The sequence below is a fragment of the Argiope bruennichi genome, chromosome 4, assembly GCF_947563725.1.
Source record: "Argiope bruennichi chromosome 4, qqArgBrue1.1, whole genome shotgun sequence".
Lineage (NCBI taxonomy): Eukaryota > Metazoa > Arthropoda > Arachnida > Araneae > Araneidae > Argiope > Argiope bruennichi.
The window spans coordinates 33,787,311-34,075,668 of NC_079154.1; the positions used below are offsets into that span (position 1 = coordinate 33,787,311).

Sequence of the window (288,358 nt, forward strand, 5' to 3'; positions counted from 1 at the left end):
TGATATAAACAAATTGTGTGATAAACAAAACCTGTGTTCCTTTACTTGTGATTGACACATGTTAGAAATCCGTATTAAAATCTCTAAGTATATATCCACCGGGATAAAATTTTCATGGGCTTTTCCTCATTTTGTATTGCGTGGTTCTGTGTTGTGCTCATCGCTTCTGCTTGTGCAAAAAATCGTGGCTCCCGTAACGGAAATAAAACAAAGTTAAAAAATCGAAAGTCTCTTTACTGTCTTCGAAACTGCTTTCAGCTTCAAATATTGCTACTCAGAACATTAAGTCTCCTAAAAAATAAAGATAATTTTTCGGAAATTAATTAGAAATAAATGTTTGATCACCAAAAGCCATCTTTGGCTAAGCCACATTCTTGAAATTAAAATATTTGTATCAATTTATAATAAAATCAAAACATGGAATGTTTACAAAATTCAAATGTTTAAAAGCGTAAATCTGTGAGTCATGAAAAAGCGTAACAATGATGTAAGATATCGTATTGTGCTAAAAAGCGCAGTTAATGTTTATATATGATTATAAAAACCAATATTTTTTTAAAAACTAAAAAAGCCAACATGTGGAGTTTTGTAAAGCAACTTGGAAGCAATTTGGAAAACAACGCCTGATTCAGGGCGAGATTTCTGAAAACATGCAAAACACTGGATAGAAAACCGTGGATATTCAACAAGAATGTGTAAAATAGACATAGGATTGCCCCAACACCATTTTGCACATTGAGCAAAAGGGTTTTGGGTCCCCCATCAACAGATGTCGGTGGGTGAGTCGAGTGTGCCCAATCCCCAACCTAGTTAAAATTGTGTCCAGTTTTTTGTTGTGTAAAGTGGGCCAGAAATTTATTGAAGGCTTAATTGTATGGAGCTTATTACGAATCTGAGCATCCCATTCAGTTTGCCATTTGGAATGCAAAATATGACATATATATTTCTTATAATCAAAAAGAGGAATCTGTGTTGGCAAGAAATTAGTAGCCAATTTAGCTGCTATATCAGCCTTTTCATTTCCTGGAATTCTTACATGTGCGGGGAACTGGCATAAAATCATTTGAAAGCCCTTCCATAAAAATTTGTCATACAAGTTTAAAATGCTGAAAAGCAAAGGATGGCTGCAAGCATGTAAAGATGACAAGGATTCCAAAACGCTCAATGAATTAGTGTATATTATAGAACTATATAACAATCGGAAATAACCGATAAAGCTTTTGAAATAGCAGTTACTTCTGCTGTAAAAATGGAACAAAATGATTGAATTCTATAAGCTATTGTGTAGTTTGAAATAATACAAGCGAAAGAAGTATGATCGAAATCTATAGAGCCCTCTTGAGGTAAACTTGAAGACTTCACGAAGAATATGGTGAAAAAGAACACAGACTCTGGAGGAAAAAAAACTGTTAACGATGGTTCCATTAAGACTCGAGTAATAGTAATTTTTCTAGAACCTTTTTTGTCCTGTTATGAGAGCCATACTAAACTGGGATACAAAATTCAAACCAGTTATTAGTGAATCAACAGCTGAGTTCAGCTCAGGTGAATTTCATTTGAGAGCGACACACGATTCGAGGGGGGGTTTGTTTGCATGTTTGAAGGCTCTTTCATACGAGATCACTCTGAGCCCTTTGTGCTGTTATTACGGTTTTTATTAAATGATTTGCTGATAGTGTGCTGCTATTTATTGCAGGTGCTTTACTTTTATATGCTTTGGCTGTGTTTTAATGCCTGTGTGTTCACATTTTTGCATAGAATAAAGCATCGCTATTTGTTATTAATCCTGTTGGACTCTGTTCACAGAATAACTATGGCACCGAAGTTTGATTTTCTTATTTGTAATTTTCTACAGCAATATATATAATCAGTTAATGAGACATGGGTTCATGTAATAATGCGCTTAATACTGTTTGGCGATTTGGTGAAGAAAACTATATTTTTCCCTAATGTAAGTAAATAAATTAGATAATGAGATGAAGAACCACAAATTCAAAAAGAAAATATTTATAAACATTTTAGTTATTACAATGCTTAAGTTTTTGACATTAAATTAGAAAGTATAAGATAAATTATTTGGTGATATTTATTATTTAATTATTAATTTATAATTTAATATGTTTTATTAGTTCGTAGAATGTGATAATAATACTAAAAAAAAGCTATTTTATATACTAATTGGAAATTGGAAACATTTTTTTTACATGTGGAAATCAATTATTCTTTTTATATAGTAGTTTGTACTTTTTTTTCCAAGTAATTTGTATTTTATGTGATGCCATGCTATTAACAGTGACTCTTTTATACTTCTTTTTAAGACATTTATTCTGATCTTACAAAATTTAAATATTCCTTCAATTTTTCAGCCGCAAAATAGATAAGATTGGATCTTTTGCAATTTCTATATATTTCTGACTACATATTTCCAAATAATTGCACTTGAAATAGTGATTAAAATATTTAATGAGAGAAAAAAACAAAAAGTGATGATAACAATATGCTATCTTTATACTTATGAATACTTTAAAAGAATGACCAACATAAAACAAGGTAATTTTGGCTTACTCTCAGAATGGATTCAAATAATTCCAATTTGAGACTTCAGCAGACTATTGGGTACTAATAACTGTTACTGCATTTTCTCGTTTTCTCTCTGATTAACAATATAATTATCTACAATTTTCAATCATTTTTTTTTTACTTTGGATTCAAATATACCCTCATTCCGGAAGTAAATTTCGTGCTGCTACGGTACTTATAATTATATCGTTGCAATTAATCTAAATTTCATTTCAACGCTCTCCTAACAGCTGAAGAGACCTTATATGAAAGATTCATCTCACTTCAAATTCGCCCTTTCTCTAATTCTGAATTCAAATCGGCTAGCCCACGCACTAATTCCATATGCATACAGAATCATAAATATTTCGATTAATTCCGGATCAAAATCTTTGCCTGCAGTTTGCCATCGATCATGAAATAGTAATCGCATTGCAAAAGGCTCTCAAAATCATTAAATAATTAATTTGAGCTCCAATCTGTACTTCATCAGTTCATTATATTTTCTAATGAAGTGCAAAGAGCCTTAGGAATGTCCAACAAACCACTTTCAAGAAAGGGACAAAACTTAACTTTATCATAGTTAATTGATTGTACGGAAAAAAGGAATCATTTCAAAAGTTGTTAGTTTCGCAGATATTTAATCTTGAATATTTCAAATTTTTAATAAATTTCATACTTTATTTCTTTAAATATTTCTACTATTCATAAAAGGAAATGTGAATTTTTTGGCTCTATACAAGTCAGTTCATTTGATCCAGGGTTACAAAATTTAGTAGGAATATAACATGAAGAGTTAAAATGTATGCCTTGGATAAAAATTTCCTATACTTTAATTAAAATTTTAATTAATTAAAAATTAAGTAAGGTTTTTTTTTCTTTTTCCCCGATATGACACTAAGATATTCTTGATCAAAACTGATTTGTGTAACGCTTGGAAATTTAAAAATTTGTCCTTTTATTGATTTTAATTATTTGTGGTCTCTTTCTATAAATATTTCATTTCATAGTTTTCAACAATAGATTACCGAATAAAGTCATAAGAAAGCTTTTTCAAGTTCATAAAACATCTGAATGGATTAATAAATTTTTGATTGTAACGGATACAGCAATAAACAAGAATTAGCTACGCTGGCAGCTATCAATTCAACATCAGTTCTTTCTGGATCAGTCTCTGATCTCCACATTATTTTTACATGCGATGGTTTAACAATATTCCTCGTAATGTCCCAGCTTTGTGTAGAAATACATGATAATGTCTTACTTACAAATAACGTATCATTTTACATGTTCTAATGAATTTAATTTTAAATCTCCTAGATTAATTTAATCACACTTATCCAACAAAATATTTCCTTCTATCAAAATAAAATTAAATCTCTAGAACATGTTTGGATCCCAGGTCATGCTAGTATCTCAAAAAACGAACAAGCGGATAGTTGAACCCGAAAAGCGCAAATTTCTGAAGCTATGAAATGGATATCTCCTGGGCGTATCTTTCTATAGACGAAAAATGAAATTCTTGGAATAGAAATTAAGGAATGGAAAGAAGTGACTATAGTAAATCGTTTTCTAACTTGAAAAGCATCAAACCTAGACATCGTCGATACTCTCCCAGTCAAATGTTAGATGTCTTACTCTCACGATTTTGCACTGGGATTTTTCCATCTCATGTAATGCTGTAAAGGTTTGATCTCACCAATTCCCCCAAATGTCCTGTCTCTAATGAAACTGAAGATATTGAAAATATTCTTTTTCGTTGTAAAAAGTAACTAAGCTTTCATTAACGACTTCGGAAGCGAATGGGATCTGGTCCACTTTCTTTCTCAGGGTTCTTTGATTTAACGAAAACTGCAGTGAGGAAAACAAATTTTATAATAAAGTTTCTTCATGAAATTTTCATTTTTAAAGTTTCTTGGGCAAGTTTAACACTTTGTATTGTCATGATTTTTATGAATTTAATTTTCGCTTCATCTATTTCCTTTTTGTCATTTTAAACTTAGTTTTGAGCCATCATTCTCTTTGTACAATATTTGTTAAGCTTCTCAAAGTAATAAAGTGGCCGAATGGCAAGCATAAATCTCAAAGCACTACTAAATTGAACTAAACAATAGATAAATTTGTTAACCTTAAATTCAAAATCATTTTCATAATTTAATCAGAAATTTAATAGCATGATTCTTTTGTTAGGGAAAGCTAAGGAAGAAATATATAATTAGCTGTTCAGTTTACAAGAGGAATCAGAAAAAGAAATTATATTACTGCAGAATACAACCTGAAATTTGAAATAAATGGCACAGATGTTTAAACATTTAAAGTCATTATGATCTCCTGGGACTCGACTTCACTAAGAAAGTTCATGTATACAATTAATAAATAAATATAAGACTATTAAAACAACAATACTTTAATGTTCCCACATTTTTATTAATAAGAGGACCTTTACTTTGTGAGCACCAAGTTATACATAATTTATTTTACTGAAATTAATCACAACCAATATTCCCAGTAAATCAGCTGATAATCAAGAGGGGCTAATTTATATATATCGATTTAACTTTGAAATGCATTGAACAATTCAAAGAAATTGTTCCGTTATCGAGATTCTTGAACAGAAAACAGAATCCGGAGAGCCCAAAAGTTAATTTATTTTTGTAACCTCCGTGCCAATCTTTCATTCTGTGAATTTATAACAAACAGATAATTATCTTAATTAATTGAGGCTCGGAATCTTAGTCATTAAAGGATGTGTTAACTATCTTTATCGATTTCAATTATCTAGACCAAATTTGAAGCCGAATCGATAACCTAAGTTTAGGCTAAATACACAGATTAATAAATGACAATAGGCTATATTTACAGCATTCTACAGAGAGTGATTGTTGTAGAAGATTCCTGTATATTATTATTGTTTTCAAAAATAGATAAGATGATCATAACTTAAACGATTACTTATATATTTAGGCATGTAAAATTTAACTGCGTTTTCTTAAAAACAATTGATTTGTACTAACTAATCTTATTTACTTATTTCAAAATATTTACTATTATTTTAATTTGATTTTTACTAAATTGAATAAAAAAATTTAAATGGCAGACAAGCATAAAAGAAAGAGTTCATGTTGAAACGTCTTCCTTTTTTAACTGTTTTCTATAAAACTGAGTTCAAATCACCTACCTGGCAGGTAGATTTCAAATGCAATACCGCATATGCATATTACCATCAATTCTCGTTCAAAGCTTTTGCAAACATTCTTTCCACCTTCCTTCTCTGTCATCGATTATGGACTCTTCCACTCCGGGGAGGATTGAACAATATGATTAAATCGTAAATTTGAGCAACGGAGGGTACTTTATCAGCTTATTAGTTCCCCGTTATGTAATGTAAAGGTTTGAAGGAATGTTGGGTGAGCCGGTTTCTAGAAAAGGGGTGGAACTTTCTCTTAGTTATTGAATAAAAGGAAAACTTGTGAACCGATTGGAAGCTGTTACTGAACGAATGCTTTTATATTCTAAGTGGTTTTCTAGGTCAGAATGTAGAATCTCGGATATTTGATACAGAAGTTTATGGAGGCTACAGGAATTCTCCAAAGTAAAGTTTGATATTGCCTAACTAAATTAAAAATGTGATAAGCGAAATCATGGAATACAAATTGTTGTTGTTAGAAACATGCTATGAATAGGGCATAAATTATATTGCCATTTTTTTTAGTGAGGCAAAATTCAATTGTGAATTTTCAAGCATGTGTGTAATTTTAGAATGATAGATAAAAAAAAGAGAATAATAAAGAAATGAAATGAAATGGAGTTATAATATTAAACTTTATGATTGCACTTTCAGGGTATTGTTTGTCAAGCACATAGTTTTTAAGATATTGGAAAACATTCTGTACTGTATTTTTGTTCCATTCTTGGAATTTTCCAAAGAATTTGTAAATCGGATAAAGATTTAAAATTATGCAAAACATTACATAGTTCGCAAAGTTCTGGGACAAATAAAGAAGTTTCTCCAAGATTTTACATTTTGCAAGATTTTACATAACAAATTTATTTTTAGCAATCGAATACTTTGAGGAGTTTGGGTGATGTCCCAATTATTCCCCTAAGGTTTCTCCAATTATTGGATGTTCATAGTTACCAGATCGATCTGATGCTGACTATGCATCACATCGATCTGGTAATTGGGGAAAAAGACATCATTTTTTTTTTAAATTTAAAATAGTGTTGATCTTTTAAAAGAGCATGAGCAACAGCATGGTGTTTAATGAATTTACTATTGGTATTAGAAGTGTTGATGATTTCAAATAATATTGCTAAAACTGATTGTTTTGGTTTGGATTTATGGCACAAAGGCCAGATTTGACAATTTTGCTCCAAATAGAATTTTTAGAAATGAAGTTTGTAGCAGTTGCATTACTCTTATCTTCTATTTTGGGTAATAGATGGCGACGCCTGATTAGGTACGCATTCCATAGTGCATTGCGATTGTAATGAAAATGAGATGATATGTTGTTCTGTTAAGCTGCGCGCGGGAATGTCTTGTCTTCGTGTTTTGTGTTTGTTTTTTGTGATCATTAAAGAAATGTTCCCGAAAATATACGTCCTGTTGCTTCCACTGCACAGATCATAATAATCTACATTCCACCACATTGGCGCCCAACGAAAAAGAATTTTTGTTGAAACGAAAGTGCAGAAAGATCCCAAGAAAATTCTCCCGCCACTACAACTTCCTTAATGCTGATCCATTTCATTAAAATTATATTTGAACTTACCTTGAGGTCAAGAATATAACATGCCTCATGTGTCTCTTTTAAAGCACAGATTGCATTTCAAATATATTTTTAACTTGTTACACTTATTTTTGTGCTACTTAATTCAGATACCAATTAAGTAACATCAATTAATTATTTTATATGACCATTATTCATATTTTTATAATATCATTTATAATATGTATATATATATATATACAAGATATTGTTATTATAGTTAAATATAAGATATAAAAATTCGAAACTTAGTGGAAAATAGACTAATAATTAAATTGGCACTGATATAAATATAAATAATTTTTAAGATTACACTAAAATCGTTTTTCATGTAAAATATGTTCTATATTTAAAAATTGAAAATATCATTCTTCTAAAATAAAAATCCATATGTTAAAAACGTAATATTGGAGATTTGCACTTGACAGAAATAACATTTATGCCAATAAAATATGTTTAGTTTTACAGTATGAAAGAAAAATACATTATTTTCTTAACAATTTCTAAGCGACTTTCTTACATGAAAGTATTTGAAAGAGATTTTAGGAGTCCTTAAACAACTGATGTTTAAGAAGAGCTTCTTATTTCATTGATTTTTTTTATCAAAACTGAACATTTAATAGAATAATTCATTTAATAAAATCTTTTATGGACCCTGGCTTTAAACGATATTTGCTACTTATTTACATTTTACGTTACCATACGTAATTTCTATTTAGCAAAGAACCTCGGAAGGCTTTTATTTTACTTTTTATTCGAAATATAATTGTCGAAGTTTTATCAAAAATCTACCAAATCGACTGTCGTGACTTCGTACGCCCTTGCTTTGTTAAGGAAGATACAGAGCAAGGGCGCAAGATGATGTAATTGATGATTAATACCCTAAATGGCATAACTTGCTATAGAATGCCATTAAAGATAATAAAAAGGATAAAAGGATAAAAATGATAATAAAGAGATAATTAAAATTATTTTGCAACGATAAAGGAAAGATACAGAGCAAGGGCGCAAGATGATGTAATTGATGATTAATACCCTAAAGGGCATAACTTGCTATAGAAGGCCATTAAAGATAATAAAAAGGATAAAAGGATAAAAATGATAATAAAGAGATAATTAAAATTATTTTACAACGATAAAGGAAAGATACAGAGCAAGGGCGCAAGATGATGTAATTGATGAATACCCTAAAGGGCATCACTTGCTTTAGAATGCCATTAAAGATAATAAAAAGGATAAAAGGATAAAAATGATAATAAAGAGATAACTAAAATTCTTTTACAACGATAATTGCTAACAGTATTTCAAATAATGTGAATACAGGTTCAAGAAAATGCTATAGACCATGCTCAACTTTTTTTTTTTAGAAAAATAGATATTTTTATTTTAAATATAAACATGATTATCGACATTTTCAGTCTTTAAAATTTATATTAAATCAATAAAGTTGATAAGAAAATCTTAATGGCTGTTTCTTTTTTTTTTCTAGTTTTTCTTCTAATTTTTTATGGATTGGTTAAACTTTACGAAATAGACACTGATTTGTATATCTACAATTTTAATTGAGTGCCGCATCGCCGTATCGCCCTACTATGTCACCGTGCTTCTGAATTATAGAATTTGCATACATACAAATGATAGATATATAGATGTAATTAAAAAGTGAGAAAGTACAAAATTTGAAATTAAAAAGCTTTTTACGTGTAGTGATGAAACTTCATTAAATAGAGATTCAATTGTATATCAACAATTTTAGTTAAGTGCCACATCCAAATCGTAATATCTCGCCGCATTTCTAAAGTATAGAGTTATTCTAAATTATAGAGATTTCTAAATTATAGAGTCTTAGATTATAGAGTTATTCTAAATTATAGATTTCTAAATTAGAGTCTATAGATTATAGAGTTATTCTAAATTATAGAGATTTCTAAATTAGAGTCTTAGATTATAGACTTATTCTAAATTATAGATATTTCTAAATTAGAGTCTTAGATTATAGAGTTATTCTAAATTATAGAGATTTCTAAATTAGAGTCTTAGATTATAGAGTTATTCTAAATTATAGAGTCTTAGATTATAGAGTTATTCTAAATTATAGAGTCTTAGATTATAGAGTTATTCTAAATTATAGACATTTCTAAATTAGAGTCTCTTAGATTATAGAGTTATTCTAAATTATAGAGTCTTAGATTATAGAGTTATTCTAAATTATAGATATTTCTAAATTATAGAGTCTTAGATTATAGAGTTATTCTAAATTATAGATATTTCTAAATTAGAGTCTTAGATTATAGAGTTATTCTAAATTATAGAGATTTCTAAATTAGAGTCTTAGATTATAGAGTTATTCTAAATTATAGAGTCTTAGATTATAGAGTTATTCTAAATTATAGAGTCTTAGATTATAGAGTTATTCTAAATTATAGAGATTTCGAAATTATAGAGATTTCTAAATAATAGAGATTTCGAAATTATAGAGATTTCTAAATAATAGAGATTTCTAAATTACAGAGTCTACATATTACAGTTATTTCAAAATTTGCATATATACAAAAGATAGATAGACATAATTACAAAAGATGTTTTTTTCTGATTTAGGGAAATATAAAATGTAAGAAAGGAAAAAGAACAAATTTCAAAATGATGATGAACAGCTTTTTTTTTTCTTAACAAATTCAAGCAAAAAATAGATTTTTTTTTTTATTACAAAGCTGTGATCATTCTTGCTTTCAACAGATAAATAACTAAACTCTTCCGGAAGTAAAGCTAAATTGAATTTCTTTTGAAAAAGTGTTTTAGACGTGGGAAAAATAATTTAATCTGTACAAAAAAAAGAAATTAGAAATTGCCAAGGTGTGAAACTTTTCACTGGTCCATGTTCTTTGATTGATGATGTTCCCGAATATAATGATCATTACTCTTCGTCAAAATTCTCTGAAAATGAAAACTCAGCTTTTCAGGAAGCACCTTAAATAATTATTTTCTCCCGGTCTAATAAATTGTGTTCAAGAAACTGCTTTCATTTGAAAATACCCAATTAACAGCGGTGTTAAACATTATTCTTAGGGTTCTCCTCGCGGAATTGACTAATAAGCTAAGAGAATTAATTGATGCATATTCATAATCAACTCATTTCTTCAGAAATTGCTAAAGGCTGTTTTAAGAATTCAAATATAAAAAACGACTTTTTCTTATTGAACTTCTATAAATATGGAGAGTCTTTTTTATTGTTAAGTTCTTTCAAATTATGGTAAAGAGAATTAAGAACTTAATCCAATTACATAATTGGAAACAAAAGAAAATGATTCCTCTCTTATTTCTGTAAATTAATTTCAACGAAAGCTTATGAAAAAGAATATCACATTTAAAAATATTTCAAATAATGTTTGATATTTAAAAAAAAAGCATTTCTTAACCTTTTTTTTTTCTAAAATCGCAGATTTAAAAATAAGATAAATAGAAACAGTTTTTAAAACAAACTTCCATTGTTATGCCTCTAAGCTGAAAAATGCTGGGTCCTCAAAATATTGACTTCTTTAGACTGCACCTGTATTTCTCATTTACCTGCATACATGCACACTTTCTCATCATGCACACATTTTATTACAAAAGTTGCGTATTTTAGTTGCTTATATTTAGCTTTCTATAAATACTCAGAAACTTTATATAACTACTCAGAAAAAAATCTCAGAAACTTGTGGCGGATTGCAATGAGCGAGGATAGAACCTGGGACCTTATGGTTCGCAGCCCAGTAACATGACCACAGTACAAAAGCAATTTCCCGTGTAGCGCATCTCTTAACTGGCTTATAATCTTTCACTACAGACTCTCCCTCCAGTGAGTCGGAGGTGAGACGAACGATATGTCTGTTGAGTGGTGATGAATTAGCTGTTGATTCTAATGCGCCTGTACCCATCTGAGTAGCACGAAGCGCTATGGCGAGCGTATGTGGTTGCTGATGCTGAGTCAAGTGAGTCTGACGACTTTGGTTACTGCGGCCTTTTATGTTGCTGCGTCAAGTGAATTTGATGACTTTTGGTTTGCTGTGGGTAGACGGAGCCACAACAACTGTACGAAGGTTGAAAGGTCATCGTCCGAGGTCACCAATGTGGCGGATTGTGAGGAGCGAGGATAGAATCTGGGACCTTGTGATTCGCAGCAGAGTAACATGACCATATTACAAAAGCAATTGCCCGTGTAGCATAGCTGTTAGCTGGCTTATAATCTTTTACTACTAACTCCTTCCGTTATATGCAAAATCTTTAAGTATGAACTTATTCATAGGAATATTTACTTACATATTAAGTGAATTAATCAATTATTTTCGTTTATTTTTCAGAATTCCTGGCACCATTTATGACTTGCACTAGGTAATTACTGGATGTCCTGCAGCAGACCATCGTGAACATGCCGAAGCTCTCGGCTTTATTTGTCTTTGCAGTTTATGCAATAAGTAAGTAACAAAAGAATTTAACAGTCAGAATTAAAATATCCAATGATAAAATCCCGTAGCATCAATCAAAATGTCATACAATTAAAAACACGCATTGCCTTTTTAAGCACCTCTAATAATTTTAGACGCGAGTTGGTTAATAATATCATATTGAGAGTATTTCTAAACTTATGGAACATACTTTAAGGATTATTTATTTTTTTAAAAGGACATGGATTCCCAAATTCAAAAATGGATCGTTATGGGGGGAGGGCTCTTTTTCAGTGATTAAGAACACAAAAGGATTTAAAAACACGTAGAGAGAGTTTGGGGGGACATATCATTCAAATAAAATAATTGTCGAGAGTAATAACGTGCAGCGCATTAAAATGTTTTTCAATTAGCATGATACATTGTGACATCATCAAAAAAGAATGCCAATTATTTCAGGAACTCAAATGTCAAAACTCTTCTCTAACTTAGAAAATAATAGTTATATAATTTAATATAATAATTAATCTACTTCATTTATTAATTTAAAGTTCAGTATATAAAATGAATATCAGTTCTAACACTTTTTAAATAAGAAATGACATTCAAATATTTTATAATTCGAGCAGTATGGTCCTATTTGTAATTCAAAAAGTATCGTAAATCAAAGTCAAAAAAATAATTAGAAATAAGTTTAAAGTGTTTTACAAATTAACGTTTTTCTTATTAAGTAGTAATTTGTGAACATTCCAAAAGACTTTTAAAAATAGAGTTTCAAATTTCACAATATCGTCTGTTTACATTGTTTTCAGTTTAAAAAAATATATTATTTCTGTGAAAAGATTTTTGTGAAAAAATATCTCATCTTATTTCTTTTCTAAACAAGAGTTCGCTGGCGCGATAAATTAATTTACCTCTTTTAAAAACTAAAGAGTCGAGTATCTTAAACCTTTTAAGATGTTTGCATTGAAAGAAATTGTTTCTGAAAAAAGATACATCGAGGTACTTTTTTTTAAATTTAGATGTCTGAAAATAAGAACATGTTAGTAAAATCTGGGGAAAAAATCTTGAAACATGTCATTTAGAAATGTACCTTGCAGGCAAGTCTGACATGTTTATGTAACAACATTTTAGGAAGTAATTAAGCTTTCTTTTATAATTTTGTAATATGTAAATTATGAGGAATTGCAAGCAAGCTATTATCTGAGAAGTAATAGTCTATCTTCCTTATTCTCAAGCTCTTCTGAATAAGCAATGTTTGGAAAATAATACATAAATCTTCTTTGAATCGGTTTCTAAATAATTGAAAACATTTTATAAAAAAATTTTTATCACTTTATTTAAAATTCGAATTTTTTTTAGCATAAAAGACCTTTAAAGAACAAAAACTATTTAATTTTTAATTTATTTTTGTAAATAAAATTAAAACATGATATAAATTCTTTAATCAAATGGAAAATTCCATCTTGACAAATATGAAGAAATAGAATTACATGAAGAGGCAAAACAAAACTTTGCAATTTTTAATACGTTTTAATCTATTAAATTTATAGAACACGACACATTATTTATAAATGAATATTACAAATATGAATGTGATTGAATCTTGTTATCTGGTATATAATTTTTCTTTTGAATATAACATTCAATCTTCAATGTTAGAAGTCTGGCCTTTCATAAAGTAAATTAATTTTAGACACAAATCTCAAAATGCTCTACATTTTTATTGATATCAAAAAAATAAAAAAAAAGCAACTTTTGCTTAAATTTAATGAATTTTAAAAGTTTTTAGTTCAAAATTACTGATGACTCTCGCTATTACAAAAAATTTGGTTTCTAATATGAGGGAGAGTAAAAAAGGAAAGGGACATTTGAGAAAAAATACATTTATTCTAATGATAGAAAACTGAAACATACACTATTTTTCTACTTAACCAATATGGACTTGAAAGTATTTTTCTCAACGTTTCACAAGTTTTTTGATTCTGTCGAAAAAAATGCTTTTTTTTTATCTGTAACCAATTTTGCACTACATTAATGACTTCATCATCGATGTACAAATCTTCTTCTCTTTAACGCTTTCTTCGATGATCCAAACATATGAAAATCACTTGGTGCCAGGCTTGAACTGTATGGCGGGTGCACCAGCGCTGGCAAGGCTTTCGGTATCCATCTTGCACATACTTTTGAAAAATTCAGCCTGGTGCACCCGCTGATAGTGTAAGATGGAATACACGGAACCGTGAATGATATATAAAGCATTAATGATTTCCTCTACTTTGATTCGTCTGTTTTCCATCACCTCAGCGACTTTCAAATTATCCTCAGTGGTTGACGTCGATGGCCTACATGCCCTTTCGTCGTGACATAAAGAAGTTCTTCCCTGTTTTAAACGTTCCTTCAATTTGTAGATTTTGTTTCACAATAAACACCATACTGCACTTGCATTCGACGAATAATTTCAGCAGATTTAACACCTTTCGTAAACAAAAAGCGAATCATACCCTCATTTTCACCTTGGTGCAGATCGACAACGGAATTGCCATACTTAACAGTCTTCTACGCTCTAACCACTAATGCGGGAATACGAGTGACATGTTGCGTAGAAGTGTTCGACAACGGAATTGCCATTCTTAACAGTCTTCTACGCTCTAACCACTAATGCGGGAATACGAGTGACATGTTGCGTAGAAGTATTCGACAACAGAATTGCCATACTTAACAGTCTTCTACGCTCTAACCACTAATGCGGGAATACGAGTGACACGTTGCGTAGAAGTGTTCGACAACGGAATTGCCATACTTAACAGTCTTCTACGCTCTAACCACTAATGCGGGAATACGAGTGACATGTTGCGTAGAAGTGTTCGACAACGGAATTGCCATACTTAACAGTCTTCTACGCTCTAACCACTAATGCGGGAATACGAGTGACATGTTGCGTAGAAGTGTTGCACACTACACTAATCTGGATCTAGTAGTGTTACCAAACCCTGGATAGAGAAATTGCAAAAGTCCCTTTACTTTTTGACTTTCCCTCTTATAATGTTCTACTAATATATTTTAAAGTTTTTCTTATTTGAAATTTTTATTTCCTTATAAGAGAATTTTAAAATTAATGAAGAATTTTTCAACATTTATCGTGGTTTCAGAATGATCAGAAAAACTTTAAAGCATTTGCAATAACAGGATGAATTTTAAAATAAAAAAATTTAGATGTTAATATGACTCTCCCGAGAATTTGACGAACTTCCTCTTTTCAAATTTTCATGAATATGAAAAAAAAAATATTGGAATTTCATCTCTATTCTAAACATTATAACTGAAAACCAAAATGAGATAAGTGAAAAAAAGTTTATGTTATCATTTTAACAAAACATTAGAATTGTGCAAAATTTAGACAAAGTCATTGAATCTTACCATTTGTTAATGGTTAATGAACGCATGAACAAAATACAACAAAACTAAAAAATATGATGAATGAAATTTTTCAAATACTTTTATTGATATAATTGAAGATTTGTTGTAAATTTTGAACCAAATCGTACAAGATTGCTAACTATTGCAATCGCTTAATTGAAACTCAATTTGATTTTATTATAACATCGCATGCAATTCAAACTACATTTATTCTCTGCACCACTTTAATTTTATATATTTCGCACTGATTTGTTTATTTCAGATTACATAACTCAACCATAATTTTTCCCTGAAAGAAATGGTTATTAATAATGCAAATATGTAATTTTCGGAAAAATGTACGAGACGCACGGGTGATTTATATTTATTAAGGCTATAAACTACTAAACTAAATTAAATATTTTTTTAAATTCATATTTGATTACTTTTTGTTATTGAAATTATAACAAAAATATTGTACCAAGGATCAACGAATTTTTTTTAAAAAAAATGACGGAGGTTAAAGTATTTAATATCTTATGAAGAAAGATTATAACTTCTTATATGGGAATAAAGCTTTAATACAAATTTGCTGTAGTTTTATTTTTTATTCAAATGTAAACTAGCAGGGCGTGTTTCAGATGCTGTGAAGTTTCCGATAAAAAAAATAAGAGTATTTTGTGTTTAATTTAAATCTGATAAGAAGATAAACGAAAGTATATTAAAAAATTTTAATTGGAGTAGGAAAAAAACTTGTGATCCCCTATTGCATCTAAGTAAGAGCACTTGCTGTAAAAAGTAGTGATATGGTTGGCAAACGAAAAAAAATCTCTTCTGGTGATTACAAATATTTTGATGCCTTTTTTTTCCCTCTTAATAAAATAAATTCCTTTCGCGTTTCTTTATTTTTAACGGCAAGGAAACCCTTAATTCCTTTAATTTTATTTTTTATATATTCCCAATTAGTGAACCAAAAAATTAAAAGCTTACATTTCGATTAAAAAATAGAAATTTGCTTACATAAAAACTAAATGTGTTTAATTTTCTTACGGTCTACTGAGGAAAGTGGAATGTAAGTCATATATTTGAATTTATCTAATTTTGTTTTCAAGTTATTTTAAGGAAAAAAATCTTAATGAAACTGTCATGAAATATTATTATTCCTTGAATTTTATTTCTCACACGGAATATTATTCGTATGGTATAAGTACAGTCAATCTGAAAAATATATATATGTAAATATAATTAATTATAAAATATTTATATACAAGAATTTTTTATAATTAATTAACTATTGGTGATATTTATCAGCGTTTGTTACAATATAATTCATATGTATCTGTTATAATTTTAGTTTTTAGTTTCAATTTTATTCTAAACATGTTTTTAGACTTTTTGAAAATAAGTTTCCTTCTTCGATAATGTACCGTTTTACAACTTTTTTTGTACACTTTTAGTTAATGTGACTTCCTTCAGAATTTTAAATTTTATATTTATAAAAAGAAAATTTAGGATCGATTTTTTTTCATATATACTAGAGTTCTGATATTTTGTGAAATTGTTGAATGTTCTACATGAATTAAAATATATACAAATTTTTTAAAGTACAATTTCATAATAATAATTTATTATTGTATAAATTTAAGAATAATTTTGAAAAAGAATATTAAAAATAAAAAGTTTAAAAAATACGGTTTTTAAAATAAAAATTTCTTTTATCAAAAAATGAAAGTCAAATTAAATTTGAAAGGCATAAAGTAGAAAACACCCCTTTAATAAACATTATTAAAAAAACTTTTGAATTCTTTTAAAAATAAAAAAAATTATACGCTTTATTAAAACTCTAAATAATTTATAATATTTTTACGATATTATTTTAAACACCATATGCCTTATAAAACAATAGTATTTTACTAAGTGTACTAATACAAGCTTGTTTTTAATGTTTTCTTATTTTTTTTCTTTTCTATTTCCCGAAATTCACTTCTTTTCATAGTTTACTTTATTAAATGCATTGAAATATTTTAAATTTATTTATTTTATTAGCAATTGCTCGAACGTATGATATTAAATATACCACGACAAAATATAGCAGGAATTTCCAATACACAAAAGTAAAAGGTTATATAAAAAGAAATCCTCATAAAGGGGCTTATAACTTCAAATCATTTTCGAAATAACAATTAAAAATTCTTTATTATCTAATAACATATCATTTTATCTAACGATGCAATCAATGCTTCAAATTATAATCAAACTTCATGCAGATTTCGCAAAGAGAAACCCTTTTCCTTTAATATATTTAATATAATATTAATCACTAAGCAGTGTTCCAAACTGCCTTTAATTTGCAAATTTATAGGGGTCAATCCATTACGTAATTTGGAGTTTAAATGTTTGCAAGATTTGCAGTGGTCATTCATTTACAAGTTGGAAGTTAATAGCTTTAATCTTAAGACAATGAAATCAAGCACATGCTTTAGAAATCTGCATCCAAATAGTTATTCCAAATGATGGATCTCGCTTCAAAGAATATTGATTGTTTAGCGCTGTATTTGACAAGTACAGAGGGATCGTAACAATGGCAAATTTTCAAATACAGAAGCTAAGAAGCCATCTAGTTCAGCTAGGATGAGAGGTCATTTGTTTGGTTAAAAAATGTTATTAAAAACCCAAATAAATATGTATAAAGTAGAAAATTATAAAATATTTGCACAACAAAGTACACTTCATTTGAAATAATTTAATTAAAACATTATGGCATAAATTACACTATAATGAATTATTTTGTTATATTAGAATATTAATTATTTAAAATTGAACTGGGACGTTTTTACCTTCAAAAAATCGATTTTTCAATTTTAGCCCTAAAAAAAGAGTAAATTGTGCTGATTCCGGCAATGTATAACATGCAAAATGCTACAGCAGGATGAGTATGGGCCAGGAAAGTTTTAAAAATGAAAATATTTAAATTTACATGTAAATATAAGGTTTTTTGCTGATTTCTAAAAACATCTTTTTTCCAAATTGAGGTACGCTTAGAAAAAATTTCTTACATTACACATACATCAAATTTTCTAATATGATATATATAACCATTAGGCATATGTTAAACCTTGTTTTATAAATTTTTGAGCAGTAATATTAGTTTTAGGTGATATTTCTATAAAAAATTATCATGTATTTTTGAGATTTTCCTGATATGTGATAGTAAATATTTTTTTAAAAATACTTTTTTGAATATATTAAAATGAAAATGAGTTCACTGCAATCATAGAACTTTAGTTTACATATTATAACAATTTTGGAATGATTTTAGACAGAAATGTGTTATACGAGCGTACCAATGTGTATATATGTATGTAAACATTTCCGTATCACAACTCATTTTCGATATGTTATGAAAATAAAAATACTTTAAGAAATAATTATTTTTGAGTTATTTTATAATTACATCATTATACTCTTTCAATTTGTACAATATATTAATTTAGTTTAAATTTTTATTTGGAAAAAATCTCCTTTGTTTAATACTGAAATACTGCCAGTTTTCGCTGTCGAGAATGTCCCAGTTCCCTTAATCCTTTATGCTATTTTTTACTTGTCAGGCTCTATAAAATAATAATTTTTAATATTATATTTATTTGAAGTTATTATTTCCTTATAATTTATTATAATATATGCTTTTATATGCAAGAAAACAATGCTTAACCTAGTTAATTTTTTAAGAATTTTGTTACTCCAACCACTTTTTTTCGTCATATATTTATTATTAAATAAATAAACAAAAATATACTTATTTTTATAAAGTTACTAAAGAAAATCATTAACATGCTGAGTGGATGTGTGAGCATGCGTGTTTGTGCGTGTGCATGAGTGCTTACACTCTTTGGAATTTGCTCTAAAATTATCAAATTTGGCTCTAATATACTTTGGAGGATAGAAATGTGTGGCCTGGAAAGATTTTTCTAACGTTTTTATTAGAATCTTAACTAAAATTCACGAAAGATTTTGGCCTTTATCCATGATAACGCCCAAAAAATATTATTGCAAAAAACTTAATTCTGTACCATCATCAAATTTTAATAAAATTAATGATGCAAATTTAATTGCCCTGAAGTCTTTTCCTGAATTCTAACAAATTTTAAGAAATATTTCATGTGCAATTAATAACATTAGATTTCACAGCCATATTAATTGTGAAGGACATTTTCCATAAAATATTTCATCGTTGGTGTATTTCATGTATTGGCACTCTAGGGGAGAAATATATCAAATTTTACTTAAATGTATTAATTCCGAAATCTGTCTGATTCTTGTATGTGTATTATAAATATTTACCGAATTACTCAGTAAATTATAAGTGACATACGTGAAATTATGTGTTAATTGTGACTATTATACAGTGTTAAAAATCGCAATTTACCTTAAAGGGAAATACAGAAATTTGTGAGAAACAGTTTACGCTGGTGGAGGCCATTATTTGTGTTCGTTAAAGCTTCCTTAATAAGATTTTGAAGCTATTCATTCAACATAGCTGGTCCCCAAGGGAAAAAAACGAAAAGATCCAGTAACATGAGGAGACACTTGAAAAGGGATCAGTTGCCAGCGCCACTTTGTAAAATTCAATACATTTCTAGTTACAAAAATCTCTTTTTCAAATTTATAAATCAAGATGAGACTATTCTTGCGCAAGAGTTGGTAAATTGCGCAAAACGCACGAGTAGAAACATGAAAACAAAAATGTAACACCTTCTTCGGAACTCGATTTCTGCAGGATAGTATAATTAATATTTTTTTTAAATCGTTTCAAGGCACGATTATTTTTTCGTATTATTTACTTCACATACTTAAAATTAAATATCGATTTTTGGAATTCAATTCAAATATTCAATTTGTATTTCATTTAAAAACAGTTTTATCATTCTCTTGCTGCTTCTCATGTATAATTTGTTTTAATTATTTTTATTATTTTACTGGTGACGCTTACTTAGTGTGATCAAACATAAATGTGGTTCAACCGAATCTTATTCATTGTCATTATTCGTTCATTATTTATTATCATTATTCATTATTTGTTCATTCATTGAGCTTCCTTCTACAATAATTGGGATTGCAAAAAAGAAGAAAGAAATCATAAAATGTTTTTTGTGGCTTATTTAGCTTGTTGCACATTCCCATCCCCATGACATCTGAGTTTGTTGTAGAGATGAGGTCATATTCAAATTCACATGGACGGACGGACAGTCTGAGGGGGAGGCTAAAAATTTGGTTTACATCTATAAAAGTTCGTATTATAACTATAGACTGAATTTCATCTTTCTATATAATGTTACAGAATTTCCGGGGTTCGTTTGGATAGTGGGAGTTATATGGTGTGGAGAACACTCAATCAGCAGGCGGCAGTAGAAAATAAAACAGCGACGTTTATTTACACGAAGACACACAGGACAGCACAAAGACGACAACTATATACAGCGCAGAAGACGATTATCTTCAGCCGAGAGGTGCAGCAACAACAGCATACAAAACTCTACTACAGACAGTAGCACGCAGCTTAGTTCAGCACTAGCTTCACTCCGTCGCTGCTCCGCTTATCTCTGGAAGGCTCTCAGTTCTTTATTGTCGGTTCCGACTACTCTTCGACTCCACTGGTCCACGACTCAATTCCCCACTGCCCGGCAGCTGCGGGTGCTTCCTTTTATAGGTCTCAGAAGGCGGGGCTAGAAACCTCTCAACCAATCAGGAACGTTCGAGGCGTATCTCCGTTCCTACTGGACGGATCAGGAAAATTCTCGATGTTTCGGGTATAATCTATTTTGGCGCCAAAGTCGCCAAATTCGTCGCCAAATGGTCGCCACGTTTGTCGCCAATCTCTGGGACCTCCCATGGAACCAACTATGCTGGAAAGCTGCATCGCAAATTCATAACAATATTTTCAAAATCGGCAATCGTACTCTCATGTACACACAATGACAGACAGACAGACAGACATAGTTTCAAAAATGTTTTCATATTCAGGTGAATCTAAAACGAGGGGATTCTCTCAAAATCTCTGGATTACAGTTTCTCGAACTATGGTGTCTGTTCTACTAAATACACGTTGTAACCAATCAGGAAGTTACCGAGAACAAAAATGTTGAGTTTGTTTGTAGTATAATTTTTACTCAAAGTGTTTAAATAAATATTCAAAATAAATATAATATAGGGCCCGTGGTCGACATATTTTTGATACATGTAGGTAAAAGATGCATATATTTTTCTTGCTTTTATTTTAAGATACAAAAGAAAATTTCAAAATCTCAGATATATAAATCAAATTTTTAGGTGAATATAATACTTTCTTTGTGTAAACTTTGCATACGAGAAAACTAAAATGATTATTTTGAGCTTGATGAACAAACTAATGCTTTGCTTTTTAAAGGAAAAGATGTACAAATAAAGTTTCGCATTCAGGCCTCTATACATACTAGTAACTCAAGCCGAACAACAGATTGTTCGCTATCGTCCGGAATTTTGAAGATTAGGAAACCACTCAGGAAACTACCGAGAACAAAATGTTGAGTTTCCTTTCGCTTCTGGATCTTAATGATCTGGCAATTGGCTGTTCTTGACGCCTGAATAATGACCACTTCGCGTGACTCGGTTCATTTAAAATAAGAGGCAGAGAACTCGAATATGTCTGGTTGAAGAATCTTCGTGAAACTTATTACTTTCAAAATGAATAAAATAAGATTCTATAATGACAACTGGCATTTTTTTTAATCTTTTTGTATAGTAATAATAATTATGCACTCACCGTACAAGAAAAAAAAATCCATTAGTAGGTTCAAACATTTGATACAGGCACAGAATGAACTCGTAACTTTTTTATTATACTTTCTAGTTTAACACATTTATTGAGATTGTAGTATGCCTGTTTATTTCTATATATTTAGAGTTTTTAGTATTAAAGTATCTTTTCTTTTGTGTAATTGGTTATAAGAAGAGGAGATTACGGTTTAGATAAAATTATTTATTATTATTTTATATTGCATTTAATATTAATACTCTAACAATTATTTTAACATAAAATGGTTGTCGTATTATTGCCTAATTTTATGAATTATGTTTTTGATAACTATAAAAACAATTTTAAGCACTTATTAGTCGAATCAGTATTGTTGTTATGGTAACGCAGAGCAATGTGATAATACGCTTCTGCACTCACTTCCCCCCCCCCAAAAAAATGTCAATATTTATAAAGCTACTAAAAAGGTAAAGGATTTTTTTAGCAAAAAGTTATAAGGAGGAAATATATTCAAAAGTGCACATTTCTTTTGTAGTTACTAGCAACCTTTGGCGACCAGCTAATCCGTCAGTATTAATTAAGATCCGTAGTTTCTTAAGCAATGTTTTCTGCGCTATTTAATTTAATCATAAGAATTAATGGTTGTTAAAATTTTTAATTAAATATTGCCTTAGTTTGTTCCCAATTGCTTCCTCAGAAAAAAATTTCTAAGTTTCAAATATTTATAGATACCTAACATGTACTATTTTAAAAACCTTGCATGGTTTTAATAATTAAGCAATGCATGCATAATTTTTTATCATCTCTCCTTAAGTTTGAATTTAAATTTGAAAACCTAAACTGATTAATCTTTATCTAGCTTTCTTGATTAAATTAAAAATTTATATTTAAAATATAAGAACGGAAAGTAGAATCTTCCGCAGGTTTTATACGTGCTAGAGAATATATTTTTTATTCGATAAAAATTTCTCTGATTCAACCAAGAAATTCAGAAGTCCACTATAACAAAGCAATTTTCATGCGATAATATGATTTTATTCGCTTAAATATTTTATCAAGAATTTTATTTATTCAAGTATTTAATATAGATCCTTTAAAAAATTGTGCCCTTTAAAAGTGTCACTTCTAATCACATAGTGAAATTACAGGTTTAAAAAATGTGAGTTATTATTTTCTCTTCCATAATTTAATTAATTTTCGTTAATTTATTGCAATTGGAAACTGGTACATAAATTTTAAAAATTACAGAAATTTCTTTGATTCTATGAATATAATCGAGTGTTTTTAATTCTATTAAATTATCTTTATTTCAAATCCGCGTCAGTAAATTTTCTTTTTGGCGTTGTAAATAACCAAGCTTATTCATAAAGCTAATTGAACATTTATAGCTAAAAATTCAAAAAAATGCAGTATTTTTCATAGAATAATTAATAAATATCTTAAATCTAATAAACATTTTATTTAATACGACAGACGATAATAATTAAAAATGCCTTGTATCTTCCTTGAATTGATTTCTTTTTATATCTAATAAATATTTTATTTAATTCGACAAACGATAATTATTAAAAATGTCTTGTGTCTTCCTCGAATTGATTTCTTTTTATATCTAATAAATATTTTATTTAATTCGACAAACGATAATTATTACAAATGTCTTGTATCTTCCTTGAATTGATTTCTTTTTATATCTAAAAAATATTTTATTTAATTCGACAAACGGTAATTATTAAAAATATCTTGTATCTTCCTTGAATTGATTTCTTTTTATATCTAAAAAATATTTGATTTAATAGGACAAACGATAATTGTTAAAAACGTCTTGTATCTTGATTGAATCGATTTCTTTTTAATTTATCGATCACGATTCATTGATATTCTTAAGCAAATGTTTTCAGAAGACAACTTAAGTTACTCTAACCATCAGCAATCACGTTAACAATGCTTTCTTGTCGTACAATCAATTCCCAAGTAGTAGACAATCCAATACCGGCGATCAATTTCATACCATGTGTTCGAGAACCCAATTTCTTGCCCTCACTATTTGTTCTTCGCTTACCTTTCCCCTTTCATTTTTTTTTTTTCGGTTCTTCATTCTACAGAATTTCTCTTTCAAATCGAAAACCCGAAGGAGAGTTAACTACAATGTCGAATCTCAAGTGCAATAACAGCTCCCAAAGTAATTTCGCTCGCTTCTAAAGATTTATTGACAAAGAATAGTTTTTAAAAGCAAGAAATAAAATTAGGGGGAAAAAAGTTTTCTTAATAATTTAGGGAATTTCATAACAATGAAAGAAACCTCTTCAGAACAAATTTTTTTAACGATTTCTTTTGAAGAATTGATTTTCGTATATATATAAAGAAATGCCAAAAGCGATTTGTAATAAAGCTCTATAAATATATTAAAAAAGAGGAATTTGATCTCTCAAATTTCTTTTTCAATCTGAAAACAGAACTTTATATCTTTAAAAAAATTCATCATGAACATAAAAACTATTATACATATTTCTGACTAAAAACTAAATATACTCTCAACCAGATGTTTATTTTGCACTTTATAGCAATAAACCAAAAACGCATTGCAAATTTAACCCTTAAATGCATATCTATGTAGATCTGCATAAACCTCATATTTCTTTATGTAGCAAGCTTTGTATAGTGTTTTCTTTCAATTAATTTTAATTTTACCAGAACTGTTTTATCATTTGCGAGTGGAACTAGAATTTTTGAAAGTTTATTTCTGGTTCAGTTACAATATTTATTGTTGTCGCGCTATCTGAGTACAATTTCAATTCGGCGGGTGTTACGAATTACGAATACTTATATAAAAAGTTATAAAAACATACAGGAAAAATTGTTTTTCGATAGAGAGAAAGAAAGGATAGCAAATAATATTTGTATTCTTACATATGCTAATAAATATATGCAAGAAAAATGTAGCTATTTTGTGAAGTAAAAAAACATCGGTATGCAAAATTGGTTCTACATAAGTTCACTAAACCTAGAGGGTCATCTCATCCGCTGCTGCCTGTGGATGTACGAAAAGACGGCTTTGGTCCCTGGTCTATATTTTCAAACCGACTGAAGTGTGAAATTCCATTATGTAAGGGCACCGCACAATGGTCATGTAGCACATGCAATTTTCCTTTATGTTGAAATGCTAAAAATTGTTGTCTTATGAATTTCCATGTTTTTTAATGTAATGAGAGGTATTATTTATATTTGAAATATTATATTATGGTATGCAGTAGATTTGAAGAGCTCACGGAAGGATTGTCCATGAGGATGTAGAAATACAACAATATATATATATATATATATATATATATATATATATATATATATATATATATATGTGTGTGTGTGTGTGTGTGTGTGTAATATTATTTGTTATGAAGCCTGATGCAGTTTGAAGACAATGAAGATACTTTTAATTTCGTGACGTCGTTTTATTTCATTTTGAAGAAGCAAGCATATGTACAAGCGACGAGCACACAGAACGACACAGAAAGGAATGAGGGAAGAAGCTCTTGGACATTTTATCCCTGCTCTTAAATAACCTAGGATTTTGATAGGGAAAATATTTCTTTACAGTGCTAATGTATTAGGAGATTTCGATAGCGATTTTCATTACACGGGTGGACAAGGTAGGGGAAACACAGGGAGATTTTAAAAAAGAATTTGCTTGATCAGCGGTATGTTATCTCTTCACACGTAGGGTGGGAAAGTTAGATTTTAGCTGATTCAACAATTTAACAAAGCTTCTCTTGAATTAATTAAGTAGAGACAGTGGAATTGGATCACGAAATAAGAGAATATTTTAGAATGAAGTTACTATGGGCTAAATTAAGATGAAGTTACTATGAAAATTAATTAAATTGAAATTAGAGTTAAAATATCATTATATATATATATATATATATATATATATATATATATATATATATATATATATATATATATATATATATATATATATATATATATATATATATATATATATATATATATATATATATATATATATATATATATATATATATATATATATATATATATATTTGAAAATTTAGAAAAAAAAATCTTAAGTGTTTTTTTTTTTTTTTTGTATTTTATCCGTTAACTATACCCATTTCCTGTTGATTTCAAATATTTTTTATAAAAATAAAAATTCACGCATTTTGGGGCTAATTATAACATACAGAAGTTGAAACAAAACAAAAATAATTTAACATATTTGCTTCCAGGGCTTATGACTATCTTTAATATAATATATCTATCTCTTGTTCGCCAAATTTAATTACAATAAAGAGGAAATTAATCTAATATAATCTGATCTGATCTAATTATGTATGAAGTGTGGCCTCACATAGTATGAATCGCAGGCGAATCATGCAGCAACTAATGTGTTAAGCCTATTCACAGAGCTACATTAAAGATGTTAGAATCAAGAACTGATCAGTCAAAGCTCAAGATAATGCATGAAATTTAAAATACTGGAATCTGTACTTCAAAACACCATAGCATGATAATGCTTTTGAGCTAAATCCAGTAAAGAGTTGATTGTCTGTCGGTCTGTACTTTCAGAAACATGTAAACGCGATAATTCAAAAAAGCAATGATTTAAATGTATCAAATTTTGGTATGGGATTTTGTGACAGAAAGTGGAGTTTTCTGTCAAATCTTTGTCCCAATCGGTTGAGAAATACATGTCTAAAACACAAATTCGGCTTTCGAATACTATTAAAGACCTGCCGGGGATTAATCGTCAAAAATACTTGACACGATAGATTCAGTAAAAGAATAAATTCCGCCACAAGATAATATTTCGTAATTATTATATGCCAGTGTCATACATTGCGTTCTCTAGAATCACACTTTTATTAGAGACTATGAGAAAATTTTGGGGAAACAATTGTTGCTGGTTTTTAAAATGTACTCTCAATTCTATAGCAATAATAACGTGCAAATAAAAGAAGTATTAAAAAATTACTGCAACGCCTGTAAGTAATAACACATTAATTAAGACCTTACATATTGTTGTAATATATATTCAAAAATATCTTCAAAAGTTTTATTAGAGAAATAAGGGTGAAAACATGCAGTACAATCCTTGCTGCTTCATATATAGCTTTTGCTTCTTCCCACACAAGTTATTATTTTAATCAGGTTCAAGCGATTGTTTTCTCAAATCGGGTCGATTGATTTCCTTTAATTACTTTAAATGTAGTTACTTAATCGTCAGCATGTATTTGCATACGCATCTTTTGTCTTTTATTGCGGCTGAATATCATGTTTCATTATTATAAATTATATGTTAAATATGATAAAGCTAAGTTATATGGATATAATGGAAAAAATTTTATGGTGATTATGGCAATAATCAATATAGGATCTTAGTGAATGTATTCTGATTACACACTGTTGTAACTGTTACAAAATTTTTTTCTTCTACTGCAAATACCGCCAGTAAATCGTAATGACGCAGCACATTTAACCTCTAATAGTTCAGCAGCTTGCTTGCTGTCTGATCCTCTCAAATCTGTTTACTCGTCGGCGACTCCGACCCCTCTCACTCACGTCTTCTGACTATCCACACAACTTCTTCTTCCGATACACACGACACGACTTCTTCGTAGCTTCTGAGTGCCCGTCTTTTATAGTTCCGGGAGGCGGGGCTAGAGTCTTCAGACCAATCAGGGCGTACCTGGCTGTATCTCGGGTCTTAGTGGATGGATCGTGAAAGTTCTCGAACTTTCCAGTAGTATCCATTTAGTCGCCAAACTCGCCAAATTCGTCGCCAAATGGTCGCCAAGCTCACAGGTCATTGACGCACAGGACAGATCTTACAAAGGGTCTTTCTTACGGTGATACTAGCCGTGATGGGAAGCAAATTACAAGTTTGTAACATAACCATATCTTTCCTCTCAGATCTTATCAGAAACATTTTAGAATTGAAGTACATACCAAATTTTCTAGATCTAGATCCAACAACATGCGTTTCAAACTGCAGTTCGTTGATAACAATCAAGCATATGAACATTATTTGCCTAAAATCCATAATTAACAAAATCAAAATAATAGATAATACCATTAGCAATATTTTAATATCTATTAATACGATACCATTTTCTAAATTAATTTTATCTAATGGAGACAATTCATTTGAAATCACAATAAAGTGACAAATATGTCCAGTCTAATTTAATTTCAAGTTGTCACGCGCTTTCCCTGCGACTCTCTGAAAGATATGATCTCAAAATCAGATTAGCATGGCAGCTTAAAAATATATTACGTAAAAATGAATTGACTCTATTAATGTATATATTACTGATGTCTCATTTCTTAATAATGAAGCAATTACAACAATGATCATTATTGGTTAAAAGGCATAATGGTTTTTTATATAAGGCACATAGCAGTCAACTATTGAAAGCTTGTAATAAAACTTTAAGAATCACCCCTTTTTTAATCAGTTATTGAACATCAACTTTCGACTGGCAGCTGAATATAATAAAAGCATTATGTGCACACTAAAAGAAATTTGTATAATCAATTCATCTTCTCGTTTCAAATCAAAGCATGAACTTTTTTCAGTATGGACGTCATAATTTTGACCCGCGGTCAGATGATAAAAATAATATTGGTTCTGGAAAATAAGCTGTGTACCATCTCCAAGCTTCTATACCTCACCAGCGGGAGTATCCACGGCGGTTGATATAAGGTACACCAAGCCCGTTCAGATAGCGAATCATTAGCGGAATCGAGTTTGGATCCTAGAACCTTCCTGGCCCATAATCAAGACTATACGACTGCGCCACTGTGGTCCAGAAATATATTTGGACACGACAGACAACATAACAAATCTCTTTTTTCGTAAATATAGCATTGCACTAGAACTAGTAAAATAGGTAAGAAAATTTGGTACTCTTCTTTCAAATTGCGTTAGAGTTTTCCATCCATCATTTAAAATTTTCGATTTAGTTGGAAAAAGAATTTAACTGAAGATTTTTTACCAACGACAAACAAATTATTAGAATAGTACTCAGTAGTTATTAGAATTACTCAGAATAGCTTATTAATATCTGAGGAAACTTACAGGGGTAAGGTGGATAAATGGAGACCATTAATTACGTTTAGTTACAGTAATTTAGAGGAAATAGTATGTTACATTACAAATAGAGAATCATTATTTCAAATTTAGGTTCATCATATTACATTAAACATAAATATTACAGAATATTTAAAACTGATTTCTGTTGGGCATTTACCCTAAGAAATCAACTTCTACTCGTAATTATCACGTTAAAATTTTGGAATGTTTGTGCGGTGGGTTTTAATGCATCAGTCCACTTGGATTAGCTTAATCGTTTTATTTCTTGATAAACAAAGGATAATTATGAGGATTTTTACAAGTGGGAATTCCATGATGAAGAAGAAATTCGTATTAGATGAAGATGGACAGTTGATGTTGTGCAATTGATCTTTACCACCTACGCATGGTACATTTAAGCATTTGCAGATAGGGATTGCAATATCGGACCAAAATTTCAATACCGGTATTCGGTATTTTTTAGATCTTAATACCGGGATACCAGTTTTAATACCGGTATTAGAAATTTTAGAAAAAGAAAGAAAACACAGGTGTTTCATTGTTTTATTTGCCAGTTTATTAGAGAGTGTAAATATCACAAAAATAATTTGTAACTTATAAATTATAACAATATATAAAGAATCAGAAAAAAGTAAAGGAACATCTTATTTATTTAAATCACAAAAAAAGTGTAAATATCACTATTCAGTCTGTGGTACTATTACACATTTTTGAAATCTGATCTTAAAAAACATAATGCATGTCATTAAGCCTGAAAAGTAGATTTGTGTAAAAATTACAATCTGTCGAAAACGCTCTTTCGGCATCTACGCTAGTTGGTGGTACTGTTAGCAATGCGCGATATACTTTTCCCAAATATTTACCTCTAAATCCCTCATCATCAAATAAATAGATTTCTCGTCGGATGGTTTTGGATGTAGCTGATTTATGTATTGTATTTTGGTTCGTTGAAATTTTTTTATTTATGGTTAAATCTAATTTTTGTCCAAGAGACGATTCCTTTTTGTTATCGACATTAGTATCATCATAATCTTTGATAGCTGAACTTCTTAATGTGGATAGGTTTGTGGGTAAAACATTTTAAGAAAATTTACTGTAAACTTGATCAGGTTTGAATTGGTTATTTTCTTTTCTTCTTTTTCATTTTCATTTTTAAAATCATTATAATTATGTAAATACCATAAGACATTTTCTATTTCGGTATGCCTTTCTTCTGTTCGATTTTTCAATGTAATATATAGTTCTTCAGATAGCTATGTGAGCTGTTCTTTCAGTGACTGCAACATGAAATGTATTGTTGCATTAGCTGTTAATAAATTAGAATCTCTCCGACATAATGCCTCAATAGTCAGTTTTATTGGAAGTAGAGATGATACAGTTCTGGATATTAAGTCGAATTCACTATCTGAAAAATTAACTTACAGGTTTAAGTCGATTATCGCTTTTTGGATTGGATTTCTCAGTTTCAAAAATAGTTCCATCATTAGGAGAAAACTGTTCCAACGCGTTTTAGAATCTAATATTAACATATATTCTGTTTTATTTTCAGTTAGTATATATTTTAGTAATATATCATTTTTTTATAGAGGAACGTTTAAATATCTTAACAATTTTCCGAACTTTATAAATTATAGGAAGCAATTCTTGATGGGTATATGGATAATATTTCATCCTCATTAGCAATATCTTCTTTAACAATTACATTGTCATTATCTTCATTGTCAATATTACTCTCACTCTTACTCTCTTGAAAGTTTGAATCCGAAGTTTCTATATCCACAGTATTTGGATTCATCTGTTATTTATTTTTTTGGTATAATACATCTATTACTCCTAATTGAATTCTATGTGCATAGCACAATTGCTGATTTGCATCAATCAACTTTCCAACTTTTTTCGTAATTGTTGCTCCTTCAGTCGTTATGGATACAATATCTTTCTTCCAGGGATAATCCATGTTTCTCTAATTTAGATTTAAGCAATTAATAAAGCCATTAATTAACTAATTGCTTTCGCTCGTTAGGGAGACATAAAAACAAAAACGTATTCTATTTTGCTATGTTCTCGATCCCTCAACATATAGTGGAGACGATTTTAAAAATTTCTAGTAAATACCGAAAAACCGGTATTTAAATTTATGAATACCGGTAATACAAAATTGTACAAATAACTCAAAATACCGGTATTCGGTATCCCGGTATTGCAATCCCTATTTGCAGATGAATTCTTCTACGCAAGAATTCTACTTTCGGCCTTTTTCAGAGGATCATGTCTTTTCGAGTTCCGGTCACACCTTTCACGGCTGACGTCTCTCTCCTCTGCTGAATTCTGAACTCTGCCTACTGGCTGCTGACTGTCATCGGAAGAATGCAAAGCGTCCTCTCGTGGAGATAATTTACCACAGGAATAATCTAAGAATTTCATCATAGTCTTCCATAGTGCGTCAAGAACCACATTTGACAATAAGAATCTATCTTTACATCTGTACTGTATTTGTGAAATTTCGTGCGAAAGTAATCGGCAAATCGTTTCTATATATGAAAACCAGCTGAATGAATACCTTACAATAAAAGACATTGTTATACCTTTTTATATTTAAGTCATTTAGGAATTTCTTAATTTGTAACTGAATATTGATTATTCCTCATGAATCAAAAGTATACAACAGGAGGTTTGAAGAATAAGTGTAATAAGCAATTCAAATCTTCTAGGAAAAAACTTTTTCTTTGCGTCGTAAATACTTTTATATTATATGCTTTTTTTAAGCTTATTTTACACGTTTCAGTATTTTGCTTTTTGAATATCAGTATTTTAATTTTCAATATTTTTAATTTTCAAATATTTTCAGTACTTTACTTATGAACTGAGCATTTTTATTTTCTCGTATATCTAGTATAGATAAAGTATTGGTAATCATTTTATACCTCCCTCAGTTCAAAAAACACATTTTTGTAGAATTTCTGTCGGTCTGTCTGTCACAAAAGTAACTCAAAAACGTTTTGAGCTAGAAGGATGGAATTTGGGTACTTACGTATTAATGCAACCAGACCAAAATTCGCATAAATAGCCAAATTCGGCGACCCTACTTACGGCATTAAAATTCGCAATTTAATAGATATATTATTTTAAAACAAAATAATATAAAAAACTGTATTAAAAATTATCTGTAATTAATAAATGTACATTTTCTTTCTATTCATACTTTCTTACTCAAACTTACAAATCGCGCCAACCTGGTTGCGATAATAGGTAAGTACCGGAATTTGATATATGGTCTTTATATCAAATTTATAGATATCTATCAAATTTTGAACAAACTCTGTTAAGAGCAAATCTGTCGGTCCCGCTGTCCGAATATAATTTAACACGACAACTATAAAGCTAAGATAACTAGATGAATGAAATTCGGTATAGATTTAACATCATTAGCGTAGACAAGAATCAAAGTTTGAGCCAAATCTGACAAAGAGTTGACCGTCTGTCGGTCTGTATTTTCAGAAACGCGCAAACGCGATAACTCAAAAACGAAATGGCTTAATTATATTAAATTTGGTATGGCATTTTGTGACCACAAGTATAGTTTTGTGTCAAATATTTGTTTTAATCAATTGGGAAAAAGGCATCTAAAACACAAAATCAATTTTCGGATTCTATCAAGTGATTCATGACCAAAATTCCGCTACGGATAATACAATAGATTCAGTAAAAATGCTAAATTCGTTTCAAAAGATAATATTTTGTGAATATTGTACGCCAATGCCATGCAAGGAGTTCTCTAGAGCAACACTTTTATTAAAGAGAATGCGAGAAAATTTCGGGGAAACCATTCCCGCTGATTTTGTGGAAAATTGTAATTATTTTCATTGTTTCATTAAAATATCATTGAGTTTACTTTTAATCTTAGCAACAACTTTTACAAACTTTTATTAAGATTGTTCATTTCAATTGAACTATTCAATGTTCAGGCTAATAAAAAAATCTGTATTTTCTAGATTTTGAATCTAAATTTTTCTTCCCTAACTAAAACTTGAAATGACTTAATTACAGCAATTACAGCATAAGAAGCAAATTACAGCATTTATAACAATTCTTAAGCATTAAGAAGTTTTCGTGAATTTTATCTTTATTAAACATCAGTTATCTGTTATTACTTAAGGTGCGTACACATTAAATGATATTTTTATTTGAAAAAATTTTTAACGACATACGAAATTATGTTATCCACTTGGCAACACTCAAAATTGTAGAGATCTAAACTTAACGAATTCGAATCTTTGCTATTTCTCATTTGAAAATGTACTTTCAATTCTAACTCCTCCAATATTCCAGGTTTAGCATGGGCTAGGAGCGTTCGAGTCACAGAGCTAGTCGTGCCAGCTGCCGCTATTGTTGGAGAGTCCGTCACATTGATGTGCAGCTACGACTTGGGCAATGAAGAACTGTACGTCGTCAAATGGTACAAGGATGATATCGAGTTCTACAGATATGAACCAAAGGATGATAATCAGTTCGTATACTTTCCACAGCCTGGAATAGATATTGATGTAATTATGTTATATCAGAATTATATTATACTGGAAGAAGATAATTATATTATATTGGAAGTTTTATTATGCGTTGCCAATTCCATGTATGAAAAGTGTTTATGGTTTAAGAAATCCAATAGGCCACCTGTTGGTAACATTGGTATTTGCAAAACAAAGAATACTGAAAAAATTAGTCAATCATATCTCTAATCACTCATCACTCTAAGAATAATTTAAATGCATGGGGCATTTTATGTAATCGGTTAATTGGTCTTTGCTGTTTGAAACGATTGAACTGCTTCTAAAAATTTACTATTTCGATTTGATAGTAATTTTTCAAATTAAAAGATTTATCTAATTACAGTTTTAAATCGGTTTTGCAATAAGATACATGAGGGTAGTAAAGCTACTAATGTTTCAAATTAAAATTGAGAGGATTGTTATAATATTGGAAAAAATGGGGGGGAAACCTTGCTATTTGTGCTATTTATCCACTTTAAGTTCTTGAGTGTGTTTTTTTTTTTTTTTTTTTTTTTTTTTGCAACATCAAATTTAAAACTTCGTAAATCATCTTGTAGGTAATACGGCTAAAGAAGCGTATTTGGTCATTTCAACAAATCCATTTCTACTGGGTTTTATTTCATATAAATAAAGAAAACAATGAAGAACAATGCTATTTGTTTTATTAATATTTACTTATATCAATTTCATTAATTCAAAAATAAATAGAAAGAATTCCAAGAAATCAAAAAATCTACTCACTTCCCAATTATCAATTTAGCATATTTATGTCTTGTATGTATGTATATATGTTGCGTCTCTATATAGAAAGAGTAAAGAATCTTGATTTAATCTTGTCCAAGCACTTTCCTATCATCTTAACAGAAATTTTTATAAATTAACCACCTTTTTGAGCTACTGAACCCGACTAATCTAATCTAAGAAAGCAAATAGGTTTATATTTCTTTAAATATACGTTCAACTGATTTTTACTCTCATTATAACAAATAGTAAATCAGACATTAATGTTGATGGTTTTCAGTGTTTTTTACTCTTTTCCTAAAATCTTTATTTTCTTAATTATTTCTAGTACTTTTTACTCTTTTCATGAAATAATATAAAGGAATAAAAAAACGTAGTTTATTATTATTATTAATCAAAGATATCAAAAAAACTTAACTAGGTCAAAGAATGTTGTTTGATAATGAGCTTAGAAAACGCTTGGTAAATTATCTAACGTCTCCGCAACACATCTTGAAAATAGATAAGAAGCAGAGCCTTCCCTTAGAATTCATGGATTTTTTTTAATTCTGCCCCCGTGTCCATGGTTGCCACTATATTTTGGCAGCATTTGAGTTACCTTGAATGACTTACTGTATAATCAATCTGAGCATTCATTGGTTCTCTAGTTGACTATTCCTCGTTCCATTGTTGCCACTTTTGGCAACATTCAGTAACCTACACTCTACTGCTTAATTCACCTGAGCATTCATTGGTTCTCAAGTTGACTATTCCTCGTTCCATTGTTGCCCATTTATTTTGGCAACATTCAGTAACCTACACTCTACTGCGTAATCAACCTGAGCATTCATTGGTTCTCAAGTTGACTATTCCTTGTTCCATTGTGGCCAATTTATTTTGGCAACATTCAGTAACCTACATTCTACTGCTTAATCAATCTGAACATTCATTGGTTATCAGCTTCACTGTTTGACTGTTTCTGTCCACACTGTTAGCATGTCACTTGCTACTCCATAATGATAATTGAGTATGCACTTCGTTTGCTTGATTAAACAATCTTCTACAACATGGCATTTGATATTCTGGAATTCGTATTTAATCAAAAAAATCAAGTTCTTCCTTTTTATTATTTTATATTAATTTCGAAAATCCTTTTTTTTTATCAACATTTTATAGCTAAGACGTTGAGAACTAAAATAGATCACCAGATAGTTTTCCCTCGGAAGAACCCGGATTCTTGTTTAAATATATTGTCACGTAGGTAGTCTAGTGTGGAACTCAATGACACACACAAGAAGTAGAACTAAACCATTTTATTAACTCAACACAATTGAATTGAGAACACAGTGACTGACAGATCTTCTGCTTTTATATTAGCAGGGAAAGTCCAAGAATACTTTTCTGGAGACAGTAAGAAAAGTCCAGAACAATTATCTGGTAAATTAAAGAAAGGTCCAGAATCTTCTGGAGCATGAAATAAAGGAAAACATAAAATCTAGGATTTAAATATTTACACAAACTGTGAATCGCATTGTCTCTAGCGGGATTGGAACTTCCGATCCCTTAATTATGAGATCAGTGCTATGACCTTTCGGCTATGGAAAGGCTACTGCCTCTTGTCAATGCGGCAATATTTCATACTACCCTTTTAAATTTAGTGTAAATCAAAAGAGTTTCATATTTCATTTAATAGATGGCAGCATGTGTCAAATATTTTATCTGGAATTTTACAAAATATGATGCTTAGTTCAAGTTTAATCCAAATTGGGAGAGGGGGGGGGGTTCTTAACATCTCCTTGCGCTATTGAGAAATAGAACTGCAATTATTGGAATTTCTCATTTAAGTTACCAATATAAATAATCAATCATTTTTATATTTCAGCTCACCAGAACCAACAGTAATATCGTATTCCTCAGAACAGTAGCTTTGGATTCAGCAGGAAATTACAAATGTCAAGTTTCCACAGATGCTCCAACGTATAGTTGTGTACAAGCAGTGAAAGAAATGAACGTTATTAGTAAGTCTGACGCATTATTAACTTTTCTAATTATTAAATAGACATCAAAATATTCACATGTATTTCTTGTTCCTATTTTACTATAATTTGTACTAGTAAATGAATATTTTCTCGTGTGCATAAATATTAATGTCGAAAATTCAATGTTGAGACTGTGACGAATCTTCGCCTTGTGTCCAAAACAAAATATATATATATATATATATATATATATATTTCGAATAAATCTGTTTGCCTGTCAATCGATCTATGAATATAATATGATAGTTTAAAAAAGTCAAAAATTCAACAGTACTTTTTTGATTAATCTACGTATTTTTGGACTTTCTTAAATGTGGAAACAAAAAAAATTTCTGGATTAATCTGTGAACACGATAATTCAAAAATTTTATGAAACCATCAGATGAAATTCGACATATAATATTTACATCCAAAGTGTAGGCAGTTTTGTTTTGTAGACTATAAAATTTTGAACAAATTCCGTTCAAGGCAAGTCTATTTGTCGTGAATAAATAGATAGATTTTGTTCAAGACGAAAAAAATAAGGCTTTATATACAAAAACTGAGTATAAATGATTTTTGTCATTTATACTCAGCAAACATGTATCAAATTTGAACTTAATATCAATACGGGTTGGCCGACGTCGATTTACATCTTACATATGAATACCATAATTTAAACACGCAATGCCTTAGATAAAGAATTTCTGTTTTTGGTCTTATGTCCAAACTTTTAAACGTGTTTCAAGTTGTGGACTTACTGATGGGAAAAAAGATATTTAAAACCCATATAAGATTTTATTTATAATATTAAGACACATAACCCGCACCATCTTATGTCACTATATACGCTCAATCCCTCATGCCTCATACTGGTTGAAGATTCGTTAACAGATTTGACTATTTCTCTGTGATTCATCCGGGAATATAGATTCTCAGAACAAGAAATGAAGAAGTTCCACTAAATTATGTTACTATACGAGAAAATATGGATAAGAAAAAAAAATTGCTTGACTATCAAGCTATTGCAGAAAAGAATGACAAAAGATTAGTTCTTATTTTATAAACCTTTATGTGACATAATCAGACTTTTCTTCTTTCTATGTATTCAAAATACGTTGCTTTAATTTATTTGTCTTTCTTAGTATTGCCAATAGAAGGCCCTCAGATAACAGGGGGTGAAAGCACCTACGAGCTGGGGGACAATATTACTCTCAACTGCACTTCTGCAGAATCAAAGCCCGCTGCCAATCTTCAGTGGTTCATCAATGACCAATCAGTAAGTCCCATCTCAGTTCCGTATCATGTTGTTTAAAAAATGGTACATCATCATTTCTCAACAAGAAATATCTAAAATGAATGGTTCTCGAAGTGTGTGATCGGCAACCTGAGGAGTCTTGACTCCTTCAGAGGGACGAGGGCGATATTTCCATAATTTTATTTACAAATTAATTCAGTCTAATATATACCAGTATTTCTGATACCTATCATGGTTTATCTTCTGGAATAAAGAAAATATTAATAATGTTGGCGATAATTTTGCATATATTCAAGACCCATTTTTTATATTGCTGTAAAGGAGTATTATCTGACTGAATTGTTTTGAGATAATTCATAAAATAAAAGTTACCTGACAGAATTGGCAGAGTTTTGATCAGCAATAGATAATGGATGTCAACTTTTAAGTGGGTACTCCTTTTCTAATAACTGCCAACTTTTCGACTTAAAGACTTTAACACTGCAAAGCAGAGAACAGCTTTATAGACAAACAGCAGTAGCATAGTAGGGAACAGATTAGAACGGCGTAGTAAACAAAGATAAAAGTACTGTTCGTCAATGGATTCTGAGAGACCACATTTCGACGACTCCATCTCATTAAGAGGTGAGACGCGGAACGGTGAGTGCATTTCCGGTATTCCTGTTGACCTTGGATTTCATCTATTATATAAAAAAATAGATACTAGTAAATGTAAACATCTCCTCCTTTCATCTTTCCTTTCACCCCTATTTTGACGGATTAAACCCATCCTAACGCATGCGCAAAAACGCGGAGGGTTTTACAATCCGTTGATGAACAGTAGCAATCAGTGCACAGGAAACAAGAAGTATTGCGATGTAATTATGAGCGGATCTTGAGCAGTTGAAAATTAATATCTATTCCTAAGAGCATATGCATCTTCAACTAATACTTATTTTTTGTACGAAGCCTGCAGTACGAAGTTTTCTGCAAATGTTATAAAGGGTAGCTAATTCCAGTTTAATGCCAAAATTTAAGGAAATATGTCGCGATTAATATATTCATCCTTTGTACTGATTATTATATTTAGTAAAATCTATTCCATAAATTGAATAAACTATAAGGTAGTTGTATTTCTTTTTGCCTAAGTTATACAAAATTTATTAACTAGTTTGCAAAAAGAAGCTTGTTGGAATTTTACATTAAATATTGTAACAGTAATCGTCTTGTAGGCATACGATATGATCCAATAAGCTTGATTACGAATAATACAGCTTTTTTCCACAAGAAAATAGGAAAAGTATATAAATCGTCCTTAAACAACAAGAAAATAGCTAGAGAGCTCTCTCCGAGATCAACAGTCTAAAAACAGAATCCCCTTGACTTATTACTTATGACCTTTGCATTTATATAAGTTTTCCGATAGGGAATGAGATTTTCTAAAAGAATCTCAGAATCTCGATTCCTAACAGAAATAAAGCTATGATTCTTGAATTCAAAACTTTCATTTTCTTCGCCAAATTGAAAAGTCATTGGTCAGGCATCCATAAAAACATTCGTCAAAAATATCTATAAATCTCTCTTCTTAATAACAAGACTAATTAATTCGGTAAATAATATTACATATTAATAACGATGCTATCAAACAAAAATTCAGAGATGTGCTTTAAATATATTGAGGTACTATATCGGGAAAACAATGACTGTGCTGAGGTTCTCCTTAGTGTTAACAAGCTATTATCTACTTGTTATTTATTATCTACTAATATTTATTTACTTATTTATTATCTACTAATATTTATTTACTTATTTATTATCTACTTGTCGTTTGCAAAATAGTAGAATATTACATGCACATAATCATAAAAACCTACTTTAGTAAGAGTGACCAAGTCTAGAAATTTAATGAAATTCTTTTCGCATTTTTTTAACTTCATTCAGTCTTAGATTGGTAAAATTTAAAATCTACTTTTCATCCACTTTCTCATTTATTCATCTTTAGAAATCTGTTACTCTTTGTAATATTACTAATTCCCGTTGAAAAAATAATATTTCAATATTTTTAGAGATAAATTATGAATTAATTGCCTTTTGCTAAATTTTGAATTAGTTAGTTTAGTTTAGTTATATATTAACGTCCCGTCGTAAAGCAACACTAGGGCTATTTTGGGACGGACCTCGTAATTTTGAACCGCGGTCAGATGACGGGGACGACATCTGAGCTGGCACCCCCCTCTCCACACCACGCCTTGCTAAATTTTGAATCCATATGACTGACACTCTCTAGTAGCAACTTTGATGAAATATTGATTACCAGATTCCATGATAATTTAATAATGAAATATTTAAAATCTAATAAAATAAAGAAAACAATAAAGATTAACAATGTTTTCAAACACGTTTTAATTAGATTATTTTAAAGCAGAAAATTGTTATTTTATTAAAATTCTCGAATTCAAAGCGAAATAGCACATCTAGAGCCATGGGACAAATTATAAGAAGAAATCGAGTCGCAATGAATATTATATAAAAAAAATATTATATTCATTGCGACTAGACATATAATATAGATATATATGCGACTGTGATATTATATAATTGCTAGGCATTCCTTAAGATTAAAAATATATTATAAATGTAAAAAAATTCAATAAACTTATTAATTTTTATTAAAGTTCACGCTTTTATGATTTTGTTTTTACATCCAGATTCTTGAGAAAGAACTTTTTTTCCCCTTTTTTCGGTAAAAAAAAAAAAAAAAAAAAAAAATGTGTTTTACAAATTATTTTTTTTTTTTTTTTTTTTTTTTTTTTTTTTTTTTTTTACTTATTGATGATAATTATATAATATATATGATATTTCTTTATTTCTTTTATCTTTTTCCAACTATGTTTTGTAAACAGCCCATTTGAAAGTACAAATATATGAATAATTTAGCATGTATTTAGATCAATTACTGTTTTTAAAAATTTGAATATTTATAATACAGACTGACGGAACATTTTTCAGGTACCTGATGAAGAAACAGATGACCATGGTGTATTTGTCAAGAAAGACAGATTACAAATTTCTTCGAAATCCTTGAATCTAAAGCTCAGAAAAAGACTTTTTCGAAGAGGAAAATTATCTCTTAAATGTGAGGCATCCTTTTATGGCACTGTAGCTACCATCAGCAAAGAAATAACATTGCTAGGTAACACTTTTATTTTTCTTCAAATTCTTACTCAAGTCTGTTACAGGTCGAGTTTTTAACATCTGGTTGTATCATTACGCTTAAGAAAATAGTTCCAGATATGATTCAAACGAATTTAAAAGTAATTGATGTAATGGAGCAAAATTTAATTTTAAACTTCAGTTATCTTTCTTTTTATAAAGATACTCTGTTCTTAAATGAAGATTATGCAGATTCAGGAAATACTTTATATGGCTCTGAGATATGTAAAAAACTATATTACCTGTTATTCGGTCATTAGCACCTACAATTAGGTCATTCATGTCTTGTCAACTTCAATTAATTTCTAAAGTATGCTTTTACCTGCTATTCAAAATTTAAAGCATTTAAGTCAGTTCTATATATAAAATTATCATTATATTCATAACATCACATTTAATACTTAAACTAAAAGTCTTGCTTATTAAATCTATTATTGTTTCTAGAATAATATTCCTCATTATATTATTACTTATGATTGTGAATAATTTTAGCTTAAACTGTACAATTCCAAGAATACTTCCTTTTCTTACAGACGATGACTATCATTAAAATTTTACTTACCATATAGAGTAGCATAATTCCTATACCATTAGAATTTATTCCAGTGTATGGAATAGTATAAATTCTGTACCATTAAAATTTAATAGTTAAAGTAAGATATGAACTAGTACAGATGCTGGGACATTAGAATCTTTTTTAGCATATCGAATATTACAGATGAGATACATTAAAATTTTTCCTTAGCACATGGAAAAGTACAGTTCTTTATTATTAGAATAGTATCATATAGAATTGTTTGTATTATTATATTATTGTTAGGTCTGCATTATTAGAATAGTACAGACCCTGTAAAAGATTAGATTAGAATGATTTTTAGTATATGACGTGATGCAGATCCGCTATCATTAGAATTTAGGCCAATGCCAAGTCTCATCTATTGTTGTTGTTTCTTATGGCACTCCCCTTGGACAAGCCCGCTGTTACGAATACAGCGATTTTAAGCCGGTGGGGTAGCGTTTCTTGTTTTTTTATAGTAGAGCCATCTAGGGCCAAGAAAACAACTTAGCTACACACACGTGACAACCCTTTTTATGTGGTGGACTTTATTCATGCATTTTATTCAATCATCTACAGATCGTAATTTAGACCTGAATCAGAGAAAGACCCCCCCTGATACAGTACCCCCAGTGGTATTACTCTCGACATGGAGGACTTTGTGACCACGACAGATTTATATGCGCATCAGCCACCAAGCACGTGGGGAATCTTCGGCCGGCGGGGTTCGAACTCACAACCTAAGGGACGCGAATCCAACGCTCTACCAGCCAGGATATCCCAGCCCTCATATCTCTTCTTCTATCATGAATCCAACACTCAGGGAACTTTCAGACCCTGATTATGCCCACTTACCAAAAAAGAGAGCATGAAAGAATAATTCAAAGTTTTTCAAATAAAATTATAAAATGCTCTTTTTTAATGACAATGACATCATCATAAGAATAGCAAATTGTTGTATGAAGAATGACATAATAAAAATTATTAAGCCAGTGTCTTATAATTAAAACTCACAGTGTATCATGAAAATCAAAAAGAGATATTCGAATTTTCAGCCCCGAAAAACTTAGCATCACAATATTTTAGGTTTGATGCGACTGACTTTATTTTATTTTTTAAATTTACTCTTAATTATATAGAAGAAATAACTAGCACATTAAAAAAGTTTTTTAATATTGTTGCAGTGCGTATATATATTGATTCAGAAATTTAAATAATAATTAAACGTTTTGTCCCAAACTATATTTGAAAATATTTTTTGCAAAATTGCTAAAACTAAAGAAAAATTTTTGTGCGGAAATAAAATTGATGTAACTCATGCTCGGTTTGAAAGTGGTGTAAAAATGGATTTTGTGAAATAAATGCATCGAAATTACGGCTTGAAAAATGACTTGCAAATAGCATATTCGGTTTTCCTGTACTTTTGTATTAACAGTATCCTAACGATTAATCACCAAAAAAAATTTGAACTAAATCTGGCTAGGATTTGAGCATCTGTTGCTATATACTTTTACAAACATAAAAACGCGATAGCTAAAATGTGTGAAATTTGATATGAGATATTGCAGCTACAATTGTATTTCTGTGTCAGATTTTCATTCCAATCGGCTCCAAAATACATATTCAAATCACCATATTAATATATTAAGAAGCACAAAACTCTTATGTGTAGGACTCAGAAAACAAAATTGTGAATACTTGAGATCCATAACTTTATGTAGTGGGAGAGAGGCATTATATCTTTAGAGGAGAGTATGTGAAAAAGTTTCAGGAGGTTGAATCTCTTGTTTCCAGTTAAACGCCCCTACTCTCTTATGATGTAGAAATCTGGATACTGGCATGCAATTCCTGTGGTCTTTCGTGTGGTATAATTATGAACTCCTTAATGAAATTGCCTCATGCATCTTTGAAATTAAACATTAAAGAACTAAAACAAAAAGAGTTTTATAATGCAATACAAATTTAATTTTTTTATTTAAATCAGCGGTAATAAACTTCTCATGCCAGAGAACGTCTTACGTTGCGTACAATAGTTACAAAATATTAATTTTTGACTTTAATTTACCATTTTTTCAGAATCTATCGTGTCATTCTTCGGCACCTGACATGTGTTAACAATATCCAAAAAATATAACTTATGTTCTAGACACGTTTTTCTCAATTGATTGAAGCAAAAATTTGACACAAAACTGTACTTGTAGTCACAAAATTCTATACCAAACTTGATATATTTAAGTCATTGCGCGTTTTAATTATCACTTATACTTGTTTCTGAAAGTACAGACCAACAGACAGTCAACTCTTAGTTGTATTTGGCTCAAATTTTGATAGCTGTCTATACATCTGTGTACCGAATTTTATCTATCTAGCTCTCATCGTTTTTGCAATTTATCGTGTTAATTTATATTCGAACAGCCGGACAAACGGTCTTCCTCTGAACAGATTTTACTCAAAATTTGACAGAAATCTGTGAATTTGGTGTAAAGACCGTATACTAAATTTCAACCATCTAGCTCAAAGTGGTTTTGAGTTATATTTGTCGCAGACAGACAGATAGACGGATTTTTTTCCAAAAATAAGTTTTTCGAATTCAGGGAGATCTGAAGTAGATTCCTCAAAATCTCGAGTTCGACTTTTTTTTTTTTTTTTTTTGACTTTTAACTATATTTTTCACTATATACTATATATTATACTTTACTTTCGACGTATACGAAAAAGTAAAAATGCTACAATCCACACTTTTTAATTTTGTAAACATAAGCAATAGAAAGGAAATTAATTCCATAATAAAAATATTTATGTTCAGAATAAAGTAAAATGGTTTGACCTAAAAAAAAAATCCTAAAAAGAATTAACAAAAATTCTTTTTCTGTGAGAGTTAATTCTGTTGCCACCTCGTGAAGATTTAAAAATGGAATCCTATAAAAGCAAAAAAAAAAAAAAAAAAAAGTTGTTCTTGGTGTAAAAAAAAAAAAAAAAAAATCAAACTTAACCTTGTTAGTGGAAAAGTAAAAGTTTATCGGAAAAGTCACGAAAAGGATATTTTACACAAGAGAGAGCAAGCAAAATCCAAACATTTTTGATCTGCAAAAGTTTAGTTTCTTAATGAGAAATTCTTAGTGACGTTTTTATGAAATAGTTATTTCTTACTAATTCTTAACCATGAAATAAAAATAAATATCAATTCTATCTAGTTTATTGTTGTTAAAAAATCAGATTTTTTTTCATGCAAAAGTTTTATAGCTAAGGTAAAAGAAATGCGATTCTCATATTTCTTTAATTATTCTGTAATTAGAACGGAATTATTTTTTAAAAAATTTTATTCTATAGATGGTGTCAATAGTTTAATCCTTGTTGTTTTTGTAATAAGCAATTTTTCAGTGAATTTCATTTCAAATGACTTTCTTCTTTCTTAATCCTCAAAATTCTTGTGGAAACAAATAAAAATTGTATTTTACCGTATTAATTTCATGGTATTTAACTGCATAAAAATATAAATAAAAAATAATTTATATGTACTAAATCAGAAGCTCATGAAATTTTATGCAATAAAAATTTTAAGGACATTTCAGATTCTAGTTCGAAATACATGGTGTTGCCGAATTCGACCGACAAATTCGAAGAGGATTAAGAATCAATATATAACATAGGGTCTCAAACGACGTTTAACCTTCCATTGGGCGCAACTAATCTGTGAGATGAAGTCACATTAATTGAGTACTCATATATACTCAAATACTCATACTAAATATACTCAAATGTAAGTGAAAAGTTCTGGTTAGTATGTTTTTTTTAACATACATTCAAAAATTGCATTAATTGAGTAGTACATTAATCTCTTATATGAATTGCGCCCGATCGTGTTAGAGTTTGCATTGCGCCCGACGGAAGGTTAATAGGTAAAAATCGCAAAAATATAGGGAGCCCGAGAATTGCTGGAAACTGTAAAAATTTAATAAAAAATAACAATTGATGTTTGGACCATAAATTTTCTTTTAAGTGAAAACACATTCTTAAAAGTAATTTTCCATGTAGATAACAGGCCGATTTGATAATCCAGGGGGTTGTAAATTACTGAAAACGAAAAAGTAGTTTATAACCCCTATATGCAAAAATATAAAAACTTGAAGAAAAATAAAAGCTCGAAAATGTAAGAAATTTTATTCTCTTTAATTTGATATAAGTATGCAGTATGAAAACTGAGGAGGTTTTAAGATATTCAAGAAAAACTAAAATGTGTGCCAAGGAACATCGCTACAACATCCGTTTAGATAGAGTGTTGTCAAATTCAAAAGATAAATTCAGAGAGGTGATAGTAGGTATTAAGGAGGTGAAAAATTATCATAAAACATAGGGTCGCAGATGATGTTTATTCGATGAAAATCGCAAAAACAGAAGTCGGGAAGACAATGAGCCTGGCGAAGAGAATGGCCCTATGAATGCGAGGATTAGGAACAAGGTAATCGAGAAGAAAAAGCTTTTTCGTATGTGAAGTTTTCATGCTTTCAAGAAAAATAAAAGCAGCAACCCTTTTAGTTATATAAATGAAATTTAGTATATGCAGTTTATACCAAATTTGTATATATGCGTTAATTTTTGAATGATATCTATTCAGAGAAAGTCTCTCTGTCCGGTTGTCGAGTGCAAGTGAACTTGATAACGACAAAACGTAAAGAGCTAGATTAATAAAATTTGGTACACTGGCTTATCATTTATAATGTAAATAGGTATCAAATTTGAAATCAAATCATTCCAGAGGTTGACTGTTCTTTATATGCATTTAAACGCATAATTCAAAACTATAATAACTCAGATAATTGGAATTTAGTTTATAGTTTCAGCATCTAAAGTACAGATACTTGTCGAATTTCTAATTAAATCAAAGGGCTGGCCGTCTGTCCATCTGTTCTTTCGCGTGCATGTAAATACAATTACTCAAAATCTCAATGACTTCGAAATTTAGTTTGTGATCTTGTTACTACAATTGTAGTTTCATGCCGAATTTTAGTTGTTTGGTTTAGTTTCATGCCGAATTCAGTTTAATTGCTCAGGAAAATAGTATCGAAAATGCACTTATTCGTGTTAACGTTGCTTGTGTGCTAACTGATACTTCTGCTACTTGTGCGATATGTCAGTGATTAATCGCCAAAAAATCGCCTAGAATCATACATTATATTTAGAAAAATCGCTAGATTCGCGCCGAAGCTCAATTTTTCATAATCATCGTTCGCCAGTGTCCTACAAATAAACCACATTAATTTTCTTTACTGTACTACTTACTACGAAGCACACAATTCTCATATATGGGACTTTGAAAATAAAAATCTGAGTATTCTTTACTTTTAAAGCTTGGTCGAAGGCCTATAATTTTATGCGGGAAGAAGAGAATAATAATATCTTTGTTAGAGAATATCAGACAGTCCCCCCTCCCAAAAAAAATTTCCTTTAAAAAAAAATAACGTGATAAGATATTTAATAAATCTATAAAATACAGAGTGAGAAAAAAAATGAAGGCGTTGAATCTTTCATGGCGTTTTACATCACAGTTTACATGTTCAAATACTAAATAAAAGTTTTTTATAATAGTTGACATGTTTTTACAAGATAATGTCTATATGCTGATATACTATTTGTAAAATACATAATGTTGTGATATGCTTAATAGAAAAATCATTCAAATTGATGATATACTACAAAATACAGGTAGTTGGATATAAAACAATTATAAGTATTTACTTTTTTGGGTGGTAAATGCTCATTAAAAAAGAAACTTTCAAAATTTTAAATACATCTTTCCTTAATTAAAAACTGATCAAGATGTAGAGTCTTTCTATAATAATTTCGATGTTTAATATCACAGAAAAACCATTTTATACCTTTTTTAAAAAATTAGTTTTTTTTTTTTTATGTCAGTTTTATTCTCTTACCATTTCATCTTTAAGTTCAATAAATCTTTGCAAATATTCTCATTACATTTTATGACCAATATTTGCATTTTCTTTGTAACATTGTTCATTGAAACAACAACATTAAATACATTTTTATGTACACATTAAAGCTGCTATAAATAAAATCAAATTTTAAGAATTATATAAAGATAGACAAATCAGTTGTAACATTTCATGCCACGATGTTTTGGACCAGATATTCTAGTTGAATTTTACTTCCAATAATTGCCCATTTCTATCTAGTTTCCCCGTTTCCGACAAAATTCGATACATTCTGAATTAAAAATAAACTTTAGAGGGAAATAAAATACTTTCATATATTTCTTATCAGACTTATTTCAAATAAAAAAAAATTATCTGAATAATCTTATCGTCAATAACCATGGTAACGGTTAAATTTGATATGAGAACTACCCAAACGATATTTAAGAGTTTTAATTAATGTTTTTCACAAAGCGTTTATTATTTCTTACATTTTTTAAGTATAAATCTTCTTTCGCTTCCCAGAATATCGGTTTTCCTACGCAATACGGATAAAAATAATTTTTTTTTTCGTCGTTACAGAAGAAAATACTTTGTCCCGATAATTTTCTTTGTATGAAAAAAAAATTCTAGTGGAATATTCAGTTCTCATGTTTCTGTAAAATAATACTTGAAATATTTTTTAAATATCGTTTGTTCAAAAGTAATTATTTATTTGAATGCATATATTCTTGATACTATTAATGAAAGCTATGCTCAAATTTCTTTTCAAAAACCAAGTATTTGGAAATCTTTTTGTAAAGTATTCTTTAACAAAACAGAATTAATTAAAAATATTTAATTAAAACACGAATGATAAAGATCTGTTTTAAAACAACTCTTTATTCCAGAGCAGTAGTTAACCATAATCTGAATGTAATAAATTAAAATGTTAAAGATAAATGGTTGAAAATTTGAATCGCGTTTTGTCATATAACAATAAAATAGAATTTCAGTGTATTTAAACTTTTGGATATTTTTTTTAGCCTTGCACTTTCACTAGAATTTTTTATACCCACTCTAATTAATCTAAATCATCAGAAAGAGCCATAGCCTTTCAATTAAAAACTGCTTTAAATGACATGTAGAGTTATATTTTATGTATGTATTGAATTATGTAGTGAATAAGAGTGAAAATGCACAAACTCTAAATTTTTATGCAGTCATTCGCTCCAATCTTTTGTAAAATATTTTTGGCTCTGTAAAATCTTAAGCAAAACAAACTTCACTTTTCTGGGAACAAAAATTGACGAAGTTGTGAATGCTTGAAGTTCATTGTTTTTTATCAACCATAGTCACTTCGGGGAAAGTCATTCTCTTATTCGTGAATGTTTTTGTGGCTGTCATTAAATTTCTTAAAATAGCATAAGATAATTACTTTCAATGCTTCATAACTCGGTCAGTTTTATTCAAAACACATGAAACTTCATTTGTTTAAAATGTTAGAATGTCAAAAATATTATATTAAATATGACAAATAATCCATGAGAACTGTATAAAAATTTAGATTGTATAATTCTTTCATCTGTACATTCATTGACAGAAGAAACACAAAATATGATTTCTTACGTCATTAAAAGAACGTTTCTGTTTGAAATTTTATGCCTATCTCTAACAGCTTAGAAAAGTAGCTATTGGGCTACGTTGCATTATTTATAATATTTCTTATAAATTTCGTAAATGTATGTAATTGATTGTTATTAACGTAATTCAAAATGAAGAAAAAAATATTTTTTATTAAAGCAATAGATTTAATTTTTTTTATACATTTTCCACTGTAATCTTAAAATATATACGAATGAAACTTTATATTGAATTCCATGAGACTAAAAGATTATTAAAAAAATACTTGTTAATATTTTTCTTTAAACGATTGTGTAATAATCCATCATTAATATGACCTCGTGGATTAAAAAATAAATAAGTGTTTGAATAAATAATTTTACTTAATTTATCTGTCCATGTCTTTTTCCAATCTCTTAAAAATTTATTCGAATTTAATATATTTTTCTATAATTAATATATGTTACATATAAAAAAATTGGGCGACCTTTATTTAAAACAATTTTGAGATTTAAAGTGTAATTTTATGTCAAATTTTTGTTTCATTCGGTTTGGAATAAAGCGTCTGAAACCAAAATTCGTTTTTTGGATACTTTTGACCATCTACCAGGGGTTAATAGACAAAATTCAGTAGATTCAGTAAAAATGCTAAATTCACTCCAAAAGTTAATAATTTATAATTTTTGTACGCCAATATCATGCAAGGCATTCACTGGGATAAAATCTTTATTAAAGAGTATGAGAGAAAGTTTTGAAGTTGTCAACAGTTTTTCTCTTATATCAGTAAATTTCTACAGATGCTTTTAACTTCATCCTTGTTGTCAATTTTCATTTGCCCGCTTTGTAATAATATCAAACGCATTTTTTGTGCATGTATTACTGTCACTATGGATTTAAGAAAATGGAATTAAACATATATAAATAAATAAAGCTTTAATAAATTATCAGACCACAGCACTTCGGATTAGATGCTCGAATTTCTTTTAATTTTTAAAGCAATTCATTTTTTAAATATACCTACTTGAAAACCAGGAACACAATGATTTCATGCAACTGTAAATTTAGCTCCTGTTATTACAACAGAATATAATTATTGAGATTACGTAACAGTAGAATGTTATCATCACGTTTTTACTACGGTACATTATTTAGAAACTGTATATAGTGTTTTTATTATGAAGTCGACAAATTTAAAAGCAGTCAATTATAAGAAGTAGTTCAAATTTGATTGTAATATATCCGTGTTAATTTCAATTCTTGCTGTAGGGAAGATTCTGAATTTATAATTATACTATAAAAATCTGTTTAATCACATTGTAAAGAACCAATTATTTAAAAAAATGATTATTTTTTGAAATATAAACTAAAAATAAGAGTTTTTTTATAAATTTACTCTCAATATATAATTAAAAATTTGTGGTAATCTTTTTTCGATTTTTACCAAATGTTTATCATTTTTATTTCAGAAATCGACAGTGCTTCTGCGTGTTGCTGTCATTGCATATTGCTGTTAATTTCAATCATTCTGACCTTTTCTTCTTCAATTAGGTAAATTACGCCACTTTTTATTCATTTACTAACTATTATATTATAGTTGATTTAAAATATCCTAAGGACAAAATGGTTAATATTGCCTTTTAGGTAAATAATTGACTTACAATATGCCATTTTTTTCATGTTCATGTTATAATGTACTACTTTTTCTATTTGTAGAATAACCAATAGATATCAAAAATAAATCGGTGATACATGACAGATTCAATTCAAATAATGCTACAATCGTATGACTCGCGTAACTACGCATAACGTCTAAATATGTCATCAGTGTGTATGTGTCTGTCATTAAATGTCTTCAATTTTATTTACAATTCACACAATTTAATGTTCAGATTTTGACATTTATAATACGAAAAAGGAAAGTAACTTTCAGTTGTAATCAATTATTTTGACTTATTAAGAGCTTGGTTTAGGAAAAATTTCAAAGAAAACCTTTAAATTTATATCAAATTAAATACATCGCTAACACATCAAGCGCCAAGTCAGTCGCAGGTAATTGTCAGTATACTTTCATTTCGTACTTCGCCAATCTCAGTCAGTCGCAGGTAATTATCAGTATACTTTAATTTCATACTTCACCAATCTCCGGTGATTGACTTTGTACTTTTAGTTCAAGTCACATCAATCACAGTTGACTGACAATATAATTGTCGTTCAAGCTATATTAGTCATTGTTGACAGACGATATATGATTAAAAAATTATTTTCCCTTATTAAATTTTAATCTGGAAGTCACACAATAATGCATTTAAATGCATGTAGTCTTATCGCAACTTTACATAGATCACTGACTGTCTGCATATTAAAGATATCGGATACCTTCTTGTTGCGTACAGCCGACCACCCCGCCACTACTGAACGTAGCAGTAAATATCTAATATTGTGGTCAAGACGGAAAGGACGATGAAATAGGCCTGGCGCATTAATATTGTAGTGAACAATCAATTTAATTGAAATCAGCTAGATATTTTGCAAATTAAAACATAAAATTAATATGACTTTTGTTATTTTATAAATAACAAATAATTCAACTATTATAGAAAACGAAATTCAATAAACGAGGTAAAATTAATTAATGAACAAAAAGAACATAAAAATACTTAATTGTAAAAACTCTAGCATTAATGTCTTATTCAGTAATAAAGAGAAAGCTCGCGTAGATCAAATTTACTCTTATATACAACCTATAATGTTTAAAAAAAATATTTTTACAAAAACTTACGAAAAGATTACAAAGATTATTAAGAATATTTTTACAAAATAAAATCAAAAATATTTTAAATACATAGAAAATACTTTATTAACAAACAAATAGGATACCAAAAAAAAATTCTAAAAAGAAGAGTAAATTTTAAAAAGTAAAATTTCAAATATTTGTACAATTTTTCTTCATTCTTTCTGGAAGCTTTTCTAAACTTCCTTCGATTTATTCTTTTGAATTTGTTGAATCCAATTGAATTTATTCATTTGTTGAATCCAATTTTTTGCACTTTTTTCTGTAGCATTTAACAGTACATCTTAAATTCCTTTATGATTCCTAGAAAAGAAAACTCAAGCGAAATTCCTTCATTTTTTTTAAAGTTAGGAAAATAAAATCCTAAGATATATCAGCTGAAATGCTAATTTTAAAAAAAACTCCATTCCATTGCGAATAAAACATAATCAAGTTATGTATTGTAAATATCACTTTTCAGACGATTTTAGATTATTGCAGAAGACGCCTGAAAAAAGATCCGTCTATCAATTGTTAATAACGCTCCCATAACACTTGGCATAAAATAAAGAAATTAAAAGTTTCATGAATTAATCAGTTTTCTTCGCAAAGAAGTATAACTTTTCTTTTTAATATACTAATATATCAAGAATTTTTTAACTTGTTATTACTAATAAGCCCGGAAGACTATATAAAAATTTAGGTTTCACATTTTTTTTTATTTATACATTTATTTACTCAATCAAATTAAAATATGATTCGTTACGCTATTACAAGCCTTTCTCTAACTAAAACTATATGTCTTCTTCTAACGATTTAGGAATTAGGTATTAGACCACTGTTAAAGTTATCTGTATATTTGACCATCAAAAACATACCAATCAATCATAAACAAAATCATATTATAGTTGCGTGGATTTGAAAATTTATTGTGAATTTATAACTTAACTTTAACTTAGTTTTCGTACTCTTAACATTTGACATTTTGAATACATTTGCAAATTATGAAGTAATGATAAGTGGCATCATAACATTTTTCCATTATGTTTATAAGAAAGAAAATTCTAATCACCAAAAAAACCGACCGAAATTAAAACAATCAAATAAATATCATAGAAGTCAGTAATTGCTCTCATGCATTTCATTACTATTTACTACAACAACTAATACATTTATAATTATTTGTTTTTAGTTTCTGCAGTATCTGATTTTTATTGTTGTTAAATTCTATTTTAGAATATTTTAAAAAGTATTAGCAAAACAAAGAATTATCTTTCTTAGCTATGACAAAATACCTCATTCAAATCACAAGAGAAATTTAAGGAGATCCTATGAAATACAACTGAAAGTTGTGTTAAAAATACTTCATTGTTAGACATTGATTTAATATTACTTTGCTAACTACTTTTGATGTATTCTATTCTTCTAATTGATGTATTCTATTCTAACAATTCTTAATTCTATTTTTTAGGTATTTGGAGTATTTTCCGTCCTGAGATACTATACGAAGATTGATTTCTGCACATAAATTCCAAAATGTGGATCATCAACCACCAAAACTTTTGATGAAACTTCAGTTTATCCGTTTTGATTAACTTAAAGAAAAACTTCTCTTGTGTAAATTTTATTTCGAAAAAACTTTGAAATATATTTTGTCTGAAATGTAGTGCAGTAAAAACATTTCCTTCGAAATTATCTTTGCGCCTATTAGCAAATTTAAATATTTAAATATATATAACTTAACCCTTTAAAGGGCCATTTTTTTCTAGTCATATTATGTTAAAATATTTTTAGGCTTGAAATGAGAATAAGAAAAGGGATTCATTTAGCTTATTAGATCAATTTAATTTGATTCATTAATTAATTTGGCTAATTAATAATTAAGTAACAAATCAAGACACATCATTTTGTCTGAGATAAAGAACTGAAGCATCTAAGTTTCTGACTTACTAAAAAAAATTTGTCAGAACTTATGCCAACCTACATAATTTCATACAAAGAGTGATAAATTTGGTGGGAAGCATACTTCCCACGGCCCTATAAATGGTTAACTAAAATTCTGTTGTTATTTGCAATCCAAAATATTAAAACTTTATCCTTGAATGTGCCCTTTTAAGTACCATTCAAGATGGTGCGTCAGTTTGACGTTTTATTTATTTATATTTTAATTTTGATTGTTAAAAATATTTACGGATTGGTAAGAAGATGTAGATAAATTTTTTGATGAAATTCACCTTAAAATAATTATATATATTAATTTTAGAGGCAATAAACAATTCCTTATGGTATTTCTAAGTCATATTAGGAAAATAATTATACATCGGATTTATTTTCTCAGTGCAAAGAATTGGCAATGCATGAGTCATATGCATAAGTTATAAACAATTACAATAATACTAACGTAAAGATGATTTCGAAGGATTTGGAAAAGTACAAACAAAAAAATTCTCACTGATTCTGCAATTCTGTAAATTGCTTTATGGACCTAATAATTTAATAGGCAGGTTAGGATTATTTAAATATTGTTTAGGGACCACACAAGTTCGGATTAAAGGCCTCGAAATTTCCTTTGTAGTATTTACAAAGTAATTTCATTACAGATTCACTTTAATTGAATTCACAGAGACCATATACTCGAATTTATTAAAATAAATAAAATGAATCATTTTAATTTTTGAGCATTATTCTTAATAATTATTTCTATTCGTAAATAGGTATCTTTTGTAAGTTTAAATTCACGTTACTTTCTGATCTTAAATAATTATGCTGCTTTAAAAAAATATCTGATCCTATAACAAAACCCCAATTATATTATGTTATAATTAAATTATAATTAGACTGTTGTTATAATTAAATACTGCTTAGTTTGTGTTTTGTAAATTTTTTTAACAATTTTGTATAAAATTATCTTTTTCATTTTTTGCGCGATATACAATTAACAAATTCTCTTGAAATTGCACTAAAATTTGTTATTTTGCAGTTTCTATTTGAAATGAATTTGAATGTTGTTGAAATCTGCTATATAAAACTGCTTTTAAAGAGACTAAATGAAAATCAATAAAAAAATATATGATTCTGGAAATTAGTATGGCGAAAGACTGGCATTTTTTAACAGTCTTTAGAGGGTTTAATCTGGTTATTGTTAATGCAACAGTATTGGCAAATATATTACTATACTGAAATTTAATTATATAAAAATTGTGCTCAATAATTTAATATTTGATTAACATGCTCTCCTAACGCCTTAATCTTTATGATTTAAATTACATACTCATGTAATTAAAATCTTATGCTTAATATTCTATACAGGAAGATTACGGAAGAATACTCTAACTTTGTGAGACTAAATTTTCGCAAACAATAGAATTAAAACTTCATTAACACATCCCTGTCAAAACACAATGATGAGAACTGTGCCAAATGGACACCGGATAACGAAAAATTTCTGCAACAATTTATTAATAGATCGCAGACAAATTTTTTAGAAAAGCTGTCCAAGAAACTTTGATTTAAATTTCTTTGATATTTTTCAATGGAAATATGCAAAGTGCGGTTTCTAATTGTAGCTCTACAGCTAATTTCTGAGCCATCGGAGATAAGCAAATATTTCCAATTGGAATAATTTCCTAAATGATCTAAATAATTTTATTTCCAGTTGTTCGAATCATCAAATGTACTGCTGAGAAAATTTTCAAAGCTTAACTTTAACTGAGCTTCTTTTTCTCTCTGGTTCTATTAGGCATATTTAGTAAAACATAGATGTTAGATTAACATTTTAAACGAAAACAAATTATCTCAAAGAGTTCAAATTCTACTGGGAAATTAATAAATCGAGTTCTGAAATTATGAAGCTCATTATTTTATCCCCAATATTTTTTTTTCAGTAGCCTATAATTGTCTTAAATACTAATATTCAAAACTTCATAACTCGATTTGTTCGTAGAAGAATGGAATTAAAGGTATTATGTGAAAAATATATGACTCATAGGATCAGAGGATTGTTAAAAATATGTAAGTAATAATTATATTACAATATTACATTTATCGACTCAAACGATGCATAAAATGCAATTCTGTTCGTCATTTATAATATATTTCTAAGCCGAAGTAACTGCTGATTTCCAACGTTTAGAAATTAGCCTTTAGGTCAGAATTAGAAAGAATAGTTTAATTATTTTCATTTACCAATATCGAATAAATCCATTCATTGCAATTATTTCTGTTTTGAATTTATCAATCTGATTACACTGATAAACTCAAAACAAAAATAATTGCGATTATTTAACCATAGCTGGATCCGTAACACCCACTTGTTACACCCACGAATCTCGGTTGTCGTTTATGTTTGGAATGCCATTTGTGTTTATCATGGAGCTCTTATTAAAAATTATGAATTTCATCGTCTTTTATAAGTAGTTTATAACATTTTTTAAGAACTGATTTCTAATCTAAAATTATTCTTTCCTCGATTTAAATAGATTTTAAATGGCCTTTCAAAGTTGGAGTAATCTTTTGTAAATCAGCATTCGTTATATTTACCCATACCGCTTGTGGAATTCAACTCTTATTCATATAATATTTAAACTATAGAATTCCACATTTTTTAAAGATTTTTATAACCTATTTCAATTAATTTAAATATACTACTGTTAAATTTGTAGTTAGTTGGACTTCCAAAAAAGCACAAAAATTGCGTTTTGAAAAGAATATAAAAACCTACATAAGGTAAACTTATTCTATTGTCACTGCAAACAAATGAATAGCCTTTGGCTATTGTTAGCACATATGTTTTATAAACAGATTTCAAATCGAAGAAAACAATGCATGAAAATATAAAATTCATTAACGCCATAACACTCTTTTAAAAAAATTCTTTATATCCTTTCGACCTTTTTATAACTCGATTAAATTTCTAATTATAAACTTAGAAGAGCCATTGTTAAAAGCAGTATTAGAATTTAATATCAAGAAAAACATTTGATGAAATAAAGACATTTTAAAACTTTGACGTCCTAACTGTTCACTGTTCCCCCTCGAGCGCACATTATAAAAAAAGTTTCCAAAATATTTTGCAACTTTAACTGTATGAAAAAGTAGAGATTTTTCAAACAAATAATTTTAAGAAAATGTTGAAAATCCTTTCTTTATAACTTGAGCTTTTTAAGTTACAGGAAGTCTGTGTACATACAAAAAAAAAATTGTGATATTTTTGTAAGTATTTGAGTATTTATTTCACAATGTATGAATTTCTTTTTGAAAAATAAAGCAATTCTTCAGAACTCTGTAGTTTATTTTTTTCAGCCATACGTTCAACAATCAAAACTTTAAAATGATTTTAAAATATACCAAATGAGATGTTTGTGTGAAATCTAGATACTAAGAACAGCAACACATAAGTTTTCAAAAACAAGACAACTACACTTTTATTGAAATAATTAAATACATGAACAGTAAATACGTCATATATTTTAATGTCATGACCAATATTATATATCAATTTTATGTAATCCTCTCGAGATAAATATAGAGAAAAAAAATAGAATTAGCTCTAAATAAATAGAATTTCTGCAATATTATTCTTTTTTTTTTTTCATTATTATTTTAAAGCTTACCATAGTCTGAAAACTAATATTGCTATATGAAAAATGCACAAATCCTATCATTACACAATGTTAAATTGTCTTGAATATAAGAAATATAAATAATAGCGGCATTAGACACGAGACGAACATGCCTATAAATTGATCGATTTAATTTGGATTCGATTGATTAAATGCGTATTTTTAACTTGTACCAGCATCCTTTTCTGTCTACACCGTGCACATTGGTCCTGCAGTATACGTAGTTAAGTATCATAGACGATTACTCAGACCTCTCTGAGGCACAATGATAAAATTTAATTCCAGGGCGTCACGTTAGTACAGGTGGGAACTATGATTGAATCCTCATTGGCCACGTTGATACTTCTCCCGAAAGAGTATATCCCGTTATCGATAAGGGATAATCAACCCCAACCAACATAGCGGTGAGAACAATCACCAGGCTACAAGCTTCTTATCCTCATATCTGAGTATATCCTCATATTTGAGTGTGTCTTGATAAATCTATTAATAATAGACTGTACAAAAATCCATTTATGATATTGTGGTGAATAGGGATGAGCTGGGATAGAACCTAGGATCTTGTGGTTCGCAGCCCAGTAACATGGCTGCAATACAAAAGCAATTGCTCGGGTAGCGTAGCTGTTAACTGGCTTATAAGCTTTCACCACAGACTCTTCCTCCAGTGAGTCGGAGGTGAGACGAACGATATGGCTGTTGAGTGGTGATGTATTAGCTGTTGATTCTAATGCGCCTGTACCCATTTGAGTAGTGCCAAGCGTTATGACAAGCGTGTGTGGGTGAGTGTTTGCTGCGTCAAGTGAATCTGACGACTTTGATTTCCTGTGGGTAGATGGCGCCACAACAGCTGTACGAAGGTTGAAGTTCATCGTCCGAGGTCACCAATGTGGTGAATTGGTATGAGCGAGGATAGAACTTGGGACCTTGTGGTTCGCAACCCAGTAACATGACCACAATACAAAAGCAATTGCTCGAGTAGAGTAGCTGTTAACTGGCTTATAAGCTTTCACCACAATATAAGATTACAACACCAGTAAGGAGTTGTAGATATTCTTGCTTAAATTTAGAATACATCTTTACTTATTATAGAGATAAATGTGTGCTTGTGTTTGCGTGAGTATGTTTTTTGACGCTCTGCAGGTCAAACGGTTTGAACTAAAACGGCCACACTTAGTATATAGATAATTTGGAACATAGAAATGTGCACCTACGAGCATTTTTTTAAAATTTTATTTAGAATCTTAATTAATTAAAAATTGAATGGTATCTCAAACGTTAACATCCGAAAATATTACAGGACAAAGGCGATTTTTATATCATCTTAAATCTTATAAAATTATCTGTTTAATGATAGCGATGTTTTTACAAAATAAATTTATGGTTGTAATGTATTTTACCATATTTTCTAACAATTTATTTCTTACAAAATAAAAATAAAATTAAACCTCTAGGACAACTTACAAGTTCTTAGCTTTTGTCAACGTAATGCCTGCAAGTTAACAAAAGTTTAAATTAAAAGATTAAGTTAATTCTTACTGCAAATTAATGATAGAAAAGTGCCTGTATGAAAAAAAATAAACATGTAATATGATATTTTTTTAAAAAAATGAATGTAAAAAATGTTTTTTGTAACCTTTTAAAATTTCTATATTATCACTTCAATAATTCATGAAATATACATAGTTTAATATATAGGGAGTGGATATTCCCTCTGATCAGGGTTCAACAACTAATTTATAAAATTTTAGTGATAAACATATACATTTAATAAAAAAATGGCCTAATTGAAGAAAATAATTATATTTTATGTAATTTGAATCAATACATGTTTTCATAAATCTCAGATTTTAAATTTTTACACAGACCATCTATTCTGTGATTCATATTTAATAAAATATTTTTGAGACACTAATATTTTAAATGAAAAAATTCCAATCTTTGAGGATTATACTGCATGAGTTATGAAAATTTAAATATTTATCTTAATATATATAAATTACGTGCCACGTTGTTTGTCCGCGATGGACTCCTAAACTACTTAACCGATTTTAATCAAATTTGAACACCGTATGCAGTTTGATCTAACTTAAAAGATAGGATAGCCCTTTTTTTGAATTTTTAATTAGAATTGTAATTATTAATTAAAAACTAACTTTCCCGCCAAAAAAATCTTTTCATTTTCCCCCCGCCAAATGAGTACGGCTTCAGTTTTTTTCCCAACAGTCATGAGGCTAGGCTTCAGATTTTTCGGCTGATTATTTGAAACGATTCTATTTATTTTCTTAATGTTTGATGCATTTAAAATTAAACATTGTTAATGAATCGATCTTTCAGATTCATTCTTAAGTACTTTTGAATTAAAATAAAACAGAATAAAGAAAATTAAAAATTTCTAATCTGCATAGCGTTACCCCAACTGGCGTAGAAAAACTCACGCATTTGCATTACCGTAACTGGAGTTGGAAATTCACGCATGCGCATTGTGTTCTGATTGTTGACATGACAACCATTATCAACGGATGATTTAAATTATTTTTAGGTTAGTTGCATGTTTTTGTAATTAAATTGTATTTTTGTTAGTTATATATTTTTTGTATACGCTTATAGTTTTAAGTACATCGTTTTTTTAGTTTTTTTAAGCTATTTTCAACCGATTATTTTAAACAATTCGTTTTATTTTCTTAGTGTTTGATGCATTTAAAATTAAACATTGTTAATTAATCGTTATGGTCATAATGAATCTGAGAATATTTTGTTGACAAATTCTTGAAATATTACATAAATTAGGAAAGATATTCTTTAGTGCCCATAAAGTTTAAACGCTCAGTGACTGTTTTCAGTAATCATATTACAAAAAATTACTTTGTTTCAGTAAAAAATATTATTATATTGATTGCAGATTAACCCTTTCCACTTTAATTTATAGTATAAATTCTACGAAACTAACAGAAAATTACAGAGATACATATTACGTTATGACTGAAGGCGTTTATAATATTATGAGAGAATTATATGACTATCAAAATTTGAAATTTTAAAATATTTTGATGAAGCTATTAAAATAGGAATTGCATAAAATATTTAATTATTAAAATTTAAACGAATATTAAGATTGGCGAACCGGCTGGTCGCCAAAGGCGGCTAGTATTCTATAAAAATCCTTAACTTTAGACTTTTTTATCAACTGTCTTGGGAAAAAAATACGCCAATCACCGCTCGGAGTTTCCCTCGGGGCTGATTGACCAAAAATAAAGAAATTGTTGATTGTCATAAAATAATGGTATTCAAAACTTTGTAACTCCGAGAGACTTGAATACAGAAGATTGAAACGTTAGAATATCAGGATTATCTTATTGAAGATTTATAAGATAAAAGAACAGCATAAAACTTAATCTTCTAAAGATTTTCAGAAGCGTATTCATTGCCTGAAATAAAATAAACTATTACTTATGTCATTTTAACTCTTTTAAAAATAAAACTGAATATTAGGATAAATCAGAGAAATTTTTGTGGGACAATTCTTTAAGATAGTGTATAAATTGTATTTAAAAAAATTTCTGTCGAGCACATAATATTTCAATTCAAGATTTCTGAAGGATTCGATTTTCTGCATTCATATTTTTTTAACATGTTTGTTTTCAACAAAAAAAAAGTTTATTCAATAAAATTTTATTACTTCAGCTTAAATTTTAAATTTAAATTTTACAGTAGTTGTGAGAAAATTTGGGATATACATAGCAGAATGAATAGAATGGTTAATGCTTCTATAATAATGCGAGTTATACGATTATCAAAATTTGTTGATTAAAAACATTTTGATGGGGAAGATATTGAGGTATCAAGTTACATAAGATATTTAATTGAAAATTTTAGTGATCGTTAATATTAGCGAACCAGCTAATCGTCAAAGACGGCTAATATTTTCATAAAAGGAAAAAAAATCATTATGTTTTATAATAGTTCTTCTAGTAGTTCAGCTTGCAACGCATTTATTCTCAAGACTTCGGTAAATGTCAGGTGGATTTAAAATCCAAACAAAAAAATATTAGGTAAGACAATGATTCCCCAAAAATGAAAAATATAATTTAATTAAATAATAATGTCGATTCGTGTAATATATTCAAAAGAATACGGGTTAAAAAACAAAATGATTTATTATGAATTTCCTCGATCAATTTATAACTGAGTAATAAACTTGATAGTTTTCTTTCACATCCGGTACGGAAGGTAAAATAATGAAAGTCCTTAACCAAATTAAAGAAAATAAATTGAGCGTAGAATTATCATAACACATATCCATAAATTTCATGCAGCATATTTTTGACCTAACATAAAATATAAAAGATTAATATTTTAAGATTCGCTTAATTTATATACACTTTTTATATATATAGTAAACTATAATCAATTATGTATTAATTTTTTTAATTATATCACGCTTATTCAACAAAAATTATTCACATTTTTATCATTTTAAAATATAATATTTTCAAACAATAAGAAATTGAACTTTGGTTCTTGAAATTAATGTTGAATGTTCGGACCAGACCAGAAGGCAACATTTGTTCACCAGACCACATTGACCAGAAGGCAACATTCGTACAGCAAAATACTAATAGAATGGCAAGGTTAATAAATCACTTACATTACAAATAAGCGAATTGAAAATGAAGAAGAAAGAAAGTGAAACAACTATTACAATGGATTCTAACATGAAAAAAATTTAAAATGTGATAGTAAAAGATTTGAACATATTTGATTTGCTTGAATTTTATTACAATAATGAAATCGAATAATAAAGTTAAAAACTATCTTTAAAATTAATTTTTAAAAAATCTTTATTAAAATGTGACATTATATGAAAATAAAATTATTATTACTATTATTATTTAAGTTTTAAAATGATCTAAAAATGGTTTTTTATGAATATAAGGTGCGAATTTTTGCAGTCAAAAACAAATTTGATTTTCTTAAATCTTTAAAAAATTATCAAAACTTCTGAAATACTTTTGTTAGTCCACATCTGCTGTCTAGGAAATAATTAAGTGCCAATATTGGCTGCCCTATGCCCAAAAATTTTTCCTACAAAGTATTGCATGGTTGTTGTTGTTGTTGTTGTTTTTAGCATTATATTGTTATCTACTTGCACAACTTCTGTATCCTGCAATTTATAGAAAGTATGCTCGGGATATTATCATTTTAAAATAGAAACAATTGTATAGAAATCCTCCAATTTGCTCATTGGGAATAAAATCCCGAAATTCCTCAAAACAAAAATTGGATTCAGTTTCAACTGGGCTTGGCGAAATTTGTTAACTTTCGTTATATTTAACTTTAACGACCTTTTAAATATGGAACACTTTCATTTGCAAACTATGCGAATTAACATTAAGATAATAAAACAAAATATTACAAAAGAGCTTTTCACAAAGAAACTGTTTCAGAAACGCAGTGCCGTTTTCTAAGGATGACGAATATTTTACGAGCGGTTATTACGTAACCAATATCATAAAGTCACAAATACCACTGATCAATACTTTTCAGAGAGGGGTGTGATTCAAATCCTTGATACGATCTTACTGGTGATATTTCGATTACAGGTTTTGGATCACGATAGAAAGTAATAATCGATACGATATCACTGAAATTTGCCGGAGCGGTGCCTTAACTGGAAAGTAACAATCGATACGATCTGTCCAATGGAAGCTCTCGAACAAAACAGAAGAGGAGAAATCTGTGAATGGATTGAAAAGTGAACAGACCGGTTATTGGAAAAATCGTATCATTGAACTGCATATCACTGAAATTTATCGGAGCGGTGACTTCACTGGAAAGTGTGAAGTCTCCGCTCCATTTCATGAGAGCAACCTTGTTTTTCCGATATTCACATTTGAGGCTTGTGACTTGACTTTGCATATATTCCGTTTACTGCTGGCGCCATCTATTGGTAGAATATAGAACTAAAGTGAACAATTTAAGGAAATTGCATATATATTTAATTCAAATTTTTCAGAAAATGGTTTACTCCAATAAAGAAATTAAATAAATAGTTTTGAAAAAAAACCAAATTTAAGAAGTAAGCTGAAATAGATAAATTAATTCAATCACACGTTACTTAAATTTAGTAAATTAAGTATTAATTACAATTAATAAAATTTTATATTTAATATTAAGTAATAATTTTTAATTAATAATATGATTGAAATAACAGATATTTGGAACAAATATTTAAAAATAACAATAGCAAAATTATTTGTTATTCAAAAAATCTTGGATTATGGATCTCTACCGTTTTCAAATCTTTCTTAATGATCGGATTAAAGATCATTTCCATCAACTCATCATATTATTTCATTTATCTGGCAGATCAAAAATAAATTATTTGTTATGTATAAAAGTAAGAACGGGAAATAAAAATTCATTAAAAAAATATATGTAAAGTATATATGTAAAAATGGCTTAAAATGAAGTGAAGCGACTCAAATCTGTCTGAACTCGGCTCGGAACATTCGACTGAACACAATACGAGCAAACACGAGCAAACAGAATTGTCACATATTTTCTTCATCAAAAATATTAATTTGACGAAACTATGAATGCTCCACCAGCATTCGAGTCATTCCTTCTCTTTGAAGGAGAAAAGAAGTTAGTGTAGAATTTATCTCTATGTTTTATTATGCATAATTAATTGTAGCTGCTGTTTGTTCCCTTACTTATTTGTTGTTTTAGGTTGAAAATAATCGTTTGCTTAACCTTCCATCGTTTTTTCGAGAAATTACCTTTTGTTCTGAGCAACTGTCATTTACTTAATTATAAATTTAATTAATTTTTTAATTTAAATTTGCAAAATTATTATTTTTTATAATTTTGTTTATTTCGATGAAGTATACGAAATCAAGAGCAGAGTCCGATAGTTCTGTTTGATAGATATGTTTAAATTATACTTTTTACAGTACTAAGTATCAACAGTATTAACTAAGGCTATAGATTGAATGCATTAATCTTAAAAAAATAAAATCGACTTATTTTTTAAGACTAGCTAAATTTCTATTGCTAAGATTTTGATAACCTTTAATAAAAATAATTTGTTCATCACTTTCTAAGTTGGTAGCATTTTAAAACTAATTATGTCATAATTAGTTTTGTATTTATTAGATGTGTCTATCATTGTCTTAGAATTCATGTTTAATGACTAGTATAAGTTTTTTCTCTGTAACTAATTATTGATTAGTATATTATAAAATGTGCCACATAAATAGGAAAAATAGTATTAATGTGTCCTTATATAAGCTAAATCTTAAAATTCAACCTAAAGTCATGAGTTGATAATTTTGCTGTCTTTTTCTTTTGAATTTGTTTTCTTGAACTAGATTTTTTTTAACTGTAAAATTTCCTTAGCCGAGTTTTTATAACTTCACAAAAATTAAGTAAAACAGGAGAATCAAATACTAGATTCTCGCTAAGGCAGAAATTTTAGCCAATTTTAGAAATTTGCCAATGTGACTAATATAATGAGAAATTTAAGAAACGATTAACAAATTTGATGACTTATCTTAAATATAGTACAACTTGGTGCCATTTGCCGCTATGTACCTGATTCTTCTATATGGCAAAGATTAAATTAAAAGTAATTAATTTCAGTATCAATGTATTATGGAATAAGTGTATTAAAAAAGACTTGCACTTTGGAAATTTGTTTCATTGCAATAAATTTCAGTACATTAATTTGATAGAATGAATTGAAATAATAGAATTTCTTTTCCTATATCTTAGAAATAACAGATTTCTTTTATGAATTGATAGTATCAAAAGAAACTTCTGGATGTTCTAATATTCTTGTTATTGTTTCCATTCTTTTTTCAAAGAATTGTTCTGCTTGGAATGAGTTAAGACATGGAGAATATATATATCCCGGGCACTAATATTAATGCTATTTGATTGTGGACACACCATTAGAACCAAATAATATTGTTTGTTACTTTTAAAATCAAACATGATGATGGAATGAAATGAGTATCTTTACCATTTGCTAGTTTATTCTGCAAGTCAATAATGACTGTGATGAAAAAATATTGACTTTTACGCTGTGTCACTAGAATGGTACCAAAATGTTCGGTTTGAATTCCTTCTTTAATAATTTTTTGATACTTATATGAAGATTTTTGTGTTTTCAATTTTTTTTTTTTTTTTTTTTCATTTTTGTAAATTAATTAAAGCTTTTGTTTCAAAACGGAGCTAATTATATAAAGAAATGATAGATTTTAATTTCAGTTGTGGTTACAATTTTATTTTCTTCATAATTCAGTCAATTGTTGGCAATGTCAAAGAGTGTTTTTATGGTTTGTTCAAGTGGCAAAAAAAACTTTTGTTGATGGCTACGAAAAATATTTTTTATAATATTGAATGTGACTGAGATTATCTGTTATTAATCTCAAAATATTAGTGAAAATTTACTAATAAATTTTTAAAAAGGTATTTTAATTTAAAATATTTTTATTATTTTGTAAAAGAAGTAAATGAGATTTTCAAAAAAAAAAAAACTTCCTTTTATTCACCATAATTTAATGTTTAAATTACTTGTAGTAAATGAAAATTGCTCTGAAATATTTTATTGGGAATCAGTATCTTTTTCCAACAATATTACAAATTACCTACAGTTTTTATGCCTTGCAAGTTCACATATAATCCATTTCGTTTTACCTTCGTTGAAAAATGTGAAGATTTTGAAAAGTTTACAAACTAATAAACATTAGTAATTCAAGTTTCATGCCTTACAAACATGTTTTAAAATAATATTTTGTCTTTTTTCCTCCTATTGTTCTTGTAAATGCATTTATTTGTTATGTTTTTATAAACTTGACATTTCTTTACTTTTTATATTTACAATCTGTGTGTAGTATGTTTAATAATTTGGATGTGTTCTTTCCAGAATAACAATCGAAAAAGATACCAAAGTTCCAAATGCTGCTATATTTACAGTTAATAAAGAAGATCATACTCTCGGAAATTTAATTAAAACGTAAGCATGTTATTTTCTTATTAAACTGATATTTAATAAATATCTATACAAGTCTTGTAAATAACTTGCTGTTAATTTTGTATTGCTGTTTCATTTAATTTTTCCTATAACCTTTATTATTAAAATAGCTTTTCTCTATATATTTAAAGATAGATTATAAATATTAAAATTAGTTGTCAAAATTTATTTTTGAATGTTTTCCACTTGTTACACTCTTTCACGCTTGCAGTTCTGCTAATATATTAGTGATAAAGAGAAACTAGAATGTCATTTCCGCACACTTCATTTTATTTTAAATATAGAAATAATAAAAAATGTATGGTGCCCTCCTTGAAACATTCCATATATTTATCTTCTATCACAAATATGATTTATACCTCTTATTAGTAAAATCATTAATCCTCTGGTATGTAGAAGTAAGAAGGAGTTGCTAACATTTATGTGTTTTTATTTTGATTCAAAAGAATCATAATATTTTTTTCTAATGTAATATGTTTTTTGTAAGCTAGGGGATATTGTGTCAGAATTGGTGTTAACAAATTTCTGTATTTTGATAAGTTAAAAAATGGATAAAAATCAAAACTTGTTGTATGTTGCTGCAATTTTTCCTTCATAGCATCAAATTTACTTATGAAGTTCTGTAGAGAAGTTTTTTAAAAAAACCATTAAGTTAAACAATTGTAATTATTACAGCTCTATTATTTCCTCTATAATTCTCTGTTTTTATATTTTTATCCCTTTTAACAAATACTCTCATCCCTCTGGGACAAGTTGGCAACAAGCTTGTTAGTCATGTCTAATTTTACATAGAAATTGTTTAATTTTACTATAATTTGAAATTTGTCAACATTTTAAAAAAAAATCATTAACTTTTTCATTTTGTTTATGATTTGAACTACAGTACATTCATCACATTAACATGTAATCAAAATATAAAGTATTATAGCTTCATTATTCAATATGCAACTATACAGTTCTATTACTTTGTATTGTATGCATTATTTCATAATTTGAGTATCTAGGTAAAATAAATATACATTTTAAATGAAGTATTTTATTGTGATGTAGTCTCTGCTTGCACGCCTTGTTGTTTTATTTCTCCTCCTTCAATACTACCCAGGTCGGAGCATTCCAGTGGTGCTTAAGCTATGTCTACACCATTGATATGTGCATATATACATATATTATATTGTATATAATTTAAATTAGTAAGAGGGCAGCACTATACGACTGCTTTCCATTGGGAAATATTGATATTGTATCATTACTTTGTGGGGGGGGGGAATTACATTATTAAAAATCTGCCATCAACTAAAGATGATTTTGTAGTATAGAGTCTTTTTCTAAGTTTATGATACTTCAAACCCTCTTTATATTAACTTGAATATTCTGGAGTAGAATCTTCAGTCATTTTTTTTTTTTATATCAAAAGCAATTGTGTATTGCTTTTTTTTTTTTTAAGGATTAAAAAAGATTTACATTTTTTTAAAGTTAAATTCTTTTAATTTTTAAAAACTGTACAAGTAAAATGGTTTTTCAAAATTTTGGTGACAATTCTGGAAGTTTCATACTTTTTTTGTGTCTGTATTTTCTATCCTGTTTCTACATCTTTATTGCCATTCTCCTGGCCTGGGGGTAGCTCGTCTTCAACATGATTTGGGCGTCCCCGGGTTTGAATCTTAATTCGGGCATGGTTGTTCTTACCTTATGCTCTATCTGCAAGGTGTATGAAATAGCCCCCTCCTCCTGTAAAAAGGGTTTGTACAAGTTAGTGTGTGTCATCTTAATATGGGCTAGAAGTCAAGCTTCTGCCCTTGGGTGTTCAGGGACATTTACCCTCAGAAGTAACAACAACCACTTAAATTGAATTATGCTATCACATTTAAAGATTTCTGCTAAAGAACTATGCTCAGTAAAAGAGGTCTTACTTCAAGTTAAAAAAGGGATTTGTAAATTAGAAACTAAGTATAACATTTTACTCTGCCTGTTGCTTTTCCTTTTTTTTAAATTGATTTTCATCTTCTGAGAATTTCTTCAGCAGTAAGAATTGGTGAAATAATTATTTTTTAGTTTTCTTTTATACACTTTCTTATAAATGAAATGGTTGCTTTTTTGCTATAACAGGTATAATTTTTATGAGAATTTCTGTTTGATTTATTGAATTTTTATATTTGATACACAGAAACTTTCTATTAAAATTCCCAAGATTTCATAAGATGGTTTGACCTGTAGAAATTTTTTATGTGAGGAATTTCTACTTTATGCATATTTTTTAATTAGCAAGAAAGTTGAAATTTAGAATACTTGTCATAGTGTGGTTTATCATGAATACTATAATATTGAACCAAACTTCATTTGAAAATCTGCCATTGCAATAGGTATTCATTGTAATATTTCCAGGTTTCTATTACTGGAAGATCTGTTTCTTGATTTCGAACAAAAGTTCTATATCGCATGAATAATCAACATTATGTTTCTGAATTAGCGACTTTCGTATGCATTATTCCACCAGATTTTCAAAGGGATTTCCCATCTTGTTGTATTTTGTTCCATTAGTAATGTTCTAAAATAAAAGTTTTTTTATAATAAATTAATAATTTTAAAATGCATAGAAAAGATTAAATATGATCTGTTTCAAAATTTTTATCATCTAAATTCTCAGATTCTTTGGTATTAAAAATTTCCTTTACTTACATGTCTCTTAATTTCCATTGACTGTGATAAACATTCAGTTTAATGCTTGTATCAACAAAAAATGTTTTCAGATTATTTCCTGTGTTGTAGTAATTTATTCAGTTGATTTCTGTGTTGTACAGGTTGCAAGTTATTACATTTATGGATTAAAAAGAATGATCAATAATGGTTTACTAAAACTTTTGTATGTGTGTATTTGATTCATTAATCAATACGTGATTTGAAAATATTGTCATTACTATTAAATAATCACTCTTGCAAGACATTTGATAATTAATGGGAATATTTTTTTTTCTCATTTATCATGATAATTTATGAATATATTTTGTTTTAATGAAATTAAGATTGCTTTGTATGCTAATAATTCTGTAAATTATATTGAATCAAGTATATCTATATCCTATTTTTTATAGTCAGCTTCTAAAGGATCCAAATGTCCTGTTTGCTGGTTATAAGAATCCTCATCCATTGGAATACAAGATTTTAATTCGAGTTCAAACAGTTATGGAATATTCGCCTCAAGAAGCATTTACGAATGCCATCACTGATCTTATCAGTGAACTATCTCTTCTGGAAGAAAGGTTTAGAGTAAGTAAAAATTTTTTTATTATTAACATATCACTTTAATCACTGAAAAATTGTTATAAATGTATAAAATTTAGTATCCTGAATGTACTGCTACTAATAAAGATAAATATGTTATATGTTTGTACTTCACAAGCCATATTTATTGAACTACAGCCACCAAATTTGGCATAAATAAAAATATGGACCTTGAAGCATTTTTTAAAAATTTTAATTATAATTTTAATTAAAAGTTACCCTGAATGTTAGTATTTTACCATGATAATTTCCTAAAATATTATTACACAAAAGTGAACTTTGCACCATTTTAAAATTGCTTTTTTTTATATGATTGTGCACATTTTTGTTGAAATTCAAATTGTTTTCATTGTTTCATCAAATACTTAGTCATTCAATTCTTTTCCATAGTTTAAAGCTAAGGCAGAAAGATTCTGTTTAATATCTGCAGTTAACAGGACAAATAAAAAGATGAAGTTGTACCTAAATTTAAAGGACTGATGAAATGGATATTTGCATTTTTCATAGTGCTGTTATATCATGGGACTAGAAGATTTCATGTACTCAATAAACAAAACTTAGACAATTAAAAAAGACAATTAAAATAACATAGTTTTAATGTATGATAATTTGGTGGAATCCTGAAATTGAAGTTCTATCTACATGATCTATATAAAATTAAATATATAATAAAATTCCTGGCAACCAGCTGGTTATCTTAGGCAACTAGTATATATATATATATATATATATATATATATATATATATATATATATATATATATATATATATATATATATATATATATATATATATCATATATATCATATATTGTATCATAGTTATTAGAAATGTCTGAATGTCATATAGATTAAAGATATTAGAAATACTTTTGTGTCATTTAAAAATTGCATTGTTTGTTCTATATTATGCTTTAAGGCATTTTTTCTTTTTTTAAAGAATATTGCTTTTTTTAGTTTATTATTTACTAGCCGCCTTTGGCGACCAGCCGGTTCGCCAATCTTAATGTTCGTTAAAATTTTAATAATTATATATTTTATGCAATTCCAACTTTAATAGATTCTTCAGCAAAATATTTTAAAACTTCAAATTTTGATAGTCATATAATTCACTCATAATATTATAAAGTCCTTCAGCCATAACGTGATATGTATCTCTCTCATTTTCTGTTACCCCTCGTAGAATTTATGCTTTAAATTAAAGTGTAAATGATTCATTTGCAATTAATATATTAATATTTTTTACTGAAACAAAGCATTTTTTTAATAATATGATTACTGATAATAGAGTCACTGAGCATTTAAACTTTATGGGCACTAAAGAATATCTTTCTTAATTTATGTAATATCTCAAGAATTTGTCAACAAAATTTTCTCAGATTCATCATGAACAGATCGATTAATGAACAATGTTTCATTTTAAATGCATTAAACACTAAGAAAATAAAATGAATCGTTTAAAATAATCGGTCTAAAACAGGTTTAAAAGAACTACTTAAAAAACGATGTACTTAAAACTATAAGCATATACAAAAAAATATATAACTAACATAAATACAATTTAATTACAAAAGCATGCAACTAACATAAAAATAATTTAAATCATCTGTTGAAAGTGGTTGTCATGACAACAATCAGAACAATGCGCATGCGTGAATTTTCTTCGGAAACTTCTTTTCCCTTTCCAGCTGTGTTGCCATAGAAACCGGCGCACAGCTGTTTACACGTTTATGTTTATCTCTTCAGATTTTATAACATCTAATCGGAGTAACGGTGAATATCAGTGTGTTCGTGTTCGTCAATAAATGTTAATTTTTTTAATAACATGATTAACGAAAACAGAGTCACTGAGCATTTAAACCTTATGGGAACTAAAAAATATCTTTCTTAATTTATGTAATATCTCAAGAATTTGTTGACCAACCGGTTCGCCAATCTTAATGCTCGTTAAAATTTTTATATTTAAATATTTTATGCAATTCCTACTTTAATAGCTTCTTCATCAAAATATTTTAAAACTTCAAATTTTGATAGTCATATAATTCACTCATAATATTATAAAGGCCTTCAATCATAACGTAATATGTATCTCTCTAATTTTCTGTTAGCACCCGTAGAATTTATGTTTTAAATTAAAGTGGAAAGAATTAATCTGCAATTAATATAATATTATTTTTAATGAAACAAAGAATTTTTTTATAATCTGATTAATGAAAATAGAGTCACTCAGCGTTTAAACTTTATGGGCACTAAAGAATATCCTTTTCAATTTACGTATTATCTCAAGAATTTGTCAACAAAATTTTCTTAGATTCATCATGAGCAGATTGATTCATTAACAATGTTTACTTTTAAATGCATCAAACACTAAGAAAATGAAATGAATCGTTTAAAATAGACGGTTTAAAACAGGTTTTAAAAAAACTACTTAAAAAACGATGCACTTAAAACTATAAGCATATACAAAAAATATATAACTAACATAAATACATTTTAATTACAAAAACATTCAACGAACCTAAAAAAAATTTAAATCCAGTCCACATCCGTTGATTCGTCAACACAATGCGGAATTCAGAACACAAAGCGCATGCGTGAATTTTCAACGCCAGTTACGTAACGCAAATACGTGATTTTTTTCCTACGCCAGTTGGGGTAACGCTATGCGGATTAGAAATTTTTAATTTCCTTTATTCTGTTTTATTTTAATTCAAAAGTACTTCAGAATGAATCTGAAGGATCGATTCATTAACAATGTTTAATTTTAAATGCATCAAACATTAAGAAAATAAACAGAATTGTTTCAAATAATCCGCCCAAAAATACTAACCCTAGCCTCATTACTGTTGGGAGAAAAAAGACCCGGAAGCCTTACTCATTTGGCGGTGGCGAAAATGGAAGATTTTTTTGGCGAAAAAGTTGGCGGTGGGGAAAATGGAAGATTTTTTTGGCGGGAAAGTTAGTTTTTAATTACTAATTAAAATTTCAAAAAAAGGGACCCCAGGTGCACATTCCCGACCTCTAAGGTATACATGTACCAAATTTGATAGCTGTATGTCAAATGACCTGGCCTGTAGAGCGCCAACACACACACACACACACACACATTGAGCTTTATTATAAGTATAGATAATAAAAAATAGTGATTGAAAATTTTTAAGTTTGAAGCAGTCTTTTACAATTTTCCTTCAGCATTTTTTTAATACCTCCTCCACAAAGGCAAAAATATGAAGAAAAAAAATTACTTTAAATATTCCTTTATATCTTACTTGTGAGTATATCTTACTTCCAGCAGAAAACTGGACCCTACAAATATGTTGTTATTATGAGAATTTATATTTTTTAAAAATTTTCTCTGAAGAGAAATTTAACAGATTAACCTTTTTGATTTAATATTGGGTAATATAAAGTAACATGAAATGTTCCGAGTACCTTAGTTAATAGCACAAATAAAAGGAGAAAAAAAGATATTACCTTAAATTTTTTAACTGGTTTTAACTATATTTTAATATGCTAATTTCAAATAAGAATAAGAAAAATCTATATCATTTCTATTTCTTGATGTTTAGTTTAGCCAATTTATAAAATATTTATAACTGGAATAAACATAGAATAATTTAAATGGAAGCATTCACATGAAGAGGAAGAAATGAGATTACTGTATCTTGGTAAGCAAATATATTTGCTTTTTATGTTTGTGGGATGGTTGAACTGATTAATTCTATTTCATAAGAAGCAATTAACCTACTAGACGCTGTGGTCAGTTTTGTCACTATCAGAGAGAATGTGGTTACTGGAGAAATAATATCAATTGTGAAATCTTAGTTAAGAATTTTAATTATTTTGCCACCACTGTCTGTAAAGCAAGAGCTCATGAAGCAGTTTATATGAAAGTTTTTGATCATTGTAATTAGGAAGAAGGGATGAAGTTGAAGCTTAGACTTTTTTATAGTTCTGAAATCAGGTAGTTTATAAATGATATTCATTTCATAGACTTCTTGAATGAGATAAAGTAAAATTTGGGTAACTCATTTGTTCTTGTTGTAAACAACCATGAAGTTGAAAATTTATTGATTTACGTATTAGGTTCACAGATCTGGATTCAATTATAAGCATAAATAATCATTACTCTGCTATTTACACCTATTATCTCTGCTATTTTTAAATCTTCTTCATACTAGTGAAGAACAAAATAGTTCTAAATAGTAAAAACATGAATATAATAGAGAACTCATAGTAGAGCCGATGGGATACTTATATAATGACAAATTACTTATCTGTGCATAGCTATGTTTATTATTCATTATAAATATTGTTAAGTATGATCACTTTTTGGATGTTTAAACTATGATATTTCACATAACGGCTTAAAACTTATACTATGAAAATTGCGTTAATTATTTTTTATTACTAAATATAGTTGCATATTTGTGTTTTAAGGTTCAGTACACTCCCAATTATCCGCGGAATTGGGTGGCGCAGCCGCCGCGGATAACAAAAATCTTGGATAATCCGAAAAAAGCTAAAAACGGGTATAGCAAAAAAGAAAACAGTCATTCCAACTTTGAAAAATCGTTTTATGTACAATAAAACGTAAAATAAACAGCAGGAAATGTTTAACTAATGCTTAATATTTTAGTTTATCACTCACAACTAACCTAAAATGCATTTTGTTAATGAAAACAGAAAAGTGCTTTGTACTTACGAGAGGCATCAAAGATACACAGAAAAATTAATACATATGTACTGTTTTAATACTGTAATGTATTATGTAATTACAAAAGCATAACTGTAAAACTGCACCTTTTTGAAAAAATCAGTCAAAAAAAAAAAAAAAACTTTGTGCGGCAGGCGCGGATAATCTGGAGTCTACTGTATCAATATTGTAAATATACATTATACACTGACTTATATTTGTGCTTATTGAAAGTCAAATTAATTGGTTACTTCAACAAAAAGCAATTGTTCAAATCACTAGATCTGAAGGGACAAAATTGGAAAATCTGAAACTTAATTTGCATAATCTTGATAAAGAATATCTTTATTAGATACTTTGTTAGGTCTCCTATATTGCTTGCATCCTGCACATTAATCTTGTTTACTGCAACATTAGTTTATTGCAATTTGATTGTTTGATATCTTTAACCTGAATGTGTTGCTAAAATTGTAATAGATTCTAATTGTTAAAATATTTTCCATAAATATTCATATATTTTTATCCTTGGTAATTTCATTAGCTGAAGGTCATAGCATTGATATTCCGTTTTGGCTGTTAATACAGTCACCCTCATATGTAAGATTTGATGAAATAAGTGCTATCAAAGTGCACTCTATCTACTAATTATTTAATTCCCTTAGTTTTTAATCTCTTCTCAAAATTGATACTTAGTGCTGTTTGAAAAATACTTTTTCTTCTTTATAGCTGTGCCAGAATTTATTTTTTATTGAGGGAAACTTTTGATGCTTCTTAAAAATTAAAATTACTGTAAAATCTCTTGTCTGACAACTGGATCTTAGGAGTTATGTATAAGATTTTTTTTTCTGCAAACTACCTGTATGTTTAAGTCAAAATACTTATTTGTAATTTAATATCTGAGAAAAACAAATTTGTTAAATCATCATTTACTATTTCATTGATTGTTAAGTTTGCATATTATGTAATGTGATGGCAAGAAACTTGCATGTATACTTTAATACTTGCATGATTTCTACTGGAGTTTTAAAAATTCACTGTATGCAATGATTTTCATAGCAGCATGTATTCTAATATACATGAATATTGCCAAATTTTATGGAAGTTTGCAGTTCTTCGTCTGCTGATTTTGTCATTTAAGAAATGTGATCAGAAAAAGTTGTTTACATCTATCCTATTCCATATCTCTCCTTCTCTTACCCCATACTTAATTTTTAATTTCATAGTTTCAATGCCAGATTGAAATCTGTACTTTAAAAGCTCTGCTAATTTAACATTGCTGTTTATCAGAGATTTTGCCACTTATATTCCATTATGCTTTTTTTTTTTTTTTTTTGTAGAATTTTGCTCCTGTGATTGTCCACTAAATAACAAAATACTTTATTATTTCATAAATGATGTATTTCAGTTAAAATCTTCTATCATTTTTATTTCCATTAATTCTTCTCATTAATATTTAATTTGCTGGGAAACAATATATATGCAACTTAAAATGGATTATTTATGACTTTTTATGCAATTCGTTAAGTCTAACAGATGATAAATATATTTTAAAATATATTTGGCTCAAATTAGATAATTGTCTTTTGTAGCAGTTAATTTTTCAGCTTATATATTTTTCACAATATACTTTAGTTAAGGCAAATACACACACAACACTTTTATTAATTACATTGAAATATAGTGTGCTTAAAATTATTATCGCCTATTATATAGAAGGAGCACAGTTTTTTTTGTTTTTTTTCTCTTATTTCTTTAGTAAATTAAAACATGCACATATATCAAAGAATATTTTTGCAATATTCTACTTCTATTATGTTGAAATCTTAATTCCAAATTCAATAAATTTGGCACAGTTCTTTGCATATAGCTTGAGCAATTTATACTTCATAAACATGGAAAATGAACATTTGTACAGAATTTTAATTATTCTTTGTGGTGTTATAAGAGTGAGATATCATTTAACTGTCATTTATATCATTTAAAATAGACTTTCTTAAAGGTAACTAATGTTAGAAATTTATTTAAAATTTCTCATGTTATTGTTCTATGATCTTCATATTAATATGCTGATTTGTAAATTGAAAAAGTAAGTTTCTGTCATTGAAATTTTGTTTGCCATAGGCTAATTCTTTTACTTTTACATTTAATTATAGGAGGCTGTGAGAGAGAAACAAGAAGGATTAGATTAAAAGCTCTTGACTTTCAAGGATCTTAAGTTTCATCATATAATGAATGTATCATCGCCATTTCAAATTTTCATTTTTGATAACCTGTGAATTGTAAATAATTTGATTAAACAGGTATTTTACCAATTATTTAAAATTGTCTCTTGTCTTTGTCTTTTTTTGAAATATGGATCATAGTCCGTAGAACTGTTTTAGTAAATGCTTTAATTTCTTGATATGATTGTTTTACATCCAATACAAAAATGCTTGAGATATTTTGATTATAAAATTTAAATAAACAATAAAGTGTTTATTTGATCATTATAATCTGATCTGATAAAACCATATCCATTTTAACAATTTTGTTTTTTTAAATATGCAAAATTTTCCTACTGCCAATGTGACTTCACCCTTTTACAAGCCTATGATAGTTCAACTCTTCAAACAGTGACTTCTTTAAAGCAATTGTGCGTGGTGATTTCCCTCAAAACTAGAAAAGCTATATAATAAAAGTAACAAAAATAATAATAAAATGAAATCGCTATGTTCATTTTTATTCAATGATGTATCTAATATCATTGTTAAGGCTTATTAATTATGCCTATCAAATAGTTATCAAATTGTAAATAAAATTGTAATACGATCAATCTTCTAAAGAGCATTCACCTTTTTCCAAAATATATTTTAATTTCAAAAATTGATTTTATATTTCTATATAAAAGTTTCATATTAACTATGCTTGTAAAATAATTTCTCAATCACTTGAACTTGTGTTCATTATAACTTCAAAGTTGCACAGGCTTTTAATTTTTCCATGGAATCAAATGCCGTATTTCACTATAGGTTAGATAAAGAAATCTTGATAAAAGCTTAACTAAAGAATAAAAAGCATTTGAAAAACTTAATGACTGCTTTACCAATCCAAGTTTTACAAACACACTCATATATGTATAAAATATTGATAGATTTTCATGCTATTAAGTTTTGAAAGAATTTGCAGTTGTTTAAAAATAGCCATAATTCTGTTTTGTTTTTATCTTGAGTAGTTAGAGGATATTTAAATATAGCTTTCAATATTATTGTCTGTAAATCCAAACTGTGACTATTGGAGAGTAATGTGACACAGTTTTTCTGCTTAAAATATCAAGGAAAAAGAGGATATAAAACCAACTTTGCAATATTTTGACAGTTCAGAAAGAATATTTCCCATATTAAAAATGCTTCTGGAATCATAATTAAAAGATTTCTTGGCTAGTATTTAGGTTACTGCTAATTACATCCCGATAAAGTGGTTAAAGTTATGCTGTTTACATCCCAATAGGTGTATGAAAACGATGCAACTTAGAAATAAAAAGTACTTTTGAGTTTGAATTTAAGTTGACTGGAAATAATTATATAATATTTAAATTTCCAAGGATAAAATATTCATAAGTTTTTAGAGATTTGGTTATATATATAAAGCAATGTCTGTTTACAATGTAATTTTTTCAATTATATATTTAAAGTTTCAGAATCTCAAATTTTAATTTTTAATGCATATTTAATAAATTCTAAATACTGTCATATCAATACAGCATTTTTTTTTTTTTTTCAAAATAGAGTTTAATTACACAATTTTTGAGTTGATGACTTTTAAAGGCATTCATCTTTTCCATCAGCATAAAAAAAATTCTTGTCTCCCTGAAATTTAGCACTTTTTCATCTATTATAACAGGAACAGTACTCCCTTTGTTAAAGTCTCTGAAACATATCTTCCTTATTTTTATTTATTACAAACTTGCTTTCCAATTAGCTAGTTCTGTCTACTACTTATATAAAATGTGTAATTATGAGATAAAAATAATAATAAAGTGCTATCTGAAGCTATTTTTGAAACATGCATTAAAAGTTCATGCAATATAGAATGCGAGAAACGATGCAACAGTGCCTTGTTATTTAATAGGAAGATTTATAGTTTTAAAAATTTTTAAATAAAATTTCAAAAAAGTAAAGACCAAAATGTTATTAAAATATTTCTATGTTTAAAATTTGCTCTGAAGTTTTATTGGTATGTTCAAGTAATGTTCACACATTCTTTTTTGGTTGTTTCTTCTCATTCTACTTTAATTGTTCTAATTTCTAAAACGAAGTAACATAGAAGTGCACATAAAATTTATTTATTCTGTATCATTGCAGTACTTTGTAGGTTGGAGTTAACAGTCTAAGGTGATTTAACTTTGGGTATTTTAACTATAAGGCGAAGCTCAACGCAACTACCTTAAAAATATTGAATTGCTGTTCTAAATACTTGTAACAAGATCACATCAAAATGTCTCTTTGAAGAAATAATATTATGCATTTTACAAAATAGAATAGACATGCTTGATTTGGATTTTATTGATAATAGACTTGTTATAGGGGGGAGAAAAATACTCCTTGGTTCTTGTTGGTATTATGATGTGGAAGTTCAGAGTGTAAAGGCTAGTTCAAGTGGCATCTTCATCACTTAACCTGATTCAATATTTTCATTAAGAAAAAAAATTTTTATAGATGATACTTTTTTAAAGAAACTAATATATTCAAAATTTATGTAGTTTTAAACTGTTAGTTGTACGTTAACTAAATTTGTGTGTGATATGATTAAAGTATTCCCCATTCAATTTCAGTTTAAAACATGTATGATTGTATAAATGTATTATTTATCACTTTTGTGTGTGTGTAGTGTGAAGGAAATTAAGTGTCAACAAGTTCTTTGTGTAAAAATATTTTCAATTTATGAAACTGAAACTTTTTAAAATGGGGAAATTATTATTTCCCATGCTAAATTTACAGGATTAGTTTAAAAATAAGTAAAAAAATTTTAACATGGTAACAAAATAAGAATTGGATTTTTCAAAATTTTACATATTATCACATGGTCATTTTAAATCGTTTTTCTACCCTACCCTCCCCAAAGAAGTTGTACATCTTTTTGTTAATTTTTACTTAACTCTGAAATCAACAAATGTTTTTGTTGAAAATTGTATTCAACTTTTGCACCAATATATTTAGTGTTTATTCATAACTAAAATAATTTCTAATGCTGTAATATCAAAGTGAAGTGAGAAAACTGTATATATTCTTTTATGATGGTCAAAGTATCCATCAAAATTCCATCTTATTAATTCTATTCCATATTAACTGTAAAAATATGATATTGTGAGGTTTGAATTATACATTAATAAAAGACGGGCTGTCCTTTTTCCTCGATTTCCATTTTTAATGTTTTTATGCTTTTTTTTATCATGTTTTATTTGGTTTAAATGTTTTTAATGGTCAGTTAAGCATTACCATAAATAAAGGTATTTATGGCTTTTTTTGTTTTGTTTTGCCTTGCCATTAATAGTTTTTCTAAGAATTTGTTTTCAAACTCTTCTGATCAAAAGTGTTGAAAAATATTCTCTTTTTTTTTTTAATTGATAAACAAATAACAATTTTCAGTAATTTGAATGTTGTGAAACCATTTGAATTCAGCTTTTTATTTATTTATTTTGTTGTGTGTGTGAAGGGGATATATAAAATCAGAAATTATATAATTGTAAATTGTTGTTATTATATAATTGTAATTGTTATTATATAATTCATTGAAATATGAACATAGCCGGGTTGATATCATAGACATCACAAGCATGTCATAATGATTTGTGTGTGTACTTCAAAGAGTGAAGAATATGAATAAGAATGAAATACTATTTTATTTGTCTTTCCTAATTATAGAATTTTATATAAATATAAAAGCAGTAACTAATTTATACATCTTTGCTGTTTTATGTCAAGCATATTATAAGGCCCATTTTTTAATAAGTCAATTTATTAAAAGATGTATTTATAGCAGATGCAGATGTAATAGCATTTACACATTTTTAATTTAATATGCTTATGATTTATTTCAGTTTATTCATTTATTTTTTTTATTTTCTAGCTTTGTAAAAATGTATACGCTTTTATTTATTTCGACTTATAATTGCATGAGATCCATTTTTATATATATCATTATTTAAATAGACACTTAAAATAAATGTTGTTTGAGAACTTAATAAAATGGATAGAAACCTAATCACTTATTCTTGGAAAGTATTAGTATTACCTTAATATTTAATAACAATTCATAGAATTTATATACTTTTACAATTTATTTAGCAAGCAGATTAATAACTTTTTTATTCAGCTAGCCTGCAAGCCACATGAGCTCAGCATTCATAGGCACTTGCTATGAATTTGACTATTTGAAAATCTGCCTTTGTATGGAAAGAGTTTTTACTGACAAATCATTTGTTTATGTACTTTATTACTCTAGAGCAGAAAAATAAACCAAAAAATTAAAAGAAGGTTTTTTTTTTTTTTTTCTATTTTGAAAAGGGGGGATGGCAAGCCTTAATTATTTCTTAGTAGAATTTATAATCACTTAATTTCTATGTTTCTTGTAATTATGTCTGTGATTGTTTCACACAACCACAGTTCTTACAGTTTTACAGACACCAAAATCAGCTCTTAATGTAGGATCTTTGTGAAAATAACATTTCTCATTGAATGCATTTTGTTCTAATGAATTGTTTTTACGAAAAAATTGAAAGTTCTATTTTGAAATGTGTTTTGGTATACTTCATCATATTGTCATTGGTGTCAATTCCAAAAGGCAAGACAATATGCTAAAACAAATATTTTGAGTTTAGTTGTTGCCAAAATGTTTCTAATGGAACTACTATGCATGATTGTTTGTGTTACAATGTTGAACTCAAAGAACTCATTAAAATAGATATCTACTAAAATTGCATATAATCAGAGAATAATTTTTGTGTGTCCTCTCAAGAAATAAAAAAGAGGTTATTTTAAAAATTATTATATATTTATAATATTTAAAAATGCATAACATTAACTGTACATATTAAAAAGTTGTATATAAAAATGCTTCATTTTAAATCTTCATCTTTTCAAATATTTATTCATATCTCAGCTGAAATCATGTTTTGCTAATTCGTTTATGATATATATTTTAATATTCGTTGTCTCTTTACTATATATGTGTTTCTTAAGATATTAATATTTCTGAATAAAATTAATCCCTCCTTCAAAATAAAATCTAAGATATATATAACCAACTTAGTAAAAATAAAAAGGAATCGAAAAAAATCAAACATAAAAAAAGAATACGGCTTTAAGACTTTCTCAAGGGTCACCCTCAGACAGGGATTCAAAACAAAGGTTTTTTTTCTGTGAGGGGTCTGACTTTTTATCCAACAATATTGACCCTTCATGATCAAAAAACCCCTGAAATTGAAAAGGATAAGAGATGATAAAAATATGGCCTAAGAGATACACCAATTTTTACAGAAATAAAACAATAAATTACAATAACAAAATACTAACTAACTAAAAAACAATCACAACTAATTATTAAAATTGTGCTTTTTTAGTTTGAATCAGAAATAATTTTAGTTTTTTTAGATTGTTTCAGAAATAATTTTTAATTGGAATTTTCATAATGCTTATATTTTTAACTATTTCTTATATATATGTATATAAGTTATTGTTATATCGATTAATGTTCAAAAACTTATTTAAAGGTTGTTTATTTTTCTACACTTACACGTACAACAATTCACTTTTAAAAAGTTATTAATTTTCTGTGTTCATTATTCTCTGTATAATGTTGAAACACGCCAGATTTCCGCATTATACAAAATTTCTTCACTTTATAAAATACCCCTTTTTTAAGATTGTATTTAAACACTTCTGAAAAAGGTTCCAATTTTATTTATTTTTTAGCTATTTGATTTCGCTATTTTGAATTTTTCATTTCTGTGATGTTTTCTGTTCTAATAATTATTTTCATGAAAACCTGGAAAGTTCTGGTTGAAATCTGCTTTTGTGTACCTTATATTGCGATCGATGTCAAATCGTCAATTCCAGAAAGTAAGGTGGTTACTGAGACGAATGTTCTTTCAAAAATAATGCTAATTTTTTTAAATAAAATTATTAATTAGTGAAGTAATGTATAATGCAGAAGCATGCCAGCTTCTTAATTTCAAAAAATGACGATTTTTTTTTAAGATTATATTTAAATATTTCATAAAATGGATATAATTTTTTAAAAATTAGTTATTTTCAATTAGATTTAATTTAGATTTAACTGTTTAAAATTTTTCATTTCTTTGATGTTTTCTGTTCTGACTGTGCTTTTAAATAAATAAAAAAAAAAGTCACGAATAAATAGTTTTATTATAAAAAATGTTGCCGGCTTATCACTTTGGTATTATATGGCAGATGTGGAACGTATATTATGATTGTACATATAAGATGAAATGACTCAGAAGCTAACCATTTTTACTACTGTTCACCTGACTAAGATTTGTACTCAACCTCTTTGTAGTAACATAACAAGAACACATCATTTTCTATTCAAAAATCACAAATTAAAAGTGCATAAAGCTGTATCAAGATCCATTTTCGATTTGTGCTTTTTCTATATAAGTCATTGGCATCACTTCAAAATTGCTTCCATTATTGGCACTTGACTGTAGTAAAGTTGTATTGTGTATGTCGAATTTCACTCCCTGCTCATGATATCGCAGAGCTGTTTCGATAATGGCCTTGTAACCTTCAATAGTACGTTTCATGGATTCGTCGAACAACTCGAAATTTAATTGTTTCTTTGCGCGTCTAAAGATTCCATCTCTGTTTCGAAGTATGCATTGAAATGCATTCCAGGTTACGTTGGCGTCCAAGAACTTGAGCAGACGGATGAGTTGCCCTGGTAATTCTTGGGTAATCGTTTCGTACCTTATGACAAGCAGTGGACCTTCAAACTGGAGCCAGTCTAAAATGCTCTCCATCCACAGTTTGGAATGAGTTGCCACAAAATTTGGCCATGCTGTAAAGACAAAGGGAAGGAACATTAATTTTTGTAGTTACTCTGGTTTCGCAACATTATATTGATATCTTTCTGTTATAGGAACCAGCGAGAGAGGTCTCCCCCAAACTTTCTCGCATATTAAAAGTGTTATCCCATAGAACGCGTGAATTGTTACGAAATAATAACTTTTGGCCTATATTTAGCATTTTTACTGAATCTATCTTATCTTGGTTGGTTTTTTGGTGATTAATACCTGGCATGCGTTAAATAATATCCAAAAACCCATTTTTCTCAACCGATTGATACAAAACTGCACTTGTAATGACAAAATAACACATCAAATTTGACATATTTAAGTCATTGCATTTTTGAATTATCGCATTTACAAGTGTTTTAAAATACAAACTGAAAGATGAACAACTCCTTGTTGGATTTGGTTCAAAATTCGTAAAAATGCCTACAATATAGATACTAAATATGTTTATCAAATTTTATCATTTTAGCTGTCTTCATTTTGTAGTTATCGTGTTAACTTACAGTGGTGGCCAAAATTGTGGACACTTTTGAAAATTTTAATGTTTTCTAACTTTGTATGCTTATTGAAAATGTAACGTTTCACAAAATTCAAACTCTTACATATCATTTTAGAGAGAATTTAATGCTGATTTCAATACAATAAGTAAAATTCAAATGTTTGCAATACAAAAAAGTTGAGAGGCAATAATTATGAGATACATTAGATGCTGATGACTGCAGTGAGTTATCAGTGCTTAGTAAGGTAGCATTATTTTTTATTACGGCTTCACATTGATGTTTCATTGAGCTGACGACAGTTTTAAGATCTTCCTTCGTTATTGCATGATGACAGGAAACAATTATAGACTCAATCAATCTTTTTTTATTTGATGAACGCTTCATATGTATAAGAGTTTTCAAACGATACCGTAAGTTCTCAATAATTTTGAGTTTAGGATTGTTTCCTGGCCATGATAACAATTCAATGCTCTTTGTACTAAATCACACTTCCGATATTTTTGCTGTATGGCAAGGAGCTGAATCCTGCTGAAAAATAAATGATGCATTGTTGGGAAAGAGATCACTGATGGATGGTGTAAGTTTTGGCTCTAGAATAGTGTCAATGTATTTTCTTGCATTTAATGTCCCATCGATAACATGGAAGAGACCAATACCGTCTGCTGACATGCATGACCAAATCTGACTGAGTTCTTCATAGTTGCCTGAATGCAGTCAGGATGTAGCTCTTCGCCTATTCTATATTTTACCTATTTTCGTCATCGCTACCAAAAATACAATATCTTTGTTTCATCACTCCGTATAACTTGTAACCACTGATCATCTGGCCAATTAATGTGTTCTTTTGCCCACTGTAATCTTTTTATACACTGCTGTAAATTTTTTCGTTGTATTCTACCTCTTAGTCTAACATCTAATAATGTTCTCCTGGTTGTTCTTGAACTGACATAAATGCCAGCATCATTCAATTCACTTCTGGTGACCGCTGATAACATTCTTCCATCATGGAGATATAGTCTTTTAATTTTTCTGTCATGCACAGATGTGGTGTGCCTTTTTCAGCCATTTCCTGCTTTGCTTTTTATTAAATGTGTCTCCTGGTATTGCAAACAAAACTTTCAGACGCCATATGTAGTTACTGAACCACCCACCTGTTTTGCAATTTCAGCATTGGAAATACCACATTCATGTAACACAATAATCTTAGTTCTCTTTCTAAGTGTCCAATCTATTCATGACTAAATATTAGAAATATTTACAACAATTCCTACTAAATATTAAAAAGCTTAACAAAATTTCTTACTTGTGATTTGATTACATAAAAAGCAGTCTTCCTTCTATAGAAAAAAGCACAATAATGACCTGTTTCCACTTTTAGCATGATGTCATCTTCTTCTGGCAGTTATTAACATTTTATTGGTTCCCAGAATAAGAACATCGATTGGTCAGGAAAGTCAGAAATTACAATCAATTTCATCACTGTGTTTGTTATTCAGATTAAAGTAAGAATAACTTTTTTTTGTATTGAAAATATTTGAATTTTACTTTTTGTCTTCAGCATTAAATTCTCTTTAAAATGATATGTAAGAGTTTGCATTTTGTGAAATGTAACATTTTCTATAAGCATACAAAGTTAGAAAACATAACGATTTTCAGAAGTGTCCACAATTTTGGCCTCCACTGTATATTCAAAGAACCAGACGAATCTGAACAGATTTTGAACAATTTGATAGAAATCTACAAATGTTGTGTAACCAAATTTCATCCTTCTAGCTCAAGGCATTTTTGTGTTATCTTTGTCGCATACAAATGGGGATTTTTTAAAAAATATGTTTTCCGAACTCGGGAGGTCTAAAATGTGAAGATTCATCAAAATATCAAGTTCGAATTTTTTGGTGATTACAATACTTTTCTGTACTTCATATGCGAGAAAATAAAAATAAATAAATAAAAAAACTCTTATAGGAACATTTCAATTATGTAATTTATTACAAACAGTCATTATTGGTCATCAGATGAACGCGTTCATTGACGCTCAACAAACTAACCCATTTGAACTGCAGCTACCAAATTTCTCACAAATATACCTTAAAAAGACAGATTTGCCCCTCGGAGAAACTTTTTTAAAATTTTAATTAAAAATTAAGATGAATTTTAGCGCTTTCCGACGATGACTTTTGAAAATATTGTTACACAAAAATAAATTGTTCACCATTTCAATTTTTTTTTTTAAGTCACTTTAATGAAACCAATTTAATAGTCGTGCAACTTTTTCTTGAATTTGGCTAATTTTTAATTTTATTTTCCTAGTATTCAACAATATATAAAATTGTTCTTCTGAAGCTCAAACCATTTTCATTGGTTCTTCAAATATTTAATATCATAATTTTCTCTCATTCTTGAAAGCTGGAAAAAAAAAAAAAAAAAAAAAAGATTTTGTTTAATATTTTTGTTGTCTATACTAATAATAAAGATGAAAGTGTGTGTATTGGCGCTTTATTGGCCAGATTATTTAACCTATAGTTACCAAATTTGGCATATATGTACTTAGGAGGGACTTGAATGTGTACCTCAGAGCATTTTTTAATTAATAAAAAATTTAATTTAATTTTGGGCTTTATCTGCAAGATCTCCCAAAAATGAATTTTACATGAAAAAAAAATGAATCTTTTTAGTGATACAAATTTAATTATCGTGCGAATATTTCTTTTACTTTGACAATTTATTTATTTTGCTTAGCTTCCAACAGTTGATTATATTGTTGTCCGAAAATCAAACTGTTTTTATAGTTTTATCGACTATCTAATCTCGTGATTTTCTTCCAATGTTGAAAGCTAAAGAAAAAGGATTTTATTTTATATTTGTGTAGTTTACGAGACGGATAACAAAAAAAAATGAAAGTCCAGCACCGTGAAATTTAGAAGATAGATGAACAGGACATTTAAGTTTTTAATAGTGCTATGATGTCATGGGATCGATCTCCATTAGAAAGTTCCATGTACACAATGAACGGAGGATATGTAAGAGAATTAAAATAACACGGCTTTAATGTCTGATAATTTGTCAGAATCACGAACACGAAGTTATATGGTTTAAATATAATTAAGTATAAGCAGTATTCCTAGTAAACCAACTGGTGATATAGCCAGAACATCACATATTTTCGCTATGCATGTATTAAAACGTTCGGTTGGCAATAGATGGCGTTTACTACCAAATCTGTGGAATTTCATCATACACTTATAACAGCTGCGCTACTGATTTAAACTGTCCTGCTATCTTTTTCAAACACATTCTACTTACCCACGATTTACAACCATCAGTGTACGATAGGAAAATACTCGAATGCGATTTCTTTCTTAGTATTTTTCAAGTTCAATATTATATAGAGATTCGTTCAAAGTTTTAAAAAAATGATTAAATTTTGTGTTAGATCCATTGAAAAAAATGACAAACGTAGAAATAAATGTAATTCAAAACTTTCATCGGATTTCCAATATAGAGAGTGAAATCTAACGTTTCAGTTGAATTAATTTTAAATTCAAATATTCTCGTTTCGAATTTCGATCTACGTTTGTTGGCATAAAAACACAATCCTCTGTTCCATAGCTTGTTCTAAAGAAAAAGAAATCAGTTGTAATCGATCCTAATGAGTATTCGGGAACGGAAATTGCATCATCAAAGAGTCATTTCTCTCGTTCGCTCTCTCAAAATAATTATATTCCCTTCTTTTATGCCCTTGTCTCAAATTTCGTGAAATTAAATAGCCTCTTGGCTGCGGTTAGCCATTTTGAAGCATATAATATCCGCTTTTTAAAGTAACTATTCTGAATTCACAATATGTGACTTTTAAAATTACATTTGTTCTTAGAATTTTTAAGATGATGCCGACTGAATGGCATCGCATATTTGAAGCAATGTTTCTCATTTTATTTTGAAGTCTTTATGTATAAAATTGTTTATACTTTTTTTGCATTGCTTAAATAAGTAATGCTTATACTATGTTAGCATCTTTAAATGCTCATTTTAAATAGATAACATTTATAGACTGGATACTTATTTGTAAATTGCAATGAACGAAATAGCATTATGATAAAGATATCAAATTTCACGTGTAATAATTGTTTGCGTAGCAGATGCTCACTAAGAAAGGATTTTTCAAAATTTTATTTAAGTATATAATTAAGAAAGAATAGAAATGTTAAAGCTTTTTCTTTTATAATTTCGAAACATATTATAACACGAAACCAATTTTTACTCCACCTTAAATTAAAAAAAAAGAACTTATTTTATTAATGATATCAATTTTATTTCCATGCCATTTTTCTCTTCTAAATTTAAAAAAAAAAAAAAAAAAAAAAAACCATTTTTTTAAATATATTTTACAATAATACTTTTCATTGTTTTAGTTGCTGAACTTATGCGCTTTCCGATATTAAATACTTTTTGGAAGATATTAAATACTTTTTGGTTAAAATTGCTATAACACGAAGATGAATTTTTGTTTGATCGATTGAACATGCATGCAATCTGTAAACTATATTGAACTCCATTAAATTTCTGCAAAAATCGCCTAAACGCTGTATTTGTCAGATAGTTGGATTTATAGTTGCTTATTGGACAACAGATGTTTGCTAAAGAAAAAAGCTTCTCAAAATTTTGATTTTCTGATATTTTAAAGTTAATCCTAATGCTAACGTTTTTCCTCAGTAATTTTGGAGCATATTATCAGACAAAAAAATAATTTTTACATCACATCAAATGATTTTTTAATAGCTTTTTTAATGGTGTGTTTTATTTCCATGCAATGCTTTTTATTTCAAATTCAATTTATTTTAATGATTTTTTCCCAAATTAAATTTAAATATAATTTTATAACCTTGTTTTTGCCTTTTTAACATGATCGTTTGCAATAAAATAGTTAATAAACAATTTAAATATCGGCTAATGTGATTAAACTTGTGCTCTAGTGCGACCAAACAAAAATAAATTTTAATTTTTTTCAATTTATATCTTATTTGTTAAAATTTTTTTGGAATATATGCAATATTCTGAAAGTAAAAGGATGTTTTCAAACGATTTTTTTCTTTTTGGAATAAAATAGATTTTAAACTAAAAAGAAAAGGTTATACACAAATAGAATAATTGACGGCACCACACGATTTATAACTGAAAGAAAAAAAATACGTCTGTATCTCTGCTCTATAATAACTCATTTCAAGAAAGATAATTTGATTTAAAAAATTCAGAATCAGATTACAAAACAATGTTAAAAAAAAATTAACATTGAAACATTTTTAGTAGCACTTAAAAGAAAAAAAAAAAGCGTTAAGATTTCTTGCCAGCTTCAAAAAATCTTTAAATGGAATTTCACGAAAGGTAAGTGCATTTCAAAATTTCAGTTTATTGTTTTTAACAAAATTCAAATATAAAGAAATTATTTTGTTTTTTAAAATAATGTTGCCTCACGTATAAAAAGAACAACTGAAATAGATGTCAATGCATTTAAAACCAAAAATATGTGTATTTTTTGTTATTCCTTTTTTTAGACAAGCTTCTAAATGAAAATATTATAGTCACTGCTAAAAGATGCACAGAAAAAAAAATAATAATTTCTAAAAATAGAAAATTTGAGGGAAAAGTTGGAATCAATTAATTTCGCCTTTATAGAAATGAAATTAATTATTTTCGAATAATTGATGAAATCTTTGCCATTTGATACTTTTCATTTGAAGACATGCACTCATTTTTGAGAAGAATTAAATGTTATTATAATGATATAAAGCAATCAAATTATTTCCTTAACATTAAAAGAAATATTAACATGCTAACGTTTATACAAATAAAACTAAATACAAAATGAAACATTGAAAATCTAGTAATAAATAGATCATTTCATAAATTCGAAAAATATTATTGTTTGACAACTATTTTTTATAAGTACCTTGAAATTCCAAAAATGAGTTGTTCCATGATATAAATTTTATTTCTGAATAATTTTTTTCTCTAATTTGGATAAATTTTTTAATATATTTTACATCATAACTTCTCACTGTTTTACTTACTGCTTTTGTGTTCACGCGCGTTATAAAAACACTAAAGTCATTTATGTTGCACATAATCTTTGCTATATTAAAAGTAAAATTTTTAATAAAATTAAACAAATCAATATTATTATCGGATTAAGGTTAAAACCTCCTTTAATCTTCTTACCGCTTTTTTCATTATATAATTAGATAACACTTTCTTTTTCCTGAATGTGCTGTCCTTCTGATTCAGATAAGAATCTATAAAATACTTAAGATTTTTGCGGTTATATATAACTTTAGTATTGAATTATGGGTTTTATAATGATTTAATTTCATCTTATAAGCTTGAGAAGCGATAATTCGATACTTGTATGACGCACAAATGCAACGATTTTTTATTTTTTTTAAGAATATGATCTAAAATCTTGATTGCAAAGATAGCAGAATCAGAACAAGAATAACACTAATCCGAATAAGAAATATAAGAAACATCTTGGAATCAAGATATGATGTCTTTTTGATGCCAGTTCTTGATTGTTTTTATTGAAATATAAATACTGCACGTCAAAGAATAATATTATAGTTTATATGGATTTAATTATCAAAAAAGTATTTTCTGCATTTCAAATAAAAAATGTGAATGTTGGATTGTTTATCAGTTATTTAAAGCTAATTAATTCATTTCCTCAATAGTTAAATTGATTATTTCTCCTTCATTAAATTAATTATTTCATACTTTTAGAAATCAATAATATTTTATGCATCGATTTACGAACGTAATTAGAAGCTTTAATCAATAAATAAAAATTTATTTTTGAATTATCGTTGAAGTTAATTAAATATTTTATAATTTTAATCCATTAATAATTATTACATTATCATTTATTTATATAAATAAAGAATTTTTAACATGAGCGTCACAACTATTGAAAAAAAGAATGAAATGGATTCAAGTTGAATAAAATTAAGACGAAAACAAATGTTATAAATTGAATGCTGTCCAAGGTGTTATTTAAAGCATAAGAATAGCTAATTTTTGGAGTGCCAAGTAACAAAATGAAAAATAAATTTTTCTGACATGAATCCAACAATTTGCACATTACAGCGGTTTCATTGTACTGCAACAAAGAGCCTCACAAAAAAATTTCAGCGGAAATTAAAATCGGATTTTAAACCCCCTCAGTTAGGTTCTCCCTCTAGGTTAGACACCGAATTATTCAGAGATAATCAAAATAATGAGAAAATATCTTGGGAGGGGTCCGACAGTAACTCATACCATTTTTATGACAATGAAATATTTAAATGTTTGTATCAATACGTTAAGGTTTCAATCGATTAGTAAAACATGAATAAAAAATACCATTTCACTATCTCAGTAGGTTTGATTCGTCATATATTTCCCTCATTAATTTTTTCCCTTCATTGAATTTAGTTTGTATTTTTGTTCCTTCGTTGAATTTAATTTGTGTTTTCTTCATTGTGTTTAGTTTGAGTGATTTTTGGGTAACCTTTGAAATTATTTTGAGGAATTTGTATTTATGTATTTATAATGAATTTAGGTTTATACAGTGATATTCTTTTCTTCTAAAGTAAATTATTTTTGTTAGCTGATTTTTTTATAATGCATATTTTTTTTCCTATTTATTTTTTATCATTCTATCTTAAGCAAATATCTTTATAACTTATAATCTAAATTCTATTTAGTGGATGCATTTCGTGCTGTGAACATACATGCACGTGGAATGCTCCACACCAATTTACTTTTGAAATTTACTACACATCTTGGAGGAGAAAAAGCAAAGATTATTGTATAGTTTGGACGGCTGCTTAGTTACTTTTGTCATGTAACAGAAACATCACGTGATTTAACTATATTATGATGGACTGAGATGAGGTAAAAATAAATGGAGCAAAATTTCATAATCTTTATATCCGATGCAATTAGCATTTATTTTTAAAAAGGTACAAAATGTAAAATTATTTACATTTTATTAGTAATATGTTTCTTTCTATCCTGAATAAAATGGATTTAAATTTATTTATTCTGTAATAATCCATTAGCAAGAAAAATTTTCAAAACCTTATATCGGAGAATGTCACCAAAATTTTCTGAAGTACATTTATTTTTCATACTGTAGATCATTTTTGAGATTTAAATTCTGGTTCACCATCGATAATAATGAAAATGACCACTTGATGGATTGTATTCAAATTTGCTCTCGAAACTTGTGTAATTTTAATTCTTGTTACTTCTGAATTTGATACGTAAAACTTAGAAGTTTCGAAACAAAAACTCTTGGTGCATCTTATATTTGTACAGTCTACTAAAAAAAAAAAGTGTATTTATAATTCTTACAATGCTTCAGTCAGCTATTAATATCTACGTCAGTTACCATTTTTATTTGTATAATTGCCTATTATACAAATGAAAATGGCCTGTAAATACGTGCGAAACTTTCGAAATTTCAATCCCCATCCTCTACCTCTTAAAAAATGATTTCGATTTTTTTTTCTTTCTGTATTATTATTATTGGGTTGATGAATTGAAATATTCAGCGAAGTGTATTCACAAGATGGCAAACACAATTTTTTCTTCTCAAAGCATTTACAATTTACAATAAACTTTTTGCAGAATATTTAATGACAAAATGTCAACTGTCATTTAAAATTTTTTGTTTTCATTTCTGATAACCGATACAAAAATACTGTTAGATTTAGTGAGTCTTAAAGAGAATGCTTAAAAAATGGAATTTAATTAGGTTAGTTGAATGGGAGTTGTTTAAGCGAAACCTTCTAGCATATTTCCTAATCAGGATTATATCCTACTCATTCCTGCATAAAAATATGAACCTAAAATTAAACAGTATAAAAAAAAAAACTTATAAAACGCGGGTTTTTTTTTTTTTTTTCCCCCTTCTCGATTTTTATCACTTTTTCGCCAGAAAAGCGTATGAAACCAGTATCAGTGATCTCCCCAAAACTTTCTCACATAACCCTCCCCAATAATTTTTTTCTTATCCCTCTCACCCCGCATAAAATTCTGAATCATAAGTAAGGCCTCGAATATCTTGCATGATATCAATGAACGATAATTAGAAAATGTCGGCCTTTGGCGTGAAATTGGCAGTATTTTTTAAACTCTACTGTGAGAATTTGTACTTTGGATGCATTTTCTCATGCCATTTGACACCAAAATGTAACACGGAATTACAATTGTAATCCGAAGATAACATACTGAATTTCATTGTTTCAAGTCATTGCGTTTATGAAATGCAAACCGGCAGACGGTCAACCTTTTGACAGATTTGATTCAAAATTTGACAAAAATCTATATTTTAAATGCTAAGCTTATGCGTATACACATTTTATTTGATTCGTTTTTTGCATTTTGTAGTCTTCGAATACATTTGTACTCGAACAGTTAGATAGACTTCCTGATGGATTTCCTTCAAAATTTTATAGAAATTTACAAATTAAGTCGTAGTCCATATACCAAATTTCATCCAACTCGCTCTAAGTATTTTTGTATTATCGTGTTCGCAAATAGACAGGTGGATGTAATGCTAGAAATGTGTTTTTCGAACTCAAGGTGGTCTGAAACGTGGAGATTCGTCAAAATTTCAAATTCGAATTTTCTGATAATTACAATATTTCCTCTCGTATACAAGACTGTATATTGCCGCATTGAAGAAAGAAAGTCGAATCTCCATGGCCGAATGGTCATAGCACTGATATCATAATGAAGGGATTGTGAGTTCGAATCCTGCGATTCACAGTTTGTGTAAATATAAAATTAATTGATTTTATGTTTATCTTCATTTTATGTTCCAGAAGATTCTGGACATTTCTTTAGTTTCCCAGACAAGTGTTCTGGTCTTTTCTCACTGTCTCCAGAAAAGTATTCTGGAACTTTATCTGCTAGTATAAAAGCAGAAGATCTGTCAGTTACTGTGTTCTCAGTTCAGAGTTGAGTTAATAAATTAGTTTAGCTCTACTTCTTGTGTGTGTCATTGAGTTCCACACTAGACTACCTACCTTTCGTATACAAGAAAATAATAAAAAATAACTATTTGTTATCAGAAGATACTTTTATCTTTGATGTTCGAAATAATCTACGCCGTTGAGGCGATGGTTATTGTATAAAAGATTAATCCTTCTGTTGTCATTTATAATGCCGCATATTTGGAAAATTGCCCTTAAACAAAGATGCATTTTACAAATTTTGTTCTAAGCATTATTGCTCAGAAGGCATTTTATTTCTTTTTAAATTAAAGACATTCTACTGTTTTGTAATTGACTTTTTCCTCGTATCTTGTATTGTTTTCGCGATAGGAACACCATTATTTGCCACCAGTTGACGTCACCTATCTAAGCGGGTAGCACATGGTCATTATATTTTACTCAGGCACCAAGATTGTATCAATAAGTGCCACCTTTTCAAGTTAATGTGAGATAGATGGATAGTTAACATCCTGCAGAATCACTGTTGATAAGCAGAAACAATTTCAAAGTTTCATATTCTCGTACCGTAAATATTGTATATTGTCTCTGTTCAACTCATAAATTCATTTCCTTAATGTTAAACAATCAGAAGAGATTAACGTACTTAGCTAATTAAATTTCTTAGTCAGATAAAACCGAGATTTGGCAAATAAAAGTCACCCTAAGCTATTATCGAATCGTTTCATTCAAGAGAGGGGGACGACATTCTGAAGCAAAGCCTCCATAATTCCAAAAATTAATTTAGCGATAAGTAAAAATAAAAATCAATAAAAGCTTTCCTACTAATGCTTCTCAAAATTTTCTTTGGTTTTCTAATGGGAATGTTTTACAAATCTACATTCCATGGAAATGTAAAACTTAATTACCCGATTACATTACTTTCTTTAGTTTCAGAAATTTAATTGCGGATAGTTAAAATAGTAAAGAAACAATTTTATAACAACAATTTGAAATGTACTTGTTTTTGCTGACAATACTGAATATGATTTTAAATGCTACATTTCCCAAAATTAACGATTGTATCATTAGTTATCTTTTAGATGGATTCCAATAGGTTATAATTTGTGCAGCAATTGGCTGCAATTTTCAATAGTAAAATTGAAATCATAAAGTTTGTAAAGGGTTTTTAAAAGCAAATGTATTATACTATGCCCAATTAGCGTTTTTGCAAATTAAAGTTTTTTCGAAAAAAAATTAAATAAATACAAAACGCTTTTTAAAAATATTTTTATACATGCATGAAAATATTGAAACTGTATACAAAAATTTTTATTAAAGTCAAAGATGTTTGAATTAATAAACATTAATTATCCATCTTTGGCGAACCTTTCTTCATTGGAAATATTTGATTCATTTAATTTCAATTATATTTCACTTACTCATAATATTCACGGTTCTCTGAAAAAAAAAAGAATTTGAGCTTGAATTTAGAAAGTGGTTCAAAAATGGAGAAATCGGTTCAGTCATTGCATATATGGAGTTCTGTGAAAATTCCATTTTTCGATATCTCTTTAAAAAAGGAAAGAAATGGTGGGAAAGAAGATGGCCGTTTAAGAGTTATAACTTTTTATATGAAAAACAACTATCAAAATTGATGTAGTAATTAATTGAAAGTCAGAACTTTTCCTCATAGGGAATATACAAGGTGTCATTTCCTGAACTATTGCAATTAGACATATAATTCTAATTGCAAAGTTTCATCAAAGAAGGTACCTAAATGCATGAAAATATTTTGGTTTCAGTAGAAGGGGATAAGAAAAATTACAAAGGTTACATTTTTTTCGATTTTTGCTGTTAAAAAGTGTTAATAAGTGAAAGTATAAAGGTCAACGTTTCATGATTCTGTCTGTAAAACATGCTAATGTATTAAAAGCAAATTTATTGACTTGAACTATTTTTTACTTGATTTATTTGACTAAATTTATTGATTTTTAACTAAATTAATTGATTTTTTTGACTAAATTTATTGGCTTGAACTATACTTTGTGATTTTAAGGAATAATATATATATATATCACGAAAGATCATTAAAAGCTCAAGATCAGAAAATAAAAACGCATTTATTAACTTTTAATTAAATGTTAAAAAATATATAATGCATTAAAGGGCTTAAAACTTATTCAAAATGAACACCTTCGGCAACTGTACAAAATAGCATTTTTTTAAAGTAATATTTGCGTATTTCGATCGAGTTCATATCTGAATTTTTCTATCTGAGTGACTTTGAACGCGTCGGCAAATATCCACATAGCTAGTACGGCTAAAGTCAATTCATCTCTTAGTTCAGATATAATGCCACTCAAAAATAATAGAATAAATTGGTCACCGTTCAGCATGTTATTGTACAAAATGTAACCAACCAACGAGTTTTTAAAAATATCAGACCACACATTTATAAAAATTACCACTGTTGGTGAACTTTTTGTACGAGGAACAGATTTTTACCGTTTCAAAAGTAAAAACTTTCAATATTGCAGTCTCGGTTAAAGCAATATTTATCTCGATTGAAGCAACATTTGTCTCAATTAAAGTAATTTTTATATCCATTAAAGCAACATTTATCTCGCTTAAGTAATAGTCATATATCTAAATTGTATTTCTCAGAAACGAAGGATATGATTTTATTTAAAGTAAAATTCTAGATGTAATTGTAAAATTCTAGATTTCGATTGTATACTTGCTCATGTATCAGTCTAGGAACTGATACAACACTGTTTAAATGCAACTATTAAGTTGAAATTTCTCTGCAGTGTGTGTTTTCGAATAATTGACTGTTCATACACTAGCCTATCGGATAATTTGAATATGTAAGGCCTCATCCTATCCATTGCTCTCAGGAAAAGTAAGGATCCTATAGTTTGTAAGCGCTAAACCTTTCTGTAAACGCACTTCCTAGAAAAATACAGAAAATTTGGAAAGGAGCATTTGTATTCTTTTACAACAAGGCCGGCATTATGACTATATACAGCATAAATCGTCTACGTGTTTAAACGTTCTTTGTTACTAAATATGGCGTTTTTGTAGAAAGCGCACAGATGCAACAAAGAATTTTATTTTCTTGCTCGGCATTCTATTACTTCTATAAAATAGCTCAAATGTATAGAGAAGAAAAGTTTTTCCACTGTTTTGGGATACCTTTTATATTTATTTTTGTGATTTCTCTCTAAGATTGAGACCAGCCTAGTAGGGGGTAGATGACTATTAATATTTTATGTATGTATGCTTTCAAATAAAATAAAAATTAGCGAAATTCACCCAATGATTTGGGTTGCAAAATTGTTTCATTGATGTTGCATGACATTTCAAGTATATAGATTAGCGTCATTTGAGAAAAGACAAATATATTTACTAGAATATTTATACTTTTCTTTGAATTATTTTAAAATAGAAAGCAATTAAATGTTTTATTCATCTAGAATATTTTTATGAGAGCTTTAAGTTTTTATGTCTTGGATTTGTCTTTCCAGCCTTTTATTAAAAGGAAATCACTTATGTATTTTTAGTACAGTACTAGAAATATTTGATATTTTTTCACTACCTTCCTTTATTATTTCTTGCTATATTAGCTTGTATCTAATCTTAACATTTATAAGTATACATCTCTCCGTTAATTTTCCATAAGAATAGCATGGAATTAGCTAAATTTTTTTAATAAAAAGAAATGCATATGAATGAAAGTTTTCCAAATCTAGCTGTGTTTTACTTCTTTATTCCAAATTCGAAAATAAGACTCCCAAATGAGAAATGAAAAGAGGAAAAACGAGCCGCGTTCATGTTAATTATAATTTATTTTTATTTAGCTGTGATGTGCTTGCTCCAAGTTTCATATTTTTCTCATTTTCAGCAGATACACGTCTCTCTAAGGTCGAAGATGAGCAGTCAACTCATCATTATTTTCAATATTTAACATTTTAATAAATACTGAAAGCAAATTATTCATTAAAAATAATATTTTATCCAAGTAAGAATTAGAATTTACAATATATCAAAATTGATTTCAGTTAGACTTCGCAAACTATTTTAAAAAAAACAGTTTTATTAAAAAAAAGTGAACTTTATTTTTTTTTAAAAAAATAAACTTTTTTTTCATGCTGACCTGATATATTCCACGAAAAAAATAATCTTTAAATTTGTTTCCACCAATTTTTTTACTTCTCAAATGTGCGCTTCATTTCTTTTCTAAATATGTTTTGTGGATTTTTTTATAGTTCTTTCTAAAACTGCTTCTTAGACTGCTGGTAATAAGCTTCAGCGAACTCACCCTAGAAGTTCCTTTTTATGAAGCAGTTTTACACAGACTCAACTTGTATAAATGAAGAATTAAAAGTCTTGTTGCCTCGAGGAAACTATTTATACTTTCTGAAACTTCCCTCGCATAAACGAGAAATAGTAAGCTTGAAAATTTTTATTTGTTGGAAGGAAAAGCATAGTAAAAGAATGCTCCATTTTAGTAGGCTCTATGCAATGGTAGAACTAATGTTATTTGCATAACTTGTGCCTTTTATTGTTGGTCTTTTAAAGTAAGAGCCTCCAACAATTTTCCCTCACTTCCTTTCAGGCAAAATTTTCTATTAGCATTTTAAAAGTCTGTGGTAAAATTTAATCTAGAGAGCACGCCATTGTGAGTCATTTACATAAAAAATAAAATATAAAATGCATGAGAGTTAAAGAAGCTCTTTTATAACAAATGCGAGAAAAAGAGGATTTGATAAATGTAAAGCAGCTTATTTATTATTTCGAAATCTTTGTAGTTGAATCTAGGTTTTAGCTTGAGTTTTTGTGTACGCTGTTCCCATTTTTTAAACCTTTTTATTTGTGGCTTGATTAATTGTAGTTGCTTTCATTGTGAAAGTATTTATTGGCCATATTTTTTTTTTTTTAATTTGTAAGACAACTTTTAAAAAGTTAATCAGTTGTTATTGTTGAGAGGAGGAAAAAATAACCTAAGGCATTTTGCCAAATATTGCGATGTTTGGATATCATTTCTTTTTGGAAAAGTCTAATTTTATTTATTTATTTATTTTTGTCAGATTTAAAGTTAGAAGAAGGTCCTGAAATATTCACAAATAGAAAACAATGCACAAATATAAAAAAGATGTTCAATTTACGCATAGAAAAAAAATTATAACACGTAATTTATGATTGAAAGGAAAAAAATCATCTGTATTAAATAGAATTATTCTCTGTTCCATAATAATACATTTACAGAAAAATAATTTGATGAAAAATTCGAATTCAGCATCAGAAAATAATATACAAAATTCGATTTTTTTTTAAATTTGCTTTTTGAGTTTGAAGCAAGAAAAAAATTGATAGTAATACTAAGAGAAGTTTTCTTGTCGCACTTCAACGGATCATAAAATGGAATATCAAGAAAGCTACATGCATTTCAAATTTTGTAAGACATATTTTAAAAAGTTAACCAGCTGGCATTTTTGAGGATTTGCAAAATAATCCTATGCCTTTCGACAAATATTGCGATATTTGGAGAGTATTTACATTCGATCAACCATTTTAAGGATTTTTTTTTTTTTTACTTTTTGTCAAATTGAATATAAAAAGGATTTTTTTTTTTGAGTTTAAAAGTGACCAAATTATTTTATTATCTGAAAAATCCGGATTCATTAAAAAATAATTTTACAAATCTTGCAATCAACATTAAGGTTAAGAAAGGTGGATAAAGTTCAAAATATTTGCTAAAAATGGGAACTGGTCGTGATGTTTTATATTTACAATTACAAGAATGCAATATTTCTGCTTATATAAAATACTGTGATTGTGAAGTTTTTTTATATGCTTGCGCCTGTTTATTTTATATCGAAATTTATAAAGGTTTTATACATCTTTTTTGTACTTTTTGTTAATAGATGAATTTCTAACTCCTTTATGAGTTCCGATTTTGATGCCTATTAAATCTTCGTAAAGCAGCACTTGCTCATAATGAATATTTTTTTAAATTACTCATGTCATAACTTTTAGATAGGTCCAACATATAAAAATTATCATGTGAATATTAGAGATTATACAACTTTTGATTGAAAACTCTATATAGATCAATAAAAAAATAATTGAAACTATACCATTGCCTCTGTGGAATTTCTCAGGCGAGGCATGACCAACATGTCCTCCAGCTCTTCTGTTAAATTCGGCTACAAGACAACCGAAGGGGTCTCTAATGAGAAGCACAGCTTTCTGGAATTTCTGCCTCGTCGTTTCACCCCATTCGTGCGTTTTGATAAGAAGCACAGATCCGTTGGCAACACTTTCGGCAGGAAAGCCATTTCGCTTCAAGGAATAGTCTCTGTACACACTGCCTGTCAGGATTCCTGCAAATTTGAGAACAAAAAATATTACTAATACTAATATGCAATACTTTTTGTCTATTTTTTGTTATTAATAATAAAGCATCCAGAAGGAAATCGAATTGATAAAGTTAAGTCTCACCATGAAAAAAAAGAAAAAAATATATGCATGCAGTAAACCAATGGTTTAAAAAAAATAATACTAGGTCTAACGAGAGTAATTTTTCTTTACTTATAGGTATTGATAACAATTCATTTAGATTGAAAACCAGTTGATAAGATTTACTGTTAAAGATAATAGTTATAAGCCCTTAATATTAATAAGTTGAAAACACCCATAGGAAGAAATCAAAGAAACCACATGCACAAAACGTTCTCGCATACTTTCTAACAAACTTGCCATGCCAGAGAAAATACGTCGAATTGAATTGCCACCAATAGTTATGAAATACTTTTTGTCATCAATTTGGCATTTTTACTGAATTGATAACGTTATCCTTGGCGAATGTTTTTTTTTTGGGGGGGGGATACGACTAATCCTTGGCATGACGTTAATAGTATCCAAAAATCTATATTTGGGCTATAGGCACATTTTTCTCAAACAAAGATTTAACACAAAACTGCACTTATATTCACAAAATAACATACCAAATTTTACCACATTGCATTTTTGAATTATCGCATTTACATATTTTTGAAAGTACAGACCGACAGACAATCATCCCGTTGTTGGTTTGGGCTCAAAATTTGACAGGTGGCTACACTGTAGATCTTAAATCTGTGTATAAAATTTTTTCTATCTACCAAATGAAGAAAGCTCTTTTCGTTTTGTAGTTATCTTGTAAACTTACATTCGAATAGCTGGACAGACAGACTTTCCCTGAACAAATTTTGCACTAAATGTGATAAAAATCTACAAATTTGATGTAATGATCGCATACCAAATTTCATTCATCTAACTTAAAGCGATTTTTTCCGTCACAGGCAGAAGGACGGACATTTTCCAAACATGTGTCTTTCGAACTCAGGGGAATTCGTCAAAATCTCGAATTCAAATTTTTTGACGATTACTATACTTTCTCTATAATACTTATACGAGAAAGTAAAAAGACAAATATATGTATATAATATGCCAATCGTTAAAAGAAAATGTCAAAAGCCAATAATGACCAGTCTATTCTGTGAGGATGTCATCAGTTCCTTCCCTCAGGTAGATTATAGTAATGATTGCTCTTATAATTTATTGTAGTTTTTTTATTTGTTGGCTTTGTCAATCTGCTGGTTCGCCGAGAATAATGACTATGTTTTATTTTGATGAAATCTCTTGATTATAACAAATTCGTGTCTTCCTCTACAAAGATTTTTAAACCTCAAATTGCAATAAACATTTAAGCCAGGTTTATTTGCCAAACATATTTATATTTGTGCATTTGAATGTTCGTAATGGAATCAATCCATAAGACTACATATTTGCTTCATATCTGCGTATCTATTCACTTCACATTCTAATAAAATGTACGTTCTCTGAGACTGTAATGACACTTTCTCAAAATTTTCATAAAACTCGCAGTTGATTTCAGTATTAAAATGATTCCTGCATTTCGCTTATACATTATATGAAGGCGTCTAACAGTATATTAGATAAATAGCAACATATTAATTTAAAAAAATTTAATGACAAATATAAACTTCTGGCATATTTTTATTTAACTTCTTACATAATCCCATTTTAAAAAAACGCAACGATGTAAATAAAAAATAAAATTTCCCACTGACATTGGGAAAAAAGAGAGAAAAAAAATTAGGATTCTTATTCCTTAACTTTCAATGATAGAAAAAAGCAAGATAAATATTTACAGAAATTATCAAAAACTATTTAAATTTCATTACAATTAATGCATGATTTTTTATTTCATTAGTATAAAATTTCAAACTAATCAAATAGCCATCATTAAAAATACAATTCTTTTAAACTTCAAAGTAGTGCCCAAATCAATTTTTAATGACAATATTTCAAGAAGTTATCGGTTTGAAACACCAAACTTTTGCTTAAATTTCTAATTTATCATAATTTTTAAAAACTCGCTATGAGGTGCGCCTTTTCTTCCTCCAAAGATTATATACTGAGCAAAATTTCATAGCTCTAGGAATACCGGTTTGTTTTGTAGACGGCCAAATTCATAAATGCTTACTTCCACTTTTATTATTTATACAAATAATATTTTCACATTAGATCGATAGAATTTTGGCACAGGATTGGATGTTATGAAAGGTTCCATATAGTTCTCTCACTTGGAACACCTGCGTCTTCGTAGATGATTATATTTTTTCTAAAATAAATTAGGAGAAATAAACGGAATGTCTCATATGTGATACATTGATTATTTCTTTTATGAAGTGATATCCGATTTATATTAAGGAGTGTTAGATTGTGTGTAATCCATAAATTCCATTTATCTTGCTTATAAATTCGAATCTATTCATTGATTTTCTGGATAAATATTGAAAACAGCATTCTAATTTAATTATTTTAAAGTAGATCATCATTTTTGGCTACTATATAATGTCAAAGTTACAAGAAGAAATAGAGGCAATTATGAGTTTTCATGGGTGATAGAATATAGAAGATAATTTTCGTACGGCAGCGAAATTTACTTAAGACTCAATTGTAAAGTTAGTTCATTTGAAGATAATTATTTCTTATAATATGTCTCCTCATGTACCAAAAATGTACAACATAAGGCTTGCAGAACCATTGAATGCAGAAATAACTCCTGAACAAAAGTTCAAAGACAATGAATGAAAACCAAAAACGGAAAATAACGTGCAAAATAGAACAAAATATATATACAAAAATATAAATGAAACACTTATGCAAATATACATACATAAACATGCATACAAACAGATAATATACTATTTCATTCTAAATTCCAACGAGAAATGACAGTCAAAATCAACATTTTACAGAATTGTTATTTCTTGGATCTACTCAGTTTTCAAAATTTAGTAGTCAATTGTCAAAATTTTAATACGAAGTAAACTATACAATAATGTACTCTATTTTTCTTATTGAATTGCTATTAAGTCTTGTAACTTAAGTCAGCAACTTGAAAACTGAATAACTTTCAGTGACAGAGAGATAAGAAAATATTTCTTCCTTTTTCATATCTGTCTTTTATCGACCGCCTTAGATTTATTATTAAATGAAATTAGATTTATTACGATCACCATGACATTTCAAAATCTGTTGTCGATGCAGAACACCGGTCATTATTGGCATGGTGTGGAGTGGAAAGTTGATATACAGCCTGTCCGAATTTCCACCTGTAAATTTCCATCCCACCGATGGACGCTTAGTGAATGAAGAGGGGAAGAAGTGGCATGAAATTCTTCGAGAGGGATGCTTTAGGTGTACTCAAACAATGTTTGATTGATGGGTGTTGGAATGAAACTGGCGTGGAGAGAAGGGAAATGACTGGCCTAAATTAATGGGTTTAAAAAAGAACTGGCGAAAAATGGAAAAAAACTCCATTAACTGACTTAAAACACATTAACTGATTTTTAAAGCAACATTAGGACTATTTTGAGACATACCTCATAAATTTGAACAGCTGTCAGATGACAAGGACGATACTTGAGCTGGCTTCCCCCTCTCCAAACCTCCACACCACGCCAGCAGAAGGACTATCGTGATCGTGAATGTGCGGTGTTACGAGGTAAAAAATGAAACCACTCCATTGATGTTGTGGTGGTAACTTCATAAGCCAGATAACAACCTCCAGAAAGGAGTGTCTAGTGGCTTTCTAACTCGGCTATGAATCCTAACGTATTTTAGGGGGAATGGGGGAGTATTGTGGTGGTAATTTCATAAGCCAGATAACAACCTCCGGAAAGGAGTGTACACTTATGTCTAGTGTCTTTGTTACTCGGCTTTGAACTCTAATCTTGCGAGTTTAAACCTCAAACTTGCACAATGTGTTTGGAGTAATCGTGAATGGATAGTGTTATGGTCTAACAGAAGAACAGGCGAAAAACTGAAACCCCTCCAATGACTTGGCTTGGAGTGATCGAGAATATCCGAAACCTAAAAGGATAAACTGAAAAATGAAATCATTTCATTTGGCATGATTTGATTACGAGTGATGAGGGTTTAGCTGTAAATCTAGTCCTCACAAGTAATCGTGATACTTTACGGACATTTCTGTAAAAATAACAATAATTTTTTTATTTGGACAGGATACCCTTTTAGGATACTTAGGATACCTTTTTAGGATACTCAGGATAACCCATGATATTTTATTTGCTTTTGCCAAGTGTTTTGTGATTTCATTATTTCATTAAACATTGGTTTTTTTTTAAATTTTCATAAATATTCAAATAGTTATAATATGAAGAATATTGAAGAATATATTTCACGTTAAGCTTGAATGAATTACACTATACAACACGATTTTTCATCCTATAACAAATGACTTTAACGCGGCAATAATCACTTTGTAGTTATATTTAGCTGATCATGATAAATCTAGACACTATGACATTAATGACGACAAACAAATTAGTTCACGGTTCTTAAACCGCTTCCTTCCCAGACAAGTTTAAATTTTCTAAATATAGTTTTAATTGTGACCACGTGAAATCGCTTAGTATTCAGGAGACGACCGACTATTTATTCACGCTGTCTCCACACCAGAAAACGGTGTGAAAGATCGTTTTTTAACTATCATCTAATCCCTATTAGACACACTTTTAAAATATTCAAGGACAAATTGTTTCGAGAATGCCATTTCTGTCATTAGAAACTAGGTTTTCTGAAGCGCATCGTTCCGCCAAATGATGCCTCATTCTTCAGAAACTAATGACGAGGAAAAAAAAAATCCTTCACATTTATTCCAACTATTTTGATTCCAAAAATTTTCATTTAACCAAAGTGGTTCCGAGATGGGCTATTATGTGCATTAATAAAAAGCAGACCAAATAAAACTGCCGTTTTCATTTGAGCTAAGGAATTTTAATAACTGGAATAGTTGTTGCCTCTCTTTAAGTTAGATTATGATCAAGGTGCGGAGATATTGCAGTGAATTAACTGGATGCCCGCCAATATTTACTTCAATTATTTTAAGAAAGAAATATATGACAGGATGAATAGTTTTGCATTTGATAAATTAAATAGTTGGAATGATGTGTGTATGCATTGGGTTATTTTGCTGAAACGCTAATTACTCAGAAAAGCAAAATGGCGCATTCTTTCGGAAATGAAAATAGAAATTAGAAACTAATTAATAGCGAATAAGCATACAGAATGCATTCAAAAATTTCAGCGTGTTAAATAATTATAATTATGAGCACATACAAGAATTTCCGAAATCTAAATAGCATGATTTCATTATCAAAAAATTAATTTAAATTAATAAATGTTCTATCCGAATTTAAATATTTGTTGAATTTTTTAGCATTCTTGAAAGATTCTTATTTTTTAATTATAATTTCAAATTTGAAAGGTAAAACAGTAAACTTATTCAAGTTGAATTTATTGCTATATTATCTATTTTAAATTAAGGCTTAAGTTTATTCAAATTGAATTTCATCCAATTTCGTCTATTTTAAGCAATTTATTATTATTATCGGCAGAATTTACAATGGTGGCAATTGAATTTTGCATACCAGAACCTATTCTGAAATTTTTGTATTTTTTATAAGTTTATAAAAAATTAAATACCCTATTAAATGCAAATGTTTATATAAAATTTTGGCTCTAATAATGGTCCAGTAGCTAATTCCTGAGCTGTTAGAGATCGAAATTTACAAATGAAAAAGTGTTTTAAATGTCATAAATAATTATAATTATTATTATAATTTTATTATTTTAATCTATAAAAAAAATTTGAAGGGTACAGTAAGAAAAAATCATTTGAGAACTACAGTAAAATAATCAGATCTATATTTTTATAACATTTTCTTTTCTTACTAGTCATATTTATTCATTAGTCATAAATTATTCTTAGAGTAGTAGTATTTAATTAAAAGTCCCATTCTTCTCCAGTCCAAACAAACTGAGTTGTGAAGTTTTGATATCACTATTATAGTCGATTTTAGACCATTTCAACGACTACCTTAAGGAATATCATCCAATGAATAGCTTTCATTTCATCTGGGTGACGATTAGTTAGCTTAAAATAACTTGAAGCTTCATAACTTGGTCAGTTTTAGTCTCAGAATAATGCAAATTTTTTTGTTCCATTTGTTTTATACTAAGAATATTTTATGAAATATGACAAACAGATCTAGAAAAATGTATACAAATTTAGATTTTGAAATTTTTGTTTGAAAAAATACATTAATTGATTCAACACAAAATATAATTGTTTACGTCCTGTAAATTATTTTTTCAACTGGTCTGAAGGTTTAGAAATTAGCTAATAGTCAATGACTAGAAGCAGAGCGTACAATATATATATTTCAAAAACTTAAAATGGATTTAAAGAATGTATATTTCCAAAGTTATTTTAAATATAAGGAAGATTATACTCTTAACATTACCACAAGGCTAAATTTGTACAATATTCTAAAGGTATGATCCAAAATATTAAAGGATAATCTGGTTTTTTTTTATTAATTTAACTTTAATGTCATCTCTTTAAGTTGAAGAATATTTGGAACTCTTCTTTTGACAGTTCATAATGCCAACAAATAATTACGGTCTTTATAAGTAACCTTTTATATAATATTGTTTCATTTGTACAATACTTTTCTAATCGTTTCGCATTATTTTTGGCAATATTCAGATTAGAACTGTCCCGGATTAAATCGTTGTATTGCATATTTTTCCTTAAAAAATAAGATGAGTCCTGTCTCTCAAGAAACGGCATATTAAAAAAACCCGATATTTAACTGACGATAGTTTTGGTTCAAGGATAATAACAATATACTTTTTGAATGTAAAGTATATTCTCTCACATGAAAGTAGCCAATAATATCATAACACCAAAAATTTTATTATCATTTTTATAACACACTGTTTTGAAGAAAAATGAGATATTTTTGAAGATGAAAGCAATTTTAATTAGATGACGAAGACAGTATTCTAGTAACTGGTATTTCCTCTTTAACTTTTCACTTCACACTAGCATGAGAACATTTACCCACTACGTAAGATTTAAAGCAGGATGGATTCAGTAAAGATGACGTATCGTCGATTTAGTGAGATTTTGATCCTTTGCCATTCCAGTGTCAAAGCCGTAACTTATCACAATGTTTTAGTACTCTAAAGCAAGTAAGATTCTTGACATTTTTGTCAAAACCATAAAGTTGCAAGTTTTCTATTTTGAAATATAACTATTGCACTGCACTTCAAAATTCCCCTGTCTTTATAATAATCGGTAATAAAATGAAAAAACGTGAAGAATATGGTAGCAAAACAGAGATGTGTTTTAAAATCTATAGTGTCATAATTTTAATTTAAAAAATTACCATATTACATTCATGCGTAAGTTAGCATTGAATCAATATCCATAAAACTGTCAGAGTTCATAAAAGTGAGCCCTTCAAAATGCTCACCAATTAAATTTAATGCAGAATAAATCTTGATAAAACGTCACATCCCGTCATAGCGTCATACCATTGTTCTCATGAGAAAGGCAATTTATGGAACTGCTATTCACTGTCAATATTACTAGCGGAATGTTTCAATGATTCTTCACTTCTTAACACTACTCGAATGCACATTAATTTTTAAAATAAAATGAATAAAAAATAGTATTAGTTTAGATTAAAAGAACTAGAAATTATTTTTTTTTAGAATTCGACTGAAATAATTAACATAACGGTCATTTTCATAATTGTTTTTGTCTGCTACTTTAAATAATGCTGCCAAAATTATTCTTCGTAATTTGGCATTAGTTTAACACCATAATTTGGTTTATCTGATCTATAGATAGATACACATTTGGAATGAAATGGCTTAAACTGTTCCTTTATAACAATTTAAAATTTAATTTTGAGCAGTAAATGTATATTTACAAAAAAACCAAATTTAAATTGATTTTTAACGAATAACAACATTAATTATAAATTGAAGAAAAGAAATGAAAATCTTACTAATTGCTTTTAAATTCTGCGACCCAAAATTTCTCATTTCCTGAAGAGTATTCCAGTATTTCCAGTTTGTAACTAATCCTTTTCAATTGAATGCACAATTGTAGTTTTAATTTATTGTTAAGTCATCTATTAATTAATTCCTAAATTTATATTTGACAGAATTCGTGTAAGGAAGCGATTGCTTCCATAAATATATTCAACTGAATATATTCAGAACATAATTTAAACACACGCATTTTGTCATGAAATGCAACTGAGCGGAAATCCTTTTCAATTTAAGGCACGATTTCAGTCATTAAATGAGCCATCTGTAAACTGGCTCCTAAATTTAAATCTATTAGAATTTATACTATAAAGCAATTGTTGACATAAAGTTAGTTCATTTGAAGATAATTATTTATTATAATACGTCTCCTCATGTACCAAAGATGTACAACATGAAGCTTGCAGAACAATTGAATACAGAAATAATTCCTGAACAAAAGTTCAAAGACAATGAATGAAAACCAAAAATGGAAAATAACGTGCAAAATAGAACAAAATATATGCACAAAAATACAAATGAAACACTTATGCAAATATACATGCATAAACATGCATACAAACGGAGAAGTATATATACTATTTTATTCGAAATTCTAATAAGAAATGACAGTCAAAATCAACATTTTACAGAATTGTTATTTCTTGGATCTACTCAGTTTTCAAAATTTAGTAGTCAGTTGTCAAAATTTTAATACGAAGTAAACTATTCAATAATGTACTCAATTTTTCTTATTGAATTGCTATTAAATCAGAAATGAAACTGTTTATACAGATCAATATTGTGACCCTCACTATATATGTAACTATAAATAAGATGTAATTTTTTAATAATTAATTTGTTTAGTACATCTCTCTATATCAAGAAAAACCCTGTTTCTGCTAAAATTAGCCAGAATTAAAAAAAAGAACTACGATTTTAATCACAAGATCACATACCAAATTTCATTTATGCCATTGAATTTTTGAGCTTTCCTGCTTACGAACATGATCAACAGACGGCTGACCCTCAAATGGATTTGGTTCGAAATATAATACAGATTTATTCTTCAGATGTTATAACTTAATACCAAATTTTATCCATCTAGAAGTAGTTGTAGCTATTGCATTCACTTGTACTCGGAAGTCTGTTAAATAGACCTTCCCTGAATGGATTCCGTTTAAAATTTGTTAGAAGCATATATATTTGAGGATAAGAATAGGTACTAAATTTCCTCCACTTTTCTCAAAGTGTTTTGAATTATCATGTAAAAAAAAGGATAGACAAATAGAATTCTAAGAATAATAACTAAGCCCAAAAATAATTCAGTTTTTAGGACTTAAATGTGGACCTTAAAAATCACGAATTCCAGTTGTTTGTCGATTACAATATTTTCTCTTTGTATACTTAGTGCAAGCGAAAGTATTGATTAATTCAGAATCTCGAATAAAAATAACACTTTTATCCTGAAAACTGACGCAAGCTGTTTATCTTAAAGAAAAAATCTTGTAAGAACTTTGTGTCTAATAAGAAAAAATGTTGGAAACGTGACGCAGCATACTGATTATTATTATTACTGGATAATATAACCGAAGACAGTGGATTATTGCCAAATATTGGAAACATGCCACGTTACAAAAACACTAAAAAAAGTACCTGAATCTCTAACGAAATATAATAAGATAAAAAAAAAGAAAGAAAAAGAAACAAAGAAAGAAATACTGAGAAGCATTTGAATTTATAAAAAGATAATGTCTCTTTTGCTAAATCCACTATAAGAATCGTTTGTTATTCTAAAACTCATCTTTAAACTATTCATCTTGTTTCTAAGATTTTTCTCGTCATACAGCTGAAAAGTTTTATTTATTTTCTCTTAATTTACTACTCAATAGCGGATTTGAGCATTTTGTAACTCTATGCAGCACACAATATGTACTAAAGTAGTAAGTAACCTCTCTTTTAACAAATTTTGTTAATTTAATTTCGCATTTCAATGCATTGTATTTTCTATTAATCTTTTTTTAATTTATTATCTTGGTGAAAATAAGTTTATTTTTATTTATATATTTTGATTTTAAACTGCATAATATCCATATTCCTACACTATAATATTGAGATAAATTTTAGGTATATATAAATATTCTAATAATTTAAGTGAAAGTAAAAAAAAAAAAACCATATAGGAACTTCACTAATTATACATTATAAAGTATTAATATAACCCTAATATTTTATTATTCATAGTATTAATACTTTTTACTTAATTATTCATTTAGCGACCGGAAAAATAAAGTGCTTTATTTGACCTCATTATGACCTTCTTAGCCTAATTTCCCTAGGTGTCAGCCTAGTCGGAAATCCACTATTACTACTACCACTACTGTTAATGTTCTCTTCGGCGTCACAGTAAATAGTATTTTCTATAAATATTAGAATCTTTTGGTTAGTTTTAAATTTCTGATTATTTCAAATTTATATATCATAGAGCTTTATTGTAAACTATGAATAATATCAGCTATTTTTTTTCTACCGTAGCCTAAAATTGAATTTTGGTAAAATAGTAATAAATTAAAACCAAAACGAAAGTTTGTTTTCATTTGGCGTAAATTTTCATAATATTTTACATTGGTGACAAAAATGTCTGGAAGGTTTCGTAACAATTGTTATTAAAAATCATAATGTAATTTCTGTTTATCGAAAAAGCACGAGAGAGATTTCTCAGCATGTGATATTGAAATTGTAAGGGAATTGACTGAGATTGTTGATTTAATCAATGGCAGATTCAAACATTTGACGCCCCTAGTCAGTGTACATTACCAGACCCCCTTTTTTGGTGAATTTATTTCATATTTTAACTCATCTTTAACTTATTCAACATTTTTTATTTGTTTTAAATAATTTTTTTATTTTAGTAACTTTTCAAGAATGTTTATGCTTATTTTTTAAATTTTATTATGATTCATGACTGCGAATATCGACGTTCGTACCCAATATTGCTGAACAAAATATTCAGTGTTTATAAATTCTGAATTAAAAGTCAACCTAATGAAACAAATAAGAACATGACTCATTACTATTTAAAAAAATACTATTATTGCCGTTATAAATTTTATAATTAATATAATTTATATTTTTTACAAATTTATTTGGCAACTAAACGAATAATTTTTTTTAAAAATCGAGCTGCTTGAGGTTTTCTATGTAGCGGCCCTAATTAACTGCTTAATTAGAAATCCGCCATTGGGCTTAATTGTAGGTACAGTTTCTATCAAATGAAAATGTGAATTAATTTTTTAAATGAGAGTTATTGTCTTAAACATTTATCATGATTAAACTTTTACCATGATTTGAAATGCTTTATGAATCTGTTACACTGTATTTAACTAAATTCTTTTTTCTTGTTTTCAAATTTTTTATAGCACATCTTTAATTGTTCAGGTAATGATTTATTACATACAGTTACTGAATACCGAAGCAGGGAATATTGTAATGTCACGAAGACAGTATGGGCAAGTTTTTGTTAACATTTATTACTGGTGATGAAAGTTGGTACTACATTTTTGAGTCTACATCGAAGGAGCAAAAGTCTCTCAGACGTACAGAATCATGCAGATTCCTTTGTATATAATTCAAAACCGTCCATTTTAGTGCCGGCAAAGTAGTGTTTTTATTCTATTTTCATCGCGAAAGTCCTCTCTTCGTGAAAATCATGGAGCACGGAACTACAGTCAATGTTTAGAGATATCATGATACGAAGCTCAGGATGGCAATGAAATTGAAACGACCTATAAACTTATCCGTGGAGCTATCCTGGTGTCCGACAAAGCATATCCATACATAATAAACAAGAAAACAAAGAAAATCTAAGGAATTTTAAATGGTAGATTAATCCCCACCCCCTCATCCTATCAATATCTGCCTGCATATGATTTCTACATCTTCGGTAAACACAAGGAATATTGTAGCAACAAGTTCAATGATGTCAAATTGTGTGTGAGCAATTGATTCAAAAAGATAGATTAGATTTTTAAAAAACTAAAATGCAACTTTAAAAAAAAAACATTTCACTCTACAGCACTTATGGATGAATTGACAATGAATTTGAATAAAAAAAAAATTATAGAAGGTATTTATTTCTAGACTAGCCGCCTTTGGCGACCAGCCGGTTCGCCAATCTTATTGTTCGTTAAAATTTTAATAATTAAATATTTTATGCAATTCCTACTTTAATAGTTTCTTCATCCAAATATTTTAAAACTTCAAATTTTTAAAGTCATATAATTCACTCATAATATTATAAAGGCCTTCAGTCATAACGTAATATGTATCTCAAATTTTCTGTTAGCTTCCGTAGAATTTATACTTTAAATTAAAGTGGAAAGGATTAATCTGCAATTAATATAATAATATTTTTTACTGAAACAAAGTTTTTTTTTCTTTTTTTGTAATATGATTACTGAAAACAGAGTCACTGAGCGTTTAAGCCTTATGGGCACTAAAGAATATTTTTCTTAATTTATGTAATATTTCAAGAATTTGTCAGCAAAATTTTTTCAGATTCATCATGACCAGATCGATTCATTAACAATGTTTAATTTTAAATGCATAAAACATTAAGAAAATAAACAGAATCGTTTGAAAGAATCGGCCGAAAAATATTAACCCTAGCCTCATTACTGTTGGGAAAAAAACTGAAGCCTTACACATTTGGCGGTGGGGAAAATGCAAGATTTTTTGGCGGGAAAGTTAGTTTTTAATTAATAATTAAAATTCTAATTAAAAATTCAAAAAAAGGGACCCCAGGAGCAGATTCCCGACATCTAACATGTACCAAATTTGGTAGTTGTAGGTCAAATGATCTGGCCTGTAGAGCGCCAACACACACACACACGCACACACACATTGAGCTTTATATAAGTATAGATAAAAATATTGTAGTGTGATACTATTTGAAAGTAGATTTGTCCTTCTTTATTTTATTTTTAAAGTTTGCTCTGCAATACGCGTACATGCAAAAAAAAAAAAAAAAAAAAAAGTGTATTTAATATCGTCGTAACACGCTTGAGGATTAATCCAAAGCTAGGCAAACAAGGAGTTTTTCTTTAAAAAATGATTTTAAAAATATTTTTTAGAGATTTGTTAAAAGTAGTGGATAAAATTGTACGGAAATAAAATTAATTTCTTTGAAAAATTTTTGTATTGTTTTTAAATTGCGTAAAAATTGGTTTTGTGCAACAATGCGCTATGAAGATGTTAAGTAAAAAAGCTGAAATTTTTATTGCTTTTTAATTAAAAATCTAATTGAAATTTTTGAAAAATCCTTTATTATGGAACTCTACCACCCATGAAGTAACAAAGTAGTCCCAAATTTGATAGCTCAAGACAATTCTGTAACGTGTTTTTAATGGATTTTTTTTTACATGAATGCGATTACATACTGCAATTTATGCCAACCTATAGACATTATCATGTTAAAAATTCTGGCATCCGGCTTTTTAAGACTCTCTGTTCTTAACTAATTATTTTTCTTCTAAATCGTTCGCTACGGAAGATTTATACAGCAAAGAAGGATTTATTTTAAAGCAAGGCTTTATAATTTTTTTCTCTTTCGAGATCATTTTTTTAGGTCAGAGAAAATGTCAATACGTAATTTACGTTGAAAAAGTTTCTTGAGTACTCAAATTTAGAAAATAAGTAATGATACTAAATGTTAATCAATTGAAACAACAACACAATATTTTTTCACTATTTAACACATTTAAATAAATTTCTTAATTTCAAGAGAATTTATGTTTTCTTTTTTATTATAAATGAATAGGAATTTTAGGTAAAAAGTTTACGAGAGACTACTATTATACCACATGACCTTATTTCGGATCACAATGTTAGGTTTAAACACATCAATTGTAAAGATATCTTTTGATATTGAAATAATATATCATCAACTAATGTTGTATTAATCGAAGTATTTGCAAAAGTGAATAATTGCTTCACTAATTTTAATCTAATAGAATTTGTAATATGGTATTCTGCTTTGTAAACATAAAAAGAGATTTATTTAGCAGATTTGGCAATATATTTTTGTTTCAAAAGCTATAACATAAATAAATTTAAGGCACAATCTCATCTATATACTTATAATAAAACTCAAAGTGTGTGTGTGTGTGTTGGCGCTCTACAGGCCAGGTCATTTGACATACAGCTACCAAATTTGGTACATGTATACCTTAGAGGTCGGGAATGTGCACCTGGGGTCCCTTTTTTTGAAATTTTAATTAGAATTTTAATTATTAATTAAAAACTAACTTTCCCGCCAAAAAAATCTTCCATTTTCCCCACCGCCAAATGAGTAAGGCTTCAGCTTTTTTTTCTCCCAACAGTAATGAGGCTAGGGTTAACATTTTTCGGCGGATTATTTCAAACGATTCTGTTTATTTTCTTAATGTTTTATGCATTTAAAATTAAACATTGTTAATTAATCCATGTTTCAGATTCATTCTGAAGTACTTTTGAATTAAAATAACACAGAATAAAGGAAATTAAAAATGTGTAATCTGCATAGCGTTACCCCAACTGGCGTAGAAAAATTCAGGCATTTGCGTTTCCGTAACTGGCGAAGAAAATTCACGCATGCGCATTGTGTTCTGATTGTTGTCATGACAACCATTATCAACGGATGATTTAAATTATTTTTAGGTTAGTTGCATGCTTTTGTAAGTAAATTGTATTTATATTAGTTATATATTTTTTTTGTATATGCTTATAGTTTTAAGTACATCGTTTTTTAAGTAGTTTTTTTAAACCTGTTTTCGACCGATTATTTTAAACGATTCGTTTTATTTTCTTAGTGTTTGATGCATTTAAAATTAAACATTGTTAATGAATCGATCTGTTCATGATGAATTTGAGAAAATTTTGTTGACAAATTCTTGAGATATTACATAAATTAAGAAAGATATTCTTTAGTGCCCATAAAGTTTAAACGCTCAGTGACTCTATTATCAGTAATCATATTATTTAAAAAATGCTTTGTTTCAGTAAAAAATATTATTATATTAATTGCAGATTAATCATTTACACTTTAATTTAAAGCATAAATTCTACGAGGGGTAACAGAAAATTAGAGAGATACATATCACGTTATGGCTGAAGGCCTTTATAATATTATGAGTGAATTATATGACTATCAAAATTTGAAGTTTAAAAATATTTTGCATAAGAATCTATTAAAGTTGGAATTGCATAAAATATTTAATTATTAAAATTTTTATGAACATTAAGATTGGCGAACCGGCTGGTCGCCAAAGGCGGCTAGCATTAAATACAGCCACAATAATTATTTTTTAAATATCATATTTTACAGAGCTCCAATATTGTTTGAAAGCTATTGTAAGTGAATAATTAATATTCTTTATCTATAAATTATCAAAGATGTCCTCTAATATCTCAAAAAAAAAAAAAAGGTTTTAATCTTTTTTCAAAAAAATTATTTTCATTGCTATTTAATCACTGAATTATTTTAATGTATATTATATTAATTTTAATTCAAAATCAGATATGTTAAGATTCAAAGCACCGAATGCACAAAATCAGATTTTAACGAATACCTTTTGGGAAGAATTAATTCCGATATCAATATGGAAAATTTAAAATCCAAGGTATTCGTAAGGGACTTTTTGAACAGATGCAAAAAGTATTTCAAGTTTCAGAATAAATTGAATTAAATTAAGTATATCATAGATATATACAAAAAATGTTGAGTATTTATTATATTACTGAAATTCTGCGATGACTTTTCACCGGAAATAACCCACAAGCCATCACATCACCAGTTCAGCCACTTTCAAAATTATTTTATTAGCTTAATTGACATAACGACTTCTCAACACTCTCTTTTCTCACTTAGTTGCCAAGCAACAAAAGGGAGAAAAGAAACTCTTCAAAGACATAATAAAATCAAGGTCTTCTATGGAAAAAATTTCAACAAACTGAATGCGCACTTTTTTACTTCAGTATAAAATTCATTACAAAACCAAATGTTTAAAAAGATATGAATTTAAGAACACTTTTTTATAAGCATTGATTTATGTTTTTTTTTTAAATATCGTTTCCGTGTCATAGTAATTTTATTTCTTTTTGAGATAAATGAATTAACGATCCATAATCCATTTTAAAAACATAAATTTGATTTTGGCCTTTAAAAATAGTTATTTAATTATTTCAAAAGTGACTTTAAACATGCTTTAAAAATGAAATTTATTACAACAAAAATGACTATGCTTAATGGTTTAACAAATAGAATTCAGAATTTCTCGAAAATGAAAGGCATGATCATTCATTGAATAATATAATTGTTTTTTTTTATTCTAAGCAGTCCATTTAGGATGCGTTGATCTTTTTATCATAAAATTCTTTTTATGATAAAAAAAACTTTAATTCTTATTTATGTGATACAAAATAATAATCTATAGTAATAAAATATGTAATAAGCTTAACAGGAAAACTTCGGTTTTTTTTAAAAAAAATAAGTGTAAAAAATGTGTATTTACAATAGAATTTTCAAGATAATGTAATAAATCAAAAGAAAATTGTTGATTCTATTTAGATTTAGGCCCGTAGGTGAATGAATTTAGTAAAAGCTTTAAGTTGATCTTTTTAAGGATCTGAGAATTCCTATTATGATGAACTATTTTTATCACCTGAGTGTCCATATGAATTTGTATACGTACGAGAGGGGCATAGTTTCTGTTAAGAATGCCAATTTTTTTCTGTAAATCTCGGTATGGAGCAATAAATATTTGATTTACTTCCAGCCGCCTTTGGTGATCAACTGGCTTGTCGGAAATATTGGATGTGCTCACTTCCAATTATTTTTTCTTATGCATAAATTAATGTTTGCGTGTATTTCCCAGAAATGCTAAGTTTTAAACATGACATTGCAGTAGATATCAAACCCATGTCATTTTAATTGCCTTATACCTGTTCGATCTATTGTGTATATGAACAAGCCTAATAGATAAGATATCATAGTCCCAATAAAAGCGTATCTTTCCGATTGATTCATCTCTTAATTCCTGTGTACTATAATCTCACTTTTTTATTCCTCAAATAAGGTACACAAATATTAAATATAAACTTTCTTTCTTAGTTTCCAATAGTGGAAAAGAAACCAAGCACTAAATATTTGTCGAAACAAAGGAAACGATTTAAGTATCAATCAAAACAATGAAAATATTATAAAATAAACTTAACAATATCTTTAAAATTTAATAAAATCCAAAGAGTATAACAGCAACTATCACAGAATATATATATTTTTTATCTTTAAAATGATGAAAGAAAAAAACATTTTTATACGGGTGTTTGATTATTTTATAATCATTCCAAGATACATATTAACACCATACTCAAAGTATATCTGCGTCAAAATGGTAGTTTTAGGTTAAATGGCCCATCTTGTACAGCAAGAAAATACACGCACAGACGCAGATACATTCTCCTTCATTTCCAGTAGAAGTTACTAGAGTTGCGTTTTCCTTTGAATTTCAGTTATTTATAACTAGCCGCCTTTGGCAACTAGATAATTCTCGGGAAAAATTGGTTGGGGTTAATTTATATATATAGGTGTGGGTATACAAACACATATAAATGCAATGCTAACATCCATGGCACAGAAATCACTGTTCTTACCTATTATCTATTTGACAACAATCAATTTTAAACAAACCATCAAGCAAATTTCACCTCACTTCATTGACCAATTTTACAGCTAAATCGAATTCATATGTATCGGCAAAATGTTATTAGAAAAGTTTTGGACAGAATTCGCCGTGTCATCAAAAAATCTGTTCAATCAGAAGAAAGAAGATATAAAAGAAATCGAGACAGACTGGTTTCAAACAGAAAGTTTAACCGAACTCAAAAATAGATTTAACTTTTGCTAGATGGATAATCGTTATAACTTGCCTGTGGAAGATCTGAATGTTCATATCTTTCAAAACTATTATCTCACAAAAGTGGCTTTTCCATTGCCTTAAAATGGAAAAAATATATCTTTTGGATATCAGTTTCGTTTTTACACATTTACTTTTTTTTATTACTTTTTAATTCTTTGGTTTCTATCTGAAACAATGTCGTGATGAAATTCAAACTCATCTTTCAAACCATTCAATCGCGTGCTTTTGCCAATCATTAATTCCGTAGTAGGAATTCCTGTTCTCTTTTTATTTCGTGATATGTGCACCTTTTAATTTGCAGTAAATTAATTCAATTATATTCAGGTTTTTCAACCGTATCAAATAAAAAAGTGAAAACTTTTTTAAAAAATGAATTTCATATTAATCTAATCCTTTCACAGTCTAAAGAGTTAATCTGGGAGAAAAAAAACTGGTCGCCAAAGGTGGCCAGTTTCAATTAAATATCTGGTGCAAAGCATGATGTCTATAGTTCTTTTAAGAAAGTATTTTTAACTTTTTGATTTTCATATTATCGTGCCAAAAATTATTTTAATATATAAACCTAAATTAAAGACTTCGATAAAGATTTAGCATGCATTTTAGTTTAATTGTTATAGCTTTCTCATATGGAACATTTATTTTATTTGTTTTCTCACTTTCTTTGCCTATCTTTATTTATATAGAGACAGTTATAATATTTTTATGCTCTTAATTTGTTTAAATTGAAATATTTCAGGAAGCTATTTTAGTATTTAGGGTATCAATTTATTTGTTACATTTCTTTCCATTTCAATGTAATTTAAACATTTTAATAGCCTTACAATCAATTTCTTGTTAACTAAAAACCTCTATTTACTTTTCTCTCATGGAAACATAATTAATTATAAGAAAAAATATAATAATACTCTGTATTGTATTCTGTTGAAATGTCTGCATGAACAGAAGAACATTTGGAATGAAAAAAGCAGGATTTTTTAATTATTATTGTTTTATCACAAACAGAAACTGTTTTCTAGTTTTGAATTGTTTGAAATGATTAACTTTTTTTCCTCATTAACATAATTTGATTTAGGTCTAAGTTTTGGTCTATGAATTGTGCTGTTAAATATTATATGAAATATTCATTCTTGTTCATTTCTAAACATACCAATATTTTCTAGAATATTAAATAAAATATTTATAGTGCTTAGAAAATACCAGTTACCTATCAAAGAGCTTTGAATTTTTACATTAAAATTCTTATAAATTACTGAAATCGAGTAAAAAACCTGGAGCCCCTCCACAAAACTGAAAACTTTCCACTAGGCCACCACGGCCCAAGAGGAAGTAATAATTTATATTTCGGAGTTTAGTAACAGATTAAATCATGAATAACTCAAATCTTTACTCAGAATATTAGGTGTTAAACGAGAAAGAAAGAGGGTTTTGGAAACTAAAGGCATCAGTTGAGCATGAATAAGTTATTTAGGCTTTAAAAGACTATTAGTATATAAAGATTCATATCCCTTAAACAATTAAAACAGCAAAACAATCCAGCAAAAATTAATTTGAATATTTATTTGAATTACAGAAGTTTAGGTATGTCAGAAGCTTTAATTTTCAAGAAACGTGGTATAGAGAAAAAAATACGATACAATTCACATAATGGAATCTCTAATACATATATCATGCAAGCAGAAAATCAATTACTGGGTCTAAAACTTCTCTGAGGTTATTTTTATTTATTTATTGTAGATTTTAAATACAGATAATTAATTAGTCTCAATTATTTCTATTTAGCGAGTGTTATGTCTAGGATCTACACAATTTTCTGAATTTAGTAGTCAGTTTTCAATTTTTTAATAAGAAATAAGCTATTGAGTTTAGTATGCCTTCTCTCTATATCAACAAAAAAACATCTCTTTTTGCTTTAAGAAAACCAGTGCGAATGTTCTGCCAGAAACTTTCTCGCATATTCTCTGATAAAAGTATTCCTTTCCCTTCCTAAAATTGTGACTCAAGACCATGAATGCTATGAGTGGTCACAATTTTATTTTCAGAGAATCTTATATGTAAGTGAAAGTCTTATCCTTTTGAACAATTTATACCAGAATTCAAAAAAGAATTGCGATTTTAATCACAAGGTTACATACCAAATTTCATTTATGTCATCTAGTTTTTGAGCTTTCCTGCTTACAAACATGATCAACAGACGGCTGACCCACAACTGGATTTCGTTTAAAATATACTACAGATTTACTCTTTACTTTAATTTAAGAATGCATAATCTAATTTTTCAAACAATCGAAACATTTTAACAGTTAACTCTAAGATATATAAATAAAAGTGCAAAATTCTTTGCTATATATAATTATCATATTATCTTAAAATTCTCATCTTACACTATCAATATGTGACAAACTTTCTAATAAATTTTACTATTCTAGGAAACTTCTGCGATAATTTTATAACGAAAATGGAATCTACAATCTAATCTTTCAAACAATCTGAAACAGAATTCTTTGCAATATATATATAACTACCGCTCTATGTTAAAAGTATCTTTCTCATCTTACACTATTAATATATGACAAAATTTCTAATAAATTTTACTATTCCAGGGAACTTCTGGAATGTTCCGGTGACACTATTCTAATCCCCTTTTCAAGCGAAGCATTGAGCGACACGCAATTTCATTCGATTTTCAATTTTCGGAAGTTTCCGAGCATTATCCCGACGCCATCTCTTTTGAAAAGTAACCACGGCTGAAATGTGATAAATGATTGGCCAGCCGAATGTACCACCATCGCTCATGGTGTCAACGCTGCATTATGAACCATTTAATGAAACCGGGTGAAATTCTTGCGGGAGGAAGAGTTAATGGCCATTCCTTCCGATTACGGCGGGGAGGGAAAATGGAAACAAATAAATAAAAAGCTAACTTTCGCCTCATCTTTTATAGTCGGGGATGAATGGAACTGAAGTAATAAACTTTGATTTTCTACTGATACATGTTATTCTGTATTCTTCCTTCGGTTGGAAAGTCATGGCTGGCTTTGATGTATTTTCTGTAGAATGAGCAGAAGCGTTTCTTAAGCCAATAAGGAGCGTAAAGTTTCGGAATTTCAAACAGCCTTTCAAAATATGAAAATAAATATATATGATAGCATTGCCTAATTTTCATATATGAAGCATGCATTAAATAGAGAAACTTATACAATCGCCAACATATTTGGCATCAAGATACTAATATATCTCTTAGATTTAGACCTTCCCATTTTTTTTTTAAATTCTTTTATTCGATTTCTTGAAAGTTTGCACATCTCATCCTTATTAGAATACAATTATGTAATCTATCTTTCATTTCTAATATCCCTTATGCTAAAATTTTAAAATTTTGTACAGTGGTTTTTTCTGATGACAATACAAAAAGGTTTAATATTGATATAACAATACTGATATAATACCTATAGTGATATAAATATAGTGATATAATAACTATAGTGATATAGATGTAGTGATATGATATTTATAGTGATAGAAATGTAGTGATATAATAATTATAGTGATATAGATGTAGTGCAGTGATATTTATAGATGTAGTAATATAACTATAGTAATATAGATGTAGTGATATGATAACTATAGGGATAGAGATGTAGTGATATAATAATTATAGTGATATAGATGTAGTGCAGTGATATTTATAGATGTAGTAATATAACTATAGTAATATAGATGTAGTGATATGATAACTATAGGGATAGAGATGTAGTGATATAATAATTATAGTGATATAGATGTAGTGCAGTGATATTTATAGATGTAGTAATATAACTATAGTAATATAGATGTAGTGATATGATAACTATAGGGATAGAGATGTAGTGATATAATAATTATAGTGATATAGATGTAGTGCAGTGATATTTATAGATGTAGTAATATAACTATAGTAATATAGATGTAGTGATATGATAACTATAGGGATAGAGATGTAGTGATATAATAATTATAGTGATATAGATGTAGTGCAGTGATATTTATAGATGTAGTAATATAACTATAGTAATATAGATGTAGTGATATGATAACTATAGGGATAGAGATGTAGTGATATAATAATTATAGTGATATAGATGTAGTGCAGTGATATTTATAGATGTAGTAATATAACTATAGTAATATAGATGTAGTGATATGATAACTATAGGGATAGAGATGTAGTGATATAATAATTATAGTGATATAGATGTAGTGCAGTGATATTTATAGATGTAGTAATATAACTATAGTAATATAGATGTAGTGATATGATAACTATAGGGATAGAGATGTAGTGATATAATAATTATAGTGATATAGATGTAGTGCAGTGATATTTATAGATGTAGTAATATAACTATAGTAATATAGATGTAGTGATATGATAACTATAGGGATAGAGATGTAGTGATATAATAATTATAGTGATATAGATGTAGTGCAGTGATATTTATAGATGTAGTAATATAACTATAGTAATATAGATGTAGTGATATGATAACTATAGGGATAGAGATGTAGTGATATAATAATTATAGTGATATAGATGTAGTGCAGTGATATTTATAGATGTAGTAATATAACTATAGTAATATAGATGTAGTGATATGATAACTATAGGGATAGAGATGTAGTGATATAATAATTATAGTGATATAGATGTAGTGCAGTGATATTTATAGATGTAGTAATATAACTATAGTAATATAGATGTAGTGATATGATAACTATAGGGATAGAGATGTAGTGATATAATAATTATAGTGATATAGATGTAGTGCAGTGATATTTATAGATGTAGTAATATAACTATAGTAATATAGATGTAGTGATATGATAACTATAGGGATAGAGATGTAGTGATATAATAATTATAGTGATATAGATGTAGTGCAGTGATATTTATAGATGTAGTAATATAACTATAGTAATATAGATGTAGTGATATGATAACTATAGGGATAGAGATGTAGTGATATAATAATTATAGTGATATAGATGTAGTGCAGTGATATTTATAGATGTAGTAATATAACTATAGTAATATAGATGTAGTGATATGATAACTATAGGGATAGAGATGTAGTGATATAATAATTATAGTGATATAGATGTAGTGCAATGATATTTATAGATGTAGTAATATAACTATAGTAATATAGATGTAGTGATATGATAACTATAGGGATAGAGATGTAGTGATATAATAATTATAGTGATATAGATGTAGTGCAGTGTCATTTATAGATGTAGTAATATAACTATAGTAATATAGATGTAGTGATATGATAACTATAGGGATAGAGATGTAGTGATATAATAATTATAGTGATATAGATGTAGTGATATAACTATACTAATATAGATGTAGTGATATGATAACTATAGTGATATAGTATATAGATAACTGTGAGGCTGATATATTAAATGCAAAATGTATGATGACAAAATGCATGATGCTGATAAAGATAAGACAGACAAACCAGGCTTAAAACTTTATCATATTTCGAAGTTTTGACTATCTAAATTATCGTCTTCACAGGCAAACAGACAGAAGGAGAATTTTTAATTTCAATTATTATTAATATATTATTTTTTATTAAAGTTTAATTCCATATACGAAACGTTCTTTGATTTAGAATTTGAAAAATATATGTCTTGATATTTTTAACAATCATAAAGTTGAACTGGAAAATACATTAAGAAAAAAAAGTAAATAATAATAATTATTAAAATGAAATTTCAAAAAGCAAGCTTCTATTAACGTACTTAAAATTAAAAAAAGAAATTTCAATCACATATCTGAAAATCAATACAAAGACCGTAAAGCTATGAGACGTCGGAAATAAAACGATGAGGAAACATCACAAAAAAGAAAAGAAATCTAAGATCTTCGTTAAAGATTAAAATATAAATGTGAACTCAAATTTACTAATGTTTCATAAAGTATATCTATCAATATCTCAGGTTTTTGAAACTTATGCCTTCATCTTTAGGTTTTTAAAAATCAATGTTATTTTTTTTTGTTAAGGATTAGAAAAAGAGTGTAATTATAATTATTTTCATTTTATTTAGAATTTTGAATTTATCTTTATATAATCGTCAATCTATTTCTGCTTCCATAAACATAAAGAAATTCTCTGTCTGCATTAAGAAATACAACAACCTAAACGAAATGTACTTTTGCAAATACCATAGTCATTTTTTTTCCAAAATGCTTTGAGGCAAACAAATCAATAGCTGGGTTTTAGGATAGAAGATTTAAGAGATTCTGCGAATTGTATAACGCTTGATGCAAGAATTGTTCGAAAAGCTTTACAAGTCGTTAAACTTAAACCATTATTATAGAACCTTCAGCTATGAGCTTATTTAGTTACTTATCACATTTGGCGACCTACTGGCCAGGAATATATTTCATTTCAATCAAATTGTTTAGATATAACTTCATGTTCATGATGCTGTTAAATTATCAGATATTTAAGTCGTATTATTTTAATTGTCTTACATTTATTCTGTTTGATGCATTACATTAATTCTGAATAATTGCAACATTTTCATTCTTAGATAAACATAAAATAATGTTTTATGCTTATTCGAAACATTTGGTAGACCCATGTGTTACTAGTATTCAAATGCCACTAAAGAACAAGAAAAAGTCGATTGGAAAGCAGTTTCTAATTTTTTTATTTATATTAAACTAGCTGGATACTTGCCATTGTTCGGTCATTTACGCTTTAAAGACTTTGAACAATGTTAAAAGACTTCTAAATTCTTATACAACTTTCAAGAATTTAAAAAAAAAGTGCATCGCTTAGAAGTTAAATTTTTGCGTTTTAACACTAAAAGAAAAAGTGGAATTAAATCTTTGGAGTAAATATCCATTGGAAATATGTTTTTTGTCTTAATTCTAAAATCGGTAAAGGCATGGGATTAAATGACTTGACTGGAACAAAGAAAGAATAAACCCCTTAACGGGTTCGATTCCAAATTTAATAGGTAACATTAAGTCTTAAATCTGTGTAATAAAATATATTATTCATCTAGAACTCTTCGTTTTGAAGTTATATCGTTAATTTATATTCTGGCACCCAAATAGACAGGCTACCTCTCGAAAAGAAATTTGATCGCAAGTCCATAAACCAAATTTCATTGTTTAGATTAAAACGCTTTTGAATTATCATGTTCACAACACACGGACAGACAGGCATAACTGCGAAAGTGTGTTTTTTAGATTAACATGGAGATTCGCCAAAATCTACTGGCCAAATTTTTTGAAGTTTACAATTCTTTTTCTTTATACGATTCGCATACGAGAAAGTAATAAAATGGAATTTCCGTGGTGAAAAACTATATGGTTTTCGTTCGAAATTGCCTTCATTCTTTAGTTGTTACTTCGTGCCTGCTCTTATTCCATCTTCGAAAGGAGTTCTTGACAAGCTGAAAAGTTTTTTCGTATCACTAAATCTTTATCCGATATTTTACGTTGTTCTTCTAAAAATAAAACTTTTTTTTTCTTCCTTCATCGATCACTTGTCAGATGTAAGCAATTTAAGATAGGAAATTGGTCTTACTGAGAAAATTTCTTCTCGAGCAGTTTTTCCTTTCTACATGCAGGACAAAATCACTTTCTTCGAGAGTATTTCTTTTTTTCAGAGTTTTCATAATGCTTTTATATTACGCGAAAAAAAAAATATTGAAACTCAGTCCATTCAGTTAGCTGTCAAATGTAGAAAATAATACACAAATTTTTCAATTGTTTTCTATTGTACCAATATAATGTAGATAATGTAGCCTATTCTCTTTCACCAACGGGTATGGTCTCATCGAACTTTTTCATTTTTTTCTCCAATAATTCCCTTTCTCCATCTCGCTGAACATTGTATGTACAGAACTCTATTAATATTCATAATATTGCAAAAAAACCTGGTACTTTTAGTAATTATATTGCAAAAATAACCGAAAGTTGTATTAACCAGTACTTCCATTAACTTGTATAACCGGTACTTGTATTGCAAAAAATAACCGGTTTCATAGTTCTGCACATGAGAAATATGTGCAGGTCTCTAATAATATTCATATTATCGCAAAACATAACTGGTATTTGTGGTAATTGTATTGCAAAAAAATAACCGGTACTTGTATTAACCAATACTTGCATTAACTTGTATAATCGGTATTTGTATTGCAAAAAATAAACGGTACTTGTATTAACCAGTACTTGCATTAACTTGTATAATCGGTATTTGTATTGCAAAAAATAACCGGTACTTGTAATAACCAGTACTTGCATTAACAGCTTGTATAATCGGTATTTGTATTGCAAAAAATAACCGGCTTCATAGTTCTGCATATATATGTGCAGAACTCTATTAATATTCATATTATTGTAAAAAGTAACCGGTACTTGTGTATTATTAACTGTAAGTCATTGGCGAACATTCTATGTATATTCGATTTTTGGTACATGTGCAATAACAAAATTAATAACAGAAAATTGAATATTATTTTGGGCATCTTTTTTTTATAGCTGGTTGAAACTAAAATTTGATAGAGAATTGCAATTGTAGACGCAAGATCCCATTTCATATATCATTTATCCAATATTCGTGGTTAGTTCATTTGTCATTTCATTTTTTAACTAGCGTGTTTAGCATGCGTGTGAAATTATATACCTATAGATTGCCCACATTTTGTCTGACATGGATCTAAATTCGATCTGCACTTTAGATGCTAAAACTGCGATACAAATTCCATTTATTTAAGTTGCTACGTTTTTTAATTATCTTGATTATATAGGAACAAAAGTACAAACCAACAGAGGCAATCAACCAATTGACGGACTTGGTTCAATACTTGAGACAGATTATGCACTTTAGAAACTAAATCTGTGTTACAAATTTTACCCATCCAGCTCTTTTCGTTTTCTGTTACTGTTGTTGTTTCTGATGGCACTTGCCATGGACAAGCCCCGCTGATCGAAGTCAGCGATTTTAAGCCAAAAGTGAGCGTCCCTTGTTTTTCAGTAGCGCCAACTAGGGCCAAGAGTACGATTTTGATACTCGCTCATCACATTCGCTTGCACAGCCCCTTTTTTGCAGGAGGACACATTCACATATCTCACAGATAGAAGAGACGAAGAACAACCATGCCCGAAACCTTAATTCGAACCCAGGACGCCCAAATCACGGGGAAGACGCTCTACTCCTATGCCAGGACGCCGGCATTTTAATTTTATGTATTTGAATAGAAGGACTAGCAGACTTCGTCTAAATGTATTTTATTCAAAAATTTGCGTAAAGATCATATGCCACATTTCTCCCCTTTAGCGTAAAGCATTTTTAAGTCATCCTGATCACAGACAGACCGATACATAATCTGAAAGTGAATTTTGCTGGATCAGAGAGGTTTGAAATTCCATAATATTGATTACGAATTATTTTTGCGATTATATTATTTTCTCTTTGAATACATCATATACGAGAAAGTAAAAATGCAAGGGCTAAGGATTTCTTTGATCTAGCAGCACATAAAAGAGTTGTTCTGTGAACGCTAGAACACACTTTTTCTTGTAATTTGGCATTTCAGTGTATGGCCTTTTAAAATATAGTTTTATTAGTCATAGCAATAGAATAAATCTCAAAGAATTTTAAATTTGAAATATAAAAAAAAATTGTTGAATTAATTGATGTTAAAAGAAGAAATGAACTTTGAATGATAAGAGGGAAGTCATCAACAAAACAGTTAAAAAAATATTCGAATTTCCTTCCCAAAACATATAATAAAATATTCGAATTTCCTTCCCAAAACATATAATTTGTTAATATTATTCGCCTTTGGAAACCGGCTGGTTTGCCGGAGGTATTGCTTACATTTAGTTTCAATTAAATCATTTAGATAAAACATTATGTCTGTGATTCCATCAAATTATCAGACTTTAAAGCTTTGTTATTAGTCTTACATATGTTTTGTTCATTGCATATATGAACTTTTCTGGTAAAGACCATTTCCATGATACTGTTGGGCTATTACGGTTCGAGTTCATCTTATTTATTTAGTGGTATCGTTACCTCACTTTTTATTGGTCTTGGAAACAATATAGATATTAGATAGGATCTTTCTTTAGCTATCGCCAATGATAGAAAATCACGCGATCAAATATTTGATGAAGCAATGAAAGTGATTTCGCAACGATAAAAATATTGTTATGAAAAAAAATATGTTTCAAAGTTCAAAAATATGTTATACCCAAAAATATGTTTCAAAGTTAACTAAACCTAGACTAAATAATTTTACACAACAACTAAATTGGCATCATTTAAAAGATAATTTTTTAGAATTTAAAAATGATGTTAAAATCATTCTTTCACGTGAATATTTTGTGGAGCTTCTAGCTACCAAAATTTAGCTTTTTTTTTAATTAATCAAAAATATAAATAAAAATTTTTTTTTTTAAAAATTCGTTCCGAATTGTACCTTCTACCCCCCCCCCCTCTCCTCAATATATATCTGGGCCAAATTTGGAAGTTCACTTCTGACAACAAGCACATACATTGAACTTTATTATAAATAGAGATTTTAGATTTCATTCTTCTAACTTTATTAGTAAGAGTAACTTAAGGTTTCTCTTAGTTATGTAGTAATTATCAGAAATTCATATTTTTATTCCGTACAAAATGAAGTAGTTGATTAATTACCAGGAAGACTTAAAATTTTTTTTCCTTATGCTTCAATGTGTTTGTAAACAAAATTTGAAAAAAAAAAATTATTCAGTAATTAATATTTCTATGGCATACAAATAAATTAGTTTATATTATTTATTTTGAATAAAATTGGTCAGTGAATAATATTAAGCACTGATTACTTTTTTTAATGTAAGTTTAGAACCTTACAATTAACAACTACATGCTTAATAGTCTTACCCAAAAGTAATAACCCCTGGGATGGGGGGGGGAGTTACAAGAGACATGAGGAAGAGAAGCCTCTAGTATGATGGTAGGTTCTCAACTCCCAGGTGGGTACAGAAATGGTGGGGGTTTGGCTACCCTTACAAGTAATGGGTCGCGTCTCCAAGGGAGGGGTCAACCCGCCAATGTTGTCGCGGTGGTCTGGTTATTAAGATTTTTCCGTGTGCCTTATTGATGAATCGGAATACCCATTGTGTAAGAAAGAAGGTAAAGAAAAGAAGATGTCATTTGAGATTCACATTGCTTTATTTATGCTAATATGATCTCGATTATTTATCTCGAAAAACTGTAGATTTAAGTATTTGGGGGGGGGTCCTTTCTAAAGATATAAAGCAATGTAAAATGATCCACTATAAAAATACTATACAGCAATGCGAAATTAATTGTCCACAAATATAATTTCTATAACAGAAATTATATCTGTAGATAGTTGAGTAATTCATGAAAATAAATTCTTTTATCCTAGCTTTATGAATAATGATAAAAAAAAAAACTAATATTAACAATGCTCAGCATTCTCATGATATTACTATTAGGGTTTATACAAAAACCGACTTTTTGAAAAACCGGTTTTCAAATTCAATATTTCCAAAAAAACCGGTTTAAGCCGTATTTCGAATTTTTGTAAAAAAAAAAAAAAAGGAAAGATATTTTATTTCATTTATATAAAATAACAAAATACGAAATCATTATCAAAGTCAAAATATAAAAAAAAATATTAAGGATTCATATACATATTACTTACACAAAATAAAAAAAACTCAAACAAAAATTTCAAATAATACTTGTATTATTTTCTCTAATTTTAATTTCTCCTAAGAAAGTAGGATTTTAAAAAATATAAAATATCCACTGAACGGTGGCTTTGTTCTTTTTTTGGACACAATATTGCCTGAAATTGAAAATACTCGTTCAACTAGCTACTGGGCTTCGTTTTATAGTTTTCATCGCATCAAATAACAAATCTAAGTTTCTTGCTCTTTCATTCGTTGCCTCAAATAATGAAAATACAGCTTTCAGTGTATTTGGATTTGTAAGTTTTCCTTCAAGGTCTTGAAGAAACTTATGAATTGACTTTTCCATGGCTTCTTTTTAAAAAGCATTACTCTGACGAGCAGTTTCTTCGATTTACTCTTCATCAAAATCGGTTTCCACATAAGAATTCGGAAATATTCTGGACAGTATCTTTCCAGATAACTTAATAATTTCAGTTTTTAAAGCTAAAGAAAGTACACTAGATTTCTTCGCTGAACCAGAAATGTTTTGTGGATTCTGCAAATACAGCAAAAGAGTTATTAATTCTATTTGTCTTCTTTCTTGAAATCGTTCTTCTAAAGCATATAATAATTTCAAACTTATTCCCGTGTTTAAATTTTTTAGTTCATTACAGAAATTCAAATATACCTTCACTTTTTAATAAATTGGTATCTCGTCGCCCTAAGCCTTCAGCTGCTAGATGAAACAGTCCCAACCAATAAAATTCAAAATATTTATTTGTTCTTATTGAAGAAGAGGAATATCCAGGCGTTCCGGAAAACTGGCTTTTTTAAATTTAAAAACCGGTTTTCAAACGTGACAAATTTACTTTAAAAAACCGGTTTTTTAAAATCGGGTTTGAAAAACCGTCAAACCCTAATTACTATAAATATGTTCTGATAAAATAGATCACTAACCTAATGAATAAAATTATCTAATTAAGAGCTTCTGCTATTATGTCATTGAAATGTCTTCTGTTATGTCCTGAAACCTCTGCCAGCTGTAAAGAGAAGGATGGATGTTTTATATGTAGAAACTTTTAGTTCTAGAAATTCGAAGTACCTGATATATCAGAATATTAAGAAATAAGCAATAATCTTCTACTTTTCGTTCACAAAGTATTCAAAGAAGAATTATTCTATTTATTGAAAGATTCTCAATGTTTTGATAAATCCTCACTTTCCGAACCTCTCTAAATAAGTCTATTGAGTCTTTCTGCTGGTCGAGTAACATGTAAATACATTAATTCAAACATGGATCAAGATAAATATGAAAAACATAATATGTTGTTTGAATACCAAAATGGTAATTTGGCTTCAAAGCTTGGCGAAATCCGCCGATTGGTTGATTCTATATGGATTTTTCTATTCGTCCTTATGTGTACGATATAACTCAAAATTGCGCATGAAAAAATGCAATTAGAAGAATGAAATATTGTGTGTGGTATGTTTAACCCTTTCTATGCTAAGGACCTTAATTCTAGATTCCGTATAATTGGGTGGTTACCAGAACGTAAACTAAATTTATTTCAAGCAAAGATGTTGAGAAAAACTTTAACTCTGAAAACCAAAGTTTTTAAAAATCTAAATTCGATCTCTCACTCTTTTAAATGAGTAATCACACATTAAATAATAATTTAAGTGTGCTAAAATAATGTGTTAATCTAAAAACTGATCTTTTTTCCCGTATGCATGTTGTAGCATTGAAAGTTTACCATATTATGTTCGTCAATATAGAAAAAAATTCTGCTAAACAAATAATTCATCTATCGGGAAAAAGTTGTAAAAATTTAATGCAACGACGATGTTATAAAATTAAGTGGCACAAAAAATATCGCATATATTTATGCTTGTTAATATCAAATAGCATTAAATGAGTGATATATACAAGCTATGAAAAGGTTAAAAACTATACACAGTTGATTTTTTGATAATAACTTTTTTCGAGTATTTTGGATAAAGTTGATATGAAACGTTGCATTATTGCTCAGAAAGCAAAATTTGCGGCTATTACGAGGAGAATATAATATTTGTTTTGAAATATTCCAAAAATAGCAACATTCTTTAAAACTATAAAAAAATAAAATTATATATATTTTTATGTTTTGAAAATTGAATTTTTTATAACTTTTTGTCTTCATTTGGAGTTCGTAGAAATAAACGTCTGTCGAAAATTATATAAAAGACATTTTTAGAATGAAACATTCTTAAACATCGTAACAAAAATTTATGTTTAGAAACGCCATTTGCACTTGACGAAATTTCCGATGTTTCACTTTCCAGTACTTGGCTAATGAAGCAAAAATTTTGTTTGAAAGATAGACCACATGTCACATAGTAAGAAAAGGATGCCTCAGACTTCAGTAGTTAGCTATAAATAGAAGGGTAGTTAGCTTCTTAAAATTTCTTTTCTTGGAACAGGCGTTGTTAAAGATGAGTAAACTGTGGGTTGATTGGACGACACAACGTTCATTTTAAGTTTTCTTATCAGTCAAACAAAGCAGTATGATTATATTTTGCATGCCTTTTTTCCTACGCTTTGCTGTAATAACTGAATGTAGTTCATTAATAAGAAATGTTATTCAACGAAAAATTCTTGCTTTTATTAGAAATTTTATTTGTTTACCAAATTGGAAGATAGTTTGCGACAAGAAACTTATTATTCGACAGTTTTATAGTACGATAAAATGTAGAATGATATGAAATTTTAATCAGAGATTTTAATATTAATCTGAATCCCAGATTAATTAATTCTGCACTCTGATAATATATAATTGTTTCACAATTTTTTAATCTTGATTGTTTGTGCCTTTGTACAATTCCTGTATAATTTTTCCTCTAATAATTTTTTTAAAATTTAGTTCTAGCCGGTTTTCGCGACCAATTTATTTGCCCAGGATATTGGCTTTCCTGTCTGTTAAACTTTTATTATGGAATTCATTTATTTAAAATTCTCCTTATTATTCGAAAAACGTGAATTAAACAGAATCACTCTACTATAAAGGAAAGTACATGCATTTTAAAAAGTGTAAAGTTACGAAATAAAATGTATAAAACTACGAAATAAAAACGGAAGTGAAAGTCCTGCTTCAGAATTAATGACTGAAGAAAGCATTTTTTTTATCTCTATTTTAACGCTAGCAAAATGATTTGATGAAAGAGAGTGAGCTAGATTAAATGATTTGATGAAACAGTGACTTTAGTTTTATTTCCACGGACTTTTATAATTTAAATTTAATCACATTGTTATGAGCTTATTTATTAAATTAAATTAAAAAAATTTAACTAGAAAAAATTGTAGGAATTAAATTAGTATGATTTAAAAGATAATCTTTTAGTTTTAAGACAAAGTAAAAATCATTTTGTGAAATAATATTTTTGTTAGCTGTAGAATAAAATTGCAAAAAATGCGTCATTTTTAATTCATTTTTGGATCTTAGAATGTTGGAAGTGACTTTCTTTTGTCTTGAAAACTGTGTGTACGAAATGACACCGATATCGATATATTTTTACTGATAAAATATATGTATATATATGTATGCTTGTAAAAAGACATAAAGCAAATATTTATCTTAATGCACAGAGATAGTTATTATATTTATTTTAAACATTAGGAATTCTTGAAAAATATTATGTCAAAAAATCTTTCATTTAAAAACTTTAAAGTTTCCTGAATTTTTAATTTAATTGTTTGTATTTAACAACCAAGCATGATTATCTTTGATCTTTTAGCTTGATGTGATATATTTTTTAAAATGTGAACTAAATGTTGGAAACTTTATGAAATTCTTCGTCATTAATTATTGTATATGTTATGGCCAAAGCCCGAAATCGGCCAGATCGCGAATTGGCCGGCCAATTCGCGATCTGGCCAACGTTGCTGTAAACTTACCGGCCAATGTCCAATCTTTTCTTGATTTCGGGCTTTGGCCGGCCAGTTCGCGAAATGGCTGGGGACGATCGGCCAAAGTAGAAAGAAAGGAATCAAGAACACATTGTTTTACACCCTGTTAAAAATGAAGTATTTAAAAATGAGTACTTCTGTGTACTGTTTTTTGTTTTTTTAAGTACAATTGTTTCAGAAACTAGTTCAAATATAAGTGACACCTCTGAGTTAAAAATAAGCTCGTAATATATAAAAATATGATCTCGTGTTATTCTGTTCTCATATTAAAGCCATAATAGAAATTATTCAGTGAACGTGTATACTTTAACAACGTGATAGCGTGAAGATTAGATTTGCGCCCTTCAAAATGAAATAATTATATCTTGAGCAAAAGCGTTGCGTATCGTGTATGAATACAAAGGCAAATTGAGTATTCAGTTTTCAATTACCTTTAAGGGTGATCCTTAGTCTTTTTCTGTTCCATGGACCTATTGTTAAAGATCCCAGATCACTTTGTCTCCCGAAATGTCGCTTCAAAAGATATGTTTTTTGCAAAGACAAATAACAAAAATAAGGGCTAATTAAAACAAATATGAAGGACAAATAGTTTTGTTATTAATATCATTTAAAGACATTTCTTTGTTGGCGCCATCTGTCGAATTTCACCTACAACATGTCCTTATTTATATTTTATACATGAATGTCATTATATTTATTTACCACTAGTCGCCTTTGGCGACCAGCCGGTTCACCATTATTAATGATCGCTAAAAATTTTCAATTAATGTAAATTGCTCTTTTAGAAGCTTTTTCTGCAAAATATTTTTGAGCTTATATTTTGGTAGTTATATGATTCAGTTGTACTTTTATGTAGGCCTTAAACAGTTCTGTTTCATTGTACTACTTTCCCTAATGTTCTGTCAGTATCCATAAAATTTCTACTTTAAACTAAAGTGGAAATGTTAAACTGCAATCAATATAAAAGCTTTTTATATTAAAGCTAACCATGCCTTTTTTTTTAAATATGAAAATTGAAATCACAGTAGTTCAGCAGTGAAATCTGACCGATTTATGAAGTTTTTATGCATCATTTTTATAATCACAGGCCAATCACTGTCTAGAAACCCTGCAGAGGATTAGCGTATCTTCATTGAGACAGTCGGTGAAGTGCTCTAAAATCACCAGTTTTTATAGAAGTGAGATATTGAAATTTCATAAATCAGTCAGTTTTAGTGATTGATTTAGTTGGTTGGAGTTCGACAATTTTTATTAAAAATATTGGTGTCTCAAGAATATTTTGTTAAATATAATTCAAAGGGCAGAGGACCTATGTAAAAATTTAAAATTCCTGATTCATCGGAGCATTTATTGACTAAAGTTATATTAAATATAATTATTTAGTTAATTTAGACCATTTTGTTAGCAAATGTATGCCCCAAATTAGCTGTTTTTAGCTGATTAGAATGATTATCCTAAGTATATTAAACTATGTTTGCCTTAAATTAAATTGTTTTATTGAATTAATAATATAGGTATTGTCAAAGCTCATAGAAAACTTTTCCTCCTTTTACTTTTCAGAAAATATCTTATTTCACTTTTTTTTTTTTCATTTTATACAGACACCGGCAGAAAATTACAATTTTGTTTATTAAATTTGCAATAATAGTTGATTTATTTTTTAATTTAAACTTCTATCAATGTGATGGCAACACGTTGATAAAAGATATTTTTTTTTAATTTGACGTGCTCGTGCAGATTAAATTTTAGCATAATTTAATCTAAGCATAATTTATAAATTAAATTTTAAGCTTTAATTAAAAACAAGCTTTAATTTGATGCAAAAATCGATTTTGTGCTGTAATATTTTCTGGTTATAGCGACAAAACGCCGAAATTACGCTTAATTTTTAATTAAAATTCTAATTAAAAATTTTTAAAAATCGCTCCAGGGTGCACATTTTTGACCTCCAAGGTATATATAGGCCAAATTTGATAACTGTTTGTCAAACGGTTTGGACTGTGGAGCGCCAACACACACACACACACACACACACACACACACACACACACACACACACACACACACACACACACACACAAACATACATTGAGCTTTATTTATAAGTATAGATTATGACATCGGGCTTTGGCCAGGGATTCCCGGCCACTTCGCGAAATGGCCAGCCAAAGTAGAAAATACAACATTAATTGCAAGTATTTCGGACTTTGGCCAAACCTCTTGGCCAGTTCGCGAACTGGCCGCATTTCGGGCTTTGGCCGTAACATATACAAGTTATTTTGGAATATCTGAATAGCGGTTATTCAACTTCAAATTATTTTATCTGCACTGTTTAAAAAAAAAAAATTTCAGATTTCATTGCAATGCGATATTATACACGATTTACATCTTTTACACTCAATCCCATGCTACAGATTGATTTTAATTATAAAAAAATTCCTTTCTTTGGGTAAATATTAATTGTAAATGAAACTAAAAAGGGGATTAATAAGAATTCATTTATCTTTTGCTACAAAGTCAACATAAATAAACGCTGCAATGAATAATCCATAAAATTTTAATCAGCAATTAATTTTTAATGAAAATTAAGGCATACGTGTTTACAATTTCTATTTCCATTAAATTATATGGCAGATACTCATGTAAAATAACAGTGTCATAATTTTTAATAGTCAACAAGAGCTATATTTCTTAAAATTAAAATGTATTTTTGAAAACAAATTGTGCAAAATAAATATTATAACTTTAACTTGGTTGATTCACATAGTTTTCTTCATAACTTGTATTCTTTTATTCATCAAATTTAAAAAAAGAACTACTTAAAAATATATATCATTATATTTGACATGAAGATATATATCATTATATTTGACATTTAATAGCACAAAAACTTCATATAACTCTCATGTAAAATAAGTTATATATTTTTTTAACAGTCAGCAAAAGCTATATCTCTTAAAATTTAAATCTTGTTTTAAAAAAACAGTAAAATATATACTATAACTTTAACTTGCATGATTCTTTGCTTTTTCTTCATGGCTGACATTCTTTTGTTCCTTCAAACATAAATTTATTATTTATGATAAGATATCTTTTAGGATTTCGTGACAGCCTTAAAAATATATCCAATAAAAATATCTTCGAACTATCTCGTCTATTAGGAACAAATATTTCCTGTTTTCATCCGAAATTTCAGAATAAAGCCAAGATCTAAAAGCAAAGCTTTTTCACTAAGATAACTTCAGTTAAGGTTACGATTTTTGAAAATCCGCTTTGTCAGCCCTGTCAATAAAGAATGCTGAGTCATCAGATAAAATACATAATTTTTTCTGCTACCCAAAGAATTTTTATGTTGTTAAAATAGAAAAGGTGAGCGTTATTTAATTACCTTCATTGATCTGTTTGTTTTACTGTTATTATTATTGCTATTAAAATGTTACTATATTCTTTATTATTATTCATTTGGAAGAAAAAGCGTATTTGTATTTTTTAGAAAATATATCTTTGAGTTTTTTCAATGAAATTCATTTGAATTTAAATATTATAGGCAATCAAGATTCCGAAAAACTTTATAAAAACTGGCAGGAGTGTTCATATTGCTGATATATTTATTATACAGCTAACTTTTATTTCACCATGCAATATTACAAAGAGAATATTAGTACAGAATTATGGTACAGGTATTTTGGTGCTGATAATATTTTTAGAACATTTGAGACCACATTTCATTTAGAGTTATATATGATAATATTTATAAATTAGCATTTTATTTGTAAATATAGAGATGCAAATTGAGAGAAACATATACACTACAGACAAATCGACAGACAGTTCATCCTATCTATGAATTTGGCTTAACATTCGATACAAGGATAAATTTTGGTGTGAATATTTTCTTTTGGCCTATTGTGTACAAAAATTTTAAATAAATATCCATCTCTTTCGTACAAAGTAATTTCCTTCCTTAAAAGAGGATTTTTAAATGAAAAGTAATGATCTGTCCATCTAATTATAAATTTTTTTTAAAAAAATGACAAGTGTATTACACGAAAGCGAAGACAACAAAAATAAAGAATTTCACTCTCAGATTAAATTTTTATTGAACATTTTAGTGGAGTGAGCTGAGTTTTGTTGTAGAAAATACCCGTTTTAATTCTTTATCTTCTTCATGTAAAATCGCTGTTTTTTTACTTTAATCAAATCTTTCTGTTTCTCAAAATTCAAATTTCTTTAAAGAAATTTGTCAAAACAGATTTAAATTCGCAGACAATCATCGTTATTCAAAAACAGTTAGGAAAACTATCGTTATTCAATTAATAATATTTGGTTATTAATCAAGCATTCAGTTTGTTCGAAAATTTCATTAAAAATATTCATAAAATATTTTGCCATGCCAAAATTTTTCTTGTAATTATGTTATAAATGTAATCAAATATATCTTTAAAAAAGTTTTAATTTTGTTTTAATAAAAAAGGTTTTGATTAAATTGTGATTTTTTTTATTTTGGAATCACTTCATAAATACTCTTTTCCACGGGTATAGGAATTCATAAAATCTCTGAAACTGAATTTTTGAGCAATTTTTTTAAATAAAAGTTTTATTTGTAAAACATTAATTAAAGAGACAGAAATTACAATACTTACAAAAACAATAAAAAATAAATATTTTTAAATCAGGAATTTTAAAATTACCACCATTTTTAACTAAATTAAATGTTTGCAATTAAAAATTTACAATAACAGTATTTTTTAAGATGCATTCCATGCAAGAAAAAAAAATAACAGCGCATTTAATTGAAATATGCATAAAAGCATTTATGTTTAGTAATAACTTTCATCTATAAATAATATCTTTCAATTTTCACACTTTGAGTTAAAATGTAAGCCATTATTAGTAAAAACTTAAGTTAAATAAAAAATTCAGAAACCAAATCAGTTCCGAGCATTTTCAAGAACCTTAAACATACATTTACAGAAGAACATTCAATCATAAACAGTGCTCAGTTTTTGCCTAAATTGATTGTTTACTTTATTGTATAATGAAACAGCAGTGATTATATAAGCGTAATTACTGGTGAAAATTATGCAGATTTCAGCAGATCGCTGGAAATGTTTCAAAATGTTATCGCCAGAATTTTAATTTATTTAATGTTATGTTACGATGCTGAGAATTATAAATGATATTACAGACACTTTTAACAAAGATGTAATCATTATTTCAAACTATAGCGGGATCTGAGCCAGAATGATTGTTAGATAAGTCATTCGGGTACCAATTATACTTCTGAATAATTATTAATATCAGTGAATTTTAAATGCTTAAAGTAAATAAATGGCATTTGAAGATTTTTAAAAAACTTATCACTTATTTTGTGTAGTAGAGAAAAGGCATCATAATTAATTGAATACTAAGCATACACATTTGTAATTTTAATAACTGATATGTAAAATGTTCTAAAAACTTATTGGTATCTTAGCAAACCGTTAGGTGTGTTTTTTTTTTTAAATTTTTGTGGAGAAGAAGACAGTTGTACTATAAATAACGCACGAGATTCATTAATTTATGGATTTCTAATTTCTTTCTAAAAATTAAGAATGAAACAGCAGAAAATAGAATTTGTTTTGAAAACAATAAATTAAGATATTTCAGTTAAAAATCTTTCGTTAAATTATAAATAATAACTCGATAATAAAAAATAGAGCTCTAAATAGGTTAAATCTTTTAAAGACGAAGTATTCTTCATTCACTTTTCCATGCCATGAAACCAGTAGTAACATTTCACTTTTCATAGAATGAAAGAATTTGAAAACTATTATTTTCATTCCAGTTAAGAAAATATAAAAAGATTCTATTTACTTCTTATGCTATGTTATAGTATTTAAGCAGAAATACTTATTTAAAATTCCAATTCTCAACTTTGGTCTTTATTTATGTATTGAAAGATCCTTCAATAAGCAGCCATATTCGTATTTAATCGTGTAATTATCCAAAACGAAATATATTTATAATTGGAGACAAAATTTTAAGAGCTTATTTTGGAAGGAGAACACGCTATTTCTGGTTTTCAAATATAGGCGATATTTTTGAAAGAAAAATATGAAATCTTGAGATCAAATTACTTTTAACCCATCAGCCGCAAACGATTTTTTACAGTTTCTTTATGAAATATGAATATTTTTCATCATTATTTATAAGCAAAGCCCTTTCATCATTAAACCTTTTCAATTATTTGGTATTTCATTATATATCAAAAGATGCTTAAACAAGTCGCCATATCTGCACTTGACCATGTAAATATTCAAAATGAAATATATTTGTAATTGAAAGCGAAACTTTAAGGACTAATTTAGGAAAAAGGACACTCTATTTCTACTTTTACAAATATAATCATTTTTTTAATATGAAATTTTGAGATCAAATTACTTTTAACCATTTTTATAGTCTCTTTATGAAGCGGGTATTTTTCATCACTATTTAATCACTATTAACAGACAACGTCCTTTCATCATCATTATATATATAGTTGCTATAGTTGCAAGCCAAATTATATAGAATATTTGATACATGATATCTCTCCTTTTGAATTAGTGAAGTTAATCTAAGTATGTCCAATATTTTGCTGAAATAGCTGGGATAATTTAATTAAATCCATTTTTGCTGTTGTTGAAGCAGCAGATGTAATCTAACTGTCCCAAAATAATTTATGTAAATTTAACTCTGGAAACAAAATTCAATTCTTAATTTAAAAATTTTGCTAGACATAAATATAGGATAACTTACCAGTGGCTTGCTGAACCAAAAACCGGATCCATGTGTTCCCAGAACCAGGGAAAGAAGCTAGAGCTATCATAGGACCAGGTGGATTTCTGAATTTTGGTTGAGCACAGACATTGATCCTTCTTCGGATATGAGGTAAGCGACCTTCGTTGGTATTCAAAGCCTTTGCCATGGCAGCCCATCTTTCTTGATACCTTTCCATACGCAATAAGCTATGGCCTATGCCTCCAACGAGGCTGACTGGCTTCAAATTCTTTGGCTTCTGTTTGGCTTCTTCGGTCAGAGCTCGCCGTACTTCATTTTGAGCACTTTGGTCAATGTGGCGGGACACAACAAGTATAAACAAGACAACATAAGAAGACAAGACTACACCTATCAGACCGTATAAAACTCGCCTGAAATGTTTGGAAGTTGAACTCAGTGGATGGCGTTTATCTGTAACTCTTCTCTTTATTTCCATAATGTCATTTAGGATTTTTCAATTATGTATTTAATTTACAAGTTATCGTTCAAAGTTATTGATAAAGTAATGGACAGCAAAGCGTTTCAAAACTTTTGAAAGTCCAAAAGAAGATTTCTTCTTTCTCATCATTGGGCGGTATTATTTGAACTTTTTAGTGACTCATTATATTCAGCCTAAAGGCTCGGCTATTTGTTTGTCAGCTGAATTACAGTTTTTCTATGCATTTATTTTTATACAAAGAATTATAATGCACATTCTTTTTTGCAATGCATATGACTTATGAATATTTAATAATATAGCTGAATTTTATTAATGTGTAAATAATATATTTTATTGAAATTATTTATAATATTATTTATATGGCTATTTAAGAAGGCTATCTTTATAATATTATTTATGTGGCTTTTCATTCAATTACTTTTCTTATTTAAACTACAAAACAACTCCTAAAGAGACAAGTAAATACTGAATATCTTAAAAGAAATCCATAAAAATGTATAAGTTTGTATAACTATAATAGAATTTCTCCATTAGGAAAAAAATGTCTTTCGTTTTTAACTAAATATACTGCAAGATCAACAATAAATTTACTAAAATTAGTATTTCGTGCTTAATTGGATTCAGCGATAAAAATTACCGCACCTTCAGTTTAAAGAATTTTGATTTCTTACCGATAAAATCCTTTTAAAAAAAGAGATTCTAACCTGTTCTCTGACATAACGACTTATAAATATTTTAAAATATATAAATAAAATGCTTTTAAATAAATAGTATTTAAATAAAATTGTATATAACTTATTCCTTTTACAAAATATCACATTCAATAAAATAAATAAATAAATAAACTACTTAGAACTATATTTGTACAAGAAAAAACTTTGCGCATAGATTTCTCACTGAGCATAACCGTCCACAATTTTTTTACAAACAGCACCGCTATAATTAATGATACCTGAGGATTTTGACAGCTGCAGCTGTAATCTTCAGCTGACAAACAAGCTACTGTACACAATGGAAAGTCAAGTCTTCCACCTTACTCGCGCCTATACAGTGTCTTTTGTGATCTTGAAGCAGAGGAAAGAGTCCCGCTCATTAAGATCCCATTCTGCGAACAGCTTCCTCAACAATGCTTCACAGTTGACGGTGGCGAAACAACCCGGCAAGCGCCATTGCTTCCTTGATACCATGCCAGCAAAGGAGAGGACCGACATCGGACCTAACGACATATTATTGACGCCACAGAGAAGCTGGAGATCTACCGAATGGAAGATGGAGAACACTAGCGCCGCCTGACGGAGAAAGAGGTGGTACAACCTCTCTCTCTGCTCACTCGCACTGTGAATAATTCATCGGGAGAAATTCATGAGTTTTGTGTATCTGTGCCTGTTGGAATAGAAGTTGCTCGTCTTTGAACTGGAATGATTAAACCGAAAACTGGAGGAACAACAAAACACTTTTATTTGTTTGTCAGATATTCATATATTTGCATTTTATGCGACCCGATTGATCGTATTGTTTGTCGAGACAATAGAGGGCACGATAATGTCCTATCATAATTCCGTAGGGTTTAGACATCGAAAAAGATCAGAATTTCATATAAGGCAATAAATAAAACAGCCGTAATAAGTATTGCCAATGAAAATTCATAGAAGTACCTTAGATTTTTTTTCCATTTATTTTCCTGCCAGCGCATTCTTGTCTAATATTATTTTGTCGTAAGCATTCCTTGTATTATTTGTGCATTTTTCTTCATATGTTGTTACATTTTTATTTCTTCTGAAAAAATAATACAAATCTTCAAACGATTTATTTTTCACGTGTAGTACGAAAATATATATTTCATCACATTATGCTTGCTTTAGCTCATTAGAATATGTTTACAAATTACTGATGTTTCATTTTTTAATCAGAAAATATTTATAACTAAATGCAGTGATCTAAATTTTTGAGAAAAGTGTATCTTTAAGAGATCTGAAAATAGAAAAAGAAAGCGCAGCAATGGCATGTAATAAATAATTAAAATCCTAAAAGAGATTTGAATGTGATATCGGAAATACTGTAGCATGATATAATTTTGTCATGATTCGTCTATCTTTAATTTATTTTTACCTATAAAGTGACGATAAAAATGTATAGAAAACAATAAGTGTTTAATATTGTCATAAAACCCATGAATATAAATCCTTTCACTTAAACGGGAAAAAAACTATTTTCGTAAAATATGCATGAGAAAAGTTTTTAATTTATTAAAATTAGAGAAATAACTGTACGAAATTAAAATACTCATACCTTCGAAAAGTACCTTTTTAATTATAAAATAGCCTACAAATGCTCTATATGATAGTATGTTCCAAAGTTACTAAGAAAAAATGGAGTAATTTTTGCTGCAATTTTTTATTAAAAAATCTAATTATACTACAACTGCTACTAGTACTGTACTGTAAGTATTGGTTTAGAACCATTTATTTAATAACTAAATGTTTCTAAAGCAGTACTTGCACCTAAAAATTACTAAAAAATACCCACCTCGCTATCTACTAATACTTTTCATTTATGTACTTTGTATGAGATAGTAAAAATGAATTGTTAAATTTCTTCAGTTATATCCGTAACCATATTTCTTTTCATTACAAATTCTTGTCATATCTGAATATACCCATTACTTCTGGTCAGATAAAAATCATTATCATTCACAGAGACAATTCATTATTGTATTTATATATCACTGCAGAAATGAAAATAGTTATATATACATACATTGTTTATATAACTGATACCAGTGGCACTTATATATCATATAATTGTAACCAATTATATGTACGTACACTGTTTCGTACACATTTTATTTATGTAACTGAAACCAATGGCCTTGTATATCACTGTATAACTATAATCAATTGTATGGACCTAAACGGTTTCGTACACATTTTATTTATGTAACTGAAACCAGTGGCGCTTGTATATCACTGTATAACTATAACCAATTGCATGTACCTAAGCTATTTCGTACACATTTTATTTGTGTAACTGAAACCAGTGGCACTTGTATATCACTGTATAACTATAATCAATTGTATGGACCTAAACGGTTTTGTACACATTTTATTTATGTAACTGAAACCAGTGACAATGTTCTTATATCATATTTATCGTGTATTAAAATATTACAACGCGTTTTGTGCTTCTCAGCGTAGCAAAAATAATCAATAGTCTGTTCGGACCTCCTTTTTACTGATAGAACTCCATATTTGTAAAAGATTTGTAGTATTCCTGACAGAACTATATGTTAAATTTCAGCTATCTTGTTCATCGATTTTTTCGGTTATCGTATTCAGCTACACCTGAAAAGATATACAATTTATTCATTGATGGGTTCATTCTTTCATTGATACAGATCGGAAATTCTAGTATTAAAGTTTTATGTCAAGTTTTCGTCTATCTAGCTGGTAGCTATTCTAAGTTATCCTATTAACATGCAAACTAATTTTCGGAAAGAAAGATTTCATACTTTCCCGCTTCACCCAAATAAGATGCAAATCTACAGTTTGGGCGTAATGATTATAAAAAGGAATTTTATTCACCTGAGTCATTTGGAGTCATTCTGTTCACAGAAATCAAATATGCAATCGAGTTTCTATATAATAAAATAGTATTAAAAAAAACATTCTTTATAAAAAAAATCGTTGAATAGAAGTTTGTAAATTAGGGCATAAAAATTAAGAAAAAAATTAAGATTGAAGGCCTTGATATTTACCTAGCCACTTTATTGACTTTGAAACACATCCTCAGTCGTAAACCGTTTACAATCTTTTTTTGTATAATTTATTATAAAAATAAAAATTTTGTAAAAAAATGTCTCACTTTTGTTAAGATTGAAATGCATCATCTGTAAGATTTTCTTGAAATTCCATCCTGTTCGTATAGTATTAATTAAAGTAAATAGTTATCAATATTACTTTCTATAACAGTATTTAATAATATTTTTACTATCATTTTCATCACTAAATGTACTGTTGTCCATTACATTTCATAATACTTAGTAGCGTTTTATGTTTCATAGGATATTCATCGATCACAATGTCTTAATAAACGTGAAAAAAAATTAGTCATGTCTTCCCTTCATCAACAATTTTTCCTAGCAACCTATTTGACTAACGTTTTCTGAAAATTCAACAAATAAGTAATCGCTAAACGTTGCAAAAAAATTCCACCGAAAATTTAGACAGAAAACTTCGTTATATTGTAAGTATCTTCCGTAAAATGGACCGAAAATAGCATCCTTTAAATTAAATATTTAGTAGAAACTTTCGTTGAATAGAAGATTCTGTTAAATGGAAATTTGTTGAATGCTGATCCTAATGTATTTCCCAAAGTTGCGTTCAGAGTGGTCTGAAAGGTATGTATTCATCAAATTCTAGAGAGGAAACTTTTTTGTCGATTCCACTACTTTCTGTTTCCATGCTTTACTGAAATCGAATATCTACAAGTGAAAGAGAAGTTTCCAGAATTTTCTATCTTTCAAAACTGCTCAAAATAGAGTAATGGACAGATTTCTTTTCATTATAAGTCTCTCTATTCTTTATTCAAACTTAAATCGAACTAGGAAAATTCGATGACTCATTAAGTGACAGAGGATAAGCCGCCAGTTTGGCGCGATACGTTGGCGGCACAGAAAGAGAGTTGATATAATTGTCTCCAAATCAAATGGTGTCTTAAAATGGAAACTAAGGGGAGAAACAAAGCTAAAATGGGTTGACAAGTAGTATATGTCTAAAAAAGGAAGAAAAATTTATGACTTTTTTAGTAACCCAGAAACAAAAATAAGAAGATATCATCCACTGATAATTCAAATTAAATCAGGAATCTCTCCGGAAGATAAATACATCTGCGGAGAAATCAGAACAGTTTATTATTATTATTATTTAAAGGAATGCATAGTAATCTTGGAATTAAAAAATAATCTAAATTTGAAAACAATGACTTTAAAGTATTGATGGCGCCAAAAAGATCTCAAAACTCTGAAAGACATGACGTTAAAAACTGACAGTTTTTTCACCAACTATTTGAAAGCTTTATAGTCTTTCTTTTGTTATGGAAAAAGAGAATTTGGAGGAATACTGAGGATTTTGAAGAGAGTTTTTTAAAGTGGTGACCTGTTCCTCGTTTAATAGGAGGATAGGTGTTCGGAAAGATGAGGAGGAAGATCAGAGATTGACCACTTTGTGACTGGATACCAATCACCTGAGAAAGGATATCAGTTCGGTGAATCAGTTGGTGTTATGGACGGGTTTTGAAAAATAAAGCAGTTGGCTTCGTTTAGTAGTGGTGGGGTGATCGGCTGTACACAAGAAGAAATTTGACACAATACACAACGTTTTGCTCTCAGCTGCAGTTTAATTTAGTTCCAACAAAAGGGAATGAATTGCTGAAATTTCAAACAACTTTTGCAGCCTTTTGGTATAACATTTTTTCTTAAATTTCTATTATATGCTGTATAAAAGAAGAAAGTTTGGTGATTTTGGTAACAACGTAGAGCAGCCCCTGAGTTTGAGAAAATCTTTTTGGGCTTAAACTGTATTTCTTTTTCTTTATTAATTAAGCATGATAACTCAAAATGGAATCGATCTAATTTTTATATCAGATACTTGATCCTAAACCTGGAGATCTGTATTAAATTTTAGCGAAATTTTTCTTGTGGAAAAAGATCGATTTGCACACTTAAAAACGATAACTATTATAAAAGCAAACGCAACAATTCAAATGTATGGAACTTTGCTCGTAGATTTATTATCATATTAAATTAGAACTATCCATTCATGTTAAATTTTGGACAAAATTCGTCAAATGTTTTAGACAAAGTCAAAAAGTAGAATTCGTTCACAAAATCCGTCAGATGACTGTCTTGTGATCTATCAATTTGTATATACTTGAAAGAGCTAACTTAATAGTGCAAAAAGTTGGATGAATGGATTCTTGTAGCGATGTTTAAACAAAATTTACAGTTTAATCTACCAACGGAAAAGACACTAGAAAATCCATCATCAATATTTTTTATTTTTATTTTTCATCAAAGTTTAACAACAAAAAAAAACCTTTGTATTATGGAAATATATAAAAAAAAGCAGAATGCATATAAATACCCTCACGCATGTCTCATATTGATATTTTATTTTATGAATTTCAAATCAAAACTAGTATGTTATTGTTAGTTTGAAAACTATTACGTGTCATTAATTTCTAAATGCATCCAAAATAATTGCCTGGTTCACTTTTTTTAACTTAGTATAACGGTAACGGGCGGGATTTTTTTCCCCTCGATTTTATTAAAACATCAGTATCTAAAAGTAACGCGGTTTTTAATAATTAACCCTAAAAATGGAAACGCTTTAAATACAAATCTTTTATTAATGAGCTAGAATTAATATGTGAGATAATCCTTTGACGAAATTCTTGAAAGCAGAACAGTTTTTTATCACTGCTATGCTTAATTTAAAATTAAAAACAGAATATTTTTTCCATTTCTTCTGGCATTGTTTTTTGTTTCTCAATGAGTATCATCATAAATATTTGTTAAATCATCATAATAAAAATCAGTTCAAACTTTGACAGAAATCTACAAATTTAGTCGCACATCCGTAAACCAAGTTCCATTTATCTGTCTTAAAACGTTTTTGAATTATCGTGTTTTCAGACAGACAGACATAAAGTCAAAAATGTGAAAATGTGTCAATTTTCGAACTCAGAAAGGTCTGAAAAGTAATGATTCGTCAATATTAATTCAAACTTTATTTCCTAACAAAGAAATAATCTTGCTTTCAGTTTAGTTATTAAGAGTGCTCTCCTAGTGGCCATTTCATAGACCGACAAATTATAATAATTTTAAATTTACCTTTATAAAATTGAATAATTATTTAATTTTATAAAGTGAAGATGATTCAAGGATTTTTATTCTTTGAAAAATCTGGCTCAAAATGTAATACCGATGTAAGTTTTTTATATCGAAGTTATAAACCAAATCACATTCGCTTAGCTCATTGCATCTTGTTTTTAAATCATCCTTTTTGCGCAATTTATCAATGACAAACTGGTGGATTTGGTGTAAGATTTGATATAAATCTACAATTCTGATGAAAAGATACTTCATTTAAATTAATCCCTCTTGGTAGTTGCATTTGTTACTCTATGGCATGCTGAAAAGTTAGATGTTTTGCAACCCATTATTTCTTCTAACTCTCTAAAGCCTATTGCTTCCCCTCTTGACAAATTATCTGGTGTGTACTTCCATACAGAACTATTGACTTACACTAATAAATCTTCTCAACATCCTGAATTTCTAAGACAAGCTGCTCTTGAAGTAATCAATAATATCCCATCTGAAGCTGTACTGGTTTATACTGACGGTAGTAAAGATGAAAATGGTCACACTGGTAGCGGGGTTGTAATTAAATCCGGCAATGAAGAGACTTTCCTTAGTCAGCGCAACCCTGACTTTAGTTCCGTCTTTGGCTCAGAATTGATAGCCATTGACATGGCTCTGGGCTTTTCTTTAGATCACCAATTAATCGGTGAGATTTGGCTTCTAGTTGATAGTCGTAGCGTCATACAGTACTTAGAAAACTGGAGGAATATTGTAGACCAGAGAGGCATCCGTGTTTTTGAAAAATTAAAATTGATGTCCAAGTCCTCCGCTATACATTTTCAATGGATACCATCTCATGTAAACCTTAAATATAATGACATTGCCGATAGTCTGGCTAAGAAGGGTTCATCCCTGACTCTGAATTCTGCTGAGCCCTTAACTTTCCAGGAAATGCATTCCAGAAGTAAGGCTCTTGTCAACTCATCTTGGAAACTACCACCTTCCCATCCTTGGTACCTTGGCTCTGGCCCTGGTGGTGCTCTGAGCTTTGGCGGTGCTAGACAAGACCAGACGGCTCTGTCTAGATTTAAATCTGGCCACCTCAAGACTCTTCGGTTCTCCGGTGGGAACAAGATCTTCCCCAACTCCACAAAGTGCAATTCAAGCGAGGCCACTGCTGAGCATTTGCTTCGCTGTATTGGCTTTTCCCGGGAGAACCTGCTTCATAGCCCCAATAATGTCCTTGATGGTTTGAAGGCGAATGGTCTCATGGACCTGATCTGATTCCGATCAGGGGATTAGAAAGAAGAAGAAGACTCCTCTATGGCATTGACATGTACAAGCGTAGATAGATCAACGAACTCAACTTTTTGACAAACACAGCTCTAAACTCGATGGAGAATAAAAGAATCTTATGATAAAACTGTGCATTTAATTTTATCTATCGAGATTATTCCATTTCTTTACGATATTGTTCTTGTATGGTAAAGCAATTTCCAATATCATACCGTTTTATTATTTTCTGAAAAATTTCAAAATCAAAATCTAAAATTTAGGTGTAAGAAAATCATAAACCGAATTTAGTTTATCACTCATTCTATTTGTAAGCCAATGTTCACATATTTCCATAAACGGTTTCTCAAGATTCAGAGATATTTAGAACTTCATCAAACTGCCAAGATCGAATTTTCCGCCCGTTGCTGTATTTACTGTTTCCATGAAACAAACGTTTTCTGAAACCCAATATCAACAAATTTCATAAATTTTCTACATTGGACGCTTCTCAAGATAAAGTGATAGTTATTTTAAAATTACATATACATAACGAATGAATTTTGCTACATCAATACATGAATTTTACTTTCAATCAATTTTACTTTATTTTTCAATTTTATTTAAATCAAATTTTGCTTTAACGTTAAGGAAGTTTCACTTTTTAATTATTAAAAATCAACAGCAGTAAATTTGTGAAAAAAAAAGTCATCATAGTTTTTTAGATACTGGTAATGATTTATTATGAGTCGAATGAAATATATAATTATAAATCCTCAAAGACAGTAAAAAAAATAAAATACACAGAACACAATTTAATATATAAAAAAATAATAACATTTTTAATAAATAAATCTGCAATCAAAGCAAAAACTTACAAACGTGAATCACTAAGAATAATAGATGAGAAAATTAAGATTTAGTAAAAATTTAAAATAAAAAAGACTCCTAAACATTCTCAAAAATTTAAATTATATGTAAGAAATGATTGAAATTCAATTTGTTCATTCCAATCTTTACTATCGATCTGTTCCTCATATCTGTATATATTTGTTCTGATTTCCACATTTCACTTTCTTATATACGAAATACATAAAGAGAAAGCGTTATAATTGTCAAAAATAAAAATTGAGTTAAAAATGTTGTTGAATTGTCATATTTCAGACTTCCCTGGATCTGAAAGACACTTTTTTAATTATATCTGTCTATGAACCAGATAATTCAAATAATCACTGATCTCGATAGATGCAATTTAGTATGTGATCTGTGAACAAAATTTATAGATTGCTATCAAAATTTAGACAAAATTCTCAGTAGGAAAGTTTGTCTATCAATGTACATATGAACTCAAAAATACTAAAAGCTAAATAGAAGAAATTTGATGCATAATTTCATCATCACAAATGCAAATGTGCATTAAATCTTGGATCATATTCGTCAAGTAAGTAATCAACTGCCTGCCTGTTTATCTATGTATAAGTGAAAACCGATAATTTAAAAACGCAAAGACTTACGTATATGAGATTTAATATGCCATTTCTTGACACAAACTGTAATAAAATTTAAACCCACAAATTTGGAACCAATCAGTGACAGAAAGTTCAAATTTCATACTCAATTTCTTTAATATACTGCTACGAATCTAAAGTGAGTTTGACTTAATATACCAAATAAAAGACGGTGATAGAAGACAGCACATGTGTATCATAAAACGCTATTGCAATTCTATCCCATTTCTTGCCATTTGCAACTTATATGGGATAAAGTGATTATGAAGCCAATTAGATTCGATTTCGCCAACCGAAACTTTGGCGAAATCCAATTGTCACCAAACTCTTTAACGCTGAATACAACAAATACTGTTCCATCTGCAACATGTCAAATTAACAAAACATTTTACCTTCCATCACCTTTCAAATGAGCCTACATTAAAACTTATCAGTATTTTAGTTCAGAAAATATTTAGTTTCCCGCTTTTGGCGATGAAATTGGAGACGAAAATGAAGGTTCTGGAAAATTCAAGAATTAAGACTGTATCTCTATTAATAAATAAGATCAAGATTCTTTTAGAAAATTCCATGTGGCATCATCACCAATAAGAAAATTTGAAAAACTGCAATGATTCACTAATTTTCTCTTGCAGATGATGCTACATGGTGTGCTTGAATGTTGATCACGAAGTGTTCTATGAACGGTAATACTGTTTTAGAATTAGTAATTTGCTGTTTACTGTTTGCTATATTGTGAGTTTTTTTTCAATTTTGTTTTCTATATACTGCGCTACTCGACATTATACGCCTCGATTGTGCTTCGTGTTTTTCTTTTTCATTTCAGGTTGCTCGTATTATTTCTCATTATCCAGCTTGCTGTTCTAAATTCAGTGAACACCACCGAAAGATTTCCTGTAACAATACCATAAAATATACAATCCTTTATATAGGGTTGTATATGCGAAATCTGATTGGAAATGTGAGAATCACTCTTGTGAACTTGCCGTGATTTTTAGAGTGCTCCCCCCCCCCTGCAACCATGACATGTTCAAGGAATACAGACTTTTATAAGGATATTCGGAAAGAAGATCTTATTTTGTTTAAGTATATGAAAAAATCACGAGAAAGGCATTCCTACTGATTTGATAAAAAAAAAAATAATTTTAAATTTGCTTCTATTTAATAAACGGATAGAACCGTGTTTTTAGAAGGAGTTTTCCCCAATAATTTTAATAAAGTTTGCAATGGATAAAGATCAGGGGTTATACAATCTTAGAAGGGTTATATATATATATATATATATATATATATATATATATATATATATATATATATATATATATATATATTATTTTAATGAGAAGTGCAATCAATTCATGCAATGCTAAAGTCACAGGATTAATGTATCTATGGCAGGCCTTTAGTTAATTAAATAAATTTCTTCCAATAGGACAACGAGCGTAAGGTGCCTCACGCTCTAGGGATACAAAAAATGTATTCAAACTTATTCAAAACAAAAGAAGGTATCGGTTTAAGATTCTTTTCATATTTTTAATTTCGCTTTTTAATTGTTAACCTATGTGGTACTTTTTATAGAGCCAGCAGCTTTCAGAAAGTACAAAAAAGTAAAAGAGGGAAGGGAAGCACATCGCTTAGTTGCCTCTCGCAAGGACTGCCATCTTCTGCTCAAAAGAGATAATTTCCCTACATTCTTGCCTCGGACCTCAACCATAAAAATAAAAAAAATCTGAATGTTATTCTCGATGCAGAAGAGATTTTTATGTTTATAGCATAAAATATATAAATGTTTGTTTAGTCGTTTGAAGAAAAAGCTCAAGAATATCGAGCAATTCTCTGCAAGAGCAAATTCTATTCAAAAATATTTCATTATTCTTTGAAACTGCATTATTTATTTATTCATTACATCCTATGTACTATTTATTAAAACTTAGATACAATGAATGAATCTCTCTTTGTCTATTTCAGTTTTAAATTTATCTATTTCTCTTGCTGCATCTTAGTCAAAATTTTCTTTAATTCAAATATTTTCATAAATTAAGTTTTTGTGGCAGCTGCGAATTAATCAAATTTAACTCTTCTCGTTGTTTTGCCTTATTTGCTTACGGTTCGTTTCTGTATCCAGAGACTACCACTTTTCGACGATTCTGCAGCGCCAAGTAGCACGGCGCGGTATTTATGAGCATATTTCAGGAATTCTTTGTCATTCTATGAATTTGATATCTGCTTTATTAGATACTTTTTAGTCCAATTTTTTTTCACGTGTATGTGAGTGTCGTGCCGTTTCTGACTATACGATTTTATTTTAATTCAAAATTAAGTAGTGATTGCTTATATGGCTATCTCCAGAGAGAAAAAAACGTTCAGGAGTGGCAAGAAGAATATTTTATATAATATTATTAAAGGTGACCTAGATTATCTACTATTGTTAGTCTCAAAATGTTATCAAAAAATTCAATAACAAATAAAAAAGATTTATAACTTAAAAAAATTATCCCCCCAATTTAATGTTTAGGCCTCTTAAAGTAAATAAAAATTGCTCTAAAATATTTTATTGGGAATCAGTACCTTTTTTCCAACAATATACGATTTATCCGCCGATTTTGCATCTCCTAAGTCAGTGAATAATCCGAGTTCTCTCATTATTAAACGTAAACATCCCCTTATCTCATCTTTATTCTCACTTCTGTTTTGACTAAATAAACGCATCTTGATGCATGCGCAAAAGTCCTGAAAGCTTTAGAGTCGAAGAATGAGCAGCACAAAAATATGGCTTGCTTTAATAGATCTGTAAATGCATACAGATATAAACTACTATTCGATGTCCGTCATAAAATGAATAAATAAAAAGTAGATTTTTGAAGCATTAGGGCGAGAAATAAGAATTTTTTTTTTTCTAATCTTATAGAGAAAATAAAGATAGTTGAAAATTCAGAATTAAGTTGAATTTGGAAACATTTTTTTCCCTTTATTTCTTTAACACCATCATTATTTTTTATCCTTTATAGCAGTTTTAATAGTATGATACATTACGATTTAACCTTTTTTACAGAATTATTTCAATAATAATAAAAATTTTGGATTTAAATCTGGGAAATATTAATTTTATAAATCAAGCATTTGATATTCGTTACTTATGCATATGACTTATAAATGAGTATTATCTTATGAATGAGTATGACTTATGAACGATTATGATATGATGAATGAATGTGACTTATGAATGAGTATGACTTATGAACGAGTATGATATGATGAATGAATGTGACTTATGAATGAGTATGACTATGAACGAGTATAATATGAGGAATGAATGTGACTTATGAATGAGTATGATATGATGAATGAATGTGACTTATGAATGAGTACGATATGATGAATGAATGTGTATTATGAATGTGTATGACTATGAACGAGTATGATATGATGAATGAATGTGACTTATGAATGCGTATGACTATGAACAAGTATGATATGATGAATAAGTGTGATTATGAATGAGTATGACTTATGAACGAATATGAAATGATAAATGAATGTGACTTATGAATGAGTATGACTTATGAATGAATATGATATGATGAATGAGTATGAGTTTAGTACCAAATTTAAAGAATTCTGCAAAATGCTGGTCGAGATCCATTCACTATAAGATTATCTGTCTGTCAGTCCGAGTATAAGTAAACATAATAATTTAAAAAAAAACTGGACGACTAAAATTTGATAAACAATTTTATTATCTGAAGTATGCGCATCTTTATAAAGCATCATAGTTTATATAAAAAATATTGAACCAAAACTGTCGAAAGGATTACCGTCTATCTGCACTCTTTCATCCATGTAAACATGATGACTCAAAAACACAATGGTTTAGATGAAGGAATTCCTTATCTGATTTTGTATCTAAAATTGCGATTCTCCATCAAATTTTGATTTCAGTAGATCGGAAAGAATGAGTCTAAAATGCATTCCTGTCATTCTAAGCGACGGGGGGGGGGAAGTACTCTGTGCTGTCACCCTTCCACAACACTTCAGCCTCTGATTCGGAGGGTAATAAAAATACTGATATGCGGGACGTAGACAGCCTTTCCGAAGGTTCATAGCGTTTATATAAAGGTATAGGGAATAATATTTTGATAGGGGAATATATGGAAAAGATTTAGGGATATTACTTTACACTGATTTTCAATCTATTTTTATAACAACTTTTCAAATAGGAAAAGTGAGAAGAAAGTGAAAAATTTCGAAAAACCATGATTATCATTTTTTTTCCAATATGTTTTGATTGATCGGGATGATACAAATATATTGTCAAATACTTTCTCAACTTTTTCATTTCAAAATTATATATTTATACATATTTTTCTGGCTGTACGGCAAGTTAATAGATAACATAATTTCATATTTAATCGTAATAAACCATTTTTTTTTCTTTCGTAAAATTATTTCATCTTTAATAAATGAAAAAGTAATCACAAATTAAATTCTAAATATAAATCATGTTTTTTCAATAGAATATATTTTAAACGCCATCGAAATCAATAATATCAATTCGATGGATTGGAATTCGAATCTGCAGGCGTTGAAACATAATGTTACGGATCTTCTGATAGTGGTAGTGATATAGTGTGGAAACACAATCAGAAGGCCACAGTAGAAAACGACGACAACGTTTATTTACACGAAGAACACAAATACACAAAGACGACAAATATTTACAGCCGAGACGAACATAGGACAGCACACAGTAGCCCACAAGTAGTAATCGTCCACAGCACACGAAGCGGCCAGGCAGAATCCAGCAGGAGAGGGGTTCCTTTCTTCCAGAAGGAGAGACTTCCTCTGAATGGATTTTGTTCAAAATTTGATAGAAATCTGTAAATTTGGTTTAAATCCATATACCAAATTTCAACCATCTAGCTCAAAGGGTTTTTTTAATTAACGTGTTCACGATGAGGCAGACATAATTTCAAAAATATGACTTTTTCCGGCCTATTTGAAACGTAAAAATAGAAATGTTTTTTTTTTTAATTACGAATTTTTGGTGATTATAGTACTTACTTCTTCTTTCCATCATACAAAACAATAGGGGGAGGAGAGAGAAACGACATTTTGCAAAAAGAAAAAAAAATGAAATAACTTGTTAACTTTAAACAACTTTTTATACAAATCTGACGTTACCTTGATGTACGTTTCTAATGCATTTCAAATATTCTTTAAATCAAAATCAGCCTCATTTTGAAATATCATTCATTTGCATATTAGATATTCTTTTAATCGATAACATAAGACATATTTCATCTCGATTCTTACTCATTTTTATGTTATCTTTTTTCAGCGAATGTCAACACAGAACTGTCCGTCTGTACAATGCAAACAGATAGATGTAAGAACACTAGCGGAAAAAGCCGAATAAATGAGCCCGCAAAAAACGTACTGAATAAATCCGTGTACAGCAAAAAATTACACATTTTGTAATTAAATCCGTTGAATTGTTATAAAAAGTTATTACTGTCACTGTTTCTAAATTAATTCAATGATAATGCATGGTTTCCATTATCCATTAATTTAAGTGTGAGAGTAGAAATGCCCTAGTTTAAAATTAAATTGTCCTAGTTTAAAGTTAGCTGATCTCACGCATTTGCCAACTCCATTCAACAATACAAATTTTAAGTTATCATGGGAATTTAGTGAATTTAGCTGTAAGTCATATCACTGACTCTCCGACCCACCCGAAGACACACTGATAAGTAATACTGAATGACCGGACCGCCGCAACAGCAACATTGGTGGAACTGTGGTTGAGTCCTAAGAGCCACCACCGGCCACGGTGCAACCCTTCTCGAAGGAAGTAACCCCCGTCATCGATGGGAGGAGCCAGATCCCCCACCTATTTATGTACCCACCAGGGTGGAGAAATCCAACCACCATACCGGAAGCATCTCATCCTCATTTCGAGGTGCCCCCGGGAGTTTGAATTGAGCTGTGTCAACGTCTGATAAGCCACATTGGACTCTTTTAGAATCTTAATTTTCAATCGCAGTCATAAAATGAGGACAACACCTGAAACGGTACATTCTTCTTCAAATTTCTCCACTACACCGGCGAGAGGACGTTTGGCCCCGACGGAATTAGCTAACTAACACATCATGAATCTGATATCTTCTGATCCCACAATCGAGACCTTACAGCTGGATCACCACAACTCTCAATCAATGTGAGCAAGGTTTACTTCAAATTATAGAGGATGAAATATGCCGCAAGAAAACTTTCTATCTCATATAGATTATTTTGAGAAAAACAGTTCTATCATCGGTCCAATTTTATTTTGAATGAATTAATGGATCGGTAGCCTTGGAGAGCCTAAATTTACTGTGCTGATTTTATTTTAATTCTGAGCAAAAAGAATATTTATTATGAATTTAAGTAAGTAAAATTGTTATATCAAAATGTTTATGTTTTATTATATTAATTTAAATATTAAGTATTTTACTGCATTTCTTTATTAAATAGATGTTTATAATAAGACAGAAAAACATTTATTTTATAATGCAACTGTGAAAATTTATCATGTACAAATTGATATACCCGGCCTTGCGCGGAATTAAAATCCTTTCTTCTATAAGGCTTTTAACGTAAAAACTATCTTTCTATAAAATTTTATAATATACAAAAAACCTTTTTCAGTCTGAAATGTTTTTAATTAAAATTCGAACATCAATTAAACCAAACGATTTTTAAAAACCGACTATAGTTAATTTTTTACACAAGTTGAATTAGTATTATTCACAAATGTTAAGTATAAGAAAGGTTGCAATTGTTTGAGTTCGAACAATTGACTTTTTTTAATCATGTTTTAGTCTCAGTAAGAGCATTATAAAATGATATACTTAAGGATATTTTTTAATAGGTAAAATAGTTCTAGATGTTAAGAATAGGGAAAATTTTTGGTTAATTTCTGATTGAAAATCTAATTTTTGTATTTTGAAAAGTTGATTATGTTTTTCCTCTTGTCTTAACATAATAAGCATGCAAAATTTCGATGAACTCAGCACTGTTATTGAAAATAAGAGGTAGAGCTTTTTATATACAAGCAACTATGATTTTTTACTTATGATACGATCAGAAATGTCCGCTGACTTAGAAAATCCTATTTTTAGAAAAGTACCGATTGGCAAAATTAAAAGGAGCTAATCAAAGAACAAGTACTCTTTATATACTAAAGTTTATTAATTATTCATTTTGTATTCTTCAATTATTTCAAGTAAAATACCATAGCTATTGGGACGGAAGTATAAATGCTACGAGCACGAATGTTAAGGAGAGCTTTGGTGGCAAAATATCAATTTTCAAACATTTTTTTAAAACTGAATTATTATGAAAGAGTGGAAACATAATGCCATGCCTTGTACAACATTTATTCTTGTTAAATCACAGAAAACGGAAGTGAAAAAGTTTATGTGTTTCACTACCCAGGCGTGTTAAGTATTTTCGTTGTCCTCAGGTACTCAAACTCCTGTTATGGTTTTGAAAGGGCACAGAATTATTCTAAACCAGGGAGTTCATATTTGTTAAGATGGTTTTGTGTAGCATTGTTGAGTCTTGGTTCTTCCGCTTTCCAAAAGTTGTTTTTTTAATCGTTTAACATTCGATTGTGATATACGCGCATTATATCTTGTAAAAATATGGGTAATTGTAATTTTTAAACTAAGATTATTAAGCCTGCCTGTATCTTTAATAATCCAAAATTTCTTCATAAATTCAGATTTTTTTTCTACCCAAACTACTTTCTTTTTTTAATTACACGAAGTTACCACAGAACCAAGCCATATAAAGATGGCTTATTGTGTCTGGATGTTATGCCCATGAATTATCCAACTTTTGCATGAGAGGACAACGACCAATAGAAGTTCAAAGAATCTTCAAACTGTTGGTAACAGGCTAGAAATCTTTTCCATCATTTCTTTTAATATTTTTAAGTTCCAGAGTATTGTAATACTGTGATAAAATTACTGTTCATAATGAATTTTCCTCTGCTTTCTTTAAGTTTGACACATTCTGTTATATATTGCTGAACCGAGCCTATTTCGCCACATATTCATGTGTTGCAATATAATTTGCACTATATTCGGGTGAAATATTCTTTTTATAATTTCCAGTCAAACTGCTTGTGTAAAAAATAAATAATGAAGCATAAGAAGTGAGAAATGCAATCAGAAATTTATTTATTCACACAAAGCTTTCAACAAAAAATGAAAATAAATATGATAAAAACAAACGAAATTAACAACCACGTTTAAAACTAACATCGAGCTGCTGACTACAACATAGTACAGGTGCATTAGATTCTAAAATACTAGAACATCAAAGGAGTCCAATATTCCAAGATAGCTGCTATTTGTTTAGCTTTTGAGGGTAACAATTGCCTTCTTTCAATTTAGCAATCATTTATTAATTATTGAATAAAAATATAAAAACTGCCAATATTTTATAATAAAAGCTGAAAACAAAAATTAAAACAAAATCTCTTAATTTTATACAATACAAGGTAATTTCAAATTAATCACTGGGTTTTAATTCACAGGATTTCTCAAAATAATACAACAATAAAAATAAACACCATTTCATAAAAATTAAAAACGAATAAATTTATTCTAATAATTATAAATGTTCTATATACATTCTTATAAATTTATATAAACGCATTTATAGAGTAATCTTTTTCTTTTCCCCTAGGCCATAGAAGCACATTATTTTCTATGTCCATAAAAAGATTGATCAAGCAGTTCATTCGCCATAGATTGAAATAGTAAATTATATAAAGTATTTCAATACCACTCCAAAGAAACAAATCGCAAACGATAAGATAAGGTGACCTTAAAAAAAAATCTCTGTAAAAGGATCACATCATCGGCGCATATTGACCAGTCCAATATCTCTTGACGAAATAAACTTCTTTCCTCTTACTTTTTAAAGCGAGAATGAGTTTACTTTCATTTTAATAGCTCACGCGAAAAAAAATGAAATTCAAATAAAAATTTAGGATCAGTTCCTCAACCCCTTTTGGTTAGCATTACAGTAATTTATATTACTAAAACTATTTCATTTCAAAACCTAATGGTTACTTTGTAAGATACCTCTGCATTAACGATCACTGCTTCTTTTCTCAATGTAATAAAAAAAATAGAACTGCGTGATAGTCAGATTTTTAAATCTGACTTTAAAGTTTTATTTAAAACAAAACATTGGCACTTTGAATACGTTTTGCAGCCTCTGATCTCAGCAGATATAAGTTTTAACATAAAAATTATGCTAAGAGTAAATAAAAACTTTAAAAAAATAGCTTAATAATATTTACAGCTAAAACGAAAGATTTCTTTTTGGTTATTTTTCATTCCAATAAAATGAACTTTTTTAATCAGATTACATTTATAAAAAAAATTGCAATATTAAATTCCCAAAATAAAGATAATAAAGAAATGCAAATAAAAATACTATATATTTGAAAATATTAATAAAAAATTTCAAATTAATTTACATCCTGTATGGCAGGGGATAGAAGACTTATCAAAATGTGATATATCGAGATACTAACAATCTGGTAGAAAATTCATTTAGAAATTTGTACTTTGAAGTGTTTAAATACTTTCTTTCAATTTTTATACAATTCTGCTATAATTTATTAAAATATATATTAAAAAACACTTTCACAAAACGCAAAGTAAAAAAATAAAATGCATGCATATAAAAAACAAGACAAAATACCAGTGCACGAATAAACAACATCGATTAGAAAACGGCACATGAAATTTTTTACTTTTTCGATCTATTCATAAAAAAAAAACGAATAAAAGATAAGGCAGAATAAATTCTATAAAATAAAAATAATGATTTTAAAATTTTAATATGTCTTAGATAAATTAATTAATGAATAAAATGTTATCAAATCATTTATTTCAAATTTGTCAAATGAAAAATTTGACAAAAAAATTATACAAAATCTACTAATGCAAATATATTAACTTCTTAGTAACGGAATCTCACCGATTACCAATCAAGAATTTTGTATTGATACCATTAATATCAAAATAACTTTTAAATTATTATAGCAAGAATCCAAAAAATTTTCCAATGTATAAAATTGATCTGAGAAATTTTAGCAATATTTAACAGTTTTTGCAAAATACTGCAATTTGCAACACTGTTTTCAAATATTGTACAAGAGTAATAAAAAATATTGTTTACAAAATTTATTCAATTTACACACGATATTGGAAATTGCTTTCAAATCTTTATTAATACCAAAATTTCAGTTTTAAAGTAAATGTAATAGAACTTATTGAGTTCCTGCTCTAAGACAATGACATAATAAAAAATTTTTGCTACTATTTTGTTTAAAAAATTTATGGTATTTAAAATACCAATATCTTCAAAAATAAAAATGAAGAATACAAAACATTTTCAGACAATTTAAAATAAATGCCATGTACAAAATTAAAACTTCACACAAATAACATTTTAGCTTCTACGCTGAAATCATTTTTGAAGTTTGAGGAAATAACAATCTAATACGTCGGCGCATAAAAAGAAATTCTTTGTTATTTCAGGTGTCAGGACAACTGTTATAAACTATGACATCAATCAAAACACAGAGATAAATTCAGGATCATTTTGGCTTCAGATTTCCCATGAGATCAAAAAGAACATCCATGCAGTCTGAAAATGAACGTTCGATTTTCATTTACCCCCGAAGTAGTTGTAGTTCAGAAGCAGGCGATTAGATGGTGGTCTGTAATCGATGAATTGCGGCGATGTTTGGTACAGATACCCACGTGGAAATATCACAGCTTCTTTGGGTTTCAGAGACCTCTGTAAATAATAAAAGCAGAAAAAGGTTTTATTAAAATGTCTATATACATTTGTAATCACGCCGTGAAGCAAGCACATAATCAAGCATAACACTTTTTCTGCTAAGCCTAATTACATGATGGACGCCATCTTGGAATTCAAGCAAATGTTTCTACTGGAAAAAAATAGGAACCGAAGTGAGAATTGAGGCGCGCCGAATTAACATCATGCAAGAAGTTAGTCGAGCAGAAAAGGAAGGCAAAAAATGATCGCGTCTCCACGGCTTTTTAAGAGACAAAAAACAGAAGCAGCCCACCTGATAATAAATTACAAGGATGATGGAGAGAAGCAAAACTAAACTTCATATTCCACACTTCCACACATTCACAGAGACGAAACTTCGGTTGATTATGAATAACATCAAAATCTGGAAAACACCCATCACCTGTTAGAATATAGAAACATGGATATTACAAGAGCAAGGATAAATTTACGTTAACAAACGTTAAATAAAGTTAATGTGGTAGCTTTATTCCACGGCTTGAACGAATTCATGAAAACGAAAAGAAAAATATGTCGCTGTTATCGATATAAAAAGATTTATCAAAAAGATAGGGAATTTTTTTTTCATAAAATGTGATAATTAAAAGTGAAAATTATATTTATAAATGCGCTCTATTTTTTAATTAAAATATTAAAATTTTAAAAATATCTTATGGGAAATACACGGGTATGAATTAGCCTAAAAAATGAATTACAACTTTTGTTAAAATAATGTACTGTGTATTTGTTATATTGCATGAAACTGTGTTGATTTTGTTTAAACTATTAATTCTCGAAAGTAATTTAATCATTTTAAGCTCACTAATATTTAATAAATGCTCAACACTAAAATTGTCCTATATTCTTTTTCGAAAAAAATTATAAATTGAATTTATGGATCCATATATCTCATAAGGCTATTTTATTTTCAAATTTTTATAATAACACCTCAATTAATCGATTATAATTCAAATACTAAAATCATAGATGTATAAAGTGCATTTATAATTTTATACGCTCCATGAAAATTGAAACTTTAATCGACAGCTTGAAAGGGAATGACGTAACGTGAGGATTCAGAGACGAATTTACTACGTAATTCATGTTTAACTGATGGTAAGAAATGTGAGTGAGTTTAGGATACCTCGGTAATATTTTTCATATATTTCGATGTTTGTATTTTATATATTACAAAAATATGTCGGTATTGTGTAGATATTGCTTCTCTGGCGTTTTTTTTTTTTTTTTAGTTTCTATATATTGATTAGAAATATTGATTAGTTCAGCTATAATAATAATCTTTTTTTATTTTTATAACTATGAAGAAGCATTGCTTCTTTAAACTAACTTTGTCAATTTTACGGCAGATTTTAAGCATTAAATTCAACATAAATTGATCGAAATATTGCAAAAAGATTAACAGTAGTTTTAAGCATTCATGCTGTTGTCTCGAAAATTGATTTACACTTCAATAGCTCAGTATTAGGTTCTGTAAAAAACTGATGCGCAGATGCATAGCAATCGAATAATTCTATCTTTGAAACCAATATTGTATCTTTGAACCCTTCAAATCTATTCTTTAAAACTTTAGTTTATTTTTTTGTTAAAAAAAAACCATATATTTTTATTTATATTTTTATATGCTTTTTATATTTTTTTGTTAGTATAAATTCGTAATATATGAAACTATATTTTTTTGTTTTTGTTTTTAAATAATCATTATAAAAGAATATATCAATAAAATTTAAGATTAAAAAATTTTCTTCAGAAAACTTCTTAAAGACATCAATTTTACTACAGTCTTCTTTTATAAAATCCAAAAATTATAAGGTCGCATAAGAAGTTACATTCAAAATTCCTTCATATAGTCATTTCATTAAAAATATCGTCATGACAGGTATGGAGTACAAAATTATTTTGTAATAAATAATATTTCTTACTAGTAAAATATATTTCTCTAAAAGATCTTCCAACAAATTTGCAAAAATATGGGGAAATTTTACGTAATAAATTAAAATTATATCCAAAATAATTTGACACTTAACATTTAATAACATTTTTGACACTTAAGTCTAGGTGATTTCCTATTTTCTGATAGATTGTTAAGTGAATATTAACTTAAAACATTTAATAAAAATTAAATTTATCCTAGATTAAAATCTAACTGAATGAAATTCGCTTGAATTCTCTTGAAAAATTTATTTTATGTCATTTCTAAAATATTAGATTGATATTGCCTCTAGATAATATTGTTTTTATCTTTTGTCATACCGTCACTCAAAGTGCAAAATATCGTACGTTAAAAATTTAATTTGGATGATATACTGATTGGAACTTTTTTATACTGCCAACTGATGTCAAACAGCCAAAATCAGTAATCAATAACTGCTAAGGTAAATAATGCTAATAAATGATAATCGAAGATAAATCACTTCCACTGCTGGATTAAGGAAGGGGCCATTAAACATTGCAGGTCTCCAGGCATTTATTCCATACTTCAACTATCAAAACTAAATTTTTTTTAGTTATTGATTGTATTTACATAGTAAGTAGAAACTTTTAACAAGCTGAAATCGCAAAACATGTAGTTGATCACTTTTCAGTAATTGACTTTAATACAACAAACAATTAAAATTTAAAAGAAATTTTAAGTAAAATAATAAAGCAATTGAAATAATGTTTAATTTGTGGACTGGACATTTTTTTTGAATTAAAAAGACCCCTATTTTTTGTAATTAATATTATGAATATAAAACTTGTAAATCGTAATTAATTACGAATATTACTAGAATAATTTTGTAAAATGAATTTTGGCAATACTTGATTTCAATTTGAACATGATTACGCAACTTTTATAATTAAATGAGAGCATAAAATCAATTAAATTTTAAAATTTCGCAAGAAAAAACGATTTTGATAGCAATGGGATCCTAAATTTGCGGAACTCCTAAGCAATCGTGTATTTCACTTGTTTAATAATCCGGCCTTAATGCTTACAAATATGAATTTTCAATATTAGAGGATAACTTTATGTTATAAATTTTACTGAAGAATTCATTTTTCCTTAAACTTCAATAGGTTTTCTCTATTTACCGCATCATAAATCTTATCAATTATCTTGCTTTTTGACATGCGCCAGTTGGCATCTTATAGCGATATGAAGAGATACCAATTATTGAAATGCAACCAAATAGAATTTCATAAAACTCTTCGCATTGTGAACTGCGATATAAACTTGTATATGAAATAAAAAAGTGCAAGTTTATTTTATATCATGAGGTAAAAATAATTTCAGTTTGAGAAAACTTCAATAAAGCTGTGTTATTTTTATAACAACATAAATGCGAACTTCTGAATTCTGTACAGCTTTCATTATCCAAATTAAATAAGATGAATTATTAAATATATATTATGTTTATGAAGTTTCCATTATAAATTTTAACTCCTTCTTTCGTAATATCTGCTGTTACATAAATACTTCCTGAATATTAATAATATAGATAAAAAATAAACTTCTTAACGAATATCAGTCTGGTAATATATAATTTACATTACATACATATAAAAGAAAGTAAATTGCAATATTTAACTTGGATATTAAAAACATTCAAATTTAATGCAAATTTTCAGATTTTTACTAACAAAAATTCTTCACTTCCTTAAATTAACGTTATATGTATTAAATTATTAATATTTCGGTGTTTATTATTATTTCGTAGCTAATACTTGACAAAAACAGTACGCATATTAAATTTTTTGGCACTATGTTGTTACTTTCGATTCTACAATAATTATTAGTGATTGATTCGATTAGTGATTTCTTCATAGCCAATTTCAATAGGAACTATTGTTTAAAAATTTATTTACATACCTATTCCCATATACCTTCAATCAAATCTTGTTACCTTTCAAATTTCAATGAATGAATTGCAATTTCTATGCAAAGTTACATTATTAATATATATTCTTGCAGTGCAACGTTATGAAAATAATAATTCATTATTTTAGATTTATAATTATATCTGCCACACTTCTTTTTTTCCCCATTGAAATAAGTGGTTAGTTTCTATATTAATTTACTATAATTGAAATTTTCATCTTTAGGGAATTGTATTGAATAAATTGCATAGCTGGCAATATAAAATTCTATCTGTGATGTGAAGATTTAAAATCGATACCTGAAAATTTACAATTAGATGCGCTGTCTTCCATTAGTTACTGATCATACGTGTGATAATGATTATTACATGAAATCCCTAATAATACTTATGTATTACACAGTATTAATTTTCCCATTTTTAGATAGTTTTATCATTAAAAAACTAGTTCTTCACACATTTCAACTCATTCCCATAGTTCAAAACTTATTCGTCAAAATTTCTTCTAAAAACATGTTTATCTATATATATTAAATATCACCTCTTTACTGAAGTATGATTTCTTATTCAAATATAAAGGATATTGTTAATTTAGATAAATAACATTTTTTTTATTTGTATTGTTAATTCTTATGATTTAACTTTCATTCGAAAAAATGCTTTTTTTAATATCAAATGTTTTTTGCTGTTAAAAAAAAACAATTCATATTTTACAAAAAAAAAAAATGATTTTTATAAAGTTTATAAATTTAAAAATAAAAAATATAATTAAAAAAGTTATAAATTTAATTAATAATTTAGGAGACTATCGTTTGAAGTTCAGTTACTAGAAAATGGCAGAATTCTATTCATTAATTTCTAATTTTGTGTTAAATAGTTTTAGAAAACGATTTTTTCTAGTAGGATAATTAATGTATGTGGGTACTGAAAATTGTGAAGTGCAAAGCAATACTATATTTGTTATATTTTAAACAATTTGTTTCTTAATTGATTGAAAGAAAAACAACAAAAATCGAATAAAGTAAGATTAAATCGAATTTTAAGGTATGATCACTAAAAAAGGCCTGAACAATCAATTTGTCTAAAGAACATCTGAAATAATGTTTCTGCTTCAGAATTTCTCTCGCATCTACCTTTGTATTCCTTTTATATTATTTTTATTACTTGCAATTCATGATTAAATTTTTTGTCCCAATGATCCAAATCCATAATCTAAATCGCCGCAATTACGATTCTTTTATTCAAAAACAAACAAAAATTACTCAAGAACTTTCAAATTAATGAAGGAAAATCGAGATCTAAAAAATAAATTACTTTAAAATGAAAAGTTTTAAATTTTAAATTGTTTGAAAATGGAAGGAAAATACATTTTCGTATGTATACATCGACGTTTTCAGAAATAAATTGAATGCACCTTTCTAATTTAAAATATTTTTAAAATAGTTTGGTTATGTGCTAATTAAAGTCCCACTGTTACAGCCAACATGACATATGCACTTATGAAGATAAAATTCTTCAATATACAAAACACACATTTATTACACACACACTTTAATGCAGAAGTACACAGGTTACAATAACAGGGGTTAGTGACAAAGTATTAGAAATTGTTAGTAGAAGGAAACAACAGTACATGCAACCACAAAATATCACATAAGATTAGACAAAAAGGTATGTGCAATACAAAAAGAAACACAGATCGTGCAGAAAAGTGACAAAAATATACATAAATATATATGAGCATTTTGAAACATCCAATGTTAAATGCATGCAATGAATGTATATGAATATTTAGAAAATATAGGAACTATATAGTTAAGTTAGAAATAAGATAAATAATAAAATAGGTTCATGTTATCTGCATTGCATTATCATGCTTTGTGATGCTGACTGTCAACTAGTCAGCATACTTCTTGCATATTGAATACTTCTTGGATAAAAATAATAATTTTAACATAAAAATATTCTAACTCATCTCTTATTTTTAGATTCCAAGTAGTAGCTTAAAGCCCTGTCATCGTGCTGTCTCACGTAACTATTATGCCTTTATTCTGTCTAATACATCAACAACGAAAGTGGGAAAACTTAATCATGATCTTAAGATTTTATTTCTCAAACTTGCTTAGTAAATATATTTTTAATTGAGTCTGTAGTAGTGAAACAGAAAATCTTACTTTCAACTTAGAGCTAATGTTATGGTTGTACCAAGATAATCCTGCTGCCTGCTCCCCTGACAGAACTGCATACCCTCCAATAGCATTTTCATTAATTTTTAACCTCTCTATGATCCCTGTAGTATAACCATTAAAAATATACATTCCCATAATTCTTTTTTATACAGATTTGGCAAATTTTATAATCCTATAAATAAATTTAATAACAATGATATATTTTTGAAATATTATTATGTACAGTATTTTTTTATCAATATGATGAATTATAATAGAGAAAAACATAATGCACAGAAAATTAATTGTATTACTATGGTAATTAAATTACTTTGTGTAAATTATCTAGAATTTTTTTTATTTATTTAAATACCATTTTTAAAACAACCACATGAAACTTATTTAGGATTTTTATTTACTTAATAAATCATTCTAGTTTAAATTATTCTTTTTTTTTTAATTATTATTATTTATTTTTCTATCTACTTTCTCTGAAAGCGTACTCGTTAAAGTTCCCTCGGTACGTTTCGGCCCAGTGTTAAATAAAAATTCTTTAGTCTTTTTACTCATTAAGATCAATATTCAATTGAACGATTGGAAGTCTAATATCACTACTGCGACAATATCCGATTTGAAAAGGTTAAAATTATTAAATCTATCAACTAATTCAGACTTTTAATATTATTCACTCTGTTAAGGTGATATAACAAACTTTCTTTCTCAAAAAAAAAAAAAAAACATTTGTGAAAGAGCTTTTTTTAAAATTCTTTATAATGGCATTTATAAGGTAATTGAAACATTTAAATTACATTTTATTTTATTCTAAAAATTCTGCTTTCTGGATTTATTATAAACCTCAATTTGATGGGAAGATTTTAATTAATATTGCCTTGCTTCATACATATTCGAAGATAAATTTCATTAACATCCTTCATTAACATCCTTCATTCAACAGCTTAATAAATTTAAATAAGTATTAAATATTTTAAAACAGCCTAATGTATATTAATTTCAGTGTACCCACTTTAAATTTAAAATTTATAAATTCAATTTAAATAGGTATAAATATAAGAAGCGACTTCTGTGCATTGAAAATGTAAAGTTATAAAAAAATTTCTGAATACTTTTTCTAATAAACTTTGCTGATATGTCTTTTTTTTTTTTTTACTAAACACAATATAAAAATGCTAAACATGCTCTCATATTTAAGGAAATATGAGTATTTTGAAATTATGATTTTACATTGAGCATTATTGGGTAAATTTTCAAAAATTGAGCATGTTGAAGTATTGTGTTTATAACAAAATAAAATTAACAAAAAAGTAAGAACAAAACTGCATAGGTAATATACCACATATTTTTCAGCGGTCTGATATTCAAATCTGAACTAGTGAGGGCATCACTTGTACCATTAAATGAATCAGTTTTGAAATCTGAATAAAAATCTGTGCTATTTGTTGGTAAAACAAGATTAATCATAGAAGTGTTTGAAACATCAGTAAAAATTTCTACATCAAATGTTTCAGTTTCATTAGTGACATTGAATGAAGGTGCACTGGTCAATGTTTCATTTACCGTGTATGTGGGCCAAATTCCTTTAACTGTTGTCCCTGTGTATGATGCAGCATTAGGCACTGGGCTAATGCTAGGTACTAAACCGCCTTTCTGGTAAGTTGGATCACTCCTTGGTTCGTAATAAGTAGACGATTGGGAATACATGGTGACGTTTTGTATTGTAACGCCTTTGGGAACGTGCACGTTCAGTTCAACAGGATCGTATCCTCTAGCTTCAACCTAAAATGTAGCAAAAAGGAAAAAAAATTATTTTCAGTTCAATTAAAAAATGAGATAAAATTGACTGCAATGATAATCGTATTTTGAAATTAAATCTAACAAATATTTATGCATTTTGCATGAAAAATTTATATAATGATTCTGCAAAATTTTATCACTTGATTCACTATAATGTTTTGCAAAATTTGTGTTAAGTTATAGTGTCTTTATATCAAAATAATAATTATAATCAAAAATCATATATTATGAAAAAATCATGTTAAGTTAATTTTTGCAAAAATATAGAAGGCTCTCAGTAATCCAAGAAATATCATTCCAAAAAGCTGCAGAATTCACAGAAGTTCATTTCGAAAATTATATTTTAATAGCAAAAACCTACATTTATTGCAAAAGTTATAACAAAATGCACAAAATTACACTACATATCAGAAATATTATAAAATACAATTTAAAAGATTATTAATTATTCCTCATCAAGTTCACTAAAAGTAAAGGTCTTACAAAAACAAAATGAAAAAAAAAAAAACATGTAATCATTTTGTAATATTGTAAATGTAATCATTTTGAATATTGATAATAATACATTAATTAATAAGAATTACATAATAATAATTGATCAGCAGTAACTTTATTTTATAATAATCCCAATAAAGAATATTCATAATTATTTATAGTACTATTTTAAATAGCAAAATGTTGTATTAGAACAAGAAATTGAAGCATGATTTACATGAAAACTGTCAAAACTGAGTTGAATCACTATATACAAGAATAAGTACTTTCTCACGCACTAAGTATTTTTTTTTTAATTTAATGAAAAATTACAAATATAAGTTTAGATATGGGTAAGTCAATAAAAACACACACTTTTAAATACAAAACAAACTTAAAATCCTGATTATTAGTGTTTCAGATATGTTGATTCAAAATAGTTATCCATATCAAAGTTTCAATTTTTTTTTTAAATGTTTCCAATTGGCAAAACAGTTTTGCAACAATGGTCTTTTTTCTTTTTATTTTTTTTTACAAAATCACAATTATTCTTGTAAAAATTTGTAGTAAAATTAAAAGTATATAGTTATTATCTTTTCACCATGAAATATGATTGTCATTCTAAAAGTTATAACGGGATTAAGAAAAAAATTGACAAATTGTACTTGTAAAGTGTAAGTTCCTGGTCGCAAAATTCTCCAATACTCTCCCCTGTAAGTAGTCCTGGAACCGAATTCTCGGCCCCTTACTTTCACGGTTGCATTATGAATGGGATTATGATTCTGATCAATCACTTGACCCCATATACCTGAAAACGATAATAAAATATTAAAATATTTTATGTCATCATCAGTGTATCCAATATAAACAAATCGATAGTATGACTTTAGAACAATAAAGCAAAACACATTTAATTGAAAGTTCCGATATTTTGAAACATTAATGCAAAAAAATGAGATTTACGTGGCAGAAGAGAAGAAACTTTTGAATTTTTAACTTTGATTTATTCCATTCCGGGAGGCATATTATGTATAAGAAGTGATGATGAAACTAGCATCCGTTCACATCGACCGAAATTTTTTCCTCAGTGATTTGTACTATGAGATTCTGATAGGGATTTCATTAATACGAGTCAATTTAGGGAAAGGGAATTTAGGTACTTTATGTAGGTTTAAAAGAATGTTGCAAAGCATAACAGATTTTTATGCCTTCACCTAGAGCATGTGAAAAATCTGATTTCAGCAGTTTTACAGTATAGTAGTAATTAAATAAAAAATGGTGGAACTGTATCAGGAAATAAGAGAACATTTTAGAACGAAGTTAATATGAATTACATTAAGATAAAAATTTGAAAATTAAATGGGATATAAATTAGATTAAGAGATATATTATATATATATATTTAATTTCAAGGATTAAAAAATAAAATGAAAAGATACATTCAAAATTACCCAAAAGGGTATGTGGTGGTAACATCATAAGCCAGATAACTTCTGGAGAGGAGTGTACACTTTTGTCTAGTGGCTTTGTTACTCGGTTATGAACCCTAACGTTGAGAGTCCGAACCTCAACTTGCACAGGTATATTCAAAATGTTATAAATTGGTAACATAATAAGAATTTTATAAATTGGTCTACGTATTGAACAAGGGTATTTTGTATATAAAGATACCAAAAAATAAGTCATTTCTAAATTAAAATTTCGGCTAAGTGATTCATACCCTGATGGACTTCACCAAGGTACTGAAGAATGGCCTTCTGATTATCATTCCAGAATTGAGGAAGCTGGAAGCTCTTCGGATACTTGCAGCACGAAATTTCCAAGGTTATTTCCATGCAAGAACCCCACACATAGTTGTAATCCTGCATTCCGCCTGCATTAAGAAATAAATATAATAAACATCCAATAAATACGTTTGCGAATCGAAGTATGCAAGCTTCTGTAAGAAACAAGGAACAAACATTACCAATCAAGGAATACCACGCTGCACCGTTTGTGGTACCGTTCGGAAAAGGAGGACTTCCGTCTCGGCAGGTCACACCCAAGTACATGTTTTTGTGGTTGAAAGAATAGGTTTCGGCCAAATGGCGAAATACGTCATCGTCTGGAGTCAACGATGGACTGCCGAATTTGCGGAAATCTACAACATATGAAAAGCAGTTATAATTAACCATCCATGAATGTTAACAGTTGTTTTAAGAACTATACAAAAGAAATTGAAGAACTGAATATACAGCATATCTAGTATGACATGTTTTTTCAGTAAATAAAACTTATTTGTCAATCTGTAATATTTTGTTCATTGAATTGCTTGTGAATAACCAAAATGCTTTGTTTTATGAAACTAAACAAGTAAGATCATTTTTGCTCTAAAGCGGGCATTTGAAATACTAAACGGAGCATTTGTGTAGGGAAGCAAATATATTTGTTATTGATATTGATGAAAATCGACATTCTAGGCATTTTTTATAATACCGAAAACTGAAATAAATTTTTCTTGCAAAAAGAGTTTAATATATTAAGCAATAAATGCTATTGAATAGAAAGCGATTAATCTTAAGAGATTTTTTCTTGAAACTGCTTGCATTTAATGAATTCAAACATAATCAACATAATAATCAACGATACGTAAAGCAATAAAACCTAATATGCAAGCCTATGTACTAAAACGATTAAATTATTGTTAGTTTGCAAAAAAATAAATATTTAGCACAATGATAGAAATCATGCCACTCACTTTTCGGAGAATTTGCTGGGATATTGTCGAAAGGATAACTGGCTACCAGAGCTCCACCATGAAAATTTCCAGACAGCACAAACTGTGTTTGCCTGATCCAGTCCATAACAGCCCGAGTTTCCGGCTGGATCCCTGCCTTCGGTGGTCCGGCAAAGAAGTCTGGGAAGTTACGATTAAGATCAGCAGAATTGGCATTGCCCCTAAGAAAATGACAAAAGGAAAAGGTGCATCAAAAATAAAACATAATTTCATGTCTCGTTAGAACTACTATTGGTCAAGTCAATTATTTTTCGGTTACTCAGGACAAATTAGTTAATGACTAACTTAAAAACTTAAAAGATAGCACATAGAAGGAAACTCGTATGTAGGAAACCGCAAGCAGGTTCTTGCTTCCGGACAGAGTACAATGTTATGTCGCTCTCGAAACCCATCGCCAACGATGGGTCATATGTATGAGGAATAGGCGTATAAACCGCTCATACCAACATCGATCACAATGCTCATGCCAGAATTTTTGCATCCACCATAGTGTGCGACGATATTTGTCGCACCAATTCTCTTATTTAGTTCACCACATACACTAGGCTGGAGGGATTTGTTTAGCATAGTTAAATTAACGTCTCCTTTTAAAACAACTCTAGGCTATTTTGGGACGGCTCTGGTAATTTTGAACCGCTGTCAGATGATAAGGATGACATCTCAGTTGGCAACCCCCTGCCAAAATTCCGTCCCATAACGGTGGGATTACATTTGGCCCCGACGGATTTAACGCGCACCAGACCCGCTTACACGACGGTTCTTCCCTGAAATCTGGTACGAACCTGAAAGCCTCCAGCTCCGAAGCCGAGACCTTACCACCAGGTTACCGCGGCCCTCGTATGTGGGAAACAGCAAACAGGTTCTCTCTTCCTTGGTGAGTATAACAATATGATATTGTTTTCGAAGCCCATCGCCAAGTTGTGTCGTATTTCTGCATGTAGAGTAGGCGCATAAGCCGCTTATACCAGCATCGAACACAATACTCATACCAGAATTTTTGCATGTACACCTGTATGTACCCCTTTTCGATGTTGCTTGTTGCACCAATTCCCTTATTTAGTCCATCCCGGATGCTACGGCAGGAGGGGCGAAGGATTTGTAGCGATAAACTTTAGTAGAAAAATGTTCGAAAGACTACAAGGTTCTTAATGACAAGAGAACTTCTTTAATCAAATTCGCAAAATCACCACTCAGAAATAAAGCATATTCTATATCAGAAAAAGTTTTTAAAAATACTATTCAACTACAATTGAGGATACTGTTGAACTATAACATTGGCATAAATATTAAATGTTTCTTTTCTACTTTAAGAGTAGATTAAATAGTCAAATTTATGGCCAGATAATAGTTGTATGAAAGATATCTTTAAATAGATTTAGAAGACCTGGAAAAAAGTCGAATACCGGAGCTGACATTTCTCATTACCCTGTTCTAAATTCCCACACAGACCACGTTAGATTCACAATGAATGTGGCTTGCACCAGAATCGACTTTTTAGGGGAGGGGTGGTCTAAATTCGTACGTTTTGTCCTCTAACCATAACAATGGGATGGAAATCTATTTATCCAACATATTAATTAAAACCTCAAATTGTCCAAATCTATCAAACTTTTGTTCCAGTCTACTCTCCCACCCTCAGGGACACCTCAGAAATGAGAATGAGAAGCTTCCGGTATGGTGGTTAGTTCTCCCCACCCGGGTAGGTACAGATACGGTGGGGGTTGGCTACCTACCTCCTATCGATGAAGAGACGTGCTTCCCACGGGAAAGACTGTACCGTGGCCAGTGATGGCCCTTATGATTCAACCATATTTCCCGCCAGTATTGCTGTCACGGAGGTCCGGTCAGGCCTTTATAGTAACCCAAACGATTTTGAAATACGATAACAAATTTAAGGCTGTGATTTACTCTACCATTAATTTTTTTTTTTTAATTTTCAATTCATGTCTAAGAAAATCTTTTATCAATTTAAAGTAGTTATTTAACGATGCCTAAAAGAACTGAAAGAAAGAAGTGATATAGCTTCGTCTTCAAGCGATTACAAGTGACCATAATTTAGAGACAGCCAATCAAATGGCGTGGCGTAAAAAAAAAAAAAAAAAAAGACTTTGCATATTATAATAATTTATACAAAATTAACTTTTACATTGCAAATATTTTATACGAGAACAAGGTACATCAATTAGTAATTATATAAGTGTGAAAAGTAACATTTTTACCTTCCTTGTACTCCAGAGCATTCACCTTCAGAGGATGCTTCAAACCCATCTGGATTCATCGAAGGCATGATATGAATCCGCGTGTTGTCCAACAGCCAAGTGATGTAGTTGTCCTTTCCGTAACCGTCCAGCAGAAGGGATAGCAGATGCAACATCAACTCTCGACCTACAGGCTGAAGTGAAACATTTTAGATTTTGCATGCTTATTTTAAAAGTAAAATTATTTTTCAGAAATTAATAAATGGGAAATAAAAACATTTCTATATATTGTATTATAATATATTATATTATACCATAGAAAACATACTACAACTAGGTTACCTAGAATGCTGCACTATGAGTAAATGCAAAGAGAAATAATGTTAAGTTAGGTTCAAAACATGCTACAGTTATGTGATTTGTTTCAGAGCCTAGGCATCACTTATAATTTTTTTAAAATGACTAAGTTCACATTCTGTAAAAATCAATTGGAAAATATTTATTTCCATTTTTTTTTTCAAAACAATTGATTTACAGTGACTTGGATATACTCTTTCAAGAAAGGCATTCAAAATTCATATGTCCTAACTGAAAATTAGAGAATTTAAGATCGTTATTTTTTTGCAATTTTCTCACAAATTACGCATTACAGACGTATGGTTCTTTGGACTACTTTTATGGAACATAGAGTCTCGTTCGGTACAGTTTGTTCATTGTTGTGCCTTGAATACTCCCAAATGATATTCAGTTATTCCGGCATTCAACAAATCTGATCGTCTCACACCAGCATAGCGAAAGTCTACACAACCAGATGTCAAAATGCGCATGCGTACTATTCCAATTTTTATGATTTGGACAGCCACAAGAGATCATAAACATCCAAGGATAAAACTTTATTTTTAGCAGCCCTGCTGATGACGTTTTGTAATATATTAGTGGTGTAACAATTTATCACTTTTTAATATTAGGTAATGTTAGATTTTAAAAGAAAAGGGTTTTCGAATCAATACAAATAATCCATTGAATTAGAACTAAACTTTTTGAAGTTAATTTTTTTTAAAAAAATTTTTACGCATCCCTTCATAACGTCCTAGTAAATTAACCTTTCATATATTGCTGATGATGCCGTGTCCGCGTTACCACGGAAAGGGTGTAAGGACCCCTGAGCACCCGAATGCAGAAGTCTGATTTCTAGCTCGTATGAAGATAACACACACACTCGCTTGCACAACCCCTTTTTACAGGGGGCTCTTTTACACACCTCAGAGATAGAACATAGGGTGAAGAACAACCATGCCCGAACCGTTACTCGAACCCGGGACGCCCAAATTAAGTGGAAGACGCGCTACCTCTAGGCCAGGACAACGGCTCATATATTACTTAATTTGAAAATAACAGCATAACAGGAGAATACATTTTTAGTCTACAAAGAAAATAACACTTAAATTCAATATTATGCTTGGAGATTATATTTTATGCTATAAATACTACCTTCAATAAATAGCTTACAAGTTTTTTATTATGACAAAAATGTTTTTCAATTATGCTGTAATAAAAAAAATTAATTTTCCGCATCGGCATAACAGGAGAATACCTGTTTAGTCTATTAACACTAAAACCCAATATTATGTTTGGCGATTATATTTTTATGCGACAATTACTACCTTGAATAAATAACTTGCAAATTTTGTAGCATGATAAAAGAATATCACAATTATTCTGAAAAAATGTAATACTTTAAAGATATATAAAAGCATAAATAATATTTAATGAATAATATTTTGATAGAAAAAATATGAAAGAATGCGGCAGTTTTCAAAATAACCAGTAAAAATTCTTCAACAGCAATTGTTGCTATTTTAAGTACTCAGTTTAAAAGCAACATAGAGAAAAGCAATATAAAAATTTTACAACCGACGAAACTGTTAATGTGCTTTTATCATTTCCCTGGGGTGCTAATTTTTTTTTCTAATTCGGCTACCAAAATAACTACGAGAAAAAGTTAAAAGGAAGCAATTCCATTATTAGGCAAGCCGCCAATTCATGAAGCCTTTTCTTTTTTAAAAAAATCGTTAAATATAATGGGATGTCATTATAAAAAGCTATCTGTTGGTGAATATCTTAAATCTGCAGAGAAATGGAGGAACGTGCAAGGTTAGTAATTATGTTAGCGTAGATAATAATTTTGATGGGGGCAAAAAATTGAGAAGATTTATGGGATGTCGAAGAAAAAAGCCCTTACCTCATTACCATGCATGTTGGCTACATATTTGACGTTAGGCTTTAGCAAAGGTTCTTCATTAGGATCACTTGTAACAAGCATAACCCATAAATCTCTTCCTAAAATACAAAGAAATCTCGAAGTGAACTATAGTATATGATTAGAATATTATAGAAACAATAATAAACAAAATTAATGTATTATTATAATTTTATATATATATATATATATATATATATATATATATATATATATATATATATATATATAAACTGCAGATGAAATTGTTTTATTTCCAAGAAACTTATTTAAAAAAGAAAATAAAAACGTGTAGTTTCTTAAAACTTATTAGGTATATATTATGTATTTTTTATAAAAGATAAAAACGTATCATAATGAGAAAAGTTGAAAAATGCAGATTAATCTATGAAATTGTGTCTTAATTTTTCATATAGTACTATAAAAAATAGCCTTTTGTAACATTTTATAAAAATACATAAAATAAAATAAAAAAGGAATAGATAACGTTTCATCAGACATTTCACTGGTATAAATTTCAAAAAGATATTATTTACGGATGATTATCTTAGAATAAAAGACATCTAATTGATTGATTCCAATGATTATACAGCCTTGACTGCTCAAAAATGCTACTGCTTTCATCTCGAGACTGATCTAGATAAAATTAAGAACGAGCTAAACAGAAAATTCCAGTTCTACCCCTAAAGCCAATTTAACGGCATTGACAACTATCCCTAACAAGCATTCCAATCAAGGGCGACGTCCATCCGTAACATCCATTAGGCATCTACCAAAAACCATTCCAAACAGCGAAATCCTTGACATGCCTTCGTCTAGATCTCCGAAACAGCCTTCAATGGGATAAATTATTTATCTCATTCTATTGTTGACGTTCCCTCTAACATAAAAGATGCCATAGGGCAGTGAACGGCAGAAGTTTAGAACAAAGAAGAAAGGATTTTTTCCCGCAGGTAGACAAGCAAAATTTAAAGGTCGTTTTCAATAAATTTACTGCCCTACTTTTTTTCGGGAAAAGTCGTTGGCAAGAAATGATAGTTTGGCTCCTCCCTGTTTTCTTGGTTATGGCTCTACCATCATTTCTTACATTCAAGTGAATCGTTTTTCAAGGACTTTTAAAGCTGTTCTGGGAAATTTCTCATTGATTTTCAGGTTTTGCTTTGTCTTTCAGGTAGTACCCGAGAGATACCTCGGGATATTCCCTCTAAATTAGGCCATAATTAATAATCATTTGACGTTTGTTCTCTATCAAAGCTTAACAACCGAAACTGAACGATTCTTTTGAACTCCTACATATGAAACGAAATAAAACATTCATGCTATGTCCTTCACATAGCAGGTACTTAAATAAATTCTCATAATGCCCAACCTTTTAAAACAAATCAGAGAACATAAAAATAAATCTCTAAGTTAACTTTTTTTTAAACTCTGCGCATTACAGATTTATTTAAAAGTTCTTTTTCTCATAGTTCTATGAAAAGCTCTAACCTAAAATAATCAATCAAAACCTAGAACAATCAAAATAATAACCCTTTGCACTTCAGTTCATTTTCAGACAGCACTGTTCGAGCAGACAATTTATTATTATTATTATTATTTAATTTTAAGAAGAAAGATTGAAATGGAAATTTATGGCTTGTTTTTTTTTTCACAAAAAATCCGTATATAAAACTATTTATAAAGAGCATCAATTTTCAATAATTTCGGGAGAGTGCAGCTCGTTATTGTCAGCTATCTCAAGGAAGTCCAAGACAAGCTGAACTCGTCATTTAAGGGGCTCAATTCGGTACTAGAAGCCAGAATGCAAACTGAAAGGAAATGCAGATGACTAAGAAAAATAAACTCAAGAAAAACTTTAAAAAATAAAATTTGTAAACAATGAAATAATTTGCAATTAAAATCAGGAAAAAGTTAAGAATTATAAGTATATATGCACTATTGGTTTCATTATTTTCAATGATCAAATTTGAACGACAACATTTGATATAGTCACTAAAATTGAAAATGTTATATGTCTAAACTTAACACACAACTATTTGCAATTACAATAATTTTCTACATAATGTCTTGATTAACCAATAATTAGAGAACCATTTACCTTTACGCGCTTTTTAATTTTCAGCCCGCCACTATTAATTAATATATGTATTAATTTTTATATTATATTAAAAAATTAGCATAAAACATATATATAAATGCCTGGAAGTTATTATAAGTTGAAACTTTAATAAATTTCATTGAATTGATTCAAGGAGCAATTTTAAAAAACCATTCTGATCTTGGAATGGAATGAGATGGGTTAATGATTGTACAATGTAAAAATTATGTAAATAATTGCATGAAAGAATTATATTGTAATTATATTTAACTAGTATGTGCATAATGTTCACGCTAGTCATTTGACTTTATGATGTAACGAGAGAAACAAAAATTCCAAGAACATAACGAGGCTGGCACAGATCACAACCCCTTTGGGAGCCAATTACTCTTTCCGAAGCAAATACAACTTTCGCATTGTGAAGTAGCCCCAATTTGCGACTTGCATTTCTATCGCAACAAAGATTATGCATTCATTATCATCTTGAATAATTTGAGGCAAGAACATTAGACACGTACATTAAATAGTAAAGCTCTGCATCTCTCTTGCATTGCCATCAGCAACGATAAAGTTCTTGATGGAAGAAACTTCCCGGCATCATAAAAAGAGAGGAAAATCGCATCTAATAGAAATTAGTGATGTAATTTCCGCTTTTCACAGATAAGTTCATAAATTGTTTTTAGGATTTAATTGAGGTCGAGATAAGATGATGCACCGGGGAATCTGATATTCATTCTGAAATGCTATATTAATGAATTTTGCAAGCATTTAATTGTGATTAGCAAGTTCTTGTTTTATTTTTCTCAATGAAATAAAGAAAAAAACGAAGCTTGTTTTAGGCTTTATTGTAAAAGGAGAAACGTTTTAAAACCTCAATCATTTAAAAAAATAAAATAGTAAATTTATTTTTAATTCACATTACGTTACAGCTTAATAATATAAGTAAGAGAACTTAAAATCGTTTTGAAAAGAGCTACAAATAAAAAATAAAATTTTTGTCAAAACTAATTCTTTTTTCTTAACGTTTCTCAGCATTTTTACCTTTCGGTTACAAGGAAATCATCTTAACATTTTGCACTCAGAAAAGTAATTCGATGTATAATTATTTGTTTATTGCTCTGAAAAATAAATATACATAATTTCTTTAAGTCGAATTTCCTTGAAAAATTAATTTACATCTTTTTACCATTCTGTAGGCGCTTTTAACCCTTTATTTACCGAATTATGTTGCCATCAATTTTTCCACTTCCTTTTTGCACTAATAGTTAAGTTTTCTTGCCGAATAATCCCAGATAATCCAAGAAAAATATTTTAATTAATAGAAATATCTTAATTTAATTATTAAATAATTTTTAATTCCTACTTTTAGCATATATTTACTTCTTGTTATTTGGGTTACATTCTCGGTGTTCTTTAGAATACCACCAGCAAAAATTGTCATATTACGAAGATATAAGCCAGATTTAAATGGTACTTACGGTAAGTACCGTCAGTAAATAAAGGGTTAACAATCAAAATTGAAAAATAAATAAATAAAACGTCAAAATGATGCACCGTCTTAAATCGCGAGTGGGAGGCACCATCCGTGTAAGGGTTAAATATTTCAATAGCAGTTTGAAAATCTCTTTCTTGAAATGTTGAGCGCTACTAGTTATTCAGTAAATAGTAGAATCTTATGAAAATTATCGCTGATAAAAGCTAGACACAAATTTTCATTAAAATGTTGAAATGTTTCATTAAATGTAAAAATCCTAAAATCAATCATGATGCGTAATATAATTGTAAAATATAATATTATTGAACAATAAATTATATCAATTCAGACTTATTTCTCACAATCCTACTTGAATCGACAAAAAAATATTTTTACAACGCATCCGAATATGAAATGTCCACCTAAAAATATCCAGCCAAAAACGAGTTTTCCAAAAGCCATCACGGAATGTCCACACGCGAGTGCATTGCGCGCACTAATAACTATGACAAAAATAAACGCATAAAATGAATCGAAGACAGCTTGACCGAAGAATGCAGGATATGCTGTATAAGGTAATCCTTCATTCTATTCATCAGAATCGACTTACTACGCGCCTATCTTTCTAACAAAGGATTTGTTTATCATAACTGTTGTTCTTTGCAGTTGTTAACCGCAAATGATACACGAGATAAAATCTGTAATCTTTATTTTAATTTTAAAAGATCTTTATGAAGCTTAAATTAGTCAATTGGAGAAGATATTTTTATCATGATTTTGATGAATTACGATAGTACCCTTAAATGAATAGCTCCAGCAACAATTGAGTACTGCATGTAAAAAAATAAATAATAGAAGTTACATTAGAAAATTATATTTACATCATTATAAAAGTAAATATAACAGCGAAAATAAATAGAATTTTTCAACAAAGCTGTTATAAAAATTATAACTATTACTTTCTCAAAAATTATAACTATAAAATATAAATTTAAAATATAAAAATAATAGTTATAATTTTATCTCAAAAAATATCAGGATAGCAAAAAAAAAAGGGGGGGAGAGGGTGTTATGCTCAATAAACCTCTTTAAAAACAAAGTCACTTGAAGTAAAAATTCCTTCAAAACGACTTTTTTATCCCTTTACCATTCATTCCAGAACTTTCCATTAATTAATTTTTTTTCTAGTAAAAAGTAATGGTTTTCTCTTTGGTTAAAAGAATAATACTACTTAGGCGCGTGATAAATAGAACCATTACTAAACGATTTATACATAATATCCAGAATTTATATTCAAGTTCGAGATCATTCTTTTTTATTGATATTATGAATATCAATCACAATTATTAATTTAAGACACTATTTAATTTTCCTAATGTCAGATGTTTATAAAAAGCCATTATCTTTTATTCCCCCAACATTTCCGCCACTAAACAAGACGGCCATAAAATTCCACTACCTCCCCCCCCTTAACAAACAAATCCTATCTCCTATCGATACTGTTGCGTTCAGTGGCGGTCGGCTGTACATTAGAAGGAACCCCTAACAGATGCAACGAAAATGAGCAGTAAAATGTCACTCGGAACTTGGCTGTGCATTATCTTTTGCTTGAGAATAACAATGCACCTTTCAAATCACTAATCGATTATTTGACAGTTGAAGCTTAAGAATGTGCGGAACCTGGTTAATACAACCCGTTTCACAGAAAGGTTGTTCATTTTCTTTGTGTCTGTTATAAAAAATAGAACTTCGTGGTTATAGCTCGTCAACGGATTCTGAGACGACCACATTTCGAGGACTCCATCTCATTAAGAGGTGAGACGCGGAACGATGAGTGCATTTCCGGTATTTTCTTTGACCTTGGATTTCCCCTATTAGATATTAGTAAATGTAAACATCTCCTCCTTTGATCTTTCCTTTCACCCCTATTTTGACGAATTAAACCCACCCTAACGCATGCGCAAATGCGCGGAGTGTTTTACACTCCGTTGTTGAACAATACTATATCTTCTTAAAAAAAATCACATTGTTAAATAAAATATATATTTTGCAAAATTTGCGATCATAAAATAATTAGGCAAATCAAAGGACCAATCCATCAGTCACAAACTAATTCATCAGCATTTTCTTTTCATATGAAAGCTCATGGTCCTTAGATATGGTCAATGATCGCCAACTGTCCCGCCATCACTCATTTTCGACAGAAACTTCAAAAACTACTTCACGACGCATTCTCTATGGGGGAGGGGGTGATCCACGACAACTCCAACTACTCTCCACGGCAATTCTTTCCCAACTGTAACTGTCGTACAAATTTTATCATTTTTTTTTTTTTTTTACACATAGGGGGAACTTAAAATTCAAAAATTAATAATCAATTCATTAATGGATGACTACCTCCTCAAAAACCCACCATTTTCGAGAATTAAAATTTTGGCAAAACCTCAACAATCAAAAATTGGATCAACCATTAACTAGGCTCAACAACTGAAGTGACTTCACTCATTTCGCAGTTTTACAAACATATTTAGGCAATCTTAATATATTTATTGAGCAGTTAGATTTTAAAATGGTGATTGTTGATTGTTTCTGCTTTAATAAGATGTAGTCCAACAGAGTTGGCCTTAACTATTCAAAAAACCTTAAAATAAGAATTAATAGAATGGGCTCACAGCTGGTCGCTGAAGATGGTTAGTGAATAGTAACATTTATTGAACATTATAAAGTAAAGTACGTTAAAATAAAATCCTAGCATTCTTAAATGTAACCCCTCAGCCACAAACGAAAAAAGCATCTTAAAGTAAAGAATCAAATTCGCGTGAACAGCTTTGCAAATACATTCCATCACATTTCTGACTTCGTCCACGGCCTTGCGAAAAATCGAAACATTTCTGTAAAATCGGTGACTTGAAAAGATGAGTCGAGTTGAAGAGTCACGAAATGTTGGTGAGAAAAGAGATGCGGAGACATCACTTTCACTTAACCGATAACATTAGTATACATGATGGCAGTAACAGGTCAAGACTAATTATATATTTAAGACTTCCGTTCAGTACGTGAGAGGATTAAGAAATCTTAATATTGCCGAAAGAGAGTCACTTGACTAATAAAAAAGGGCCATAAATTTATTTCATCTGTCTGAAAATCTAACATCACACGCGTCGCATGTCGTAAAAGAATGGAATTTCCTCTAAAGTGTTTTTTTTTTTTTCCCCGATAGGGTCAAAGTGAACTTGTAAATGTTTCATAAACCAAATTCAGTTCGTGAGATTGAGAAATACTTTTTCAATATTTACATGAGATGATCCATGAGATGATGAAAAAAAGGAATGCGAATTTTCTACTTCTTTTCATTCATTTGGTTAGAAGTTTTGTTTTTACATTTTTTTTTTCCGAATTTTATTTAAAAATATGAAATATTTTTTCGTCGTACAATACAATTTCGTCGTCATTCTATTTGAGGATATCGAAATATTTATTGATTTTTTTTTAACAATATACACATCTTTAATTATTACTTCACATAACCATTACATAGTTAAAATATTACTACATGATTTGGTTAATTATCTTATGTTTCCTTTTCCAGAGAAGCTTGTAAAATTATAAATAATATTTAGTTAATAATTAGCTACATTAATAAAAATACTAAGAAATTTGTTAGTTGAAATTATTATTTTTAAATATTTTTAATTATATACAGTGAATTCGTATATTTTTTTTTAAAAAATCAAAAACTAATCACCTAATCCTTAATAAAACTAACAAAGAAAGCAAATGATTCCAAATCAGAATTTCATTTAAAAACTTAGATTTTTTTTTATTGATAAGAAATTATTTTAAGTTAACAGTTTATATGTGAATAAGAAAAGAAAAAAAATTATAAAAAAATTTCAATTATAATTTTTATTTTTCTTGTAACTAAAGGAAGGAAAAAAATTGAGTCCTGAATTAGAGAAATTAGTCAGAGAACGTAGAGAATAGTAGGATTACAAGGATAAAAGTAAAAATATATTCAATGCTCCCTCTTAATATTTACAAGCAAAAATAAAGAACAGAAACCAATATTGCTTTTTAGAAATTCTACAGCAAGAAATTATTTCAAAAAGAAAAGTGAATATAGCCAACAGTAGAATACCTTATATTTCAGTTAATAATTAATGCAAAATTTTAAAAATTAAATTAAAAATAAATATTTAATATAAAGTTTTCAAGCCTAATAAAAATTGGCCTTGGAGTTAGTTTTATCGACAATATATCAACCAAACACTTCTTAGAATGTAATGGCCTGAGCTCATTTTGATAACAATCACAAAGATTCAAAAATATGAGAGATATTCATCAAATAATCTTATTTATTCGAAATTTCATTTCTAATTAAAAGAATCATTTTTAAAACACAGATGAATATTACTCGAAGAACAATCCTGAAGATAATATGCGGCATTAAAAAAAATTCTGAAAGTGATTGACTGGAATATCAATTGGACATTATAAGAATTCGAACTTACCTTGGACAGATTTTCCAATTGAATAAAGCTTTGTTAATTCTGGATACTCATTGGCTAGTTGTCGTAAAATTGCAGTCATCTGAGGGAAGTGATGATAGACAAAGTCTATGTTCAGTGCTGAAGTAGCTGGAAACACTGAAGACACCGCAACAGAGACGAGCATTACGGAAAGCAAAGATTTAATAGCCATTTTCTGATGATGCTGAAAATAAAAAAATATCATTGTTAGGATATACAATCAAGGAAGTAGCTTTTGAATTAAGAGAGATCGTCAGTTTCAATAACAATGGAACAAACTTTACCATAAAAATCTCATAATATACAGCAAATTATTTACAACTTCATAACTATTATGTTGCAAAAAGACTTTTTAATAGTGACAAGTTTTTATGACTTCTTATAGTAACAAAAATTTATCGGTGTCAAAATCTATTACTACGGTATTCAGCTTCGGAATAGAAAGGAATAAAGGCCTTATGAATAAAAATCTTTTTTATGATTTCACAAATAAAGGAAAAGAAAAAAAAAATCTCATGTTATGATATATCGAGCATAGAAGTGGAAATGCAAAAATTGCATTTCAAATTAAAATCGCCGTTATTATTTCTATTTTGCTGGTAGTATTTAAAAGCTTATACCAGGGATAGGCATTAAGTAAATCGCAAACGACCGATGGCCCACCAAGACAATTTGGGGTGACAGCCTTTACTAAGACCCAAGACGTACATGCTAAAAGAAACGTCTATGGAACACCAAAGATAGCCAGACAGGGAATCGGCTTTTGGCAATCGGTGCGATTGTGTTCACTTAAGAAAACGATTCGATAAATGTGTAAACGACACATGTACAAAAAAGTTGCATACTATTTAACATCGTTCTTTGGCTCTATCTATTTGTATGAATCTGCATTTTCAACGATGAATATAATCAAGATTGAATATCATTCCAATCTCACAGGCGACCACTTAGAATCCAATGCAAGATTAGCAGTTAGTATTTATATATCGAGATATTCAAGATTGGCAGACAGTATGCAGACTAAGTCCTCTAACTATAACTACGAGAACTAACTTTAGAGGAAAATGATTTATTTTTTAATGTATTTTGAATTGTTTAATGTTAAATGCATCATTTGATATTACTATATTTGTGGCTATTATTATGTTTGTAATTATGTAGGTAAGTACATATTCCATATTTATTATTAAGTTATAATAAATATTGCAGACCATTTTTTAGCTTACCACACCTAGGCCACTGGGTGGACTGCAACACCATGAAAATATTAGAAGCAGCCCTTACCCTAGAAAAGTCTGCGCACCTTATACCCTGGTTTATACTGTGTTTCATAGGGTAAGCAACTATTGCATCATAAAAATCCCACAAACCAACCGGTCCAGACAGAAGACGAATAAAAAAACAACAATAACCCGAAATATTTCAAGTTCACTAGTAATCCGAATTTGGTTTGAAACAAAAAAAAAGGTCATGGCCCCTATGAATCACAAAACCTGTAGAATTCTTACATGGAAAAAAAATGAGCAAGGATTATCTGGAATTTCCTCAACTTGTTTTCATCCCCAAAGGTCATCAACATTGATATCCCAGCCCCTGTCCTCCCCTGACGAAAAAAAAGCAGGCAGTGACGGAAGATTATGTAGGCAAATAGGTCGTTCATTGCTCACGGGAAGGTCGAACAATCAAACAAGAAAAATGATGTTTTCTAAGTAGGGTTTTTTTTTTTTTTTTTAACCTGCTTTGTCTTTCTTGCTTCGCCAAATCTTACTATAGGTCTGTTACATGCAAAAAAAATTAGAAGGAAATTCGGTAACAAGTAATGGATGAATAATGAATTGTTAGGTTTATAAAGAGAACGAACACCAAAGCGTAGACTTAGCATCACATTCAGCTTTAGAGATTTTTCCTTTGCAGTAACGATGGGAGGATAACTTTTTTGTAGCGCTTGTTAAAAGGACAAAACTATGGTTAGATAAAGAAGGTGGGCATGAAATAAAGTAGGAAACGTGATAAGAAAGAAGCGTATTAAGTAAACAAGATATATTAAGGTGTCCCATAAGTTTCTTTCCTATTTCTAGTATGAAATGAATACACAATATTTACTGTTTAGGATAATTATTTATTTTGTAATATAAAAACCCTTTTGCTCTATTACCTTCTTGCATCTCAGGAAGCCTTATTATGTTTTCTTTCCAAAACTGTTGTGTTTTGAACAAGAAATAATCCTCGAGGTGCGTTTTATTCCGCTGATAGATTTCGAGCGCTTATTGCGAAGATAATTTTTTAAGAACAGAAAGAAGTAATAATCAGATGGAGCGAGATCTGGAAAGTGTGCAGGATGCGGTAAAACGTCCCAAACTCTAAGAGCTTCTCTCTTACGGCTAATGCAGTATGTGGTCGCACGTGTCATGATAATGAATCGACAGGGCATTGTTTTTCAATTCTGGCCAGTTTTTTTTTTTTTTTTTTTTTTTTTTTTTTTGCTATAGCAGCTTTTAATTGACCCAGTTGATGACAGTATTTCGTAAAATTTATTGTTTCGACCTAAGGAAGGTCATAGAAATTTACGCTTTTCCAGTCCCACTGAATGGATAAAAGAACTTTTTTGGAGTATAATCCCTGCTTGAAGGTACGACTCTGGCACGACTAAAACCGATGACATAGACGGTTAATAGATAAATCTGCATGTTTGAACAAGCAGAGCCAGATAATGCCATTCATAGCGTGATGAGAAAGAAACTTTTGGGACACCCTAATTATTCATCCATTTCTTCTATTGATTACTGATACTTCAGGTTCCGGAAAAACAAATTTATTATCAAATTTAATTTATGATTATTTAAATTTTGATGCTTTATTTATTTGTACCAAAGATTTGTTTTTATCTAAATATTTTAAATTACAAGAAACTGTACAATGTTCCGAAATATTGAAAAGGTAAACATAATTAATAGTAAAAAAATATCAAAAAATGATTGAAAAAAATTTTATTAAAAGGTTTTTAAAAATATAAAAAATATATTTTCAACTGATTTAAATGAGTTTATTAGAGTTGATGATTTAGATATATCTGATAAATATTTAATTGTCTTCGCTGATTGTATTACAGAATAAGATCAAAGAAAGATCGAAGGTTTATTCATTAAAGGAAGAAAAATTATAAATTAGATGATCATAAGTTAATTATTATAATCTTATGATCATCTAATTTAATTATTATTAATTATTAAATTAGATTATCATAAGATATTAATATCATTTTGTGATTTTAACAAAGAAATGAAGATTTGTTTTATAAAAAAATAAAAGTAATTTTCATTTCGTAAGACGTACATTTTATTTAAATTCAATGAAAATTTTCAGTAAGGTTCCAAAACAAGATTAAAAATTAAACTTAGGAATTAAAATTTAAAAAAAAACTAAGCCCGAATGCTTACTCATGCGCAAAGTTTATAAAGCTAATAAAATTTTAAAATCAAATTTCCATTAAGTCTTTTTCTATTTATTTTTAAAAAAAGCAGTTTTTTTATTTAAAATTTTAAACGCATTTATAAGGGCGGACCAAACAATTATGGTTTACTTACTTACGCTTTAAAAAAAGTGGTTTACAAATCTTTATCGGCTCTTTCGCTTTTAGAAACGCTTATTTCTTATTGATAATTTTTACTGGAGAACATTCACAAACTAATTTTAAATTCATTTAAACTCTTGGGACGAATTTATATTTCATCCTATTAAAAAAATTTCGAAAGAGCAGATAGCTTTTTTCTTTTCTTTTTTTTCACTAAAGCATTTTAAATTCTTATCTGTAAAAAAAAACATCAGTGACATTAAAACGGCGAGTACATAACATTTAAGTGCTACGTACACAGAAATTAGTTTTAATTTTAAGCCAGTGCTCTAAGAAACCTAACTAAACATTTTTTATCTGCCTGTGTAAATCCACTTCATTACATCAACTTAATAAAACAAATTTTTAATTTTGCATTTTCAAAAAGCTTTTAAGGAAAACAAGATGATAAATCTGAGAATTACCGTCTTAAATGCAAAACTGTGCATTAAAGAGATAGTGGAATGGCTTTCTCATAAAATTACCCAAACTGCACTTCGCTAGAAAGCACATATTTCAGACTAAACAATAAATGAAGTTAGTGCATAACCCCGTCATCCTTTTTCGTGTCTTTTTTTTTTCCTTCGTGTTTTTGTTGTTTTATTTAGTGAAAGACTTAACCAAGCACTTCCATATTTCACTAGAAGAAAAGAAAGAAATCTACAGCGTATTTTGAAGGCAAGATGCCAAAATGAAAAGCAAGTTATTGGCAAACTTCTTTAGTCCGTTTATCTTGAAGTTACTAAAATAGAGCACCATGTGACAGAATGAAAACAATAGCAAAAGACAATATCCCAAAATTATAAAATAAGTAATATAGAAGTTCTCATTTATATATATTGTTAATAAAGTGTGGAAAAAACTAAAATATTCTACAAAATTTCAAGGCAATATGTGATCCATAAGTCATTTATTTTTGTAAGCTATATTTATTTAATATATCCATTGTTTATTATAGTACCTGGGAAATCAAATTTCGCCGGACAAGTTTTTTTTTTTTAATAAATAAAATCCTATCCTACGACTCGTTTAAAGTTATGAACGGAATCTAATTGAATTGCAAACGCGGGATTAAACATGAGAAAAATGCGTGGGAGTCCGAAGCTCTAATCACTAATTCATTTGATACACTTATGCATGTCATGTATAGTCATATATCAATATTTAGTAATAAAAAAATATTTGTGTGTGTGCCAAATCGTGTCTCATATTTTCAGGTAAAACATGTATGCCTTGTATAGATAAACTTAAAAACCAAAACCTTATCTAAATATAAAATTTGATTCAAATCGTTTGAGTCGTTTCCGAGATGCACGAAATAAATTTATATACACATAAGAATTGCTGGTTTAAAGTTATAAGATTTGAATTTTTTTTTAGCTAAATATTACGCAAGCGTTCTAAAAGCGTCTATAAGCTTCGCGAGATATATTTTCCATGAATAATTATTTTTACGGACTAAGGCCGTTTATTAAATAGGCATATAAATTGTCCAAAATCGTTTTAAATTTCTTACAAATTATAAATAGATGGTTTAAACAAATTCGATAAACTGTTGCAATCTGCTTCAGAAAAAGTTTTTGATACATTCTTAGAAAAGTTTCCATAATTTCATAATAAAGATTTTCCCTTAAAAACAGAGTACTTCAATAAAAAGATGTTTATACCCTCCCCTATCATCTAGGAGACACCCCTGAACCTCTTTAAAATGTCAAACATATCTTATTGGCATATTTATGCATAGCAAATAATAGTTTCTATGGGAAAATAAGTCGAACGAAACGTTATTCTACAATTCTTTATTAGCTTGTCATGTCAAAATCCAAGAAAGCACTTTCCCCGATGACATCTGCTAAAATGTCAAACTACTAAAGCAGAAACAAACGAATGAATCATTTAGACAAATATCATTACGAAGAACCTATCGATTCAAAAAAACTCCCACACACTAAAGATCGATTATGATTAATACAATATATGAAAGACCAAAATATTCCAAAAACAGGCTCTTAAACAAAGACACCGTTTACGACAACTGAAGGACAGCATTTCCATTATATTACTTAAATATATTAAAAGATGGGGGGGGGACTAAATGAGAATGTTATCAAAAACTTCCGTTTTTTTTTTCAGACGTCCAGCAATAAAAGAACAAACTGTAACAAATTAAAAGACCATGTTAAACAATGCATGGAAGATTTGTCTTTTTTTTTTCCCTTGTTGCGGTTCGGTTGAAAAACTGACGAGTGGCTTGATGCCAAGGCGATGTGATAGCCATCTTTCATCTTATTCTTTTAAAAAACGAAAAAGAATTATCAATGTAGTTTTGTCTGATAGTGTCGGGGTTGTAGGATGCGGTAATTTGAAGTTTATATTTTTAAATTGCTGTGTCTTTAGAAGACCCTGCCTAGGTGAGTGATCTAGTAGGTGGATCTTTTTATAACTGGGGGGGCAGAGACCTGTGTGGGCTTCGCTTCTGTTTAAATCAATGTCTGGTTTTCAGAAAAATAATATATCTCTACGTCCTACGGATATACATTTTAAGCAACATTCGCATTTTAATGAATGCTGTCTATGATAGAAAACGGCTTCTATTACTCCAAAACTGTATTAGTCTTTAAGAGGTCGTTCAAATTACCACCATAACTATGTAGATTAGCATATAGAATTACTATCCTATTAAAAATTCAAAGATTCTAAATATAGGAAATAAAAAGAAAGAAGTAGAATTAAACCTCTAACCAGAAATATCGCAAAATTAAAATGTTTTAGACTAGACTCATTTATATTTTTAAAACTTACTCTTAATTATACGGCAGCAGTAACATGTAAGCAAATAATGTATTTAACATTTTGGCACTAAGCTGGTGTATCAAATTTAATAATTAAACTAATGATAAGCGTTATAAAATATAAAGAAAAAAATATTTTTCAAAATTATTAAAATTGCAGAAAAAAAATTGATACCATAAAAATGTTTTTATTATTATTATTTTAAATGGAGTAAAAATAACTTTTTGCAATGACATGCTTTGAAGATACTATGATAAAATATCAAAATTTTGATAAATTTTTCTTATTAAAAATCTAATTAAAATCCTAATAGCCCCCTTTCTTCATAAACATTTACAACTCAAAAGGAACTACAGCCAAATTTGATCGTCATAGATCCATCAGGCTAGTAGAACCTAAGGTGGAGCAAGAGTTTTAACGATTTTTTCTTTCTCATAGGTGAAATTCAGAGAAAATAATGTAATCGTAAAAAAAATTCAAATTCTCGAGTTAATTTATTTCCGCATTTCAGACTTACAAGTCCGAAAAACTCATTTTTAGCATTCTGCCTTTTTGTCCGTGAACACGATAACTCAAAAACTCTTTTGAAGAAACGATCGAAATTAGATATATGGAATTTCGACCAAATTTGAAAATTTCTATCAAATTTTGAACGAAATACATCCGCAAGAAGTCAATCTAACTGTTCAAGAACAAATGAATTCGGTAATTATAAAATGCAAAGAGTTAGCTAGATATAATTTGGCGCACAGGTTTAACAACTAAAATATAAATGCTAGTCAAATTTCTTAACAAAATTCATCAAACGAAAAAAAATTCTTTCCATTTTGATCAACTTTTTATAAACGAGCAAGCCAAGATAAATTTTTTTAAAATCCTGATCGATATGGAACGTCGCATTTATGTCATTTTAAACATCATTAAAAATATTTTTGAAAATTTAATAGTAAAAAAAAAGGAAGGAATATTGTGTATGGTGAAAAACGGAATATTTACATTGCACAGGAAAATAAAAAAATAAAAATTCTTTCGTTTTTACTGTTCAGTAATTTTCAAAACCTACCATAAAAGTCTACCCGCAAAACCATCTAAGAAAAAAAGCAAATTCCCAGGAGGAAAATAGATCAAGTAGATTGGAGATCGCATTTCACACGGAAAAACGCATGGAATATTGTGCATACTGAATAAAATTTCATTCACCGCTTTTGGACATTTTAAATCATAGCATTACCAATCCAAAATATGCCGAGCAAGTTGTCATGTTAATTTTGCATCGGAGGCAGGCTTATTCTTCAGATTTCAAACAGGCCAAAGTGCATTATTTCGTTATTCAGATTTATGCAAAAATGGAAGCGGGTACTAATAAATAATGGGGAAAAGTGACAACGGTGCCACAATGGTGTCATTTCACAAGGTAAACTTTCAAATGAGGATCCTCACACGTAAAGTAGGGCAACTGAAGCAATTTCACACTTGACACTAATTTTGGTCGATTTTTCTGTCTATGCATTTTGTATGTTGAGAATGTATGCTAGAAGAATGCGGGTCTGATATGCATTTCATTTGAAAGATTTCTGATATGTAGGCTACAATTTTTTTCACTCATGAAAAATATTTGTGAAAGGCAATTGAACTGAAACGAAATAGAAAGGGCTCGATAGTAACACAAATAAAGCAAAAATAAATTAATGCTAGCAGCCTCCGGCGATCAGTTTGTTTGCCCAAATTATAAGCTAGTAAATGATAAATATAAATTGCTTTTAAAAAGAATTTAACCGTTTTCTTTGATACGGCTGGAAGGGCAGATATGAGCATTGATTTCCGTGGGCAATCCATAGTAATTATTTATATAACGACAGTTAAACCTATTTTTGAGCGCCATTAAGATTTGTTTGAAGCCAATTTCTTTTGTATCTTCGTACTTCTGACAGAATACACTTTCTGGAGATACAGCGACCTATCTACAGAAAATTTCTTTTATTATTTGGAAATTCCATTAATTAGTCAAATGAAGCGTTAGATTCAACAAAACAGTAAAAATGGCCAATGGAACAGTCTGAAATTCGTATGATGCTTTGTTTACATTTGATTGTTGCCATTCGAGAATACGTATAAGCGCGATTTCTGTTCCATACACGACAGATAGATAAATAGAGATACAGACAGACAGATTTTAAATTATTATGTTGAAATCTACCATAGAACCTCAAAGCGGTACAAAGAGTATATTATTTACATAAGATGGTATATTTATTACTTTTCTTTTATGTATCACAGTTCTCACTTTTCAATTAATTTCGATTTTTGTGTGTTTCGAACATTACTACCGTAGGCAAGGTATATTCATACCTAAGTCTATGAAGCATACATAATTCGACGTCGTTAAAATAAATAACAATTTTGAAAACCAGCAAATTGCCGAAGAGCATTAAGTGGTTCCGGATAATTTAAAAGTAAATTACTGTAATCAAATTTTATGAAGTCATGGTACAATGATTTTCAAAATACTCTTATTGCGGCTACTTTTGTCGATGGTGAAATTTAGTTCAACAAAAATTTTGTCGCAACTTTGCCTAAAAAATATTATGTTAGCGGAAATCTCTAAAAGGAGGACAATTTTTAAGCAAATTTACTATTATGATACCATAAATTACTTAAAAAAAGTTTCTCTCATATATGTTAATGTGTATACGTCTTTTCTAATTGTTGCCAAAATAGTTAATTTTGTCACATACTTCAAGCAGGAAAAATGCTTGAAATGACGTAAAGAATTAAATATGTTATATTGTTGAATAGATAATTGTATGGTTCAAAAATTACAAAATCTAAATTTTTAATTAATTTCTCGGTTTTAATAGTTACGTATAAAAAAAATTACTATTCTTGACCAATCATAATTTTAAGCACAAAAAAAATTCCACTCTTCTACGACTAAAATAATCGAGTTATGAAGTTTTGAATATCACTATTTTAGATCATTTTAATGGCCGCCTTTAGGATCAAGAATCAATCAAAGGAACAAGTCTCTTCAAGATGACTTTTGATTGGTTTAAAATAATGAAATCCAAAGCTTCATAACTCGGTCAATTTTGTAAAGTTGATTTTTTTTTTTTTTTTTTTTTTTTGCTTAAAATGTTCTAGTATCAAGAATATTTAATTAAATATAATTAATAGCAAAAAAAATTGGAAATTAAAATTACGAAATCTCAATTGCTATTCATTAACGCAAACATAAATAATATTCTTTACGCCACTTAAAACATTTCTCCAATTACAAGTATAAGTTTATCTCTAATGTTTTAGCAATTAGTTAATGAGCCATGATTAGATGGTATGTAATATATTCTAATCATATGTTTGTTTCTGTTTGTTTCTTATGGCACTTGCCACTGACAAGCCCGCTGTTACGAAGACAGCGATTTAAGCCTGAGGGGGAACGTCTCTTATTTTTTATAGCAGCGCCAACTAGGGCCAAGAGTACGACTTTGCTACTCACGCATCACTCATTCGCTTGCACAACCCCTTTTTACAAGAGGGCACATTCACACATCTCACAGATAGAACAACAGAAGAACAACCACGCCCAAACCGGGACTCGAACCCGAGACGCCCAGATCACGGAGAAGACGCGCTACCCCTATGCCAGGACGCCGGCTAATCATATGTATTATCATGTATTATTATTATGTATGTTAATATCAAGTATGTGTGCGTTAAATGTCCATTCTTACTCTACAAAATATTAATATGCTTCATGTTTCAAAAAATGTTACATCAGTTTTTCATTAATGTTCCTCTGATAAAAATCGCATTCAGATTTCATCAACTTGAAATTTTGTCATATAGTAATAGAAATAGTTTTTAAATAGTAGCTTCAGAATGCTTAAAGTGAACTTTTAAAGAAAAATCTAGAAATTTCAAAGTGATTTCTTTCAGTATTCGCTGAATAAAAGATCTGGAAGTGAAGTTTTATGAAACATGAGGTCTTGGACTTTCAAAACTCATATAAAAACATCAAACTGTTTTCTCTCTTGCTCTGTTGGGATTCTAAAAGTTGCGGACAGTAAGTTTCTTGTTTCAGACATTTGTTTTTCTTTCTTTTTTTTCTAGCATTCTTTGGAAGTAAATCCTCAACAGAAGTTTCTTATTTCAGAACTCAATTGTGCCTTCGATTTTCATTTCAGTCTTTATCTAAGATAAGTTTACTATTTTCTTTTTTTTTTTTTTTAATGTTCTTTCAATTCTCAGTTTAATTATTTCAGTAATAATTTCGTTAATCTGAAAATCGAAAGTTTCGACTAAAAATCAGTACATTAGATTAAGTTTAGTATCATCTTGTTTTGATTTTACATAAACATATTAATGAGTATTTTTGAATCAACTCGTGCTTCACATGCCCAAACGTTATTGACTGCTCACGAGTTAACTCGTGTTTTCCATTAGTTTCAATGCTCAATTACAAGGGGAAAAATGACATAAGTAATATATTTAGTTACTTATCAACAACGTATTAAGTTCAGCTTTTGATCTTTATGCTAAGGCGTTAAGTGCTCGTGAATATCCCGCTTAACAAGTGCTACGAACCTTTCGAATCTTCAGTAAAATTGGGTCTCGAATAACGTGGGTCACCAGTCCCAAAGCAGAAGCACTGCTAACACGTGACTTCAAGTCAATGCACTTTTCAAGATTCATATAAACAGCACATTCGTAGCTTCTAACTAAGAGTGAAATTAAATAGATCCAGATAATATAAAGGCGCCAGACTTGAACATAAAGGCGAAAAATAGAGTCCCAAAATAAATAGAGCTTCAAAACAATTCAGTTCGGTTATGTTAACGCTCCGTTTAAAGCAACACTAGGGCTATTTTGGGACGGATCTCGTAATTTTGAACCTCGGTCAGATGACGAGGACGACACCTGAGCTGGCACCCCCCTCTCCACACCACGCCACACCAGCGGGAGGACGTTTGGTCATGACGAATTTAACGTGCAACAGACCCCCTTACACGACTGGTCTTCGGTGGAATCGGGACACGAACCTAAAACGCGCCAGTTCCGAAGCCGGGACCTTATCACCTGGCCACCGCGGCCCTTATTTCAAAACAGATATTTCACGAACTTTTTATAAGATGGGAACCATTTGTGTATATAATGTTGCGTAGTTATAATTCTATAGATGAACAATAGATAGCATATTACTTAAGCTCTTAATTAGATTATACATTCTTTTTGGGATATTTATTGTTATTACAATTCCTATAACATAAAAGGCACGTGATAATGATGCTTTAGCAAGTAATTTCTGCGTTTTAAAACGATGTAATACTTTTACTAAATTTCATATTTAAATACTAAAAATTCAGTCAACCGATACATATTCAGGCATGTCATTATAACTCAAGAAATTGAAGAAACAAAGTATAAACTCGGCGGAGTTTTTGGTAACAGACCGATATATAATAAGTCAAATTCTAATAACAGAAAAATGTAAAACTTTTTGAAATTTAATACAAATAGATTCCGATTACAATAACATGGAATATTGAGTATTTATTAATCGGTACTGTATTTATTAATCTTTAAAAGTATCGTTTCCTGGAAACGAATTTTAAAACCAGAGTATTAAAATTTCAGTATAACAAACAGATAAATCTCCTTACCGTAAAATCTTGCCGGTTTTTCTTTAACATTCAAAGGTTATTTCCGATGGATGTGTAATTTTCTCTCACACTTATAACGACATTTTTTTTTTTTTTTTTGTATTACGATAATCGAGATAAAGCAGGTTACTTTGTTAAATGTTACTTTAGAAAGATATATTAATCAGTTTTATTTTATCATTAAAAGATAAGAAATCCAATCCAATGACTTATTTCCAACATTTACAAAATTTTGGGAAAAATAACGATTGAAACAGTTTATTTAGGTAACAAAATATACATTTTACTTCTATTGCATTCGTTTAGTTATGGTTACATCCGGTTTTAAAGCGGATTGAAAGCTATTTTAGGAAGACTTCATAAATTTATTTGAACTGTGATCAAAAGACAGAAACGACATCAGAACCAGCATTATCTTCTACAACTTCTACACTAAACCAATGGGACGCTTTTGATAAAATGCAATTAATGTATCCCAAGGCATACATATACGAATAGTTCAAGGGGGAAATTGGTATTCGAATTCGAACTTGGAACCTTTGGACCCCCAATTCAGATCTTACCAGCCATCACTACCGTTTTAATTATTTTAAGTGGCATCTTCAGCCACTTTCCACAAAAATTGGACAAGGATTGTCGTTGATTTATTTTTTAAATTATATTTAGTTTTTTATATTTAGTTTATTGTTACGTGAGAACATGATGTTTTGGTTCGGTGGTTTTGAAGCCTCAAAATACGTGGGCAGAAAATAAAGGGCATGGGTCGTAAGAAGTTATCGTCAGAAGAAGCACAAAGAAGAAAACGGGAATGAACGCGAAACAGCAAGGAGTGATATCGAAAGGCTTATTATATATGTTATAGTAATGATAATAATAATATAGTTTTTATTAAACTTTCATTTTCTATTTTTCCAGCTGGCAAAAAAAATTTTGAAGCTCAAAAGATTTTGAGATGGAAATAAAAAAAAAAAAACTTCACTTTTCTAAAAATTAACGATCGCGCAATACAACAATCACTTAATCATTCCAAACCAGTTTAAACAGCATTTCCGCAAAAAGAAAAAAAACTGGCCTCGAGAGAAAGTTTTGGAATTTGACCGATTTTGAGATAAAAAATAAATTATATAAAAAAATCGTTTTTTCTAAATATCGACGCATGCGTAATTTGATAGTCACACGATTGTTTCAAACTGGATTAAAGTGGTTAATGACTTTAATTAAGATAAACAATGACTTAACATATAATAATGTTCTCACATAACTTGAAATTTGTGATAGTAGATTTCAATTATATATTTTTTAAATTTAGTTTTTTTCATTAACTATGACATTTAACCATGACAGTTTAGTTATATTAACGTTCTTTTTTTTAAAGCAACACTAGGGCTGTTTTGGGACGGACCTTGTAATTTTGAACCACGATCAGATGACGTGGACGACACCTGAGCTGGCAATCCTCTCTCCAACCTTCCACACCATTTCATTTGACAAAGATTATAAATCATTCATAAATGAGATTCATTTTAAACAAATTAGAAAACGAAATGAGATGACATTTTGCTATTCATTCAATTGATGTGAACTCGTATTCACCAAATAGAAATAATGAAACTTTCTGTTTCATCATAAATTCAAGTGTGATCATTTTCACTCATTCAGTCTATAGCCTGTCAGCAAAATTAATTTTGGAAACATCACACAGCATTCAGTTATTTTATTTCGATTTTACAACTCGAAATCAAAATAGAGTATAGAACCGCAATCTTTTATCTTATTAAATTCCTGTTTATCTTTCAGCGAAGATTGAAAGGCGTCGGCAATTTTGAACTTGCAGTTAATTTGTAAAACTGTCAATACATCAAATAAAAAAATACTCCTAGATAAGTAGTTAGATTCCTCCAGATATTTCTTCCTCTTCATTTCGCTTCCACTTTGCTTACTCAGATCTGAATAATCGATTGTTCAGTGTTGATCAGTGGGAGCTGCACTTAGGTTAGAACTGTGTCACACGGAGAAAGCAGTGTACAAACTTCCGAAAAGTTTATCTCGGGAGCTTTCATTTTACCTGATTAAACATCAAGAGGTTCGGAGCAACTTATCTCTGAATGTAGTTCCCGTTCGTCAAAGATCGATAACGGAGAAACGTGCAAATATACTTGCTAGGATTCGAATGAAAAAAAAAAAAATTATTTCACAGAATGAAAAATGTTGCTGCTAAAATTTACTTCTTACGATTTCAGAAACGAAAATAAAAGTAAAAGATATTGGGAAAAGCAGCAAGGCTATTTCTAGCTGCATAAAAAAATGTATTCAACTTTATTTCTTCAAAAAATAAAATGGCAGTTCGTAGTAAGAATTACCGAATCTATTTTACAGAAAAATATTTTCTCGTGAAATGTTTCAGTTTTGATTAGAAATTATCTGATTTTTTTTTTTAAGTTCTGAAAGAAAATTTATAGATATAAGATGCCAATATCTTCGTTGAAATCAAAAATAATTTAGCGTCGCATTTTACTTCGAAAAAACACAAGCTTAAAATTTCGAAGAAAGGAAAAACTCTATAAAAAAAATGAAATCTGCTATCGCAAATTTCGAGTTCTCATGTGAGGACATTAGTTTTTTAAGTCCTGTGGTATCAATCCGACAGAAAAACATGTTCTCACATGATTAATATTTCGAATCACCAATAATTCGAAAAACTATGATTTTTAACCATCTCAAAATCAATCGAGTTCTAAATTATTTTTTTCTCAAAGTCAGAAATTTTTTTCCGTGAAAAACCAGTTTAAGCTGGTTTAAAACAGTCATGTGACTATCAGATTACGCTTTCTTTGATATTTAAAAAACGCTTTTTTTTTCCTCCCATCTAAAAATCGTTCGAGCTCAAACTTTTTTTGCCAGCTAGAAACATTGAAAATTTTACAAAATTATATATGACTTTCGATACTTCCCCCTTGCTGTTTCACGTTCATTCTCATTTTTTTCCTCAGCATTTTTTCAGGCGATAGCTTCTTACGACCCTGCCCTTTATTGGCCAGAGAGGAGAATCGGATTCATGGCGGACATTCGCGCCAAGTCGTAACTTTTTGTTGACGCTAAGTTCTCAAATGGGACAACCATCTTTATCATTTTCTAATAATCCTAAAAGCGATAAATCGCCAATTTTCTGCTCGTGCATTTTGAGGCTTCAAACACCCCAAATTACAAAACATGTTCTCGCATGATAATACAGGAGCAGCACAAAAATCATTTTAAACCCGTAAAACAAGTATTTACAAACAAAAAGTTGATTCAATAGTACTAATTCAATTCAAGATTAATTTTAAAATTTTGACCCATTAGTAATGAATTATTTTGTCACGTCTAATGGATAAATCAACATTCACAAAATAAAGTTTATTGAACTAAATTTGTTTAGAACTATATTTTAAAACATACCTGTTAAAATTAATCGCTATTATCAGATATATCTTGAAAATTGAAACTTTGAATCAATTCCTTACTGGTCAATCCATTAATTCTTGAATCTTCAACGTAACAATGCGAGAATTAATCTTGAACAAATCTCGGAGACGATTGTTAATTGTAACATAGTATACGAGCTTCGAAGTCAGTCAACTTATACAGCAGATCTAATCTCCTCTAATCATTTTACGTAACTGAAATAATCGTATGACATGAAGAATTTTTAATACAAATCGACTGGCCGAAAAGCATGATTGTCAAATTCTAAAACTCTATTTACACGTAAATGTAATTTCGTCCCAAAGGAAATTAAGAAGGAAAGAGGGAAAACCATCAAAGAAGCAAATCTAACAATTTCCGCCACAAACTGGATTTTCGTGTTTTTTTTTTTTTTCTTTCCTTTTTTTTAATTGAATAAATCTCAATGAAGTGACTGTACTTTCCGAGATAATCAATGTAAACTTCAAAAACTCTTTCCTAACTTTTAAATCTCATTTGTCCTTCAATACCCAACCGGAATGTTTTATTCAACAGATACACGTTTCTTGTGATTATCACGCTTCGCCATTTTTTATTTGGAATCAAATCCGAAAGAATAAGAGTCAATTTTTATTTTTTTCAATAAATATACATGTTATTATACATTTGTTTTTCCTGTGCTGTGATTCGTTGTCCTTGCTGAATGTTTAATGATTTCTAAAATAAAATTGGAACAGTCTAGAGTCGACGTGTGTCACGTGATTATGAGTCTAGTTTTGTTGCATTTACGTTCCTCACATTAGGGCTACTTTGGGACTAACCTCGTACTTTTGAACCATAGTCAGATGACGAGAGACTTGAACCGGCACTTTTCTTTCCGAATTTCTATGTCAAATCAATGGAAGACTTCAAATGATATGGCATTTCCCACATCATGATCATGAATTAACTTAATTTGCCTAATTCTGGCAATCTTATTCAATAAAAAGATACATTTTGCTCTAAGTTTATGCCTTAACGATTGTCAGTCACTTCTCACGTGACGACAGTGCTTTGTCAGTTATGCCATGTATAACAATCTGAGATACGATAAAAGTTAAGTTAGAAGACCATTAAAAAATAATTTGTCTTTCATTTTTATTTTCCCGTATACTTAATATAGAAAAAATACAGTAATTGTCAAAAAATTTGAACTCGAAATTTTGATGAATCTCCACGTTTTAGACCTCCCGGACATATTTTTAGAAAATGTCCGTCCGTCCGTGACAAATAAAACTCAGAAACGCTTTAAGCTAGACGGTAGAAACTCAGTGCAAGATCTTTACACTAAATTTGCATATTTCTGTCAAATGTTGAGCAAAATCTGTTCAGAGGAAGTCCGTCTGTCTAGCTGTAAGAATGTAAATTATAACGATAATTACAAAACAAAGAGCTAGATAGATAAGATTCGATAAATAGATTTAACATCTATAGTGAAGACACCAGTCAAAGTTGGGGCGAAATTCAACTACAGGTTGACCGTCTGTCGGTCTGTACTTTCAGAAACATGCAATTTAAAACCACAGTGACTTAAATGCATCAAATTTGGTATGGGAATTTGTGACCACAAGAATAGTTTCGTGTCAAATTTTTGTTTCAATAGGTTGAGAAAAACGTGTCTAAAACACAAATTCGGTTTTTGGATCTTTTAATGCATGCCAGGGATTAATCGTCAAATAATTCGTCAAGGATGACACGATGGATGCAGTAAAAATACCATATTCAAGCCCACAGATATTTTGTAACTATTGTCGGGCTCTTTGGATTGACAAGTTTATTGCAGAGTAAGCGAGAAAGTTTTAAGGCGACCACTCTCACTGGTTTACAAAACAGTGTACATAAAGTACATAAACATGATGTACTTTTCTTTATTTTAAAATTATCTAGCACGTGAATAAACAGTTATCTGGATACATAAGATAATAAGATAAAATTCAGAAATTTCATAAATTTTCAATTCACAGTAGTCTGCAGAAAATAGTCTAATATCCGATTATAAAATTTAATTTTTATTCACTTCCCTTGAGTAGAAAACGTCATCATATAGTAAAAGTAAACAAGCCAACCATTTCGCAATATCCCTTAACTTAACCATTGAATTACGAACCGCAATTAATTCACTCTGCAACTCTCAAATCTTAAGCAAAAAAAAAAGTATTGAAACAGTCACGCAAGGCCGAGTAGACTCTAAAAACATTTCATTCAATTTTCTCAATTTTGTCCCATTGTTTAATATACACAATCCCATCAACCCTTCTTATCATTCACGACATAAAACAAACGTAAGCGATGACATCAAGATCTCTGGTCGAAGAGGTCGGGACACACTTCACGGAAAACATAAAAAAATCCCTATGCCAAAAAGGCAACGCATTGACGTTGTTTTAAATTCAGATCATACCCGTCGAACAGCTTCAGAGTGCAAATCTAAGAGCGCAGTTCAGTTCCGTTGCATCAGATGAGAGTTCCCGTCCTGAATGTGAAATTTGAAAGCTCCGCACGTACAAATTTGAATTTTGACCTCAGCCGATTGCACCTCCTTACAGGGAATAGACACTGAGTCACAGTGGATGATCGTCAAAGAAAGCAATCGGCACTTGGAGCGGTAGACTTCGAATTTCTTTCCATAAAGTGATAGTGAATATCGCAAAATGCTTCCGGTGAGGAAGTCTAGAGCATCCGATAAAAAAGATGGGCTTGGGCAAGCAGATATTCTCTACTTAGACAATAAGGAAAGCCCTATGCTTATGAATTAAAATGTATGATCCTCTTTCCTATTTGTTTAAGTTCTGTTCGTTTCCCATTTGTTATAATTATTTATGAGTCATCTGAGACGAGCACTTTTCGACGATTCTATCTTCACCAAGGGGTGAAATGCGGAAAGATGTGTGCATTTCCAGAATTTACTCGATTGTTAAATGTAAATATCTTTTCTTTTCATCTTTCCTCACACTCCTGTTTTGTCGGATTAAACCCATATTAACGCATGCACAAAAGCGCGGAGAGTTTTAGAATCCGTCGGTGAACAATAGAAGCCATGTTCCTCAGCAGATAAATACAAAATCTATGTATTTAAAATATTCAGGAAAAATCAAAGGACCTATCCCTCGTAACCAAATACTTGTCCTATTCCACTACTTTTCGTTTCATATGAAAGCTTTTGGATTCCTAGATACAAGATCCCTGGTTACTTCCTACCCTTATCACGTTTAATTTTTCAGAAAATTCTGAAATATACTATTTTACTATATATTTCTCTCTGGAGTGGGGGGGGGGGCACAATGAAGCTCTATCAGACAACGGATTCCTTAGCCAATTCAATTTTTTGTTCAGTTTCTTTACTTTTTACAACACATAAAAGGGGACGTTTCTTAGATACATCATCAAAGGTTACTTGCCTGCCCCCCCCATCACCTCACGAATGAAAATTTCAAAAGCATTACTTCTCAGTAAGATTTTTGCGAGGAAAGTTCTTGAAAAGCCCCCTAACCATAACCAGTGTACCGATTTCACCACTTTCTATACTAGATAAAAATTAATTACTTCTGTATGCATCATTAATAAGGTGCCAAGCTGTTTTCTTTATTTTTATAGACGTTTTCGGAACACTCCACTATATCAATTTTTGTTTCTCCACAGAGAATGTAAAGCTTACACCCTAAGAGCTAATTATTTATTGAGTACACAAATCTTTCTAATGGTATTTAGTCCCATAACATTATGGCGCTATTAAAAACATAATTGTATGTAAACATATTAGAGAACAAACAAAAAAAAACGTCATTCTTATCATTTCGAACTTTGACGATTTGAAAACGATATTCAAATCGTCGGATCCAAATCTAAAAATGTTAATTCAAAAGGCTCTGAATAGAAACCATATACAAAACCATAAACAAATAATATTCCAACCTAACCAGAGATCAAGCGAGAAATTTAATGGGGCCACCGAAGAGCAACCCCACCTAGCACGAAGAACAAACATCACTGGATGACACTGGACACTTGCAAACAACAAAGAGCAGTCTAGAGAGCGCATATCGGTCCAGAAAAAGAGAACAGAAACATTGAAAAAAAAATACAGGATCGCCACTTTAATTGTTATAAAATCTCTAATTTCCAAACGCTTAGAAATATGTACATACTTGGAATTCGAAAAAATATTCTAAATGAACATGTGCGATTATATCTTATAATATCCCAATCGATAAATTTCTTAAAGAAAGTTGAAGGTATATTTTTAGGCATTTTCTGATCTTATTAGCTATATTTAGAAAATATTTATAACACACGAAATTTAAACAAATAAAATGTTATTCTTCGACTAAAAAGTGATCGAATTATGAAACTTATTTATATATTAGATAGATTAAGACCATTTAAATTGATGCCACAACAAAGATCTACCAATAAACATTCAGTATTTCTTCAAGGCGGCCATTCATTAACGTCAAAAACTGAAAAAAAGTAGGAAAAATATATCGGAAACCCGACAAGTTATAGGTAGATTCCTATAGGAAGATTATCTATTGCAATGCTTCTCTTGCCATGACTTCGGAAAAACTTTTGTAGATCTTCATCGTTCACTGCCCCTAGAACCCAAAACCACCCTTCGTTCAAAAGTTTATATGCATATGTGCATAACGCTTACCCATATTATCTTGTAAACAGTTTAACTAGAATAATTTTTGTTTGGATTTTAACCGGCTTGAAATATGTTGTAAGAAATGTAAAAACCTTGAACGAGTTCATAAATGGCCCATCTAGTTCAAAGGTAATGGAATTGGTGGGGGGGGGATGAAATTTTCATTTCGGTGTAACTTTTTCAATATTGAAGATAGAAAAATAAATCTAATTATCCAAATTAGCGCCTCATTAAGACGAATAATGTTTGTATTTGAAGTTTTTCGATAACTGCAATATCTTAGAAATTAGGGGTTGAAAAGGGATTTTCAAGCTCTAATATTGACTGTTTCTAACATCAACCATTTATGTTGCCAGATAGATGTAAAGGAATCTTTGCCTTCCAACTTGCCAAAAGGAATTTAAAATTTAAATACCAATAATTGCGTCTAATCTAAATAAGGTAATAAAAAGAAAGAAAAATAAAAATGTTATTCTCTTGATTCATTTTCATTCCAAGTTATACTAATAGTAACAGGCCTTTAACTATATCTCATTAGTTCTGTTCTACTCTATTTCATAATAATCAATGTCTTGGAGATCAGACGTTGCCAAATTCAGCTTCATTATTTCAAAACATCGGACAAATCATTAAATTTTTTAAGCATATTTTGATCAACAGAATTCATACTGAAAATTTTTAAATTCCGGTCAGCTTCAAAACAACTATAATGCTCAAAATATACCTCCTCCAGACCAGGTACTTCATCAAGTGTCAGACATAATCAAAGAATGTTGGCATTATTCCATCTACTGACGCATAATTTGTTATTCCTTGTCATTTTTCCTACATAAGATCTGACCGGATATTGATATTCCGACATCAGAAAACTGTGTTCTGAAGATTACATAACTTCCTTGAAATTATCTAAATGTAAGTAAAATAACATTAAAAAAAATGGATAGTTTTTTTTTTTTTACATGTGTTCTTGTAACGTCTAGGAAAAACTCAAGGAAGTTACGGTTGGGTAATTTTGGGTATCAGCCAAGTAGTCAAGATTGATTATAAATTACTTTCAATTTGATTGTAAACATTGGTTGTTATCGAAACTATTTTCAGATGAACAATTTTCACTTTAAAGGGTTATCATTGTTGGATTTAATTTCTATTTGATTATTAAAGATAACGACAACGAAACAAGAGATTCGGACTTCTAATTCAAAACGTTCACAGCCTAATAATCCTTAAGGTGATTCGTCTAATTGCCTTGTCTTTGTGTTTTATGGCTTCAGCCATTGAATTTTGCATCTAACGATTTTTTCATTATGTCGATTATGTAGAACTAGGAAGAGGATAAACTGGAGATTTCGGCCAGTTCACCTTCGAATTGATTCGAAAAAATCATTTAAACTGGAAAATATTTTTCGTTCAGCTGAATAAAAATTTAACATTTTTAAAGAAACAAAGAAAATAAATCTTTCGTATCTTTCAGCTTCAAAACAACTATAACGATTCCATTTTCTCTGTTTTTGACAATTATTACTTTTATGAAAAAAAATCGAATTTAAAAAAATAGATCGAGCGGAAATTGAAAGCTCTTAAATTTCAAGAAAGCATCGCGTGGAAAAAAAAAAGAATAAAAGAACATTTCATGTTCGGGTAGGGTAAAAATAAAAAAAATAAATAGTTGCATGTATTTATGCTAAGCCAAGCTTCAAACAAATCAAATCTGTTCAAAGCTTGATTAGCTTTCCGGTAAAACTAAATAATAAAATATGATGAAGTCAATTGATGCAAAGTCACTAAATTTACAAAATTCAAAATTACCACAAGTATTGGACGTATAACCACATAAAAACTTAAATTGGTCTTATTTAGAGGATATTAATATATCTTCTAAGTTACATATAGCATACTTTTTTAAAACTTGGTTCACATTCAACTATCAACATTTTTTTACATCCAACAATTAATTTGTCACTGAATAAGCCGCACTATTTTTTATCTTTCATAATAGTAACAATCAACGCGAAATGGACAGAACTTTTCAACCGACAAAAGGCTAATTTGATTGCACTACCAGATATAACTCCCACATATTTCATGCATATTTCATATACGTTTCACTCGCACGGTTTTTTGTTAGTACGACGCAAATAATGCAGCCAATTTTTTAATCATAAAATTGACAAAAGAACCGACACGTAATAAACACACACAATTGCGTCTTTATTTATTCAGTAGAACGGATGTAAAGCAAATGGATGATTAAAAAGAGTCGAAAAAAAAGTGCTTTTCAAATTTTTACTGCATTTTACCTACTTTCATAGGAAACAATTGTTGACGATCACGACATTTTCTACTCCACAGATTTGCAATTACAGTTACGTTGCGCAAGATAAACACAATCTTTTGATGCTAATTTCAATTTTTTTTTTTTTTTTTTTTTTTGTGAACTATCCGTGTATAAATATACTAATAATTCTATTTAATTTCTTGCTTTTGCACTCTTTTAAAAACAGTTTCTATAGCATGTACTCATGTACTTTTGCATTTAAAATTGAATTTTCAAGCCATGGCGGTTTGAAATTACATATATTCACTAATACTTAACCCTTTGACTACATATTTATTTAAAACGACTTTTGTATTTGAAGCGAATTTAATTTTTTGAACATGCGAAGGCAGTAACTTTTACGCAAGAATTCATTTATTTCTTATTATTCAGAATATATACTGCTACATATGACTGAGATGACTTAAACTAACTAGAATTACAATTTTAAAAAAATGGAAGCATAAATTCAAGCAAATACGGAACGTTCTGATACGTCAAATGTAACAATGGTTACTAGAAATACTTCTATAACTTTCCAATAAGTTTTATTCCACGAATTCTATGATCGACGAATATCAAATACAATAATACTAAATTGAATAAAATAAATTTAAGCAACGGGATAGGCACCCACTCAGGCATACTCCAGTTTTAGAAATATTACATATAGAAAAACCAAACTAATATTTTCCAAGACAAAGTATTATGGATAGAAAACAATTTTACAAAATTTATTATTGTTATTACTTAGAAAGTCCGGAGGCCATTTAGAAGAATTAATGGTTAACTCTCTCTGGTTCATTCTTTCACGCTTTTTTCTCTTCTTTCACATTTTCAAATTTGGAGTGAGTAAAATAAAAAAAGGAACTTCGAAAGAGAAATATAATGTAGACTGAAAATTTGTTATATATATTTTTAAGGAAATCTTCTGTCCAGAATTTTGAATTTTTCTATTAAAAGTGCAAGAATAAATTTGAATTTAAAAAAATTATCGAAAATATTAATCTAACAAGGACCCAAAACCATGGTTAAAGAATAATAAAATTTCTTTCCGATTTAATTGGAATCCTTTTCCCAAGTTTCTATAAACTTGAAGCTAAGAAAAAATACTTCTTTCTAAAATTCTTAATAGTTTAGAACTTGCTGCAATTGTGCCCAGACCACGTGACCAGCCTGTCCTAATCGAATTAAGCCACTGAATTGAGCCAAAAATAGAACACACTCAGGCGCTGGGCCTCCTGAGGAATGGGGGCCCACTTGGAAGTAATCTGTCCAATCTGATCAAAGCTGACTACTTCGAATGTAATTTCAGTAGCTTATAGAGACTGTTTGCTAATAATTATGTCTATAAGCAAAACGTAAAGGATGCCGCTTAAAAATAAATATAAGCATTAAAAATAGATTTAAAAAATTGTCATTTTTTGTAATAGCAGAATAACATAGAATCGCTAAAAAAAAGAAGGGTTATTAAAAGTTAATATTTAACAATGAATCAAATAAAAGAAAATAATATACTAGTTGAAATTAAAGACGCAAGTTTAATGGAATAAAAACTTACAATAACCAATTCCATGAATAATAGTAGGCTTCAAATGATAATCCTTTCAATATTTAAGTTCTCCAGAACAGTGTCCTATTTGTCATTATCGTGTTCGCTGGCCTGCGTATAACCTGTACAACTATTACTCATACAATTACATTATTTGACAATTGCAAATTTGTATTCATTAAACCCGTATTTTGCATTAAACTTCTTTTTTTTAATTCAATGTCAAAGAGATCCTTGTAGTGCTTTTCAGCATTTTCGACCTCATATACTTCATGCAAAAATTAACTTGTTTTAATGTACCTGACCTGCTATTACAATCGGTACTTTTATTCATGAGACATTATGTAGGCATAAATCCAATAAAAATATTTTTCATCGTTAATTAAAGCGCAAAGGCGGCATAAATCAAACAGAAATAAACCTTTATTTAAATATATAATAGCTGCAGTGGAAAGTTAAACCGAACTTTCACAGAAAGAAATGGCAACACCTGCGAGTTGCGTTACCCATGGCAACGCGCTACGAATAAGAACGGAACTCGTTGATGTTTATTTTACAAGAAGAAAGTTGACAAATTTCTCTTTCTCTCGCTCCTTTTTTTTATAGTATGTGATGAATGACAAAAAAGGCAAACATATTTGATACTCGACAATTTCTTTGTAAAGAGAACGTTCCCAGTGTCGCTACTATGGGTGTGTACATCCACTTCATAAATATTTAGAATACCAGAACTTGCCGCGAGCTCCTACGCTCGTTAATGATTTGCATACCAGGATTGCTATGGTTGTATAAACACACTCAAACAGAATTGTTGAAACAAATATATCTTTTAACACACATTATAACTTTTAAAAAACAAAAATGAAGACAGGTTGAAACCTTAACTTCTAATTTTGGCTTTGCTGAGTCGGTTATTTTCCTCAATCAACCCAGAGGGAACGAATCACGAAAAAAAGTAAGCCAAAAAACAAATTATTTAGTAGCCCGTCGGTAATGATGGCACGCAAAACACGAATAAACATGCGATCCGTCAAAAACGCATTATGTATTCTTGTATATTAAAGGCAAAAATAAATATTGCTTCTCTTATTTCAGCTTCCATCCGATGTTTAGTTCGTTTGTAAAATATTAAGAGAAAAAAAATTTACCTTTTTGGATTTTGAAGCAACACAATAAAATTTTTCGGCACTAAACAATTTTTATGCAATTGCATATTTTGAAACACAGATTCCGAATCTTTATTTTAAGTCACTATCACATTTACAAGAAAAATGCTCAATATAAAAATGTCTGTATTAGATAATTAATCATACTGAATATAAAAATGGTGTAATCTTTAGGATCTGCTACCACCTTCATGAGAAATTCCCGCCTCACTGAAAAGCGATATCGCCGCCGTTTTTAGAACGTATATATTAGAATTTTCAGGTTTAGTTTAGTTTAGTTATATTAACGTCCCGTTGTAAAGCAACACTAGGGCTATTTTGGGATGGACTCGTAATTTTGAACCACGGTCAGATGACGAGGACGACATCTGAACTGGCACCTCCTTCTCCACACCTAAATTACGAGGTCCGTCCCAAAAATAGCCCTAGTGTTGCTTCAAACGGGACGTTAATATAGCTAAACTAAACTAAAATCCTCTCCACACCACACCAGCGGGAGGACGTTTGGCCCTGACGGCTTTAGCGTTCAACAGACCCCCTTACACGACGGTTCTTCAGTGGAATCGGGTCTCGAACCTGAAACCCTACAGCTCACGAGCCGAGACATTACCACCAGGCCACCGTGGCCCTTAGAATTTTCAGGACCTAACTAAGTAAAAACGGGAATTTTAATTTGGAGTTAGTGGCACAAAGACCAAAGGAATAGCAGTAAAACGGTTAAATAAATCCTTTGGTTCAATATTTATTTACCAAAATGCCATTTTTTAAAATTTGTAGTCGCTCGGTAGCATATCACGATGCATGCATACAAACAGTAACTTTGAAACATTTAACTTAACTTTTAAAATTTTTTATTAGTTATTCAGATAGAATGTTCCCAAATAGGTGCAAATATTTTTAAAACAAAAAGAATTTATATCCTAATCTATATTAATAAAAAAAAAACTTTCCACAAAACTTTCTCGATACTCTCTAATTAATGTATTATCCCCCACCTTGCACATAATTTTGAAACTTGGGAAAAATTGTGAATGCTACGAGTGTTTCAGATTTTTATTTCCAGAGAACCGCAAGATCATTCTGTGCTTTCGTAGTACAGTAAATAAATTCCAGTATACGATTTCGACATTTTTGCCAGACCGAATGAAACCAGCATTTGAAGTAAAATACAATTTTAGTAACACAAAAAAATTTCATTCGTTTAAAGATATTACGCTTTACATGCATATGGATGTAAAGATGGTTAATCCATCAACGTATGTGATTTAAAATTTATTGATAATTGACACTTTAGATGCTAAAACAGTGGATACAATTTTATCAATTCAGTTCTTAATATTTTGTAATTATGTCTATTTTAACAGACAGACTTCCTCTGTATGGATATTGCTCAAAATTTCTTAGAAATCTAAATATTTAGCATAAAGACCACGTACCAAATTTCATCCGTTTAACTCAACGTATTTTTGAGTTATACTCACAGAGAGATAAGCAAATAGACAGAGAGACAGGTATAGTTCTAAAAATACTCTTCCTGAAGGCCTAAAAAGTGGACATTCGTCGAAATCTCGAATTTGACGATTACTTTGAATGCCTCGTATACTAGGAAGTTTTTTAACAAATGAATGTTAACTACTGTTTGCAATTAGAAATGAATTACATCTGAGTACATATAAATGGAAAAATATTTCACTTAGAAAATTTTCAAAAAACTGTTTGAAGCTGTCTTTAAATGTGTTTAAACCTCCAGGGGCTTATTCCACGATTTCCGGGGGTTGTAAATCGGTTCATTTTCTATCGCATCCCGCGTTTTTCGCAGTTTAGAGTGTTTATTTTTACGATTGCAGGTTTTTATTATATCATATTATTATCTATAATAATATGATATTATTATAACTGATACTATATTAACATATTATAACTGATACTATATTAACATATTATAACTGATACTATATTAACATATTATAACTGATACTATATTAACATATTATAACTGATACTATATTAACATATTATAACTGATACTATATTAACATATAGTATCAGTTCACTTTGTTTAAAAAATATTTGAACTTATTTGCAAACATCGCCTCTAAATAGTGATTTTAAAAAATTACGCAGTCAGAGGGTTAAAAGTACAAATCTGATCAAAATACACTCATTCACCTACCACATGAAACAAAAACCGAGCATGTAATGTACCCCCGCTCAAAACTGGACAAAGAATCTCCTCTAATCATCTCAGGTGTTGCCAATTCTCGGTAAAACGTAATTCATACCGGAAGTGGCGGGCGTAAAGGAAGGAAAGGTAAAACAAAAGCAAAAAAAAAAAAAAAAAAAAACCGTTTGAATCATATCCACGTTCCCGGCGTTCCGGCACGAGATGTAACGGCAGAGCGTTCCGCACCGCTGGACGGATTTACCGAAAATTGGCCTCGGGGTCTAATCACGGTCAGGGAAGTCACTTTTTGTACGTTCTTTTGGGTCCTACAGAGTAATAATAGGTTCAGTTACACTCAACGATCGCAACGGAAGAGATTCGTTACGTTGATTGTCGATAATCGGGAAAGTATGCGATAGTTCTCAGTTTGTTGCATTCAGTGCGATAGAAATAACTGGGGGAAAAAGGGGGAATGACTAGAATGTTTTTTACAGTTATTTTTAAATCAGTTAGCGATTTCATATTTTTCCATTTTTAGAAAACATTCGGAAATGGGCAATAATTTTTGTAACAAGTGGTACCTTTTGTAAGAGAGGATTTAGGTATTTTGTGTTATCACTAATAAAATTGGTAAATTTCGTTTAGCATATCAGAATATTTTTAGCATGTCAATGATTTATTTTTGATTGTTTTTTTTTTATTTTTTAGATGTAAAAAGTATGTTTTTATTTATTGATTTATGACACCAGACTACCTAGCATCCACATTTGCACAAAATATTATGAACATGTTGGGTTTTAAATAGTTAAATGTTTCGACCTCTTCGGGAAATGCATATCTAAATTGTGACGCAAAAATTTAGAGATGGCGAGTATACTCGTCAAATACAGAGTATGTGTAATTTGAAATTATGTTGTAATGAAATTACTTTTTTTTATTTCAATAATCACATTTATTTATTTACTTAAACCCGATTTTTGCATATGAACGAAAAGAAACATAACAAATTAATTTATTATTTTAATTTGCTGTTAGAGAATAGTATTGATTAAAGCATAATAATGTTTTATTTGTTCCTTTGATTTCGATTTGGCCTCAAAATATTTTAAACATCTTGAAATTTACGAATATGTTTGAGTTTTTACTAAAGTTATAATTCAAACTGCAAATTGTCACTACTTATTACTTCTGACGAATAAACTCGTCATAAAGAAAAATGTTGTACCTTTTCCATGACGAGTATACTCGTCAAAAACAATCAACTGATTAAAAATATTCTAAGTGAATATACTGAAGCATATAGGCGCTAAACCAAATATACTTGATAAAGTGTTAATAATATTATCCTAATATTTTATCACTCGTAAATTTGCATTTTTAAAATAAATTTATTTGACAACTTGTAAAAACTAAAGTTCTTTAATTGGCCTGCTTGTGACTTTTGGCTGCTGCCGATTAGCAAATCCTCAAAATTTATTGACACATTGTTTTGTTTAACTTTAATTTCTAACACATAATTCTCAAATGGGATAAGCTTGTGTCGAAAATTAATATATTAAATATTATTATTAGTATATTAAAGCTAAAAGCTTTGATGTACTAATAATTAGTACTCAATAAAAATAGTAAAAAAAATGAAATGACAACAGTATTATTAAGGCTGGAATTTGGAAAGGCCAGAGGAAATAAAACTAAATATTACGAGAAACACTAATGCCTTTCAATTACAGGTAGAGTTTAAAATATAGATTTTCTCCTAATAAAAAGGGTAAGCTGTTTGAGTGAAAATATTTCAACTAATGTCTCTCGAAGTCCACATAGGGTATTGAAATGTGTTGGGCGAACAATGTGTCGCTACAATGGGTCGCTCTGTTTTGAAATTTCCAGAAGGTTAACCCTCTGACTGCTTAATTTTTTAAAATCACTATTTAGATGCGATGTTTGCAAATAAGTTCAAATATTTTTCAAAGAAAGTGAACTGATACTATATGTTACACGATAATAATATGATATAACAAAAATCTGTAATTGTAAAAATAACACTCTAAACTGCGAAAAACGTGGGATGCAATTGAATATGGATTGATTGCCAACCCGCAGAAATTGTGGGATACGCAGCTGGAGAGTTAAAAGAAACGAACATCATAATTTTAATCATCATCAGTTTAGTTATACTCATGACCTATTTTGAAGAAATCTGAGAATTATTTTGGTCTGGAGCTCGTAATTATTTTAACCGTGGTCAGATAACATGACCGACATCGATGGAGGCATTCTACTCCAAACTTTCATGACATACCTGAAGATAACAGTGGACCTTCGACCTCATGTATTTAATAATATAACGGGTTCTGTTCTCTTTAATCTTTCGTTGTACGGCATTTAGAACCTAGCCAACTGTAATTACAATTTAGAACCGACGCCGGATGTTACGCCAATAAATGTATAGACATTACATTTTCAAAACTTTCTCATAATAGCAATACATAGAACTCGGGCCAAAAATTCATCAGACCGGTTTATAGGACTAATTCTCAGAACTATAGAAGGATATGGAATTAGACATCGTTTGCAGCGTCATTAAACATCGAAACTCAGAACCTGATTTTTTCCAGCAATGTTCTTTATTTATTTTGCACCATTTTTCTAAATACCAAACATTTTTCGGAATTAACATGATTTATATCAAAAATTGGAGATTGTTTCAAAAACTGTAATTGTGTTTCAAAAATATTTAATCCCAATTTCAGTTTCATTCAAAGAAAAATTTCACTATTTTTTTTTTAAATTAAAGGAAAAAAAGTTTTAAATATTATTTAATTAAACTATCACGATATAATTTAATATTCTTCTTGCACTGCACAAAATACGAAGAAAACGTAAATTATGGAGTATCTAAAAATGATCTTTCGAAATCATTTCGTGAGGCCAAGGTCAACGCTTTCAAGGACTATACCATCTTGCCTGCCAAGCATGCAAGGTAATAAATCATCTTTGACTAACAAATCGGAGAGAAACAAATCACCAAAAGATCGTGACGAATGAATTCAAGTAGAAAATTTCAAAAATATATTCTTAAGACAATATATTAATATACATTTAGCCTTAAATAGTTTAAATTTTAAGCAAAATTTCATTATTTTTTTAAACAATGACTAATAAATACTTTTTTTTTCTTATTTTAACGAAAGTTTGTGTTAAAAAAACATGCAATAAACCAATAATTTATATATAAAAAAAAAGCTCTTGATCCATTAAATTTAGAACATACATTTGCACATAAGTATATAGTTATATAAAATTGCAGTATTTCAATTACAAAATTATTCAAACAAAATTGAATTAAAAAATAATAAATTGAATAATAAAATTGAATGATTAATAAATATTGAATAAATATTTATTATTCATTCAATAAAATAATTATAATAAAATTATAAATTCAACAATTACTAATTCCATAATACGAAAAATTAAAAACATTCGAACAAATAGTCCGAAACATAATAGCATGACAAAGTTCAAAGCATGTTGGGGGGGGTGTCTTTATTTTATATGTAAAATGTATTTTTAATCATATAACAGCAATAATGTGCATATAAGTAATGGATTTAATACTATCTCAACACGCAGATATATAAATAAATGCTGTAACTAAAATAATGAAAAGGTATTGTTGTAAAACATATTTAAGAATATTTTTCAAAATGTTATTAAAATCAGATAAATAAAAAGGAAAAAAAAATGAGTTCACTGAAAACCTTTTTTAAAGTAGTGAAAAATTAATTTTCGTGTTGCTTCGAAGTTTGAGTTTGTTTTATGGTACTAAAGTCCTGTTTGACTAAGCTGCGCACCATTCATGGAATTAAAATATCCGAAGTAATTGAAAAAATTTCAGTTGATCTTTAGTTCAAAATCCAATCAAAATTTTACAAAATCTTTTATTAATAAGTACCGATGACCAAGAAGTAACTGTATACCAAATTTAGTAGATCTGCGTCCAACGATCTGTCCTCTGGAGCATTTTAACCACTTGTTGTGACAAAATTCACAAGGGCACATGTCAAAACAGTCCAGTGCAATTTGCACCAAGATCACACAATTATTCGATATCTTATAAAAATCAGATAAAGATTTATATCTTCTAAATGAATTAATTTTCGAATTAAGACTATGCTCTTGTAAACTCTATTGCGGCAAACAATCTCAGTCGGCGGGTCCAAAACATTTTTTTTACTTCTGCGACAATTGCCTGCTGACGTGTGTAGTAAGTACATCGTTGGCGATTCTGTGACAAAAGCATCTCCACATCCGTGGTAAGTCTTTCCACTTCAAATAATTAAATGATTTTTGAATGAAGCATGTCATAATTTATTGATAATATGCCAGTCAACAAACTTTATGCTAAAAGATTAAATGTACAAAGTGAGCACCATATGCAATAAGTGCAGCTGAATTCTTTTTACCTTATCCTAAAAATCCGATTCTCACTAACGTTGTAAGCTATATCGCAAATGGAAAGAAGCAACAAAATCTTGTCTCTCTTCTTTTCGGATCAAGATGAGCTTCAATGATTTTTCTGGGCTTTTTACAGGAAAAAAAATCGATAAATCGATGTTTCGTCCGACTTTTTAAATCTTAAAATGAAAGTATAAAAAAATCAAATTTACGTAAAGGGAAGAAGAAAGCGAGACAAATAATCTTATTCAAATGAATTCTAATTACGAATTCAAAAGCGAACGTAAAGGGCAATTACTTTTAGGATTCAAATGTCGAAGTATTTGCTCTGTTAGTTGAAAAAGACTCGTTATGTTTGGATATTTTTTTCTATGAAATGATTAAAGTATATGTTTTTCAGTTCATGAATTGAAAATTAGCTAGGTAAATGGTGTTTTTTAAATAACATTTATTATACATTTTATGAAATCAAAATATCTCTTAAATGACCTAGATTTGTCGAAATTTTAATGCTCCAAATAGATTGTTTCAAAAGAAAAGTTCATTATATTAAAAAGCTTTGACATATTCGCTGAATAAATGCATGTTGTAGCAGTTGCATTACTATCTTCTCTTTTGGATAATATAATATAATAGATGGCGATATTGGTACGCATCCCATAGTGCATTCCGATTGTAATTATAATGAGATGTTGTTCTGTTAAGGTGCGCGCGTTAATGTCTTTTATTCGTGTTTGTTTTCTGTGAAATGTGATCATTCAAGAAATGTTCCCGGAAACATACGTCCTCTTGCTTCCAATGCCCGAGTCATAATGATCCTCATTGTACCACAATGTTGAATTACCAAAGGCGTAGTGGCAGAGGTGCAAGCAGATATGTATGGCTGGATGCTATCGTAAAAGGCATCGTGTGAATAAATTGTGTTATTTTGTTACATATATCCCTAATGTTTATGCTACTTTGTAAATCAAAATATAATCGGGGGAGGAATAATACCATAAACTGAGAATCAATTACCGTGGATGCATCATTATATGTTACTGTATCTTGTGATATCTATTACGGTCATTAACTCTGCATGTGGGGATTCATCTTTTACAGATTTTTCGCCATTGAAATTGAATCTTCCAACTTTTTTTGTTGTTGTTTTGTTTTTATTTTAAAGATTAAAGTTTTCCATTTTCTATCTTTTATTGATGTGATTATAAACTTTAAACTCTTTTGCTAATTAAGTGCTTTGCTAATAGCATTGGTCATAAAATCCTAGAAAGACAATGCATTTACTTTGGTTTGGTTTGGTTATATTAACGTCCCGTTTGAAGCAACACTAGGGCTATTTTGGGACGGCCCTCGTAATTTTGAACCACGGTCAGAAGACGAGGACGACACCTGAGCTGCCCCCCCCCTCCACACCACACCAGTGGGAGGACGTTTGGTCATGATGGATTTAACGTGCAACAGACCCCCTTACACGACGGTTCTTCGGTGGAATCGGATCACGAACCTGAAACCCTCCGGTTCCGAAATCGAGACCTTACCACCAGGCCACCGCGGCCCAGCATTTACTTTGATTAGCAACCAAAATTAATAGTTGTAATCTCAATGAAGATCTGTCCTTATTGTTTGAATAAAATGTGAAGATCTGTCCATATTGTTTGAATAAAATGTGTATTATATGTTTTAAATGAAATCAAAAGGCTAATTAAACCATTTCAGTGTTACCGAACTGTTTTAATATTTAAACTTATTCATTTTAGCCAAACCAAAACAGATCGCTTGTAAGTCATTTACAACACAATAAATTGATTACACAGTTCTACGCAAATATAACTCTTAATTCTGCTGAAATTAAAGAAAAATAGCAAAAAATATTTTGAAATCGTTTCATTTATTTTAATTAATAATCTGAATAAATTAGCATATGTAATGGTGAATAGACGTTTCAACATGCTTCTTTGAAGTGGTTTAACCTGTTAAGAATTTTCATCTTGATTCTTGAGAAAAAATAAAGAAAAGGTGGAATTCAAGTGTCATTTGTTATTTACTAAATATTTTCCTATGTAACTTACTAAAAATAGTGATAAATTACAGCGATTATTCATTTTAAAATTTAAAATAACCTTTTATGAATTTGATAATTGCAATACGTCGAAAAATCCAAACATAGCTTTCTGTCGTTATATTTTTGACAGCAAATAAATTAGCAAATGAAAAGAAAATGGCACACCAATCTTTTGCCAGCGCTGGGAGTATAAACCAGAATTTTAATACGTCGACCTCCGAAGGCGTTCACATTGAAATACTGCCTAGTTCTTTCACCCTGGCTGTATTTGGCGACCTTGCTTTGTTGCAGACAACTTGCAAATTGCTTATTAGCATAGAAAAGTTTATTTAAGTTATAGACTCATCGATTTGCAAAGAAAAGCTGCTAACTAATTTTGTTAAAAAAATAATGAAAAAAAAAAGGATTTCATATTGAACATACAGACAAAACAATAGCAGCTAAAGGAAATCTGGAACAAAATTACTTTCGATTTAAATGGCAATGTATACATTCAGCAGACAAAAACGTTGCTAAACAAAAGTATTCACTCTAACACGTCGGTCATTTCTTTTTTACAATGATGAAAGGTTCACGATGAATCAGTCGTAAATAATTTCTATTATTTACCGATTTATAATGCAAAGGGCCATTGTGTATTTTCTCATAAAGCTTTTCGCATCTGTCCTTCTACTTTGTTATATTAAAACTTTTCCGTTTGGTATCTTTCAAAAGATAAGTTCTCTTTTATATATAGTTGATTCAGCTTATAGATTTGAATATAGTTTAAATTCATCAAAGAGTTAGTGGCAGTTTTTAAATCTTGAAATCGATAACTGAATTTTTATTTCACAGCTTATATTACTTACTGTTAAATGTAACTAAATTATAAAAATATATCACTTTCTAAACTGACTTGGATTCTGTTTATCCTATCAATCTTGGTAGAAATATTTTAAAAGATATGTAAACAAATTGTTTCCTGTCAATTCTTCCTCCAGAATCAAAAACAGAATCCTCTAATTCTAGAGGGTTACAGATTCTATAGATTCCCTATGATGGATTCCTATGGAAATGAATCACCTCAGCAACTATAGACTAACATCCTCTAAAAATGTGTTCTCAATATAAAAAAAAACTCTTGCTTCCTCAAAACAGTATTTCAGATGTTAAGCTTTAAGTCTGTTTTGGCATTCTTTCCATTTAGCTTGCGATATCCGATTTCATCGATTTTCTGGTGACATCCATCAGACAAAAGCAGACATTTTTGTATGTTATATATTTTATAACGAGTAATATTTAGATATATTATTTTATGGCATCCATAATTTATTTTATTAATAGAAGAATATATTGTTTATATGCCGGCGTCCGTGCATGGAGGTAGCGCATCTTCCCCGTGATCTGGGCGTCCCGGGTTCGAATCCCGGTTCGGGCATGGTTATTCTTCAGCTGTGTTCTATCTGTGAGGTGTGTGAATGTGCCCCCCTGTAAAAAGGGGTTGTGCAAGCGAATGTGTGAGTTTCATCTTCATATGAGCTAGAAGTCAGACTTCTGCCCTCGGGTGCTCAGGGGTCTTTACCCTCAGAAGCTACTGCACCCCTTTTCCGTGGTAACGCGGACACGACATCATCATTGTTTATATCGCCGGTCAACAGTGACAGTCAAAACCTGCATATAAAGCTTATTGCCAGTCAACAAATGCTTTTAAATATTAAATGAAATACAGCGGCTTACAGAAACTCAAGATAGTCAATGGCTTACAGAAACTCAAGATAGTCAATGGCTTACAGAAACTCAAGATAGTCAATGGCTTACAGAAACTCAAAATAATCAACGGCTTACATAAATTCTTATGATAGTCGACGGCTTAAGAAAATGCCAAAATAATGACTGATGAGGTTCGAATGAAAAGTATAGTAACAGTCAGCAGTGACTGGTATGGTGTCTAACATATTAAAAGGACGTTAAGGGAAAATAACTGAAGTAATCTCACAATATATCTTCTAAACTCTTAATTCTAAATTGAGTTACAACGTAATGAATTGGTTGCAAAATCCAATCTGTGATTAGGGAATCGCTGACTCGACCTTATGAAAAATCTATGCATGAAACTGGTGTATGCTTATCTGATTATGGATGGGTTAGATTCTGTCGTGTTTGATATGAAGGGAAATTCGATCAAAACTATAATGAACAAATTTCTACTAACCTCAAAATGAAACGCATGCTCAATAAATGAAATATATTTCGGGCAAAAACAATATTTTGCAAGATCTTAGAAACGAGTACAATATAGTTCGGCAAAGAATTCTTTACTCCGGCTCTTATCAAAGTTATAAAAAATTTAAAATTACCCATGAAAATTTTTTTACTTGCATATCACAAAATTTGGTCAAGAAAAAATTGGTAAATCTAAGAAATTTATAAGGAAAAATTTAGGTTCTCAACAATTTAAATTTTTCTTTCTAAGATTCTTCTGTAATGAATAACATAATAACTTGTCCATTCCTTTAGCCATTACTTGGCCATTTATGGGAAATGTTTCTACATATTACATTACTATAATTTAATTTAAATTACGTTTTTAAAAATTTCCTTCTTTGCGTTTTTGATGTTTATATATAGCACACTGAAAAGAGATTTAGCTGTAGTGTGCTTTTCTATAAATAAACACTTTTATGTATGTTTCTTAACATTTCCTTTGCTCATTGATCTCCATCCGCTGTTTCATGAAACAACACACACGCCACACTAAATTGCGAACAGATTGAAACTTATTCCTCACCAAGTACGTATTATTTCGACATGAATCTTTTTAAGTACGTAATTAGCAGCTAACAATGGTCGTAAAAAAGGAGTCCTGTCGCCTGTCCGAGAAACCACCATACCTCTAATGAGGTTTTCAGTATAAAAAAGAACAGTTTTTTTTTAGTGTTTGAACAGTCACTCGAAAGCGAAGGAAGGAAAAAAATAGATTTTAACAGTGACTCAGTACCAGTCTCTTTATGAAAGTCAATGGTAGAAAAAACATTGTATATTCCAAAATTAAATCAGCACACTAAAGTGAAACAGGAAAAGATACATATGTAATATCTATGCAGCTTTGTTTCTCAGCTTGTTGATCCACTCGTGGCGTGCTAGACGTGACAAATAAAACTTGATAAAAAAACTTTCAGCTAGGAAGAAGCGCAGAAGATTTTAATGTTGTTCATGTCTTTCAGCAAATCTGATAAAACACCCCGCCGAGATTTGGACGGGGGAACGGAGTCATCGGAAGTTATCTCAAGTTCATGGCAATGATTTCTTTTTTCCTTCTCTAAGATAAAAAGTTAAAAAAAGAATGATAGTCTGAGATTTCGATTTAGCGCTCCAGTACCCGGCTTTGCGCTTCACAGATGCAGAATATATATTTAAGTTCAATTAAAAAATCGTTACCGATCTTTCGAATATTAATTAATGGTCGTCGAACGAAGCCAAGTATTATTGTTTTTTTTTCCTACGAACTTTCATATTTTTTATAGTTTATATAAATAATACAGCTCAGAGAGTTTTATATAAAATTGTAGAAGAATACATTTATTTGAAGTTCGTAAAATTAGCGGAGAATTAATATTTCACAGGTGGCTAGACGGTATAAATGTCAGAAAAAAAGGACCAGGTTTTCATCAAAAAATTTCATTTTTTTTTTTTTTCATGTTTCTCAAATGATTTGATAAACTTCACTCTAAAAACATTTTTAATATTAGAAAAAAACTTAGGAAAATTTTGTAGTAACAAGTCAATTTGATAAATATTTTGAAAAAAATCAAAATCTAATTCTAAAACACAATTAGATAAAAATTATAACACATCAATGTTTCAAACATTTTAAATTCTAATGTTCATTTACACATTTTTACTATAAAAAAATTGCTATACTCTATCAATTTATATTCGTTAAGAGCCACATCTAATTACAAGCCTGTATTGCATTAAAAGGAATGTTAAATAAGAATGTTACCTTCAACTAGATGAACTTATGAGAACACAAATCTTCCTCAATAGCAAAACATTACTATCTTTAATTTGAGAGGCGCAAGTGAGTTTCACGAAGCTCAAGAATAATCAATCGGTTGAGCATTCATTTAGACCAATTTGTTGTTGAAATAACCATTTAAAAAGGGATGGCAATTTTATAGAGGCAAATCATTTTCAAAACGAACCTTAATGGTGACATTTTCAGCATATTATATATATATATATATATATATATATATATATATAAATAATTTATTACTTACGTTGTTTTATTTCTCGTGTAAACAGGGAAAATATCGTACCTCATACATTTATACTTACACACTACCTATTTACCTTTTTACTAAACTTCATACCTTTAAAATTACACCACTTATTCACCTTTGCACTAAACCTCATCCCTTTAAAATTACACCACTTATTTACCTTTGCACTAAACCTCATACCTTTAAAATTACACCACTTATTTACCTTTGCACTAAATCTTATATTTTTATAATTAAACCTCTATTTAACATTTTTATAAACCTATTTAAACTTTAAAATGTCACTTTTCTAAGAAACTAGTAAAAATTCCATAAGTGAGTCTATTTTTTAAAAAAATAATCTTTAACATTATAATTGACTCAAAAAATCTATTTCATTTTCGGAATGCGTGCGATGAATGGATGTCTATTTAATTCCTTATAAAGTAAGTGACCGATATCAAAACATAATGTTGAGAAACTACTTAAAAGTGAAGTAAACACTTAAAACGAGAACAAGGCGCGCCACGGTATTGAAAAACAATCTCAACTCGTGATAATCATCAAGAAGCATCTCGAAACCGTCATTTGTAATTCGGGCCACAATAAAAAGAATACTAGACATCGCTCGACATCGCTCCCAGATGTCCTCTTAGAGAAGAGAGGTCGAGTGATTTCCGATAAAATTCGGTCACAAGTCGTTACAGACCGAAAAGACAATCGCCTCTTGGTTCTTCGAGGGGCCTGCAGAGGATTTTTCGTAAATATATGTCAGTTCCTGTTTCGAAATCGTTTCACCTGAGCGCTACAAAAATAGACAAATGTGGGAAGATGGTTAAAAATGTAAAAGCATCTTGGAAACAGAAGGAAAAAATATGGGGGAAAACCGCCTTTCCCAGATGTTACACTAGGATCCCTTTTTACTGTAATGACATCAATAAGTTTAGATTTTAAATGATAAGGTTTTGTGCATTCCATTTTAATGCTATCTTTATATCGGACGTGTAAAATGTTTAACTAAATTGAAAAAAAAAAAGATTTAAAAAATTGAATGAGATATTTTACTAAATTTTTTCCTCATATTAACTAATTTACATTGTTATATTCAATGGGCGCTTCTTTGAGCTATACATTATTTTTCCTAGGAATCTTATATAAAGAGAAAGTTATAGAATTCAATGCAAAATAAAATATAACTCGTCATAACAGTTTATGGTGCTTCCCATGTTTTCATATCTAATTTAATTTTTTAATAATAATTAAATATAATATTAATTCATATAATCTCAAGGATAGCAAGAATCAATGCATTCAAAAACCGTAGCATTCGTTCAAGCGCAAATAATCAAAAATCAGGATTTCTGCCCATTGTTATTTATCTTATCTAACCGTACATGAAAGATAAAAAAAAACAGCTAATGAAAATATAAATAATAAGACATTTCACATTTTATATTTATAATTTTTATTTAAAAAATAACATTAATAAAAAACTGCTTACTTAATATTAATTACACCACATTCAAGCCAAAATATCTTCTTAAACACAAGAATAAAAGATAATCGCAAAAATCATGATATAGGCTGTATTATTTACAAATAATATAAAGAAATAAAGAACCAATTGAAATCGAGTTTGAAGCTTATTCATTATACAATTCGTCATCATTAACCTCAGTACCGGATTTCAAAATTTTTTGAATATTCTTTCACATTTAATTATGCAATTCTTTGGTTTCGCAGAAAATCTTTTTTCTAATATTTAAACATATATTAACAGCTTCAATTTTATAGCAATCAAACAGTCTCAACATCAGTTCAACTAACCCTCAAAAATAAAACCAACGCAATTTTCAAATAGCAAATTTTCTTTACTTTTCGTGTCAAGATTCAATTTAATAAATGTTGTATAAATGATAACACGAACAAAAAAAAAGATAAAGCTATAAATTTCATATTTTGCAAATTAACAACTTTTATAGCATTAGCATTAAGATGTTATTTTGATACAACAGCGTTAAAATCCTGAAAGCAAAACACCAAATCCTCATTTCCAGTTCTTTATTGTCAAAAAAAAAATATACTTGTACTAAGATAAAGCTTAAATAGATGCTTTAAAAGTTTGAGAAAATCTTTTATCTTTTAAAAGTCATTGAATCTTTAATTTTTATTTGTCACTGAACCGGTTGCCCAGATATCTCTAAGATGGAGCAATAAAAAAATGGAAGTAGAAAATGTGACAAAAATTAGTATTCAATTCTGGAGGATAACAAGATCACAATTTAAAAAACAAAATTAACATCAACTTCTTTATTTCTTTACTAATAAAACTGCATTTTTTTTGTTGTTGTTGTTGTTGTTGCTGTCCAGATATTTCTAGTAACAATGCGTCTGGTTTTGAATTAAAAAGGTACAGATTATAAATATTTTTACACGATGGACGTAAAAATGTATCTTGTATTCTTACATTAAATGATTTTACAATCAAACAGTTTTGAATGTTCCTAAATTTGAGATGAAATTTATTCAAATAGTAATGAGAATATTCTTTTCCAAATAGTTAGAACATTTCATTCTTTTGCTTAGATTATTTGTCTTTTTTCTTAGATTATTTTATACAAAATTCACTTTAAACTATTTTATTGAAAATCGAAAATAATAGATTTGTTCCAACTTTGTCAAAATGTCATCAAATCCTAGGGCTTTAAACGTTTTAAGAAATATTATTAATTTTTAAAAAATAAAATATCTAATATTAAAAAAATCATTTCAAAGAATGCTACTAATTTTTACGCGATGCAAATTTATAATTCAAATACTTGCATTTAAAAAGACTATAAAATTGTAAATGTATCCACTGATGAAAGTGCAAATGTTTTTAAAATGAAATAATCTATTTCACACAGGGAAGTCTGCAAAGTTTCCTGGTCCGTCTGGACCCACAAAGTAACAACAAAAATATATACCGCCGGATTTGGAGGGGGAAATGAATATTATCTGTACTTTCAAATCAAATTTTACAAATTATGCTAAAGGATGCATATATAGTTTGTTTTCATCTGTTAAAATAACTTTCCGGTTTTAAGAGACAAGTTAGAATCAGAATGGAGGTTATTATGAGAAAATATGGTCATGTGATGACTAACACTTATAATGGCACGCAATTTTCCAATCTGCTATGCCACACTAATATGAGAAAAATAAGTGCAAGAAAATTGTGTGAAGAATTTCTTAGATTATACATTTTTCATTGCAAGTATTTTTAGATTCTCGTTTAAAGTGAAATATTTTTAATCATAGTTTTTGCAAAACATTGAAATTGCTTGCATAAAAAACAATCTTTTTAATATTTTAAATTTTAATATGGAACAGATATAAACAGAGTGAAAAAATATCAAACTAATCATTTTTTCAAACATTACTGATACGCTCTGATAGTTTAACTAATTAGAGCATTAACAAACGTAAGATAAGTATTAGAAACCAAGAGAGAAAAAAATTAATACTACTCAATAAAAATAAAATCGCGAATAAACAAGCAAATTAAAGAGTTGTTATAGCTAAACAAAATTTATTTTTGTTCTAATTTTATATCAGGGTATTTGCTTTTCTATTACGATTCTTAAAAAAAATGTGCCCTATTTTAAAAATAAAATAAGTGTAATAGAAAAATATCTTGTCAAGCGATCCATGCATATATACAATTCAGATATTTAGATAAATATATTATAATTTTCTAATATTTTTACTATTAGTTAATTTCTATGAACTAAATTTTTCGTTTGAGTATTTTTTCAGTGATTTTAATAATAAATTAATCTGTATTTTACTAAAAGGATAATAATGAAATTACCTGTAAAACATTAATTTTTTTTTCTTTTTGTTCAGTTTTTAGTTTCATTAAAAAAGAATGTTCGTTTGAAATTTTTTAAACTTTTTACTTCAAGTTAATTTCAAAAGTCAAATATATTTAATTTTGGAATGAAATATGTGGCATAAACAAAGAAAATTATTAAAAAAAAAATGTTTTTTCCTTCTATTTATTTCGAAAACACCTCTGCATTTTTTAAACTAAACAACCAAAAGAAAAAAAAAAAAAAAACGAACCAAAATTCGATAAACAATTCCACATTTCCTGGTTTGTTTACATTTTCTGTACACCAACACATGTTAAACCCAAAGAGATTTTTGAAAAATTCTTAAAATTAAAATTGCAACTCACCTTTACTTGAGATATTGGAAACGAAGAAGAAGCGAACCACAGGCGAAGTTGAAGAACCCCAAGAGAACCGCCGAGCAAAGAAAAAAACGAAATTTTCTATTCTACAACACGGATTTTCTGCCTGTCATCATCCTTACGCTGCCTTCACCCATTTGAGAAAATCCTGAAAGCGGGAGAATGAAAAACCAGTTCATTTCACTGGGCGGAGCTTCCGCGCATACTTCATCATGACGCATGCGGGTTGCTGTGACGTCACCCACGCTCCAGCATCTCAGCTGCATGGCTGATGGTGCCAGCCGTTGTACCACTTTTTCCTTGAACGGGAGACGAATTCTATTTAATGTACTCAAAAACTTGAATGAATTAAATCTTACCTGACGAGTCATTTCGCGAGTTATGACTAAATACAAGGTGTAACTGGTAGTTGCAAAAATTAATGAAATTCCGCTTTTGTCAATTTAAGATTTCATTAACAGTAATGCTAAAAGTGAAAACGATTTTATTTTTTAATTGAGATAGGATTTTTATTTAATCGATTTCCTCTTATAAAATAACAAGAAAGATTATTTCTTAAAAGAAATTAATGAATTTGAAACTAATAGTAAATTTCTCAAAATATGTTTTCGAAATTATTGATTTTCATTAAAAAGATATCAAATATTTTTAAATAAAATTTGTGAATATAAAGCATTTTATTTCAGCTCTTAAAAATAAATCTCAAAGAAATTCGAATTTCTAGTCCGAAAATTTGTAGCATGATAATTTTTAAAATTTAATCCTTTATCTATTTGCTTTTGATTCTGTATCTTTAGTTATTTAATATTCATTGCATCATGCACAAGTATAAATTATGATTATAAATCTATCAAAATAATTATTATAAATTATACCATAAAAATATTTTATATATATTTTTAAACTAGAAAAAAAAAACATTACGCGAGAATAAAATTAATATCACTGAAAATATTTTTTGAACTTCAAAATGATGTAAAAATATTTTTTGTGCAATAATATGCTCAGAAATTATTGAAAAAATTAAGATGTTAGTTAATGCTTAACTAATTTTCTATTTGAAATAACCTTCTATGTCTAAAATTTTGAAACGGGTGTTCTTAATGAGTATCTACTTCACAAAAAGTAACTGCGCACAAAATTGATAGCACTGTGTTCAACAATCTGTCTTGTAGAGTATCTTGAAATGCAGCTTCTTTCACTTATTACATGACAAAAGCTGCAGAAAGTATGCCAACTTCTAAACATTATCATGTTATATTTATTGACATTTGTATTATTCACAAATAAATTCTTTCAATATTGAAAACGCTTGATCTTATTTTACTACACTAAATTTAATTTCAAATATCATCCATTCTCCAAAAAAAATTTTTTAATTATACGAAATAATATATGATTACAACAGTTTATATTTATGAATTACTTTCACAAGGAAACCCGATCAGTTACGACTTCAGTGCATGCAGTTAGTACCAAGTTGGTCGTCAGGGCAACTTTCCAAACAAATTTATTTTAACAGAGACAAAGTGTAGTAAAAAAAAAATAATTAAAGGTTTTTCTACTCATAGAATCTCGTGAAATCCTACTTATGCACAAATATAAAAGATTTTAACAGTAGAAAGATAGTTGAATTGCTACTGACAATGAATTAAAAAAAACTTTCCTACAAACAGATATTTTCTGCAGAAAACAAAGAATGAATAAAAAAAGTGCTAATATTTATTTTTTAATTTTAGTATTTATATATATTATTATTTTATTATTATTACTAGCCGACTTTGGCGACCACCGGTTCGCCAGTATTAATGATCCCTAAAATGTTCAATTAATATATCATGTAACTTGTTCCCATAATAATTTTTCAGCAAAATATTTTTAAGCTTCAAATTTTGATAGTCATATCATTCACTTATACATTAGGTAGACCTTACGCCATTTTGTTCATTGCACTATGAATCTCTCTCTAATTTTCTGTTAGCACCCATAAAATATAATTTTAAATTAAAGTGGAAATGATGAAACAGAAATTAATATAAAAACGTTTTAGTGAATCCCCGCGCATCTTTTTGTTTTAAAAAAAAATGAGAACTGAAAGCCGAGTCGATCGGCATTGAAATCTTATGTGCACTACACAATAATTTTCATAATTCATAATATCTCAAACAATTATTCAACAAAAATTTCACGGATTCAATGAAAAATTCAGTTTTTATTTTTATTTTTAAAGGGATATAAATGATCTCAATAATAATATTTTATTTTTCTTTCGGTTTATAAATATATTTTTAAAAAATTATGAAGTTTAAATTTTAGACAGTCCTTTGGCCCAAGGAATCATATTCTGCAAAATATTCTTGACACTCCAACTTTTAAATAAATAAATAAACATTTCTATCTTCTACGTTCAAATCTGACCAATTTATTAAGTTTTGAATATTACAACATTAGAACAATCGAAATTTTCGTAATCTATGCCAATCACTTTTGAGAAACTCTGGAAGACAATTGACTTCTTTGAGACAGTCGATGAGGTGATCTAAAATCACCCGTTTTTATAAAATAGTGACATTGAAATTTTCATAAATTGATCAGTTTTAGTGATTGACTTAGTTGATTCGAGTGCAATTCTTATTTAAAATATTAACATCTCATGAATGTTTGGTTAAATATGATTCACAATGCAGTGGATATATGTAAAAATTTTAAATTCGTAATTCATCAGCATTTATTGACTTCATTTACATAAAATATAATTATTTATTTCATTTAGACCATTTTTTAGCAGATGTATGTTTATTACTGAAAGTTTACAAATTAGCTGTTGGGCTTCGATTAGAATAGATGCACATATTAAACCATATTTTCTTTAAATATATCTGTTTAATTGAATTAGTAATATAGGTATTGTAAAATATCATTGAAAACGATTCCTTGCATTTACTTTTAAAAAAATATCCAATTTCATATTTATTTCATTTCATACAGACACGTGCTGAAAATTAAATTTTTATATGTTTGATTTGGAATGATAGTTAACTTGTTTTTTTTTTTATTTGAACTTCTGTTAATGTGATGGCAACGCGTTGAAAAAACTTAACTTTTTCCCATTAACGTGCAACGTGCTAGTGCATCTTAAATTTTATTTTTATTTTGAGCGAAATAAATTATTGAAAAATATAAATAAATTATTTTTTAAAAATTCATTAAAAATAGAAATTTAATCTGTTGGTTAAAACATTAGTATCATTGGAAAGATATTTTTTGAACTTCAATATGATATAAAAATAAATGTTGTGCTGTAATATTTTCAGAAGTTATAGCAGAAAAAGACCAAAATTTCGCTCAGTTTTAAATTAATCAAAATTCTAATAAAAAATTTTTAAAAAATCGCTCCGAGATGCGCATTTCCAACCTTCAAGTTATATTTCCGTGTGCCAAATTTGGTAGCTGTAGGTCGAACGGACTGGCCTGTAGAGCGCCAACGCACACACACACATTGAGCTTTATTTTAAGTATAGATATTATATATAATTTTATTTTATTTATTCATACATAATATTTATATTATATTATTTTTATAATTTATAAAATTGATTTTATCATTTTGAAGTTTAATAGCATAAGAAAATATTTAGACTGTTCCGATGAAAGCTATGTATTTCCTGTATAACTAATAGTTAATATAATTCAAAACATAGATATACATATGTAATTGAGCGTAAATTTTAATGTCCCTTTTTAATTATGACATTTAACTAGGAGCTTTAAGCAATTAACTAACAATAGCCAATCATAATAATAGTTTGATTTAGTCATGTTGTCTAACTTTGATGAATAAAAATATCACAACAAATGAAAGTCTTGTTTTAAATTATACTCACAATAAAAGATCATTCTAAAAAATTATGTTTGCAAAATATCGAAAAAAACTTGGCAAAATCGACCAAGTTGTTAAAGCTGGAGGATTCAGCCGAAATTTCATTTTTGGAAAATCTCTCGAAAACAGAGGATATAGTAGTAGAAATACGAGCTCTGATGACCCACATAGGGACCATGGGTTTTCATAGAAAATAAATTTTTAAAAAAGTGACGAACATGATCCAGTGGTTTCAGCCGATGAATCTGGTTCTTTGGTTTTACCAACCATTTTAAGTACATTGAAATATCTGCAAAAATTACCACCAAACATGAATGACACCGGGTGGTAATTTTAAAGTCTATTATTACAGGAAACTGCAAAAATAAAATGACAAATTACAGATAAACCTCCTGGGATAACAAGCTGTTAAATGTAGCTGTAATGAGTCAAAATAGCCGCGAGGTCCATACTTGTCAAAATTCTATGCTCATGATTATGTGGCAGCTGACCACGACAAACTAATTTGTTTTGTTGTGCATTTGGTCTCAATGCGAGAATGAGGGCTTGCAAACCCACAGGCAATAAAAAAATCCTGGAATTACTTTATTTATTTTTAACTTGTTGTAACTAATACGGGTTTTTCATGACCAAGGCAGTTACGTTAACTAGTTAACTGTTATTCAACAGAAATCTTTTTTTTTTTTTAATTTTTTTTACTCTTTTTTTTTTGTTTGTTTGTTTTGTTTTGTTACAAAAAAAAATATTTTCTGTAGTATGTTAAATTTAGATTGTCAGAATATATTTCTTTATGATATTTAAAAATCACCTGAATAGATCGCCAAGTAAACCTGAATTTTTAATTTTGTGGAATTAATTCTTTAATATAAACATAAAAAAGGAAATTGTTCGATATTCAATCAGATCTTTCCATTCTTTTTTGTACATTAAAAATAATTCGTGTCTTACAATGATTCTTATAATGTCATACAAAGTCTTATTTGATCATTCATACGTGATAAAAATTCTAAAGATATCTAGAATTATAAAAATTCTAAATATTTCCCTTTCTTTTTTTCATAAATTAAAAAAAAATCTGCAAATGATTTAAGTAAGCAAAATGAATTACTAAATATCAATAAATCATTTAATTAAAATTGAAATTAAATATTAAATTGAATATAATTATCACGAGATATTCCAAATACCGAAATTAATTGGACAATATCTTTCAAAAAATATTTAAAAAAATATTTGAAATTATGTAATCTATCCGAAAAAAAAATTTTGAGATCAGATCTAAACTTTATACCAGTTTGGGGGTATACCTGTACTGAGGGAATGATTCCCTCAAAACATTCGAACCGTAAAAAATACATTCAAAGAGAATCTTGGCAAGATAAAATAAATTGCAAAGATAAGTTTACTATCAAGAACGCAAAGAATCAAATTTATTTTTGGGATAAAGCACTGGCATGCAGCCCTCCCCCACACCTAAAACTTCAATCATACGTCCTTATCTTGGGCCGGGGAGGGAAGCGGGGATTTTGCCTTTTTCTTCCCTCCCCTCACGACAGGCCTGCTTACAATCCATGATAATTGATGCATTCCAGACAGGGTATTGGAATGCAACTGCAGACTAACAATCAAAATGCCAGTCAAACTAAAAATTGGTGGCAGATTTAAGAATTTTGAAATCCCATACAATGCACAATGTGAGGTCCCTCTTTTAATAACTGGTCAATTTAATATCATATTACAACAAACTTTTAAACTTAATTATTACTAAATTTAAACTATGTTAATTAATATGTTAATTATTTTAGATCAATTTTTTTTAAATTTAGTAATTTTGTGAAAATGCCTATCTTAATTTATTTATTTAATATGTATATGACAGAAAAAAAATAACAAAAATAAAAACTCTTGAAAAATGAATCAATATTGTTAGTTAATGATTTCTTACTTACAATTAATGATAGCATTTGAATATTAAGATAATTGGTAACGAAAATCTTTCAACGTATATAACATAAAAATTATTATTTTACTGTCATCAGATGCAATATTGCCACGTAGGTACTCTAGTGTGGAACTCAATGACACACACAAGAAGTAGAGCTAAACCAATTTATTAACTCAACTCAGAACTGAGAATACAGCGACTTACAGATCTTCTGCTTTTATAGTAACAGGGAAAGTTCCAGAATACTTTTCTGGAGACAGTAAGAAAAGTCCAGAACACTTGTCTGGTAAACTAAAGAAATGTCCAGAATCTTCTGGAACATGAAATAAAGGAAAACATAAAATCAAGGGATTCAATATTTACATATACTATGAATCGCATTGTCTGTAGCGGGATTCGAACTTAAGGTCTCTTGATTATGAGACCAGTGCCATGACCAGTCGGCCATGGAGAGTCGACTGCCTCTTTTCAATGCGACAATATAAACATCAACACCTAAATGAATAATAATATTTCAACATATATTAATATGTTGAAATATTATTATTCATTTTTATTATTCCTTATATTTCAATATAATTACTTAATATTTCAATATATTATAAATAAATAATTATAGTTTAATGATAATATAATATAATAATGATTTCATTAATTCAATGCAATGAGGACTCTTCTTACTTTTAAGACATTTTTTGCTGATGTATGAACGGTGATCGAAGACAAGGAATGATTATCTAGATCCCAAGACTATTTTGTACACAGCACAATACCGTACACATAAAAAATATGAGGCAATCATTTTCTCTCGTCTTGAGGCTCTCCCTGACGACCCTCTCCCTAACCTCTGCCTCACCATCTTTCTCCCTGCTTGGCAGTTTATTTATTTATTTCCGTCAAGCTTTCAGAAAGGATGCTGGATTATAGTGACGCTTTACATTTGTAGTCCTAATATTGTGTAATTTACAGAATTATTATTTTTTGAAAATTTATTTATCAGGCAATCAGAGGAGCAATTTTTAAAGGATCTGCTTGCGACCACCTTCCTCGGTACAGTTACTCTAAGCAGCTATATAGTCGAAAATCCGCCACTGCTAAAAATAAAGGGTGTCCCAAAATTAATGCAAGATTTGAATTTGCCATCATTTGTACAGTAAAGTGTTTTCAACCTTATTAAAAAAAACATTTGACAGGTAATTACAATTCAGCGTTACCTCCATCAATGTTACTTTGGGAAATGGGAAGAATAGTAATTTGAACTTTCTCGTGTGGAATTCACACACTAAGTAGTCTTCGTAGCTAGATTGAAAAGATGAAAACCCAACTCTTCGCAATCAACGAAAATAAACAGTTAGGTAAGTTTATTATAACAAAGACGGTTATTAATAGACAAAGAATATACGTGAACGCGAGCATCAAAATTACCAGAAATATTTACTTTTATTAATCAGGGCTTTCTGAAGAATTTCCAACTTCGCGAGTTTCCATAGATTTTTTTCATGCAGTTGATAATAAACAACTCCCATTTAATTTAAATAAAATTTTTCCAATTTGAAAATCCTATCTTATAAACTTCTTTAACAACGGTAGTTAGATTTCTGCAAGAATTCGCTTTGACTACAAGCCCCAAATTTTGAGATAAAATCTTTCAATACCCTCAGGTCCGAATCCTTCCAAGAAGATAAATTTCATCCTTTCTTTTTTTTTACTATCGTAGGTCTACCTAATATTGAAAAAGTTGTTTTCCATCAAAGATCAATCATGGAAAAATGGTTCAAGGCATTTACAAAGGAAACAGAACAATCTACAAGCATTACAACAGAGTTAATTCTTCAAATCGGAAACTAACATAATCTTCAACTAGATACGGCATTTCAAAACATCTACAATAAGATTTCATAATGATAACATGATAGACATTTTTTCTGATGACTTGCCTTAATATAAATGTAGGATTCCAGTGACCCAGTGAAAGCTGCACCTCCTTCTTAAAGGAGCAATTAAAAAGTGGATCATTTTTCTACTCACAATTAAGAGTTAACAACAAAGGAGAAAATGTTTGACTTCAACATATAATAAATGAGGAAAGTGTCCTGATATATTTCCAAAGAGGGGAAAGATGCTTTTGACAAGAAAATGGGTTAGAAACTCTTCATTGTATAGATGTGGCAATCTCTAATCGTATAATTAAGAACCTCCAATTTTCTCTGACAATCATCCATCTCACTTTTGCGAAGTAGACTTGTGCCCTTATCTATTTCTTCATAGAAGGATTCGTTGTGGCAACGGCTTGGGTATAATAATTTATTAATTTACTAGCCACATTGCTTAGGATATAAAACTACGAGAGAAGTAATACAAATGAGATTATATGATTAGATTATTGATTGATATGATAAGAATGACTGATTGATATGATTAGATATGATAAGATTCTTGATGTTTACATGTTTTTTAATTGTTGTTAATATTAATTGGATACAAAAGATTCATTTAAAACTTTATTTCTTAATTAAACAAATTTTTCATAAGTAACTAACTTTCTTGGCTAATAAATCTTTAACTTTTTCTCTAAATTGAAGAAAAGCAGTGATTTGATTTGATTCATCATCGTAGTATGATAATATTCAATTTTTATTTTAATTTTAAATTTTATTTTTAATTATCTGTAAGAAATAAGCGGCCATAAAAGATGCATTTAATGTCATCGCTTAGTGCACATGCATAATTGTTGTAACAAGTGCAATGAAAAGTACGGTTATGAAAGATAATCAAAAAGGTTTTTAAAATATGTGATAATTAAACAAAAAATAAAAATTACAGTAGACTTATTGTTGAATAAGTTAATGGAAATAGAACTGATGTCATTAAAAACATACTTTTTTAATTTGGAAGTAATGTGAAAATGATTGCTTGAGCAGTAATATGATCCGAAATTACTGAAGGAAAATGTTATAGTTCAGATTTATTTTTAAATAAAGATCTAATTAATAATTTGAAACTCCCTTTTTTAATGAAAATCTAATTCCAAGGAGTTATTACCTACCAAAATTGTAATCTCCGAGTCCAAATATTTTCTCATAAAGTACTTCGTAAGTTTTTTTTTTATCATCACATCACATTGCGCAGTTTGTAATTCACATATAATATGCCCTCTTACAAATATTATGTTGTTAAATTACTGTAAAATACTCACAATACATCAATTCAATCCTCTTTCAGATAATTGATCAAAATTAATGAACGTATGTTTTTCAACGTACTCCACGAAAGCAAAGTTTTATAATGTGCTATAGCTTCAAACGACAGTTTCCATCGATAAATTTTAATCATCTCATTAATCATTTTATTTATTAGTTTGTGTACAGCTGCATATAATTTATGGAAAGTAAAATTATTGTTTTTCTGCGACAATTATAAAAAATTTAAGTAGACCAGCAAAATGTATTCTGCACCTCACATAAAGTTTAAAGAAATTAGATACAAAGTGGCTTAAGGAATGTTTGAAATTCATGTTAAGAGGCTTTTCGCCCGGCTGAGACATAATATGTATTCTTAGCAAGTAAAATCGATAGTGAATATTTCCTCTCGTGATGGGAAACATTAAATTTTAATTTTGTGAGCATCCTTCCCAACCGATTGAAACAAAAATCTGACGCATAACTAAACCTGTAGTCAAAAAATCACATATTAAATTTGACATATTTAAGTCATTGCGTCTTAGAGTTCCCACGTTTATATATTTCTGAAAGAACAGACGGATATACACAAATTTTACACCACATTTATTTATTTTTATGAAATTCCTATGAAGTTTTTCTGCCCGGTTGTCCGAATATGATTTAAAAACTAAGCATTCAGACATCAGACATCAAACAGCATCTGGTTCATCACTTGAAGTCTGCTGATCAACCTTTCTTTTATTGCAACTTGAGGTCTTCTTTCGACATTATTTTTATTTTGTCTTTGGCATTTCCAAATAAACGTGGATTTCACTGTTTTCGGAATAGAATTTTATCATTTTTAAGAATGATTAATTTTTTGTATAAATTTATTCATTTCAATGTTCATTTAATTCTACTAATTATATTTCTTGAAGTACAGTCGGGGAAAATTCATTTTTATGAACATCATGTTTTTCCCCATCCAAGACTGTTCCAAGTCCGATTTTTTTACTCTCTAGTATACATAGTGTAAAGAAAGTATAGTAACCGTCAAAACTTTCGAACTCAAATCTCCACGTTTTAACCACCCTGAGTTTAAAAAAACACATTTTTGGAAAATATCCATCGGTCTATATGTCTGTTATTGACAAAGTTAAATCAAAGACACTTTGAGCTAGATAAATGAAATTTGATATACGGTCTTTATCAAAATTAGTAGATTTGACAAATTTTGAACAAAATCGGCTCAGAAGAAGTTTTTCCGGCTGTTCGAATATAAGAAAACACGATAACTACAAAAGAAAGAGATATATAGATAAATTTTAGTACATAGATTTAACGTCTATAGTATAGACACTTGTCAAAGTTTGAGCCAAATCCGATAAGGGGTTGATCGTCTATTGGTCTGTACTTTCAGAAATATGTAAACTCTAAAACTCAAAAACGCAATTGCTTGAATATATTGTTACGAATCTGTGATGCGGCTTTCCAGCATAGTTGGTTCCATGGGAGGTCACAGATCTTGGCGACAAACTTGGCGACAATTTGGCAACTTGGCAACGAATTTGGCGACTTTGGCACCAAAATAGATTATACCCGAAACATCGAGAATTTTCCCGATCCGTCCAGTAGGAACGGAGATACGCTTCGAACGTTCCTGATTGGTTGAGAGGCTTCTAGCCCCGCCTCCTGATGCCTATAAAAGGAAGCAGTCCTGCCGCTGCCGGGTCGTAGTGAACCAGGGGTGAATTGGGTCGTAGTCGGAATCAACGATAAAGAAATGGCCTTCCAGAGATAAGCGGAGCAGCGACGGAGTGAAGCTAGTGCTGAACTAAGCTGTGTTCTACTGTCTGCAGTAGAGTCTGTTGTATGCTGAACGTCTCGGCTGAAGATAATCGTCTTTTGTGCTGTATATAGTTGTCGTCTTTGTGCTGTCCTGTGTGTCTTCGTTTAAATAAACGTCATTGTTTTATTTTCTACTGCCGCCTGCTGATTGAGTGTTCTCCACACCATATAATTTCCACTATCCAAACGAACCCCGGAAATTTCGTAACAATATCAAATTCGGTAAGTTGTTTTGTGACAAATTTTTGTTACAATCAGTTGATAAAAGCATACCTTAAACACAATTCGGTAATCGTATACTAATACCCGTGTGCCAGGGATTAATTCCTAAAATACTCCCCGAGGATGACATGATAGATTCAGTAAAGATACTAAATTCAGGCCAGAAGGTTAATATTTCGTAACTATTGTACGCCAATGCCATGCAAGACATCATATGGGACAGCACCTTTATTAGAGAGTATGCGAGAAGGTTTTAAAGAGACCATTTACCACTGGTTTTTCTATTATTCAATTATTTCAAACTGATTTTAGTAATTACTTTTTTATGCAAATGAACATGGATATTATTGATAGAAAAGATCCCACTGTAAGAATAAAATTTTTAATGATATTACATATTTACTTCCAAATTGTACAACAAATAATAATCTTTATAACTTCTTAAGCATTTCTGCTGGTGTACATGAGATTTTCTGTTACCAAGCTCATTAGTTAACCCTTTAAAGGGCCATTTTTTTTCTAGTCATATTATGTTAAAATATTTTTAGGCTTGAAATTAGAATAAGAAAAGGGATTCATTTAGCTTATTAGATAAATTTAATTTGATTAATGAATTAATTTGGTTAATTAATAATTAAGTGAAAGACCAAAACACATCATCTTGTGTGAGATAAAGAACTAAAGCATTTAAGTTTCTGTCTTTGTAAAAAAAAAATTCCAGAACTTATGCCAACCTACATAAATTCATACAAAGATTGATAAATTTGGTGGGAACCATACTTCCCACGGCCCTAGAAAGGGTTAATATGTGACAATAATATCTGAAATACTGTTAACAGGATAAAAAAAATCATCCAGGCAGGCACATCTACTAAATTTTGAGAAAACGCGTTCACCTACATGAAGGTAGTATATCGACAAATAGTAAGCAGATAAATCGATTTAGAAATTAAATCTGTGTCTAGAATTCTGGCGGTTAAATCATGTACTAAATGTTAACTACTTGACTCTGGAATTTTTTTTAAATTAGCGTTTTCACATGCAATCGGACAGATAAAATGACTATTCATTAATTTCATCCAAATGAATACACTCTTGAAATTTTTCATTCAATTTCAAGTATTTTCAATTCATATTTACAAGGCGAAAATCTTTAATGTTTTCTTTAACAGAAAAATAATTTCGAGATGAGGAATAAAAGTGACATCATCTATTTGCAACAACATCTTGAATTTCATCAAGCTGCACTTTTGATCTAATAAATATTTTTCAAACATTACACAATATCACGAAATCATTGAAGAATTTCCTGAAAATGCAAATGATTCACATATGATAAACTGTTGAGAAAAAAACTAACAGAGAAATAATATCGAAAATGAAGAAATAAATACAATATTTATTTGCTTTACAATGCTCAAATGTAAGCAATTCTAACATGAAAATGTAAAGCAATTTTAATATTCAAGAATTTTTGGCTTCAGTATTATTTATAAATTGCGATAAGTACAATTAAAAGAAAATGTACAAAGTGCTTCACAGCCTAGACCTGGCAAATTTAATACGAAACTGCTGCTTCGGCAACAGATTCTCAACAAGAATTTTCAAAATTTTAATTAGATTTTTTAATTAAAATTTATCAAAAAAAATTTTAAAAATTCCTCGATTATTTCTGGACATATTATTGTTTTGAAATCGTTTTTACACAACGTTAAAAAAATTAAGGTCTAGTGATTCCATTTTAATTTCCGTATATTTTATTCTGGGATCAAAAGAAGCGATTGAATATAATTCTTCCTTTTGATTTCAAACCTGTTGTGCAACAACTCTTTTCATTGCTTTAGTTAATGGATTCATACTCAGAAGCATTGCAATAATATTTACTACTTCGTGTGTGTGTGTGCACTGCGTGTGTCTTATAAATCCTACATAATTAAGAGAAAATTTTAAAACTAAAATAACGATTGTCAAATTAAGCGTAGCACATACTGAGAATACAATAATGTTTCGAACTAAGACTTCGAATCTCTGTTAAATATTTTTATTGAAATTTAAAATACATAATAAAATTTAAAAGATTTTTCATTTAGTAATTTATTTATCTTTGACTTTTCGAAATTGTGAGAAAATTTCCATATTTTTCCCCTATTTATTTTATTCGATTAAAGCACAACCACGAAAAGTAATTAAAATATGACATTAACTTAATCATAAAATATTTTATAAGAGAATAAAACTAATTATTTAAATAAACTAAGTAATTAATTTAAGTGATCAATTAAGTAAGTGAATTAATTAATAACTACTAAATTAGGCAATTAATTATTGGTTGTGACTCTATTTCAGATCACAAAGATGAATTCTATGATCAATAAAGTCCGATTTAATGATACTAAATTGAGCACAATGTTAGAAATATTTTTTTTCCTTCACTTAAGCTGATTTAACTAGTATTTCTAAACTATAAAAAGCCGAAACTTTCTTACATACTCTCTAATAAATACTGTAAATTAATTCTCTAACAAATGGTATATTAATAGTATGCCATTGGCAAACAATAATTGCGTAACAGCCTACTAGAATTAAAATCTACGGCGATTAATGTCTTGGCTGAGGCTAATTCACAAGTACCAGAAAAACGAATGTGTATTTTGGACTCTTTTTCTTTGACAGATTAAAAGCAAAATTTGACACAGAATTACAACTGTAGTCCCAAAAGTATATACAAAATTTCATATGATTAAATCATTACGTTTTTGAGTAGTGCAGATAGACAGACGGTCAATCCTTTGATGGATTTGGTTTTAAATTTGATACTATCTTCACTTTAAATGTATATGAAATTTTATCCATCAAGCTCTCTTTGTTTCGTAATAGTTATTGTATTATATTAAGATAGCCGCGCAGACAGATTTCCTCTGAATATATACCGCTTAAAATTCAATAGAAATCTACAAATTTCAGTAGAGACCATATGGCAGATTTCATCCGTATAGCTCAAAGCATTTTTAAGTTATATTCATAGTTATGTATAATGCATATTTCAAATTCAAGATCTGAAATATGAAAATTTATCAAAATCTCGAGTTCGTTTTTTTTTTTTTTTTTAGTGACTACAATACTTTTTACACACTTCCTGTACTAGAAAAAAAAAGCACTGGAAAGTTTGATATATTTTTTGTTTTTATTTTAGGAAATATATTTAGGAATGAAACTATCAAAATTTAATGTAAACTTAAAATGTATGTATTAATGTATATAAATTTAAAAACAAAGCAGCTGAAAGTAAATTATTTTTAAATATCATGGAGGGTGGAAAAACTGAAATTCCAAATCCATTATTCAAATATTGTATTAATTGTAAAATTTTATGAAATAGACTCCTTTCTAACTTTGATGCTATTCTTCCAACCAAAAAAAAAGTCTGCATAAAAATCTGAAGGTTTCATTTTTATGCGGGAATGCGAAAAGCAAAAGGGAATTGAAAACGCTGTAAAAAAATATACTTCTCCACAACATTATTATTCTTTCAAAACGAAAAAGGTCAGAGAAAACATCTAACACGTCGCAATCTTTCTTTTTGAAAATTTAGTAAGCTTTTCATTCTTCTGCTGTCACTTTTTGATGGAATAATGTAATCCATCTTTTTTTTAACAAAGAATAGTTTCTTTTTTTTATAAGTCAGATGACGCGCAACTTTTGATTATTCAGTTTTCGCTACATGGAGTGTGTAAATATTAAATCTCGTTTTCTAAGGCAGCCGTTCTCTTTAAATAAAACATTTAGTTTCATATTTTAGATCTAGGAGTCACTTTTTTTTTTAGTTACATTCTATTGCTGTTTTATTTTAGTAAGTTCAGAAAATACATATCTCTGTTAATTCTTCTAATCTTTTTCTGATTAAAATTTATTCATAAAGAAGGCCTTTTTTAGCGGTTAATATTTGCTCAAAATTATAAAAAAGCATTCTATATATAGCTGCAAAAAAATTATGATTGATTTTTTTTTAATGTAGATACATAACTAGGGATTGCAATACCGGACCAAAATCTCAATACCGGTATTCGGTATTTTTTAAATCTTAATACCGGAATACCTGTTTTAATACCGGTATTAGAAATTTTAGAAAAAGATAGAAAACACAGGCGTTTCTTTGTTTTATTTGCCAGTTTTGTTAGAGAGTGTAAATATCACAAAAAATAATTTGTAACTTATAAATTATAACAGTATATAATCACAAAAAAGTAAAGAAACATCTTATTTATTTTAATCACAAAAAAGTGTAAATATCACTATTCAGTCTGGGGTACTATTACAACTTTTTGAAATGTGATCTTAAAAAACATAATGCATCGATTCTACTGTCATTAAGCCTTAAAAGTAATTTTGTGTAAAAATGACCAGCTGTCGAAAACGCTCTTTCGGCATCTACGTTAGTTGGTGGTACTGTTAGCAATGCGCAATATACTTTTTCCAAGTATTTACCTCTAAATCCCGCATCTTCAAATAAATCGATTTCTCATCGGATGGTTTTGGATATAGCTGATTTCTCTATTGTATTTTGGTTCGTTGAAATTTTTTTATTTATCGCTAATTCTAATTTTTGTTCAAGAGACAATTCCTTTTCACCATCGACAGTAGTGACATCATAATCTTCGATAATTGAACCGAATTCTTCTGAATGTGGATAGGGTTGTGGGTAAAAAATTTTAAGAAAATTTACTCTAAACTTAATCAAATTTGAAGTGGTTCTATTCTTTTCTTCTTTTTCATTTTCATTTTTAAAATTATTATAATTATGTAAACACCGTAAAGCATTTTTTATTTCGGTATGCCTTTCTTCTGTGCAATTTTTCAATGTAATATATAATTCTTCAGATAGTGATGTATGCTGTTCTTTCAGTGACTGCAACATGAAATTTATTGTTGCATTAGCTGTTAATAAATTAGAATCTCTCCGGCAAAATGTCTCAATAGTCAGTTTTATTGGAAGTAGAGCTGATACAGTTCAGGGTATGAAATTGAATTCACTATCTGAAAAATTAATTTACAGGTTTAAGTCGTTTATTGCTTTTTGGATTGGATTTCTCAGTTTCAAAAATCGTTCCATCATTAGGAGTAAACTATTCCAACGTGTTTTAGAATCTAATATTAACATATATTCTGTTTTATTTTCAGTTAGTATATATTTTAGTAATATATCCTTTTTATAGGGGAACGTTTAAATAACTTAACAATTTTTCGAACTTTATAAATTATAGAAAGCAATTCTTGATAGGTTAATATTTCATCCTCATTAGCAATATCTTCTTCAATAATTACATTGTCATTATCTTCATTGTCAATATCACTCTCACTCTTACTCTTTTCAAAGTTGGAATCCGAAATTTTTATATCCACAGTATTTGGATTCTTCTGTTCTTTATTTTTTTGGTATAATACATCTATTACTCTTAATTGAATTCCATGTGCATAGCACAACTGCTGATTTGCACCCATCAACTTTCCAACTTTTTTCATAATTGTTGCTCCATCAGTCGTTAGGGATGCAATATTTTCTTTCAGGGATAATCCATGTTTCGCTAATTTAGATTTAAGCAATTAATTAAGTCGTTAATTAGCTAATTAATTTCGCCCGTTAGGGAGACATAAAAACCAAAACGCATACTATTTTTCTATGTTCGAGATACCTGAACATATAGTGGAGAAATTTTAAAAATTTCTAGTAAATACCGAAAAACCGGTATTTAAACTTGTGAATACCGGTATTACAAAATTGTACAAATGGCTCAAAATACCGGTATTCGGTATCCCGTTATACCGGTATTGCAATCCCTATACATAACTAACTTATATTTTACCTATTGCTTAACAAATCAGTACAATCCATGAACATTGAAAATGAGATTTACATCAAATGAAACTAAAATTTCTTTAGGCAACATAATTCATTCTATACTACATTCATATACATTCTATACTTTTACAGCAAATAAAAGCTAAATTTCTTTCAACAATAAAATTTATTTCTATACTAGCCGTATTTGGCGACTATTTATTCAATCAGAAGTATTAACTAAATTTAATTTACATTAAATCTCTTATCCATAATTTGATGTTCACATTTCTGTCAAAGAAGTATTTTTATACATTGAATTGTGATGAATGCTCATACCGGATTATTTTTAACAAACTTTCACCTGTTCTATTTATTTTGCACATGAACCTTTTTTATTTAATCAAGTTCGTATGGATCCTAATACCATTTGAAACGTAACTGTCTAGATAATCGATCTTCTAATTGCATGTTGTCTTTCACAGTGCTATAACTTTACTTTCTTATTCTTCAAGTGCATTGCGCAAATAATAAACAGGATCTTTCTGGCTTACCTTACAAAAATGAAAGAAAATCGCGCGTTTAAATATTTGATGAAGCAATAAAAAAGATTTGAATTTCATTATTACAATAAAAAGTATAGTTAAAAATTAAGAAAAATACTTAAAAAGAAATTATGCGAAGAATAAATTGGTACCATTCACAAGACAATTTTAAAACTTTTAAAATAGTGCAAAAAAACGTATTTCTGTACAATAATATTTTTTTTTGGATTTATCCCGCAGAAACACTAAATTCTCGATCAAATTTCGATTAATTAAAGTTCTAAATAAATTTCAAAAAAATCGTCCCAAATGTAAATTGTCATTTTCAAAAGTATATTCGAGCCAAATTTGGTATCTGTAATAAATATTCTTATTTGAAGAGTATTAACAAGTACACATACAGAAACACAAACAGTCAGACGCATTGACATGTTTTATTTTATTATTTGTATTTATTCCAGAATTTTGTTGTCATCAGAATATACGTCCCATTAAATTAAATCATTGGATAAAGTTATACACGAAATATCTAATACATATTCTAATATAACAAAAATTTACATTTCAGCAATTTCATAATATTTTGTTTGCCCTTCGAATTTTTTCAAAATTCAAATGACCTTTTAACTGTCTTTGTTCAATGCCAAATGCTATTCTTCTGAATAAATGTTTTTAAATTGCCCACAAATCTGCCGAAAAATTCGAAAAGTACAAACAATTTTTTTCAATCATTTAACATCAGATTTTTCCCATGAACCTCTTATACTCGCTATAACAAGACGAACATTCAATTCGACAAACGCACATCAAGTATTTTTTTCCACAGATTTGGCATCTTGTACTTTCAATTCTTATGGGAAATAAATCTCGTTTTTTCTCACTAAAATCGTTTGCTTTTTGAATGATGTGTAGAACTAATGGTTGATTTTTTTTCAATGTTTGAGTTGTTTTCATTCTTCTTTCTTGTAATGATATCAGCCGGGTACGATGAAGGTCATGAGAGTTCTTTGTTCAGGAAATAATGTGTGATCGCTAGAACAGTTCTTATTTTCCTAATCGGTAAAGTTTCGTTTTCCTTTTGTTCTGCTGACAATGCGGAAGAGTTCGAAACAATAAAAAAAATCTAAAACGGATTTCACGTTCATTTGCAAAAAGAACGTGAAAACCATGAAATATGCAATTTATTTATCGTAATGGTTTGTTTTGGGATTATAAAAGGTGAAAATAAAAATCAATAATTCAAAAACGAAGAAAAATAATGAAATGCCGAAAACGAAAAAAAAAAAATGAAACCGGATATATATATTTTTTCACTAAACTAAAATTTAATGGTAGCAAAATTTGTAGTTTATTGTTTAAACCTTCTGTCGGTTCTGAATTTGGCAGAATTATGCCTCCTTTATATCGATTAAGGGACATATTATCCCAAAACTTATTTTTAAAATATTGGTTTCTGTTTTATTAGCATTTTATTGTTTTTACCTCTCTACTCATTATAAAGAAATCTCAAGTAATGCTTTTAATATTCAAAAAAAATTAGTTTTTATTAATGAAGAGGCTTTTTCTCTATGTAAGATAGAGCTATCAATTTATTTAAATGTACTTATTTATCACTATATATAATATTACATTGACTTTAATATTAAATAATATATCTTCAAATCCATCCACAATTTTTTGCAATATATTTTAATGAATATACTAATACAATTTGATGCAGATTAGGGTTTGTAAAATAACCGACTTTTTGGAAAACCGGTATTCGAATCCAATATTTCCACACAAAAAACGGTTTTAGCCAGTTTCGAATTTTTGTCAAAAAAAAAATTGAATAGGGAAAAATATTTTATTTCATTTATATAAAATAACAAAAAACGAAATCAATATCAAAGTCAAAGTCAAAGTCAAAATATTAAAAAAAAATTAAGGATTACATATACATATTACTTACACAAAATAACGAAAACAAAAATTTTAAATAATATTTATATCATTTTCACTAATGTTAATTTCTTCTAAGAAAATAGGATTTTAAAAAACATAAAATATCTACTGAACGGTGGATAAATCTTGTTCTTATTTTGGACACAATATTGCCTGAAATTGAAAATACTCATTCACTAGCTACTGAGCTTGATTTTATAATTTTCATGGCATCAAATAACAAATATAAGTTTTTTGTTCTTTTATTCTTTGCCTCAAATAATGAAAATTCAGCTTTCAATATCTTTGGATTTGTAAGTTTTTCTTCAGAGTATTCAAGAAACTTATGAATTGATTTTTCCTTGTCTTCTTTTTAAAAAGCATTACTCTGATGAGTAGTTTCTTCGATTTACTCTTCGTTACAATCGGCTTCCACATCGGTTTCGAAGCGGTTTATAATCAGTTATGTAAACATTTATGGAATTTGATAATAAATCTTTTTTTTAGTTTCTTTTTTCTCCGTTTAGCCTTTTTCGGAAAAAACATATAGTCTTTGGAACGCATGCTGTTCATCTCTCACCGTGGATGAATTTAGTCCCCTGAGATTTGATTTCGAAAAAATTGGGTGTAAAGTTTGAGATTTTTGCGAAGCTGTGTCTTAGTCTAAAATGTGCATAGCTCTGTCAAGTGTGAAATGTCTGATGGTTTAAATTGTAAACAATGCTACTATTGAAATCCGTGGTAGAGTATATTTGAGGTTTTTCTATCTTTACTAAGCAGTCTACATGCTTCTATCTTCATTTGCTTACGAATTATTGATTTTTAAAAATATTCTGGGTTTCTGAATAATTTTGTACTTCTACAAGCATGTACAAGAGTAAAATAAAATGAGATATGAAATGCGCTTTCAATAAAAAATCTTAACAAAACTCTAAATTGCTAAAAATGGGTAATTGGAACAGTAATTAAAAAATATTATATTAGCTATATTGAATAGAGCAATAACTTCAACATAACTTATAAAGAAAACAGAAAAGGTTCTTAAAATCCAGCGGGGCTCCAAAAATTTTACATCTATCTTCTTCAATTACCAAATTCAACGGTCACTGCAGATATGTTTATGATATTATTTTAGATAAGGATGGCATCACAAAATTCGTTACTTTTATTTATTAGTCGCCGCCTTTAGCGACTAGCTGGCCCGCCGGGTATACTGATTATATTCAATTACATTTAAATCACTTAATATCAAGTCTATGATTCCATCAAACTGCCAGGCATTGAAACGTGTAATTTTAGATGTACTCTGTTAATCATGTACATGAACTTTCTTAATGGAGGCTAGTTAATTTTTTCAATCTTTGTAACAAATGAAATTCCATGATTCTTAGATTCATCAATGGTGCCTCCTGCATTACCTCCCTCCATTTTTCGAGTGAAATCTCCAACGCCTTACTTCTCGGCACGATTTCTGCACGAAAAGACCTTGGAAGAACCCCCTAACCACAACCATTGTACCGATTTCACCATTTTTTATACCAGATAAAAATTAATTACTTCTGTATACATTATTAATGACTGCCAAGCTCTTCCCTTCAGTTTTGAGAAAAGTTTTAGTAACACTATACTATTGCACTGTACATTCTCTGTGAAGGGAAAAAAAACCTTGATAAAGTTTCTAGCCCTAACCGCTAATTATTAAGTACCTGAGCCTTTTTAATTGAAACCAGTCCTATGACATCAAAAAGCTATTAAAAACGCAATTGTACGGTTTATTTCGTTTCTAACTTTCGAGGTACTGTAAATTCCCTTTATTTCTTGTAAACTGCACGGAAACTAAACAGAATAACTCGCTTTAAACATCATAGGGATACTTCAATCAACTATTTGATGAAACAATAAAAATAATTTGAATTTCAAGACAATAACGTAATCTATTGTAGGAAATTAAAGAAAAAAAATTTTAATTGTCAAAATTTTGGCAAATAATGTACAACAATTAATCTGATATCGTTAAAAAGATATTTTTTTTTAAATTTTCAAATAGTATAAAAAAATTTTATAATAATATTTTCGGAAGTTATCACGAAAAAATCTTAAAATTCATTTTTATAGTAATATTTTCTGAAGTTATCACGAAAAACTCTTAAAATTCAGTTTAATTTTTAATTAATTATCATTAAAATTAAAATTTCAAAAAGACTGATTTCTTATCTGTTTGATTACTGTATTTAAAAGACACAAAATTATTACCAGTTTTTTTTAAAAAAATACTTTTCTTTCATAGTAACTTCCACTAGTCCTTACGAATATTTATCCAAAATTCAAACTTCCTACTTTGCTCAGCAAAGTGTAAGTAATCCTCAGTTCCGATTTCCGGGGAAAGCCAAAAAGAATCTTTGTCCTGGGCTCTGCGCAGCATTGTTTGAAAATCCAAGAGCAGCGAAAACAACACCTTGCTCAACATCACTACGTTGAATCAGCATTGTGAGGCATTGTTTGATCTGCCATGTCATTGTCAACATGTCTTAACGGGAAGAGCTATTGGATATTCATGAAGGAGGTGTTCCCAGAGTTGCATTCAGACAAGTATTCCTCAACAGTTGGTGCTTTCGGAACTTTACTGTCCTATCAACCTTTGGAAAGGTCATGCGAAGACTTTATAACTGTACGTTAGAGTTAAAAAGGGGCTTATATGTGAAATCTTACCCAGCAGGTCGTTCTGCATTTATGCTGAATTACTTTAAAAGATTCACTTCTATACCGTCATTTATTCATCCAATAAGCGGGAGAGGTCTCCTGAAAATTCCAAAAAAAAAAAAAAATGTGCTTTGGCCTTAGGCCAGTCTAAAATATGGAAATGAATTCGAATTTTTTGACTACTTCAAAAGAAAATAAAATTCCTCTAAATTCCGACAACAGGTTCGCTTTTTAGTGGGTGTATGGTGTAACAAGTCAACATTCCTGAATAACAAATAGCGATGTTCATTAACACGAAGGCACGAATACACAGACGACAAAACACAGCCGAAACGTACACAAGCAACACACAACAGCACACTTAGAATAAACAACAGCCCAAAACTAGTAATTGGTAGTAAACAACAACCACAGCATACAAAGCGGCCAGACAGAACTCAGCAGGAGGAGTGAATCTATGTAACTATTCTTTTCTGTCTCTCCAAACGCCTGCAATTCTTCACTGTCTCCTCGCTTTAGCTGTATCCAAATGCCAATTCACTACTATACTACTGGCTAAACCACACATGACTCGGCGCCACTTTTATAATAAACTCCAAAATTCGGTTCACAACACAATTCACCAATCGCTTGAGTTCCACTCAACGCTTGTGCTACGCTGAACTAATCCAACTAATTCGCCGCTGACTCCCTATACGAATCTATACTAAATGCTCAGCTGTCTTCGGCTTACACTACCGGCCTTTTATAGTTTCCGAGGCAGGGCAGAGAAGGTTCTCGAACAATCAAGCATATCTCAGCTACTATTGGTTCTATCGCCAAAATTCTTGAACCTTCTAGTATTATCCATTTTGTCGCCAAATTCGTCACCAAACCCTGGGTCACTGATCCGGCATCCAATAGAACTAATCGTAAAACGGTCATTCCTACGATGGAACTAACTGTGCTGGGAAGCAACATTACAGATTCGTAACAATACTTTCTGTTTGTTTACAAGAAAGTAGAAAAGCTGGATTACAATAGATCAAACAACTTTGTAATTTTTAATAGATAGCTGAATATCTGATTCAGCATGAAAAAAAAATAATAAAATAAAATTTAGTGACCCTTATGGATTTGAAAAGAATCGACAACCTGATGACAAAGAACATATATTAAACAACACATAGTTGATGACAAGTAAGTGATTTTTTTTTCAATTGTTAAACACTTCTAGTCTTCCTCAATGGTTCGAAATAATCTGAACGTTTCCAAGAGGTGTCTGCCCATTTTCTCCCTTTTGGTGAAATTTATGTTAAAAGTATCAGACTTTTCAGTATGACGCTTCAATCCACGTCTTTAAATCAGTGAACTTCGTATGCGAAAAAGTAAAATACATTCGTGTTTGTAAATTAGGAGATCTTTTAAAAACAATGCTATTGTCTAATAGTTCTCAGACAGAAGAAATTAATGTTATTACTAATAATTAACTTCGTATTTTAATTTTCATATAATAATTCAGCATTCATAATTATCATTATACATTATTCATCATCGTAATTTATAATGAAGTGAAATTAAAAAATAATTTATGAATGCTATTATTTCTTTTATATTTTCAATATGTCTTGTTATAAACTAACTGCGTCAAAAGTAAAATAATTAAAATGAAAATTAGAATCACACTGTATTAAGAATTTTGAAAGAATCGGTACTTTTATATCATTCAACAATATAATGGAAAAGTTATTATGCATGTCATTTCGAAAACAACACTTTGGTTTCCATGTTAGCCAAACATGACTCATTTGATTTCAGGTAATTTCAGGAGACGAGCATTTGTTAATGACACTTTACATTGACATCACTTTCACAAACGCGAAGGACACACGCTTTTGAGCGAGCATCATTTCCAATTAAAGCTAGACTTTTTACTAGTGACTCGCTTAGACACAATTTTGACATTAAGTCTTCTGCTAGATATTATCACATTTTAGGGGGGGAAATGTTGATTTTTTGAAAAATTATATAAAAATTTTATTATTGTTGGTATTATTATAACAGTGATGAGCGGAGCAAAATTCTGAAATAAAAACCCAATGATGACTCGATGATTTTTTTCCCTGAGTAACAGGTTGGATACTCACTGAATTATATTGCTAAAGAAAATAAAAAACAGAATATCTGAAAAGCAAACAGTAACCAAAAACGGAAAGACGCCATTTCGGTTTTTTTTTTTTTTACTTGATAGTAAATTTTGGACAATAATGTAGCTGTTAAATTGTTTTGTTCTCTAGAATACATTGGCTATTGGGTATCATAATGGCGAAATTGTAAAAAAAATCGATTTTCGAATTAAATAAACCTTCAAATAACATCTAAATATATCCTTTCGTGTATGTAAAAGGATGGAAAGAATATCGTTATTATTTTTCTCTAAAAGGCAACAGACGCCATATGGAAGAAGAAAAAAAAAACTTGGAAAAGTTTTTTTTCTTCAAACATTTGAGAACTCAATACACTAAGAATCTTAATATGTGATATCTGATATTTTTATTTGATTTTTTTCTCAAAAAAACATAAATTAACAGTCAGTAAGATTTAACTTTAAAGCAATTTGATTCAAAAGAATTAGTATCTTCTAGAGAATCGTAACTTAATTTTAATTCTTTTTAAACTTAAAACAAAGTTATCATAGATGTTGGATTAATTTCAAATAATCTTCGGAAATTAATTTATTAATCGTCGTTCCGTAAATCAGATTAAGTTTTAAAATCCGAGACAAAACTAAACTGCTTTTAATTAATCAAACGTCACAATCCACTTGAATAGAGCATTCAAATAATAAAAAATCGCGACAACAAATTACAAGACAAAAAGCACACACAAATAAAAAACAATATTAGGGATTTCAAAAGGATACTCCGTAAGATATCCATCATTCACTGTCTCTTCATTTATATATAGAGAAGATTTGATTCTATATTATCTTTAACATCATCCATATGTTTCAGAAGCTGCTATTTTTTACAGCAACTAATCAGATTGGTCGAAAAATAAAAATCTCGTAAAATTATTAAAAAAAATAGTCGAAAAAATTTCATTTTCTATAGAAATTATATTTCGCAATTTTTAGGTTAAAAAAACATGTAAATGTCGTTCAAAATCAAGATTCTGTAAAGCACTTTGTTAAATGGAGATTCCTTTATAAAATTAATCTCAAATCGTAACAAGCACAGAGAGATATTTACAAGAAGTTTCATAATGAGAAGTTTGTTATATTTCAAGAAAATAATTGTTAAAGTCTGGTAAAAAAAATATTCTACTAAACAGAAAAGAATATTGAATAACTTAAATAATTTATTCAGAAAAAAAGTATATTCATTTTTTTATTTCAAATTTCATAAACAGAATGCATTTTGTGAAAATATATATATGCAGTGTGTCTTTTCTACTGTCTCATATACGAAGAACAAAGAAAATACAGTAATCGTAAAAAAATTTGAAATCGAGATTTTGAAAAAATGCTTACATTTTATATCTCTCCTAATACGAAAAACACATATTGGATCATATCCATCTATCTGTGACAAATATTAACTCAAAAATACTTTAGTTTAATGAAATATGATTTATGAGCTTTGCATCTTAGTAGATTTCCAGCAAATTTTGAGTGAAATCCATTCGGAAAAAGTCTGTCTCTCTGGCTGCCCGAATAAAAGTTAACAAAATATCTACGAAATGAAAAAAACTAGAGATTTAACATCTAAAATATAGATTTCTATTAACCCTCTGAGCGTTTTCATTCTACGTCTGAAACCTCTAAAAAGGGTACTAAACTTGACTAGTATACTCTCTCACAATCGTTTCGGTTTTCCTAAAGAAATGTACAGCAAGCGCGAGCACTTTTTTCTTTCCCCTCTTCTTCTTCACGGGTGGTCTACAAACCCTGGGGTATGCGCAAATTACCGCTCATTCATGTCAGATCTTATAGCTTTCGTTTATGGCTAGAAAAGTCAGATGGTTTCTAGGAATAGTGTATGGGGATCCAGTTTTGTTGCTTTTTAACCCCGATAGTAGATAATATCGCTCTGTAAAAAGTTGTACAGAGCAAATATAAACAGAAGGGTTTTCTCTTAATTTTTGCTAGGTATTTTAAGCACAGAAACTCTCATCGGTCTCACTATATATATATAAAATAAGTAATTAATGAGGATTCAAATTCCATTCATATTCCTTTATTATTCTTTCAAATAAATCATTGTAATATTTTTTACTGAGTAATCAATATTTGAATAGCATTTGTCTAAAATTAGGACTAATCACAAATAGTTATGTCAATCAGATGTGTATAAATAACAATATAAAACCGATTTATCATTAAAATAGCATTATCTTCTATTATAATAAAATATGCAAATCAGCAAATTGATTGAGTAGCTTAAAAAATATACAAATCTAGAGCCATATGATTTGCTATTTATGTATTAATGACCCAGGCTCTAAAATATATCACATCAATTTTTTTAAAGTTCAATACTTTTTTTAAACATTTTTTTATTGAAAAATAATGGCATATTCGCTTTTAAATGTTTCAAAATAATGAAAATTTCAATTAAAACCTCATCAAATATATCAGGGTAAATGCAGATTAAATGACCTTATTTAAAATTTATTTTTGAAATTATAGACTGTTCTATTGATTTTAAAATGTTTTAGAAATTTATTAAAATTATCGACTTTTTTTTGCTATTTTTTTCCCACCTTTTTTCACTATTTTGTGTGCATATTCAAAGAAATTGCTATCTTCAAAAATATTCAAAGGAACAAACAAATGATTCTTTTAAAATATTATACAGGAGTATTTCATTCCTCGTAAATTTCGATACATTTATGATGTTCTTTAAAAAAATACAATGGACGTAATAATTTTCTAATTTTCGTGCATTCTAAAAAAGAAAACACTATTTATTCATTGCTATTTCTGCTAGTTTTATCAAAAAAAAAATTTAAATGACAAAAGTTTCAATTGTGCTTACATATTTTTATAAAATTTACTGTGGAAAAGTAATTGATGATTTAAATATGTAAAATTAAACTTGTAAAGCATATGTTGCCTTAACGTATCTTTGCAACATTCCATTTTCTTTCTCTTTCTAATGATCGCTAGGAGTGAAGATAACAATCACCGAAAACATTTTTTTTAACAATAATTCATGACGATGGATTCAATAAAAGAATAAGCGTCTTGCTTTGGTAGGAACCGCAACAATTCCACAATTGAATTAAGAAATTTTATGTCTTAGAACTGTATTTGAAACAAAGTTTGGAAGTTTTAATTGCTTACTAGAAAAGTTGATTTTACTTTTGTTGATTACCTCCATAGACATTGTAAAAATATCAAACTATATAAGTAAATGGATTTAGTGAAGAAATAGTGATATTCGTATTTCAGTGAAATTGGGATGTATAAATTTTACAAATATAGCATACAGCATATTGTGACACACACAGCATAGTGTGAAAACTCTCGAAAACCAGCGTAAGAGGTAACTGGTTCCTTATTTAGAAGTAATTACCGGTGTAAGCAATTACTTTCATTTATGAAAGTAGCCTTGTATCCAAAATCATTGACATTAGCCTTGAATCGGTTTTGAAATACACAAAAATAAAGTTTTTTTCTTTTCTTTCTTTTTTTTTTAATTAGTAAAAAAAGGTTTAGTAGTTACGCGTAGGACGTAAACACTTCTTATTTTGATTATAACTTAATAAACCGTATTCTAAATTATATTACAACAATTAACATACCTGGAAATCATAAATAACATTTACATCTCCTGTTATTTCCTCTAAATAAATCAATATTATGATGTTTGTTTTGAAATCTGTTTTATGATGATTTATGTCATGAGTGCTATGGTGATTTATGATATGATTATTCAGAGCAATTCAAAATAAATCTGAAGATCGCATTTAGTAAATAAACACATTCAAGATTAGAAGGAATATATTAATCGCATACCTTAGTTCATTAAGTATGAAGCTATCTTTTACCATAACTAAATAATCACTCTTTGTATTTCGTTATTGAAAAGAATAATTCACAAATTCTCGAAATTTGATACTTACAAAATATGCCCAGTCTTAGAACATCACGTCATATTATTATCAAAAGTTGATTTTAGTTTTTAATCATATTTTTTGTCGAAAATTAATAATAGTGTTTAAACGATTACATCTACTGACTTAATTTCACAAACTTATCAAATTAAATCTTGATAAAAAAAAAAGCCTTTATAAAGCAGTTACTTTCTAATTTGTAAGCTATTCCATTGATTTATGGATCCCCCCCCCCTTTAAATCAGAAAGACCATCTCGCGATTAACCATCCGTGTGGCCCTAAGGCTAGTATCACACTATACGGATTCAAATGCCACCCGTGTCGCTATGAGTTTGGGCCGCCGTTTTTCTACAGACCGAACATTTTACTCAACTCAACATTTTACTCAACAGAACATTTTACTTACTGTACTTCTTGATAACTTCCAAAAGAACTAACCAAAAATTGAAATCTTTTTCACAATTGTGTAGGATGTTGGATTTAATACAGGAAAACGCATTTTACTTTATAAAAACTTTATATAATTAAATAACAGCCATTTCAATAAAAAAAAGTTGATATACTTTTTAAATATTTTCAATGTGTTGCTTATTCTTGCGTTGTTTCTATATCCTCACAATAAGGACAATTATGAACAGAATTCAACAGCAAAATCCATTAAAAAAAGTAATAGAATGAAAATATTTTAAAAGGAAATACTTCACGTGACAACAAGAATAATAAACGCATTACTAAAATACACAAATTCAGTAATTTTAATTTTTTAAAGAGGAAATACATATATAGAAACCAATACTAAAAAGGAGCCAAGCAAAAGGAACAAAAGTATAAATTCATGGCCGCAGTATAAGCTCATAGAGGAATCATGAAGAGAAATCCATTTCAACCTCAAAACTCAACCTCAAATTCCTGTCGCTTTCTTTTGTCACTTTATAATATATATTATATAAAGCACAGAAAATTTTTAATATATAAATTATTAGAATAATTAAAATATTATGCAGTATAGTTATACCGAATTATAATATTCGTTTAACTAGTTTTACGCATTACAATACATATCTGCTTCAGTAAAATATTTATAAACTTCAAGTATCACAGAACTGATTTTCGTAAAATTTATTATACAAAGTTATTCGCATGTTTCGCAGAAATTCTGTATTCACGTTCCCCAGCGCGCAGAGAAACATGGTTACAAAAAAAAAAAAAAAATGTTTGAAACAAATTGTACCCATCCACAACGCTTGATACTTTATTTTTATAATTTATCAAATATATCTCCAAGCGGTAGAAAAAATTAATAAACTTGATTGAATTGTTGATGAATCATGCAGCCAAATAGTGGAAAGAAAGAATTTATTTATTTCAAAATGACAATACATTAAAAAAAGGCTTTTTTTTCTTCTTTCGAAATTGAAAAATTATATAGAGCAGACGATCATTGATGATATATCTAATGGCCAATGGTTTTATTATGAAATATAAATTGACAGATTTGGTCGAATGACTGGGGCAAGTAGAATACCAAAAAGTTTTGGAAGTAATTCCGCCATAGACGTATCAACTGAATATACTGAGAAGATATTAAATATATATATATATATATATATATATATATATATATATGTGATACGTGATCATTGATGATATATAAATAGTCATTAGCCCTCATATAAAAGGAAAATTAATATATGATTGACAATATTATTTATATAATTGGTTTAAAAAATAAACAATTGTTTCTTAAATTTCAGTTTAATATAGCATACTGGATATGGCTTAATCCCTTTTTTCAACCCTTTAAAACCCTTTATTAACTTTTTTTTAACCTCCCCATTCAATAGCTTAGGTTAAAAAGGCTGAACATTCACTAGGAATCATTCCAGTCAAAGAATTTGAGAAACGATTTCTTTCTTTATCGTAAATCAACATATAGCAACCTTTCTATAATTAATTGTAATTAATTTATATGTAATCTTATCTTCAAATATTAGATAAACTGACTGATGAGAAATCTGTATGTAAAAGTCATGTATGCATGTACATGATATCCCAAAACGGAAGCATTGATTGAATTGTTGATGAATCATGCAGCCAAATAGTGGAAAGAAAGAATTTATTTATTTAAATGTATCATGCAATTGAGATAAATTAAATGTATAGTCCACCTCAGTATTGTTGGCGCTCGACGGTAGAGTCGAAAACATCGAATTAGCAGGAAATGGGGAGGGCCATAAAAGCAAGCCGCAAATCAAGGTTTCCATAGTTGGCGCATTAGCGGGGGGATTTGTCTCAAGCATTCAGTAAATTTTTTTTTTCAGCTTCTATGATACGATATTTGTGAAAATAAAAAGTCGCGGCGAATGAAATAATACTACAGTTATATGGCTGAGTCAATCATTTATCTTAGGATTTAATTAATTAATTATCATATGATTAAGTTAATTCAGCATTACTATAATGAATCAAGATAGCTGGTATTTGCATATGCAGTTTCAGACTTTATATAGATTCCCAAGAACTTAGTGAGAGGAGGGGATGAGGGGTGACACCGCTCCCCCTAGATTTGGCTTCAAATCGGTAATATTTGAAAGGAACTCGAACGTGATATTTTATTCTGCAATATCGATGACATTTAGATAAATACGATTACATTGTTAAGAGAAAACAGTAAAATACTTGAGTATTCCGTGAAATACTCAACTACTTCCTTCCGAAAAGTAATTCAAGGTTTAAAAAAAAATGTGTTGCAACTTTATTGAAATAATTTAATCGAAAGAAAAAGCTGTTGCTTCTCTGATTTTTAGAAAAATCTTTATTGCCTTATATAATAAAATTCAATATTATTTAATCAAGTTTTACATTAGCCAGATGAAATTTCATGTTATTACGCATTAGCTTTCAAACCAAATCATTTTTTCAGAGAAATTTTTGTCTTGATTCTAACAAAAACAAAGAATTTCTAATTTGAATATTAACAATCTATAATATTTAAGCATCATAAGAACCGTCAATAGAGAAAGTTATATATACTGAAAAACCAGGATGCAAATCATGCAAAAAAAAAAAAAAGCCACTAAGCTGATGAATGTTTAATTTTACGGTGTTCTAGTCGAAACACCGGTCATTTCTGCAGCTCTTTTGATCCGTTGACAAAGTGGGATACTTTATTCGTTTTGAGAACATTCCTTTTCAAAATACCTCAAAACATTCATAACTATTTTTCTTTCTTTGGAAACAATGCGATTCCCAGGCATTATGGCACTGATATTTAGATGGATTTAGATTAGAAATATAAGAAGTCGGAAAAGCACCAATAAACGCAAGGCACTCGCAAAGCCAATCGTAAACAAATAATGACGCTTCACGAAGGAAACTTCTTTCGCCAACGCATGATTATAGCAACCTCGGCTCGTCTTGTTTCCAACCGGTTTTGAAGTGGACTCGTCTGAAGTCGAACGCCAACAATCGTGAGGTGGACTATATCATGCAATTTTATCAAAATGTAGATTTGTATTAATTTTTTTAAATGTATTCTGACAAAGGATTTATTACACATGAGTGTTTAAATAATTATTTGAAATCACACGCACACATACAATATAGATAAATGAAGTTTGGTGAGTTGGTTTGATATCGTTATTGCGAATGTGTCGAATTTTTGCTCCAGTCTGAAAGGATAGGAAGACGCACCAAATTCATACTTGATTCTATTCAAAATGTGCTAAGAAATATGGATAGCGCTACACTGCATAAGCAGATGAATAGGAAAAAGTAAGAATGCTGATGCTACCATTGATCTTTACCTTGATTGTAAACCTTGGATTGCTTTTAATAATAATAATTGTTTTCCTGTTTGGGCCCAACAACCTTTAAGGTCGATCCTGCATTAGTGTGCAGTTTATGAAGTTTTCTTCCACAAGTAACACCAGCATCAGTAACAAAATCTGAATAAAGTAATGCAAAGTCATTTATTTGATAGGAGAAAATAGCAGGTTGTGATTTCAAGGCATAACTATGAATGCTAAGCTTTTGAATATTCAAAAATAATTTATTATCCATGCACCATTCAGGAATTTATCTGCACCATTTTGTATTAGAACATCCTTAAAAACGTATAGTTAAAACTCATTCTGTACTTAGCACAAGATTCACCAAAAGTTATCTCATTTATCCACTCAGATTTTATTCTATATTGAAGAATGCTCATTAACTTATCTACAAAAAAAAAAAAAAATACTGCTTCAAAGATTTGTAAAATAAGAACAGAATTTTTGAACTACCTACTTATTTTTTTAGAAGTGTTTTAGAGATCTATAATTTTATCTAAGAAATATATCTTCTTTGATAAACTGTTGAAAAAATATCTTCAGATAGTTTACAATGTTAAGACTTTTACAATGCGATTCGTTTCTTAATATTCCTAACAAAATAAATCAAACCCTGAATTAAATTTATTTTACTATTTGCTTTCATCTACATCAAGGTATATTAAGACTAAATATTAATAATTTTCTGAATAGACATAATTCTTAAAAAAATGTTTTTGTTTCTTTTATGAATTTGAATGAAATTATTCTATTCAGTTCTTTAAAAAAAACTTTGAAAAAGAGTCGCATTATAAAAAATGACACATTATTCCAAATTTTTACAAGATAAGAGAAACAATATAATAATATATTTTATTATATTCTGTGAAATTTAGACTGCTTAAAAACGTAAAATTCATTTGCATCTGTTTACTTCGTGAAAAATAATTGGAGGTATAGATTAGCATAAAAATATAAATTTGAATCATAATAACAGTTGAACTAAGAATGCAAAATATATTTAATATTTTAACTATATATTGATGGCAATTTTTCAAATATATCCCTTTCGAGTTGCTAGTACTTCAATGTGATGTTTAATCACAAGTAAGCATAAAACTGCATTAAGAAAAAAATAACTCAATGGAACTTTGAGGCAACGCTTAGATCAAAGAAATCCTATCCCTATCGATATCAAACAAAAACTATTGAGACAAAATGCAATTTAAATTTAAGTTCACATAGAGCCATTATGGGAGACACAATTGGGGAAAAATTCCTGTTCCTCTTTTCTTGGGCGAGTCCTTTCCTTTTTCACCCCTCATTCCTCCATAACCCCGGCACCATCACAATGCCCCATGCCTAAAGGAATCTTCGGGCTCTCAGATCCTGTGACTTCCTTAAATGGCCGTAAAACTTCATTGTGTTGTCTCCCCTCCAATTCATCAAGATGTCGAAACTGGTAGGGGGAAAGAAATACGTTAAAATACGTCGACACCATCTGCGGTGCAGTAACACCCCTACGTGATTTTCAGTGCAAAACGAATCTGCATCGTTCGTTACCCTACGTTAAAATCCGTGCGGTTCACTTTAAAGACATCTATGGGGCTACGTCGAAATACGTGTGGAACCCTCAGAGGGTTAAATTTGGAGCCAAATCCGTCAAAGGGTTGATTTTCTGTCTGTCTGTACTTTCAAAATTATATAAACGCGACATCTCAAAAAGGCATTATTTTAAATATGTCATATTTGGTATTTGATTTTGTGACTACAATTTTTATTCAGTATCAAATTTTTGTTTCAATTCGTTGGAAACATCGCGTCTAAAACACAGATTCGATTTTCGGGTACCAGAGATTGATAGCCAAAAAAAATCGTCTAGGATCACACGATAGAGAAGGCCAAAATGCTAAAATTCACGCTAATGTTTTTGCAACTATTTTTTGCCATTGTCTTAACCAAGATCAACAATTTTATGCGGTTGGGGGGGGGATATTACTTCTGTTAGAGAGTATGCGAGAAAATTTTGGGGAAATCCAACCAAGGTTGAGTCCTAAAGGCCCATCACTGGCCACGGTATAACCTTTCACAGGTATGGGATAATCGACCCCACATCATTTCTGTACCCACCTGGGTGAGACAACCAACTATCATACCGGAAGCTTCTCATCCTCATATCTGAGGTGCCTCCCCCATACTCCGGAAGGACCGCTGGTTTAACAATATAAATCCAATTCAAGCCTTCTTTGTATTGATGAAAATAGATGCATCCATTCATATTGCCTGAAAATAATATAATTTTATTTGACAACAAATAATTTAAACAGCAAATTATCACCAGTAATACAGGAGATGCTAAAGATCCTTTTGTTTGCTAAAAATCCCCTGTAGTATATTTAGAAGGAAATAATAACACATTTTTAAATTTATTTCTCTCAACTATGGGATTATTTCTATTTTCGATTTGTATAATTCGTCCATTCTCCTTTCTTAAATATCCTTTATCTATCTATAAAATATATTTTGCATGAAAAAAATTCCAAATACCTCAACGAATCACTTGATAGAATAAAAAAGAAATTCAATCAACATTCGGTATTTTATATTCTAAAGCTTAATAAACAACATCTTCACAAATATGCATATCTATTCCAAAAATTTCTAGATATGCCTGCATTTACATATTATTACCTTGAGCGGAACTATGTTTATATACTCCATCTTAAATTGATTTGCCAACAGGAAATGCGTAGAATTCCTCGCATAAAATGATTAATTATTTTTATTTCTCACAAATGTTTTAAGACTGACAGAATGAAAACAAAATATATACATAGTGACCTTTATTCTTACCACTGCCAAAACATAAATTTTATCCGCCGAGTTAAAAATAAAAAAAGGAATGTTTCGTTCATCACTTCTGATGGATTACGGTAATACAATGAGCAATATTTCAGATTCCGGAATTCGAACACTTTCTCGTCATTTTCAAGTTTACCGAACGATGACTAAGAACGTCGTACTGGTAATTCTCACGTTTTCTCGTCGCCGAAGGTAACTGTTTACCTGCCATTGCCGGTAGTGAAAATCTGATTCATAACAGTCACAACAGACGCATGTGTAAATAAGAGAATTTTGTTGTTTGTGCCATGCGCTGCGCATAAGTTAAGGTGATTTAATAGTCTGAGAACACATTATCGGTGCAAATATTATCATAAAAATTCGACCAGCATGTTGCGTTTATTTGGGATGATGATTTAGAATACGTGTTTAGATTTCAATTTAAAAAGGAAAATTTTTACCAATTTGAGACATGTGAATTATAACTAATCCTTTCTCTCAAAATTTGAGACATTTTGGCATAAAACAAATACACACTCAATCCTTTATTTACTGATGGTACTTAAATGTACCATTTAAATCTGGCTCATATTTTCATAATATGACTATTTTTTCTGATGGTATTCAAATGAACACGGAAAATGTAACTCAGATAGAAAGTAATTAATATAATCTCAAAGTCAAAATTAAAAATATTTAATTTTTAATTAAATTAATTAAGATATTTTGATTAATAAAAAAATTTCTTCGATTCCGTGGGATTATTCCGCAACGAAACCTAACTACAGGTGCATAAATAAAGAAAAATTGATGATAAAATAATTCGGTAAATAAAGAGTTAAACGCCCTCCTTTCTCTTTTTTCCTTTTGTGATATGCGTCAAATTGCATACTAATTACAGATAGATTTCCCAGATAAAATTTTAATTTTTTTGGTAGATCAATAAATACAAAAATGAAGAAATGCAGTTATAAAAAAATTCGAATAAAAGATTCGAATTCGAATTTATAGATCTCAATGTTTTAGGCCTCCCTGTATCCGAAAAACAAAATTATTCTTGAAAACATACCCATCAATCTATGAAATGATAACTGGAAAAAGGAAGAAAACAGTCAGACAAAATTTGGCATGTAAGCTTGAAAACAAAAATTTTTGATTCATCTGATAGAACACAAAAATCGCAATCAGATAGATGAAATCTGGTATATTGCTTTATCACCAAAGCTATAAATCTAAAGGTTGAAGATCAATTCGTCTTAGACAAATATTCCCCTGTTATTAGGAAGTGACAAGCCAACTTATTAACATTAAATATTGTTCGTCTAAATACCAGAAAATAGTTCAAGAAGTGTGGAGTTATTATAACATAATTTATTATTACTTCTATAAAGATTTTAAGCTATCCAATGCAAAGTGAATATTTTACTGCCATCATCTTGATTTTTATATTTTTTACGTAATAGTGTGAAAATTATAGCTTTGAAGTATACTTTATTTAAATATAGGATTATTATTATTTAAAATAGGATTATTATTATTAAATATAGGATTATTATTATTTAAAATGCTCTATTATGCAGTTAGTTGATCTCAAATGGTATTTAATGTTCTTTTTTTATGAAAGCAAATTGTTGTATTAGGAAGAAATAGCATGTGATAATTTAAGGTATTACAAGGCACAACAGAGTTATAATAATTGTCATATTTGGTTTTAAAACTCATTAGCTAATTCAGTGTATCATTAAATGTATTTTTTTAAAATAACTTTATTTTGAAAGAAAAAAAACTAATACATTTTTCTGATTGTCAAATTATCAAAAATAAGAATAATAACTGTATTCATTTATTCATTATGATGTAGTATAAAATTTTAGTCTTAAAAAAGAGAATATATTTTAATATTGTTCCCAGATTCGAGACTCCAATGGTATTTTTTTAAACTTTTTTTAATGAAATGCAATCAATTTAAAAATTACAGTACATTTCCTAAATAGTCGCTTTTAATTTTTCTGATTTTCTAATTTTTTTCTGATTAAAATTTATTCATAAAGAATGCCTTTTTTTAGCGGTTAATATTTATTCAAAATTATAAAAAAAGCATTCTATACAAAATTCATTGCAAAAAAATTATGATTAAATTTTTTTAAAAAATGTAGATACATAACTAACTTATATTTTACCTATTGCTAAGATTTACTGAACAAATAAGTACAGTCCATGAACATTGAAAATGAGATTTACATCAAATGAAACTAAATTTCTTTCGGCAATATAATTCATTCTGTACTAGTCGTCTTTTACAGCAAATGAAAGCTGAATTTCTTTCACAATATAATTTATTTCTATACCAGCCGTATTTGGCGACTATTTATTCAGCCGGATATATTAACTAAATTTAATTTACATTAAATCTCTCATCCATAATTTGATGTTCACGTTTCTGTGAAAGAAGTATTTTTATACATTGAATTATGATGAATGCTCATATCGGATGATGACGAGATGACGAGGACGACACCTGAGTTGGCACCCCCCTCTCCACGCCACGCCGCACCAGCGGGAGGATATTTATCTTCAGAGTCACGCACATGAGAGTTTTAAGTTTCGTCTTATAAGAAAATTGAAATTTCAGTTTTGACACATTTTCTCTATTAGTTGAAACCCTAATCTGGCACAGAATTAGAATTTCGGTAACAAGATTCTATACAAAATTTGATTTTATTTAAATCACTGCGGTCTTAGGTTACCGCGTCTACATGCATGCGAATGTCAAGACCGACAGACTGTGAACCTCAAATCTTGATAGAAATCTACACTCTTGATGCTAAATCTAATACTAAACTGACAACATTTACTGGAATAAACACTGAATTGACAACATTTTACACTTCTACTGGAAGTTTAGTTTAGTCGTATCAAGTCCCGTTTTAAAGCATCACTTGGACTATTTTGGGACGGGCTCGTAATTTTTGAGATCGTGTCTCGAACCTGAAACCTTTTAATATAAAACGAACTGTACTACGAACGAATTTTAATATAAATCGAACTTTTACAACGTAACTTTACAACGAGCAAATTACTGTACAACGAAACAAATCTTTCGTACATGCCCACTGATTCTCACAGGTTTCTTTTAAATTTGAAAGTACTAATACAAATCTGAACGTTCATGTATTATTAAGATACTGATACATCTTTGCTCTAATCTAAACTGTGCTCCAAATATAAATATAGATTAAGATCTTTGAGTCCATATTTATAGGAAGTAAATAACTTTCAGAACAAATGAATTGAATAAAGGAACTGAAAATGTTTTTAGTGGTTGTAAAAAAAAAAAAAAATGAATGACTGAGAATTACAGACCATTTCGATTACACCATAAATTATGAAGTCGCATTCCACAAAATATTGTATCTTAAAAATTATCCAAATTGTTTAATAAGAAAATATTTCACCAAAGGGTTATCAGGGCGGTCGAAAATTAAACACCAGCTACTTTTGATCGTCATATAGCAAACAGAAAATAGTTCCGACCTCAAAAATTCTCAGAATGGTCTCTTGAACAGTCAAGTATATCTCAGCTCCTATTGGTTCCATCGCCAAAATTCTTGAAGATTCTAGTATCATCCCTTTCGTCGCTAAAGTCGACAAGTTTGTCGCCAAGCCCGGGGGGCATTGATCCGGCATCAGATCAACATCCAATAGAGCTGATCGTAAAACGGTCTTTCTACGATTGAACTAACCGTGCTGAGAAGCAACATTACAGATTCGCAATAATATCAATACGAATCTGAATGTTCGTGTATTATTTAGAATACTGATACAACTTTATGCAAGTGTAAAGTGTGCTTCAAGGATGAAAATAAATTAATATCTTCGCTTCCATATTTATTATATTGTCATGGAAAGTCAATAAACTTAAAAATAAAAGGAATTAAATAAAGGAACTGAAAATGTTTTCAGTAATTGTTAAATAAATAAATTGAATGATTAAAAAAGACCATTTCGATTACACCATAAACTATGTCGCCGCATTCCACAAAATATTGTATCTTAAAAATTGTCCAAATTGTTTAATGCAGGAAATATTTCATCGAGGAATATCATGATGGTAGAAGATAAAACACAAACTACTGTTGGTCTTCATATAGCACACAGAAATTAGTTTCGACTACTCTCCAAAAAATTATCTTGGACTCTTATTGAAAGAAATATTAAGAGAAAGAGACAGATGGTTTGTGTCCAGCTGCGTGCTTTTAATATTTAAAAATGATCTGACAGTGAGGTTAAGAATAGCTCTCTCGGGCGTCAGATGATTAAACATCAATTTTAATTAGTAATGAATTATGGTTTCAAATATTCATTTCTGGAGAATTTTTATGGAGAGAGCGCGGGAACTATGCATTAAATGTTTTATCTCATGCAATTTCATATGATAATCATATCACGAAGACACAATGATCTTTGCGTCAACCAAAAATTTAAAAGTAGGTCTTGATTCTTGTAAAAGAGAAAGATTTTCACAGCTATCTATAAATTTTTGTGAAAATATCTTGAACTGAGACTCAAAATTTGGCCTATAAAGATGAGTGTTTGGAAAACCAAACTTCTGTCGGCAGTTTTTTTTTTTTTTTTCATTTGTAATTTTTTGAGAAAATATTTAGATACGAATCACATACTGATTACATATGAATATTTTTCGATCTTACCTGCATATGAACTGGTCATTTAAATAAAAAAAATCATGAATACGCTTAGTTTAACATGTTATTCGAATTGGTTAACGCAATCATTACATTTTTGGAATTGCATGTAAGCCGAACCAATTCGTATTCGGATAATATCATAAAGCTCCAATTCACAAACTTTTGAGGTACCAGTAGGTTATCATCCTATGACAACAATGCAAGTATACCACAAAAATTTACGTGATGGCGCCATATGACATTCTCAGAATGACAGCAGATAGAAAAAGGCTCTAATAGTTAGTAATTTAAAATATGTGTTTGTTTTGTGTAGAATCTCGTGTTGTTTTAGGAAAGACTTATATAGATAAATTAAAAATCAAAACCGCCGGCGTCCTGGCTTAGGGGTAACGCGTCTTCAACGTGATTTGGGCGTCGCGGTTCGGGCATGGATGTTCTTCTTCTGTGTTCTATCTGTGAAGTGTGTGAATGTGCCCTCCTGTAAAAAGGGATTTTGCAAGTGAATGTGATGCATGAAGTAGCTACGTTATACTCTTGGCACTAGTTGGCGCTTCTGGAAAGCAAGAGACGCTCACTCGGCTTAAATCGTAGACAGATAACTGTCGGTGGGCTTGTAAAGTGCCATAAGTCACAACAACAAGTGTGTGAATGTGCCCTCCTGTAAAAAGGGATTGTGCAAGTGAATGTGATGCATAAAGTAGCTACGTTATACTCTTGGCCCTAGCTGGCGCTTCTGCAAAGCAAGAGACGCTTACTCGGCTTAAATCGTAGACAGATAACTGTCGGTGGGCTTTTAAAGTGCCATAAGTCACAACAAAAGCAAAACTTTATCTAAATATACAATTTGATCCAAATAGTTAGAGATGTTTCCGAAATACACGAAATATATGAGAATTGCTCTGTTAAAGATATAAGATTTAGTGGTCATATACGTAAACTATTACTAGTGAATTTTACAAAATCGCTTTACGAAAGAGAATCAGATACAAAAAAAACTTTGATAAAAGTAAGAAATTAAAATCTTAAACATGTCTTCTTTTTTGAAATCAACATTCATATGTTAGGATAATTTTGAAAGAATACACTTCTGATTTTCTCTGGTCTTTTAATATATTGCACCATTTATAAAATGTATCTTTCGTTTCCATTTCTTTCTGTTTTCAAAAGCAACATGCCTCTTAAAACTGTATTTTATAAACGATAAAATCATCTTTACAAATGAAAGCATTCAGTTTTAAGTATTCCACGAAATTGCTTCCGTCTGGAAATTTCCTATTAATTTTTTTTTACCAAAAATAGTTCTATATATTTTTATATTATTTTGTTATATCGTTATTAAACTTTCTTATTGTTCATAGTTAAGCAAATGGCTGGATTTTACGAGTAAATATTGAGAAACCAAAGTATTCAAGTGTAATTATAGGGATAGCTTAAGAAAAGTCTTGGCTCAACTTAACTAGTGAAATGGAACTAACTATAACTTCGAATATTTGTATTTTGCGTTTTTTGTCCGACTGATTTTGAATGCTGTTTTGCTTTTTTTTTTAAAACTCAGTGGTAGCAGTTAAGTTTTTACGGAACAAAAATCACTTATGGCCATAATGCGCCAATCAAAAAAGCTAATCATTGTATCTTTTTTATAAATATATTGTATTGACAAGCATTTATGAAGAGTTTGTAGAAATCTGTATTTGTAAAAACCAAGTCATTTATTTAAATAATGATAATTCTATAAAGATTGAAAATTTTTTTGAAAACCACACCTTCTACAATTCAATTAGTAATACTAATAAAATCAGTCAGACAATATTAGACATAGTTTTAGGACAATAATAGTTTGGTTTTAAAATTCAGTAGAGGCTGTTCTCCTAAGACCATTTTGAAATTTTTATACCAATTCATTACCCACTGCAACCATCAAACATTTACCATCAAAGGAAATCTGAATCAAAACATAGTAGTAAATGAATGTTTAAACTAGGAAACTGTTTTAATGTCAAAGTCATAAAGCAATGCATAACAAATTTATTATCGTCAGAATATGCTGACATAAAAATAGACACAGAAATAAAGTTCTATATTTCTGAAACGTCTTGTCTTTAAAAAAAAATGAATCTGATGTGTCGTGTAAGACATAAATTTTTTTCGCGAATTCCAGTCATGTTTTTACAAAGATGCATCATAATGAGAAAATAAGTCCTTTGTACAATCCAGTTTGCATTGAATACCGTTTGGGAACGAATATCATTACAAATTTTATAAATTGTTGCACATTTTTTTTTTCTTAAATCTTACCACATTTAAATTTTTAGTCTTAGTTTTATGTGTTAAATTTTACCCTCTTTTTATTAATTGTTGTAAATAATTTTAATTTTTGCTATACAATATGGGACGTGATGCAAAAGTTCTTTCAAACGAAGAATTTCCTGAAATTTAAGAGTTATTTTTTTATATGCATCTAAATAATGAATTTTCTTATCCTCTACTTTGAAATTTGTTTTTTTTTTTCCCTCTAGAAGCTCAAACAGTTCAAGAATTAATCAGTGTAAGTGGTTTTTTCAAACTACCTTGCATACTCCCTCCCTCCTAAATGTGTACTCCCTTTCTCCTCCCCTCACAAACAAAATTTTGGATTTTGGCCAAAATCATGAATGTCACGAGTGCTCATATTTTTTTTTTCAGAGTTCCGTGCATAAACGTTCTCTGAGCCGTAGTATAGCAAAAAAACAGATATTTATACATCAGCCGCATGCCATTGGCTGTTGATAGTAGCAAAAAAGCAATTTTTGGCGATAAATCGCTAACATGCAGTGAATGCTTAAATTATCTCTCGCAACAATAAAGTCTCATATAATCTCTATTCTCTGTTAATAATAAAGTTCAATGTGTGTGTGTGTGTGTGTGACTCATGACATCAGCTGAAACTATCAAAGAAGATATAATAAAGTTGCTGCATGTTGTAAGATCTGTTTTTGACCGTTCGTCAGGAAACTAAGAAAAAATGTTTAAAAATCCACTCTTTCTTAACAACTGTATGTCAAAAGCATGCAGCTAATACACAAAAAGCAGTTTTTTTTTTGTTTTTGTTTTTTTACTATACTGCAAAGCATACAACTTACATATGTAGAACTCTGAAAAGAAAAAAATCTGACCCCTACTCAAGGTTTATAGTTTTATACGGAGTAGGCGAATAACATGTTTACCAGAAAGAATAAAGAGAAAAGGTTAGACTAGTTATTTGTTGTAAGTCGGATTCTTTTATTCCAACATCAACCGCCGATACATTTTGCATTTTGGACATATATGCGATCAAGGTCAACATCAAGAACTTGCATTCAAATGGTATGCAAGTCCGTGAAAGCCGATGAGAGGAAGATATTTTTTATTTATATGATTTATTCTTTTCGTTTAGACACTCTCTAAAGCTTATATGTGCTAAGATATATCTACTTGTAATATATTGTTACGAATCTGTGATGCGGCTTCCCAGCATAGTTGGTTCCATAGGAGGTCCCAGAGCTTGGCGACAAACTTGGCGACCATTTGGCGATTTAGTGACGAATTTGGCGACTTTGACGCCAAAATAGATTATACCCAAAACATCGAGAATTTCCCGATCCTTCCAGTAGGAAGCGAGATACGCCTCGAACGTTCCTGATTGGTTGAGAGGTTTCTAACCCCGCCTCCTGAGACCTATAAAAGGAGCTGCAGCTGCCGGGGAGTGGTGGTGAATAGAGAAGGTGAATTGGGAAGCGACAGAGAAGATTAGTCGGGATCGATGGTAAAGAAATGGCCTTCCAGAGATAAGCGGAGCAGCGACGGAGTGAAGCTAGTGCTGAACTAAGCTGCGCGCTACTGTCTGCAGTAGAGTCTTGTAATATGCTGTTGTATGCTGCTGTGTATGCTGTTGTTGCTGCACGTCTCGGCTGAAGATAATCGCCTTCTGTGCTGTATATAGTTGTCGTCTTTGTGCTGTCTTGTGTGTCTTCGTGTAAATAAACGTCGTTGTTTTATTTTCCACTGCCGCCTGGTGATTGAGCGTTCTCCACACCATATAACTGCCACTATCCAAACGAATCCCGGAAATTTCGTAACAATATCTAATACTGAAATGGCCCCTTAACAGAAAATGTCAAATATCACCCGATATAATCATAATATATTAATCAAAATGTATATTATGGATAGTTTTTTCATACGGAATATGTTTATGACATCAAAAAAGGGTATTGTCATAGGAAATTCCAATTTTAAATAAGTAGATAATTCCTTAAGAACACTTTAGGTACATCATCCTATAGTATACGTTACTAGCAAAACCAACAAGTGGATAGAGTTGAATTGGGCTAAGGTCCATATTGGGATATATGGTAATGAACAGGCGTATCAATATGCAAAGTTGGCGACACAGAAAGAGAGTGTTGATATGGTTGTCCCCAAATCAAATGGTATCTTAAAAGGGAAATTAAGAGAAGAAATAAAGCTGCAATGGTTTGACAGATGGTATATGTCCAAAAACAGAAGAGTAACTTTCGATTTTATTCCTAATCCAGAAATAAAAATAAGAAGATGCCATCCACTGATAATTCAAATTATATCAGGACATGGGACATTTCCTGCATATTTCCAAAAATTTGAAAGAATGCAGAAAAATAAATGCATTTGTGGAGGAATCGGTACTGTTTACCACTATTTAAAGAAATGTATTGAAATCTCAGAGTTAAAAAAAAAAAATCTGAAAATTGTAAATAATGACTTAAGTACAGTACTGATGGTACCAGGTAATTCTAAAACTCTGAAGGACATGATGTCAAAAATTGTCAGTTTTTTACCAACTATTTGAGAGTTTGAAAGTATTCAGTTTTCTGTTGTTGTGTGACGAGAATTTTAAGATATATTTTGAATTTCGCGGATATTTTCTCTTAGTGATGGTCATTTCATTGTTTTATGGGTAGATAAGGTAGAAGAACAATAATTGACCACTTTGTGGCCAATTACCTCGAAGAGAATGTCGGTTTGACAAATCGGTCAATGCAAGGTTGGACAATGTTAAAGATAGCAGTCGGCCGCAACAAATCCTGTCAATACTGACTGCTACGTTTAGTGGTGGCGGGGTGGTCGGCTGTACGCAAGAAGAAGTATACGTTACTAGCTTTAAAACTGTGTTTTCACAAACAATGATAAGCAGCATATAAAGGTGGCTATTTTCCCAAATTTTGTAAAATTTGGAAAAATAATACGCTTTTTCCGAGAAAGATCAAATAATAAACGTTGATGATTCAAATGTGGTAAAATGTGTTGAAGGAAATACTCCAACGAAAGCAGCAATAAATCAAGCATTTGATATTTTGAAACTCGGCGTAGAGTATCGTACAGCAAATTGGAAAAAAAAAAATACAGTGCCAGTACAAACAATATATAAGTGAACCATTAAGGAATAATTGTGGATTAAAAAAATATATCTAATATTTTTAATTGTTATTTTTGAGAAAAATTAAAGATAGCTAGAAGGAAAATGTTTTTACTTTCTCGTACACAAAGTGTAGAGAAAATATTATAATCGGCAAAAAATTTGAATTCGAGATTTTGACAAATCACGCTTCAGACCTCGTCGAGTACGAGAAACGCATTTTTGGCAATTGTCTGTCTGTCTCTCTGTCTGTGAACATGATAACTTAAAAACGTTTTGAGCTAGATAGCTGAAATCTAATAAATTCTCTTTACACCAAATTTTTAAATTTCTATCAAATTTTGAACGAAATCCATTTTTAGGAAATGTGCATGCCTGGCTTTTCGAATGCAAGTGAACTCAATAACTGCAAAATTAAACTGAAAGAGTAGATAAAATTTAGTATGCATTTTTTTGCATTTAAAACATAAAATTTTGAACGAGGTTAGTCAAACAGTTGATCGTTTAGCGTTCTGTACTTTCTTTCACATGTACGTAAACGCAATTACATAAATCAATGAAATTCAATGTGTTATCTTTTGACTACGGTTTTAGTTTAGTGTCAAATTTTGTTGACAATTGGCTGGTAAAATGCGTACAAATTACATATTTTCGCGATAAAGATGCTAAATTCACACCAATGACCTATTGTTCACCAATGCCATATAAGTTATTCGTGTCCTTTCCAAAGGTCTACAATGTTATGCTATAGATATATCATCTATGTTATCATCTATGCCTATGTTATTATCTATGTCTATGTTATAATCTATGTCTATGTTATAATCTATGTCTATGTTATCATCTATGTCTATATCTATGTTATCATATATGTCTATGTCTATGTTATCATTTATGTCTATATCTATGTTATCATATATGTCTATATCTATGTTATCATCTATGTCTATATCTATGTTATCATCTTTGCCTATGTTATCATCTATGTCTATATCTATGTTATCGTCTATGCCTATGTTATCATCTATGTCTATTTATAGATATATCATCATGTTATGCTATAGATATATCATCTTTAATGGAGCATATACGAGAGAGTTTGGGGGGAAATACTCCCGCTTATTATTTTTCCTTTGATTCGAGAAAAATATATTCGATTTCAGCCAATTTGGTTATATTATTAATTAGTCAATATTATCAAAATTATAAAATTCCGAAATTATCACATTAAACAGCATCTACTGTAATTATTTAATTTATGGTTTATATTGCAAACTCTTTAAGAAGTATTTATATAAATTTAAGTCATATCTTTCAATTCAGTTTTGTTAAAAGAAATTTTGTCATGATATTTCATTTCTTGAAAATGATTTTCTCTATGTTGTTATTGTTTAATGATGGCAATCAGTGGTATACGATAATCCACTACGGAAGGGCCAATATCTTTAACTCGTCTTCATTACTACGGAAATGGAACTTTTGAATCCTGTGATGGATCAAAGGACTAGATATTATAAATTTTGTAGATTTTGTTTTGTTGATGCAGGTGTCTGGGGCGCTCCGATATTTTAAGGATAATTAATTGTGATTCCTGTCTGTGTGATGCCCCCCCCCCCCCAGAGAGAATACCCACTATGAATTTCAATATCGGCAAATAAATTTACAGTCCACTTAATAAAGTATTCTTCTGAATAAGAATAATGAGTATGAATTGAGTATAAGTCGATATGTACTTTGTAATGCATATGGACTGTTGTATACTTATAAGAGCTGATTAATTTCCAACGTTAAAAATATTTTAACTCAAATAACTTAATTTTACAATAAAAAAAATATTGATATTGAGAAGAAAATTATTTCTGTAAAGGGACTGTGATACTGAGAAGAAAAATATTTCTTCTGCATAAAAATATTTCTGTAAAGGGACTGTGATACTGAGAAGAAAAATATTTCTTCTGCATAAAAATATTTCTGTAAAGGGACTGTGATACTGAGAAGAAAAATATTTCTTCTGCATAAAAATATTTCTGTAAAAAAATGATAATGAGAAAAAAATATTTCTTCTATAAAAAAAAATCTCTCTAAAAGAACTGATAATGAGAAAAAAAATATTCCTTCTATATAAAAAATCTCTTTAAAAGAACTGATACTGAGAAGAAAAATATTTCTTCTACAAAAATTATTTCTGCAAAAGAACTGATGATGAGAAGAAAAATATTTCTTCAGCATAAAAGTATTTCTGTAAAAAAACTGATAATGAGATAAAAAATACTTTTTCTGTATACAAATATTTCTGTAAAAGAAATGATATTGAGAAAAAAATATTTCTTCTATATAAAAAATCTCTCTAAAAGAACTGATACTGAGAAGAAAAATATTTCTTCTTCACCAAAAATTATTTCTATAAAAAAACTGATACTGAGAAGAAAAATGGTTCATCTGTATAAAAATATTTCTGTAAAAAAAATTGATACTGAAAAGAAAAATATTTCTGTATAAGAACTCATACTAAGAAGAAAAATTTTCTCAGTGGCATATTTTAATGAATATAAAAAAAGAAAGTCATCCACCCACTAGCTGAAATTAATGTAAAGTGATATAAAATTTTTGTCACGAATTTGTAGCGTAAGATGCACTCGGTTACACTTTCATAATAATGTCTTGTAATAAAACTCGAAGAGCGCGTGCTGGAATTTGTAACATTTATTCTTCGAAATGCGTTATGCAGGTTAAGAAACGATTCCTTCATTCGCGCAAAGAAAAATAAAATCATTAATTTTTTCATTGCTTTTGGATAAAAAAAATCTTAATATAATCTTCAAAGAAACTTTGTTACAATGTTATATTTTTAATATACTTTTACGTATTACTTTATTTGAATAAATTTTAATCAATTGATTTAAGAATGTTTTTAAAAAAATAAAAGGTTTTTCTCCTAGATAAAAAAAACTTTCTAATAATAAAAGCGCTCATGTATGTGTGTGTGTGTGTGTGTGTGTGTGTGTGTGTGTGTGTGTGTGTGTGTGTGTGTGTGTGTGTGTGTGTGTGTGTGTGTGTGTGTGTGTGTTGGCGTGCACGCGCAGATTAAATTTTAGTTAGAATATTTTTTCTATTTAAGAAAAGTATTGGCTTTTTAGACGATAATTTTTTAAAATTTGCTTGCAAAAAATCCTTTTTTTATTCTTTATGAAAATACATGAAATTATTTTTACCAACTTAGTTTGGCACTTAATTTTTTCCTCTGAAGTATCAAATTTTCAAGACTATATTTATACACGATTCGCTGCAGTGTTTTCATTATTGTAGTACAGATCAAACCCTTTTCAGCATTGCATTATTGTTATAAAGGTTCACTTATGAATTTTTCTTGCGTTTTTCTTAAATTAAGAAATAAAGATTTTTCTTATACTTTATAAATTAATATGAAACAGTCAGTTTTTCAAGTAAATAAGCTGACTGTTAAAGGTAGTGAGTCACAAATAAAAAATCAGACTCTACAAACTGATTTGGGTTTTGATTTCTGCCAAGTTAAGTTTGCAGTAAAATTGCAAATATATACTAAACGCCATATTGAAAAACAGCTCTAATTTTGTCTTAGATGTCACCTGCTGTTGATAGATTTACCATGTCTGTAACAGAAACTTTGTCAGATCACAGGATTTAGATATTTATCGCAGACTGAAATAGTATTGTTTTGTCGGTGCTGCAGACATGGATTAAAGGCCTAAAGCTAAAGGCCTAATGAAGATAATAATTTATGCGACGCTACTAAAGAGGGAATAATCATACCATTCTTCGAAAGGACACGTCAAATATCTATTGGAGAAATTGCCCAAACAGTAAGCAGGTTCTCGCTTCTAATGGGGCGAAGGTGGGTACAGTAATAATGGCGCTACCTGACTGAACTTTGAGAGATACATGGTTCACAATGAGGGTGGAGCAGTTTTGTGCAGGTCATATTCGCAGTTGCAGCATATTGTAACAGTTTGGTCTTCGAAATACGTGTGTATAATGCCCTCATAACGAGACTGAGTAATCCTTGTTTGGTTTTTTACCAACCTCTAATTTTATTTTACTTCTTTGCTTTCTCCTATACGTAGTAGAAAGGAAATATAGTAATTATCAAACTCGAACTCAAGATTTTGAAGAATCTGCACTTTTTAGATCCCCTTTGAGTTCGAAAAACACACTTTCAGAAAATGTCCGTTAGTCTATCTGTCTGTGACAAAGATAACACAAAAACACTTTGAGCTAGACGGTTGAAATTTTGTATACGGTATTTACACTAAATTTGCAGATTTCTATCAAATTTTGAGTAAAACCTGTTTAAAGGAAGTCTAGTTTAAAGGAATATAAGATCACACGATAAATGCAAAACGAAGAGAGCTAGATGGATGAAATTCGGTACCATAATTTAACATTTATAGAGTAGAGTCCTATCACATTTTGAACCAAATCCAACTATGGGTTGACTACCTGTCGGTTTGTACTTTCAGAAACATGTAAACGCGATAATTCAAAAAGGCACTGACTTAAATATATCAAATTTAGTATGAGATTTTCTGATTACAATTGTAGTTCGTTGGCAAATTTTTGTTTCAATCGGTTGAGAAAAACCTGTCTAAAGCACAAATTAAATTTTCGGTTACTATTAGCGCATGCCAAGGATTAATCGCCAAATAACTGATCAAGGATGGCACGATAGATTCAGTAAAAATGCTAAATTCACGCCAAAAGTTAATATTTCGAAACTATTGTAAGCCTGTGCCATGTAAGGTGGTCTCTGGCATGACAAGTTTATGAAATAGTGTGCGAGAAAGTTTTGAAGAGACCACTCACGCTAGTTTAATTAATGTTCTAACTGATCTTTAAATTATGTTACAACTAATGAAAAGTAAAAGAAACTCGTTTTGTTAGCACTTACTACAAATATTACTTTAAATTTAGCATTTAAAAAAATCTGTCATTCTAATTTGATGTAAGATTAAATAAACGTATTTGAGTGTGTTTACTATTATTCATTTTATTTAAATTCCTCAAAAATACCTAAGCAGATAATAATATTCTAACATATTTTTGAATTGCTCTATTCATCATTCGAGTTACATTTAAAAATTATTTAGTTGAGGAATATTTTATAATTCTTTTTTGTTTGATTATTCAATCCATATATTGAAACTCTAAAAAACAGAATGAGATCTACTCTTACAGAACGTAACCAAGCAGGGCTATTCCGCCCTCCTAATTAAAGGCATTTGAATTAAATATGAATCCCCAAACCACCGCGATAGCATTGGCGGGAACTAAGGATGAGTTCTAACATCGGCCACGGTACAACCCTTCCCATAGAAGGTACGTCCCGTCATCGGTTGGAAGTAGTCGACCCCCCACCATTTCTGTACCCACTCGGGTGGCAAAGAGTAACCACCATGCCAGAAGCTTCTCGTCTTCATACCTGAGGTGCCCCATGGTGAGAGTCTTATAGAACATAAATCATATTTTTTGAAGCACTAAAATACTTTTTGCAATTTGAGATTATTTTGCATTGTTTTTCTTCGTCAAAGTTTCACTATTATTTTGTTTTTCTATATCAAAAACTTCATAACTTCTGTAACAAACAATTATACAGTTATTATAAACAAATAATCGAGATTAATGTATGAATATTTATTTGATAAAAAAGCTTAACGTAACTGAACAATTTTCAGTAAATGTAAAAGCTGCATCCCTAAGTGTAAGAAATCAAATCGAATGCTCGAGTATGAAGAAAAGAAGCTGCCCGACTCATTACACTTTCCTGAATAGTAATAAGTAATATTCCTCTTAAAATTTTCTTCCAATCTTATTTATCCGACTAAAGGAGCTAAATATGATCTCATCCAGTTTCTTCGGTCACCTATTGTCTTGGTAATAGCATGCCAGTGGCTACAACAAGCAAGACATATTTCTCCACATTCAATATCTTGATGAATGAAGTGAAATGTGCAGTTTCCCCTATTGTGTTGCCAACAAATGATGTGTATGAGATCATATTTGTTACTTAATTATTACACAGACAAAATGATGTGTATTGATTTGTTACTTAATTATTAATTAACGAAATTAATTAGTTAATCAAATTAAATGTATCTAATAAGCTAAATGAATTCCTTTTCTTATTTTAATTTCAAGCCTAAAAGTATTTTAACATAATAGGACTAGAAAAAAATGGCCCTTTAAAGGGTTAAAATTATACATTTAATCATTTTTCTTGAATTTCTTAAACATATTTGATTTACATAATTTATGTTGAAAAAATAATAACAAATAATACTGTTAAGGATGTAGTGTTACTGTTGAATCAATAGCTCAGTGCATTCCCAAAAGATAAGGCATTATGATTTGGTGTTAAATTGCATTTTATTATTCTTATACTATAATTGCACGATGATTGAATTCCTTTGATTTTCTGAAATTAAGAAATAACTTTCCCAGCTTGAAAAAAAAAAAGAGAGAGATAGTGTTCGTATTTCGTAAAATGTCTTAGTTAAATAACGTGTTTAAATTAAACAAAAATTAAAATGAAATCTACGATCGCAAATTTCAAGTCATCATGTGAGAACATTATTACATTTTAATTCATTATTTCACTTAATTAATTTAAATCATTAACCAGTTTAACAATCACGAGACTTCTCTGTCGGTCTCTCTCTCTCCTCTCACTCTCTCTCTTTAAATTTTCATTTTCAATTTTTCTAGCTGGCAAACAAAGTTCTGAAGCTCGACCGATTTTGAGATAAAATAACAGCTATGATGTCATAGTTCTACGTCAACCTTTTAAAAACGCATCTGCTTTCAAATAAGCGTACGTAATAATAAAGCAATACTGATAAAAGCAGGTCAATCTTTTAAAAATGCATCTGCTTTCAAAGAAGCATACATAATTAATAATGCAATACTGGTAAAAGCAGGTAAAAAAATATACGCGATTAAAAGATGATGAAAATTGCCATTTATGCTTTATTCATTGGCGATATCGAACTTCAAAACCCACTTACCAAAACAACATCATGTTCTCACATGATAAAAGAACTCGATGTATAAGTGTTTTGGTTTAACAATAGTTGAAAACAACCTCAGCAAAATCCTTTGATATCATTTTTAAAAGAAAACAAAACAATGCTGGCGTTTATTATAAAGTTTTCCCAGTATTTCAATACACAGAAACAAACTTACAGGAAAGCTCAAGGACGGACGTGTATTTACATCAATCCGCATTTTTAATTCATTTCAGTTTGTATCAAAAAAGTGAATCCATTATAACAAATGAATACCTGCTATTATGCAAATATTTAATTGCATAATATAATTAATGCAAAAATTTATTATGCGAATGCAAATATTTAATTTTAAAGCAATATAGATGCAATCGATGCAAATATTAATTTAAATTAATACAAACTTTTCTTTCAAATAAATAAATATTTAAAAATAATTTCATTATAGTTTAACGAAAAACAGCAACCTTTAAATTATACTTTAACGAAACTATTAAAATATGGCCAAATATCAATTAGAAAAAGAAAATTCATCAGATACTTTTTTTAAAGCTTAAATTTAGTTTAACATTATTATTTGATTGAAATTTTTTAATAATAATTGGAAAACTGGAGAATCAAAAATCCAAAAACAAAATTCGAAAACAACTGTCTATTATCGCCATCACGTACCAAAATTTGAATGAATTGTTGGGGGGGGGGCTAAAACATCTTTAGCAACATAATAGCGGTATTACTTAAGTGCAAAATTCGGGACACTTTCTGCGTTGAATGGAAACTTGACAGATTGATGTGAAATATCTCATCAGTCTAAATATAAACAAAATGTGGGAAAGAGAATTCTATTTTATTCAAACTGGTCGCCTTTGGCGATCATCTAATTATTAGAAACGTGAATATTGTTGTTGTTGTTTGTTTTTGTTTTTCATTTCAATTAAATCTTTTGCGCATAACATGATATCTATGATTTCCTCAACGAAGTGTCTTATAACATCAAATTGCTATAGACATTAAAGCCATGTCGTTTTAACAGCCTTGCACATGTTCTGCTTATGATACATGCGAATTTTCTTAATGAAGTCGAGTCCCATAATATTTACATTTTCAGTGCCACTAAAAATGCAAATATCGGGGTGTCTCTGTCTTCTAGCTGCACGCTGCCTTTCTCGGTATTATAATTTCTCTTTTTCACTCCTCATATAAACTGCACATAGGATTTATCATAACAATCAAATATTGAAAAAAAAATCATAATATTTGTGCAAAAAATGAAAATGGTTTGGATCCTATTGCATCAATAGAAAGTATCATAAATAATAATAATTACACACAAAAAAAACTTTGTAAAAAAAATTGTCTATTCAGGAAAAAATTACATGGAAATTAAACTTATATCATCAAAATAATAATTTTTGTTAATTTTAAAATATAATGCACAAAATGCAATTGCTTAAAATTCTTTTTATGCAGTTTTACTTTTAGCAGTTGTAACGCGTAAACGCGAAATCTCTCTTATTTTTTAAGAAATTAAAAAAAAAATTGCTTTAAGGTGCACATTTTTATCCTCCAGTATATCTATGCCAAATTTGGTAGCTATAAGTCAAATAGTTTGGATTGTTGAGAGCCAAAAAAAAAAAATGCAATATTATCTTTTATAATTAGTAAAGATTAACTTTTTTAAAAATTGAATTTATTTCATACTTTTTTTATCCTTCTTTCTAACTCCCCAGGGGGGGGGCACCTCGAAATGAGGATGAGATGCTTCCGGCATGGTGGTTGGATCTCGCCACCCTAGTGGGTACATAAATAGGTGGGGGATCTGGCTCCTCCCATCGATGACGGGACGTACTTCCTTCGGGAAGGGCTGTACCGTTACCGGCGATGGCCCTTAGGACTCAACCACAGTTCCCACCAATGTTGCTGTTGTTGCGGTGAGGCCATTCAGTATTCTTTATCCGTGTGCCTTCGGGCGGTTCGGAAAGTCAGTGATATGACTTAACCTTCTTCCTTCTATAATTTATATTATTCAGAGCAATTTTTTGAAATCCAGGAACTTTGTGGATTGAAAATTACCTGATTTGAATTAATTAAAATCTGGAATAATTAATTAAAATCTGGAAGGAGTTTCTGTTCATTATATTTGTTAAGAGAAGTAAAGTAAACAATCAGATTCGGAAATGACATGTCTATTTCGAGATGTTTGTTCATTTTTGATATAACGCATATTTAAACTAATATCGTAATGTTTTTTATGTAGAAAGCATCTACATAAACAAATTGCACATCAAAAGTTCGCACACAATCTTACAGTAAAAAACATTTTTAAATAACAGCAAAGTAACCATAAATGATTTAATTATGCAGATAGTACGTAATTGAGTACGTACTATCTACATAATTTGCATCGAGAGTGCATGATGCAATTGTAATAATTGAATTTTCCATACCAATGACAGTAAAACATCCTCCAAAAGTAAAACCAAAGAATGATGGAGACAACTGTGTCAACACAAACAATTTAGTGAACTTCTTATGTCAACACATTTTATGAGACAGAAATCCGAATAATGACCATAAGTGCATAAGCCAGACAGCTGAAGCGTGATATCTTGTACATTGTGTTTTCAGCCCATAACTCTTGTAAAAAACCGTAGCATTTGGTCGTAATTTGAATGTTTTAACATACTTAAATACAGCATTATTTTTAGATACTAAATAGGAAAATATGCATAATTCAGTTTTCCTTTTTTAGATACATTTATGCAGACCTATTTATTTTATGTTTGTAAAAATGGAATTTTTACAAACGATACAGCGCTCACTTCTTGATATTTTAGAGTTTTGAAATTTTATAAACTTGTGACCTTTTGATGATAATACACTGTTTCAATACTTTTAAGCTTAATTATTATTTAATTGGTAAATTGAATTAAATTTTGATTTCATAGGAGGACTGTCATCTGGTAGAGTATAAAAGAAAAACTGATTTCAAGAGTTTCTACTGCAAATAATTACAAATTGTCAATTTAATCTAAAAATCTAAAAATAATTAAATTAAAAACTTTTTCACTTGTGGATACGCTAATAAAAGTGTGTTATTAACAGAAAAATATTATATATCATTCTTTATTATAGCGGAAATAGTGTTCTCTGAAATAAAATTCAATATACAATTTATTTTTATTCAATATTGTTAGGAAAAAACTTCGTCCAGTGAATGTACGGGGAAAATTCCAACAAACGACGCTTTCTTCTATGCGAAAAACAAACCACCAATGAAGCGTACAGAAAACAGCATTTGCAAGTAGAAAACAAGAGACAGGCAACAACTTGCTATTAAACAATAAACAATTGCACGAAGCACTTAGACAGAATTCCCTGAAAAGACTACGCTCAAATACTTACTTGAACTCAACTCAATTCATTGATAATTCCCTCCTCTCAGCTTTTTATAATCCCCTGGAAGGACATCGAACGTTCTAGAACAAACACTGGAACTCGAATCCTAATAAAGCTGTCCCCAAGATCCTCGAAGATTTTCTGGGTCTTTCATTTTTGTCGCCAAACTCTCCAAATTCATAGCTAATTAGCTAAATGGTAACCCTGTTGGACGACAAGGTCAAGGGCCACTTACCCAACATCCTTTAGAGCCCTCTGTAAAATTGTTTTCCTTAACATGAAACTAATTGTGCAGGGAAGAAATATTACAAATTCCTAACAATAAATATTTTCAATAAAAAAGTCTGTTAAAAACTCAAACTCTATTCCAATTTCATAATTTGAGCAGTTTTAACTCACTTCGAATTACTACAGTAGGCTCAGATATAACACGTTTAAATTGTTGCCCGTTGTTTAAACATGCATTATAGGGAATCGGCAGAACAACAAATTTATTTCGTTTAACGATCATGCGGCTCACTCTGTTATTGTTTGATTTTAATCTCTTGTACATTTGATATTCATGAATCCTTCAATTTTTCTTACGCGTCAAATTGTGACAGACATTAAAACTAGATATTTACATCTATTTTCCTTAATGAATACATGAACCATCTGGATGTAGTTCGAGTTCTATGACACCATAATACTAATAAAACTAATGCATTTATCTGCCACCAAATTCGTAATCTGTTTCAAACTGCCTGTTATCATTTACGGTTATGTAATGTCATTCTGGCGCTAACAAAAGCACATTTGGTTTCTTAAAACGTTTGTCATGATTGGCAAACGCTACACTTAACCATTTGAAAGTCGAGAATAACATTATTTTATGCATTTTATAATTTTTCAAAATTTTCGTTGTGTGGAAACCAACTTGATAAAACTCTTTAACAATTAGCAGTCTGTGGTAAGAGTGAATATGAAATGTTTATAAGTCTACGTGTTACTACATATATGTGCAATTATTGTTAAGAATCTGTAATAAATATTGTTTCTTTCCGCTAAGTAATGGTAAGTAAGGGAGTTTTGCAGATAGCTCTAATAGTTTCAGAGTTAATGCTGAATTAGTGACACCTCTGCCTTGAAGACAAAATTAGTAATCATTTAGCGACAATAATGAAAGATCACGAAATTAGAAAATCTTCACGATAGCTCAATTAGGACTTGAGTTCCAGCATTTGTTATAGAACGTTTGATTCTCAGTCGCGGAAGCTTTGAAAACCCAAAAGACGGAGTCGGTAGAGGAATCAGATGAGTCAAGAGACTTGCTAGTTCTCTCTAAACTCGTTGTGCTGCTACGGTCATTTATTACCGATTTCGCGCTACAGTTACTGCAAGTGCTGTTCTGTGCATGCTTCATCTCTGTTTTGTTACCTTTGTATCATAATTCCGGGTGGAATAAAATGTCGTTACTTAATATCGGATCTAATAAACTTTTCACCGTACACCCCATTGACGTAATTTGGATATTTTCCGCAACAGTATGGATTATTTGAAAGTAGGGAAGCGCATTTCACTACATTACATACAATTTTATACTGTCATTTTTGTATGTTATTATGGAAAGGAAATAATTTCGGCTTTAAATTTGATTTAGTCGAATATTCAGATTCTGTTCTTCTTTTCTTTCTCATACACAATATAGAGAAGGTGCTAGAAGTGTCATAAAAGTTTACCTCAATAGTTTTAGTTCCTTATCAAACTCGATTTTTTTTTTAATTATGTCTGTGTGTCAATACGGTAACTCAAAACACCAAAATTATTTATCTCTATTACATTTTAAACTAAATCGATGCATGACAGTGTGTGTTGTTGTTGTTACTAATCCCATATGGTTTTTCCTTGCTAGATCATCTCCATGAATTCAAAGGTCATGATAATGAGAAAGGAGCAACTTCAACTGATCTGAAGTTCTAAGGCACTAGAGGGAGGAGGTTGACTTAGCCCTTAGTGCCTGTTCGCTTTGATTGGGCAAAATGAAATGGCCTTCACGCCTCGGGTGATTCTACCAGGAATATATATGCCTGACGTACTTCGCCCATTCCGCTCAGGAATACCCCAATGTTCGATGAGGCAGCAGATCAAGAAGTTGTACAAGTTATTATATATTGATTTATCTATTTGCATTGGTATAAAAGAATTAAATCAAAAAATGCACTAAACTAGAGAGACGAATTTCCATTTTAAATCCATATGAAATTTTGATCAAAGGATTAGGATTTGATCAAGGATCGTTTATCCTCATAATACTCATAATATGAGTATTATGAGGATAACATAATTGCTACGTTTGCTACGTTTACGATATATCATACAGATATATCTTAAACGTGGTATACTGAATAACTGAAATTTGGTACATGGGTCTAAAATTAAAATAGGGAGATCTGTATTTATTTATGGACCAATTGATCAACAAGAAAAGTTCCTAAATGCATATTCTCTTCTATGCTCAATATCATAAAGCTAAATGGCAACCACATCGCATTGTGGAAATATAAAAATATAATCCAGAAAAAAACACTCCCACTGATTTCTTATTTCACAGATTCTTTTTTGCTTTTATTAAATGTTACGAATTCGTTTCATTTTTTTGTTGACTCTCTTAAGTTGCAATGCAAAATCTTTGCATAAGTTTGAAAAAAAAATAGATACAAAATAGTTTACTTCGAAATGCAAAAACTTTTTTATCTTATTTTACACCTTATTTCACAGATGTTCTAAATTTATTCAGCATCAATATCCAAATATCAAATCAATTTTTTAAAACAATTTTCCGCCATAAATAAAAACAGTTACTCTTACCAAAGATATACTTTGTGGACAAAGATAATTAATAAATGTTCGATAAAATTGGAAACGAATGATGCTTGTCTGGATTTGTTACATATGATTTTTTCCCTTATTTTTAACTTCGCAATAAATGTTAACAATTTGACAGGAAAAAGCAAAGAGGGGAGAAAATGTCCTTGAAATAACATCAGAGCCAGATCGTTATCAGATATCATGTCCCTACTTTGATCGTTATCCGTTGTAGCAAAAGGAAAACGAGAAAAATAATAATAAAGGGCATCCTGGCTTCTGAGAAGGTGACAAGTGATTGTTCGGAAGTTCAAGAGGACATGGAGTATCGATCGCGCATTTAGTTGCCTATCATTTCGATCGATTAAAAAAAAAAAGATATATTTTTATACAGAACTAGTTAATATACTCGGCATTGCTCTGAATTTAAATACTTTCATGAATAATATTTTTATATAAAACTAATTTTCTGTAAATTATTATTATAGGCATAATACTTTTATTATACCATACCGTTTGACTGTCCCTCCTTGGATCTTGGTCATTTGTCGTTGCTTGAAAATAAACGCTATATTAGTTCCTTTAGGTAACATTAAATAACTACTTATAACGCCTAAAAAAATATTTCCAGAAGATATAAAGCAGAAATTTCAAATACTGGTAGAGTTGATGGGATACTTATTGTTACTGTATTTTAAAATTTTCTACGCTGAATTTTAAAACTGGAGCGAATTGTGATGCGCGAGGATAGAACCTAGGACCTTGTGGTTCGCAGTCCAGTAACATGACCATGATACAAAAGCAATTGCTCGGGTAGCGTAGTTGTTAACTGACTTATAAGCTTTCACCACAGACTCTCCCTCCAATGAGTCGGAGGTGAGACGAACGATATGGCTGTTGAGTGATGATGTATTAGCTGTTGATTCTAATGCGCCTGTACCCATTTGAGTAGCGCCAAGCGTTATGACGAGCGTGTGTGGGTGAGTGGTTGCTGATGCTGCGTCAAGTGAGTTGACGACTTTGGTTTGCTGTGGGTAGAGGCGCCACAACAGCTAAACGAAGGTTGAAAGTTCATCGTCCAAGGTCACCAATGTAGGAGATTGGGATGAGCGAGGATAGAACCTGGGACCTTGTAGTTAGCAGTCCAGTAACATGACCATGATACAAAAGCAATTGCTCGGGTAGCGTAGTTGTTAACTGGCTTATAGGCTTTCACCACAAAACAATTAATTTAAAAAAATGGGGCCTCCATGAAACTTTCTCGCATACTCAGCAATACAGACCTTATCCTCCTCACTCCACATAAAATTGTAGATTTCGGATAAGGCCCCGAATGGTATTGGTGAGTGATAGTTAGGAAAAATAAATCTTTGACGTTAATTTGCTTTGTATTAAATGTATCCCGAAATAGGTATCTTAGGTGCTTTTTTGGCGGCAAAATTTGATACGAAACTACATTTTTAGCCATAACAAACCAAATTTCATTGCTTTTAGATGCATACGAAAGTAAAGACCAACAGATTGTCAATCGTTTAGCAGATTTCATTCAAAATCTGATATTTTAGATGTCCTTTTTAATTTTCATGTCTACTCAATGATTCATATTATCCCAAATACAGAGAGAATGGTGAGAGGTTAAAGGAGTACCCGCTTCCAAAAGAAACTATCTCCTATAATGGTGATGACTGATGAAAGTTTGGCTTTTATGGAATGACATGGATTCTTGATGCTATGACAGAGTTCTGGGGGAGTTCTTTTCAGAGTAACTGAACCCTACCAGAGACACCCGAGATATGGATATGAATCATTCAATTCAGTGGGGTTTTTTTTTTCTTGCTTCCTTGCTTGACATAGTAATGGTATGGGATCGAGTTACTTTCACTCCATTGACGTAACGTACTTCTGACATGTGTGTGTGGGGGGGGGGGATGCACAGTGGCCGATGATAACCATTATACCTCATTCTCAGCTCTCGCCTCCAAGTTGTCGTGATGATGATCATTCAATTAATTACCTCATATATTTCGGTATGGCATAGGTAATTTTTTCATGATTCGTTATAATTTAAGAGTGATTACAACAGAGTACAGTTGCTTTTGTGCTTCTGAATCCAAAAATGGGATATGCACAGATACAAGGATTGCGAACAGAGACCTAAATAATTTTGCAGTCAGAAGAATTTTTATTTATTCACAACATTATAAAACTAAAACAAAAATTCATTGAAATCAAGCAAGGCAATGTTGAAAGGCAACTCGTTTATAAGAACTAAGGAACTGTTATGCCTCCAACTCTTTTTCGGTGAATGTATGTTTGCATACTAATTTATTTAATTTTACACAATGTATAAATTTTTTGTACTAATTTATTTAATTTTGCCAGTAATGTTTAAATCCACGAACAAATTAACAAAATTTAT

The 288,358-nt window shown here is 29.3% G+C and overlaps 5 protein-coding genes across 9 annotated transcripts; 3 read left to right on the top strand and 2 right to left on the bottom strand.

Moving 5' to 3' along the window:
• Positions 1-24,086: 24,086 nt before the first annotated feature.
• LOC129966213 (uncharacterized) lies at positions 24,087-53,220 on the top strand. Its single transcript, XM_056080627.1, has 7 exons — positions 24,087-24,120; positions 33,385-33,599; positions 36,205-36,340; positions 37,486-37,619; positions 40,587-40,770; positions 50,345-50,426; positions 53,120-53,220. The coding sequence occupies exons 1-7, from the start codon at positions 24,087-24,089 to the stop codon at positions 53,142-53,144; spliced, it is 810 nt and encodes a 269-aa protein (XP_055936602.1). The 3' UTR covers positions 53,145-53,220.
• A 10,542-nt stretch (positions 53,221-63,762) lies between these two features.
• On the top strand, positions 63,763-76,606 carry LOC129965975 (DNA-directed RNA polymerase II subunit RPB11-a). Its single transcript, XM_056080291.1, has 4 exons — positions 63,763-63,914; positions 66,199-66,288; positions 69,396-69,570; positions 76,435-76,606. Exons 1-4 carry the CDS (start codon positions 63,862-63,864, stop codon positions 76,468-76,470), a joined length of 354 nt encoding a protein of 117 aa, XP_055936266.1. The 5' UTR covers positions 63,763-63,861; the 3' UTR covers positions 76,471-76,606.
• A 6,097-nt stretch (positions 76,607-82,703) lies between these two features.
• On the bottom strand, positions 82,704-142,367 carry LOC129966104 (WSCD family member GA21586-like). Its single transcript, XM_056080484.1, has 3 exons — positions 140,690-142,367; positions 99,963-100,208; positions 82,704-83,335 (listed from the first exon to the last, which is right to left on the bottom strand). The coding sequence occupies exons 1-3, from the start codon at positions 141,144-141,146 to the stop codon at positions 82,899-82,901; spliced, it is 1,140 nt and encodes a 379-aa protein (XP_055936459.1). The 5' UTR covers positions 141,147-142,367; the 3' UTR covers positions 82,704-82,898.
• Positions 142,368-148,079: 5,712 nt separating this feature from the next.
• LOC129966214 (uncharacterized) lies at positions 148,080-149,292 on the top strand. The gene is made up of 2 exons (XM_056080628.1): positions 148,080-148,133; positions 148,390-149,292. The coding sequence occupies exons 1-2, from the start codon at positions 148,080-148,082 to the stop codon at positions 149,290-149,292; spliced, it is 957 nt and encodes a 318-aa protein (XP_055936603.1).
• Positions 149,293-158,989: 9,697 nt separating this feature from the next.
• On the bottom strand, positions 158,990-227,875 carry LOC129965638 (carboxypeptidase D-like). 5 transcript variants are annotated; one of them, XM_056079712.1, is made up of 11 exons: positions 186,557-186,625; positions 185,328-185,529; positions 177,227-177,324; positions 175,006-175,178; positions 172,748-172,947; positions 171,977-172,150; positions 171,731-171,883; positions 170,676-170,818; positions 169,300-169,518; positions 161,953-162,063; positions 161,522-161,657 (listed from the first exon to the last, which is right to left on the bottom strand). In XM_056079712.1, exons 1-10 carry the CDS (start codon positions 186,557-186,559, stop codon positions 161,998-162,000), a joined length of 1,431 nt encoding a protein of 476 aa, XP_055935687.1. In that variant the 5' UTR covers positions 186,560-186,625; the 3' UTR covers positions 161,522-161,657; positions 161,953-161,997. The 5 variants fall into 5 exon arrangements, with proteins under 5 accessions (XP_055935683.1, XP_055935685.1, XP_055935682.1 ...); XM_056079711.1 differs by having other exon boundaries at positions 161,953-162,081; XM_056079708.1 differs by lacking the exons at positions 161,953-162,063; positions 186,557-186,625 and adding an exon at positions 227,719-227,875 and having other exon boundaries at positions 158,990-161,657.
• Positions 227,876-288,358: the final 60,483 nt, after the last annotated feature.

Excerpts from the sequence above, each read along its gene's own strand:
- LOC129966213 (XM_056080627.1), top strand. The coding sequence starts at position 24,087 with ATGTCGAATCTCAAGTGCAATAACAGCTCCCAAA. Across the intron at positions 33,600-36,204 it reads AGCCTGGAATAGATATTGAT|CTCACCAGAACCAACAGTAA; the intron begins GTAATTATGTTA and ends TTTATATTTCAG. Across the intron at positions 40,771-50,344 it reads CAAAGAAATAACATTGCTAG|AAATCGACAGTGCTTCTGCG; the intron begins GTAACACTTTTA and ends TTTTTATTTCAG.
- LOC129965975 (XM_056080291.1), top strand. The coding sequence starts at position 63,862 with ATGAATGCTCCACCAGCATTCGAGTCATTCCTTCTCTTTGAAGGAGAA. Across the intron at positions 63,915-66,198 it reads CTCTTTGAAGGAGAAAAGAA|AATAACAATCGAAAAAGATA; the intron begins GTTAGTGTAGAA and ends TGTTCTTTCCAG. Across the intron at positions 69,571-76,434 it reads TTCTGGAAGAAAGGTTTAGA|GAGGCTGTGAGAGAGAAACA; the intron begins GTAAGTAAAAAT and ends ATTTAATTATAG.
- LOC129966104 (XM_056080484.1), bottom strand. The coding sequence starts at position 141,146 with ATGGAAATAAAGAGAAGAGTTACAGATAAACGCCATCCACTGAGTTCA. Across the intron at positions 100,209-140,689 it reads TTTGGTTCAGCAAGCCACTG|GAATCCTGACAGGCAGTGTG; the intron begins GTAAGTTATCCT and ends TCAAATTTGCAG. Across the intron at positions 83,336-99,962 it reads GAAATTCCACAGAGGCAATG|CATGGCCAAATTTTGTGGCA; the intron begins GTATAGTTTCAA and ends TTGTCTTTACAG.
- LOC129966214 (XM_056080628.1), top strand. The coding sequence starts at position 148,080 with ATGATTCAAGGATTTTTATTCTTTGAAAAATCTGGCTCAAAATGTAAT. Across the intron at positions 148,134-148,389 it reads GCTCAAAATGTAATACCGAT|CCTATTGCTTCCCCTCTTGA; the intron begins GTAAGTTTTTTA and ends AACTCTCTAAAG.
- LOC129965638 (XM_056079707.1), bottom strand. Across the intron at positions 171,884-171,976 it reads AGCGTGGTATTCCTTGATTG|GCGGAATGCAGGATTACAAC; the intron begins GTAATGTTTGTT and ends TTCTTAATGCAG. Across the intron at positions 170,819-171,730 it reads CCTTGGTGAAGTCCATCAGG|GTATATGGGGTCAAGTGATT; the intron begins GTATGAATCACT and ends TATCGTTTTCAG.